This window comes from Equus przewalskii, chromosome 5 (assembly GCF_037783145.1).
Source record: "Equus przewalskii isolate Varuska chromosome 5, EquPr2, whole genome shotgun sequence".
Taxonomy (NCBI): domain Eukaryota; kingdom Metazoa; phylum Chordata; class Mammalia; order Perissodactyla; family Equidae; genus Equus; species Equus przewalskii.
In genome coordinates, this window is record NC_091835.1 from 44,141,044 (window position 1) to 44,355,492 (window position 214,449).

Below are 214,449 nucleotides of genomic sequence, written 5' to 3' on the forward strand. Positions count from 1 at the left end.
ATCTAAGGAAGGGTGGTAGAATGGTAACTACCTTCACCTCTCAATTCATTGCTAGGGGCCCTTTACACAACTTTACACAGATCTCTAACTAGACTAAGTTAAAGGGATGCCCTTTGGGAAAAACTAAATGTCACGGTATAAAATCAAAGCCTCTGGGAAAGCAGCACCGCGGGTTTTGGGGTATAATTTTGCCCCAGGAGATCAATAAGACTAGCTCTAGGGATAAATGAGGCAAGCTGCAAACCGTTCTTTACATTGGACGTTCCTGGATGGCAGAGGATACATCTAGGATTCTCTTTGAATATCCAATTCTTAAAGTAGACACTTGAAATGTTTATTGAACGAACATTGTCTTCTACTCATAAACAAGCAGTCTTTATATAAACCTCTTTATTGAGTTTGTACGACTTTTAGTATTGTTCCAGCCTCCTTATGTAAGCACTGCGAAGAGAGTGAGAAGATTCAGTCCTAGTGAGATGTCCATCCAACCCCCAATGCAGCCTCTTCAATTTAATTGGAGAAAACAAGTGAATCTCAAATCTTTCTATAAATTTTCTTAGGAAAAAGTATGAAAGGAAGACTTTTAAGTGACTGGAGTGCCTCTTAAGTGGGGGAAGGGAAAGAGATAAAATTCAGTGGTCATGTTTGATAAGCAGTACAAGACTGCAATCTTTGGGATAAGGAAACCCACTGGCTCTTTACTTGGGGACAATTCTCCAATGGCAGTGCAGTGAGCCAGGAGCCAAACAGAGCAAGTTAGTCCAGCTGAGCTAAGGAGGCAAAGATCAGAGTTCAGGGCACTGGAAATGGCTGGAATTTCTAAAGAAAGCCACCAGAGTGGAGGAATTTGTGCAGAATGGCCACAGAAATCCATAAGTGAATCCACTCAGTTTACATAAGGCAACATCACCCAATGCTTACCACAGAGTGACTGCTACAAGGTGAGACTGCTACAAGCTACTGGTAGCTGTGCAGGGGGACATTAGAAGTCCAGTGCAGCAAAAGTGAAGAGACCTGTTTAACACCTTCTAATACCTTGGGCACCCAGCTGAGACACAAAAATCCTGGTAATTTGTCCAAAAAAGGGGTATGCCTTAGAAATAAGGACTTCACAGTAAAAGCTACTCTTGACAGGTACAGACAAAGCCTAAAAGCAAGCTCTGACAAGATTTTCAGAGGAGAGAGAGTTCGTAGGCAGAGTCCTATCAAGTAAGAAGACCCTGTAAAGTACATTAAGCTTGCCATGATCCATCCTAACAAAGAATAAAACCAAAGCTATACAAATTCAAAGTGATCAGCCAGTATAGAATTGCTTGCTAGAACAAGGATGAATGTCTTCAAAGGAAGATAACATATTCTAAAGTATCTAAAACGTATCATCCACAAAGTCAAGCATATAATAAAAAATTAATACATATGCAAAGAAAGAGGAAAATAGGACCACTAGTGGGAGAGAAAAAAAGCAATCAATAGAAGCTAAGCCTGAGATGGCCCAAATGTTGGATTTAGCCTTTATGTACTATAGAAATAAAAGAAAGTTGTTCAAAGAACCAAAGGGAAATCTTATTTTAATGAGTGAACAGAAAGTCTCAACAGAGAAATAGAAGCTATGTAAAAGAACTAAATGTAAATTCTAGAACTTAGAAAATACAGTAAATGAAAAGAAAAATTCTCTGGGTTGACTTAACAGCATAGTAGAAAACAGATCACAGGAGGGGGAGAAAAGGGCTGGTGAAACTGAAGACATATTAACATAAATTTTCCAATCTGAAGAATGGGGGAAAAGATTTTTAAAATATTAACAGAGATTCAGGGATCTTTGGGATGATATCAAGACTCCTTGAGTTGAGGACACAAAGCTTAGAGTGTGGTAAGGGCAAGGGAGCTAAAGTTCACAGCAGAGAGTAATAGAGAGGAGAGAGCTGCACGAAGAGCAAGCTTGGGAGATCTGCATAGGGTCCCCACGGAGTCTTATGGTGAGTATGGATCAGTGCATGTGTATGAGAAAACTGGACAAGGCTGAGGAAAGAACCACCGGAAAGGATTAGAGGAACAATTCTCAGAGCTCACATAGGGCCAGGAATAGTTCTTATTACCACCTGGCAGAATGGAAAACATAATCCATGGAACAACAGGTTGGATATTCAGAAGGGGTTTGCCTCAACAGAGGGACAAAATTAGCTCTAATGTAAGTGCTATGCTGGTTCCACCTGCAAAGCTTAAAGGCAAGATCCGAAAGGATCAAATTCTTTCCAAGTAACTTAACAGCACCCCAAAACAAAGCACAATGACATAGGAATACAAAAGTGTCCAGCACCTAACAAGGTAAAATTCACAATGTCTTCTATCCAATTAAAAATTACCAGACATACAAAGAAGCAACAAAATAAAACCCATACTGAAAAAACAAAATCAATGAAACTAACCTAGAAGTTATGAAGATGAAAGAATTAATAAACAAACATTAATATAGATATTTTAACTGTATTCCATATGACTGATAAAGTTGAAGAAATACTGAGCAAGTTAAATAGAAACATGGAAGATGTTAAAAAAGTCAAACTTCCAGAGATGTAAACTCTAAGGTCTGAGATGAAAAATATCATGGTAGAGATTAAAAGCAGATTAGAAATCGCAGAAGAAAAAGTAGTGAACTTGAAGACAGCAATGGAAACTACCCAAAATGAAATAGAGAGAAAAAAAGATTGGGTAAAAAATTAACAGAGCATCAGTGAGCTTGGGAAAACTTCAAATGGCCTAATACATAGGACATTGGCGTTTCCCAAGGAAGGAACAGAAAAAAATGAAGTAATAATGGCTGAAATGGTACCAAATTTAATAAAAACTATAATCCCACAGTTCCAGAAACTCAATGAATACCAAGAACAAGAAATAAGAAGAAAACTATACGAAGACCACACCGCAATCAAGTGGCTTAACACCAGTGAAGAGATCTCCACTTTGGCAGCAGCAGAAGGTGACTCTGGTTTCTAGTTTTTTCCCCTACATTTTCAAAACCAACATCATTCATGCCCTCAGAGGAACCAGCATCGACTGTTCAGAATCCTCTCTTCAGGCTCTCTGTCTCAGCTTTATAGGGGATCTCTCCTCTGTGCTCCTGAGGGATCAGCACCAACACCAGACAGTGCCTCCTCTTCAAGGGTGTGGTCCAAGCTTTTTAGGACCCTTCCTCCAGGCTTCCAAATGCTGGTAACTCCAAACCTTCTTTGCTCCCCTAGCCCAAGGTGTGGGAGCTGCTTCCTATTATTACTACTTCCGTGATGGTTCAGTGTTCTCTTTTTGCCTGTTTAACCAATTCTTTATATTAAATGCTGTATAATTAACAGAGAAAGATGATTGCATTTTGTTAGCTAAAAGCATAAACATTTTTTATTGTGGTATGGAATTTCAAATATGTATAGAAGAGTAAGTATAGTAGCTAAGTAGCCAGAGTTGGAATGGGTTAGTTATTGAGCTATTCTCTCAGTTTCAAACCCATTACTTTATTTTCATCTTTTTGATTTGGGGCTTTGCCAGGTGGGTGTCCAAAAGATTCTGCCCCAAGAGTGTGCTACAAGGAGACAGAAAGCTAGGGGGAGAGAAGGGACTTGCTTTCTCCTGTTTTACTTCCTGTTTCTGTCAGCTTCACCCTAATAATGGTTCTTCACTCTATAAGTAGGAACTGATTCCCAGTAGGTTCCTGTGACCCATTTGTGTTTCCCCACACTCCTGGAAGCAGCCTGTGTCCTCTCAGAAATTCGAGTACCAGCTGGCTGGCATGCTCTCCTCAGAGATCTGAGTCTCAGCTCCATGGATTTGCTGAACTGTTTTCTTAGCTGAATTCTTTTCTGAATTCCTGGCCACAGCACCAGCTAGGCAGTGCCCCCTTCTCAGAGGTTTGTTTACGAGCTGTGGGGTCTTTCCTCCAACTCCTAGGTACCAGTGACCAAACTCCTCAAATGCCTGGATCCAAATTCTGTAGTAAGTCTCCCTCAAGCTTTTCAATTCTGTTCATCCCAACACTTCTCTCTGTCCCCATAGCTCTTAGGGAGGTAACTGCTTCCTGCAATTACTATCTCTGTGATATTTCCTTTGGAATTTTATAGCATAAAGATACACTTACAAATTATATCAATTTTTAAAATATCAGAAATGCTACATTACACATGGGTTATTCTAACTTTTCTATCTTATTTTCTTTTGTCTTATCCCTACGTTTTCAGAGGTTTTCAATAATGGCTAAGTTCTAAATGTGTGTCAGAGGTTATGAAATGGAAAAGATCTACAGTAGTTCTTTATCACTCTCATGTTTGCTTCACTTTGTCCACGGGGCAATGTTACAGAGAGACTGAGACATGGAAGACAAGAGACCCCACATCCCTCATGCTTTGGGGAAAGTCAGCCTCTAAAAAGCTAAGTCTCCTCATCAGTAAAATACAACTCAGAGATTTACTGTAGACATCTAATAAAGCAGCTATGTGGAAGCACTTAGTAATCACAAGTGCTGTGTAAATTTGTTTTTACTGCTGTGACCAGATGGTAGAAGGAAAAGATGATGAAATAAGAGAGGTGGAAAGAAGAGAAACAACTGAAGAAAGTATTCCAGAGTGGTTTCTACCCACTCAGTAATACACTGGAAATCAGTTAAAGGAAAAAAAAGGAGTGGGCCTCTGTTTTTCCCATTCCACTCAACCCTGATCCCCAGTCTACATACCAGAGATCCTTTATGCCAATGAGACGGAAGCCATTTATTAACATACAGCAAATACTGTTTATTGCAGACTTTCCAGCTGACTCATGTGAAAAAGGCACTATGAAAATTAATGAATCTAGATAATCTCTCTAAATGGATTTATGTTAAAATATACAACATTCTTACATAACATCTGCTTTATATATGTGAAATAATATAACATTTAATGACAAAAGTCGTGTTTCCAAAAATAACATTTGTTGAAGGTTAAGTATCTTTCTTTTCTCTATCTAGAATCTTTCACAGGATTAAAATATGTGTAAATTAAGTGTTTCTTATTACCAGAAAAACTTGACACAGATAAACACATAAAATGGTCTCAATTTCCTTTTAACTACTTATATCAATATTCAGAACTGAGGCCTTCATTAAGCAAAATACTGTAACGCACACCAATGCAGGCTACTTCCTGTGACAGATTTTGAATGTATATGACCTCTTTTCCACTTGTGCTTTCTCATATATAAGAACACAGCATAGATAATAAGCAGAATATAAACTAAATCAAAATACAAGCTATACAAGGAATTGTGATCAACAGAGCCACGACAAATAAAATGTCTTGGGAATGCTCCCTAGGTTTATATTTCCACATCCAAGGCCTTGTTGTATTTTACAGTTCATTAAATGTTTAAAATTTTTAAGCTGTTGGCATTAAGAACTTTAAATAAATCTAAATATTCCATCATTGAGTATGTCAAAGAAGCAATCTAAGTAAGCAGAGGCAGCCTAAAGGAAGCTACACCCTGAAGGACAGACACCATCATCACAGGCAAAACTGAAATTGTTGAGATTTTAAGTCATGGGCAATATCTTTGCTTTGTTGCCATAAACATGGGCAATATCTTTGTTTCGTTGCAACAAATAAATTTACCACTGTCAAAAAATGCCTGATTATGCATTGAGATGGAAATGAAATATTTAATCCAATAGACGAAACTTCACCTTGGTAAAGTAGGCAAAATATTTCCCAAGGTCAAAAGATTCTCTTTAAAATTTTTCAGTTTTAATAAAAATAATGGGCCCAGAAGCAAGTCCTCTGCTGACTTATGTTTGCATTGTTTTTTTTATGGCAATAAGTTAAGTATCCCAAGAAATAAGAATCTCACATTCCCTTCATGGCTTCTTAAAACAAAGCACGTTGGAATAATGCCAAGAATAATGGAGTTTAAAAACAAACAAATAAACAAATTAGTGACTGCTTCCCTCATCAAAAGATTCCACTCCTGAATCGCTAGCAGCGGCACTGATTTTTTCCTGTCGTCTTCGCATGATTTCTTGCAACTCGGAGCTGCCACTGCTGTCCTGAAAAATAAACATGGTTCAGATGAGATGGTTACTGGTTTGTGCAGCTGCAAGTCATGGAATGAAACGGCTCAGGGTAAACATCCTTTGTGTTCTTATACCTAAAAACTGATGCTTCTAGACTTCACTAACGTATCACATTAATAATCTTTTCATTTGTAAAGTATCTTAAGGTAATTCATTCACCAGGCCTTCCATTTAAACATGATAAAGATAAAACAGTAATGCAAATGGAATGCTCTAGACTCCCTGGGTGAAAGAAGATATGTGTATAATAAGCATAATAAGATGGTAAATTATCAAAGGACCCTCTTTAGTCAAGCAAGATAACTTATCTGCCTTTAGGGGATTCTAAATCAGGCCCAAACACTGGGCTCAGAATACACCAAGTTTAGCTCATACAGTTCTGATCCTCTGATATCATGTTGGCTTTTCTCCTTTCCAAGCTCTGCCTATAATCCCTGTGCAGCCTCCTTAGTCCACTCTCATCAACGGGAATCTCTGGGAACACAGGTGAATCATCTCAAAGATGAACTAGATGCAAGAGAAGGATGTGGTGGGAAGGTGGCTGAGGAAGACGAAGAATCTCAGGCAGTAAGTCTCTGCCTCAGTTCATATCCAGAGGAACAGGAGCAAGAGATCCGGAGGAAGTGGGTGGTGAGGGCAAATGACAATAATGGGGAGTCTGGACCGAAGGAATTCAAAAATGTTAAGAATATAGAACTTTCTATCATATCCTTAAGAAGTAATCTATATACCCTCACTAAAATTAGAATGCGTAATGGTAACAAAACTGCCTCAGAAAAGATATAATCCTTATTCACATTCAATATACAGAAAACCTAATATAGAATCCCCAAGACCAATGTTGTAGGACAAATTTCCAAGGGAAATATAACTTCTCCTGACTGAGAATAGTTATGGGGTTGTATGCATGAAGCTATTTTACTGAGTTAACTGCTGAATTTATATAATATACCTGCTAGAGATAATTATGTATCAATTTCACACCAAAGCCTTTACCCTTTCATTTGAGTCCAAGTATAATTTTCATGAAAGCTATTAAGAGCTGTGAGATGTAACAGTTGGAAACTACCACTTACACAGCCCATTTCAAGTAGATCAGGATAGTGGAAGCTTAAGTATCTCCAATCTAGAAAACACTTACTCTCCTGCTTTCATACACACAACTATGACTACATAATTCCTCTTCAGGGCTCCCTATTTTTGATGATCCTTACCTAATATTTTTCCTCTGATTGTTTAGATGCGTAACCAGGCCTAAGACAAAGAGCCAGGGTTTTAAGACCTTATACCCTCTAACCTATTAGAATCTCCCACTAAATATTAAGGACAGGCAAAAGAATTCTGGCCTCCTAAGGCAATGATTCACTCAGAAGTGAATGTCCATTACTGTATCAAAAATAAAATTCTTACAGAAGTAGTCAACGCATATAAAACAAGAACATTAGGGTTTTTATTAAATGTCCAAAAGTGTATGAAGCTCAAGCTCCGTGTTACATGAGCATTTATAACAAATTAATGTCCATGCAAATGGTCATTGATGGTCTTCAGGGACAAATGACAAAAGCTGAGTCAAACTTAATTCAGCTCGTATGAAAGGGAAATTCACCAATACGGACATAAACACTTGTCTCCAGAGCTTTCAATTTGCAGTCTACACTCTCAACTAATGAAGAAAAACACAACCCTAGGCTGACAAGTCATACCTCCAATGCAGCCTTTTGTACGGTGATTTGACTAAAGACTCTAGCCCCTTCAGGGCAGACTGTCTTCAGTTCGTCTTTATTGAGAGAGAAAAGTTGTGCACCATTTAATACTCCAAGACTATTGACAGTCCTGAAAAAACAAAAGAAGGAAAAAGAAACAGAGCATTAAAAAGAGCATCTAGAATAAACAGAAGAGAAAAATTCACAGTCCTGCTATAACCTCTTTTTTTCTAGGTGCTCCATACACTGGAACTCTTAAAACGATACTACAGTACTTAGGGCAATGACAAGGGACTTGTATGATGATGACTTTGAGGCTATAGAAGATGACTGATTATGAAGATCAAAAATGAGCCAATTGGGTTTAGTATCATTACTGTTGTGTACCAATTCTTTGAAATTTGGTGTTTCATAGAAGGAATAGATAACTTTCTAGTAACCAGGCAATTGCCTAACCAGTGTACCTCATTTTTCAGTCCTGCTGGGTAAGTGAGTTTATAATATGTCAAGTTCTCTTGAATATGTATTATTCAAATAATTCATTGTATCAAATACAAAAAAATGTTTACAAATTTTTAGATTATACATAAATAGAATCTTTACTGTGGGTTTACTAAAGGAAAAGCTCTATTAGATTATAATCTATGATAGGTAATGTTATCTATTTTTTATTTGCCTGAGAATCTAGATTGGGCAGCAGAAGGAAAGATTCTGCTATATGTCCTATATGGTCTGAGGAGTCTAGCTAAGACCATACTGCTACCCCGGGTCACCTGATGAGGAAGCAAGCAAGCTACCAGGCTGCGAAGCTGCTGACAGTTTGCTTTAGGGACCAATGATGAACAGACACGACCCCCTGGAAAATGAGGTGCCATCAATTGATAGTCACTTCTGCTTCTCCTAATTCCTTTTTAGTGAAAATAGTGATAGCCATTTCCCAAGCACAAACGAATGCTGGTTGGGCTCTTATAGGTTCTTTTTTTCTTTTGGTGGGGAAGATTGGCCCTCAGCTAACATCTGTTGCCTATCTTCTTTTTGATTTTTCTCCCCAAAGCCCCAGTACATAGTTGTATACCCTAGTTGTAAGTCCTTCTAGTTTTTCTGTGTGGGATGCCACCGAAGCATGGCTTGATGAGTGCTGTGTAGGTCTGTGCCTAGGATTGGAACTAGTGAACCCCAGGCTGCCTAAGCGGAGTTTGCTAACTTAACTGCTATGCCACCAGGCCGGCCCCTGGGCTCTTATATTTTCTAAGAATCATTTGTAACTTCTTAGTGACCAAATAGAAAACAATGCATGTTTTACACACAGAATTATAACATATTCCCAGAAAGACTTACACAGGGTTGAACCCCTTTGACTGTAACCACGTCTTCACATCCTCTGGTGTGGAGTCATAAGTGATATTGACAGCTGGCACATTCTGCCGTGGCACGGGGAACTTCTTCTGAGCACTCCGACCAATGGTCAGTCTGTGGATGAGCTCATCCTGCACTTCCTCCATCTGAGATTTCCTTCCTAGACACCAACATGGAGTAGGTTATTTTTGAAAATCTCTAACATATGTCACTTTCTCTAGAACCCCAAAGCCAATAATCCTCTGATCCCAACAGGACTTACAATCGAGTGTTCCCACCACCTTTCCTCACTTTCATCCTCATCCAATATAAATTCCATGATCAATTATTAAAATCACTCCCTGGCTCTTCTCTCTCTTCATTGTGCTCATCTGGCAAAACCCCAACCCTGTTAGATCTAACTTTCTGCTTCTTCTGTGCCTGCACCTGCACACTGAAGACAACACAACAATGCTGAATGATCTCATGTTAAATTCATGAATGGGAACCTCAACTGGGCTGTGAACGCTCCCTGACAAGCATACTACATTTCCTTAGGCCACTGGTTCTCCACTGGGGGAAATTTTGACTTCAGGGGTCATCTGGTAATGGCTGGAGACACTTTTTGATGTCACGACTTGGCAGGGTGTGGGGGTGGAGGGAGAAGGATGCTGCTATCCTGTAGTGGGTAGATGCCTGGGATGCACAAAATATTCTACAACACACAGGTCTGTCTCCTACAACAGAGAATTATCCGGCCCCAAATGTCAACAGGACTCGGGTTGAGAAATCTTGCCCTAGACCATATAACTGCCCACTTTCCTATACAAGTATTTAATATCTTCTTTCTTTGCAAACCTCCAATGCCTATTCCTCAATCCTTACCCTGAGCTGATGATCTTACTTTCCGAATTTCTGAATAAAATAAAGAAATTAGAAGAGAGCCTCCATGAGCTCCCCTAACAGTTCTCCTCACTTTCCCCGTACTCTCTGCCTTCCAGCCTTCCTAATACATTAGAGATGACCTGTTTCCATGCTTCACCTTTGCACTAGACGCCATGTTCTCTGTCTATTTAAATACTTTCACAGTAATTTCTCCCCTACTTATCGTATGTTATCAGTTTTCCTCTTTTACTGAATCATTTCATTGGCATACAAACATGCTATTATTTTATTATTTCTCTCACCTTTAAATAAGCCCTTTTTTGACTCCACAGCTCCTCCCAGCTACTGCCCATTTATCTGCTCCCCTTTCAGTGAAACCCTGTGAAAGCTGTCTATGCTAGCTGATTCCAATTCCCACTCTCTGATTCTCTCTTAAATTCATTTCAATCAGGCTTTTGGCCCCATCCCTCCACTACATTTTGCTAAACTCCTATGGTCAATTCCCAGTCATTGTCTCATTCAACCTATCGGCAACATGCGAAGAAGGCTATCCCTCCTAGAAACCCTTTGTGCCTTGTGGCCTCAGGGACACCACACTCTTCTGTCTCAATGCCCTCTCCTTCTCAGTAACCTTTTCTGAATCTTCTCATAGTGCTCCAGGCATATTCCTTGGATCTCTTCTCTGCCTGCACTCACTCCATCAATGATCATTGGTCTCATGGCTTTAAATGCCATTGAAAAGCTGATGACTACCAACATTATTTCTCCAGTCCAGACTGCTCCTCAGAACTCTAGACCTATATATGTAACTGTCTACTTGATATATTCATTTGGAGGTCTATCAGGTATCTCAAATAGAATATGTCTCAATCTGAACTGCTTATCTTCTTCCTGAAGCTTGCTTCTATGCTAGATTTCCCAACTTAGTGGTAATTCTGTTTTTCCAGTTCTCCTGGCAAAACACCATGGAGCTATGCTTGATTCCCCTTTGTCCTAGATTACATCCAATTCATCAGCAAATCCTGTTAGTCTTATCATCAAAACATACCAAAAATCCAACCACTTCATTCCATTTTTCTGTTAGCAGCTTGGTCTGAGCCACCAGCCTATTCACACGTCTCCCTGCTTCTACTCTCCACTCCTCCACCCTGCTCTTCATTCTTTTCTCAATACGACAGCTCAAGAGATCCTTTTCAAACGTAAGTCAGAAAGTGCAACTCTTCTGCTCAAAACCTTCCCACAGGATCCAAGTTCCTCCCAGTAAAAGGCCTTAGATGACCTCCACCTCTCTGAGCAACTCCACTGCTCTCCCGGATCCCTCTAGTCTAGTTCACAGTGGCTTCCTTGGTGCTCTTCAAATTGAAGAGCCTTTGCCTGGAATGTCTCCCTCCACATATCCACATCGTTCACTCTTCTTCTCCTTTAGATTTCCCCTATTTAAAATTACTATCCTCCCCTCCACAACATGGCTTTATTATTCTCCAAACTACCTAATTCCTTCTAATATTCTTTACCAACTTAATTTTTATTTATCTGCTTTCATTCAAGTATATGCCTGAGGAGAAAAGGGATTTCTACCTGCTTTGTTTGCTTTACCTTAAACACCTGAAACAGTCTAGGGATTCAATTACTATTCATTGAATAAATGAATGAATGAGGCATTCTGAGTTTTTCACTAAGACAGACTTTGAAAGCACCATGTACCAATCCCTAAAATAACTAGGTAAGAAAATGGAGGCCAAAAGAGGAGACATGATCTGTCAAAATCACCTTGTTAATTAATAGTAGAATTTAGCTAGAACTACGTTTTCTCACTTTGAGCTCACAGCTGTTTTATGACTAAAGTCATTAAAACTACCTTTGATTAACTTGTCCAGTATCCTTTCTCCCCTATCCATTTTATGCTTATGGGAAAGATGCACATACCTTTATGAGAAAAATGGGAAAGAAATGAATGTATGTGAAAGGGAATAATGTGTTTGTATATTTAAAATATATATATACGTACACACACAGACACAGACACATTATTTGTGTATCACCTTCAAGGATTAAGTAAAAAGAACTATATAGTAATCGAATTACTAATTAACTTGACCAGTGGCGATGATCTGGTCACTAATGGAGCTTTTTGTGACCATTGTTCCATGATCTTTCTTTTTCAGGAAGAGTGTTTTTGAAAGCCTTTGGTACTTCTGGGAAATAAGTGAAAGTGTGAAATAATCAGATCGTGTTAATTCAGTATAATTTTTTCTAATGCCTCAGTGTTCAGGAGACCTTTTGAAGAAGTCAAAAGAAAGAGAAATAGGAAAAAGTAAGGGAGGGATGAGGGGTGGGAGAGTGGGAGGGAGAAAGAATGAGGGGGCTAGAGAGAGTGAGAGGGAATATTATTGATTATGAAATTTAAGTAATACACTATATGCATTTCATTAGTTAACTCTTTTAAATCACTACGTCAGACTGCCATATAGCATATGAGTACATCTCAAAGGAATACAAAAGAAAAAGTATCACCACACTAAAAGATTTATCTTCTCATCTACTGACTCAGCCACTGCATGATCATCTCTAGTCCAGCATAATCTTCTTCCAGAGAATACAAAAACCTCTTCTAATGTGCTCCTGGCTTTTGGTTTCCATTTGCAATGTTCTAGCCGCAACAACAAACCAGACTAACTTTACACCTCTTTCTAAAATGGCACTTCAGATTACAAAAGATTCAACTCAGATAAAAGGACTAACATTTCAAAGGAAATGGAAGAAATGCAAAACAACTAAAGCATTGGTATCTTCAAAAGTGACAAGAGGAGAAGCTTTCCGAATTCTGCGACAAGTCAGTTTGAATAGCTTATATGACACATGGCTCCAAGCAGCCAGTCTGAATAGACCACGCACAGTTACACGCAGCAAAAGGAGTCTGTCTGGCTCTTGCTACTTGCTACAATTTAAAAACAGGCATATCAACTTTTTTCCCTTGTTCAGGGCTCTCTGGTAACATTTTTATGAGTGAGTATTCACTTTACAGTGCTTTCCATTTTATTTTTATCATAAGTCTAGGCAGTAAGCAGAGAATGTAGGTAGCATAATAGGTATATTTTAAAAGAAATCTGGCTATCAATAAAGAAACACGTCTATTTTGGTTCTAAAAGACTGTTGAGAAGCCCCAACATTCATTCAGAAAAAAAGTTCTCCAAAAAAGTGCTCAAGAAAAAGCTATCAAGAAAATATTTGTCATAAACCAATGTTACCTCCATAAAAAATTAATTTAAGAAAGAAAATACTTGTTTTATAAAAAGAAATATATTTATTTAACATCAAAGTATATTTCTGAAATATCTTTAAAAGGAACTTTAAGTAAATGCAAAATTTTATTATTTTAAGGAAACAAGTACATGTGTTAATTTGGGGAGAGACGTTTATGTTTTATACACTAATGTCACCATTTTACTTATGAAAAACAGACTTGAAAATGATGAGTCACAATTATCAGGAGAGTTCTGTGTCTTTAAAATATTCTAACTATGCCTCTTTCCCATTAGGTTATTCTTAGTTCCTTAGCCTAGGACAAAGAACAAGCTGTTCCAACCCACAGATATGTTCCGAATGGGGGCTGGATGCCTATGAACTCTGATCCTAGGCCTGGAAAAAGAGTGCCACAGTGTCAAAGATTACTGTGCTGACGTATTGAAGGAGGGACATGTTATAAACTTGTGGCAAGAATGAAGAAAGAACAGTCATTTCTAGGGGGAAAATTTTCCTTAGGGAAATCAGTAAAAACATTTATAGAACTTTCTCTTCTCAAAACTAAGTCTTTAGTGTCGTTGAAAAAAATAAAAGTATCTTTTAAAAATATACACAAATATTTTTAAAAATTTAGTAGCATACTATATTTAAACACACACACGCATTATTAAACACACACATACAACTGTTTTTGCTACACAGAAAGAGTTGTTAATTTTTCGCAAACTTCATTTTTCCACTGGTTCTTTTGGTAAGGTCAAGATCTGGATAAGAAGGTGATTTAAATTGGCCACACTTCAGGACAGTAAGTAATGTATAAAAGTAGACTTGCACTTATGCATTTAACCAGAATTTCTAGGACATTTAAATAGCAATAGTTTCTGTGTCTTCTTTTTTTAAATATTTTCATTTATCAAGACTGACCACAACAGAAAAGATGTGAGTATGATTTACTGAAATGATAAAAACAGTAAGGTGAAAATGGGAGTGAAAGATTCAAAAATTTGGTTTTGAACTTGAATCTCAAGCATCCAGTCTCACCTATAAAGTTAATAGTTCAATACATGTATCTGGATATCAGAGATGAGATCTGATAAGAAGACAAATTTAGGAGTCATTCCTTTTCCAACAATACAGATAGTATTGAAAGAAAATGGAAACATGCTGATCATCTAAAAATCATCTAAACGTAAAAAAGTATGTTTATATGGATATAAGAATTCAGAATTGGGCCCTAGGAGAGGTCATATTGAGAGAATGAAAGATATCCTTTACATACAGACAGACAGACAGACAGACACACACACACACACACACCCCCACACACATACACACCCTTTATATACTTTTATCATATTGAGGAACTATCTTCCTGGCTCTAGTTTTCCAAGAATTTTTAGATACCAAGTATAAGTACAGCAAAGTAATTTTATAATACTTAAAAATAACATAATTTGATGAATAAACAGACTAGCCATATTAGGTAAAACAAAATAAAAGTTATCTTAGAATTACTTTTAGTTTTCAAATTATCTACACTGCTCTTCCCTAGTACTAAGAAGGATAATCCAAAGTTGGCCATCACATATTTTCTTTTAGCTTCTTTAAATCTGGTTTTCATAAAACCATTCATATGAAAAATCAAATTTAAGTTAATGAAAATACAAAGTCTAAAATTACATGAAATCTGAATTTGGAGGGCAAATTTGAAACTGCTATTGGCAGGTTGATTATACTAAGCTAGTGTGATTGTGTTTATGTATAGGAGAATAGCAAATATGAGGAAGAGCACCAGGAAAACTATGATGATGATACTGATGATGACAGCAGCAAGTATTTATTGACTGCTTGTACTGTGTCCTATTAGTCAAAATCAACCAGGGTTTTGCAACCTTAGCACCACTGACATTTTGGACCGGATAGTTCTGTTGTTAGCGGGGCGCTGTCCTGTTCATTGTAGGACATTGCTAAACACCTCTAGCTTTTACCTATTAGATGCCAGTAGCATCCACCCAATTGTGATCAAAATATGTCTCCAGACAATACCAAATGTCCCTGGGACTGAGGGTAAGATCACCCCTGGCTGAGAATGACTGATCTAATCCCATGAAGTAGACACTATTATTTTCCCCCACTTTTCAGATATTGAGGTATAGAGAGAATTATTAAATTGTTGAAGGTCACATGGCCAGTAAGTGATGTTTCCCTATACATACAAACTCAAGTATGTCTGGTTCCAGGGTCTACACTCGGTCACCACAATATGCTGGAATATGTGTAGAAATACACACATTAGAGAGCAGAGAGAATTTCCTATTTCTCAGGATTACTTGGAGGATGAGAAACTAGGTGAAAAATCTTTGCAATCCATGAAGTATGATGCAAGTATAAAGAATATTTATTATCAGTAGAATCAATAATAAACAACATTTTACTTAGCAGTGCTTTTAACTTGCAGAAAAAACTGTATATTTTTTGCCTCCCTGGGAAACTTACGGTCCACCGGAAGTTGTTTGTGTCTCTGGCTATCTCGCACAATACTGGAACCACTGTCACTGGAGTTGCTGTTCTGACGGGTTACATTTGCTGGGACCTTTGACACAGGAACTGGTGCTGGAGTGGAAGGTGGAAGGGGAACAGGAACAGGAGCTGGTGTTGGAGGAGGTGATGGGGCAGAGGGAGTATCAGTTGGTCTTGGACCATACTCCATCCTTTGTTTCTATAAAAAGACGAATGATTAATTTGAAACTGTAAAAATATAAACCTAGGCTAGGAAAAAACAAATTATACTTTGACAGGACCTTGTTGGCAGTTTATTTGTAAACTTACTTGCAAATCCACAGCAAATTTATGTGCGTATACACACACACACATCTCTCCAATCCTATATGATATAATGATCATTAAAAATCATCTTTTAAATATTCTACATATTTGTTCAAAATCAAAATGTAAATTAAGGAGTCAAAAGGATACACCAATAGCAAATAGTAGGATGAATAACAGTAATAAATGTCAAAAAAAACTAGATTTGAACTTGGAATCACACAAGACCAGGATAGGTCAAAAGATTTATGATTATTTTATAATTTTCACTAACAATAACTTCTAATTGCATTGGAAGTCTAAGTATCAATAACACAAAGCATTACTTACTTATTTTAAATGTATGCTATATTCAAACGTATTTTTAATTATGCTGTTTCCAAGTAATTTGTCAAGAAGAGGGGCAACATTTCACTAGATAAAAGAACTATGCTTTAAAATAAACAAGTAATTCAAAAATGTTAACTTTTTCAATTTATAACCCTTTCTGCCATCATCTTAATGCTAATTTCTTAAAATTAGAAATCTTCCCTGTTAAAATGGGAATGTTGCGGTGGACAGCAGTGACAGTAATGGTATGGTCTTTAAATGTTTATGACTAAACTCAAAAGAATATGTTAGAAAAAAGTCCATGTGGGGACTTGACTTTGCTAGAATACACAATAGCTTTCAGTAACTTTTTTTCCTGAGAAAGATTCACCCTAAGCTAACATCCTTTGCCAATCTTCCTCTTTTTTCACTTGAGGAAAATCAGCCCTGAGCTAACATCTGTGCCAATCTTCTTCCATTTTGTATATGGGACACCATTACAGTATGGCTGATGAGTGGTGTAGGTCTGCATCTGGGATCTGAACCTGTGACCCCGGTTGCCAAAGCAGAGCTTACTGAACTTAGCCATTACACCACAGGGCCAGCCCTGGGTAATTTTTAATCATGATTGTTAGGCTATTACAAAATAGTATTTGTGCATATTCTGTATTAAACTACAAATAGTTAAAACTGTAAACAAAATAATTTTAACTACTAGATATCTGCATTGTAACAAGTTCCAAATTCTCAAAAGGCACTTTTTCTTTCTTTTTTTTTTTTTGGTAGAATCAAAGATACAGAGCAATGACTTATAATTTAGGCAAAGTTTAGATACTGCACTGGCATGATTTTAATTATTCTACAATTCAGGATTAGCAGATAAAATGCAAAAAGTACGCCTTTTGGTAATCTGGTCTTTTGGTTCGAACAGTACTTACTTTTCATTTCTAAATTGGCCCAAATATAAGGTAATATTGATTTTAAAAGAGGCCTCCCCAATTTCCACAGAGACCAAAAACATGAAAGTACACACCACACAGACATACCACTTTTTAATTAAATCACTACTCAGAAAACAGCACACCAACCATCATCATAGTGGCCTTCACAGCAAATGAGTAACACCTGTGGAAACTAGTGTGGGAAAGAGCCCTAGATGTTTTCTGTCTCTTTAAAAGCTACCACTCACCAGCCAGTGGGGTGGACAAGGTGGGAAGGGCAGAAAGCAGGGATGGAAGTGGAACTGAAAGAAGTTTTTATAAGGCTGCCAGATACGGGAAGGAACGGGATGAAAGGGAGGGGAGAGGCAGAGAGGAAGGGAAGGAACAAGGGGTTAAGATTCATAGGGTGAGCCACGGAGTTAGACGGGAGAGAAAGAGAGACAGCTGCCCCTTGAGCATCCAGGACCTAGAAACATTTCTGATATATTCAATAATATATTAGCATTTAATATCATTACTATTATTCCCCACAAAACAATGTTCCTATATTTGGGCCAATAAAATATTTAAAGCAATCAAAATACAGCAAACATCACCAAAATGTAACACTTAGCACACACCAAAGCCATCTGATTAAAGTATATGCAATGTTCCCTTGAAAAGAATGTCCTTTGCACATAATTTCATGAAGGGCTAGTGAATTCTCACAGCAGGATTTCAAAAGTGTCACAGTTTACTGTTTTTAAAGCTTAAAGAAGCAAACAAAAAATACTATCAGCTCTGCATTTCATGATGACTCACATTTTCTGCTTTCATAAAAACACGAACAGCTAGTGTTCTGCTATCCATCAAATAATAATGTGAAAAACTGAGTATGGTTGTGTTATTGTTACATTAGAGACTGAAGACAGGCGCACCAAATCTTCTGTGCCTCATTTCATTCATCTGTCATTGCTCTATAATGCAGCTTTATCAGGATAACCTAACAGAATAATAGGCTTAGATATATACTTGATTAAAGTAAAGAGAAACCATATGAAAATTTTTCATGAATTATGTCATACATTTTATCTACTTGCATATTGTCCCCTTTTCTTGATCTCTCTTGCTGCCTCATGCTTCCCACCCCTGGAATGGAAAGGGGGGAAAGTGCCTTCCTCAAATCATTACAACCTGTCTGAAACAGCAATCCAGGCAGCTTTTCCGTGGAAACTGATGTCATTCTTGGTGTGGAGGAAACAGAATCTGCATTGACTCTTGACACTTTTCTATGTCCCTCCCTATCTGCCTCACTCTCCTTTACCTACCACCCAATTACAGCTCTTCCCTTCGTTATTTCTGTCCCTTGGCTACGTTTGGTTGAAGGTAGAGAATTGATGATTCCAATGCACCCTCAACTTATGGAAAGTCTTGGAGGGCAGAACTAACTCCTGAACTTTCTTCTCCCAAACGAAGGGTGCTGAAGCTCCAAATCCAATAATGACATCTTGACCAACTCTCCCTGTTTCCCAGGACTTCCCAGTTCCAGCACTGAAAATCCCTCCAAACCCCTCAGTTGTGAGCAAACTGGAATGACTGGTCACCTTGCTGTGGACCTACTTTTGTACCCTAACTGTCACTTCCTAACCCTTGCCTTTTATCTCCCACAAATATATTTAAAGTTCTTTCTCTTTTTGGCTTTTTCTCTTTCTGTGAAAGAAGTCAGAATTACTAGACCCCATGGAAAATGTTCTCTCCTATTGATAATTAAGTTGGAATGAGTCACTTTTCTTTAGCCATTAAAGCTGAGTAGAAATTCTCAAGGATTAAAGAAAGTTATTTAGAGATTAAGTTCCTGATTTGTAAGATACTGCTTCAGCGGGGAAATTATGCAAGCAAGCCCAACAAAGCCATTAAAATTGCACTGTTCTTAAAAATTTAACCTACATGTTTTTCCTCTAAATTTAGTCTCTTTGGAATTCTGCAAATGAAAACTAGGCACAGCTGGAACATTTGGAGGGCATTCAGTCCAGAGATTGAATCCAAAAGATTATATTAAAAAGCAGTGCCATGAGAGAACAAATATGGGTTACCTCTGACAGCTCGCCAAGTAATTGCTATTAGAAAATGGAGCAAATCACATCAAATGAGAAAATTAATAGAGAAGATGGAACTAAAATAATATCAATTATGCTTTACATCAAATATCAGAAAAACATGAGCAAATTAGTTTTTGACAGTAAAATTACCTGCCCACAAATCAACCGGTGAAGGAGCTTGTAAGCTTGTAAATATGTAATTAATTTCCATCACTCTTATCTAGCCATGGAAAACTAATTATATAGACTCACACTACAGTATAAACAGTGTAGACTATTTCAGTAACTATATGTATATTATTGTGTTTTTAAAATATTAAGATATAGGCTCATCTCATTCTTATAGCTTAAAAAGAACACAACTAGAGCTCATTAAATGTAAGGCAAATTCTTCTTCTTACAAAAGGAAATATATATTATGGTGTGTTTTAGTGAGATAAACTAATAAGCAGTCTAAACAAATACAGAAAATTTTATAATTTTAAAAATTATTTCAAATTTTAAAAGTTTTTAAATTTTATCATTCTGCACATGTGAATGTGGGACAGTAGTTTATATACATATATATGTATATATATATAAAGAGAGAGTGGGTATTGTTCAAATTATTGCAAGAAATATTTGGGAAAATGTAAACACATGGGGCAGAATAAAAAGTAACCATCCTTATCTAAAAACCATGCCTCTAATTAATAGATGAATAGAGTTCTGAGATTAATCTTAAAAAACTAAAATCAAAAAATGTCGTAAATTTTAAAGAACTGGATATCATCAGGAAGTTGGTCTGCTGGAATGAACATGAAGGCATCTTTAGGAAAACGATCGCTCTCTGTCCAGTTATCTCTGAATGTCTGGACTGAGCTTGAAAAACTGAGTATTCCTAACATGGGCTGAAATTAGTAGTGCTAGTGGCTCAGGAGTCACCTGTAGAAAATATTTCTACTTTTAATTTAGGGCTATTTAAACATGCATATAGAAAATAACAAAATTTTATACCTAGACTGGATTGTGGAGATCACGAAATGTGTCCCCTTCCATTTCAAAGCTGAGTAAACTCAAGTACAGAAAACTAAAATGCTTTCTTTAAGGTCACACAGCTAGTTCGTGGCAGAACCAGGACTAGAATCCTCGTCTACCAATACCTAGATTCAGTTTTTTTTTCCACAATGTCATAGTACCTCTTGCTAGGAAATAGAAAAGATGGGAAACTCTCTGTTGAATTTAAAGGACCAGAATGACCAGACATTCATAATTATTTGCATCTTGGTAGAGGAAGACTATCTATAATAATAATAAGCACACAGACTTAATAACTAATCATAAATGAAAGACTTCTTCAGTCAAGCCTTTGAGTGCACTAGACATAATAGCAGGGGAGGGTCTGGCTTCCGTCCTTGGCATATAACATGAGACTCTATATGGGCCAAAGGGTAATTCTCGTAGATGAACAGCCACAGTGCTGGACGTCTGGAAATCAAGTCAAAAGAAATATCAGGAAACTTCATGTGGCAAGTAGATGCCAGATGGGGAGAAAGCACCCTGATGTGCGTTTCTTGCCCAGCTAAAATACTATAAAGCCCTCAAACGTGCTACAACAAAATTTTTATCAAAAGATATGTTATTTATCTTCATTTCTCCATAACCTCTCATAAGCATTTACTTCCTTTTCCCTGTGGTTTCATCCAACATTTTTGTAAGTTCCATATCTTTCACATATTCTCTATTACCTCCCTCCCTTTTATTTTTAAATCTTTGCTGAAGCCACGGGGGAAACACATTAGGTGGGAATGGCTGTTTTTACAGAGTTGTTAAAAATCACTTCAAATGTGAGGATATTAAATAGCCTGGACTCTCAGGGATGGCGGGTGGCAATTCAACACCTACCCCTCACTACTGGTGCCAGGGACTAGCATCCCTGCCATCAGAAGAGAATCTCTAACCCAAAGTGTGAACAACAGGCAAGGGCTGCTCTTGCACCCTTCACCCAGGGTCTGCCATTATTCAGATATATACTTCTTCCGTATAGGAAACAGAGGGTATGAAAACAAGTCATAATTATGTGCATTTTTAAAACATTTGGTGGCTTGCAGATGCTACATGGAAATAGTTCACATCTAATTCCTTTACTCCCACCATTCAAAAAATGTCTACTTTGTAAGTGAATTATATAATTTGGATCATTTTCCTATATGATAAAAAAAAAAAGAGAAAGAATTCATGAAATCCAAGGAATGGATGCATAAGGCAAAAATCCAATTTCAAAAATGGTGTCTAATCAGATCAACTTTTATCACAGTACAATGCATGGTAAAGCTATTCTGAGAAGATCTCACTTTAAGCATTCATATAGTGAAAAACCATGTCTATACAAAATGAGATGACAACCTTTTCTAAGCACTATTCCTTATAACAGTTGAGTACATCAGAGCATGGACTCTGATTCCTGGGTCCCAATCCTGGCTTCTCATAGCTGTGTAACTGTGGGCAAGTTACTTCTCTGTACCTTAGTCTACTCATATATAAAATGTGCTAGCACATAAGGTTGTTGTGGGAATTAAATGAATCAGTCTTTGATAAGTCCTTAAACAATGCCTGGCACACAGCATGAGCATCTTTCTGCAGTATAGTACAGGGATCTAAAATGTTTTTGTAAGAAGTTTCTTTAAGTTTCTTCAAATACTTTTATACCATCGGATGGAAGAGCCATGGGAAAAAGTGTGTTGTTGGCCATTTCTGAAGAGAGATGGTGGCTGCTCCTAATACACAAGCACAAAGGGAGGAGTAAAGCCATGGCAGGTGGCCTGGAGATTTGATTCCAGACAGCATGCTTTATGCAGGATCTGATCAGTGCTATGCTTTCTGTCTTTCTTTTTATCAAGTGCGAGACACTGGCACTCAATAAATATTTTTGGGGTGAATGAATGAAAAGATGAATAAGACACAGAATTGCTTTTGCTATGTTTGTAATCCAGTGGCAGTCTATAAGTTAGGATGTTAGGATCTCTAGAATTTACATAAACATGGTGGTAGCTTTTTTGTCATTCTGAAATAGGCTGCAGGAAATTTCTTTAGACATTTTAGATGAATGTATCTGGTAATGTCGTAGAGATACAAAATGATGGGCACATATTTATGAGGAACTTTTTTCTTTTCCTTCCTACTCTATCTAGTCATTTTGTGTGTGTGTTATAAATGCTTTGAGAACAGGAATCCTTTTAGAGCAGTATGTATGCCAGATAGCAGATTGTCAAGCTTGCTTATTAAAATCTGACAAAGTCTAGTGGTTTGGTTGGCCTCAGCCCAAAACTTTCAGGAGGTGTTAAAAAATAGATTGTTTTTAATGCCTTGTAAAAGTGCTTCCCTCCACCTAAACACACACACACACACACACACACACACACACACACACAAGAGCTTCTGTACACATTTCTGCATACATCACTGCATTCAGCGTTGCAGCCAGAAATTTTCAGAAGACAGTGAGATAGTGTTGAAAAGTTTAAAGGGAAATAGCCCAAGCAGGAAATCCTCACAAGTTTCTATTTACGTAAAAGGGCAAAACAAACTCCTGAAACTTGTGAGCACTTAAAAAAGTTCTTGGTTGTGCCAAAGGTGACAAAAATATAAGATGAGGCTCTGTTCACGAAAGGAGGAATAGATTTTATGTTCTCAAACAAGTACTCTCTCTACCTATGGTAGGTATTAACAGTTTTGGTTCAATTTTAGACAGAAGCAACATTTAAACAGAAAAGCCAACTTATGGCTCAAGCAAGGAATCAGGATTGAAGAAAAAGGCAAGACTGAACAGTAAACAGGAAAAGGTAAGAGAGGTTAAACTCCTTAGGAAATCGCAGGTGGGGGAAAATATTTAGAATTTACATTATTTGCCAGTTTTAAGTATCTTATTTTACTGGAGTTTGCCCATTTCTAGCAACCACGCACACAAAGAAAAACAAACTTGAATAATTGTTTTTAACACCTAAAATATAAACTCTTGGCTTCTGTTCACATACAGCAACTAAGGATATTCCTGGTAAATAGTGTTTCTTATAGTTTATCATGAGTTAAGTATTAAAAACAGTCCTTACAGCTCAAAAGGTATATACTCTATCATTACTTTAGGCATCCATTTCAAGCATACACTCTAAACACTGTTTAAGGCACTCTAACAGAAAGAACATGAAGAACTGGCATTTACAAACCAGACGGAAGCCTATAGGATGTTGAGAAACCACATCTCAAAATCAGAAAAGGAGGAACTTAGGAAAGAAAAAGGTATTAAAACTAAGTTAGAAAATTCACTTCAAAAATCCATGGTAAATGGAGTAGACCATACCTTGAATAACTCAAACTCCTTCTTTGGCATCAACAGCTAATAACAAATGACGAACATAAAATAAGTACATAATATATATGGATGTCAGGCCAGCCAAAACATAAGCACAGCAAACTAAATTTCCATTGCCATCACTTTAAGTTATCAAGATATATAAATTGTACACCAATTCTTTATTTTAAATGTTTGCTTGGTTCCTGGATTCTAATAAGGCCAAAAGTCACTCTGGATAAGTCCAGGACTTGTACTGGCTCGAATGCCATGAGGAGCCAGAAGTACTTAAGAACGGTCATGGCAGCACATGACACAATTCTGGGTTTTGACAACCTGTATTTTGCTAAGCCTAGGAATGGAAATTAACTGTTTCACTGCATACTCTATGCAGCTTTGGCTTCTTCTCGAATTTATGGCATTATTAGGGGGTCAGATGTGATCTTTGCTCAAGATTCTGAAAATTGAAAGAATTCTTCCTGGAGGCATGAGAAAGAAGCCAACACAGGTTCAGAGGGTAGTCCATCCATCTTGTCTCTGTTGGCAGATCCGACTCTAGAGATTCTGCCACAGGCCAAAAATCCCAAAACTTTAATAACAAGTGAATTCAGGTGTCAGGGTGAATGAGATAACCAGGGTCACTGAAATCCTGAAAACATGGCATGGGACTCAAGAATTATTCAATGATCAAGAAGAGAAAGCCTGGCCCATCTAACGCATATCATAACCACATTTTAATCTTGAATTCAAGAAAGAAAAATTATTATAGTGCAACTGAACAAATACTCATGTGTTAGTGTAAGGTGAGATGAACGCAAGTTCAAGGTTAGTCTGTGGCAGAACATTGAAGAGAATGAGAGCAAAGTCTGGTGAAGATGAAGTGCTGGAGACTCCAGCCGCTCTCTCAGTACCATCCTCTACCAAGAGGAAGCCATCGGGTGGGAGAGCTATGGGTAAGAGGAAAGAGGCGGAAATACTATTTCTCCAAACGTCAGAAATATGGTAGGGTGAAAAAAATAGCATTCAGAGAAAGAGTCATTGAATGGTAAACATTGTGAGCAATTTCCTGAAGAAGTAAATCAGAAAACATGTGTAATTCTTCCCTATGTCTCTCACCTCTGCCCACCGATTACCCTAGGAAAAAACTGTGTAAATTGTACCACCAATTAAGCCCCAAAATGATTAACCCACTAAAGATGTTTAAATTCTGTTTAAGAGTAACGAATTCGAAAATTTGTAAATTCTGCTAAGAAATCATAATTACCTGTATGGTATGTGTGTAAGGTGGATCAGCACGCCCTAATCCAGATTCTGGAGGTCTCACGATATCCAAAATGTTATTTGGCACAAATCCAGATTCTCCACTTGCATTTCGAACTTTCCACCATTGCTTCCTATCATCAAGGATCTGCCATCAAGCAAGAAAATAAAGGCATCATTTCTGCACCAAAGCCAAAATTGAAGGAAGTTCAATTTTTATTCCTAGACCAAGAAACTTTTTCACTTCTAATAAGTTGACTTTGCATCAACATACTGCGGGTTGAATGATTCTCAGGCATTACACTAAAGATTACAATTACTAGTATAGAAAACGAGTGGGACCACTATCAAGAATCTACCCAAACTCCATATTACCTCCCAAAAATATTTAACTATTTGCATTATCTGAAGTACTATAGGTGACTAACATGACTCTCTTGGAAAGGTCTATTGTCAACCACCTTTGGAATAGAAAGGAAAAGTGTGAAAATCACTTTTTTTTTTACAAAAGTTATTGTGACCATCCCACATTATATATTAAAAAAGATGAACTCTTGGGGCTGGCCCAGTGGTGCAGCGGTTAAGTTCACACATTCTGCTTTGGCAACCTGGGGTTTGCCAGTTTGGATCCTGGGTGTACTGCTTGTCAAGCCATGCTGTGGCAGGCGTCCCACATATGAAGTAGAGGAAGATGGGCACGGATATTAGCTCAGGGCCAGTCTTCCTCAGCAAAAAGAGGAGGATTGGCGGCAGATGTTAGCTCAAGGTTAATCTTCCTCAAAAAAAAAAGATGAACTCTCAGTTACAACCTAAGAAGGAGATTCAGAAGGCATGGTAGATTATTCCCAGCCTGCTCACTCACTGTTGGGTATGTCTATGCAAGGGTAACAGGAGAGGAGGAAGGAAAAGTTTTTTCTTATTAAATTATTATGGTACATCTACATCTGAATTGATAACTAGCCTTGATTCCCAAATGAATAAAGCCCAGAAAAAAGAAGAGAGAAAAATGAGTAAAGAAATCCAACCTCCGTCCTCCCCCAAACAAACAGAAGATGGATAAAGCAGCTAACTCTCCTCAAGAGATACAGGTATCTATAACATAGTGTATCACTGGTAAAATAAAATAATACTGAAGAATAACTTCTTGACGTCTGATTTCTGAGGAAGGTTTCTTTGGGGAAGGGTTAGATATATACCAAGAGAGGAATACAATAAATCCACTTTATGAAGAGCATAAAAAAGGTAAAATTCTACTACCTCTAAAATATCATCCTTCAGAACTGAGAGCTCACTGTTGTTCCTTGCCACAAAGTCATACTTGGATTTGGCATATTTCTTGGGTTGTGTTTTGACTGGATCATAATTTCTATAAAAAGAAAGAAAAAAGATTATTTTCTGCTAGCTCTTCCTAGAGGCTGAAAATAGAAGTAAAACATTAAGGCAAGCCAATCCCTACCAGAAAACATTTTGACCAATTATTTAGATAGTAGTTTAGTTTTATTATGTCTTACAGAATATGAGAACTAAAAGAAAGTTTGGAGGTCTTACAATTAAAATGCACAAACTACGGCTGGGCAAAAAATAAACTTAAGGGGTCTGAATTCAACAGGTGGTGTATCTAATGACATGGTAATTTCACTGAAAAGTGAATACAGTCACGCGTTGCATAACAAGGTTTCGGTCGATGACAGACCACATATACAATGGTGATCTCATAAGATCAGTACTGGATAGCCTAGGTGCGCAGTAGGCTATACCATCTAGGTTTGCCTAAGTACACTCTGTGATGTTCACACAATGACAAAATCTCCTGAGGACACATTTCTCAGACTGTATCCCCATGGTTAAGTGATGCATGACTGTATACTTCATATGGTATTTACTGCATTTCTTCATGTGTAATAGAGGTTAAGGTTAGTAATAGTAATAATTAGAAAAACAAATTCCAAACCTCTGTGTACTTCACATCAGACCAGAACTTTCAGATGGTTTTTGCAATAATGATGACAAATTTCCTTAGCAACATAGAACATCAATGATCCAGGTATCTATCAACTATCCAGCTCCTATTAGGATAGCCCAGCCGAGAGAGGCAATCCATAAGGACAGACAAGTGAGATATACAATCCACCTACTATTCAATGTATTTTTTAAAAAAATTCTCTCTGGCTAAATTTTGACAACTCTAATATCTATATACTTGAATACTCCTTCATGTAATTTTTTTCCCTAAATTCCATTTACATTTCTTATTTATCAAAGGTTACTAAAAGAAACCTTCTGAAATTCACCACAGTATTCTCCAAATGAGGGACAAAAATATGTTTAAAAATAATGTTCCTTACATCATTGCTCATATCCTATGTAAAATTCCATGAGATAAATATTTTTGAGGATTTAATACTAAGAAAAACATTGTTTATCCTAATGAATTGATATATACTTCTTCCTTTTCCTAATGATAGTAAATGATTATGTTTCTCTTTTTGCAGACAACGATGAAGTTCAAAGACAAATTTGAAATTCAATCACAGTGTCAACCTATACCTCAACTATTTAACTCTTATGCTCACTTTTGATTTTTTAATTTTGTATTTTATTTATTTAATTCGTAACATTTACATTACTTTAACTGAATATCATTTAAGGGAGCTGCCTGAATCCATTTTGGAAGTAGGTAGGGTACAGAGATATGACTAAATCAGTAAGTCAAAGGTATACCTACTCCCCTGATACTCTATAAAGATCGAGGTAAACTTTTAAAAGGCTTTGTGATAAGCTACCCAAAATAAATGGTAGAGGGTTTTTCCATCAGTAATACTATACCTTACAATAGATTTGCAGGTGAAGGACAGAGAGGTAGTGACTTTGAAATGTTAGGTACACAATCATGTACCTGTTCAGTCATTCAGTAAGTCAATCAAATAAACCTACAAACACTTACTGAGTGGCCACAACGTGCTAGATGTGGTCTTAGAACATGATAAAAGTTTTCTACTATCAATACGTACTATAACTCTGAACACACATGAGAAAGGTACTCAAGTGGTTTTCTAGCTGCTTAGCTGTGAAAAACCATCCCAATTTACTGGAGCAATGGAACAAAAAGAAAAGGTAAGAATTACTAATCTGAAATAATTTCCAGAATATTGACAGCTAAGACAGAAAAAAGGAAAAAGAAAATAATAGGATGAGTAATGAGTTAGTCAAGAAGAATTTCAATGCAATAATTTTTAAATATCCAAACTGATTTTCACCCATATCTACTAAAAATTGAATCTATAATTAAAACTCATTTCATATGTTGGCATTTTCAAAACGTATTATTCATTGATTTTTCTTTGTACCAAATTTAATATGCTACTGTTGCCCTTAAGAGTTATACCTGTATAATTTGCACATCAGTTACTTAATACCTCTGTCATCATTCCCGACAAAAACCAAAAATTTTAAATCTCACTTTATTTAGATTCTATTAAGAAAAGAGTATACTGAGAAGAAACAAAGGGCATGCAACATGGTGCTAAGAGAGGCTTTGAGGTAGGAAAGTCCTAGGACCAGTTCTCTACTCCACTTCATCTGATGATCATCTCCTGTATCCTTGTGACCAATATTTCACCTCCTTTTCTTTCTCTTTGGTATAGGGGTTGGCCTCTAAGTAAACCTCACTTGCAGTGGCTAGAAAACAAGACTGAAAAAGTGAACCTATTCCACTTCATTTATTTCTTCCTTACCTCAATTCTCCATCTTTGCCTATACTGAATTTTTTTAAGAGTGAAAATATGAGAAAAGAAATGAAATGTAAAACTAGAAAGTAAAAATAAAATATAATAAGATGAAATGGTAAGAATGGCAAATAAGGCATTGACTCAGTTTAAATATTTAACTTATATTTAGTTTAAATATTTCTATCTAAAGGAAGGGATTTAGTTTTTGTTGGGGGAGAGAAAGATGGAAATTATTTCCTTTAAAAGTTATAGGGCTGGAAAGATCCTTAGAGACCATCTGGTACCAACTAACAGAGAGTTTCAGAACAATTCTCCTTTCTTCTTGATTTACAGATTTTGTCAGAAGCATATTCTTAAAAAGAGAAAGTCATCTAAAAGCATTTGCACTAAATTACACACTGGAGGTCCAGACATCTTTTGTTCATCAAAGCCAGTTCTAAAAAGGAACAAACGTAACTTTATAAAATAATTAACAGATGGAAAGCTTAAAGAAGCAGTGAACAATGCAGACACTGTCACCTCTATTTGCACTAAACCAGAAACAGTCATCCACAGCTCTCCAAATGGTGCCCATGAAACGTTACCTATCTACATGGCGATTAGGAGTTGGCTTAAAAGCAACGGCGGCTTCCCCTTGATCCAGATGCGACCCTCTTGAGTAAATGTTATTGAATGCATACCCATCAGCTGCAGGATACTCTGATAGACTGGATTGCTGAAAGACAGGAGGGGAGGTTAAAGAATCAGCAATACTATTTGAATGAGCACTAACATCAGTCAACAAGAACCCGCCACGATATTGTGGTCAGTTTCATTTTCAAGTGATTGACCATTATGTTAATAAATTATGAAATGGCGGTGATACATTTTTGTACACCTACTTGTAAAGCCCTAAGTAGTAAGGAAAGCAATTAATGCAAAGGCTAAATCTTAATTCTGGAAATAGCCAGGTACAAAAGCAATAAATTCTTTCCTCAGGAATTTCAGTAATAGGTGACTTTGGTTTTAGGCAGACTTTAACAGCTTGTATAAAAATGGTCTAAAAACAACAGGAATAAAACCCTTAATCCTTGCTCTCTATGTTTAAGACACAGACCTTTACCCCTCTGGCAAAGCAAATACTGTCACTGGAAAATTATATGAACTCTATGCATTAAAATTATACCATTTTTCTCATTTTTAAAATGTACATAGACACAATTTTTTACTTGTTAAAGAATGACAGCACTATTATCAGATTTACTGTTGAAGGAAATGCAGAAAGGCAGAAACACATTTATCTTGATGGTCAATAGTACTGGGCTACCAGGCTACCCCTAGGGAGAGCTGAGGTCTATGGGTCCCAGGGAGCAGCATGGTTTTAGAGCTATGGGGGGAAAACAAAGAAACAACCAAAAAAACATTCACCTAAAGACTTTGTATTATTTCTTTATGTAAAATGAAGGATGGGGATTGCACGATAGACCGTGAAGCAATGGAATTTCTGGCTATTTCGATTATTTATAGATTTACTCAGGCAAAATATTTGAAATTGGGAATATTTTAGAAAAGTATCAGACACATGTTTACTATAGTTAATTCTGATGAAAAAATTGGCAGGCGTAGGGCTGAGCTTATCCACAGACAGAATAGTTGAGATTTCCCCGATGGACCAGTATTGATGTCAAATTACCCATATTATATTACTCTGGAATATTCGTCACTGGAATACACTTAACACAAAAATACAAATAAACAATTTTCACCACTTAAATTCCTTAGCTTAAACCATCAAGAAAATGAAAAGGCAACTTAAAGAATGGGAGAAAATACCTGCAAATCATATACCTGATAAGGAGTTAACACCCATAATGTATAAAGAACTCATACAACTCAATAGCAAAAAAACGCCAAACAATCCAATTAAAAAATGGTCGGAGGACCTGAACAGACATTTTCCCAAAGAAGACATACAAATGGCCAACAGGTAAATGAAAAGATTCTCAGTATCACTAATCATCAGGGAAATGTGAATCAAAACCACAATGAGATATCACCTCCTATCTGTTGAGATGGCTATCATCACAAAGACAAGAAATAACAAGCGTTGGCAAGGGTGTGGAGAAAAGGTAACCCTTGTGCACTCTTGATGTGAATGTAAATTGGTGCAGTCACTATGGGAAACAGTATGGAGGTATCATAAAAATTAAAAATAGAACTACCATGCAATTCAGCAGTCTCACTACTGGGTATATTACTGACGGAAATTGAAGAAATATCTACAGTCAGCCCCATGTTCATTGCAGCATTATTCACAATAGCCAAGATATGGAAACAACCTAAGGGTCCATAAACAGATGAATGGATAAAGCAGATGTGGTATCTATCTATCTATCTATCTATCTATCTATCTATCTATCTATCTATATATATATATGCATACATACATACATACATATATACACACAATGGAATATTATTCGGCCACGAGAAAGAAGGAAATCCTGTCATTTGTGACAACATGGGTGGACCCTGAAGGCATTATGCTAAGTGTAATAAGCCAGACAGAAAAAGACAAATATTGCAAGGTATCACTTATGTGTAGAATCTTAAAAAAAAAAAATCAAACTCATAGAAACACAAAAGAGAAAAGTGGTTGCCAAGGGCTGGAGGAAATAGGGAGAGGTTGGTAAAAGGGTACAAACTTTCAGCTATAAATGAATTAAGGTCTGAGGATCTAATGTAAATCATGGTGACTCTAGTTCATAACACTGTATTGTACAATTGAAATTTGTATCATTAAAATTTGCTATGAGTAGAACTTAAGTGTTTCACCTCCCCCTAAAACAATAAATATATGAGGTGATGGATATGTCAATGTATTAATTATCTAGATGGGGGGGATCCTTTCTCAATGTATATGTGTACCAAATCACCAGATGTACGCTTTAAATATCTTACGATTTGTCAATTATACCTCAACAAAGTCAAAATAAAAAATAAATGGCTTCATTAATTCAGTTCATTATTTCCGTAAGAGAGAGTAGAGGCAGTAGATGTTTAGGCAAGTTTTTATGAAAGGTTGTTATAAGGAGGGGTGTATACAAAACTGTTAGAATCACTCACACCTGTTGCCTAGCTCTGACCATAACAGAGTGAGGTCAGCCAGTCTGAAGTCATTGGGTCTGAGAGTAATCGGGAATGTTAGAAGGGCGGGGTGAAATAATCACAAATTACTAACAGTGATGACTACACAACCTTGTTAAGGGTGGCTGCTGCTTCAGAGGAAGTAAAGAAGCTAAGTGTTGCCACCCGTATTTGCCACTCCATGTCACCTATGCCTTTCAATTCTAAAGAAAACCACCAGATTTGAATCATCCAAGTCTTGTCCTGTGTGTATTTATTTTAGCAGCAACAAAGTATAATAAAACCTTTCTTCTGGGAATGATTGCATTTTTTATGCATTTTAAATCACCATTACTTGCCCTCTTTTCCAGTAAAATCTTAAGGCATAAAATGCCCTAAAACCGCTAGCAGGAGCTTTTCATTTACTTTTTTAAACCTCTGAATAAGTACTTACGCCATAAAATGGAAAATAGTTTACAAGAGGAAAATGATAACTCGTTACAAGAAAAGATTCTCAGTAATTCTTCTTTAAAAATTACTTATTCAGCGAGAGTAGACAAACTTTTACACTGGAAGCGCAGAGCATATTACTCTCTCTTTAAAGGCACAAATTGAAAAAGAACTCACAAAAGTGAATTTCCGAGGCATACATTATTAAATGGATATATTTTGTGATTTAAGTTATGAAGACGGTATGCCAGAAATTTCTGATTTGAAAATAGTCAGCTGTAACTAAAGCAAGAGCAAGTGCATCATAATTTCATGTTTGATGACATCTTCTAGAAAAGTTGCCCTCTCTGAGGAAAGAAAATTCATGGTGATGAGGTCTAAACTCTAAAATCCAGATAGAGGTGAATGCCTCCCAACCAATGCCCAGAGCTGTGAGGTCATCTTCTTAACCACTCACTTAGAGGAAAGAGCAGTTACAGAGTCCACCTTTACCCTTGCATGCAGCCAGAAGAAAAAACACTTACCCTCGAAAAAATTATTTTCAAAGCAGTATGTTTGCTTTATTTTTTTTGACACTTTCAGAATTTGATTTTCTCAGGTAATATATAAATTTTAATAATATGTGTATATAAAAATATCAAAATCACATATTAAATGTTATCCATGTATCACTAATCTATTAAGTAATTAAAGTACATTATACAGTGTTTTTTCCTTTAATTGAGGCAACAATGGTTTATAACATTATATAGACTTCAGGTGTACATCATTATAATTCAAATTCTGTATACACTACATGGTGTTCACCACCAAAACTCTAGTTTCCATCCGTCAACATACAAATGTCCCCCTTTACCCATTTCACCCTCTCCCCACTCCTCATCCCCTCTGGTAACAACCAATCCATTCTCTGTATTTATGTGTTTGGTGGTGGTGGTTGTTTTTTACCTTCCACATATGAGTGAAATCATACAGTGTTTGTCTTTCTCTGTCTGACTTATCTCATAGCATAATGCCCTTGAGATCCATCCATGCTGTTGCAGATGGCAGGATTTCATCTTTCTCATGGCTGAGTAGTATTCCATTGTATGTATGTATTTACATATGCATGTATGTGTGTGCCTGCCACATCTTCTTTATCCATTCATCTGTCAATGGGCACTTAAGTTGTTTCCATGTCTTGGCTATTGTGAATAATGCTACAATGAACATAGGGGTGCATATATCTTTTTGAATTAGTGTTTTCCTATTCTTTGAATAAATACCCAGAAGTGAATAGCTGGATCATATGGTAGCCCTTTTCTTAATTTTCTGAGAAATCTCCACACTGTTTTCCACAGTGGCTACACCAGTTTACATTCCCATCAGCAGTATACGAGGGTTCTCTTTTCTCCACATTCTCTCCAACATTTATTTCTTGTCTTTTTAATAATATAAAAAATATTTAATTTTGACAGGTGCACAATGATATCTCAATGTAGTTTCGGTTTACATTTCCCTAATAATTGATGATGCTGAACATCTTTTCATGCTTGTTGGCCATCAGGATATCTTCTTTAGAAAAATGTCTGTTTAACCAATCTTCTATAATATTACAATTAATATCCAAGGGAATGATTTTAAGAAACTTAATTTATATAAATGTTTTTCCTTAAATGTGAGGATTTAGTCTGGTTTTCTAATTATTCCTTCACATCATGTTTGCCACGTTATAAACACCCACAGTAGTCTGAGAAAATTAATCAAAGAATTACATAAAGGAAATGAACAAGACTTCAAGAAGGATCTAGTCGTCATTTACTGTTTCTTCTTCAAACTAGACCTCATTCATCTAATTCCTCGGGTCCTGATCATCCTATTCGGTTTGGTTCAGCTTTAAAGAATGTTTTCCTTTTCTGACAGAACAAGAACAGTCACAGAAAAATCATTCTTAAGGCATATGAAGAGACAACATACCCAATTTCAATCCCTCAATTTGCTCCCGAAATAGGTTATACTCAAAAGCTTACTAAATACTTCAAAGACAATACATTTGGTGATCTCCTCAAGATGTAATAGTGTTATACACAATCATGTGAGCCTGGAGACCAGAGTCCAGGAGAAACTTTGGCTTCCTCAGCCAAGCTGATAGGACTTTAGAGATTTAGAACTAGGCAAAAAAATAAAAGAAAGAAATGGGGCATTTGGCAAAGAGGTGGTTGGGACAGGCTGCAAGGAACTCAGATCAGAGAACTATCTTGAGGTGTTCATGATGGGAGAAGAAAACAGAAAGAATAAGCCAAGCAATGGTAGGGCAGTTTCCTGACCAGGAGAGAAAGTACCCAACACAAAAAGACAGGATCACCCCAGGGCTCGGGGAACACCAGCAGGCGCGGTGGAGGGAGGGCCGCAGGCTGCAAGGGATGTGATGGGCTGGGGCCGGGCTTCACAGGGAACAGAGCAACTGTCACAACAAGGACCAAGAGGGGAGAGAGGTAACTAAGGGCAGCAGGACATTTAGTCACTGATTCTAGAACAACCTTCAGATCAATAAAATGAGAACTCACAATCAGACTTATGGGAGAATGCATGGACTATTGCACTTTCCACAAAAGGTGACATTTAAAAACTTTACCTCTGAGGAAGATCGTTTTGCTTCGTGTTTGCGCTGATGTTCTAGACTTGCCACAGACTCAGACAGCGAATAAAGATCCTGTTCCAGCGGTGCTCCCATGAAGCTCAGCAGTGGGGGTTCCCAACCATTGCGGAACCGGGGAATATATGGTGGAATGAACTGCTCTTTTGGCCACTCTGCTCTGTAGAAGGACATTAAGACATAAAATTAAGAAACGTATCCGTGTTCAAAATTCTCTTCAGTGAGCCTAGCCACGAAAAAACCCTAAAACAAATAACAACAGTCAAAAACAACGGATACCTAATCTATCCTCCCTCTGCTCAAAAAGTACACACACTTATACTAGTATTTAATACCAATAAAATGAAAGAAAGATTGAATTCTGCACACTTATACTAGTATTTAATACCAATAAAATGAAAGAAAGATTGAATTCTGCTTCAGGATCTGTTTTCACTACATTGCCTCAATTCTCCATTAACTCAGCTGCTTAACATGGATATAGGTTTTTGAAAATTTGGGAAGGACATGTGAAGCTAGAAGTGTAACAAGTATTGAGAATATAAACTTCCCTGGATCTGAAGTAGTTACAGATTCTCATCTTTCTCTTCCCTCCTCTCTCATCATTATGAAATCTCCTGATATTAGATACATCTTTCAAAAGAGAAAGAGCAGAGAATGTTCTTAAGGTTTATGATTTTTTAAGTTATGAAGTCCCCTAAAATGAAAGATATTACCAATTTTATAAATTAAATGTATCAGCTAGATTTTAATCAGTAAAATCAAATTAGAACTAACCTGTAAATCATAATCATCACCCATTCATTATTTAATGACTCTTATAAGTCTAATGAGATATTTCTACAAGCTCCTAATCACTCATGAACCACAAAAATGACGAGGACAGAAATTACAGCTTCATTTCTGCTATAATATGTTGTCTTATCCTTCACACATGATTTCATTCTTCAGGCTACACCGCTACTATGATGAAATGAGCCATTTTACTCAGATTATTGCATACCTTCATGATTCTTTCTATTTTATGAGTTTTTAAATACACTGATTCATTTCCTAATACTCTTAACAATCAGGATCTGAAATGACCATTTTCTCATGTCAAGAGCTAACAAGATATTTCCTTCTGATATAGTTATAAAAACTACATGGTCATTAATTTTCTGGTTTTGAGGTAGGACCCAAAACAAAGAAATTTAAAAGCCCTGAGCTACTTTTGTACCATGAGATCTGAAAATTTAATGTTTCATGGGAAAATATTAAAAGATCCCACCTAAGCTTATCAAAAAATCACAACCTACATAAATCTAATATAGTTAAGAAATCTATTTAACCAACATATTATATGTTAATATAATATATTAATATACAAATAAATTTAAATAATATACATATATTTTTGGGGGGTGGGGAAGACTGACCCTGAGCTAAAAAACACCTGTTGCCAATCCTCCCCCTTTTGCTTGAGGAAGATTGGCCCTGAGCTAACATCTGTGCCCAGCTTCCTCCATTTTGTATGTGGGATGCCTCCATAGCATGGCTTGCTGAGCGGTGTAGGTCCATGCCCAACATCTGAACCCGTGAACCCTGGGCCGCTGAAGTGGAGCACAATGAACCTAACCACTGCACCACCAGGACAGCCTACTAAATAATATTTTCAATAAAAAAGCAACAACTGCAGTGCTTTTAAAGAATTTTCTGCTTGGTAAACCATTTAATGTGTAAACCATATTCCAACACAAGAAGCTGCCAAAGTCCAAAACATAAGCAGGAATGATTTCTATGTGTTTCAATAGAAGAAAAGGAGGAGAAGAAAAAAAAAAAAAAAGAATTGGTCCATTCCTTTTAGGCTAGCCCATTCAAAAGCATAGGAAGACAAGCTTCTAAGTGGCCATATTGAATGACCTGCTCTGAGTATTGAGAGAAATAAAAAGATTTGGATAAATGAAGAAGGCAAAATTAACTTATTGACATACCAGGAAATGAGAAATATTTTTATAACTTGCCTAGTTTGGCAAAGCTTAACAGTCTTCCACAATCACTTTATTGACAAGATGCAATTCTCAAATCATCCTCCTCTCTATTCTCACCACCCTTGTTCTAGTCCTAGAGAATGCTGATTAATAAGGAACCTCTACTATAGCATTACTAAGGGGCCTCCTTGCCTCTAGTTACTTGTGTCCTTGTCCTTGCTAGACTCAGCTACCAGACTGATCTTTCTAAAACAGGAGATTATGTCACACTCCTCTTTATAAAGTTCTTGGTTCTCCACAGCCTACAGAACCATGCTTCGACTCCTTAGCAGGGCTCTGGGAGCCTCCCTAACTCAGCCCTGCCCATGTCTGTATGTCTCATATAATGCCATTCCTCCTCTCCCCACTCTCTACATCATCCACCACCCAAAGGCTATATTCCAGCTAAACTCATATTCATACTCCATTCTCTTGACTTCCTGCACTATGCCTTCACTCAGGCTTCTCTCTCTCCTGGGAAGGCCCTTTGCCTGCTACGTATTGGTGGAAATCCTACTCATCCTGCTAAAAGGCAACTTAGCAAAATAATTATGAACACTGACTCAAGAACCAGATTGCTTGGGTTCAAATCCCAGCTCTGCCACTTATGAGTTGTGTGGCTTTCGTAAAATTACTTAACTTGTCTGTGCCTCAGTTTCCTCATCTACTTCCTACGTAAAATGCATGGAGGAGTGCCCAGCAAACACTATATGTACTTACATGTATATGTATGTATACCTACTAGTACTATTATCTGCTGATTTTAAATGCCAGCTCTTCTTTGAAAGCCAACTACTCTCCTCTCTAAATGCTCTTCCTGACTGTTACACCTTGCCAAGCAACAGCATTTGTTTATAAGTCACTTCTGGTACTTATCATGCCTCATACTGTATACACATCTATTTTCTCCACTAGACTTCTTTCTAGCTTTTTAAGGGTTTAGCCTTTTTCATCTATAACACCTGGACCTTCATACATAGAAGGTTAAATAAATATCTTGTTAGATCCAAGTAAAAAACAAAGAACAATACTTAAAAGTATTATAAGTATTAAATACTAAACTCATATTTGTTTACCTGACTTTCATCCAAGCATCGCCCAATGACATCCACAGCTGCCTTTCATCATGATTGACAGCATAATTTAAGAAATCAACTGTATCCTTAGTCAATAGGGGGCTGAGGATTGAACTGGCTAGTTCAGGGCCTCCTGTTGCCTGCACCACCTAAAATGACAATAAATCATTTTTTAGCAAGAAGACGATTATTTTAATATTTTCAAAACATGTAGATGAAAACCCATGCCAAAAACAGACACTATTTTTATATACTCAAATTAAAATTTGATGTTGTACAACACACTACTGAATGAAAAACAGCTTGCCAGATCCACTCATCCAGCCCAATGGTACCTAATCATCTAAAATGAAAAGTTAATAGTTTAGCAAGTTTCTCAGCATCTGTCTATTGGCCTCATATGACTGTACTTTCCCTGGAAAATACTATTGGCTATCCAGAGAATTCTAAGTCAGGTAGTTTAACTCTGCTTTTTTTTTTTTAATACGTGTATCTCTACTCTGTTATGCCAAACTTGAAAAAGATGGTTCTAGGAATGAATACTATAGAGAGAAACAAGGCTCAAGTTAACAGTCTACAGGTGTGCCTATTTAGACATACAAAAATAAAAGGATCCAGAGAGAAAGATGAGAGAAGAATGAGAACTGGTACTCTGAATCTATGATATTTTCCCCCAGAATTTAATTCTAGGAAGTTGTCCTGATTTAAAATGGATAATGTAATGACTAGCAGAAACAAACAGGTGCAACTCTCTGATAAACAAAATGATGATAAGTGGACGTCTGAAAACTGCTCCAAATTTACCTCTCAGGGGCTATTTCCTGGCTAAAAGATGGCAGTTATCTCCTAGAACAGACACCAGAACCCCTTTATGAAAACCTCACCTTCCCAGAGATATGGTACAAGAAGAAAGGAATTTTTGTAAATGGCTCCAGACCAAGAGTCCGTCCAGACATCCACGTGTTCTGAGCATGCTTTGCTGTTGTATGCCCCTGCGTATTTGCACCTGCTGTTTCCCAGTTCCCCAGAAGGCCCTTCCTTCATCATTCAGAACTCTACTCAAGCACCACCTCTTCTGGAAAGCCTTTCTTAACCACCTCACAGCATAACTCTGACGCACCTTGGTGTTCTCAAACAATTTGTGCAGGTTATTAACACATTACATTGTAACTTACAGCTCATTTTTCAGTTTTCCCTCCCTAGAGGACTTAGACCAAGACTTATCTGACTTTCAATTGCAGAGTACAGTGTTAGGGGAATGAATGAGAATAAACGAAAAAAAGGTGAAGGATACGGGAGGTAGGCTCACTCTTATTTGAGAACAAAACCTGCTCTGACTGTCCGGCACAGTAATTTTTCAATTCTAAGCCCAATAAGCACTTCCAGGAAATATGCAGAGATGACTAAGAGGTAAAGTAACGGAGTAAAGGAGTGCAGGAATATTAAAATCTTTGGTTTAACAGAGGGAAGAGGAATGAATCAAAAGAAAGGTAAATAAAAGGCTATGGGCCATAGTTCCCTCTCAACAATGTGAGTAGGCAGATGTGCACGCATGTGTGCTATGGGTATGCTTGTGTGCAGATGCTAAGGGTAGAGGCAGGGACTCACAAGGTTTAAAGCCACTAAGTTTTCTCTGGTCAGTGGCAGGCCCTAAATAAATGTTCCCTCCCATCTCTCTCTTGTCCAAGTAAAATGTCTCAGGCTCTTAGGCAGAACTTAAATGGAACAACAGAAGTATTATAATTGGGGAGACCATTAACAAGAAGTTATTTTTGAGAAAAGCAATGTTTTCAGATACATAGCCTGATCACAAAGACTAATTTTTGTATGTTATGGAAAACCAGTTGCATTATTTTTTAGTTCTGCTCTGTGTAATGACTAGATATCTACTTATGATCTGTGAAAGAGTGTGAAAAGAGAGGAGGTGGTAAAAACTGCTTTATAAACGATACTTTCTAATACTCAAACTAAGATAGTATTAAATGTGTTAAAGAATAAAGAATATAAATTTTGTTAATTAGCTGGTATCAATTTCTTTGCATAGGAAAGGCCTTGATCTAATTTTAAAAGAGCTTATAAAGCAAGAATTATTCAACAATAACTAGACGAGTAGAAGTCTGTTCTGTATATAGCAACAACACAGGAAGCATTCATAAATTATTGATGGAGTCCTGGACTTTCATCTTGTAATCTCTTATTGCCCAGTTCTGAATTCATGCTGATAATGTTACTAGCTTCCCTATGTTTATAAAGCGATATTCATTTCATATTCTACTTCAGGTCTTGTCTAGTTACCCTTGGGAAAAGAAGGATGAGATTCATCCCTTTCTGTTACTTGGATTCTCTTTTTTCATTTTTTCTGATATTCAAATAAAACCTATGAGAAATGCTGAATTTGTTCTATTTTTGATAAACATTAAAGAACTCAATGACCATAGTCTTCAGATGCTCTAAATCGAAATTAGTGAAATTTATCTGTTTCAGATAGTTACCATTCTTACTTTTAAAACAAAATAATCACAGAAATGACATATAGAGCAATTACACATTACTAACAACGATCATTATTGTTATTATCATTCTGTAAAGTAATCGTTTGCTCTTTTGACAGCGTGAACCATTCATAACCACTCCACACATTCCTGCCTTATCCTATAAAACGGGAAACTCTTTCCTCCTGGACGTATTTAAAAGATTCTGCCTTCTTTCCACTCTTCTGTCACTCGTCCTCCCCACAAAAAGGGGAACGACACTTCAAATTTGTGGAACTCTAGAAAAGGGTGATTTGTAGCCCAGTCTCTTTTGGGATCTGCGCGCAAGGCCAACCATTGTTTCATCTGCTTTTTGTTGACACGCCTTTCCCAAACCTCAGCCCTTTCCTTTGTGTACTCTTAGATATCATTCCAGCTAATTCTCCCAGCTGTGCTGTAGGGCAAGATAGTTGTACGTAACGTCAGCTTGGAAAAAACATTATTATACTATTTGCAAATACAAGAAATATAAATTGGAAAGGAAGTATACTATTGTACCTCTTTCACTGAATATATAAGGAAAGATCATACCTGGATACTGGAAATCTAGAAAATGATGATGTGTATATTCGATCCTGGCCTATGACAGAGTGGTATAACCTTTTGCTGGATAAACTTCTTCACAAAGAGAACTGTTCCCAAAACACTATTTTGATAGCTTTGAAAATTATACCTTATGCAAATATACACATGTATGAGAAGGGAGTTTTCTGGGAGAAAAGGTGTATTATGTGCATGTCACTATCCTTGGCACAGAGTGGGCAGGCCAAAGGCTGCTAAGTGTTCCCTGGTGTTCATTCTCCTCTTCTTCCTTCTAGGAAGAGAAGCCTCTACTTTTTAGATGAATACATAGCCACTTAGATGGAGACTATATTCCTTTGGTGTTAGGTGTGGCTACATAAGGAAGTTCAGGCGAATTAGATAATGGCAGAAATTATCTGTTTAAGTTCAGAATCACTCCTTAAAGACAAGCTGTCTTTTTTGCCTTTGTATGGCTATTAAGGACATGGAGGGAAATCATGTATTTACCTTTGTAAATAGGTAAATAGCTAAATAAGGACATGGAGGTAAATCACCATAGAGATATCTGACACAGTTGCTCAAGTCTTCCTCTTGGGAACAATTTCTTCATTTGGCTTCCAGAATACCACACATTCTTGTTTTTCTTCTCCTGTCTTACTGCTTCTTCTCAAACTTCTTTTCTGGTTCTTTCCATTCTCCTAACACTGAACTGCCCAGGGCTCAACCAGTCCTTGGTCCTCTATTTATAATCACTCCCTTGGTGACATCATCCAATTTCATGGTTTTAAATGCCTTCTGTACGCAGATGATCCTCAAATTTATACCTCTAGGCCTGTTTTCTCCATTGAACTCTAAATTCCCATATTCAACTATCAATTCAAGTTTTTCCATTTGGATATAACTCAATTTTGACATGCCTAAAACTGAATTCCTTACCTTCTTCCCAAAACCCATTTTACACACAAGTCTTCCCTATCTCAGTTATAATTAGTCCATCCTTCCACTCTTAACCAAAACCTCTGGAGATATCCTTGGCTCTTGCAAAGCAAATCCAATCTACATAGGCTCTTGCATAGCACAGTCCAATTCTGATAACCAGAATAAGACTTCTTCTCAACGTCTCCAATGGTACCTGGTCCAAACACCATAATCTCCCATATGGATTATTTTAACAGTCACTTCAGTCCCTCTTCACCTAAACTCTAAACACTGCTGTCAGAGCAATCCTTTTCTCCTGAAAACCCTCCAAAAGTATAAAAAGTTTCACAATCACCTCTAAGGACGAACAAGATATGTCCTCCTATTACTTTGCTGACCTCACCTCCTTGTAATGAGACTTCCTCCCTCATTCTGTTCAAATCACAATAGCTATTTATTCCAAGAATGTGATTGGCATGTTACCATCTCAGAGCATTTACATTAGCTGTTCTCTGTCTGGAATTCTCTTAAGAAATCTACATGACTCATTCCTCACTGCCTTTGCTCAAAAGACACTGTCTCACTGAGTCGTTCCCTTAACCAATCCTATTCACAAAGTCTATTATTCCACAACACACACACACACACATGCACACACCTGGAATACTCCCTGTTCTCCTTCTCTGCTGTATTTTTCCATATTTATTTTCAGCAAACTGTATTATTTATGCAATTATTTAGGTTATTGGCTGCCCCTCCACACTATAAGTCCTGAGAGGGTAAGAATTTATGTCTATTTTGTTCCTGATGAGCCACTAATAATGCCAAGTACACAGCAGGCTCTCAATTAATTTCTGTTGAATAAATAAACAGATGAGTGAACGCTCAGGAGATGGAAGAATACCCCAATGAAAAGAATCTGGATTTCTGAATAACTTCATGGAGCAAAGCCATCCATCAAGAACTGGACTCCTCATGCCTAGCTCATTTTGTGAGAAGGAGAAAAATTTCTATATTACTCAAGCCATTTATATTATACACTTAGTAGCAAACAAATCTTTATTTCTTTTCATTTCCCTCCCTCTGTCAGAGACGTCAGTTTCCTCAGCTATAAAATAAGGTCTTTGACCTAGATGATGTCATAGGTTCTTTTAAATTCTCAAATTTCACATCCTCAATGTTTACAAACACGGCAAGAAAAGTAGTATCCACGCACAGTGATGAGGAAAAACTCTCTAGATAATCCAGACAGACACTTGGGGATGAAAAAACATACTGAGAATTACTTTCTTAAGTTAATACAATCTTACCATATTTAATGGAGTAAATAAAAAGTGAACCAAATCTGAAGCACTGGGATTCTGGATATGAGGCTTCAATTTGGCCTGTAACATTAAGAAGATAGACAAACACATTATCATGATGTTATTGAGCGAAAGAGAGACCTTCAAAAAGGTCCAACACAGACACAGAGGAAGAGTTCTTTACTACTAGTTTTATTTTTAGTATATTAAATCAGCCTGGGTGAGTCAGAGTAGGAGAATTTAGGTTAAGAAAAAATTAGGAATCATTCTTTTTTGATCAAGTTTCTTAGACATACAGGTTTTACAATCTGTTGTCCTAATTAAAGGCAAATCAGAACATACATACAAAACCTCTACAAGGACAATTCCATCTCTCAATTTAATCAGGAACATCCTAGCTAGACTTTTGTCTCTTTCATTTGTTTCTTTTAATTATATATAAATAAATGTCTCTTACCAGAAGGTTAAATCCATGTTTAAACTTTTGTAAACAGTCAACAAATTCATCAGGAGGTGGGGGTTTTGCCCGCAGAGTTAAAACACCCTCTAAAGAAATAAATGGGAGGAGGGGTAGATGAGAGCAGAGTTCCAAGAAAATCTATTAAACGAAAAAGTTAAAACCCACATTTATGTCTGTGAAGTTTGATGACCATGCTACCATTTCATGTCTGACTGTAACAAATTAAGATGATCCAACACTGGAAATGGATTCCTCTACCCTTAGGCACCACTGATTACTCACTCAACTCCATAAATTTATATTGTAGCCCTTCTACGTGCCAGCCACTGTGCTTATCATCCTGAAGACCAGAAAAATGTGTAAGTTACAAGCCCTGCTCCTGAGGGCCTTAAAATCTAATAGCAGACATGAATCAGACAGGCGCTATAAGAGACTGCATCTGGTTGGGAGATGAGGGAAGGTACACCTAAAAGATCTTTCATGGGGAAATGAGCTTTTAAGAAGGGATTCGAAAAGTCTGTTCCAGGGCAATTTGGTCAGAAAAACATCATAGCTGGATAAAAGCAGCATAAACAAAAACATGGAAAAAGGAAACTGCATATATATGAAACAACAAACATAAAAGCAGAGAAACACGAGAATGGAAAAGTAGATTAAGGTTAGATTGTGGATGAGCTTGACTGCCAGGGTGAGGAGTGGGCTTAAATCAATAGAACATAGAAATAACATGCTTTTCAGCAGGAAAATGAAGTGACTGGTTTAGAGTTTTAAGACTACTGTCCTCGAGGAATAGAAGATTGGAGGCTTGAAGACTGCTTAGAGCGCTGGGGGAAAAATGATGAAAGCTTGAAGCAGACGCTGGTTACGAAAATATAAAGGGAAAAAACTGGATATAAGAGATTGAAAAAATAAACCAATGTTGCCTATCAGCTAGTGAATGGAGTCATAGAAGAATCTGTGGTTTTGAATCTGGGTGACCAACAGGACAGTGTACCTTTCATAAAGAATATAGGAAGAATAAGTGGTTTGAGACATCAGGAAGCAACAATACTTAATTTCAGGATAAATGGACGTGAGATCTATCCAGATATACACTTTTAGAAGACAAGTTTACAGGTCACACGCTTCTGATGTAGACATGAGCCAAAGAAAGATTTGGAAGTCACGTGTAAGGGAAGGAATATTTATTTACTATTCTTTTATATATTTCAATCTATGTCACTTTGTTCATAATTATAATTGTATACATTCTGAGGCCATTTTAAATAGCTCAACTACATACTTAAAAGGTGCTTGTAGATGACCTGAATGGTGTTTGGAGTTCTGTGGTAAAAAAATTCAAATCCCCTGACATTTTTAACTATTTTAATGAGAAAAGTCAATTCTTTTATTGAACAAAATAATGAGATTCTACATTTACAATAAAATAAATCAAAATCTGAGAAGAACACCGCTTTGACTTTAAGAGACGTTAACAATCATGAATGATAAGTATAGACAGATGGTCACTAGCTGGATCGCAGAGTCTCTGTGATTTAGGTAAAGTATCCTAGAGTCTTTCTTTACTGTAGCCAACTTGGAACAAGAATGGACTTGTCCCTGGGACCATCTTAGTCTCCACCTAAATCTCTGGTGCTAACCCAGCACTAGAAAGGGCACCTCGGTCCCCTGGCAATGGAGTTTTACTGAGCAGTTCACAAGGGCGGAAACTCTGCCGAGCCCTGGAGTTCTGAAGAGTCTTGAGAAGATCAAGAAAATCCAACTTACCTCCTGGTCCTTTCTTTTTACCTTTCTTACTTTTCTTCCTTTTAGCAAGCTCAGAAAATGCTTCTGCTGCTTTTTGGAGTTTCATGATAAAAAATTCAATGTCATCCAAAATGTGGTTTAAGATTTGCTGGAATTAGAAATTACAGAATAAATATAAAACAAAACAAGCCTATTTTTGCATTGGCTGTACACTGTTAGCCAGTAAAGGAAAATCAGAATGTTGGGGAAAAAAGCATAAGAAACACTCCCACATACAAATTTCAAGTTTATCACTAATTCCAAGAAAAAGAATTGAACTAAATATACCTGTGGCTAAATCTGACATTTACATTTTTCTTTAACTTAATTTTGCTCTATTTTCAATTCCATGAAGAAAGCATTCACAATATGTATTCAGATTATCTTTTAGTTTCAATTACTCTAATTTCCTCATAGTGCTTTCCCACACAAAGTTAGGGGGAAAAATTCAAAGAGACATTTTATTAGAGCATTTTTGTTTTTCTAATAAATGTCCCAATAAAGCACTGACAATATTATTTCATGGAATTGAGGGATTACAGAATGTTGTGATAACATAACAAACACATAGATAATCTACAATACTAGGCATTAATGAGAATTTCTACATGGTAAAATAGAATTAATGATGCACTATGCTTTCAGGAATCATAGGATCAATTTTGATTATCTTATATACCAGAGCCTTGGTTGACTTTTTCTATTATGTGTGAAACACGACATTCTTCTAATTAAAGACTAGAAACCAGGATTAAATAAACTTTTAATTAGATTAACTAATGGTGTGATATAAAAATTAAATTTCGAACTTCAAATTCCCTCAAGAATTTGTTTCTGAATAAGCTGAGAACATTTGTAGAGCATAAAAAATAATGACAATGACATCATATTTTACGATTACATCACAGGGCCCTGTCACTCTGCAAGTAAATTACTATGGAGAAATAAAAATAAATATAGCCTTATCCTTTACAAAGTATTAAAACTTATATATTTATGCTTTAAAATGCCATTTAACTTTTATCTTTTAGGCATTATGAAATATTTTTTAATAAATTCCAGGAAGACATATTAAAAAGATATTTCTATTATAAATTACAAACTACGAGAAAAGAAAAACCCCTCACGTCTGATAATTCAGTTTAAATTCGTTTGCAAACTAGTTAATATACTTTTTCTATCACAGCCCAAGTCCACTAATTAAATATTGGCATAAAGGTAAAAATAATTACAAAAAAAATAATCCAAAGGGTATAACCACCACTGGAAAGAGAAAACATAGTTTCCACAAAACATCTTTATTATCTAAGTCAACTTCATTTTCCCTGTGAATGTTTTTTTCCTTTTTAAAAAAAAGCCTCAAAGATCTAAAGACCAGCATTGTACTTACCACATCTCTGTCAATTCGGGCTATCATAATCTCAGGTATTTCTTCATGCTCATGATACTGCCTTGGTTTCTCAACTAAAGAAAGGATAATCAGAAGTCATTTAGCCTGTTGCTTAAGTGATACCAATATAGGTTATTATGAAAATTGGCCAGAAAAGAGTGCTATTTACAAAGGGAGCACCTCCACTGGATACGTAATCAAAACTGTGCTCATCATCTATGACACGTCTTTGCCACCACTAACAGAAGCACTTGGGCAGAGCTGAAGAACTGGCCTTCCCACCCGTTGGTGTCCATTTACTCTAATTCCCCCTCTTCCCTACATTAGCTGCCTGGAGAACCAACCCTAACTTAGCACCCTTTAATTCCTACACAAGAAAGAAATACAAACCCACATTTAAGCACCTACTCCTTAAAAAGTGGCCAACTAAGTTTTAATGCAACAAAGTTCTTAATTTTTATACCTCCTAACATCGTGATTACAATAAAGCTTTGGGGGTTCTGACAGTAAAGTGCTTCTTAAAATTCTAGCTGTAATTAAGCCTAAAACCCATAATGCTGGGCTCATTAATTTGAAGCCATATGCTTTAAAAGTAGAAATACCTACAGGAATTTGCAAATTAGAGAATAAATGTCTTAAGAGCACTCAAGACATTAAGTTAACTCAGTTGGCTAGCGCATGATGTTAATCATGAGGTGATTATCATGAACTCATTCCTGGTAGAAATCAGTTAACATCACCGCTGAACACAGAGAGTTGTACAAAGATTTCACAGTAGATGAAATGAAAGAAAACACATACGGATGGAACAGGAGAAGTGTACCATCACTAATGGAAATACAACTCATAATACAACATCACAACTCCTGATGCTCAATACAGAGAACTGCGAAAAATATTGAAAACTCTAATGATATGCCTCCTCAAGGCCTAACTTTATCCATAAATGGAATATTTGCCCAAAAAAGGGGGGGGAAAAAAGAAAAGAAGAAATCACTGAGTCTTATGAAATGTAATTAGTGGCTGTTAAGTACTTTAACATAATTAAAATTACATGTATGAAATCTTGCCAGTTGGCTGCTATCTTACACATGGTCAGCTGCTACCCTGGCTACAGTGTACTACAGAAAGTAGTAAGTTGAACTTCAAATATAGCTACCACGAAGTTCAGATGTGTCCCAAAATATCATTTTCAGAGCAAGGGGAGGAGGGATGCGTATTTCTCAGACTTTTTCATGGTCCGTGGCACTACTAGGAACCCCACTGCCACTGCCATTACTCTACACACCGATCACTTTTGGAAGTCAGAGGTACAGCGACCTCAAGGATTTAAAGGAGCTGCTCAGCCTGAGTCAGCCAGATCCTTCAAGGGACCAGAAAGATACTCTTTTGGGGGGGGGCTTTCCATCTAACAAGCTGGATCCCGACAGAATTTAACATGGTAAGTTTTGTGTTCTGTTTGGCCTAGTAGTAACTTAGAAGTTCTGTTATTTCACTGGAATTTAAATAGACGAGATTGCACAGAATATTTTAGACAAAATCTAATGAGATCTCATAAACTCCTGGGGACAGATTTTCTCTTTGTTGTAAATTACATTATGTTTTACAGATGTCTTTACAAGTCTATTCAGAATGACCGTAAACTTAAGAAGTCTTATCCATCCTCAACTTCAAGGAAGACCATTTTGACCACGTCTCCTCCACCAAAACAACAGCAATAACAAAAAAAAATATATATATATATACACAAAAAGTAGAAAACACTACAAACTCCTAATTAATATTCAAATAAAATTTTACAGACAAAATGGATCAATAGAAATTTACATAATTCCTGAAAACAGAAGCTATTATAAAGTTAAAGTAAATAATGATTCTGTTACTTTATTTTTGAAAAATGGATGCTTCAAGGATTTCTTTCTTTCATCTTTTTGGTAGCTAGGCTTACATGTAAACCCCTGAAAATACCTTTAAGGACACAAAAAGTCTAAACAAAAATGGAAAGCAATTCAGAAAATAAAAGGAACTCAATTTGGCAAAAATGAGAACCACCACCAATTATGCTCCCTATACTGTACTAAGTACTGTTACAGACATTGTTTGTTTTCAGATGCATAGCAACTGTTGAATTATTACCCCCATTTTACAAGTGAGGCTGAAGCACAGAGAGACAATTGCCCAACGTCACAAAGGTAGATCCTGGTCTTGCTTCGGAGGCCAACTTTTGACTCACCAGACTCAAAGTACAGTCCAATACCACTCATTGTGGCAATCAAGTTCTACTGATTAGCTACACTGCTATGTAGCCTATATGAATAATGCTTTATCAGATAAAAGACAAGAGATTTAAGAAGCCTCCGTTAACTAGGAGACAAGAGGGTGAGGCTCTAGCCTTCATCAAATTCAAACTCACTGGATCACAATTTGTTCACCCTTCAAATGAAGAGATTGAACCAAACATATTTTAAGGCATTTTCCAGTCATAAAAATTTCAGATTTAGTAAAACATTCTGACTATAAAAAGTTACACTAAGTTCTATGCCATGACTAATTTGTTTTTAAAAAATAATGTCAAGGTAAAATGATACATATATAGGGCCCACTGGATATGTTTAGCCAGATGGAGAGTGTCTTTCACCTCTTCTCCACTGCCCAGCCACTATCCTGACATCCTGTCCATGTAACCACAACTGATTTGTACAAAAGAGGACAGTGGTAAGATAATAACAATGGAAAGAATTTGAAGTATAGTCTTGAAAAAATAAAACTGACTCTCGTTTGGTATATATTCTATTACCATCCTTTTAATTGTTAGTGGAGTCAAACTTTCCCTTTGATTGTATTAAAAAAAAAACTAATCCTAACACCATATTTATCTAATGATTGGTTTGAACTCTCATAGACAATAATCTTACTGTGTCCAAGCCTTAACTTTCCTGCATATCAGATTTAATTTTTTTAAAACTGACCTCAATCTTCAGCTCAGAAATCAGCATCAGAATTTGAAAGCAAGAACTATGTCACAACCCAAAGTAAATGTTCAATAAGAATCAATTCCTAGAAATACTCACAGTCCCCATGGTCAGCTGCCCATGCAGACCAAGCTGCCACCCGACTTCTAACATCCACCTGGGTCACAGTCCCAGGGGGCACTGGGGCAGGGGCTCTTGGTGGAGGTGGTATACCAGGGTCTGCTTTGGAAATCATCCTTAAAAAGGAAAACAAATTGAATTTTTACTATCCTTATTTCTATAACACATCAGTGCTCTTAATTTTTGGTATTAGTTCTCCTCTATTATTGAGGTATAATTGACATATAACATTATATTAGTTTCAGGTGTACAACGTAATGATTCAACACTTGTATATACCGTAAAATGATCACCGGAAGTCTAGTTAATCTCTATTTCTATAACACATAAATTCTCTAAATTTATGATATTAGTTGTTCAACCTCAAGAAGAACTATATCAAGGAATAGAAAAATAAGAATTTCCTAACCATTCCATATTATGTATATTTATGAATATATGTGAAATACAAAAATACAGAAAAATTTAAATTCAGCTGAAAACTAGGTTTAATTTTTTTCTGGGTCTCCTGTGATTTGGAAAGCCTAGGAACCAACTATATTCCTCATATCTGTTTGCATCCCCTAGGCCACCTTCCCTTAAAATGCCACTCATCTTTCACACCTCTCTATGACATCACGAGTGGGAGAAACCATATCTGAGAGAGATCAGAAACATGGGGAGAAAAGGTGCACACATGCACTGACCAACTTGGGAGAGCAAACAAGTTGAGATTACAGGTTGTAATAAAATATATACATGATAAATAAATATAATAATATACTTATAAAATATAACAATATACTTTCATTGAAAATTTTTTTAGAGGAAAAATGACAATAATATATCAACTCTACTCCTTAATTTCTTTTACTGTTTTTACCTCAGGGCATCAGGCCGCCTCTTCTGCTTCCCTCCTTTACTGTCACTGATTGCACTTTCAATATCCTCGCTAATCAAGTTTGCCTGCAATGAAAGACAAGTTATCTGGGAGGTTATAGATTTTTTTGCCCTGATGTGTAGGTTAAACCAGAAAAAAGATTTTATGTTCCCTGTCTGAACTAATAAGAGTCTTGATGCAAAAGGTTTTTTTTTAAATCTGGTTTCAAGACATGACTCACAATTTTTTAATGGTGAAATTTATAATGAGATTTAAAAACTGACAGAATTTTTAAAGATTATTTAATCCAGATTCTTTTAGTTTAAAAAATGCTGTCCTTGCATAAAGGCAACAAGAAAAAGGATTTGCATATGCTGGAAGTATAAGTATATGCTGAAAACATCACTGGGTAAATCTCTCTGCCTGAGAAGAAATGCAGGAATCAGAAGCACGTGCACGCACACTTCCTTCTGTCTCATCCCCCAGATCCACTGGGCATCTGCTAAACTACTGAAACTCATCACTCAGTTTAGGACAAATCCACTATAATCATGGGAGGAATCCCAAAAGGTTGGACTCTTTCTGATAACCACTTTATTTTGTCATTGTAGGTAAAAATTAACTTTCTCCAAATGATTAACTTTCGAATATGTTTCCAACAAGAACATTTGATTCCATTTTCTTGGGAACCAATGTGAGATTAGCAGCTAATTTTATCCTTTTGGTTATGAAGTTTATTTACGGCCAGTGACAATTACTGTATATTAGATTCTTGCTGGGATGTATTCATCTTCTATATTTGTACCTGTTTGTGCTCTGTAATTATGTATGTTTTTATCAAATATATATATGCATACTCTTTTACCCTAAGTACAGATAATCATATAACATTTTAGAGCTGAAAGGAGACTTAAAGATTATCTAGTCTCATCTCTTTGTTTTACAATTAATGAAACTGAGGAATACTCATATTATGGCTGGGCCAAGGTCACACTGCTAGTTCACTGAGAGTGTTACTGCAACCCAGTCCAGTGTTACTTCCATAAGAACATCCTGGTATTAAGAAGACAGTACAAACATCATGCCAAAGGCTTTCTGTTATGCGGGATACTAAAACTCAAGATGCCTAGGAACCCTGAACCTCCTATAGGGGGGTTATCATATTTCCAAAAAAAGTTTTACTACAGAGGTGGGCAGGAGCATTGTGTAAGGTCCCATAATAAAGAAACTAAAACTCCCAAGTGATGTTGCAAAACGACTCATATAAAAGAAACCACATCATATTTCATTATATTTTCAATGGGGCAAGGAAAAAAAGCCTCATGTGGAATATGGCGCCAGTGCGTAAATGCTTATATAGCTGCAGAATGATACTTGAGCTTTTAATTAGGACAAAACAGTATTCAGTAAATCCGTTTCAGACCCATCAAAATTACCATCCCCTATGAAATAAAGCAAGCCCTTTATTCTCAAAACTAAAATCCAGAAACTTTACTCAGCACAGTAACTCTTAGTTTCCAGGGGGACTTTTAGAGCACTGAGGGAAACACCAGATTTAAAACGTCTTTTAGCTTAGTCACCTGTTTTTAAAATGTCTGAATTAAATTTCACAATATTTTCAGAGCAAAATATTCACTCTAATACTTACTGATTTAACAAATCTAACCTTGCAAAATTCATAATACACTATATGACTTTCAAAAGGCACTATAAAAAAATCTGACGAACTTCAAATATATGGATTACCTAAATGCCACAGTTCTTTTCAAGTAAGATTTTTCGAAAGTCGTCTATTACATAAATTGAAATAAGAAGAAAATCATAAAATACACTGTGTATAGTCAACCTTAACTTATCTATCATATTTCAATGTCAGAAAAATATAGAAAAGATCAACTGACACTTTATACTAATCTCCTAACATTTCTTTACATGATAAAAATTACCTATAAATTTTATAATACACAATCACGGTGATATGTCACTGCTTGAGTAAAGTAACAATCAACTCAACTCAAAGTGATTTCCCTTTTAGAGAAATCAAATCAGGAAATAAACATATTTAAGGTTGAAGATAACTTCTAATGTCCAACAAAGCACCACAAATTATAATCATTTAAAAATTACAGTGTACGGTGAAATACAAATCTTCAGGATATAGCACGTTGTTACTGGCAACTATGGTCAAATATTTTCGCATTATCACTTGGGGATTACAAGTCTTGAGCAAGTATTCAAGTCACACAATTAAACGGTGAACTTTAAATTGATATCATGAAAAATGTCTAGGGGCTTCATTGCAATAATCCATGCTATGTGATTAATGCAAATAAAACAGGATAGCATGGTTATTTATTGTCCATGAAGCACGATTTCTAAAGAATCAATTTTTAATTGTAAGTCCAAGTCACTCAGTGAAGAATTTAATATATTATCTATACCCTTTTTTAAAATAAACAGAATACATCTGATTCTTATACCATTCTATTTATCTCCTCTTTATTTACCTGACTTGGATCCCCTCTGGAAGATACTAAGGTATTTGTTTTCCTTACAAAATCCTAAGAAAGTAAAAATCTTCTAGTCATATGATTGAAGTAGATAATCCAAAAGCTGCCAGAACATCTGCTTAGAGGGAAAGAAAATTCATCATTCTTTTACCTTGACCTCATCACACTGGAAAAGATGAAGATCTGGCTTGTTCTGAGTTGGCTCTTTGCACACCAGGGCAAGAATTGAGTCATAGTTACAGGAATGCATCACAGCTTGGCAGTGCTGGATTGTGTTTAAAGGAAAATTCTCCAGTTCATTCTATAAATAAAGTAAAAATATAACTTGATTTATTTTTTATTGTATATATAAAACCTACTCCACAAAGAGCTCTAGGCATAGTAAAAATAATGTCTGAAGTGTACAAATGACATTGACAATGAATACTAGTAAACCCTGTAGCTATGGAGGATGAGTGGGTACAAGGTGGCAGGGGAGAAACAAGGCTGGGCTAGGTGGTGGGTGGGAAAAAGAGCAACAAAATTGGAAATATTTAGCAGAGGAATGAAGTCATGTTCTTAAATAGAAGAAATACTGAACTTAGCATTACTGATTTCCTCAGATTATGGAGTAGAGATGATGCCTTTAAGAGCAAAAGAAGTAAACTGAGGCCTCTTTCTAAAATTATCGACCATCTCAATGGTGTTCTTTTGCCTCTGGCTATGTAGTGTCAGAATTTTTCTTGTTTGAAAATTGAATAGTCATATTCTTAGTTTCTGCCTTCAGTGATCACAAATGTTAGGCCGGAATAATATATCATTTGTACCTTTTTTATTTCAATGAATGTTTCAGATAAAAAAAATTCACTATATATATATGAGCAAATACATACAATATACACATTACACACAGACACACAGACACACACACACACACACACACACACACAGAGTGAGAGACAGAAAGAGACTCCAGTCAAAAATGTCAAACAGCGCAGTCAGAAGGATCTCACTAACAAATACATTCTTAAAATGATTAAAATATTTCATAGCATAGGGGCCGGCCTGGTGGCGCAGCGGTTAAGTTCGCACGTTCCGCTTCTCGGCGGCCCGGGGTTCGCTGGTTTGGATCCCGGGTGCGGACATGGCACCGCTTGGCAAAAGCCATGCTGTGGTAGGCATCCCACGTATAAAGTAGAGGAAGATGGGCACGATGTTAGCTCAGGGCCAGTCTTCCTCAGCAAAAAGAGGAGGATTGGCAGCAGTTAGTTCAGGGCGAATCTTTCTCAAAAAAAAAATATTTCATAGCATAAAAGTGAATACTCTCTGACCTATAGAGTCATGCGAATAAAATACTGACAGGTTTGATAATTACTTCTCAAACAAATGAATTTTCTGTTCACAATGAGAATTCTGTGCTAAATGAGACATATTTAAGGTGCTTATCCTCACACTGATGGCCTTACACAGTGAGTAGTGTCATGATGTAATTGATAGGAGAAACTGTGATTTTCTTTAAGTAAACAAAATACAATATCTTTGATAACTGGTACACAAAAAACAACTTTTATTACAGACAGCACACATACAGATGTATCACCCCATAAATTTATCCTAAGTCCCAATCCCCTGGGACCCAGCAAAGGTGAAACAGGAAATGCAGTTTCCATTAAAATAGAATGTAATTTCTAAGCCACACCAGAGAGATAATGAATTTTCTTTATTTGCAAAAGTAAATTAAATAACACCCCTTCTCTATAATTACTTGAAACCATGAGGATCAGAGAAGCACTCAGCTGCTATTCTCCCACAGTATATAATGGATGAGATGAAACAAAGGGCACAGTTTACCCTGACTCCTATCAGAATCCTCCTATGTGATTATAACAGTGGTTTTCTTTATCTTAGCAACTCAAATGCTTATTAGATGATGGGGATCAGAAAAGGCCTCTTTTAAGAGCTCCAGCATCTTACCTGCCAGTAGTCGTGTGAAAGAAAGGTGTGGAAAAGTCAATACACACATGCGCACGCACACACACACACACACACACACACACCACACACCCACCCCCCCATCCCAATTTACTAATCTACTCTGGGATATGGTTTGGCCTACCACGTAATTAATATGTCATAAAGACTAATGTTCCACTGGGCCTTATTTTAGCATTATGTATTTTTTCCTCACTTCTTCCATCTCAAAACTTGTGGTTAAAGTATCCCTGTGTCTCTAGTTTAAGAAACTGACTTTGCATACACAACGTATACACAGCATTATATTTTTGCTTTAAAATCATTGACAGAAATATTTTGTCAAACTTTCACCCTAACTGTACACATAAATATTTATGGAACTTTCGTGAAAATAAAATAGCATAAATTTTACAAACTTGCCTTTGATTCTAAATCAATCAGGCTCACAGCTCTGTCATCCACTTGAAGAATCATGTCTTGAGTCCATACTTTGCCCTTGGCATCAAGCAGTTTCAGCTTCCTTATTCCATCATCAACAGTTATCATAGCATCTTTCCGGTCCAGAACAAAGGTGGTCAAGTGCTTATGAGTGGCAAAAAGGAAAAATGCTTATAATAGACATAATCCCTTAGTAGATGTTTTCTAAAAGAAAGCAACGTTTACCCAATTGAAGTCAGCTAGCAGAGAGGTGAGAAAACACAAAATACTCTAGAACTTTATGGTTCTTTTACTGAAATGATAAAGTCAAGCAGGATTTTGTAGAATAGAGGAAATGATGCCCTGAGTCATAAAATATCTAAATCTGTTTAACACTGAGCCATGTTGAACTACATAAACATGACATAAAAACAAATTCTAAACAGTTTTAAGTATCATTCGCTTAAAATCAACCCCCCCAATTTTATTCCATTTTGATTAAGTGCTGAACAATAGCAGGCAATCTACAAGGCCGCTTGAAAATTAAAGACATTGATAATTCAGAGTAGCAACAGCAATTAGTCTGTAAGCACTGTCAAACTTTTCACTCTACCGAAACCACTTACTGAAACAAAACTTTAAATTTAATTAAGTATGTTTGAGATAGGTAGAAAACTGAAAATAAGAGCAATTTAAAAATTATTCCCTTATTTAAATATTTGCTATTATAAGCAAAGTTCACCTAAATAGATGCCAGTTAAGAGCAGATATATCTTAAAACATAATGGAGGAAAAAAGCTAAAAAAGAAATCATTGTTTAAACAGAACTAGTAATGACTTTAGATAAAACTAAACCACATACTGAAATTGTCAAAGGCTTACTTTCAAGAAGATTCCATAATACAAAATAGAAGCCTTTGTCCTGTTTTTAAGCAAAATAAGACTGACAATAATGAATGAGTAGTCATTTTAATTTCTTCTCTATGAAAACAGACCCCAGACTAACAAGATACTTTAACACCCCAGTTTTACAAAAATCTAAAAGAAAAAGGTCAACACAATTTACACCATAGGAATGAAATAAAACACAATTATGATTTTACTACTAATTTTTACGTCCTTCTAGGTTCATTCGAAATTTTAGCAGACATCAAAGCATCTTACTTCAACACGGTATTGGGATGTATCTGACACACTGCTGACACTGTCCCGTGCATAATTCTTCCTTTGTTCTGAAAAAGAAGTTAAAAAGCCATTATTTACTCACTAATGGGCTGAAGTTCACATATCAGCGTCTTGTGGCCATCTCTAAAACTAGTCTCTCTCTCATAAAATACAGTACTTGACAAGTCACCATTGTGCGGTGTAACTGAAAACACTCATTATTCACATTAAATGAAAAAGCCACCAGAAAGCTTAAATGATATGCGAGAACAATTTAACCTAATATAAATTTTCAGAATCCCAAAGGTTAACAGCATTATTAATGTTATAAGAAAAAAAGTTATTTAGTGTAAGGGTTTTATTAATCTGGGACCCACTGTTTGGCAAAAAGATAAAAACTGGCTTATAAATTTCATCTTTTAATGTACTGGGAACAAAATAGAATTGCAAATACTGTCATAGATACTGTATTATATGAGTTAGACTACATTATGAAAATAACAGACACTACAAGGAATATCTCCTTTTACAATATCCAAACTATGGAGAATGTTAGAGGACATTCAAAACACGACTCAATCATACTGATTGCCATTAAACTTGAACGACTTTCACACATCTACAGAACACACAAATATGATACTCAGAATTGTAGATACAAGCTGTTAGAAAAAATAAGAAAGTTAGGTAGAAGGTTACTGCACTAAACTATTTAAAAAGCAAGAATAAACCTTTATTTTCCTTTTGTAAAATGCTGCAAAACCAAAATAAAATATAAAATGTGTAGAGGTGATATTTTGTATTAGTTACGTTCTAATCAAGTAACTTGCTTATTTGTAAATTCACAGTTGCCCTATTTTTTCTAAAGCAGAATGCTCTGATGATAAGAAAGAACTCTAAGTAGGAACCAGATTTTGGTTCTAGCTTTGGCTCTGTCACTAAGCAAGGCACTAAATTTGGGCGAGACACTAACTCTGGGCCTCAGCACCCTTACTGTAAAACAAAAAAATTAAACAAGATCAAACATCAAGACCATGACAGTACTAATATTCACACACACACACACCCCTTAGCTTTCCTAATGTCCAATTTTTTTCAAATATAAAGATGTTTCTTCCAGTTAATATAGACACTTTTAGATCTTCCTACAACTGCAGATGAAAAGTTTTGAACATGAAAGCAAAGACAAAAATATAAAGCACATAAGACAGACTTAACGTTAACACAAAGAATTTTTTTAAAGCTTTGATAAATTTTTGCTTCACAATACATATGAAAATCATTATCTTTTCCTTTATATTTACCTTAAGTCTTAGATGAAAATATCCATATGCCTTACATTACATCACTCTAATATTATTCCAATATATTCTATTTTTGCTTTTGCAGCATTAAAGTTACTTAATAAAAACAGACACACTACAAAATTCAATATCTGCTACCTTTTTTTTTTTTGTTTGGATGATGACCTGAAGAAGTATGATCCATCTGGTCCTACCAAAATAATGTGAGCAAAAAGAAAGATCTCGTTTCACCTTAAATTTTCTAGTCCAACATGACAAAACATAAACTTTCACTCACATGACTGTACTCTACATATTAAAAAAATGATTTTTCTGATTATTAGTGGAGGATTATTAATCAATGTGAGATATTAACAAATAGATAATTATTCTTGGAAAAATCATTATAACCTCTGAAATATAATCTATAACTTAGGGACATATCTGTCAAAAGCACTGTTAGAAATAATCCCTATTTCAGAATCACTAGTTTATCATATTTTAACACAACTCTCAATGGTAGACTCAGAACATGACGGGAGATCTGTTTCCTGTGGTCTGACCTGAGGATAGCAAAAGAAATGGCATTGGTTGCCATGGTATCCAGCTATGATATGACAAGCCCAGGATGTTCAAATGCTTGACTGAGTCTTTCAGATAAGTGATTGGCAAACACAGTTGAAGGTCAAAAACGCTGTATGTTTTGTAATTCAAGACTCTCATTATGAAGTAGTAAGAATTTGTTCCACCAAATTTCCTAATGTATAATTTCTCAATCCCACAGAAACATACTTTAGAGAAATAGAAAAACACTATTTGACAGTATTTGTAAATAGTATGATGTTAACTGATCACTGATTGCCTAGAAAATATGGTGCCATTTCTAATATTTCCAAATTTAGAATTCATTTTAGGAATTCCTGAACTGCTTTCTCTCCAACGCTACACAATAAAGAAAATGTATGTTATGAGAAGGTACCTTTTAAAGACTGAAAATTTATAAATGTCATAAAATGGATTTATAAATAAACTAATAGTTCCAGTGATTTAAGTCAATGAAGAAATAAAGGTTAATATTAACATTTTAAGAGGAAATTTTGAAAGAAGCTTCCTAAAAGGCAATTACAGTACATTTCTTTTTTGAGAATCATATGTACTCTCACTCAAGTACAGTTGTAAATAGTAATTATGCTCCTAAGCTGAAAATCTCTCCAAAAGTCTTAAAACAGCATGAGAAACCTAAATAAAGTGTCAATGATGCTCAAGATAAAGCCTCTAATGACATTCACCACTTTCTCTAACATCAGCTCTCAACCTTAGCTGCACAATGAACTTTAAAATATACTGCGTGAGTCCCACTCCCTAGAGATTCTAATGTAGTAAGCAATCGAGGGTGCAGTTTGGGCAATGGGATTTGTAAAGGCTCCCCAGGCAACTCTAATGTGCAGCCAAGGTTGACAACCACTGCTCCAAAATTTGTGCAAATGCCAACATGTTCTCTCTTTAAGTTGAAAATTTTTCTTTCCAAAATAAGACTGTAAATTATGGTCAAACAGTGTATTAAATAATAACTGAATAAATCTGGCAGTAGAGTTTTGGGTTTCTCATCTTACAGGGCGCTCAACTCCGAATATAAGAGCAAGTCTCAGTCTCTGTTTCTCTGTCTCTCTCAATCTGAACCAATTAGAGCTAGTAAGAAACGTTACTTGATCATAGTACCACTGGTTGTGTTTTACTACTTTTCCTAATAGCTTTTATCTCATAGACCAGAATAGACAAACCCAAAGAAACAGAATTAGGTGACTTTAGTAACCAATGACGAAAATCCTTTACACATCATTTTAGCATTAATGAGTTAATAAGCTGCTGGAAAAAGTGATATTCAACTTCCAGATCAGGAATTTTAAATTCACGTTTCAATGGACTTTGGGTGACTATGATATATCAATGTAGGTCCATCAATTATAACAAATGTACAAATCTGGTGGGGGATGCTGACAGCAGAGGGCTATGCATATGCAGGGGGTTTATATGGGAAATCTCTGTACCTTCCCCTCAATTTTGCTGTGAACCTAAAACTACAACTACTATTTTAATAAAAAATAAGTTAGGTTTCACTTAACTCTTCAACTAGTCCAACGACAACTATAACAATACACAGGTCTCAGCATTTAAACTTAGTTCCCTTTTGTCTGTATTGCTGTTTATGCATAATGTAGCAAGATTTATAAGAGCTAATATTCAGAAAACTTTATTTTCTCTCTCTCTGAAAATAAAGTGTAGCTTAGAAAGTAAGGATTTGACAAATAAAAAGAAAACATGTAACATAAAAGCAGCTGCTGAGCATTGCTCTCTCTAAACAAAATAGTGGGCTACAGCTCATATTACTTTACACTTTAAACTTTTAACCACAGTCACGGAGAATTCCTTTCCCCCTATTTTAGTGTATAATCTCCACAGAGGAGAAGCACTCACTAGGAATCAGTATGGAGCGCGGAGCAGTAAGTACAAGCTTCCATTATCCCGGAACTACAATCACAGTTTGACAAATCAGTGTCTGAACCAAGATACTGTTTTTAAAAACAAACAAGGTCATTTTTACAAAACTGCACCATCTACAAGAATTAATTTTACAGGCCTGTTCAACAGATCGTCACAATAGCTTATCCCATGAGGAGAAAAGCAGCTTTAAAATTTTCAGATAAGGTGGGAAAATTGCCAAACTGTCTTTCTGAGCCACATGCGCTGGCCCACTCAATGAAGCTGAACTTTGACCCTAACATCGCCCAACTTCCTGATAAGAGATAATCATGAGCCATTTACTTCTCAAGAATTTTCAAAAAAAAACTTTTTCCTAAAAAAAAAAAAAAAGGTTTAGAGCCAGTCCTTAAGGCCCAGCAGTTAAAGTTCGTTAGGCTCTGCTTCGGCAGCCTGGGTTTGGTTCCCTGATGAGAACTACACTACTCATCTATAAGTATCCATGCTGTGGTGGCGGCTCACATAGAAGAACCAGAAGAACTTAGAACTATTCATAACTATGTAGTGAGGCTTTAAGGGGAAAAAAGGAAGAAGACTGTCAATAGATGTTAGCTTAGGGCGAACCTTCCCCTGCAAAAAAAAAAAAAAAAAGATTTAAATGTTTTCTCCAAGTAAAATATACATTGTAAATAATAAGGATGGAGAAAAGAGAAAATGAGTTTCAACTCTTGAGTGCTACTTGAATGTGCAAAAGTTTACTTGGGGTTCAATTATGACAATTAAACAGAGAGACTAGGTCCAAACCAAGATCAGAAGATAGAGAGGGACAGAAAGAGAAGGAAAGACAGGTGTAAAAAGAAAAATATGTGGGATAGATGTCTATTAAGATAGGTGAATATCTATTCGGGAATATTGCTATGAGAAAGCTGATTCAAGCACTGCATAAAAATATAGGGAAGGTTATAGTAAAATCAATTACACAGAAACTGACTGTACAGTTTAAAGATTACTTATACATAATTCTTACTGGTATCTCCCTCAGAAGAAAAAAGAAAAGCAGGAAAAACACAAATTGATTTTCCTACTTGCTAACATCACACAAAAGTTCAGACTTAAGGCTAAAATGAGACTTGAGAGAGTGCCTATCATATTTATCTATCACTACTAGGCCTCCCAACAATAGAAATCTCAAAGTTACTGTAAATGTTGGTAATGACAACAAAGTATTACTGACAATTCTGGGAAACGAGAGTTTTTCTGGAGAAAGGATGACTTTAAACAGCTGATTATTTATGGTAAATGGTCATATTCCAAATTCAGCAATATCCAATTTAAAGGGAAGTTACTTTTCAAGGAAGTTGTCTATTCATATCACAGCAAGGAACCCATACTGAAACAAAATAAGTCCTCTGGGTGGCAAATAGAGATGTCACAATGTCCATACATTAAAATTTGCACATTTGAATGTATAGACTCTAACGGGAAAGACTCTCAATTCCCCACTCAGAACCTGTTTACTCTCCTAACAAGATTTTCTATCTAGTTTCTCAGCCCACATGTATCAGAAGCAATGCTAGAAGCAGGTATATTAACAACAGGGAAAAGTAACAGGCTTGGGACCCAGCCACACGGAAAAAGCAGCCTCCACCATTCAAAAGGGACAGGCTTCTGAATAATTTGTTGTAAAGGTAAAGAATGCAACCTCTGAGTACATCACACTATGCAAGCCAGTGAGCACACCGATGGCCCTCTGAGTCACTGACATGAGAGGACAGTGGCCACACCCTGCTGGAAGGGAATGTTTAACATATCTTATAAGTATTTCTCTTAAAAATCACTTTAAATTTTAGTGCTTAACGGCTTTGACAAGCAGGCTAGCTGGAAAAAAAATAAAACTTTCAATTCCTTGATAACAGTAGGTAAATGAAATGTTACCATCATGAGATAAGTGGAGGAGAAAGAAATTAATGTTTATTTCCTGTTTGTTCATGTTGTCAGGGACATTAGTGATACCAAGCTTCTCACATGCCAGTTTTGAAATTTCTTGTATAATAAGGAAAAAAATGACAAAATAGGGTTAACCACGGTATATTTTAACTTTTTCTTGAATAAATTAACACAAATGCAAAAAAGTAAAGTTATTATCATAATTGTGCAGTTCGTGATACATTTACAGGATTTATAAAAAATATATATTTCTAATGATATCTGAAACATAAGCTTAAAAATACAGGATGAAGATTACCACTTGCTCCTTGTCAAAGTATCACTGTGATGAAACGTATAAGATCATTTGGAGGTAAAATATTAAATTTGAGGGCCTTGATTAATGTGAGGCCCCAGGACAAATAGAGACTCTCCTATACCCTTCCCCACTGCCAGGAGAGACTCATTACTTCTATTTGCTCATGTAAACTTACCACAGTATTATTTTCATTTCTATTTCATAGATGAGAAAACTGGGACCAATCGGATAAATCATTTGCTCAAAATGGCAGCCTTTTGGTATAAGTGCCATGATTCAGCTGCAGATCTCTTGGCCTCCAAAATCCATGCTGCCTCTCTGAACATGTTACTAAAACAATCCAGGTGGCACACTATGATGTCGGACCTGGAAAGTGTTCTCATGAAAAAGACAAGCTGCTTGCAACTCTTGATACAGTATCTAGTCTGAGGTTGGTGTATAAAAAACAGCAGCCATATTGTAAAACACATGTTCCAGTGCACTAAACAGTGTCCTCATCTCCCAAAGAAGTTCATGTACCACCCGTGAAGGCAAATTAATTCCTGAAAGATTTATACAATTGGTTAAATGATTGTGAAAAGACAAATTATAAAGAAAATGCATACCTTGTGACAAAATAAACTACATTACAAATCTCTCTTTTACCAACTTTCTAGTTACAAAAAGAAAGATAAAACCATGCAGACGGGGAGGTTAAACACTCCTAATATTAACTAAATATAGTTAGAATTTCAACTAAAATTTGTTTATTACAAAGGTGAGTTCAAAACCTGAATGTATTTTTCCATTGTCATTCATCTATCTATCCATTCACTCCATTGGCATTTACTGAGAGCTTGTTAGAGAGAAGACACTATGTGTGTGTGTGTGTGTGTGTGTGTGTGTGTGTGTACAGTGTGTTGGGAGGGAGGAGTGAGTACTAGATAGAAAGAGGAAGGAAACATTATCTGCAACTTCAAGGAACTTAAAACCCTCTTACTTCTAAGCCCAATACATTGCTAGGTCTTCTTTCTTCCTTATAAATGTCTCTCAGATTTGCCCCTTTCTATCCCTCTCCTTAGAGTCTCTCTTTTACCTATACACTGTTCATTTTCATCACACCACCGAAAATTGTCATATTTTCTTACAATCAAGATTTTTAAAGTTATGTGACTTTGACAAATCACTTTACCTTAAAAAGGAAACTCAGCTTACTTTATACGTAAAAAAAAGGTAACATAAAAATTTAGTGCTGAAAAGCTAAAGATTTCCAGTCTTTGGATATATGATTTTATGAAGTTGCTGCTAATACAAAACAAACATTAAAATTTGCAGGTGAGTCCTATTTTTTAATCCCTTGTTCCTTTCTTAGCTCTCTGAAAATAGATTTTTGGATCTATGGCACTTGTAAGATGATGAATACTTTCTTCTTAACAAAAGTCTTAGGGCTATTATTTAGATCTCTGATTCACCCATCTCCATCCATACTCATCAAATCCATCCTCAATACTGCCACTAGAGTGACCCAAGACAACTATGATCTGTTACTCCCCTGATGAAACACTTCAACGGCCAGTCATTTCCTGTAAACAATGTCCAAATTCTTCAGTACGATTCTTCCTAATGTGGTCCAGGTTTATTTTTATAATTTTATTTCCCAATGCATCTTGCACCCTCCATTTAACACCAAACTGCAGTTCATTAATTCATTATCCTCAATCTACAAGTATTTACTGAGCATAAACTGTACATTAGCCACTGTGCTAAGCTTAGGAATCCTCAGGTAAACAAGGCTAACGTGGCCCACCTTCACAGAGCTTACAGTCCAGTTTAAAAGGGGTCATACTGCTGTTTATAGCCCTCTCCTTCCACCCAAATGCCTGGAGAACACAACTTACATTTCAGAGTTCAGCTCAAGACTCAACCCTTCTAGGAAATCCCTCCTGACTATCTCCCCCGCCCTCATAGAAGTGGCCACCCTCACTGCTCCTTATAAACATTGCCATTCAAGCTTATTTAGCTCTTTATTATAACGATGTGTTTACTAGTCTGCCTCACCAAAACGGTGCATGAGCAACGACTACCTCTTCTTCATCTTTGAAATAAATGAAAGGACATGAAAATAGAGACTGTGAAGATCATGGCCTAGGACACAGAAGCACCTAATAAATATCTCACTAGAAGTGAAAGACTGAAGAAATTAATTTATTTTTCCTGAGGAAGATTAGCCCTGAGCTAACATCTGTGCCAATCTTCCTCCACTTTTTTGTATGTGAGACGCCGGCACAGCACGGCTGATGGGTGATGTAGGGCTGTGCCTGGGATCTGAACCCACAAACCCAGGCCGCCAAGGCAGAGCATGCCGAACTTAACCACTACACCACAGGGTTGGCCCCAAGAAATTAATTATTTTTGCCCAAAAAATTTTCCTTTTGCAGTTTCTTCAAGTCACTCTCCAGACTGCAAGTCCCTTAAAGTCAAGGACTATACATTGCTAGCCCTATTCTGAGCAGGTATTAATCTCAAAATGAGTATTTGTTAAATATATTCTCTAGATCTACAGTTCACAACTACTAGGCCATGGTAAGAATGTCACAATATTTTACTCAAGAAAATTGAAACCAACACTAATCAGATTGACAAGGCCATAAGAAAACGTATCTGTGTAGGGTATAAAATCCATTTTATGAATACATAATTTGAGACTTAAAGTCTAGTCACTGAATATATAGACAGAAAAAGAATCACAAAACCTTAGAATTGTTCATTCTTATCACAGCCAAGACACTGTAGATCTAGATAATGGAAAAAGAAAAGAATTCCAAATTTAGAAAATGTTGGTTCCTATAGTAGATGATAATGATAATGTCAATAATAATAATAGCAAATATACACAGTGTTTTCTGCTTGTCAGGCACTGTTCTAAGCATTTTACATGTACTAACTCATTTAATGCTCGAATCAACCCTATGAGATACCCCCATTATACAGATAAGCAAAATGAGGTTCAGACAGGTAAAGTAATTTTCCTGAGATCCCTCCCCTAATAAATGATAGAACTGGATTTGAATCCAGGAAGTCCGGTTCCAGACTCTGTTCTTAAACACAATACTATTCTGATTCTCTATTGACGTACAATAACAAAAGACCATGCAGACCCCATAAAAACAAATGCCCTCTTAAATAATGTAGTATATTTCAGGAGTCCTCAATTTCTTTTTAGTAATAACTTCTGTTTTATATTTGAAATTTAAAAAATGTTATTTATCCCTGAGACAATCTAGAGAGGACAGCGGAAGTTAGAGAAAGATCAGGGAGAAAGCTTGCTTATTATTCTGTAGTGCAGAAAGAAACTGTATAAGGGCTGTTCGTCATACTATAACACTACCCAAAGGTACAAGAGCTATTAGGAAGAAGTCCTGTCAAGTGTCAGCCCACAATCAACACGATCAGTCATGAAGATCAACAAATGTATCAAATAGTTAGACGGGAACATCCACCTAAGGCATTGGTGCCATGAAAAGGAGTTCTTTCCATCCATTGTTCTAAATTGTATGACAGCAAGGAGAGGTCATAGCTTTGGTAACTTTGGTAAAAACTTTTTAAAACAATCTTATCTATCTATCACTACTTCATTCCAAAGAATATAAACAAGGCATGGATTCAAACTATGACGTGGAAAATGTAACGTGTCAAAAAGTGATGAGAAATACAATTACACCCCATCAAATAAACAAACATACCATAAAGGGCCTTTGCACTTGGTTTTAAGCTGTGTTCTCTGTCCGTCTGGGGAAAGGCAGCTGATGATCCGTATCCACTGTAATAAAAAATGGTCATTGTGCTGTGTTAAAGTCCAAAGTAAGCAATAAAAATTCAAAACTACAAATAAAAATTCCAACATACCACAATCACCATGTGTTTTAAAAAGAGCATTGAGTTTCTACTAACTGGGTTTGTCAAAATGAGTTCTTGTCAAGAAACAGAACACAAGCCGCACCACCCCAGGGTGGATTGAGGTTGGTGCAAGTCACAGCCTCCTCTCAAACGCCAAGTCAGGATCGTAACCAAGAAGATTCAATGAGGTACAAACTATCCTAGAAGAGTTTAAAGTTTGCTGTACTGAATTGAGTTCTGAGTGGTGATCCAGTTATAGAAAGTTTTCAATGATTCAAGCTATAATGGAATAGACACCATTTCCAGAAATACCTAAAATGCAGTTAACCAAAATAACACTTTATCATTAAATTTGACCAACTACATTCTATTTCTAGCCTCTTGTTACTAATATGTTATGTGAAATAAACATATTACTTGAATTTTTTAAATTTACTCAGTAAACATTTATCAAGCCCTAAAGTCTAGAAGAATAAAGGGGGATGGGAGGGGGGACAGGGTGCTGTTAATAAAATAAGTAAAATATTTACAATAGAGTGTGATACCTGGGCAAAACTATATAGATATAACATGTAAGATCAAAGAAGGACTAAATGTTATCAGGATGTCCAAGAAGACTTTACCATCAAGTCGGCTTTTAAGCAGAATCTAAAAGAAAGAAGCTCTACAGACAGGCAGAGAATTAAGTGAGGAGAAGTCATGTGGAAGTGGCTCAAGAACTAGGATGGTGTCTAAGGGAATATGCATCTAATATGATGCACCTAGATGAGACGAATGGTCCAAGAAGCAGAGAAAGCAAACAGAAGGCTTAAGAATTAAATTTTTATTCTCTAGATATGGTAAATTTTTTACACAGGTAAGTGACATGATCAAAAACCTTTTAAAGAAGATAATCCAGGAACTAATGGCAAGGTGCCAGATAGAAAAGTGCTGCAAAAATTCTAGCAGAAGATAAAGGTCACAGAGCTAAAAGAGAAAGAATAGAAGGAGGGGATAGAAACAAGAGTTATCTAATAGATGAAATTGTTATAAAGTCGTGATTACATGGATAGCTGTTGTAAGAAAAAAGAAAAATACTGAGGCTATGGCCAAACTTTCTAGCTTGAATAACTGATGGCCAAGATAAAAATGGCACCTGACATATTCTCCTGGTGTCTCTTACTGACCAACGCTAAAGAGATTTGCAATAACCTTTGTAAAGAGAAAAGGTGAAGTGTACATAACTCTTTACAATGTAAGTAACTTGATTCTGAAAAATGATGAGCGAACTATATGCCACAATGGCTAATATAAAATAACAAAAATATTAACCACAATATATAAGGCAATGGCCACTTAACTCAGGGTTGTGATTTCAAGTTATACCTGGAGCCACAGGGATGGTTTTATTTTCCTGGTCTTTTTTTTTTTTTTTTTTTTTACACAATGGTAAATATCTTGATTGACTGTACTAGATGGCATTTAACTCTCATCAAATGCCAATATTAATATTTTATGAACAAGAATAACAGAATGTTCCACAGAAACTGAAAGCTCTGAAGCGGGGTATATATTTCACTGTGGAAAGCAATAATACGTAAAACACCAGAATGAAATGTCTTCTACTAGATCATTATCATCAGAGTTGATGTTACATAACCATCTTTTTCTCACCAGACACAGCTTAGTGTTGCAAAGAAATTATATATTAATGAGAAATGAACTACATAAAGAAATGAAGCTAATGTTTTCATTAAAAATACAAAACAATTAAAACCACCAAATCAAATCCAAAAAAACAACAAATATAAACCTTCCAACTTACTTCATTTGGGATGGATACATTCCGAAACCACCAGGATGATTAGAAATATGACCATTCATTGTGGCTTTCACTCCCAGGTTCTGAAAAAGAAAAGGTATAGAGACTGAAGCAACATAAGTTGACTGGGAGACATCCCAGTTTTAAAAGTTACTCATTCAACCAATGTGTGTCACTGCCAGGGTGACGCTAGAAATACAGAGGATGATCTCCACCCTCAAATTGCTCAGGTACCAGAAGTCCAGATAGACATAGAAATGAAAATCTAATTGGCATTTAACATTAATATACTAAAATTGCAAGCAAATTTAGGCGAGTAAAAGAAAAACCTAAAATATAGTTTTGAATCCTCTAAGTACATCGAGATAATTCTATATTCTGTCCAAACTCATAATCAATTGCCAGTTTTAAGAGATGTTACTTTGTTTATACTTTCATTATACAAGTAATACAAGCTCATTAAATTAAAAACCTGAGAAACACAGAAAAGTACAAAATACAGAAAAGCACAAATGGAAAACTATTGCCCAGAGCTTATCAGTTGAAGAGTCACGTAACAGTCCTGTCAGTTTCTTCCAGCCTTTTCTCCTGTATCTAGTTTTCTTTTGTTTTTTCCTTCCTTCGTTTCTTCCTTTCTTTCTTCAAAGCACATTTGACAACATCTTATACATACACACTTGGATAACCATTTTTTCAAGAAGGTATTCATTCACACATTCTTTTTACTTTTCACAAGAAAATAATTGTTAAAATTAACACCAGATATTTAACTTCAGAAACCATTTTTAATCTGTTTCACTAATTGAACAATTTCCTTCAAACAAGATGAATAAGAATAAGCAAAACGTCCTTAATACCAAACCCAATGGGCTTTTCTCTCTTTTTTCTCCTAGACAGCACTGCGACACCTCACTCATTTCTATTCACTCCTGGATATTTGGTTCTCCCTGAGGTCTGCAGCACTAACCTATTTTGGATCATGTCTTATTCTTCTGACTTTCATATACATTGCATTCCTAGATCTTTTCAATAACTGAGAGGTAAGTAGGACATATGCCAGATTTATTATGAGACAGAAGCAAAGCGGGTAGAAGCATCAACAATGACTGAGTGACTCCTATGTGTAAGGTACTAGGATAGATACTGGGATGACCAAGGGAACCAAAACAGACATCATCCCAGCTTTGGGCCAACAGTCAAATAGGGGGAGAAAAAGGACACAGTGAACAAACATAAAAAAAGTTGTTACTATTAAAAACGGAAAATTCAAGGTGATACGGGGGACGTATAATAAGGGAACTTAATTCAGATTGGGAGGGCGTAGAAAGCCTACATAAAGAAATGATATTCAAGTTCTGGTAACTTCAAATTAATTCTTTCTCCAGATCTCAGTTCAATCACAACGTCCTCAGGGAAGATTTTAGTGACCTCCCTGGAACGATAAAAGCCCATGATCAGATACTCTGAGCACCGTAAGCAAGTTTTCAAAGTCCTTACCAGAGTTAAAATTTTTCATGTCTAATTCCTGACTCTTCACTGGACTATAAGCTCCCTGAGGGCAGAGACTTTTATCTGATGACTGCTGTTCCTCAAGCAGTAAGACGAGTACCAGGCATAGAACAGGTATTCATTACACATTTATTCAAAAAAAGAAAGAAGGAAGGGATGTCCATGTCCCACTCTTCAAAGAGTTTATTGTATTCTTAAGGAGACAAAACTAATCCATAGGAAACACACAGTAAATAAGTCCCAATGTGTGTGGCTCTATTCTAAATCCACTAGAGGTTCCGAGAAGGGAAAAGCCATGCCAAATGCCACAAGTGTTGGAAGGGCTGGGACTTGACCTACTTCTTAAAGAATGGTTAGAATTATAAAGGTCCTCAAAACACTCAAGTTTACTTCAAACTTTCCTGATAGTCTTGACCATATTTATTTACAGCTTAGAAGCAATTTTTTTATTGCAGTAACACTGGTTTATAACATTATATAAATTTCAGATGTATATCGTTATACATTTCTCACTCTGTGTAGATTACATCATGTTCACCACCCAAAGACTAATTACAATCCAAGAAGGAAATTTCTAAATTAAGGAACAAAGAAATAACAACCCCCCGGCCTAGATGAGTACTGCATTTATAAAATTGTATTACATTTATCCTACATCATTGTATTCTGTTTTTATTGTTGTTGTTTGTTTTCCTTCTTCAATGGGTGTATAAGTAAACTAATTCTCTGGGGAAAAAGAAAACCCTGATTCATAGTGCTTACTGATTTCCATGGTATAAATATACCTAGCATGGCCCATTTCAAGCTATCAATGGTTAAATCGCAGCTTACAAAATTTCTAAACTTATTTCAAAATTGGCTCTCATAAGCCTACAGGATCCAGATAGAGCACACTACTGTTACATTCTAGAATTTGGGGCCAGGACAGAGGCCTGGAATAACAATGTGAATCTAGAGCTAATGGTTAGGACACAGGCATTCCCAGTTAGAAGCCTGAACTCTAACACTATTTCTGGCACTAACTAGCCTACATAAGCCAATTAAGGCTCTGTCTTAATTTTCTCATCAGTAAAGTAGAGATAATTCTCGGTCTTCCTGGCTGACAGGGCCAGCAAAAGATCAAATGAGACAGATGTGCAAGTTTCCTCCAAAGTTTGAAAAAAAAAATACTCTTTCAAAACAAGCTGGTTCGCTTAGTATATAAATTAAACCCCCAGGGTTTGTACTGATTTTGATCTAGTTTGCATTTTAAAACCAGAGCAGCTGGTTTTAATGAAAAGTGATGGCCACAGTCTCTTTTTCATGTTTAATTCTTCCTGACAGTCAAATAAATAAAAGGTTTGTGTTTTGTTTTAAAATAGTGATCTGTCAGAATAAGAGAACGTTAGAAAAGGGAATAGAAAATGTCGATTTGCTAAACTGAATTTTAAATATAGAAACTTTTCTCATTTGGCAGTCCTAGCGCCACTTGTCACAGATGCTCATACAGCAATATGGAGGTTTTCAAATATTTAAATATAGCAATTACACTGCACACTTTGCAAATGAAACAACTACAAGTGTTTCTTTGTTTTCCTTTAGGCTTTTAAAAGACATACGCAATTTATACCTATATAGATCATATATATAATTTAGAGGAACTATCACCTCTTACTGAAAAATTAAGTGGTTTCACTTTTATTGACTGTTGAATAAAACAACTTAAATACTAAGGAGACAAAGTTTTTCTTCATCACTTTAAGTTTAAGGACTCACAAATTCAGCTAACTCTGCTAAATTAACTACTTAATTCTACTTAAAATTATATACTAATACTATTGTAATAGTCTCCAACAGATTTGAAATAAAAGCATCAATTTCCTTATGAAAATACTTTTTTATAAGTCTTAGTTACTGTTATTTTCTTATTTTTGATAGAAAATAACTTTCTTTAGCAATTACAAGGATAAACATGGTAAATTTAAGATCTAAATTAAGCACTCTGAAAATGTTAAACACTGAAATTTTCAAAGGAAAGTAAAGAGACTGTATGAAAATCACTGTAAATAGAAATAAATGATTCCATAATAAGGCTAAACCAGGAAGCTAAATTTGTATTAGAAAGTTTTAAGATCCCAAATGTAAATAAATAAAAATTTAGATTCCCATTTCCTTTCTTTACACTTGCTTGCATATGATATCAATTTTCAAACTGATGAATGCGCATGTAGTCATTATTCAATGTTGGAATACCACTTACCCAATCTGGCTATCACACAACCAGTAGCTCTCTGTATATGGAGCTATCTTTAAAATGACTTGTTCTCTCAAAACATATCATAGACTTTTTTGGTTTAAGTTTTTGCTTGTTTGTTTGTCTGTTTGGGTTTGACAGAGTATCTGAAAGTATCTATACTCCGATTTCAATTTAATTTAATTCATGTCTCTCAGTCTAACTTATAACCAAGATGAAGGGGATGATTATTATCATTATTTAGGGTTTTAACTAAAAGACCACTGCAATTCAATTTTTACCAATACTTGGTGACACTGTCTACCAGTGATTGTGCTTAAAACATAAGAAGACAAAGAATCTGCTTTAAACCTTCTGAATCATCACCTACTCTGTCTCTTGCAGCGTCTTCTAGAGCAACCACTTTTCAATATGTCTTGCCAGTAGTGTCTGTAGAGATGTCACCATCTATTTCTCTATGTCATTTGGTCTAATATTTAGCAATAAAGAACTTCTGTGTGTGAATAAACTTGGAAAACTAATAAGAACATTAAACTGTTATAATAATAGCAATAATAATGATGATAACAGTGGCAAACACTTGTGATGGTATCACAACAATTTCTAGGCCATATGAAAGCACAGTATTTTCTCAGGGCCAATATCAAGTAGGAAGAGTAATTTTGTGCCTTTAAATCATTGTTGTAATTACTTAAAATAATTATCTTGATTCTTCTTTTTTTTATAACAGAAAATTCTTAGACTGTTCATAAATTAGGACACAACATGGGGGAAAGTCTATGTTCAATTCAGAATGTTGTTGGTTTCACAACTAGCTGAAGAAAAATATTTATTACTAAAATTTAGTAAGCCACTAAAAGGAAACGCCTTAGCACTAATTAAATATTGAATATTGTGATAGATTTCACAGGAAGGTCTAATACAGAGAAAAACCATATATTCCCTATTACCACTATTTGAATATTTCTCTCTAATTCTTATTGCTATGATAACATCATCAGCGTACATACACTGCTTGGATATCAGACATGAGAAATGACAAATAGTTCAAAACATTATTAATACTGCACTGATTTGGGAAAATATGCTAATTCAAAAAAAAAAACAACTGCTATTTATTGACCATTTACCCTATACCAAGTATTGTGCTAAATGTTTCCTATCCATTATCTTATTTAAACTTCACATTAATTTTTGAAGGAAGTACTATTTTCTATTCTCATTCTATAGATGAAGAAACTGAGCTAAAGAGCCTAGGTGCTATTTGAGTGTTATTTTGAAACTTTTAAAAATCATCTAGTGCCATGAATGGCTGAACAGTAATGTCCTATCTGTTTCTTATATCAGATATAATCATAGCCAGAGAACAAAAACGGGAAAAGAAAACAACACTCAATGAGCCCCCACTCCACGACATTTTACAAACCTCCCCTCATTCCATCCTTAGAACACCCTCCGGAGGAAGTTACCAGCTCTATTTTGTAGGGGAGATGACAGCCTCAAATAAGTTAAGTCATTTGCCTAAGGGGTGACACAAGAAGTTAGAATTAGAACCAGGATTCAAATGCTGATCTGGTGACATATCTAATTTTCTTTCCAATAAGTTACACTGGTAGTTTGGTCATTGTATACGCTCCAAAAGTATTCAGTTCTTTTCACTTTATTTCAATGATATTCTTTATTTTAGCCAAAAATTTTTTCTTACAATAAGGTACTAAAAAATGCTAGTTTGGGGAAGGGAAGAAGATTTGCTTTATGGAAAGGGAGATTACAATGACAATAGTGCCACTATTTTGTGGAACGGCTTTACTGCTTTATAAACATGCTGTTCACTGAAGAATGTGAAAAAAAAAATGTCACCAGGTCTAGAAACACCATACATTAAAAACTACCTTTAATTATAATATTGAAAATGCATTAGTTAATCTGAATCTGGCTTTGAGTAATATCAATTTTTCACTGGTTAAATATCTAAATATTTATTTGTGTTACTTGTGTTACTTTCTAGGGTGAATTTTTTTCTCACAGTTGAGACAGTTTCTAAATATGAAGGTGGGTCTTTTGACTGTTTCATCCCCATGTAAATAGCATGTGATACCCATAAATTGACCTGAATCATTTGCATTTCTTCCATTATAACTAAATATATATTAAAGGAGGGAAGGAAGAAAGTGAGCCTCCAATTTAGCTGGAATCTTCCAAGAAAAATAAAAACATGGTAGGAAAGAGAAATTTAGGGAGAGAAGAAATTGTCTCAACCTCTCCATCATCAGGCCCCCTATCCCACAGAACCCTGGGGTCAGGTGTGGGGAGACATGGTGGTTGCATCAGATCTTGAACTATTTCTCAGCAAGATTTCTATTAAATTTCACAAGTGATATGAGGAATTTTAACTGAAATCTGCATATATTTATGTACAAGTTTTCCTTCTTACATGTACCTTGCCTATATAGGCTTGAACAAACTGTTTATCAAAATGTGTATCTCCCCGATTGTATTATTTCCATGATTAACAGTGGACTCACAGATAGCCTTATATAATGATTGCTACAATAAACTGACTTTTAACAGGGTGAAAACTTTTTATCAGTGGCAGTTTTGGGTTTGAAAGCACCCTGTGATATAACTGATCAGCTAATGCAGCTTTAGATGCCTCCTCACCACTGCCACCTCCCTTAAAGAGACCACCACTTACTCCATCACATGCCGTTGAGGTCTGATTAAAACTGCCGCTAACTTCTGGGGTTTTTGAATTTTTTGTAATAGACTTTATTATTCTTTAATCACTTTAGATTTATAGAAAAGTTATAAAGATAGTACGGAAAGTTCTTGTGTATTCCACACCCTGCTTCCTGCTTGTTAACATCTTACATTAGCATGGCATATTTGTCACCATTAATGAACCAATATCAATATTTTATTATTAACTAAAGTCAATATATTATGTAGAGTTCCTTAGTTTTTTTACCTAATGTTTGTTTCTGTTCCAGGATCCTACCCACAATATCACTATATTTAGTCCTCATGTCTCACTAGGCTCCTCTACTCTGTAACCATTTCTCAGACTCTCCTTGCCTTTGATGACTGTATGAGTTTCCGAGGGCTGCTGTAACAAATTAGAGGAATCCTTCCTTGTCTCTTCTAGCTTCGAATTATTGCTGGTAATCTTTGGCTTTCCGTGGCTTGTAGATGCATCACTCTAATCTCTGCTTCTGTCTTCATATAGCTTGCCCTACATGTCTATCTATGTTCAAATATCCTTCTTCTTACAAGGACACCAGTCAGTGGATTAGGGGCCACTCCAAGCTTGTATGACCTCATCTTAACTTGACCCATCTGCAAAGACACTATCTAAATGAGGTCAAATTCATAGGTAAGACGGGGGGTGGGGGGGTAAGATGTGAACATATATTTTGGGGGGACATAATTCAACCCACAACAATGACCCTGGCAGTTTTTTGGGGAGTACTGTATTTTGATATTCTGTAGCATATCTCTCAACTGGAGTTTGTCTGATGTTTTTCTCATAATTAGACTGGAGTTATAGGTTTTTGGAGGGGAAGACCACAGAGATATGTGCCATTTCCATCACATCATATCAAGAGTATGTCCTGTTAGCATGACTTATCACTGTTTATGCTAACCTTGGTCACTGACTGAGGTAGTGTTTGTCAGGTTTTTCCACTATAAAGTGACTTCCCTCACCGCCACCATACGGGCCTCTTTGTAAGGAAGTCATTCTATGCAGCCCATGCTTAAGAGGTGGAGAGTTTATGCTCCACTTCCTTGAGGAGGGAGCACGTGCATAAATTATGTGGAATTCTTCTGTATGGGCAATTGGTATATTCTCCACCGTTTATTTATTTATTTATTCTGAGTTTTTTTGTTTTTTTTAATGAACTGATAAGATGGAAAAACAAAAAAGAAGGACTCAGATTCATCACATAGAAACTCCTGATTATCCTTCCCCTGTAAAACTCCTACTTCAGGTAGTTCAGACAAGATCTGAGTTAAGCTTCAACTCTGTGCTGGGTACAGAATAGTGCTAAAAAAAAAAAAAAAAAGAAAGAAAGAAGAGAGAGAAAGAAAGTGAAATCAGGGCATGAGAGAGATCCCAGGTCTTAACAAAAAACCTTGGCTAAAACCACCAAAAGACGATGAGAATTTTAAAAAGTAAACATTTTCTAAGAAGTTCAAATCTCCCCAAAAGCAAAAAGTTGCTGAGTACGGATTCTCAGAAGAGGTAGAAGAACATTCACTGTGGGCATTTTCTCCCAGGATGAGAATAAAAGGACAACTTTTTCCGCTAATTCAGTTCTCAACTGAACAGATTTCAGGGAAGAACATTTTGGAACAAGAAGTAGAGAAAACCACCCCACTTACCCCAGCTGATCCCCACTCCCTAGTAATTTTTGTTCAAGTCTGTACTTTTGGTAAATCAACCTTGAGGTTAGGATTCACTGACATTCTATGAACCTTAGTGGAATGGTTCCGAAATTAACCTTTGTGCCTTCGTGTCATTGACTAGTGTAAAACAAAAGCTACTGAGGAAATTAGGATCTCATATATTTTTATTGCTAGATATCCTGTTTTCCATAGTAGCGTCATATGCTAAATGAGTACAGTTTAACACATTCTACAAGGGCAAACAAATAAAGAGTTATTCAGGACTGACGCAACCCAGTTGCGTGGAAGAACAGAGAAATGTTTTCTAAAATTATCTTTAGTGAACTCAGAACTGCTGAATTCATATTTCATTATGACGTATTCAATGGCCTCCAAAAATAATAAATTATAAAACCTTACAGGTACAGTGAGAAGAGTTCTAACCCACGGATGAGATATAACATTTTAATATTTAACTACCCTGTTGCCACATGATTACCTTCATCTGCATTACCTAGAGCAAAGGACGTTAAGCAGTAAAAAAAAAAAAATACTGTAGGTGATTCACTCTGCACTTTCAGTACAGCTCCTAAAGAGTATCGGTGGTTTGCAAACTGTACAGCACACTTTTATACATGGTTACAACCTACAAAGAGGGAAATACCACCTTTAACTAACTGTTGTACTGAATTCATTCTGCTTTTCTAAATCATAAATACCTCTCCCTAAGATTATTACAAGGAAACATACTTAATTGTTAAAGTATACAGGACTTTTTTTTAAGCAATGAGATTCTGTTTAAATGAAGGTTCAGTAAGGCTTTCCACTATATTGCAACGCACATGCTTACAGCACCCCCAAAGTATTTCTCAGATATTTTGTGAAAAGATGCTACTTCTCATCTTAACCTCGTCTCTTCCTGTCTGAGTGTCATACACTCAAACATTGATTATTTTGCTAAGAGGACACAGAGGTATCGTATCTTATCAAGAATTATTCATTGTTTCAATTTGTGTGTTCTATTTTAGCAAGATACAGTTTCACAGATCCACATGCCAGGATAATGGTTACAAAAGAGGGCAGGGACTTTGCTCTAATAGAAAACTTTGTGTACTGCTTTAGGTATCAGACTGTATCAAGTTCAACACGTATAATTAGAAGCCCATGGAAAGTTCATGTCCGGGGAGATAAGGTAAAACTCTGCAATGATTCTTAACTGCTCCTTATTCCTATTATTCTATACCACTTAACATTTCGTTAACAAAGATAAAAATGCACTACTTTCAAAATACTATTTTCCATTTGTCTTCAAAAGTAGAGTCCTCATAGGCTATTAGAAAGTGATGTAACAGAGAACAGTCAAAACAGAAGAAAAAATCAATTCCAGTAATTATCTGCATTTGACTGAATACAAAAATAACTGATCGTCAGTAGGTTCTTCTACAAAGAAAACAAAGCCCTGGCACCTCATCCAATTCATAGAAGACCTAGGACTAACAAAACCTCCTTGAAAATGTTCCCATCCTACGAGGAAGTTTTAGGGGAAAAAACAAAAAGAAAGAAAAAAAGAAAAGGCATATTCAGAAAAAGAGCACATTACAGGCAATGTAAGGGCAGCAGAGTATAAAGTTCAAAGGAAGCTGTATCAGGGGTGAGTTTAGAGAATAAAACCTCCCTCCAAGAAGGACTGAACCAAAGGCAAGATCAAGATCTTTAGAAATGTCATTGTAGTGGGGGAGAGCGACAACAAAAGCATCATTTATAGTATAATGTGGCAAGTAGAAAGAGAGAATGCGAGAACAGAAAAGAGAGGAGGAAAGACAAGAGACAGCTCGGTACATTTAGGAAACCACCAGGAGTACAGTTACTGAAGAATAACTTAAGAGGTTGAATGAAGCATATCACAGAGGACAAAGTTACATTTATGTCAAATTTTGTTAGACCAAAATTCAGTGTTTACTTATGGTGTCTATGTAATTGCTATTCACAGTATACTAAGATTATATGTCTTTTTTTGTACAAGCTTTGTCTTCTTTAGAGTTAATCTTACCCTCAGCCCTCAGTTTTCCTATATACCTTTCCATTAATTTCATTCCTTTACTCTCTACCAGAAGCAAAGTCTCCTTTCAATACATTTAAACACTATCTACTCTATCATTTTTATCTTTCTGCAGGCATTTCTCTCTAATTCTTATATACTCCCATTACAATCTGAATTGATTACCCTCTACGTCTCCTGCACAGCTTTCATTGTGGGATCCACATTCAACATTATCCTTTTCATCACTTTCATCCTTCTTCTGTCTTAGATCCCTGTTTCCTGGATACTGTCTCCCTCTTTCTTATCTTTACTTTTTATCTTGGAAGAGCACATACTTCAGGAACTTCCTGAGAAAGAGCATAAGAAGGTAATTTTTGAAGCTTTATATGACTGAAAATGTGTTTATTCTACTTTCATAGGTGATCAGTAGTTTGTCTTGGTTTCAAATGCTACATAGGAATTGATTTTGGTCCCAGAATTTTGAAGCCCTTGTTCCATTTTCAGTGTTCTGCTGAGATGGCAGGTGCCATTCTGTTTCTCAATCTTTTGTATAGGGCCTATTTTTTTCTTTCTGGAGTTTTGGGATCTTCAGTTTTTTCCCATGATGTTCTGAAATTTCATGAATACATTAGTATAGGTGTTTTTAAAGAATTCAACATATTAGAAACTCAGTAGACCTTTTCAATTTGAAAATAAGTGTCCTTAAATTCTAGGAAATTTTCTCGAGTTATTTCTTTGACAGTTTCTTTACATTTTTTTAATCAAGTTTACGACAGTTTACAACATTGTGAAATTTCAGTTGTACATTATTATTTGTCAGTCACCATGTAAGTGCTCCCCTTCACCCTTTATGACCACGCCCCAACCCCCTTCCCCCTGGTAACTATGGTAACTACTCAACAATTCTCTTTGTCCAAGTGTTTATCTTCCACATATGATCCCTACATTTTTTTAAAATTTTCTTTTTCTAAAAAACTTTAATGTTCAGAACAGGACCTCTTAGACTGAGTCTCTAATTTTCCTGTCTTTTCTCTTTTGTTTTTCATTTCCTGGTATTTTTGTTCTACTTTCTGAGTGGTTTCTTCAACTTCATCTTCAAAAAACATTTTAATTTTTTCATATCTTCTATCAATTTTCAATTTCCAGGAGCACCTTTTTGTGCCCTAAATCTTCCTTTTCTTACAATAGCTGTTCTTATTTCCTGATTGCAGTGTATTCCTTGATCTTTCCGAGAATATTAATGATAATATTTTAAAGTTTTCCTCTCCCTTCACTGTCTCTATCTCTGTCAATATCCTTGTTTTCTCCAGGTTCGTTTTGGTCTCTGAATGTCTTCAAATGTCTGGTGACCATTGGTCACTGCTCACATTGAAGATGGAGCACTAAAAAGCTGATTAGAAAGTCTGTGTAGCTGGGTAGGGGCTGTCAACAAGTGGGCTTCACTGCAAAGCAGTCGGGCTGGGCTGTCCATCGGGGGACCTCCAACTATCAGTATCCAAAGATCTTTAGTACAGATTGATGAGATTCTTCAAAGAAGCATCTTCCAATTTCACACCCAGAGAATATATACCTTATGCCAAAATTCTGGAGATGAGTAGAAGTGTACTAGGGGTATCTGGCTACTCAGTAAGTATTTCACTTAACCCGCCACCATCCATCTGTGCCTTTGTATCCCCCAATCAAGAGTTCTCTAGCTCACATTCTCCACAGAATAGACTTCCACTCTTGCTGGAGTGTGGGGAGGCATCTGGGATCTGAGTTCACTTTAACACACTACCCTCTGATCCTCCTATGGTCAGCCTTCAGCCTCACCCTCACTGCCTCTCTGAGGGTCTGAAGTAACAGTCAGGTTGCTTCTCCATGTCTCTCCCTCACAGCTTAGTTCAGCTTCTCAGGACAGGTAAGTTCGTTACAATCATCCATGGCTTTCCAGACTCCCTCTGTCTCATTGAGTTTCTGCAGTTTTCAAATCCAGTTACTGTCATTTTTTGGAGAGAGTGGAATAAACGTCTGTGCTTAATCGGCCTTTTCTGTAACATATTTTCATTGTCTAAACATTGACAAATATTTGTTAAAGAAAAACTCAGGAGAAAAATTCAAGTCACCTCTAATATGAACTTGAAAGGTTAAGGTGGACTACGAAACATGAGTACCAGTTTATACCAAAAATAAAAGAACCATAAGAGCCGGAATGAAAGTAACACAAAAAATGAAAGAGATTTACCTCATCTATAGTCAGCTGATATTTTGGTGGTGTATGTTTAACTACCTGGTGTTATTATACAGCAAATGCTGTTTTCAAATCCCAGGAGAGAAATGACATTATAGTGTGTAAAAGTGAGGCAATATCCCCAGCTAAGTCAGACATTATTGTTAATGAAAACTGCTTTAATTGTTTTTCTAGCAATTAAATCATTGCTTTAAATGTACAACAGAGTTAGGTGCCTAAGTAAACCACTCATTTATTCATTTTAATTATTCAGAATTTTTATATATTTTTTCCCCAAAGAGAAGCCCATTTACATGAATATAACTGGGAACACATCCTTTTTGAGTTACCCCAAAACAAAACTCAGATATTTGTGCATTAGTCTTAAAATTCAAGTTGCCCATAAAAGTAGAATGAAACTTTCTTTTCTTGAGAGGTTATTTACATAGTCATAAAAATTAAAGGGAGAGAAAAATTAAGTCCAATGGGGAAGAAACTTTTTAATGAAGGCTATTAAACTGCATATTTAAAAGACAGTAAATATAAACTTTGATTGTGGATAGTACTGCCTTTGAAAAACGTCTGTCAAATTATAACAATGAAGTCCTCAAAAACAGCAGTAAAGTTCCTCATAACCCTGAAATCATCCATGAACTGGGGTAAATTTAGACATAGCTCTGTTCACTATTATAAAAAATAAATAAAACTGATTTATTAAGCATTAGTGTGTCAGCCACTGCATCAAGCACTTTATGTGCATTATCTTACTTTAATTCTTACCAGCTTCTGTGGTTACAAGAGCTTCTTATCCCCATTTTAGTGAAGACTCTGGGGCTTACAAAAGTTATAAGGAAAGGTAACTTGCCCATGACATCTACAAACCATGGCTAAGATCTGACCATAAGTGATGCTTTTAACCACTACTGTATACTTCCTTTAACTAATGATAAACCCAGTATTATGAAGTTGGTTGGAGATATGTCAACACTGATGAATTAAAAGCCAAAATGACCTTTGTAAATGATTCTTCAAACAAGATTCATTCAACATTAATTGGCACCAGCCAATATCAGTACTAATTCATTCACTCACTCAGCAAGTATTTACTATGTAACCATTATGTGCCCAGCAGTGCTCTCAGTGAGCAACATCAAAACTTCCTTCGATGATGAAAATGTACAATATCATCATTGTTCAATACAGTAGCAAAGCACAAGTGCTGAACACCTAAAGTAAGGCTAGTGCCACTGAGGAACTGAAATTTTAATCTTATTATTTAAATTAGTTTATATTTAAATGTAAATAGCCACATATGGCTAATGGTTCCCATACTGGACAAGATAGTTCTTGATACTGAGTGTACAGTTAACAAAATACACATGGTTCCTACATCCACGGAGCTTATTAGGGAGTTACCATCAAATAAGCAAAATAATAAATATTACAACTTCTGTTAATTGCTTAGAAGAAAAACACAGTATTTATAAGGATACAAAGTCAGACTGAGTCAAACCTAGCTACGAACTTCTAAAAAGTTTGGGACTGAGAGATTCATTCTGAAAATGCTATTTCAGGAATTCCTCATTTAAAATCCAGGATAATTAGTGAACCACTGAAACAAAGAATTTCTGTATTTTTTTTGAGAGTGCTTTCAATGTTTCAAGACTAATGTACAGAAACAGCTCTCTGAGCAAAGAAACCTATGCAAAAATAATTCTGAACAAGAAGGTTGTTCTTTTTATCCTATTTCAGGTAACAGTCTGAATTTAAACAAAATAAAATGAAAGAGAATAGGGAAGAAGAATAACAAAAAATAAAACAGTAAAATCTATAAAATGCTAACTTTAGGTACTTTAGGTTTAAGAACCTGGATTTGCTGGGTCAGGAAATGAGAGAAAAACAACTGAACTCCTATTCCACTTGGGCAGAAGTGGGACTTTTTTTACAGTAACATGTCCACTTGGGGCCAGTGTCAACCTGTCTAAAAAAATTTTTTTTCCAGGAATTACATTTCTGGATTTGAGGACCTGGAATTGAAACAGAGTACACAACTCTCCATAGTGAATTAATAAGTGAAAAAGGTGTTTAGATCAGCCGGGAAGGGAGAATCACCAAAAACCTTCATGATCCTGGATCCTGTTGTGTGGGTTTTTGTCTGGAAAGTTAAGATGGATTTGTTTGGATAAGTAGGCTATTTGAGGTCAGAAGGAAGAGGGAATTATCACAAAGGCTGGTAACGCCACATTTGCATTTCTTTCTTTCCATTCCCATAGTTCCCATTCCTAAGCAACTGAGAAAATGGCCTATTGGCCGAGGTAAGTAAAACTGGGGAGGGGAGCATGACCGAATTTAACTAAAAAGAGGTGCTCATGAAAAGACGTTTATTTTCATATTTCCAAATAGCCCCCAAATTAATTCCAGCTCTTTATTAAATAAACCGGGTATCATTTAGCTAGCATAATCGCTGTCCCCCATTTTAAGCCAAGTGATTTTATAAAATCAATGCACTAAGAGAACTTGACTACTACAATTGCTCATAGCAGTGAGAGGAAGAGGAGGAAGAGGAGCATGAGGAGCAGGAGCAGCAGTAGCTGCTAACATTCAGACAGCACCGCGTACCAGGCACAGTTCTAAGTGCTTTACTTGTACTTAGTCTCTTTTAGCTGTCAACACGCTCGTGAGGTAGGAACCATTATCATCCTCACTTTACAGATGAGTTAAGCTAGGAACAGAGCTTAATAACATGCCCAATGTCAAAAAGCTAATAACTAGTAGATATGGAATAAAATCTAACCACTTTGCCACACAGAGGCAAATGGTTAGTTATTTACCCAAAATCACATGGTCACATAGCACCTAAATAGAACTACAATGATATTTTTTCTTTTGCTACAAACCTATTACACGTGAGAGCGTAAACATTTGTAGAGAAAAGAAGTAACAGTCTAGCTGTATTTATAAGGAAGAAAGAAAAGGAACTGGATTCTGGATGTTTATAAAGTAAAGGAGGAGATAATCAGGACTATTAAAAATAGTATCAAGATAAAAGCGAAGACAGTACCTGAAAAAGACAATGGACCATAGAGTTTCAAAAGGATCCCAAAATTCTAAAAGGGCATGGGACCACCTTAACTTTAGCTCAGCAAAGTCCACGCCCGTTACAAAGAATTTCTGTGTGGGAACATATTTCCAAGTGTATAGTAGCAATCAATAAAACTAGAATTGGGGGCCGGCCCCGTGGCCGAGAGGTTAAGCTCACGCGCTCCGCTTTGGTGGCCCAGGGTTTCGCTGGTTCAGATCCTGGGCGTGGACATGGCACCGTTCATCAGGCCATGATGAAGCAGCATCCCACATGCTGCAACTAGAAGACCCACAACTAAAATATACAACTATGTACTGCGGGGATTTGGGGAGAAAAAGTAATTAAAAAAAAGAAGAAGAAGCTTGGCAACAGTTGTTACTTAGCTCAAGTGCCAATCTTTAAAACTAGAATTGACTTTTATATTCAACTTTGAGGCAACATATGTTTTTAAAACATGGGGACATATAAATTATTATCAAATAAATATACCAAAAAGTAAAAAGAAAAAAAGGCTTTATGAAACTACAGAAATATGACATTTTATCTCCAATAAACAGAATGATACATAATAGTGGGTACTTTTACTCTAACTTCCGTGGGAAATATAGTCTCTCAGGACTTCAATAAATGAACTTAAAACACGTGCAGCCTTTTCTAACATAATCTTATTTAGTTTTATTGAATGTGAGGGGGAAAAGAGTTAACAGTTTTCTTAAAGCTGCTAAGTGTCAGCTTTGCTTAAACTCAGCAACCTTGTCTAATAGTTTCAATGCATTACACTCCAAGAGAGATGCATGATTGTTTCTGACGACAAATGTTTTCTTATATTTCGTAATATTTTTAAAGTAGTTTTCAAACTCCATAGATTTGTGTATGTAAGCAATAAAAATCTACAAATGAAGAATATCAGCATTTTAAATGACCTTTTGGCCTTTTGATGATCCAAACTGAAATCATTTCAGAAGCTTTTATAGATAAAAGTTTAACCAATCTAATACTACTGCCTTATCAAACTTAAGTATTCTATCGTTCTTTTACTTAAATCTGATCAAAGGTTCCCCATCACCCTCCAGAAAACATCCAAGTTGACTGCACAGCACAGTGCTCTTTTGTGATCTGGCCCTTCATACTGTAAAGCTTCCTCTCTCACCATCTTTGCCTGCCTGCCACCTCCACTCCACCCCCCCAAACCCTTCCCCCGCTCACACAGGCACACCACGATTCAGCCATACTGAACTATTTTGCAGACTCTTGCCTGCAAGTTACATCCTCTATCTGGAACATCCTCTCACCTAAAAACCTCTCTGCCACCTTCACCTGGCCAGCTCCTGCCCACACTTCAGATCTCAGTCTTGGGAGGCCCTCCCTGATTTCTCTACAGCAGGATAGTTGCCTCTCTCATGTGTTCCCATAATGCTTGAGTCTAACACTAAGACGCACCTGTCACACTGTAGGAACTTCCTATTTTGTTGTTTGTACACAGGACTGTAAGTTCCTTGAGGGCAAGGGCTAAATAATTTTATTGAATACAAAGTGCTAAGCATAGCTCCTACCATGTAGTAAGTTCTCAACACTCATTCAGTGAATGAAAAAATTATGCCAATAATTATTTCTTACTTGGCCAAATTAAGATGTTTATTTCAAATCTTCTTATTAACAAAAGCCAGAATGGGGGCCTAGTGGTTAAGTTTGGCATACCCTGCTTCGGCGGCCCAGGTTCAGTTCCCAGGCACAGACCTACACCACTCGTCAGTGGCCATGCTGTAGTGGCAGCTCACAAACAAAAAGAGGAAGATTGGTGACACACGTTAGCTCAGGGCAAATCTTCCTCAGCAAAAACAATAAAATAAAAAATATTTAACATCACTAGCTTCTAACAAGAGCCACTAAAGGAAAAGTGCAAGCAGTGTCAACTCTACTCCTAAATCCCTGTCAGTCACCCCATCTACTCCCTCCTCCTGCCTCTCCATCGTGACTTCTTATTGCCAGCCACCATCCTTATTTTCCCCAAATGGAGTGGAAAGAGAAATCCTCATCTAACTACATCCTCTCACCTCTCTAATTCTATCCCCTCCTGATGTGAGTATCAGCCCTACAAGAACCCAACCACTTTCTCTGAATGTAAGAAAATATCATTCCTGGACTTGCCACTGGAAAATCCTAGATGTCAGCTTGATTTAGGTTTGTCATGAGATTAGAAGTCAATGAACGTCGAAGTCAATAGCATTCCTTGCTTTGCCACTACTCTTCCTAACCCTATGCCCTTGGACATGTCACTTAAACTCGTGGGTTCCCAATTAGTACTGATTAAGCTGGAAACTAGTGTATCTCTCTCCAAGAGTTCTTTGCACCTCCCAAGTCCAGTGCATTAGCTCAGTGACATCATGACAAAGGCCAGCACACTGGCTCAGTGACCTGCTTCCTGTCACAGAAATTAACCTATGCAGATCACCTGCCAGAACAGAGCATAGGAGAAAAGTATCCTACTTTCTTGTGTGTGTGTGTGTGTGTGGCTGGAGGGGGAGTTGCATAAGTAACTCTGATGACTAGCTGTGTTGCTCTCATAACCTCCAAGCCTGCCTACAGAGAAAGCATGTGACAGGAGGAATTTTATCTTTTTTTTTTTTTTTGACAATTTAGCTGCTAAGAAGCCCTGGAAATAGCACACTCCAACTAGTAAGCTGGGAAGAAAAAGATGAATTTCCTGCTCTCCCAAGAACTGAATTAGTTCCATCCAGTGATGCTAAAACAGAAATTTTTCTAGGATACAAGTATTTGAATTTTACGAGATACGAGACTTAGTGTTTACAAGAGTGTGCTTAATCTCAACTGCCACTGTTGTCACCTCAGGGAAGGCCAGTTTTGCCAAGAGCCACGTGGCTGCTTCCCTGCCATGAAGGAAATAGGATGAAACACAGTGGCCTCCTCTTGTAATGACTTTCTGTGCCAAAACAGAGAACCAAAGACTCCAACCGATCAAGGCCCAAATGCTTAAGGTTACAAAAATGAAAAATAACCAATTATCAATCCACGAATATAAGTGGGCAAAGGACAGATGACCCAGAGTATGTATGGATCACTGCTACCCACAAACGATCCTAAACATATCTGACTGCTCTTGCAACCCTTACAGCGGCTCAAATGACAATCATCTGCTCTTAGAAAACAAGTTTTACAGCTGCTCCCTGAGAGGACGGGTGAGCAAGCTTGCCTGTTCCTAGCATCCAAAGACCACTTTCCTATTCCTAAAAAAAAATAACATTTCTGCAGAAAAGGAAAATGCTTTTGGGGTGCTTTTTTCAGAGCTACTGGAAACAATAAAAACTTACTGTTGGGGCCTGCCTGGTGGTGGAGCGGTTGTGTTTGTGCACTCTGCTTTGGCGGCCTGGGGTTCACCAGTTTAGATCCCAGGCACAGATCTATTTATCAAGCCATGCTGTGGCAGGCGTCTCATATATAAAGTAGAGGAATATGGGCACAGATGTGAGCTCAGGGCCAATCTTCCTCAGCAAAAGGAGGAGGATTGGTGGCAGAAGTTAGCTCAGGGGTAATCTTCCTCAAAAAAAAACCTTACTGAGTAATTCCAATGCTTTTATTGTGATATTACAGAATAGTAAAATGAACATACTATGAAGATAGACAGCCCTGAATATAAATCCTGACTCCTCCCCATCTGTGTTTGTGACCTTGGACAAACATTATCCTCTCTGAGCCTCTCTTTACTCATCTGTAAAATGAGAATAAGACTGTTATGAGGATTACATGCAAAAACACACGTAGATCACGTAAGATCTGCTATGCATATCTATGTATTTATCAGTTCTTTATTTTCCTGAAGAAACGTATATTGGAGAGAAATAGAAAGTGGAAGGTTTTCTTTAAATACTGGTTCTAAAAAGGAAATTCACTGAAGTAAAAACCAGTTGCAACCAATCTAATACAACTCAAGAGAAATAAATACGTGATGATCAGTGTAAAGAATGTTACCAATTACATACTAAAATACCAAAAAGAAAATTCTTTAGCTTACCATTCAAGGTCCACCACAATTTTGCCCTAAATAACTTCTTCCAGTCTTCTCTCCAGCATTCCCATCTATAAACCTTCACTACCTCCACAGTCTCATTTGGCAACTTTTTATGTTTAATATTTTCTAATGTGTCTATGAACAACCACTCTGATTCATTCCTTTGTATCTCTGACACAGCTCTGGGGTTTGGCAAACTAGTAGTCTTTTGTAAAATAATTCCTGTACTAAACTTGTGCTATAGAGAGTTTTATATACACGTGCTAAAAGAAGAGTCTCATATTTTAGTGACCAAAAGGGGTATTATTACCAACATAAATTTCCTCTCAGATTTACACAAACAACCACTGACACAAATGACTCCGGCCAGAGGCAAAATTGATGCAAAACAGAAGCTAATTTAGAAGTGCAGAATTGAATTGAAATTTAAAAAAAAACCTATTTAGCAGAATTTATACAGTCACAATTAGATAAGACCCTGAGTGTCAAATGAGTGGAAATACCAATGAAACTAGTGCTGTTGGTGTGGTCACGTATCAATGGTGATTTCAACATCTGATTTGAAAAGCAGAACTTTCAGTAAAAGTTGGCCTATTTATATCAAGGAGGTTCAGAACTGACTCAGAGGAAAAAGTATTATCCACTGACTCACCAAGACCACTTCCTGAAACACCCAATGTTTTTCTTGGAAGGAAGTCTACACAAGTGCCATTTCTTTCAAACACTGATTAGACAAAATTGAAGTGTAACATGAAATGGACAAAAGATATATATTTTCCAAAGCCAACTACGTTTCAAAGTGGTTTCAAAGACCATTCCGTAAACATATATTATGTAGTCATGAAAGGCAAGACTTAACACAGTCAAAAATGGATAATCCAAGGTATACTATAAGGAATAAACCACTATCCACACACATCCCTCCTTATACCATAATCTCTTAATGATAAAGAAACAACGTTATGATTCTAATCCACAAAATGAACTAATGTCTTTGGCTTCAAAACAGTCACTTTTTTTTTCAAATTATTTTCTCCTCTCCGAATCAACTGTGTGGCCAATATTTAATAATAATAATTTATACAAACAATAAATAACACTTATTAAGTGCTTATGTGTGTCAAACATTGTTATTAGTTCTTGGCATGCATAATTCAATTGATAATCACAACTCCTCTAAGAGGTAGGTACTATTATTATCTCTATTCTACCGATAAGGAAACTGAGGCACAGAACAATGAAGCACCTTGCCCAATATCACACGATGAGTACATGGTAAAGCCTCAAACCCAAGCAGGCCAATGCAAGAGCCCAAACTCTCACTTTCTATGCTATGTGTGTGTGATCCCCCCATGAGAATGCTTGCTAAAACTTAAATACACTTAAGCACACACAGATACACGTACAACACATATACACATTTGTATAAACATTTCACATTTATATAATCTGTGCTCAATTTTACATATGTCCTTCTCACGCATTAGTTTATCAATTCTAACGTGACTATTATATCAATAGGATTTGGGTACAAATAATACCAAGTCTTTAATCTAGAAGAACAGTTACTTAGATAAGCTTTGAAACATTCCACTGTCCAGATACACTTATGTCAGTCTCCTTGTTTTTCAGTTCTAAAACACTGGAAACATCTCACAGGACTATGAAAACACCTAAATGATACTGCCCTGGACACAGTCCCTGGGGGAGAAAAATACACATAACATTTCCTTCTTCAAAATAACAAGCAATTAAACTGAATCTTGCTGTTTGTTTCCTCTTGAGTAATCTAGACCTGGAAGGAGTTCAAATATCTGACTCTAACAGTACTCTGCTTTCAGTGAAAGACCGTCTTTTAATATGCCAAGTCAGCTAATAAGTGTTCACTCCTATCTATAACTGATTCATAGAAACTAGTTTAAAAATTAAATGACTGCCTATTTCCAGCTCTAAACATTTGAAAAAGAAATTCCCGGTTAGCTAATGAGGCAGAATAAACACTGTGAAACAAGCCACAGCACTCTGACCTTCAGATCATTAAGGAGCAGTGTAAGAAAGGCAGATTTATCCCAAAACGGTGAAGGCCTTAGAGCAGCAGCCTAAGGCAATACAGCACCCCAGTGTTACCAGCACTCTGGAGGTGCTGAAGACTCAGGTGCTCTTGGAAGCCGGTCTGCCCACTGAGATTTTAGTGTCAAGACAGGGTCGTCTTGCTTCCTTATAGCAAATTGTCTACCCAAGTGACCTAGTGAATGAAATTCTACCACTGGAAATTAATTTATTCTTTTGAATTAAACCTGTTTATCCCTAGGAACCACTTTTAAACTACAAACCCTTCTGGGAGTGATAATACATTATGTCATTAACACTTAAGTATGAATTATCAGACACTATCTCCTAGGACAGGAGGAAGCTAGAGTCATGTGAGAACATCTATGAAGTCAGTGAAGAAACATAAGAAATCTGCATAGAAATGGAGCAGTAGCAAGCTAATGAAGAAAAACTTGGCCTGTCTAAAAGAAGACTTTTGCCTATGGTATAACCAGGTATTAATAATTACTGAAATTATGAAAGGAATTCTAGCTTATACATGGAATAATTATTTAGTAGAGGAAAACATCCCACACAGTGAGCAAAACCACCTAAGAAATTCATTCAGTATTGTTTGTCTACACCTACCAGGTCTTGTGCTTTTGCAGGGTAGCAAATAACAAACGACATGGTTTCTCTCCCTCAGCAGCACTCAGTTTAGTGAGACAGATGTGCAAAGAGAGCATTACAATGCAATTCAATAAATGCTACTGTCATGGGATGAACTGTGTACTATGAAAGCATCTACCTAGAGCAACTGTTGGGAGGTTTTCTTATAGGAGCAGACAGTAGAACCAGACGTTGAAAGACACAGAGCAGTGTGTCAATCGGTACGTGGAAGGGTATTCCAGACATACGCAAAGCAGGGTACAGGGAAGCAAACGAGTCTGAGTATAGTGAGATATTTGATGTGGCTGAATACAGGGTATATAAAAAGATTTTGCATGTGCGTATGTGTATACACATACATATATACATATACATATATATATACTAAACTGGATTATCATATACTCCACTTTAATAAAGATCAAAAGACCGGGGCTGGCTCGGTGGCGCAGTGGTTAAGTGTGCACATTCCACTTCGGCAGCCCAAGGTTCACCGGTTTGGATCCTGGGTGTGGACACAGCACTGCTTGGCAGGTCATGCTGTGGTAGGCGCGCCACATATAACGTAGAGGAAGATGGGCACGGATGTTAGCTCAGGGCCAGTCTTCCTCAGCAAAAAGAGGAGGACTGGCAGATGTTAGCTCAGGGCTAAACTTCCTCAAAAAAAAAAAAAAAGAGCAAAAGACATAATCTCTAATTTACAAAAGCAAGAAACTGAACTTTTTTTATGGTGTGTTGTATTTTTTGGTGAGGAAGATTGGCCCTGAGCTAACATCTTTGCCAATCTTTCCTCTTTTTGCTGAGCTAACATCTGTGCCAATCCTCCTCTATTTTGTATGTGGGACCCTGCCACAGCAAGGCTTGATGAGTGGTGTGTAGGTCCATGCCCAGGATCTGAACCAGCGAACCCCGGGCCACCGAAGTGGAACACGTGACCTTAACCACTACACCACCAGGCCAGCCCCCAAATTGAACTGTTTTTGAAAAAAGAAAGAACACCTGTCCAGTTTTTACCAACTCTTGATTTCAAGTCCACCTCTAACGCTATCTGGCAGCGCCTCTTACACACGCCATTTCTCACTGATGCTTACTTTTCTCACTAGTCAAATGAAGTAGGGCACTATATTCTACTCCTACACACCAATCTCACAGTATATTGAGGGGATAAAATAAGACAATGTATGTATAAAATTACTTTAAAAGTATAAAATGATTTGGAATAGATATGCTCCTTTACAAAAAGACCATTTGAATTATGAAATGGCTCAAAAAATTTTTAAAAATTTCTCTGTATTTTTCACTTTTTGAGCTTTTAAACAATCTAATTTGCATACAAACTTCAGTGGAAAACACCCACTGAACCAAATAAAATACATCAGTATTCCCAAGGGGGTAAATAGATGTATTATATCTCTCTCTCTCCCTCTCTCAAACATAGATATATTCAATAAGATGGCTTCAAAGGTTAAATTTTTAAAGCGATAAGAGAAGATTTAGATTTTGCTTTTACAATTAATTAGCCTATTATTAAGTTCCATACCAAATATCAATAGGAATTACAAAATGATGTTAACAAAAGTTAAAGCTTGGGCCGGCCCCGTGGTGTAGTGGTTAAGTTTGGCGCATTCTGCTTGGGCAGGCCAGGTTCACAGATTCAGATCCCGGCTGTGGATCTACACCACCAGCCATGCTGTGGTGGCATCCCACATACGAAATAGAGGAAAATTGGTACAGACGTTAGCACAGGGCTAATCTTCCTCAAGCGAAAAAAGGGGAACGTTGACAACAGTTGTCAGCTCAGGGAGAATCTTCCTTAGCAAAAAAAAAAAAAGTTAAAGCCCATTTAAAAGCTATAACAAACATGTCTGTAACTTTAAGAAAGTTAACATCAACTTGATATCTTATGACAAATCAATTGTTAACTGCAGTAGTTAGAATACTCCCTCCTCCTGGAAATGAACCAAGAGACATTGACGATATCTAACTTAGTAATTTTAATGCTTAAGAAAGAATCCATTTAAAATAAACTAATAGTCTTCCACATGTCAGTACCACCAATCCCCTTCCGAACATACCCTTTGAAAAATATATTATTTGTGGGGGACCAGGGGGTGTCTTTTTTTCCACACCGATCCAAATGAAACTCAGCAAGCGTTTCCCTCACCTGCTAGCCAGCATTATTACTCTTTTGGTAAGGAAATAGTCTTGTGACATCCAGTTACAAACTGCTCAAACTTCACATTAAACCCCCAACAATCTGATACTGTTCAACTAAAGTTCGTGCAGGTTTAAGCTTAAGTAAAGGATACACAAGCATCATTATTAAATTCTTGTATAATCAGCTGCACAAGTGCTGTTTTTACCACTTATTAACTACTATTTTTTTAACTCAAAGACTAACACTCAAGAATAACCCTAAAATGCTTTCTTTCCTTCTGTCTCCAACTACCATTTGCCTTCCCACCTAAAGTTATCCTCTCTTTCCTTAATTGTTGCAAACTCCTATTTCACGTCCATTTTATGGTAAATATCTTGTAAAATAGTCCTTCCATATCTATACAACTTTATTCCACACACTTGGGAAATATGTGACCCTCTCTTTCCCCATTCATTCTTTCTACTTCATAAATTCCTCAATGCACCCAAACCTGTAAGTAAATCGTCTCAATTTAGAAGTTCAAGTTTGATTATGAAGAAATAAGCTCCACAAATAGGAAGGATCTGAGTATTCAACTTCTTAATTAAACCTCTAAGCATGATGATCATGTGCTACTAGGTCACCCGGTGATCATCCAGAGAACCTGGGATCACATGTGCTAATCCAGAACACACTCCCCCTCAGCTGGTTATTTTTAGAAAAGAAGCTATGTTCAGTCTATCTCCATTGTAATAATGCAAATTCACTATTCCTTCTCAGGATCAGATCCAGCTGAAGCAGTCTACATTCCTTTTTCCTGTCTTTTCTATGCAGACTAGCTCCAAGTCAAGCTCTATTCAGATACTTTGACAGCAGTTGAGGTTTGGGAAAGCTGGGCTGCAAGAGGCCTAGGGGAACCTCAGATTACCAACCATCTGAGTAGTTTAAAGGTAACCAGGTGGGCTTCGGAGAGGAGGGGTACTCCCAGGCCTTCACCCAGGCAATCCCTGTCCTCACAATGAAACCATGAATTTCCCAGTGAAATGTCCTTCTTTGTCCATTCAGTAAATCTTGCTGAGGGCTTACTATAAGCCAGTAGGTCTTTATGAAGTTAGATATACAATGATGAACAAACCGATATAATTCCTGTCCTCAGAGATGACAGGAGATACAATGGCCTTCTTTGATGGTCCCTTGAATATGTCCAAGCTCCTTCCATCTTCAAGCCCTATCACTCTCGTCCGGGATAGTTATCCTCTTTGTCTTTGCCTGCCTAACTCCAGAATCTCCGCTTCACTCCCTCTTGGGAAGTCTTCCTCTGAACCCCAATTTATATTAGATCCCTCATTACATGTTTTCATAGCACCCTGAAATTTTCTTCATAAAACTTCACAATGAGACATACGGGCCAATATTTATTTAATATCTGTTTTTCAAAAATAAACTGCTACCGGGTACACTTTCTATTGAAGCAGATCACCCTTTCTTATTTTGCACTTTATACTGAAAACACGTTAAGTCTCATCTTTCTTTTAGGGAAATATTGTTTCAGGTTTGTAATATGAGACTTGAATTTTCTGTGCTTTACATTTTCTTTACAACATCTTATAATTTATCCAAAGATCTTCCTTCACATGCAAATTTTATAATAAAATTAAACAATTCTCTAAGAATTCTTATTTATTTTTTGTGTGTATAACTAAAGTGGGTTTTTTAATATTTTAGATACTACCTAAATTTACTACAAATGTCTATATCTGATATCTTGGTATTTTCCAGGCAGAATTTCGAATAGTCTGTACTCAATTTTTGTGTGAGGAAGATTGGCTCTGAGCTAACATCTATTGCCAATCTTCTTCTTTTTGTTTGAGGAAGATTGTCCCTGGGCTAACATGTGTGCCAATCTTCCTTTGTTTTGTATGTGGGTTGCCACCACGGTGTGGCTTGATGAGTGGTGCTAGGTCCGTGCCTGGGATCTGAACCTGTGAATCCGGGGCTGCCAAAGCACAGCACACAAACTTAACCACTGTGCCACCAGGCCAGCCCCGTACTCAATTTTTATAAACAAATTTTCTCTACCATATTCTTATCTGGAGAGACCCAGACAAACATGAACCCCACTAGTTACTAAATGTGAAACTTCAGGCTTACTTAGCCACTATGAGCCTAGTTTCCTCATGTGTAAAGCAGTTATAAAAATTTTTCAAGGGTAAGAGATAAATATGAAGTATACAAAGCCGCTAGCAAAATATCATACTAAATAAATATCAATTCCTTCCCACATGTACACATTTGAAAATGTAGCCCTCTATGAAATATAATACCAGTTCCCATTACCTCAACTGATTTCTTAAAAAAGGACAAGCCTAAGTTTTTTTGCTTCACAAACTTTCTATGAAGAGTCAAGTTGTAAATACTTGGAGTTTGTGGGCCACACACGGTCTCTGTCGATATGCTTCATTTTTGTTTTTGCTGTGCTTTTAATAACCTACTAAAAATGTAAAACCTATTCTTGGCCTATAGAAAGAAAACAGCACACTGGCCACAGATTGCTAACTCCCTGCTTTAGGTTCATAAATACTCATCAACTCCACTCTTACTTTCCTATATATTCATATAATATTTGGCTCTTAATCAACAATCAGTTGAAGAATTACTGTCTCCACTACTTGTCAAACCTTCAGTTTCACGAACACTAATTAAACACTTGTTTATATGTAAGGCCCCATTTGGTAACTGATTGCCCAAAGACAAAGAGATAAGTCACGTGCTATAAAAGAGGTATAAATAAAGCCTTTTGGGGCCAGCCCCGGTGGCCTAGTGGTTAAGTTCAGTGCACTCCATTTTGGTGGCCCGGGTTCGGTTCCTGGACATGGACTTACACCACTCATCTGCCAGTGGCCATGCTGTGGCGGCGGCTCATATACAACAAAGAGGAAGACTGCCGCAGACGTGAGCTCAGGGGGCATCTTCCTCAGCAAAAAAAATAAAAAATAAACTTAAAAAAATAAAGCCTTGGGGCCGGCATGGTGGCGTAGTGGTTAAGTTCATGCACTCTGCTTCAGGGGCCTGAGGTTCGCAGGTTTGGATCCCAGGTGTGGACCTAACAACGCTCGTCAGGCCATGCTGTGGTGGCATCCCACATAAAGCAGAGCAAGACTGCCACAGATGTTAGCTCAATGACAATCTTCCTCAAGCAAAAAGAGGAAGACTGGCAACAGATGTTAGCTCAGGGCAATCTTCCTCACAAAACAAAAACTACTAAATAAATAAACAAAGCGTTTTGAAGCCTTCCTCTAGTGTCACCTCTCTTTCCTCTGTTTTTTCCTGAGCCTGCTACTAATCCGGATTTACAGCATAACCAGTTTATGCTCATTATACTCATGACCTCAGATTTCTCTGACCATAGTCCTGCACTGAAAGCGGTGCTGGTTTGAGTTCCTTTAAGAGAATCTGCTCCCCAATCGCTCATTCTCCATTAGGCTCTCTCCTTTCCCTTCTGACATATTGTTATAAATTCACCTCCTTTTTTTTCCAACTTCCAACTCAATCGTTTCATCTTCTCTTCCTTAGTTCAGCTCACCTCCTTATCACTATTGTCCAATTTTTCTCCCTTTTTATGTATAATCCCAATGAAAAACATTCTGAATTAGGTCTCAGAATTAGTTTCTGTTATTGTTCTGCCTCTGACAATCTATGCACTTCTTAGCCTGAGTACCTTTGTTTCTTCATCTATCATGGGGGTCAAAACAGCCTGTGATGTCAGTTACAAAGTACTCTAGCAGGCCACTAAGATGTACGATTCAGAAGTCAGACACGATTCAAGAACTGGCTCTGCCATTTATATTTATGAGCTATCGACCTTGGGCAAGTTAATCAGCCCCTCTATGCCTCATTTTCCTCATCTGTAAAATAAAGGCAGTAATAACACCTACTTTATAGGTTTCATGAGGATTACACGGCATAATTCATGTCAAGCACTTATCATAGTGCCTAGCACATAGTAAAGGCCTCAAAAATATGTTAAAGATAATTATTATTATTTAAAGGTAAGATACATTTTTACATCAGGGGGCCACAAGACTTTCATGTTAATGTCTCAGTCTCTACGTGCTTTTGAGCCTATCTATCCTTTTCCACTGGTAACTTTACGCCCTTTTTTACAAGACTGGTTAAATAAGTTCTTTGTCATTTTGCTCTGTTGTACTGTGTTCCTCCCCACAGGGACTATTTAGTGTCTTTCACATTAAAAGAGAGGGGAGAGGAAGGAAAGAGAGAGAGAGTATCATCAGTTCATACTCTATGTTATCAATTAATACAGTCAGTTCTGTTATAATGCCACCTATCCATTCCTAAAAATTATGATGTTTGCAAAATCATGTCATTAAAACCACAGGGCTTATGGGAAAAACGGCTATCAGTGACCATAAAAGAGAAAACAACCTAATAAAGACCATAGCACAGTTTTACATACATTAAATGGGTAAAAAATAAATAAAACTACATATATATGACACTTTACCTTCAACAAGACCTGAAATTTGCTTGTGCAATTGGGTGTCCAAACGGTTGCAGGTTGTGAGTTATTGTGAAATGGTGGAAGAAGGGTGATCTGAAATTGGAGGGAAAGTTATGAAACGAGATATGGATGGCTGTGCTCATACCATGCAGTGCAGTGAAGCAGCTGGAAGATGCCTGAGGCACGTGCACGTGCATTTTGTGTATTCCTATGTGGCTCAGTTCAGCGAGGTGAAATTTTCAGTGTTCACCTAGTATTTCTCAGATAAAATCACGCATTAACATACGTGAAATTTACATTATACTCAAATTGTTCCCTAATATCCATAATGTAGGAATAAATCTCATTTTCAAAAAAAGCACGATAGCAGAAATGACTGTATTTATTCCCAAATTATGAAATCATGAAAAACGTTCTCTGACTCAGAACCGTAGCCACCATTTACAAAGCCTGTGTTACTCTGCAATTTCCTATCAGCCCAAAGCTGTTACCTAGAAATAACCTGTTCCTCCCTTGTCAGTACTGAGCCGCTAAACATGATTTAAAACACTTCTTAACTGCATCTTTGATTGTGTTTTCAGCTTTCCCTGCTGGGGACGGCTCCTATTCAGACAGTCATGACATACTTGTTTAGACCTCTAGTTGACACCTGACCCCAATGTCCATTCCGACAAGGAGCAAAATGTCTGGTAGTCAATAACTCACTGTCATGTCATTCCATTTATTCAAATACTTATAATGAGCATCTACTGAATCCAAGGCAGCATAGGAGATACAAGATGAAACCAACAAGATGAAACCACATCCAACTCATCATAGTAAGAGAGACTTAACTTAGTGGATCATCTAAAGTCAGTGAATGTTATATAGGAGGTGTAAAACATTGTAACACATGTAAAAATAACTGTAACACAAGCTAGAACAAGAAGCACCTTAAGAAAACGCAGAAATTACAAAACAGATTACTTTCAACGTTGGAAGAGGGGACCAGGAAAAATTTACTGAGGGTGATTAGCAGACCTTGAGGATGAGGTAAATTCTGGATATGAGGGAGACACTTTCTAATTGTGGTGGGACAAAAGAAATAGGCAGGAAATGGGAAATGTAAAGCATAAAGATCAAGGAGCTTAGGCCATAACTTAAACTACATGACTACAAATGATAAGTTACACGGTGGACTGTGAATTTTATATGATGGGGAATGGAAAAGCCACTGCCAATTTTTAACCAGAAGAGTGCAACATCAGTTATGAATGGGTAAAATGGAGTGCAATTGGCTTTCACAAATCCAGGCTTTGAATAAGTTAAGGGACTTCATTCAGAGGCCTTGGAATGCCAGGCAAGCACAGCAGGAGGGCTTTCCCCAAGACAATCCCAGCCTTTGTGTCCAAGATTGATATTCACGGCTCTACTTAATGGATACTAACTGTGTCATTTGGTCTGGCAAATTGAATAGAATAGTCGAATAAAGAAAAGTTACCTGCAAAATGAGGGCATTTTTTATTTAGAAAGACAAAGAATACAATGCAACCTAATAGTAATAATAATACTGTCAGATATTTAAATCTGATCATTAGGATCACATAATTAGGAAAGTTAAATAACATGGTTCTGAATTACATCTAAATATCTCACACAACGTATTTTTAATACTCGAGAAACTATATACCAACGTTTCTAAAAGCAAAGCCTTCTCAGACAAATGTTCGTATGAAATTTACAGCAAGCTTAAGAAGCACACATGGTATTTCAAGTCAGATTTTACATTATCAAGTACACAGAGACAATATTTCACAAATTGCTTTAAAATTTTAGACAATATATCAAGAATTAAAACTACCACAAGTTTCTTCTAATCAAGTTCCCAATCTAATTAATATATTCTATACACAAGATTCTGTATACAAAAGTTTAACTAAAACAACAAGTATAATTTTTTCATATAGCTGAAAAGTCCATTTGTAAGTGCTTACATGCCAAATTAAAGAATTAAAAACATGTACACAAACCTCAATAAAAAGAATTATATATTCTTTTATAAATAAAATAAAATAGAATTTTTTCTAAAATAAAATACAAAAATTTTTAAAGAATACTTGTTCAATTAAATTAGAATTATCCTATAGGGTAAATGATCAAAAGTCTATGTGATAATCTACTTCATTATATCTTCTGTACAAAATTTTTATACTTTTCAACTAAACCATTATTTAAAACTCTAAAACATAATGAACTGACCTCGAGTCTCCTTAAAACTCCAAGGCAGTTCCCTTAAGTAAACTTCATACCTACCTTGATGAATTAATGACACCTGATTTTACTAAAAGCTAAACTAAAAAGGAGACTTCTCTAAACAATTTATTTAAGAATTATTTACATAGAAAATGAGTCTAAACAGCTTATCCTCTCTGTAGTCATTTCCTCTTATATGCAACTTACTTAAACTAAACAAACTCTTCCAAGTCTAGCTGCCAAAAAAGAGAAACCTCTTTTAAAACCATCCAGGCACAATAGGTACAGGGACATCCTCCTTAAGGTGAGGATAGGTGATTCAAAGGACCAAATATTTCAGATGAAGTCCCCAGAGTATATATAGGATCTATACTCAACATGATACTGACATCTGCCTTGGAATTTGGCCTGTAAAGCTGACCAAAGCTTTGCAGCAAGGATAAAAATGAATCAGGGCATAAACATCTCAAGGAACCTCACTTATTTACGCTAACAAAATGCTGGAAATGATGCTTGTACGGGAAGTTAAAATATAGGTAAACTGATAATGCTCCTTATGGTGTAGAGAGTCTTAATAAATAGCAGACACTTCACAGGAAAATCAACATATCCGAGAATGTATTTCAAAAGGGATCAATACAGCCATGACGGTGGCACCTGAACTCAAGAATACATTATACTTCCCAGCACCAAAACAGTGATGTAACCAGTTATTTACTTTTGGTCTCCATCTAGTATGTCGTGATACAATATTATTAGCTCCTGTTTGTTTTTAAATAATATAAATCTTAGCCTTGCACTTAATTATTAGTAACAGAACAATAACAAAAAGGCCCCTCCTGGATAAAATTAAATGTAACATAAGTCAATAAGAGCTACAAAAATCGTAGATTTCCATGTATAAAGAATTATATATATTTGTCACTAAGCTCAAATTTTATATTTAAAACACTATAAGCATAAAATTGGATTTTTTAAAAGAGTTGTTCTTTAAAAACTTGTATTAATTGACTATTTAAACATTTACAAGTTCCATTAATATACATGGGTTTAAAAAAACAAAACTTTAAACAGACAAATTCACTAGATTTTAGGCCCCAAGCAAAATGTTTACACAGAAATTTGGCAGGATTAAGCCTGCAGACTCGAAGCCAATAACAACCTAAGAAGGCCGAACTTGGTTCATAAGCAAATTTTCATAGTACAACCAACATTGTACAACAATCCAAAGCAGTTAATATTTATAGGATAATCACAGTATTTTGCATATAGGATTAATTAAAAAGTAATTTCCAGAAAACTTGCTATATTATGTCTGTGCTTTCCCAAGTGTTTATAGTCAACAGATTTCTTCTTAGCTACAATTTGGGGGAAAAAATTATTCTCTTAAACACCATGACCTAATGGAAGGAAATCCTTTAAATCCCCAGCTCCGTAAGCAAGAAGCCATGAGGCAGGAGGCAGGACTCTGCAGAACCTGGGGTACCAACTTCACCAAATTCAGAATCCACTTGGAATACCAAATGAGAATTTAAAATGCCGTCAAAGGGCTTACTGGGACTAAAAGTATTACTACCTGTTTCAAGGTCTACAAATATCCTCTATGATAATTACACCTTTGAGTGCCCTCTTTAGCAAAGAAAATATTCACAAATTCAAACTTACCCACCCGCACAATCCAGGCAAAACACCTCTACACAATCCTCCGGGCTACACTGAGAGGGCATTCGTCTCAGTCACGTCATGCCAAGTGACCTTTGGCACATCAACAGAAAGGGTGGGACTGGAAGCTTCAGTTTCAGCATTGTGCTATACTGAACAAAATTTCTCCTTTGGTTTCTCTAGGGTGTTCACTAAGACTTCCTCTTTTTGTTAACTAAGTAAACACAGCCACTACTACATTTCCAGCTCTTCCCTAAGGTGGTAAAACTAAGTTTTAAATGATGTAAACAATAATGGCTAACACTGATTGACAGCTTACTATTTCTCTAAACTAACACTATACAGACAGGTACTATGATTACTCCCATTTTAAAGACGTGGAATCTGAAGAACAAAGGTTAATAAGTAACTTGTTGGAATTCCAGGTACAGCAATATGGTCAACTGAGCTAATGAAAAAGACTTACCACTATAAACATGTAGAAAAGATAAAAAATGGTGCAATAAAATTTAAAAATTAAATGCATACCTTTACTTGCAATATGGTGCCAAACCAAAGCTAGAACCGATGGCCAAAGTAGTAAGCACAAAAGTAAACAGGGCCAACTATGGCCACCAGGAATGACCACTGGAGTCTCTTTAGCACTTAGGTCAAATCGAAATTGATAAGGAGGTGCCCCCTCAAGGAATGAGATCAGAACAAAGTGCTCTCTCAAGAGAGTAGAGTTAGTCTCGATTTCTGGCCCTGCTTTTCTTCAACACAGGATACAACCTGCCCAACTCTATGTAGCAGCCCTGATATGCCCATGTAGGAACAGAAGAAGAGATCCTGGGCACACAGGTATAAAGTCGGTACTGAGGTCCTTCCATAAAGCCAGAGCTCTCTTCAAAGGGCTGCAATCATAGTTTAAAAATGGTGAGGGCAGGGCTGGCCCTGTGGCCGAGTGGTTAAGTTCACGTGCTCCACTTTGGCAGCCCAGGGTTTCACCGGTTCAGATTCTGGGCACGGACCTAGCACCGCTGGTCAGGCCATGCTGAGGCAGCATCCCACACAGCAGAGCTGGAAGGACCTACCACTAGAATATACAACTATGTACTGGGGGGCTTTGGGGAGAAGAACAAAACAAACAAAAACGATTGGCAACAGCTGTTAGCTGAGGCGCCAATCTTTAAAAAAAAATAAATAGTGAGGGGGCCAGGACAGATTTACCCATTGTCTCAGCAAGACTTCACTGTCTTACTGAGTGACTGACTGTCTCTGAGAACATGGATGAGAGGGCAGGGGAAAACGCTACAACCAGAAATAAAACCCTAAGCCTGTGTCACAGAAGTTTTGAAGTTCGAATCTTATTTGTACAAGGATCTCCAAGCTAAGAAATAAAGATAAAGTTGGGTCCTGGGTTAGTGATATCCCTGGAGAATACAGGAGAAACAAACATAAAGCCACTTTAAAGCAACACTCCATAAACAAGACCAAGTGGAATTTCTATGGCCAGAAAAACAAAGCAAAAACAAAAAAGCAATCCCTACTGAAGACAAGCTCATAATTTAAAAATAACCCACTATGTGAGAAAATGATTTACTGTGATTGAGCATTAACAGAAATACCGAACAGAAAACTCAGCACTCAACTAATTCGTTAATATAAAGATGCAAAAAACAAAAAAGCACAATTATTAAAGAGACGGAGAAAGCAAAAAAGAGCTTATAAAAGATAGGGAACTGAAAAAACAGATATGTTTTACAAAAACCAAAGAGAATTTATACGCATAAAGATATGCACACTTCTTTGCATAGCGCACTCAGAGTTTTCATCAGGTTTCTGTAACTTAAAAAGGGAAGCGCATCCCTATAGATAGACAGAACTTTTAAAACTTATTTAGAAAAGCAATAATCAATGCCAGAACTCAATTATCTGGCAGAACCCATTCCCCACCAACTTTTCTTCTCTACCATCTTCTGTCAAGCTCCTGACCACTCTGCCCAGCGACTCCCCATTCCTGGAAATTCTGACCCATCCTCCAGGCCATCCTGACCCACCACCAGCACTCTTGCAAAAAAGATGGAGTGGAAACTGTGAGGTGCCACCAAGATCCCCTTTCAAGACTGAAGGATTCATTCCCCAGTTGCTATAGTGCTGCTGGCAGACAGCCCTCAGCTATCAGTTCTCTTGAGAATGGCCTTGGCCAGAGTCTCCTCACACAAGCTCATGCTCCCTTCCCAGGGCAGCCCACATCCTGACATAGGGAATAGAAAGATTGGCCCTTTCTCCCCAGCTGGAGACAATGGTGAAAAGCCAACCCAGCTTCAGGGCTCCCCATGGGGCCAGATCTCCACTGAGACTGCCGTGCAGCCTAACTTCCCCCTTCGTTCAACACAGGTTTCTTCCTTCCCTTCCACAGGAGTTTGATCCCAAGAGCACTTTCTAAGAAACTTCCAGCACACTAATTTCCATCTCAGAGTCTGCATCTTGGGGAACCCAGCCTGCAACACTGCAACAGAAGAGCATCAGGAAAAAAAGGGCAGGAAATTGGGCAGTATTATCAAGGGAGTGAGAAGAAAATAATAATAAAGCCTTGAAACTGATGGGAAGAACAGCAGAAAGCACTGATATAATCTCTTTGGTGAGGAGATGGGTAGCAGATGGGAAAGCCTTTTTCAAAATGAATAATATACTCACAAAATTCCAACTCAACATTTCAACGTATTGCTAAACTTGAGAGCCAAAAGGGATCTTACAGGGTATCCCAATTCCAACTCCTGTCATTTTGAAGATAGTCTCTCTTAGGCCCATGGGTCTGTTAAATGCCAAAAATGTTGCTTGTTAGAAATAGGCCTATTTATTCTTCTAAGACAGTCACTTTCCTCGTAGTAAGTTAACAGGTACATGTAATACCCTGCTGTTAAAGTAACAGAATTCAAACATACCTTTCGGTTCTGCATCATTGGTAAAGATGTTAATAATAGTTTTATAAAAGGCTAATCTGGTATAGGCTGGTATATGACTAATCATTATCCAGACTACTAACAAAAAACTGCGTGGACTAAAACCATAATCATTCATAAGCACACTGAGAACGCTGACAACATGAGGCAAATCTAAGCCAGGCTCATGGGTATTTGCTGATTCCCTCAGCCTTATAAGATAGAGCAGTTTACCAGAAGTAGCCATAAGAAATGTTACATATTTGGAATGTGACAGATTTGGTTACTGTACATGTTTCCATGACTATTGAAGGAAGCTGGAAATTTCACACACACACACACATCTCTACTGATAACCTTGCCCTACATTTCATACTTTGTAACCACAAATACAGAGGCAGACAGCATAGGCTGTAGCAAAACATATCAACTAAGACCTTCCGCTCCAAATGACACGAGGTCATTTACATTGTTAGGACAGCCAAGAAGAATGGATCAACAATGTCACAATCCATTTATCTTGGAGACACATGCAGGACTTCCCTCTCAGTTCCTTACAGTCCAACCCCAGTTCCTCATTCGTCTTTCATTCCTTCCTCTCCTAACTCACCATCTGCTTCATCGTCTCTAAATCAATCCTTCTTCTCGTTCCAACTTTGAAACGTCTTTTTTAATGGAAATGAGAAACTAATGTGCTACTAATATGAGAGAATCCAAAAGAGGTTTCTAGGAGAAACTCTAAACTAAATATTGCCAGATCTCAATTACATGCAAGCTAAGAAAGCTAATTCACATGGGCAGAATGACCAAACAAACTCTTCAACAACTTATCTGCAGAAGGAATAGGAGGGCAATATAATTCATATTTGGGGAGAATTATGTCAAATTGCTAATACATTACAGGCATATAAAAGAGCAAACATGCATGGTAGGTGAATGAGAGGAAGAACCAATCTGTTCATATAAAAAAGATTAAATGAGTCCCTACTGGTTTGGAGTTATTATTTGGTCACAGAATCTGAACTGAAGGTAGAAAACAAAAAAATATATAAATGGGCACTTCTTGGGGTGAACAAATATAAACAGCAGGACCGACAATATTCATTCTTCATATAAGTTATTTAGACAAGTGAGATTATAATTAAATCTTCACGTCTACAGATAGTCTGAGTCTCATAAATCAGGGAAATACTGATTTGAGAAAGACGAACTGAAAAATTAAGTAACAGAGTATATTAGATAAGTGAACAAAATGGTAGTTTTGCCTTAAATTGCCGAAGTTTACATATATACTAAAGGAAACACTACACGAAACTTATTTGATTATGGATTTTAAATGTCATTTTCAACCTAGGAATTACCATGCAGTTCTAATAAGTCACACTCTTATTTGACAATATCAATCAAAAAGCCAACAAAATTTTGAAAAAGATGGAGAAAACAAAAAAAAAGTGTTTTCTCATTTCTATTCATGTCTTATAACCAAAGACAAGTTGTGAAGTATAAAGACCTCAGCACTAGGAAACTGAAGGCTTGTGCTGATGCACCAACTCTGACACTTCTTAGCTCTGTAACCTTGGGCGAGTAACTTAACCTCTCTCAGCCTCCACTTCCCCATCTGTAAAATGACATCAATGAGAGAAAATTGTAAGATCTCATTCAGAGAAAATTCTAAGATCTATAGAACACTTTCCTGATTCAAATGTAAACAGAAAATCTACTTAGATTTTGGCTAAAACACAGTAATTGGTGTTTTTACTCTTTTCAACATAAAATGGTAAATTTTCATTTTCCTTTTACCAAATAGTCAGAAAGCCTAATGATAAATGAGGAAAAAATATTAGTTGCTATGAGGACATCTGCAAATTCACCTCACAAATTATGAAACAACACTTTTTATAGAACTTCCAATTTTTGCTGGAAAATTCCCATTTAAATACAGACTCTGCTGAAACACAATAGGTACAAAGAATTTCTGAAAGGCAGGGAAAATGGAAGCTTTTGGCACGTAGTATCAATATTTCCCATCATTAAGATTTTACTTAGAGCTTCCTCATTTCACCTGACTCAGATGGTGCTAGCATTCCATGTAACTGGCTGGGTAAATGCACATCAAAAGAAGTGACAGGATGTTCCTTGTAAAACAGCATTTTTTGAAACATAATGTCATCCCCAAAACCTGTGCTTTCCACAAAAAGTTAAAAGCTTTTAAATAAAATAACAGGACTACTTTAGCTTATTAAACCATAGGTGCTTTTGCATTCTTAAGTGCCATTTGGAAAGAAAAAGGCATTTTATATAAGAGTATCAATCCTTCCCAGAACATTTTTACCTTAACTCTGTAATACAAGTCAGGAAATTTTCACATTAGACAGGTAATGAGACATAACTTCTCCTATCTATAATCATGTGCTATAGCACTGGGAAAGAAGTGAGGGAGGAAGAAAGGGAGGGGGCAAACCAGCAAACACAGAAAACGCACTGTGAATGCTGGTAAGTTACCTCCTCAAAAGTCAGGAGAGGGGCTGGCCCCGTGGCAGAGTGGTTAAGTTCGCGTGCTCCACTGCAGGCGGCCCAGTGTTTTGTTAGTTCGAATCCTGGGCGCAGACATGGCACTGCTCATCAGACCATGCTGACGCAGCGTCCCACATGCCACAACTAGAAGAACCCACAACGAAGAATACACAACTATGTACTGGGGGGCTTTGGGGAGAAAAAAGGAAAAAATAAAATTTAAAAAAAAAAAAAAAAGTCAGGAGAAATGCTCAAGTTTAAAGAATGGACCTACTGAAATACTGCAAAAAATTACCATATACACACTGTAACAGGCTAATACTGAGCAAGCTGACCTCAAAAATTAAATCAGGAAGCAATTACAATAGACAGAATGAAATGCCTGTTTTCAGAGTAGCAGTTTAGAAAAAGCTGTGTAAATAGCTGTTAGAATGATAGAGCTTATGTCATCCTATGAAAATAAAACCTGCAATTAAATTTGCACAACAAATGATCCTTGAAGCTTGCACATTATCAATAAACAGGGGTGGCCGAGGGGACTTAAATCAGACAAGCTGTGTCTGGCACGTAGAAGAACTGCGGTCATATAAAGAGAAGCCATCACAGCAGCACTTGAACATGATCTGAAGTTGACCACGACCGTGATACGCTGATATGAAATTGCCAGAGGCTGTATCCGTTTAAAAAGTGATTTAACTTCTTTGAATTTCACTGGACTAGAGTTTGCCCACACAGCAGTATTTAGTTATGGCCTTTGGCTAGAAACCATCACAATGAAGGTTTACCCTGGTTGGGCACAGTATTAAGGGTCACTTTCAAGTTTATTTTCAGTCGATAAAATGTTGATTCTCCAAACCAATTCTTAATCCTTGTTTAGTTTGCAAAATTTTTAATGACAATTCTAACACTAGTATCTAATTCCCTTGTATTCCTGAAATGGGGCTATGGAAAAAAGACAAAATAAACCTGTCAAGAGGTCTAATGTGATCAAAAGAGCCATGGATTTGAAAACTAAAACCTTAATTTTTTTTCCCTGGGCTCTACAATTTAGTTTTACATGACCTTAAACAAATCATTAATATAGGCAACAGAATATAGTTGTAAAGAACTATACAGGTGCAAAACAGGTTCAAATAACAGCGCTGTTACTCACAGCAGCATGACTTTGGCCAAGTTACTTCACTAAGTCTGTTTGCTTGTTTATGAAATGAAAATAATACTATTTTCCTCATATAGACTGAGTGAAATAATGTATGTAAAGAGCATAGCATAGTGTCTGATTAACTAACTGTAAGCAATAAATGGTAGCTTAAAAAAAATCACTACTTCTCTGAGTTTTCATTACCTTTTAAGCAACCTGCCTTGGAAGTCAAGATGCTGTGTCTTAGAATAATCTCCTGTGTGTCACACCATCTTTATCAGGTCTTTGATTACTTAAGAAAACTGAGTCTTCTCAATGCTGAAAGAGATAAGTTTTGTTCACAACTGTGTAACCTTCTGTATTTGCCTTTAAAATCTTTTTTCACTTTGGTTAAATAGATAACTAAGTATTATTTCATAATGATCTGTGATCCTATTTAGACAAGTGTCCAAATCTTTTGATACTTTTGACAAAATTCCCAAATCAAATTCTAAATAAAGACTTTTTGACCTCAAACTAATTTTGAGTTTTCCCAGAGGGCCCTTGGAAAATCTCAAGGGATTTGTCTCTCATCCTGTAAAAGAGAGATGTTAAAATAATTAGGTTTATTTGGTATTTAAATTATATAGGAAGCAGTGTCAAATAAGAAGTGATAATAAACCCTCATAGGTTATATGTGTATGGATATATCTTATTAATACAGGTTTTCTAGAAACTGTATAAAGTTCAGATATTTGTCAATACCTTCTTTGTCCAATCATCTTAAATTGTTGTATGCCACAGAAATAACTAAATTTCCTTATCAAATGAACTCTCACCAGAACTTGAACCATAACTACTTTTGTCTTTTGTCATTCAAAGTTATTGTTTTACTCTGGTTCTTCCCTGAAAGTGTTTATAACCACCTACTGCAAGAATGCACCATGATAACATCACTTGAATAACTTTGAGAACAGGCCACTGGATTAAGAATTTCCACAACTAATGAAGAAGCTGATGGTTTCATAAAACTGCTAACCAAAGATCAAGCCGAACAAGAATTAATTACATGAGACTGAATGAACTGATATTGATGATTATAATTTTTATGACTTTTGTTTGAAGCACTGCTGGTTCTTTAATGTTTTATTTTCCAGATTTAAGGAAACCTTTTTCTCTTTTCTCTTAAGCTACATATAACTTACAGCAATTTGGTAAATTATACCTTTGTAAACAGAATTAAAGCATTTATCTTTTCTCCCTACCTGATCCCTCCAGAATTTGAAAAAACTCTTAGTGAGTATTCTTATTTTCATGGTAATATAGCTATTTGTGTAAGTTCAATAAGAATCTGTTCTCCCTGTAACAGGACACAATTATAAACACTACTTATGTTACCAAAGCTTGGACTGTAATGTCATATTTGAGAATGATGTGCACAGAATCAGATATGAGCAGACAGCTTTACCTTACTTTACTAAGGTTGACTTAAGGAACCGCTGCTTAAAAGACTGCCCTTCAAAAAACTACCCGGTATCTTGTTTATAGAGTTCCCACCTCACAAGTGAGTAAGGAAGGTAACCTCCTGGCAGACCCAAGAACCTCAGAATATTTTGGGGACCTCAAGAAGAGAGGAATTCACCCGAGTCTATAACTATTGCAAGCAAAGCCTGATGATGAGTCATTGGCTTGGCTTCCTAGCATCGAGAAGCTTTTAAAAGTCCAATCAAAGGTTCTTATTAGAAGTTCCACCAAAGCAGACTTAAAAAGAGCCTATATAGTCGATCACTATTCTTGCTGTTCTGATGTAAACGATCAGGCCAAGTTTAATAAGATACACTTATTTTGCAAACAAATTAAACTATCTCTAATAGAAATGGGAGTGACTATACAAAAATTATGTTTCAATGGAAAACTACAGCATATCCTCGTGGCTATTAAATTCTAGTCCTCTTCAGTGTCTTTAAGGTTTTGTTATCTATCTGTAAACTGGATTGGATCCTGAATTCTTCTAGCCTCCTCCACTATCTATAACTCTCCAAACTAACGTTTCCAATTTTTCTCCCACCCTTCTGACTTGAAATCACTAAAAATTAAAACTGCCTATTACCCAAAGCCCTGCAAGCTGAAAAGCTGGATAACTTGATACAAACTTCAGAGAAATCACCACAACAGCTCGTGTTTGGACAACCTTTGTGCTTGTTGCCACTCAGAAAGTTCACCAGAACCCCTGGTGACATCACTAGACATTCAAATTACAAACCAGGAAAATCTGCCAGATTGCCACTGCCTGCCCTCACTCCACCTGAAGATGCTTTGACTCCAACATCTAGGAATACTCTCGACTGAGTGTTCTCTGGACTCAAAAACTGAGTTTATAGCTTTTTCTAACAAACGTTTTTTATTTTTTAATTTTTTTTGTTTCCATAGAAATGTCCAGGACTGAGAGACTGGTTCAGTGGGTTATGGGACAATCTACTAACTCAGTTTCTAGACTGTGAAAGTTCTTGGGGAAGTTTCAGACAGAGGAATGAATGATGGCGTTGAGCATACACTACCCCCAAAATATGGCACCTTGGCATATTGAATATTTTTTTTAATATTTTCAGGTTTAGGAGTTTGAGAAAATAGCAAAAACAGGAAGATCTGACCTTCTCCTCACCCTTCTCCCCACAAACAAGTCAGAAAACCCTCATGTGAGAGGTGTTCTCCCTATACCCGGAGGAAAGGAACATCCTTATCTCTGAAGACAATGTGACACTTAGAAGAATCTGAACAAACAGGCCTGGCTGTTTCCCCAGCTGACCGTACTTACCTCGTATTCCTTAACCTATCATAGTCCTCCACGGCTGTCCACCCTTCACCAAACCCTGCATAAAAATACTCAGGTCTGTTTCTTCAATTCCTTATGAAGGCTATTAACATATAAAACTTTTATTAAATAAATTTGTCTGCTTTTCTCCTGTTAATCTGTCTTTGTCAGTTTAATTTGCAGATCCAGCCAGAGACCCTAACTGGGTTAAGGAAAACTTTTTCCTCCCTTCACTCCACGGATATTATACTTACATTCTCACCAGGTGTTTATGATATTTTTTTCTCTTCTCCCACACTTTCACCAAAACTCTGCATATTAATTGTTTTAAAAACCTATTCTAATTTGAGAGAGAAAAAATGTTTACACATCTCTTAGTTTAGCAGTGGTATTGAGTTCTCTGTAAAACCATTTCCCCATAACTTTTTCACACTTTTCTTGCTGATTTTTCACCTTTTTTCTTTTCTTTTAAATCAAAGGACTCATTCAGCATGGATTGTGTATTGTGTGTGTATAAGTCATAAACATGCATAAGATTTTTCCTCTAGACAAAAATAAACATAGATCTTGGATTTATGTTTTCAGTGCCAAGTTCTAACTTAGAAAATATAAGACCTATTTTATATCCCTAAATTTTTTTTAAAAAAGGTAGGAGATTAGGTCTTTCTGTACTCTCAATAATATCAGACATTATTCCTAAATTAAAAACCACATCTGTTTATCATTTTATAAATCTGATGCATTTGGTAATCCTTTCTATATGCTTGCTTAGATTGTTCTAATTACAATTAATCCAAAACCAAAGGTACCTTCTTGACCAACTCCCAAGTAAGGTCATTTTACACTTCAGAAGATAAAGCTTACATATTAACCTAATGCTACCTCTTCCAGCCCAAAGAGGGTACACCTTAATTTTTACTGCAATACATTGACTATGCTGGGACTAAAGTATCGCTTCATTTATGTAAGGATGCCTGTTGTTCTTCTTTATTTCTTACTGACTTTGAGTATTATAGTATTCACTGACAAAACAGAAAAGTCCTATGGCTTCTTAATATGAAATCAAAATATCAGCCATGACTCAGTCAGTCAATCCTAAGGCTTATGAGCTTTCAGAATTTGATGTCAAAAATCTATTCCTCCTCTCAGACTCCCAGGATGAACTGTGCAATCTACATATATGGTATGTCTCAAATACCACTGACAAGTCTCCATTAATTGACTTCAACATTAGGAAAGACTAAGATTCAGAAAGAACAACGTAGTTGTTCTGAATCTGAATAAATTTTATCAAACCTTTTCTATATCTTTAAATATAGAAATTAATTTAAACCAGATATAACTCTACTTTAAACTTTGGCTTCTATGGTATAATAAGTACATATTAAATAGTCACATACATGGATTTCAAGTGGATTTTTACATGGATTTTTTAGAAAGACACATACATATGCATAACTCCCACACAAATTCTCTTGGCATTGCTCCATTTTGTAACGGGGCCTGTTTACAGGTATCTCAGTATCTGCAAGTAATAGATACTGCTTTATTTTTAAAACCTATCAGCCTTCCAGGTTTCTCCTCCCAAAAATTAAAATAGCATACATTGCATGAAAACAATGAGCCTTCAGTTCACTTTATGTCATTTTGATTCATTTAACAATGAAATAAAATTCAACTTCTACAGAAGATCATTCATTCCTAGGTATCCTATTAGGGAACACACACACACAAAAAACCCACTTGTTTACCTCAAGGCAAACACTATTCTGCATTCCATCAGAATACGACTAGCCCAGAGATCCATGCCAATAAATCAGGATAAGCGAGCAGATCTCAAACTTACCTGCTAGATCTCTAAATCAATTTCTATTCATTCGTGGGAACCGTCAGCAGTTACAGCAGCAACATACTTTATCTCATACCACTAAATTTGCATTGCCTGAAATCACTCTCAGAGTGTGTATGTGTGCGTGCACACACACTATATAGTTTTCACAGCACTTCCACGTGGCATTCGTCTTAATTCTCATACTTTTGTTACCCTATCAAAAATTATACAATGGGGTTACACCAATGACTCTTACTCATATGGTGACTCACCCACTACTCAGTACTGACCTTGGACGTAAGACCTGTAGAAATCTCCTTACAACACCCCTGATTCATCACCAAAGAACAGAGTGACGTATGAGGGGGAAAAATATGAATGAAAAGAAAAATATGAATTTTTAAAATTCATAAGCTCTGTCAATAAAGTATTTATTATATATTTATTATATGTGTGTCTTAAACATTTGTTGAAATTTGTCTCACATGAGTATGCTGATAGGTTCATAAATAAGATGTAGAATTTGCCCTTTAGGTTAATTAGCATTACAGACAGATATACGTACTAAAAGTGTACAAGTAGCACAGATATATGCATAAGTATTGAACACAGTGTAACTCTAATAAAATCATACTTAAGTATAAATGAAGGATCAGAAGACTTTAATATGATGGGCAGTGAGAAGTCAGTCATAAAAACTAAATAAACAGGCAGAAAGGTTTCAGGAAGCAAATTGCTACTTCTTTTCCAGTAATGTTAAAAAGGCTTTGTTGGAGCTGATATCTGAAAATTATTTCATAACAGAAATTTTAAAATCTGATAAAGCAAGAAGGATGAAGTGTTTCTTTCACATGAAGGACAAGTTGAGGAATAAGGAATACGAGCAGAAAAACAGCAAGAAACAAGTGGGATCATTATTGTCAAGGATGATAGAGCAATGGCATTTGGGGAGGGGGGCTGAGAATTTTGTATTCATCTGTGGGATAGAAAATTCAGTCCCTGTGGTTGGCAAGGAAGAGAATCTTAAAAACAAATCGCCTGGAGAAGACAGCACTGACTCAGTAGGTTCAAATATGTGCCAGAGTTCAAGGAAAAAAACTAGAACAAAAGTTCTACAGTGATACATGCTTGGTGAGGTCATGACAAATAGTCACAAGGGCAGTGGCAGGTTTTGTCAAAAGGCCTGGATATCTGTGGAGTGACAGCAAAGAATGAAGAGACAATACATATATATGTATGTATGTTCATGCACACAGAATGCTTTCTTGCTGGAGACATTAGTGATACAGTGAGCATTCCTGAAAATAGTGAGATGGCAGTATGTAGCAAGTTTTGAAGTGAAAATCTGTAGCTTTATCTCTTATTTAAATTTATTTAATGTAAGTTGATTAGTTATCCTGCCCCGCTTTGCCTCCTGAAAGAATGAATAAAGATTTACGGAGTACTTACCATGCAGTGGATACTAAATCATGTATAAATAAAATCATATAGTCATCCTAGAAGCAGAATGATTATTACAATTTTATGATGCAGAAGAGAGAGGAAAATGTCTTCAACTCAAACTAATTAAATGGAAAACCACTTTGATGACTGAGAGATATGAGTTAGAGAAGATATATTATAACCAGAACTGAACTAATTCAAACTTTGTTCCCATATGACTCCTTAGATTTAAATTATTAAATAGATAAGAACGACTGTAATTCAGTAAGTTGTATTTTTTCAGGGTTTGAACTTCACTAGCCCTCTTAAATCATCATTCCACTCAGGAAATCTTATTAATTTGTTTAGTTAAGTCTGAGTTGTGCACAAGTAACCACAATTCTACTGTTTAAATTTCTCACAAGGCCTGTGGCATCTGGGGTTTTGATTGTTTTGCTGGCTGATTTAATTTCTAAACATCTAGGATTTTACACAGCTGGATTTGCTATAGAACCATTTACCCCATGTAAGGAGCTCTCGTTATATTCAGTTTGACCATTTGGTATTTATATAACAACTCATTTTATTACCCCAAATTCATTGTTTTGCTTGTGTTCATCCCTCCTCATTCCTGTGTTATATTTTAAACCTAGCTGAAACACCTTAACACTTATTTTAATGTTTGCAGATACCTACAGGTTTAACTTTAAGACAGCTGACCCACTGCCACAACTTATGTAAGTACAGTAAAGCAAAGTATGTGAAATGTTGACTCATTAAAATTAAGAATAGATAAGTCCAGTTTCCTTTATCAAGATGCTTTTGTCAGTTTTCTTCTCCCTCTCCCATAATGCTTCAACAAATCATGAAAAATTCACAACTGCAGTATAGGATAATAATTCCCGACCAATTCTGATTGCAGTGGAAAGGTCTAACACTGTGTGAAATGAGTAAGCTCCTGCTAGTTAGCACTAAAAGGAAATAATCAAAAGACTAAAAACGCTGATGTACTAATTCTAGGAAATCACTAGTTTTGCATTCTAACTACTTGCTTTTTAGTGATGGAAATTTAACCACTGCCCAGATTGTGGGCAACTGGTAGTAAGAAAACACAGGTGACTTAACCTGGAAGAATCACGCCAACCATAAAACTAGGCAGACTGTTCATCACCATGGTAATAACTCCTAAAACAGACACAGAAGCCAATTCATAGATTCCATTTTCAAACCAGGGAGTGATCTGCGGTAGTATGTTATGTTATAATTTACACAGTGACCTGTGCCAAACCAATAACAGCCCAAGGGAAGAAGCTTAAAGAAACTACAGCAGTGGCCCTTTTAGTAATATTGATTCCTGATGCACAGAAAGGTAATTTGTTCCTCATGACAAAGAACCTCAGAGGATGTTACAAAAACACAGCAACAATACTCAGGAACATTCTCCAGGATGCTGAGTCATTAATTGAATTTGAAAGGTCAGGCGTTACTCCTAACACCACTACACCTACTTGAGGAGAGCACAGACTTTCGCATGAAAATACAAGGTCAAGGTTGATGCTTTGTGACTTACTTTGAACATTACTTTGAACAAAAGAACATTACATATCTAAGATTTTGAATAAGTTTAACTGAAAATGGTCACTTCAGAGAAACTATATTTAAAGCACAATATATTTCAATATCAAGTTTTGGTAGCAAAATATTCAAGCCAATAAAAATGTGCTAAAAGACACAACTAAGAGAAGACAAAGACACGCCACAGACTGGAATATTTACAAATCATATTTCTTTTTAACATTTCTTTCAAGGCAAGTGTACTGGCGACAAATTGTCAGTTGTCTTGGTGTTGTTTTGTCTGAGGAAGTCTCTTTTTTCTCCTTCAATTTTGAATGATAATTTTGCTGGATACAGAATTCTAGGTTGGTGATTTTGGATTTCCAACACTTCAAATATTTCACTCTACACTCCCTTATTGTTTACATGGTTTCTGAAGAGAAGACCAATGTAAGTCCTCTACAGGTAAGAGCTGTGCTGTTAATCACTATAAGAAGAATAAAAGCACAGCTTTTCCCTTTAGCAGTGGATTCCACACCAATGATTAATTTAACCAATATATATTCCAAGCACCGAGCTACATGCTTGAAGATAATCTGGAAATAAAGATTCAACAGACGCACTAGAACTAAACTGTGGGTGTCTGCAGAGAGCGCAGACACTAAGGGGCTTTAAGATAATTCTAATTGGTCAATGAAACTGTGAACCTTTTGAGGGTAGGGACCTTATCTTTACTCTGGCCTTCTCTACATTTGCTTCCTATGTTATTAAGGAGAATCACAAACGACAGTTGGGCACACAGACATTTATATCAGGATTAGTTGGTCTCTGACTGCTGCTTATTAACGCTTTACTTCTTGTGGGTTTCACAACATATTCCCCACAATAACCATGTTCTCAAGTTACAGGACAGCCCCTCTTTTCCTTCACCCCTCCTCAGAAAATAACTGCACCTCCCATCTAACTAAAAAAAGAGAGAAATGTATGACCTCCCTTATCTATATGTAAATAAGAAAATCTTCAATAACACAAAAGATCTGTTACTTGTTGCATACTGCCTTAAAAGTGGATTCACATGGGGGCTGGCCCATGGCCGAGTGGTTCAAGTTCTGAGTGCCCAGCTTCCATGGCCCAAGTTCGCAGGTTCAGATCTCAGGCATGGACCTACTCCACTCATCAGCCATGCTGTGAAGGCATCCCACATACAAAACAGAGGAAGACTGGTACAGATGCTAGCTCAGGGCAAATCTTCCTCACAAAAAAAAAACAAAGATTCACAGATGACAGGCTTCCATATGACATTTAAAATTTTCCATTTACTAATTTCAGAAATGCATCTCAGGCAAAAATTTCAGTCAACAATACATCTCATAGTATCTTAAAGGCATGTCTTTATATGACATGGAAATAAATCCTTTTTGGACAGAATAATCAAAATGTTCTGGGCAACAGTTATCCAAGGTTTTCACTGATTTAATCAAACCCCCTAAACAGAAGCCTTGTCATCTTGGAAATGTTTATTATCCTTTCAAAGTACTTTGAAGAGTTAAATTCAGAATATAAAACTTTAAAATAAGCTTTCCACTATTTTAAATGTTTCATTCATTCAGGGCTTTTTTTCAGTTCATGTGAACTTCACGCTAAAGATTCAAAGAGCTACAGTATTTTCTGAATAGAAACATATTTTTTCTAGTATTCTCGCATAAAAAGATCTTATTCAGTTTTCACATAAGAGTCAGTAATTTCAATCATCCCCAAACTGACAGCAAGAAGCCATTTGCTGTGCTGTTATCGCCTCCCCACAGCTGCACGCTCAGACTCTGAAATGAAAGAGAAAATGCAGTGTGTCTGTGTGCGGGCAAAAGGAAGCTGGACGATTAATCACTATATGTCTGTTCTTTAAAATCTGATTTCAGGTGAGAATTTTTTCATCTTAGCCATAGAACAGAAACACACACAGAAAAGACGGATTTTTTTAAATACTTTTTGTCACTGTTTTTGCAAAGTCTAAAGTTAAACTGTATATTTCATAAAACTCGAATGCTATTTCCTGAAACAGTTCATGAGGGACCAATTAACCCATTTCCATGAGTCTGTAGTAATCTCAGTTGGGTATGTTGACCCTTATCTAGGCCTGGACTTTCTCATCTTAACAAAGATGAATGGTGCATCCAAGAAATCACAACTACACACAATTTCTCAAGGTGATCTACTGAAGCAACAAGGGACCTTCATCAGCGCTGCATTCTGTTCTGAGCTCACCTGTACGAAACTCCCTTTGGGCTTTACCACTTAATCATGACAGTAATGACAACACGAGGAGGAGAAATCAGCATTGACGATAATTACCCAAGCTCACATTTGTGCTCCATCCTGTCCTAGCCACTTCCGATATGCTATCTCATTTAATCCTAACAATTCTATGATATAGGTAACACCACACCCATTTTTACAACTACGAAGTCTGAGGCTCAGAAAGGATGCATGCCCAAAATTTTTACAGGTTTTAGATGGTGAAGACTATGAATCCAGGCCTTTCTGATACATCCTAAACTCACTATCTAAAAAAAAAAAAAACAGAATTAGTAAAAGCCTCCTGAAACTGTATTTCTTTGGCCTGGTCAATTACTTTTTGGGGAAACCAAAGAAATGACTTCTAAGTGAAACTAAATAAGCCTCCTGTTTACTAAGTAAGAAACAACATTTCTTAAAGATACAAAAGAACATGATTTGCAATTGTATAAAGAGAACACCAAAGTAGTTGCTAGATGACTCAGCCAAGCAGTAACTTAGAGGGTAAAGTGGCAGTAGGAAGATTAAAACAATTGAGCCAACACTGGAGATTAAAGGACAGCTCGCTCATCACTGTGAAGGGCCCTGAACACAGCCCCCTCAGTCACTGAGCAAGGGACTGAAGAAGTAAATTGTGTGAGGAAAATATAACATTTTTTTCTAGACTAAAACACAGAGATGTCAGCAGTTGCAACATTAGACAAAAGATGACCAAATTATCTAGTTATACAGTAAGGACCACCACACCAGAATAAGATAATATCTAAACACCAGGGTACGCAAAGATAGTCATTTTATTACCATCTGACCAGTATTTCTCTCCGAGGATATAGGTAGATACTTTCCAAACATAGTTACTAGAAAGAAATACAGTAATCACATTTGCTAAACAGTATCCTGGCATATCCTGGCACCTTTAAAAACCCTAGGTATACAATTTGGGATACCAAGAATAAGAGACAAGGAAAAACCTCAGCCCAAACAGAGAGAAGACAGTTAAATGCTGGGTGAGTTGAAGAATAATGAGAGAAATAAAGGAAGTTAAAAAGAAAACCAAAAAACTCAACGGAGTTAGAAGAAACACCATTCAGTTTTACTAAGCATCATACCACACACATCAAAGCACACAGACAAATGGGTAAAACTCTAGAGAAGGAAAAAATCAGAACTAGATTTTTTTCCCACAGCAAGAATGTAAAGTACTGAATTGTAAAAATACTGAAAATAATGTAACCAGATTTCTAATGGAAAATACACTTTTAGTAATCCGTAGATTAATAACCTTCAAAAATTCCCTAATAAGTAAAGAAATTTGTAGTTCTAAAAATTTCAATGCCTTCAAGACCATCTGATGGGTTTGGTTTTGTTTTCTTTCCTCAACCACTTCTTCTTATTCTTTTTTGCTTGCCAGTTTTTTCCAAAACAATATATAAGCTGGCCCTGTCTTACTACTGTTCCAGGGTATTAGGCTGCAATAACATTAAAAAATGTCATACTTAAAAAGATTCTCTGCCTGTAACTGTTAATTCCCATTTAATTCAGTGACAGTTCACAATCTTAATACCTCTACTGTATGTTTTTCTTAATGAAACACTTTCATATCCATGATCTCAATTTATTCTCACAACATGTAACCTGGAAGGTAAGCAGAGCCAAGAGCCATATCACTCCTATCTAAAAAGTAGACAAATTGACACAATGAAGTCAAGTAACCAGCGCCACCACACCGAGGGCACCTGCAGCAGAGCCGGGCGTTGGGCGAGCTCCAGACTCAGCCTGGGCCCCTCGCCATCATTCCATGCTGACTGCATTTCATGTATAATTGTGACATTTCTCTGAGCACAGGCAAATGACAACATTTCCTAAGAAACAGCAGTCTGGTTTGAATATACTAATTTTCTACAAATGAACTCACCTTGAAAATGAAAATATGCTCCAATTCTTATGTTTCCACTTCAGTCCAATGAAAGCTCTATTAGAGATGCCCTGCACATAAAAATAAATGAATAAAGGTAAATATCATTCATTGTGAAGCTCAGCAGGCAAGAAATAGCTGCTTCTGCTCAATGAATACATTTTTCTCTGTTTTATTTATACTTTTTCTTCTCTTTTTATTTAGAATCAAAATTATATGGATGTAAAAGATAAAGAGGAAAGAGATCAGGCAGGGTCAAACACTGCGAGAGGCACGTTCACATGCCATCCGATTGAATCCTGGCAGTAACTCTGCTAAGTATTGGACAAACTAAGATTCTAAGACTTAAAGTAGGATTTGAGTCCATGTCTAACTGCGAATGCCTCAAAAGTACTTTATTTTGCATCTTTTTAATATTTTCTAGCATTTTACAAACTGTAAGTAAAATAGGCATATTCAATTATTTCCTTTATGTAGTTGAACTTGTATATTCAGTTCAAGGCCTATAAATAAATATAGTAGCTGGGGTTTTTTAAATATAGACCCATATTCAAATCACATGTTACTAAATGACCTATATGTAACATACAGTCTTGTAAAATGCATTTTGAATATGCACCTATTCATTAGATCTTTGAAGCATCCATATGTGTGAAAAATTTTTGAAAGCTAAGATAAAGAAAAATGCCAATTATAAGATAAGGACAAGGAGTTTATGTTTTAAATCAAAAACTATTATTAATTCCATATCATCCTAAAGAACTGTAATAATTAACAGTGTTGATTTCTTTGTCACAGGAGTCTAATAGCAAAGAAAATGGACTTTGGAGTACTGCAGATCTGAATCTGAATTCCAATTCTTGTAAGTTGACAGTATGGAAAAACAGAAGATCAGCATTTCATTCTTCTATTCAGATCCTAATATAATAAAATCTCACTTGCCTAGAGGCCACACGTCTGTGACAATCTCAACAATGTCATCAAGTAAATTAAAAAGTTATACAGCTAAAAAACAAATGAAATTATGCCATTTTTGACAACATAGATGGACTTTGAGGGTATTATGCTAAGCAAAATAAGTCAGATGGAGAAAGACAATTACCATATGACTTCACTCATATGTAAAAGATAAACCAACCAACACACACAGAGATACAGAGAACAGATACAGATACCAGAGGGGAAGGGGAATGGGGGGAGGGCGAAAGAGGTAACGGGGCACATAGATATGGTGACAGATGGAAGCTAGACTTTTGGTGGTGAACACAATGTAGTCTACACAGAAGTCAAAATATAATGACGTACACCTGAAATTTACACAATGTTACAAACCAATGTAGCCTCAATAAAATAAATTTGTTTAGAAGTTAGATGACTAGTTAAACAGATGTCACACAGTTTATGTTCTAAACTTCTTCATTTTACTCTGAGAAGATGCCCTCAAGCTCGGCTTGGATCTTTTTAAATCTTATTTTAGAAAAAGTTCTAATGAAGTAGGTAATCAAATTAATCCACAGCAGGTCAGAAGCATTGCTTAGAAGCATTAAATTTGAATTTGGAGAGCTAGGATTGATGGAGGTAGCAGAAAGAAACAATAGCAGAAATAAATTGGTAGGTTATAATAACGAGAAAAATAAGACATAAGTGCAACAAAAAATTTCATAAGGTGTCCCGAAAATATTTGATACTGAACCATAAAACCATGCATATATCAATAGCCTCCAAGGATACACTTTGTTACAACCCAAATAAATACTATGCATAGTAATGAGTAATTCTGTTTAAGAATGCTGGAAAGTACTTGATGCCTGTAAGAAAAATTACGATCCTAATAGTTCAAAAATAAATAAATAAAATCATAATATTTAAAGGATTCTACTTTAACACATGTAGTTAAATAGTGAGGAAATTCACTAGGCAAATCTGACAAATGAGATGTTAGTATAGTTAATGGAACAAATATTAGGGGCTCAGATCTCATAAGTAATACCAAGTACTACATTAAGACACAATATTATAAAGGAAGTCTCTCCCCTCAAAAGCTTACAGTTCAATAGCAAACACATATATAAATAACCTTTCAAACTACTTAGTTGTATAACAGAGGGATATAAGGCAGAGACATAAAATATTCAGTTGTCTCTCTTTTTATGATTTTACCAACTGTTGATGTGCAATGCCTAGAACACTTCAATTTAGCAGAGGTTACAAATGTGACTTTAAAAAGGCCAGACCATATGAAGTGGATGAGAAAATATTTATACCAAAAGTAAGATTCTGTAATATGGATAAAAATAAGCATTAAGTTCCCTCCCTCCTTTCTTTCTGCTGTAAGAGCAAAGAAAAACACTGACAACAGCCAGAGTTAACATTTCCTGAGAGTTTACTGTGTTCCAGGCTCTGCTCTCAGTGGCTAACGGATGAACTCATTCAGTCCTCAACAGGAGCCCCAGGACGGAGGGCCTACTATTGTCCTGATTTAACAGACGGGAAAATTGAGGCACACAGACATTGAGTAACTTGCCCAAAGTTACACTGGCAAGTAAAGAACCAAAATTTGCATACAGAACTCTGGCTTCAGAGCCCATGCTCTTAACCATTGTATACCTAAGGATTCACTAAATGCCTAACGACATAATGTCTTGTAGAAGATATACTTCTCAAAGTAGCACACGGTGATGTTTTTAAAAAACTACTGCCATTAGAACTGTTCCATATTCCTTCAATACCAATTATTTTCCCTCTTTTTTAGTTTATCAACACATGTTTAGGATTTAGTTTGTAACTAATTCTACATTTTCCAGGTGCTTTTCATAAATGTATCAAAATTTCCCCAACAATTCCGACCATTCAAAACTCAGAAACTACAATTGCAACAAAAAGAATAAAATACCTAGGAATAAACTTAACCAAAGGGGTGAAAAGTCTGTACACCGAAAACTATAAAACATTGTTGAAAGAAACCGAAGAAGACGCAAAGAAATGGAAAGATATTCCATGCTCTTGGATTGGAAGAATTAACATTGTTAAAATGTCTATACTTCCTAAAACAATCTATAGATTCAATGCAATCCCTATCAAAGTTCCAACAACATTGTTCACAGAAATAGAACAAACAATCCTAAAATTTATATGGAACAACAAAAGACCCCGAGTAGCCAAAGGATTCCTGAGAAAAAAGAACAAAGCTGGAGGCATCATATTCCCAGATTTCAAAATATACTACAAAGCCATAGTTACCAAAACAGCATGGTACTGGCACAAAAACAGACACACAGATCAATGGAACAGAATTGAGAGCCCAGAAATAAACCAACACATTTATGGACAGCTAATATTCGACAAGGGAGCCAAGATCATACGATGGAGAAAGGAAAGTCTCTTCAATAAATGGCGTTGGGAAAAGTGGACAGCCACATGCAAAAGAATGAAAGTAGACTATTACCTTACACCATGCAAAAAATCAACTCAAAATGGATTAAAGATTTGAATGTAAGACCTGAAACCATGAAACTTCTAGAAGAAAACCTAGGCAGTACGCTCTTTGACATCAGTCTTAGCAGCATATTTTCAAGTACCATATCTCACTGGGCAAGCGAAACAAAAGAAAAAGTGAACAAATGGGACTACATAAAACTAAAAAGCTTCTGCACAGCAAAGGAAACCATCAACAAAACGAAAAGACAACCTAACAATTGGGAGAAGATATTTGCAAATCATATATCAGATAAGGGGTTAAGATCCAAAATATACAAAGAACTCATACAGCTCAACAACAAAAAAACAACAATTCAATTAAAAAATGGGCAAAGGATCTGAATAGAGATTTCTCCAAAGAAGATATATGGATGGCCAACAGGCATATGAAAAGATGCTCAACATCATTAGCTATGAGGGAAATGCAAATCAAAACTACAATGAAGGATCACCTCACTCCGCTCAGAATGGCTATAATTAACAAGACAGGAAACAACAAATGTTGGAGAGGAGGTGGAGAGAAGGGAGCCCTGGTACACTGCTGGTGGGAGTGCAAACTGGTGCAGCCACTAAGGAAAGCAGTATGGAGTTTCCCCATAAAATTAAGAATACATCTACCATATGTTCCAGCTATCCCACTGCTGGGTATTTATCCAAAGAACTTGAAAATGCAAAGGCATAAAGATACTTGCACCCCTATGTTCATTGCAGCATTCTACACAATAGCCAAGACTTGGAAGGAACCTAGGTGCCCATCAAGGAACGAATAGATAAAGATGTGGTATTTATACACGATGGACTACTACTCAGCCATAAGAAATGATGAAATCCAGCCATTTGTGACAACATGGATGGACCTTGAGGGCATTATGCTGAGTGAAATAAGTCAGAGGGAGAAAGTCAAATACCGTATAATCTCACTCATAAGTAGAAGATAAGAACAATGACAAACGAACACATAGCACTGGAGATTAGATTGGTGGTTACCATAGGGGAAGGGAGGAGGGCAAAAGGAGTGATTAGGCTCACATGTGAGGGGATGGACTATAATTAGTTTTTGGGTGGTGAATATGATGTAATCTACACAGAATTCAAAATATATTATGATATACATCCAAAGGCTATATAATGTTATAATCCAAAGTTACTGCAATTAAATAAATAAATAAACTCAGAAACTGAGACAGAATCAAGCATTTTTCCAAACTTTTTTATACATACTGTACAATTAGCCAAACAAATAGTAGATGAGGGGAAGTTTTTCTTTATAGAAGTATTCCAGATAATAAATCGAAATAAAATGACAAACTATCATACTTTCCAACTCCTAATGAATTAAAGTATCTAGGCATAATAGCTGACAGTATCAAACAAAGCAAAACAACCACATATTATATGTCTCCTGAAGGAAGAAGAAATACCACTTATATAGTAAGAAGAAAGATGGAAAGAATGAAGGGAGGAAAAGAAAGAGGAGGAAGAACAGAAGGAAAGAAGGACAGGGAAGGATAAAGAAGGAAGAGGAATCTGAATTTGATTAAGCCTCTAGATCCTTCTACCAGTTTATAAAAAATACACAGCATAGATGGACACAATAAACTATACCACAGAGACATAATCAGCAATATCAAGCTGTAGGAAATTCTACAGGGCAAACGATTCAATTTCTTCAACAAATAAATTGCAAGGAGGAAAAAAAAAATGGAGGGGAATATCTATATATTAAAAGAGACATTAAAGTACATACTAACCAATCCTAAAGGGCATTATCTGGACCCCGATTCAAAAAAAAGGTAAAAAGAAGACTTTTATGAAACCACTGGCAAATTGAACATTAACTGAATATTTAACAATATTTAAAAAATTATTAACTTTCACTTTTAGGTATGATAAAGAATGGTTATATCTTTTTTAAAAAGTGTTTTTATCTTTTAGAATATACTGAATATACTGAAATATTTACAAATGAAATGGTATTTCTGAGATACGCTTCGCTTCATAAGGGAGGGAAGACAATGGGGAGATGGATGAAACAAGACTAGCCAAGATTTAATAACCACTGAAGCACGATGGTGGCTACATAAGCGTTCATTATACTATTCTGTCTACTTTTTATATTTGAAATTTTCCACAATACAAATTTTTTTTAAATCTGAGAAATACAGTACATCTAAAAAGGTCCCTCAAGTATTATAATAGAAATACTTTTAAGAACAATTTAAAATTTAACTGCATGTTCCTATAAGAAAAAAATGTTTTGACTAGATAATAATACTAACTAACGTCTCAACTAGTAGGTATTTGTCTCAATTGCTTACCTAAAATGTTATGTTTTGTTTGTAAGTAATGGCCAATCTCTTTATTATTAAGTACTGCTAGTACACCAAAAACAGAAATTTCTTTGAAACTGGAAAAGTAAAGACTGTTTAAAAACATAAGCAAATCACCAGACCTCAGATTTTTTTACTTCCAAAGTTTTCCATTCACTTCAACTGGCACTAGGGAGACTCATGATAAGCTAGAGTGCTAGCACAGATTTTGGCTCAAATTCTTCAAGCCTGGTTAATGTATTTATAACTTAAATTACAAATGTATTATGAATCCTGTTAAGTTAGAAACAGTTATATTCAACACAAAAAGGTGAAAAGAACAAAGACTCTGAAATTTAATTTTGGTTCTATCACTTAGTTTTACATGATCTCAAACAAGTTCAAGTTCCCTCATCTTTAAAATGAGGAAGATAATTTCTTCCATATGATGTTTTGATATGTGGATTTGAATGATTATATATGCAATATATTTTAATATTTTACATCCTACAGAAGTATATATACTTCCTAGCATTGTTTCTGTTAGTGTTTAATACATAGTAGATAATATTCTAATTGCCAATGTCTAATCATTCATTATTCTGCTAGCCAATATATCATTATGCTAGCTAATATTAGACTCACTTCTCCCCAAATACCAATAATATTTTCTATGGGTGTAAATGATCATTCAGAAAACACATCCACTCTGATGGGCTAAGAAACCCTTCTATGCATTGAAGATAGGCATGTCTTTAAGCAAACAGCAGGACAATGAGAATTTGCCTATCAGTTCTATTTACTTGAGTTGTGAAGACTTTGGATAAATAAAATTGTTAGAAAAGTTTAAAGATTGGATTCTTTCAGTTAAATTGCCAAAGTTAAGTTACATTCCAAATCTGTTTGGCGTTTGAAGGATCAACAGACACTAAAAAATATGAAAAGAACTCATTAGACTTACTGATAATGCTTCTACTACAAGAAAATTCTCACCTTTGGATAAAGTATCAACAAAGAATGGCTTCTTCCAACTCACCTGATGCCCCAGGGCCTTCTGCATGTACCTTAATGCACAACATGTTATATGGTCATTTGTTTACATATTTGTCCCAGAGTTGGCACATGAGCTCCAAAAAGACAGAGGCAGACTCATTTTCTTTTTGTATCACCAGCACCTGCACAGTGCCTGGCAGCAGCAGGTGCTTAACAAGTGTTTGCTGAACTCACACATGAGTCTCCGTACTAGCCAACACTCAGTGACAGCACCCTACGTGCCAGGTACTACACTAAACACAGCAAATGCCTTAGTTCATGTGATCCTTACAATAAGCTGGGAGTGAGCTTTAGTATTACTCCCATTTTACAGGTAAAGATGCTGAGGCTTAGAGGTTAAGTCCCAAGGTCAAAGAGCAGAGGCAGGATCTGAGCCAGGTCTGTCTGACTGCAGTCTAAATTCTCAATCATTGAGTCCCTTGAAGAGAAGGCTACTAGTAAACAAAGCTTTTCAAAAAAGACTCTGAAAGTCCCTTGAGGTCACTGTAGATGTTTTTTAATGAGCTTTTTAAAAGCGACATTAGTTTCCTTTTGGGACTCCTTCATTTTTTCCTCTTACATTCTCTGACACACAGGGACCCATCAATACAGAAAATATTACCCAGCAGAAGTTACTCTGATATGACAACAGATAGATCTAAGGATGGAAACCATGCTCAAAGAAAAGTCTCAGCACTCCAGAAATTTTGTGAACAAAAGACTAGAAGAAAAAATCAAACTGAAAGATGCAGAATCTTATTGCATAAAGGACTAGATCCCTATTAAAGACTAAAATTTGTAAAGAGCTTAAAAGCTACAAAGCACTTAGAAATACACACTAATTCAATAAACAGGAAGTTCCTAAGGCACAAAGCTGCCACCAGAAAGTAGGTGTCATGTAGATTTGACACTAAAACTTGCATTAGAGCCAGTGGAAATAATTATAGGCTAATGAATAAGACAGTCTGACCCACGTTTAAATCTCAGCTTTGCCAATTATGGCATGGCTTTAGGAAAAGTACCTATCAACCGCTCTGAGCCTCAGTTTCTAGGTAAGTAAAATAGAACTAATACCTCCCTTGTAGCAAAACTATGAGAAAAGCAGTTAATGCATCATGTTGTCCAAAACCATTAAGTTGAGCACATTTATGTGGACTGGTAACAATAGGAAAAGGGTAACATTCTTTAAAAAAAAAATAAATGATCCTTGGGCAAAAAGCGTAAGAGGGCACACATGTACAAGAACGTACGGGAATTAGCCCTTGGGTGGTGAACATGATGTAGTCTACACAGAACCTGAAACATAATGATGTACACCTGAAACTTATATGTTATAAACCAGTGTTACCTCAATAATTAAAAAAATACATGGTGCTTTTAGAGATCCTGTATGTTCAAAAGCAGCAACAGCAAAGAAACTGAACAACAATGGTGAGTTGTCCTCAGGCTTAGTTTCCAGCTGGAAATGGACTGTCTACATAGGTGGCCTCGCCCAGAAAGATATATCTGCAAAAATTGTTCTTCACCAAGGCGGGCTTCATGGGCATACAACCAGAACAGTTACACAGGGTGTCGCGCTCAGAAGGGCCAGGGTCTTGTTCTGTGGTAATTGTTGTGAAATTCCTAAAAACTGTACCTTTGAATTCGTGTCTCATGTGTTAAGTCCAATGGAACGATGAAGCTTGGCTTAGGGCCTTGGTTCATGTGCAGTCCCACTCCCCCCACCTCCCCACCAGGCCAGTACCTGGGATGCAGTAACTGGGTTGCAGGGAGGTGGGAGGGGAGACACTGGCCATCCCCATTCTGAGCTGGTAGTGCCACAGTCCATTAGGTAGGTGACTCAGTAGGGTCCTCTTTCCCACCCCCCATTCAGGTACAAAGCAAATCCAGGCACGACCCCTTGGAGGTGGACCATGTGTAGTTTGGGGTTGCAGCTCATGGGAAAGGGAGATTCCTCACCCAAGCTGGACGCCCCTCCCTTTTCATTTTGCCCTGGGTCCTGCAAATTATATAGCTTGCGCTGTCCTTCACTTTGTGATGGCAATAAAAATGCTATCAACAGGAGAGCGGGGTTTGGTTAGCGCATATTTTTTAAAGCGTAAAAGCCACTGGGAAACGATTAGCCAATCCTAGCTTAGATTAACCAAACTGTTCTCTTTACAACACCTCATTGGGATCAGTAACATTGAGTCTTAGCGACTAAGGAAAAAGCAGTTTTCACCTAAAGTGGAGCTGAGCAAGATTGTAAAGAAAAAGAGCTGGCATCTTCCTGCTTCACCCTATGAGAAAACTCACGATAACTTCTTCCTCTGTCTCCTTCCTTAGTCAATCAGTCCTTCAAAAATTTATTGAATACAGACACTGTTCAAGGTCCAAAGGCACACAAGGATGAACCATGAACAGGAGAGCCAGCAAAAGAGATCAGTAACAACAACAATAGCTAATATCTGAGGGCTTGCTATGTGCCAGGCGCTTTTTCAAGTGCTTGACATATTGAACAATTTAATTCTCACAACAAGCCCATGAAGTAAGTACTAATACTGTCCTGTCTTAGAGATGAGAACATTGAAACATGGAGAATTCTAATAACTTGCAAGTTCAAATAGCTACTAAGCAGTAAAGCTTGGATTCAAACCCAGGCAGATAATTACAACACAGGGTGATAAACGCCGTAATACAGGTTACGGGAACTTCTAGGACCAAGAATTTAAGTAAACTGTTTAGTTATGGATAAAGTTAATATATACATTTAAGGGGCTGGCCCCATGGCCGAGTGGTTAAGTTCGTGCACTCCGCTGCAGGTGGCCCAGTGTTTCGTTGGTTCGAATCCTGGGCGCAGACATGGCACTGCTCATCGAGCCATGCTGAGGTGGCATCCCACATGCCACAACTAGAAGGACCCACAACTAAGAATATACAACTATGTACCGGGGGGCTTTGGGGAGAAAAAGGAAAAAAAATTAAAAAAAAAAAAAAGTTTAAAAGTCTTAGAAATCCTTAGAAATACACAAAGAGAAGCTAAACAAGGACAATGGCCCCATCTTTAAAATTCTCATGGACCATATAATAGCTCAGGTTCACCACCTCTTAGCCAGCCCTCTGTTCCAGCAGTTAAGCTTTGGTATTCTCACCGCTGTGGCCTGGGTCTGATTCCTGGTCAGGGACCCACACCATCTATCTGTCAGTTGTTATACCATGGTGGCTGCGTGTTGCTGTGATGCTGAAAGCTACCCCACCAATACTTCAAATGCCGGCAGGGTCACCCATGGTGGACAGGTTTCAGCAGAGCTTCCAGACTAAGAGAGACTAGAAAGAAGGACCTGGCACCCATTTCCAAAAAAATCTGGCCATAAAAATCCTATGAATGTCAGCAGAGCATGGTCTGGTATAGCACCAGAAGGTGAGAGGATGACGCAAAAAAGACTGGGCAGGGTTCTGCTCTGCTCTCCACAGGGTCACCAGGAGTCAGAATCAACTCAACAGCACTAACACTACCACCATTTCTTAGAAATGTCAACAGCTGTTATATCTGGTTTTACCCATACATAAAGTTTAAAAACAACAAATGATGAGTGATTAGCGCCAATGTATTACCCAAATGAAACTAGTTAACATTATTAAACTGAATTATAATCATAACCAAAAATGTGATCACATCATGAAATACCACAAAGCCACTCTGGCAATGGCTGAAGAGTTACATCATCTTCCGTAAGACACAAGGTTTTACATGGGGTTGTACACGCAACTAATACTTTTATTGGAGGAAAAGAAGCAGCATACAATTACACAATAAGCCCAGTAAAGGTCTTTTTGAGGTGAGCGTGCCCACACCAGTTAATCAGTCAGATGTTTCATTCAGTGACATATCTAATAAATAACTTATTTTTTCTTAAAGCAACAGTCTTAGGGAGACTTTCTAGAATTAACTTGCCCTCAGTTGTACCGTGTGAAGGGATTAGTCCTACTCTATCCTACTTGTCAATCCTCGTATCTGCAAAGTATAATTTAACATGTATAATACAGCCCCATATTCTTATCTGCCTAATAAAACATTTCTCCTTGATGTCCTAATTTATTCAAAACCGAACCTGATCGTCCCCATACAACAAGTTTACTCTCCAAATTGACTCATTTATTTTAACAGCACTTCCTATATCCTCATTACCCAGCTTGAAACTCTAGTCATTACTGACTCCTCCATCTCTTTCATTGTGTATCACCTCACGCCTGGATGATCAAAATAAGCTTAACCGGTCTTCCTATTTCAAATAACTTCCCCTTCTGACCCTTTTCCTAAGACTGTGAAAATTTACTCTTAAAAAGACCTGTTTCTACTTTGCTGTCCTCTGTCCCAGAACCAACAATGGCAACATATGACATGACACAATAGAAGCAACATTAGCTTCATAACCAGGAAGCCTGGGTTCCAGACCTTGGCTAACTAAGCTGAATAACAATTTGGTTTCCTTCTCTTGTAAAACAAGAGTTCTGGGCTAGAGGAGCTCTGGATCCCTTCCTTTCGGAACAACAAATCTCTTATCCTGGAATTCACGGTCCACCATAATTTGGCTAAACAAACACCTACAACCATCCCCCAAGGCACACCTCCTACCCCCAGCTCCTCTCTGCATGCTCATGAATTTCGTCAGTCATTCCAGTGCTGTAATCACTAATTCCTTCTTCTAAAATGACTTCACCCTTCTCCTCTTACCTAAAACGTTCTCAAACAGAAGGGTCACAAGGGATTATTTTCTTCTTTGTCCTTTTCTGACATTTGCAAATTCTCTCCAGTCACTAGGTATTATATATGCAGTAAATTTTCAGAAAAAAAATTAACTTCCTAAACCAGAACTACAAGATAAAATTAGCTCAACACCTGAAGCCTAATCTAATAACCCTCAGTAATATATCCTCTTTTTCTTCCTAGAGATTTTATTTGCTGTACACATTTGGTCCTCTTAACTTCAAAACTTAACCTATGTAAACTGTGGCTCCAATGTAAACACTCAAGAATAGTTAATGAACCGAATTTATTTTGGTTCTCTAAGTGCCCAGTCTAACTTATCAATACTCGAGTGAAGCTATTGTATATAGGTATGTGGTTATGTGAAAGTACTTAATATCAGTACCTTAACAAACTCATTCCGTTTCCTAGAACATCAACCTATTTTTAAACATCAAGCCATATTATTTTATGAGCAGCAAGTTAGTTCCAATAACATCAATTTGGTAACCTTATAAGCAAAATTATTTTTATGAACTGATCTGAGAACCCCTAATTACCATCTACAACACTGCATTGCTAAGAAAGTGGCAATTGATGAAATAATAACTTGGGGAGCCCCAAACATTATTTTCCCTTCCCACAGTGGTCATTCAGCTTGCAGAAAGGAGATAGCAATGGCCCAGAGATATCATCCAGTTCACCGGAATCTATACTCACCTGATTTTGACTTAAAACAGAACAAATACTCATTTAAGAAAAAAATTAATGCCTCATACATACTAAAAAGAGGAAAGAATTTGCTATCAAACTGCCTGTGCTAAATCCCACCGCTTAATAACTCACAGGACAGGCAAGTCTCATAACCTCTCATCCCCAGATTCGTCATCAGCAAAATGGGGATAACCATAAAACCAGCCTTGTCCACTATATAAGACCTCCAAGGCTCAAATGATATAATACTGTTAAGTGTTCTAAAAACTACAAAATGATTCACAAATACAAATTAAGATATTATGTAAGAAATATTCATAAGTAAATGCTCACCAATTATAAGTATTTGTTTACTACCAAATACATTTCACCTCATAGGAAAACTAAAGTGACTAGTATTAGAAAGAGAAAAGTCATCCTTAATAATACCAATTTTCTAAGTCTGGGTTTTTATGCATCTTGATTTTTAAAGTAGGACACACAAAACTCTACACAAACAATTTCAGGCAGTTAAATGTCTGAACACATTTTCTTAAAGATCTCCAGGGAGAGAAATTCCACAGCTCTCTTGGTATTTTTCATTCTGGAACTGAACAATTCAAATAAGGCATCAACAAGTAAGTTCTCACTACTTTCACTTGATATAAAGAAAATAAAATATACCAGGTTGGTTTAAAATGGAATAACTTGATATAAAATTCTCTTCTGCAGCAAGTTTTATGGTAGGCAAAGACAAAATAGCCAAGGTATAAGGGACCTAAGCTTTTTCTCTTTCATTCAAATTCCCTCCTTGTGGAGATGGAAACACCCATTGTCTAGGCAAAAGAGAAAAAACGCAGATCAGGTTTCCCAGATTTTATAACGGAATAGTAACCTTGACACCTGCCAACCTAGAATATAAAACATATGATCTTCTCTTCAATCCATATCACAGAACATGAGCACTTCACGCACTTGTCAAATGTTAACGTTAAACTCCTGACAAAAGCAAATACAGTTTTAAGACAAGTGATCCCTACAGAGAATTTAGGGTCCATTTAACTAAATTCCTCAAGAGCCATCCCTGTGTTCTTCTGGAAGAGCTGAATGTAATGCACCTGAACTATATTACTTTCACTGTTACCAGCATGTATTACTTGTCTATTTAAGGTTATGCCTTGAGCTCTCATTGAAGGCCCGCATAAAACATAAGTACTCAAAAGAATGTTTTTATTCTGGTTTCCAACACTGTCTAATGTGTTATTTGATATATCTTTTAATACAATATCTTCCTATAGCACTTGCTGTCTGTGACATTTCACTGACTTCACATATTATCATTTCTTGAAATTTTTATTTGCTTATCTATCACCTCCCCTGGACAGTAAGTTCAGGGGCAGAAACTACATCTTACTCAACATTATTTCTCAAATACAGAGTACAGTGCCCGGCACACAGTGGAGCTCAATGGACATTTGTGGACTGAATAAATCACATACTACAAATTCATTTTTCTTGGACATATGTTCACTACTAAATACAAAAGAATCTCCTTAAAAGAAGGAAACACATCTTCCATTTATTTATGTTCTCCACTCTTCCTGGAACTTGCCTTGCTCATAGCAAGGAATTAATAAATATTTAATGATGATGATGATGATGACAATGGTAACAACAATTATGATAGCAGTAAAGGTAGGAAGACAACTTATTCTCATCAAAACAACATATAGCATCTTGTTCATCATTAAAATCAAAAACAAAAATATTAAGTGATTATTATGTTATTTGTATAGATGGTTATTTTCCTCTTTATTTTCTAAGTTTTCCAACATTGGTTAGGAGATTTTAGTTGTGCTCCCATACTCCAGTAAGCCTAAAAAGAATCAGTTCCTCCTGTCAAGAAAACCTAGACTGACTATAGTAATTCCTGATAGAAAAGTGAATCTAGTGTAGGATATTCACATTTCAGAAACCTCAAGCCTCCTGTCTTTTGCCCCCTACATCCATGCTTTCAGAGAATAACTCTCCTGTTTTCCCCTGCTGAGGACGACTGCCTCGAGAATTGGATTCTATCTGTCTGAACCCGCAGGGTGCTTGGATTAAGATAAGGAGAAAGCAGGGAGCCAAGAGTGACAATGATCTCCCACCCTGTAGAGGACACACCTGCCACTCCGGTGCTCAGTGTGTGTTTTCCACGGGCCTGCCCTAATTCCAACTCCAGTTTTAGTTCATAGCTGGCAGAAGCAACTGTCCTTGATTAGCAAGCATGGCTTTACACTCTATCCTACGGCAGACACATACGCACCAAAAAAAAAAAAATCCTCCTGTTTACGCATGAAACTATGTTCACCACAATCAGGGGTGATTTGATCCCACAAGCAGTCCAAGAACTCGATGAAGATAACACCTCAAGAAGAAATGTCGTTAAGCGTATCTATCAAGATAAGCTCTCCTTCTCAATTTGATCCTTCGGTTTGTACCCTGGATAGGTTTCACTTTGCTGGAGTAGGAGTATTTGAAAAATATACATCTTTACGGCCTATAATTGTCCACGTCAGAGTCCAGAGACAAAGGTAGATGAAGAGGAGAATCTGACACCTAGAAACACTCACTCTACCCCAATTCAAGGAACCTCAAGCAGTAACTAATTGCTAAACACCAAAGGATGCCAAAATAGACCAGCAAGAATGAAAACACTGGATGCCTTTCATCACTTTGTTGAGTTCTTGAAACCACAGCTATTATTCATATGATAATGCATAGAAATGTACTTCTGGTATTGATGTGTATAAACATGTTGACTATCCAAACAAGCAAGTTTTTAAAAGCATGTTTTAGAAACATATCTACCTATTTAGATACTGGACTTTAAGTAACTCAAGGAGGAACATCTTAGGTAAAAATATCCCTTCTTTTCCTTTGTATCAAAGGATTGTCTTTTCTAAAACCTTCAGCTCAAATAAGAGTACACTTAGAGGACAAAACTCTTATCTTCTTAGACAGTACAAGTAAACAATAAGATCCAGAACTCTGCTTCTTTCCTTGTCATAAGAACCAAACCCTTAGCTCAGCATTCAAGATTCTGCATTATCAATTTCAGCATTCTAGCCACAACTCCACTAATCCCAACACTTATTTCATTGAGCAAAACAACGTGGAGTTATAGCAATAAACAAGACTACAATGATCCAGACCTTAAAATTTCACACTAAAATGCCCTCCCAGCAAACCAGTCAATTCAGTGTATGTCCCAAACACTCACTCAACAAATATTTACTGGATAAGTTAAATGCTGGGCACAGTTTCACACACTAGAGATACAGCAATAAACAAAGGCTTACTCGCCTTTATAAAGTTCACAGCCTTGTGAATGAAGAAATGTACCTGTCTCTTTACACCTTTATGCTATGTTCATGTCAATCTCCCCTCTCTCCTTTGTAGCTCCCATACCTTCCCTTCTCCTTAGTACCAGTCCCACCAAATTCCATTTATACTATAGTTCAGATAACATGTTAGATATCAACCAGATTGCGGGTGAAGAAACTGGGACTCGGGCAAGATTTAAAGCTGGAGTGTCAGGGGGATGGAAGCAGGGAGGGAAGGGCCAGCTAAATTTAGGAAATCAAAGAGAATTAAGGGATTCTGAGCAGGTTTTTAGGGCCAAGACAAAGAGTCAATACAGGAAATCAGTAACCACACCTTCAGTGCAGTTGAGGATTTTATCACAGAAGCAAGACAGAAACTCACTTAACAGACTGAGGCACAAAGTTAATACAGAACAGCAGCAATGGTCCTTGATATCAAATAAGAAGCTAATGAATCAGGGCTCTTAAAAATTCTCCAAAGGACAGAGCTGGCCCCTCTGGACTGGACTGAGACTTTAGGCAGAATCAAGTACTCCTATCAAATACTGTATGATCTCACTCATATGTGAAATTTTACAAAGTCAAACTCATAGAACCAGTAAGTAGAATGGTGGTTGCCAAAGGCTAGGGGATGGGGAAAATGGGGACATGTTGGCCAAAGGATACAAACTTTCAGTTACAAGACAAATAAATTCTGGGGATCCAATCTATAGCATGGTGACTAGAGTTAATGATACTCTATTGTATACTTAAAATTTGCTAAGAGAGTAGATCTTAAGTGTTCTCACAAACCAAAAAAAAAAAAAAACGTAACTATATGAGGTGATGGATGTGTTAATTAACTTGATTGTGGTAATCATTTCACAATGTATATATGTTATCAAACCATCACAGCGTACACTTTCAATATATACAATTTTTATTTGTCAATTATACCTCAATCAAACTTGGGGGAAAAGAGAAATTTAGGGATCCAGAGTCAGGAATATTATTATATTGAGGCCTCAGATTTGCCAAGAAGAAAAAAGTCTCTAACTACAAATTCCAAATTATCAATTGGCATGATTTCCCCTCTCTTTCCTGGTAAGTCAGTAAGGAAGTAGAGGAGACGGGTCTGAAAAGTTATACCCCAACAGTGAAGACGTTAATAATGGCGATGTTCATTGAGATAAAAGTCATAGTAGAAAAATTAATTGTGATAACAGTAATAATCATTATCATGTCTCTTTACATTTATTGATCAACTAACACCTTAAAAAACACTTTTGAATCTACTATCTCATTTCATTTCACAGAATCCTATGAGGAAGGCAAGGCAATCATTACTTTTCTAAGGACATCAACAGTATTAGTTGCGTCATTTCAGTTACATTATGGTGGAAGAGGCATCTGTAGGATAACCATCACTTATTTATAGCACTGTGTCTTACAGAAATGTGACTCCAGCTGTAACAGGATCCTTAAGAAAGCAGGATATTTCCTTGAGCTGCAAATCCAGTGGTGAATGGGAGATCATAGTGTGGGCTAGCAGGAAAAAGTGTACTTCCCCCCAACCTACCAAAGTAATTCAGCTTTGTTTAGAAATATGTATGTGTCTCAGAAACATCATCAATAAAGTTCTCGATGAGGGCCCACCTGGTTCCTTAATGGTTCAGTTTGCACCTCTGCTTTGGCAGCCTGGGATTTGCTGGTTTAGATCCTGGGCACGGACCTATTGCACCACTCATCAAGCCATGCTGAGGCAGTGTCCGACATGGAAGAACCAGAAAGTCTTACAACTAGGATATACAACTATGTAGTGCGGCTTTGGGGAGAAGGAAAAAAAAAGAGGAAGATTGGCAACAGATGTTAGCTCGGGGTCAATCTTCCTCACCAAAAAAGCCTGCAAAAACAAAAAAAGCTAGGGGCTGGCCCAGTGGCACAGCAGTTAAGTTCACATGTTCCGCTTCGGCGGCCCCAGGTTTGCCAGTTCAGATCCCAGGTGAGGACAAGGCACCGCTTGGCAAGCCATGCTGTGGCAGGCATCCCACATATAAAGTAGAGGAAGATGGGCATGGATGTTAGCTCAGGGCCAGTCTTCCTCAGCAAAAAGAGGAGGATTAGCAGCAGATGTTAGCTCAGGGCTAATCTTCCTCCAAAAAAAAAGCCAGAGATAATGGGAAAAAAAATAAAGTTCTTGACATTTTCTATTATTTTCAAAGAGATTAAAGAAAAAGAAAGCAGGGCCGGGCCAGTGGCACAGTGGTTAAGTTCACATGTTCTGCTTCAGCAGCCAGGGGTTCGCAGGTTCAGATCCCAGGTGCAGACCTAGCACCACTCGTCAAATGACACTGTGGGCATCCCACATAAAATAGAGGAAGACTGGCACAGATGTTAGCTCAAGGACAATCTTCCTGAAGCAAAAAGAGGAAGATTAGCAACAGATGTTAGCTCAGGGCCAATCTACCTCACACACACCAAAAAAAGCAAAAATTAAATAAAATACAATTGTAAGAATGCTACTAGTAATGCACCATAATCATAGAAAGCAAAGCTAGTGTTAAAATGGAGGATCTACACAGATGAAGCTCTGTGAAATGACCAGGTCTGCTTCCTTTCCAGAATTCCTTCTTGATTTCTTCATACACCTCCAACTACATTTCAGACTTGAAAACAAATCACAACAGCTATTATTACCATTATTCAGATAAGGCATACTTAATATTACAATATAATCCAGGCACAAAAGCATGAGCACCATCAGATGCAGGGGATACATTTCCACTTGATGGAGACCTTGGATGCTCCTATCTGTCGTGTAGATATCAGAAAGTGGCTAACAGATAAAAGGTACTAAAACGAATTATGCAAACCTCAGTAAAAGTCTTTCTAGTCATCAAAATAACTATATCCAGTACATGAACTACACTAGTTCAACCTAATTCAGATCTTCCCACTTTCTCTCATGCTCACCCCAGAAGCTCTCTTAATACTCAAATAGTCTGGTGTTAAATGGATTCACTCTTAAATTCTGGCAAGCAATTTGAAGTTTTCATACTACCAATAAAACCATACCGGTAGTACTATAGTTAAAAATTTAAACAAAATTATGTAAATGTCAAGTGACAGTGAGGGTTTTCACTGGGTAAGTCCTGCAAGAGAAGGGACAGCTGGGCATTTTATCCTAGACCCGAGGGGGTTGGGGAAAGGCCAGAGCCAATGGTTCACCCACTAGGCTGCCATCTGGCTTGGGACCAAGCAGAACAACAGAGCTTGGCAAAGGAGCCACTGTGTTGTGCCTCCAAGCGGGCATTAGCTTTATCCCAGTGGACAGTGTTTGGATACACAGTTTCATGCCATTCTTCTACTGAATGAATTCTCCCCCTGTGCCAGGAGGATGAGGGGAAGATTCTGTCACAGTAGGTGTTGGTCAACCTCAATTAAGATACTTGTCCCATTTGGAAAAAAGAGTTTAAATGACTCCTGTTCTATAAAGTCCCAGAGTCCAGAACCCAAACGAAAATTGCAGGCAGCTGAAGGAAAGGATGGAGTTGGCAGGGGTCATGAGCTTGGCAGGAAAGGAAAAAGCAGGAATGGAAATCCTGAATCTCTTCACACCACACCATTATAAATCTGAAACACAGGGGGAAAAACACTCAAAAAGGATGAGTCACACAATAACATATTCCCATTTTATTTAGTATCTGACCTGAGGATACAGTAGTTGGCATGGCTTGGTAGTAAATGAGGAATAAGTGAATATGTATTCATATTTAGATCCCGGGCAAACACAGCAACAGTCCTGTATGCTAGCAGAGATAGAGCCATCCAAATAACTCTCAAACCCTTTTTCCATAACTGGAAATTAGGACTCCTTTCCCTGAACACCCAACGCCACGTATTCCAAGCAAACTGTCTACAAGAATTAGCTAAAAATGTGAAACATGTAAATGAAATCCCCCCCCCCAAAAACTCTCTATGAGCAACAATCTTAGCTTTACTTTTCCCCCAAGTGTTAGAGATAGAGATGTAGGCTGGCTGAGTAACGTGTAATGTGATGTTGTGATGTGACCAGGCCAGAGCAACCATTCTGCCACTCAGTCACTTTCTATTCCACCTCTCTATGGTAGGAAGGGAGGGATGGCTGCTCCCTCTGAAGCCTAAGCCCGTGGGACTGCAGTTCCTCTCCTTCACTACTCTCTCTGCCAAAATACCACACTGGCCTGATGTGCACAGACCCAGAAACATGTCCAGAGGTGGTCTGCTTGATCCTAATGGTGAAAGATGTCAGGAGAACAGCTGTATATAGACGGCATCACCCACAAAGAGGCACACTTTCAGAGCCTTTTCAAAGTCCATCAGCCAATGCCTTCCGTCTCAAGATTTTGGAAAACCAGCTCTTCCTCCTTGACACTTAACACTTCACCTTGAAACCACCTGAAGCAGTGCTGTCTCATTCTACGTGCTTCCCGTTCAGTAAATCCTTAAACTGGTCTCTTTCGTAAACACACAAATTCACACCTCCACTTCAAAATTTAACAAGCCTCCTCACCCCTCTCCTCCTTTCCTGTCTGCCAGCATTCAAGTTGACCCTAATGCTACCACCCTGGCCCTCGTTGACTTTACTCTGCAGATTTGCTCCATTTCTTAAATAGTCCCATATTCTTCACATTTCTCTCACACTCCAGAGATAAACACACAGGCCTCCCTATCACCACATGCCTCTTAGAATTTGATACTTTCCAGAACTCATTTATATTTTGATTGCACTTTCCCCAGCTAGACAGCATTATTCATATATTTTCATATGATTCTGAAGCAGCAAGAGCTGTATTCTTTTCTAAATTGTCTGTTCTTTTCTAAATCTCTAAGTTGGTGATTGATCTGTTCACTTTCTCGTGGAATTTTTCCAGTAACCAAAGTTACATGGAAGAAAATGTTGCTAAATATTCAGTCCAAGAGCAAGTAACAGGTGACACTGTATAGCCCACAAAGGAATTAAATATGACCTTGATGACATTAGCAACATAGTCTAACCAATAGGGTTGCACCGGAAAGAGACAAAAACGACACATTCTAGGTAGACCCATAATTATACACTAAGACTATGAAAGCAATCAATAGAAGAAATCAATCCTATTGCAGGACTTACAAGGAGTGTTTTTACACTGAGGAAATCCCAACATCACAGAGTTCCAATGAGATTTTGCTGAAAAAGTTTTAAAATGTTAACTTTGTTTCCATAACATAACATATGTTTCCATAACATTTACAGGGATGAAGTCATTCTTTGGGGAAAGTTTCATATCATTTCAATAACCATATGTATAACTACTGGATTATACAATATATAATTTGGCACATTCAGTACTTTTTTTCATATTACCAATCTATTAGAAACCCAATCATGATTCCAGGCTTTTAAAGTGTAGAACTTACTCCTTATTTGTCTTAAATTATATGTCCTACCAAGAACTTTAAAGAGAATTTGGGACAAAAAAAAAACTAGTTAAATTTCCCATTATCAAACCAAAACAAAGTCCTTCCATATTCTTATATCCCAGAACAAAATAAACAAACAAGAAAACTATGGGTTCTTATTGGCAGAACAAACTTTTAAATCTCTATAGAGTTAATTTGTATACATTCTATTCATAAGCAAGTAAGAGGGATTATAAACCATGGCTCACCTGTATAGAACTCACTTATTAGTAAACAACTATTTGGGGCACTATGTTAGATGCTTCTTAATCCATTGTATCCCATATTATGTTTTAAATATCCTACAACAGTATCCTTATGCTCTTCAATTCATAAACATTCATTTAGCTCAGTATTAATTATTTACTAACAAAAAGCTATTTACTAAATTATTTAACAATAAGAAATTTGGGCCATGCTAGATTTTTACTTTAAAATACACACATTTATATAATCTGAAAAAGATACATTCAAATCCCTAAAATACAGGACTCACAGAACTTCTACCATAAAACTGCACTTAAAGTTTTCCATTTTAATTCTGTCTAATAAAATTGTAATTCAGAAAGCACCACTGGCCGTCTTAGACTAGCATACAAAGTTACCATAATGACATCATTTTAGTCTTTTGGAAAATAAAACCTCTCAGTTGAATCATCTTGGAATACACATTCAGTATCACCCAATCAGCCCCTTGAATTCCAATCATGTTAGTTTTCGTCCAAAAGCTCCAAGGCAGTAAAATCACATCTCAAGTACTTCTATGTCCCTAGTTTCAAGGCGGTATCTCTAATGGAAAGCTAATAATATTTATTAAATCAGGCTGCAAAATGAGGACACTGAGTAAAATGATTTCTAAGATTGTTCCCATTTTTAAATCCACTTAAAACAATGATGGAGTGAAATGTTGACAAGGAACTTGCTGGAAGCTTATATTCTTTGCAAAATTAAACTTTCCCTCAGGTTACTTACTAATTACAAAGGGAAAAAGGTACTGATGACTGAACGATATGATGGACACCACCTTGACCAACTGATCAAGCATCACCAACAGTAAGTGAACTGACATCATGCGCCTCCCAACACGATGTGGTAGGAAACGCACAGCACCAAACGCGGTACTCTGGCCAAAATTGTTTAATCTGTGGATTAGCTATCTATTGCTGTGTACAAATTCCCCAAAACTTAGCAGTTTGAAAGAAAAATAATGATATATTAGCTCTCTCCATTTCTGTACATCAGGAATTCAGACAGACCACAGCTGGGCCTGCATGTCTGTACTCCACTATGTCTAGAGCCTCAGCCAGGAGAAACGAATCAGCTGAAGGCCCCTTCACTCACAGGTCTGGCTGTCGGCTGAGACCTTAGCTGGTACCGTTGAACATCTTCACAGAGCCTGGGTTTCCTCACAGTGTGGTAGCTGGGTTCCAAAGGTAAGCATCCCAAGAAGAGTGAGTGAGTCTTAAGTCATATAGCATGACTTCTACCTTGCTTCAACAGTCAGCTGTCACAAGTCCCTGCCCATATTCAAGGGGAGGGAACAAAGACTCCATCTCTCAGTTGAAAAAGTGTCAGTCACATTTTAAGAAAAGGGTGTGGGATGGGCTAATTATTTTAGTGCAGCTGTCTCTGGAAGAAACAATCTGCCCCAACCTAAATCTAATCACTAAGAAACAACCAACACAAATTCATAATGTGGAGCATTCAATAGGACAGCTGGCCTGAACTCTTCAAAGAATAAATTTCATGAAAGACAAAAAGAGGTGGGACAGGTCCTAGATCTGTCCAAGAGAACTTTCTGTGATGATAGGAATATTCTATATTTGTGCTGCCCAACAGAGTAGCCACTAGCCACATAGGGTTACTGAGCACTTGAAATGTGGCTAGCATGACTGAGAAACTAAATGTTTTATTTTATTAAATTTTAATCTATTTAAATTTAAACAGTCACCCGTAGCTAGTGGCTACCAAATTAGAGGCACAGGTACAGAGCAGAGGAGGCCTGTCCTGAAGAGACAGGACAACCAAATGCAATGCATTGGCCTTCACAGATCTTAGCTCAAACAAACAAACAAACAAGCTATGAAGGGCAATTTTAGTACAACTGGAGAAATTTGAAAATGCACTGTATAGTTGATGATACTAGTGAATCAGTGTTAAAATTTTTTAGTATAAAAATGGTATAGTAGTTATGTAGGAGAATATCCTTGGTCTTAGAGATCCATGATCAGTGATGAAGTACCTTGCTGTCTACAGCTTAGTATGAAATGGTTAGGGGAAAAAAGAAGCAAATGTATATGGATATCTATATATAGAGAGAGAGAAAACACATGTACGTATAAGTTCACACACACAATATATATATGGGAGGATGAGGGGAAAAAATTAATTCAAACGTGCTAAAATGCTAACAATTGGTGACTTTGGATGAAGCATATACGGGTGTTCACTGTACTCACTGGACTTTTCCATAAATTTAAAATTTTTTTCAACAAAAAGACTTAGGGAAATCAAATTCTCTTCCTTCCCTAATGCCTATTATACTTCTTATACAAACTGTATTATCAAAATTAGCTTACGGTTTCATATTTTGACTCAGTATTGTCACCTACACTTTCATTGGATTTCAGAGTAACCAATAGAGTGCCATGAGACACCAAAAGTGTTCCAATAAACATGTTTTGATGAACTGATTAAGTTTTAAAAGGAACATCTGTTAATTCAATTGGCAAGCAGAATTATTTCTTGCCAAACAAAGTTATATCATGCTTTTAATGCAGCCATTAGCTATATTTTCACAAACTTGATCTGATTCTATACAGAACTGATTTTATGCAGTAAAGAAATATTATAATGAAAGTCTATTGCACTTAATATTTGCCAATTAATAAATACACCAACATCAACAAATTAAGCCTTTATACACTAAAAAGAAAAAAATTCTCAGTCTCTTAAATTTCAAGAGGGAAAACAGAGTTCCAGTTGTTTTCACTATAAAATAATGGTTAGGAGCCGGCCTAATGGCATAGTGGTCAAGTTCACACACTCTGCTTCAGCGACCAGGGGTTCACAGGTTCGGATTCCGGGCATGGACCTACACACTGCTCGTCAAGGCACACTCTGGCAGCATCCCATATACAAAATAGAGGAAGACTGGCACAGATGTTAGCTCAGGGCCAATCCTCCCCAAGCAAAAAGAGGAAGATTGGCAACAGATGTTAGCTCTGAGCCAATCTTCCTCACACACACAAAAAAATTATGGTTAGATGTTTCTGATATAGGCTTATGTTATATTTTAACATAGAGAGATAGGATTTCTTTTTTAAGAAGACAGACTATAAACATACCTGGATAGAAGGGAAAACGGGCATGTTGGCTAATGATACCTGATAGTGTTATCTGATGGGGTTTTACACACTAAATTTTCTAAGTTGGTAAGAAAAACAAGGCAAGGCAATGACACATGGAATACAGTATTTAACAATCATAAAGGATGGTACATCTGGATCAGTTGCAGACAAAATGGAAAGACTGCGTAGAAGAGAGAATGCAGAAATAGCCCGACCGTTGCCTTAGTCTTCAATAATGGATCCTTGGAGCATAAGAATAAGAGGCAGGAGCAGAGTTGACATGCAAGGCAATCTACCATCTTGAACCTCAGTGACTGCTGGCTTCACAAGAAGGGGCCTCTGTTCCTTAATGGAAAATACTCAGAGACTGTAAACTTTAAACGGTATCTGTAAAGGGCATCATGTCGTTCTCAACCAGATGAGAAAACTAGAAGAAAGATAAACTCACAAGGATATACAGGCTCATGCCACATAGCATACTCCTTTCTCCATCCTATTTTAGACTGGTATGAAATTTTACTGCAGCTCTTTCATTCCATAACACCAGGGTTCTAGTTTAGAGTTCAGTCACAAATTCCACACTCATTTCACAGTCAGGACATACCTATCCCATGCCTCCTCCACTAATTCGTGTCCCCATAATTTTTTATTAAAGTATACAAAAGTGATTTATCTCTTAGGTAGATTTCTTGCTTCTGTGAAAATAAATCATGACATTGATTTTTTTGATTCATAGCAATACTAGGCACATTATTTGTACAAAGCTCGAGTGTAAAAGATATTTTATCAGAAAAGTTAGAAGTAGCTAGACAAGAGGTCAAGAGACGATCTGTTCAACTCAACAAGGTTCTTAGCAAAAGCAAATTAAGAAACACACCAGGAGCAGTACGAGAGGCCAAATATCAGACAAAAATTATCAGGGCCAAGGACTGATTTTATGTAAACTGTAAAACCAAGAGGACTTAGAAGACCTTTTCTCTCTATAAGTCTGGGACTCTAAGCCATACTGATTCTATCTTCTGGGCTTGGTAAAACTTGAACCAGATAAAGTAATATCTGAACCTCAGAAGCAAGCAATGATACTTTATCGATTTCTCTCTTTTCAATGACTACCCAAGTATGATGACAGTAATTCTGAGGAGCTAGATCCTAGGAAAAGAGGTTCAGTTTGAATAATTTGACTAAATCTTGACCTTGTCTTCCTTTAAACTTTCATCTTGAAATATTAAGTCTCATACTTTCTAGGGAATGAGGAGGCTCTAATATAAACAACTCAGTAAAAAATAAGTGGTATCTATAACCATTATAACAAGCAGCATCTATGTCAAGTACAATATCACTCTCTAAAAAGAGGAGACCATTAATCATTTTCCATTAAATTATTTCATACTGAAAGTCAGAAACATCCTTTTCTACAAGCTGAAGTTAAGCCGCATTTAGTGATATCTATCAGGTTATAATTAACTTTAGTTATGGAGTCACAGCCAACTTAAAATTCCCAGAGAAATCAGAAAAAAGATGCAGATTCAATTTTTAGCATTTTGAAGCTTTTTCAGTTTTCAAATCAAAATTCATGTCAGCCAGACTTTCTTAAAAGAAACTGGAAAGAATACCTTAACGAAATAAAATAAGCTTTTTCCTTGAAGATTAACGTCTCGTGATGTACTGCTTCACTTTAAAAGTGATCAGAGTACAAGTAAAAGTTTCCTGCAAAAATACTTCCCAGGGACACAGGTGTGGTTCCACACTTGCACTTATGCCCATGTCAGCGGCTGAGTTTCACATCCAGCTCAAAGAGATGGTAGAGCAGTCAGATGTTAAGAAGAGCTGGAAAAAGTCTCTTGCTAGGGAAAAGAAGAAAGAAAGAAAAAGAAGGAAAGGGGGAAAAAACCCAGAGGCTCCCAAAAAGAGAGAGAGAAGTAGAAAACTGCACCCTTCGACAGGTTTCAGTAAGAAAAACAATGGTTGTTTTTGTTTTTTCAATTATGAGACACTGAAATTACTGGAGGTGGGGGAGGGAGAAATAAACAATAGGAGGCCAATAAAAACTGGAGAAACAAAATTCTTCGGAAAAGTAAAAAGTGTGGTAAGTAGTATTACAAACAAGTGATTTTCAAAATGTCTATGGGAAGTTAAAGGAATTACAAGTCTTCTATAAGGCAAGAGTATTTTGGTTTTAGATACATATCTAAACTTGGAGAAAAGTGTTAATAGAGAAATGAATACTCTTCAGTGATTTGTTTCAGTGTTTAAAAAAAGAAGTTTAAGAAAAAGAGAATATGATGATGACAAGGAGAGCTTTGTCCTAGTTAAAAGCTAAATGAAACTGATTTTCATCCAGGCTTAAACATATGAAATAAGAATCCATGGGGTCAGTCAGACGTATATCTGACTTGATTCTCTGAAACAGGCAAAATCATTACTACCAAAAGGAATTAGTCTTAAATTCTATAACTATCCATAAGATTTCCTCTAACTTTAAACACCAGGTCACATTTTAAGGTTCTCAGATTTAGACTTTTCACAAATTCTACAAACCGGTCAAGTAACAATCTCTGGTTTTTAAATACATATATTGATGACAAAGACAACAGTGGTGATGGCGATGATGATGAATGAGGAAAAAAAACGGCAGCAGCTAACATTCTGTGAGATGTGAAGAACAAGAGACTGCATGATTGCTTCTTATGGTCCAATCAAAAAACAACTGGGTTTATATGGTTAAGGAGAACCTAAAAAAAATTATTTAACATATATCCATGCTAATGATAAGTTTACAAAATGGAAGGAGAATGAGAGATAAAATAAAACCAAGAGACTTCAGGTCTATGTGTTTCACAAATTAATTTTACAAAAACATATAAGTTCTATTGAGATCTGGTGAATACTGCTCACCAATGATATTTTATGCAAAAAAACACAAAATTTGTTTCTGCTATAAAATTTGTTTTGAGGCTTTCTGTTCTAAAGCCACACAAGACAAAGCCATTAAATACAGAGAAGAGTGGTACAAATGAAATCCTCCTCTTGGAACTTCCTACTGAATGGGTGACCCAAAAGTTCACAATCAGATCAGTCTTAGGCCATAAAAAAGTACTTCCTACCTACATTGTTAGTTTCTCTATTCTTCATAGTAGTGAACTAAATGTGCTATTTTTCTAACATATTAAAAATGTTTTATAGTCATCCACCTCCCCCAACAGTAAATACTTGTATCAAATTGTGATATGTTGTACTCTGCTAAACATAGTTCTTACAATAAGAAAATTAAAATGGTTGGTGGCTATAGCTCTCCTTCCAGGAATATTTGTCAAAATACCCATTTGTCAGTTTCAAGCTCTCTGGAAATCTATTTTCCCAATAGGATTTCCCAAACTAAGAGCATTTCAAGTGGAAAAATGTATTACAGAATCACCGTTCCCCAGAGAATAAAGGCTAGATATTTTTTAGCTGTTATTTTACAAATAAAGTTTTCCACTCAATTTACAGTAATGTAAAGAACTAGTAAATACTACCTTAAAAATTAGAATCATGCTACTCTTCCACTGACGTTGAGAACCGACCTAAATTAAAATCAAGGACTTATAAAAAGAGTTGGAAGGAGTCTTGGAGATATCCAATTTTTTGAAGACTGTTTAGATTATACAATTAATTGTTGAATATGTTGGAAAAATTGAGGAAGATTGGGATTTACGAATTTTAAGAGCAGATAACAGCAGTTTCCCAACAAGTTATACAAAGTTGTGTATGTAGTATTTACCAAATATGAATTAAAGAATACCACTTTACAAGTTGGTTCTTGACACTTGCAGTCACAAAATATCAGAAGCCGGTTTTTAAAAAGGGGACAAAAAAGTTTTTTCAATATTGATATGAAGGAAATATGGTCTCCTTCCGTCACAGTGGTAATTTGGGTATCCATACAGGAAAACAATTTTTTTTCCCTAGCCCTTGAAGGTGGATGGCTAACATTAAACTATGTTGACAGTTGTCTCATGAAGTCATATTAACCGTGACACCAGGGAAAATACAACACAACAGTAAGAAAAGACAAAAGGAGGTCCAGCACTTTCTCCAGGTCTTCCAGGTTTACACACATTTTGATTCAGTAGAAAAAGAAAAAAGAGAAAACTAAAGGGACCAAAACCATTTCTTAGACACATACTATTTTAATCAGACTATACTTTTACTGTTTTATAAATGAAATTCAAATCACCTGAGCATTTGAAATATACAATAAAAATTAGGCACAACTACAGTTGTGCATAATTGCAGTGGCAAACAGTTCTCTGTAAGTTATTTTAACTCTTTGCAAAGAGATACCCCATTTTCTTTTCCATATGCCCCCAACGTTAAACCAAACTCTCTCTCTCTGTCACCCCATAAGATCTTACTTTATGTTTCATTAACCATGAATGCACGAACGAACTTCAAAGAAAAGGACACGAATTTTCTATCTATAGAATAATGTTGGCAAAATAAATTGATGTGTGCTTATCGAAAAGCACACAAAATAAGAGATATAATCAGCAACGTTACAAGTCATTCTTCCATCATTAATACAAAATACCAATTCTACTTCTATTAATTTTATCAACAGATTCATTAAAATAAATCTAATAATTGGTGTATACATATAACAAGGAAGAAATGAATGAAAAATGCATTTTTGTGGAAATACCTAAGAGAATCGTTCAGAATTTTAAGTAAAATAAGCAAACTAGCATTATGGTTACCAACCAACTCTCAAATGTCTAAAAAATATGGTATAAGACACTATTGTTGGCAAAAATTAGAATAAAACATTTTCACAGAAATATCTTAAGTATCATATTTGGAAAGCAAAACACATTTTAAGACATTAACATAAAATGCATCATGACTTAAAATAGTTTCTATAAAATTATTTCACGTTATGAGAATATTTGAGATTCTGCTGAATTTCTCCTCAAACAATAAACATCTCTAAACAGCAACCACATTTTCAGTCCTTTGTCTATTGCTGGCATATGCCAGAATCTGAGTACAGAGCAAAACAAATTGAATGCAGCACAAAAATTTCCTTAGTATTCTGACCAAAGCCACGTTTCATTATTTTTCAAATTTTTTTGCAATTATACTTGTTTTACTCTCAGCAGCTGAATAACACCCAAAACAGTTCCAGTGATATAACTATTTGTAATTTTCATATTTTAATTGGATTTTATTCATTATAAAAATCTGGATTAGGAATCACTTAATAACTAATATCCTAACAAGCAACAGTGAATCCAATTCACTTTACCAAATGAAACTGTACAAAATAAATTAGAGAAAGCAAGGAAAATAATGGATAGCTTTATTCATACCTTTAAAAATATTCATACTTACCATGGAGCTTGATAAAACAATGTGCTGAAGCATGGCTTTTTCCTGAGGGTTTGGTTAATGAAAGTACCAGAAAGATCTCATTGTCTTACTCACAGTTTGGCCGTTTTACCCAAACCTTAAAAACTGTATGCTAATAACAGGAATGAATGGAAAAGGAAAGTGTGAAATCAAAATACACTCACCTCTGTCGGCCTTTTATTTCAAGAGTTCAGTTTCTTCATAGAGTACTTTATAAAACAATGGCTCACATTAAATTTGAGATGTTCAAAGGGAATAATCATAGCTTACATTTAAGACTAGGAACTTGAAAAACAGGCATGTTTACTAGAGGCTCCATCCTAAATAACAGAGTACATTCTGATTGTCTCCATGATTAAACTTTACAGGGTATTTCAACTTAGTCTCAGTAAAAACTGGCCAGTATTATAATTTTCCTTTTCAGATTGAGAGCTGAAGCGTTCTTGGTACAAAACTCATGAGGCAAGACAGAAGACAGAGACTCATTTATTTCATCATTTAACAAACATATATTCAGCTTCCATCACACATAAAATCACCACTCTAGGTCCTGCAGCCTGTCCAAAAGCAAAAATCAGATAAGGTGCCTACCTTGGAGAAGCTTAATACTTGATGCCCGGTAAGACACATATAAATTATAGTACATGATAGAAATAAGTGCCAAAGAGATCCTGAGAAAATATGCTGGGGGTGGGGGGCGGGGGGGAGGTGGCGAAGGGTATCAGAGAAGGTAAAGATTATTCCAAGATGGCACAGAATAAATTTGCCAAATGATAGATTAGATTTGCATATGCAGATAAGGTCAAAAGTCATTCCAAGTAAAGAGAGGAAGGAGAGACACTAAAGGTAGAGAAACTGGAAAGACTGAAGTGTTCGGAAGGAAATGTATAGTACTCCACTTTGGATAATCACTAATATAAAGGAGCGAGCAGTGAGGCTAAAGGTAAAATGAAAGGAAGTAACCAGGCTATGGAGGGGCTAAAATGAACCTTCTATTGGCAGTTTTTTAAGTAATGGACTGACATGACCTGAGCATGGCTTTAGGAAAACTGAACTGGAAGTGGTCATTCAAATGAATTGAAGTATGACTGAGGCAGATACAGAGACCATTTAGGAGGCAATAGTTTAAGAAAATAGTTAGGGGGCCCTGAAATAGTGAGCTAAGGGCAGTCAGGGCAAAGGAAGGGCTAACTTTAAAGTGAAAGTAGCCGGAGTTGGCAACCAACTGGCTATGGTAGGTAAAGGAGAAGGAGTCAAAGATGTGTTCTTCTAATGGGCTAGAAATTCTCCCTAGCACTGAACCATTTCCGTAGCTAACTCACTGTAAGGATTATTTGTGCCAGTTTTGGGAGCTAATTTTAAAATCAGAGAAAACAAAAGAAACTTATTTGTATAATTTAATCATAAACTCAAATGAGATATCATAAAGAAGTTATTCCAAAATCCCTTCACTCTTTCTTCTATCCCAGGAAACACAACTGAGCAACCTTTTGCCTTCAGCCCTTTTACCTTCTTGCTTTAATTCTAGATTTTACCACCAATCTCTAATTCAGCTTAATTTCAGCCATATCACTTTAGTAGATGATCTGAAAAAGGAATCAATTTACCAGCACGTTAGAGACTTCGGCGAATAGTTAGCATGCTAAGAAAAATATTCACACAACACAAACTTAAATGGCATGCACATAATTTAGGATCAGGATAGCTGAAATGAGATAAACCAACTTAATCACTTTATCACACAGAAGAGAGTATCGTCTTTTGGCAACAGCAGTGCTTCCACCAACTGAATCAGCAAAGGAAAAAGAGATGGAAACTCCCCTCATGGGGAAAAACAGATTGTTTAAGCACATGAGAAAGGCTACAGAGAATAATATTCAAGAGTTTTTGGCAACAATAAAAGTAAGATACGTTTCTCAGGTTCCTAGATCGATTTTATGATTCTTGCTCCTATTACGAAAATAGAAAGCCTTGGTCACTATAATTCAGCTCAACTGAGGATTAAATAAATGTCTACAAACTCTCATGAGAAAATAACATTTCTGCAATGTTCGGGGAAAATAATGTCAAGCGTAAGACTTTTCTTCAATTCCCAGTTAACACATTCATACAGTTTCTACAGTAAACCAGACTCTAACTTTGTCACTGGACAAACTTTTTTAAAGTTACTACTCTTCAAAAATGTGTATGTTTACTTCTAGTGAGGTATAAATATAAGTAAGCAAATAATAGCTTCTCGATATTATAAATGATCTAATAGATCACTCTTCAATCCATTTCAGTTGTAACACGCAGCTTTTCCACATAAATGACTTTTCCAGATAACAGAGTGCCTCTTAAAAGAAAATAAATCCTTAATTATTTTGATTAGTTTTATTTCCATTTGTATACAAATTAAAATATACATTGTAATGATTTATATACTTATATAGTATTTTATAAGGTATTTCTTACTTAATCATTTAAACCATCTCATTAATGACTCTATTTGCCAACCTTTCTACTTAGATAATTTTGAATATAACATAGCCATTTCTCTTTTTTTCCAGCTTTATGAAGATATAACTGGCATATAAAATTATAAGTTTAAGGTGTACAATGCAATAATTTGATACACATATCTATGCAAAATGATTACCACAATAACTTTAGTTTATACCTCCATGACCTCACATAATTACCTTTTCTTTGTTTGTTTGAATGGTGAGAACATTTAAGATCTACTCTCTTAGCAAATTTCAAGTATATAACACAACTTTGTTAACTATAGTCACAATGCTGTATATTACATATCTACAACTTCTTCATCTTATAACTGGAATTTTGTACCCTTTGACCAACATCTCTCCATTTCCACCAGCCCCTGGAAAACACCATTCGACTGTTTCTATGAGTTTGACTTTTTTAGATTCCACAAATAAGTGAGATCACACAGCATTTGTCTTCCTCTGACATTTCACTTAGCATAATGCCCTTAATCCACCCATGTTATTGCAAGTGGCAGGATTTCCTTCTTTCCATGGGGTAAATAATATTCCATTTTTTATACATAGCACATTTTCTTTATCCATTCATCTGCCAAGGGAGACTTAGGTTGTTTCCATTTCTTAGCTATTGTGAATAAGGCTACAGTGAACAAGGGGTGCAGATATCTCTTCGAGATCCTAATTTCATATCCTTCAGTCATATACTCAGCAATGTGACTGCTGGATCGTATGGTAGTTCTATTTTTAATTTTTTAAGGAAAATCCACACTGTTTTCCATAATGGCCAAACCAACTTACATTCCCACCAATAGTACATAAGCCTTCTCTTTTCTCTCCATCCTCGCCAACACTTGTTATCTCTTGTCTTTCTGATGGTAGCTATTCTAACAAATGTGAGGTGATAGCTCATTGTGGTTTTGATTTGCATTTCCCGGGTGATCAGTGATACTGAGCACCTTTTCATGTACCTGTTGGCCACTTACATGTCTTCTTTGAAAAAATGTCTATTCAGACCCTCTGCCCATTTTTTAATCAGATTGGTTTTTGTTTCATTTTTGCTATTGAGTTGTACGAGTTTCTTATATATTTTGGATATTAACCCCTTATCAGATAAATGGTTTGAAAATATTTTCTCCCATCCCTTAGGCTGCCTTTTCATTTTCTTGTTTCCTTTGTTATGTAGAGTTTGATAGAGTCTCACTGGCTTGTTTTTGCTTTTGTTGTTTGTACTTTTGGTGTCATCCAAAAAAATCATTACCAAGACAAATGTCAAGGAGCTTTTACCCTATATTTTCTTCCAGGTGTTTTGCATTTTCAGGTCTCCCATTTAAATCTTTAATCCACTTCAAGTTAATTTTTGTGAATCGCGTAAGATAGGGGTCCAGCTTTATTCTTCTACATGTGGACCTCCATTTTAAAAGTACCTATACCATTTATTAAGAAAAGATTATCCTCTCCCCACTGAGTATTCTTGGTTCCCTTGTCAAATATTAGTTGACTCTAATTGCGTGCGTTTATCTCTGGGCTCTCAATTCTGTTCCATTGGTCTGTGTGTCTGTTTTTATGTCAGAATCATTCTTTTTGATTACTATAGCTTTGTAATAGAGTTTCAAATCAGGAAGTGTGATGCCTCCAGCTCTTCTTCTTTCTGAGGATTGCTTTGGATATTCTGGGTCTTTGGTGGTTCCCTACGAATTTTACGACTGCTTTTCTATTTCTGTGAAAAACGTGCAAATTCTGTGACAAACTAACAATATTAATTCTTCCAGTTCATGAACACAGGATTTCTTTCCACTTATGTGTGTCTTCTTCAGTTTCTTTCACCAAAGTCCTATGGTTTTCAATGTACAGGTCTTTCATCTCTTTGGTTAAATTTATTCCTAAGTATTTTATTGTTTTTGATGCTATTGTAAATGGAACTGTTTCTTTCTTTTTCAGATACTTTGTTGTTAGTGTAAAGAAATGCAATTAATTGTATGTTGATTTTGTATCCTGCAACTTTACTAAATTCATTAATTAGTTCTAACAGTTTTTTGGTGGAGTCTTCAGGGTTTTCTATACATAAGATCATGTCATCTGCATACAGAGACAATTATACTTCTTCCTTTCCAATTTGGATCCCTTTTATCTCTTTTTCTTGCCTAACTGCTCTGGTTAAAACTTCCAGAACTATAATGAATAGTAGTGATAAAAACAGACATCTTGTCTTGTTCCTGATCTTAGAGGAAAAGCTTTCTACCTTTCCCACTGAATATAACGTTAGCTGTGGATTTGTCATATATTGCCTTTATTATGTTGAGATAAATTCCCTTCATATACAATTTGTTCAGAGTTTTTATCATAAAAGGATGTTGAGTTTTGTCAAATGCTTTTTCTGTATCTATTGAGATGATCATATGATTTTCGTCTTTGATTCTATCAATGTGATGTATCACAGTTATTGATTTGCATCACTGAACCACTCCTCCATCCCAGGGATAAATCTCATTTGATCATGTTGTATGATCCTTTAATGTACTGTTGAATTCAGTACATTAAAGAATTTGCCAGTATTTTACTGAGAATTTTTGCATCTGTATTCATCAGGGATATCGGACAACAGTTTTCTTTTTTTGTAGTGTCCTTATCTGGCTTCGGTATCAGGGTAATGTCAGCCTTGTAAAATGACTTTGGAAGTGTTCCCTCCCATTCAATTTTTTGGAAGAGTTAGAAAAGGATTGGTGTTAATTATTCTTTAAATGTTTGGTAGAATTCTAAGTGAAACCATCTGGTCCTGAGTCTTTTCCATTTGGGGAGGTTTTTGATTAGTGATGCAATCTCCACACTTGTTACCAGTCTGCTCGGATTTTCTTTCTTCTTGGGATTCAGTCATGATGGGTTGGATGTTTCTAGGAACTCATTCATTTCTTCTAGGTTACACAATTTGTTGGAGTATAATTGTTCATAGTAGTCTCTTACAATCCTTTTCATCTCTGTGGTACCAGCTGCAACATCTCCTCTTTCCAATTTTATTTATTGGAGCTTTCCCTCTTTTTTTCTTGGTCAAGCTTAAAGTTTGTCAATTTTATCTATGTTTTCAAAAACCAGCTTAGTTTTGTTGATCTTTGTAATGTTTTTCTGGTCTCTATTTCATTTATTTCTGCTCTGATCTTTGTTATTTTCTTCCTTCTGTTAACTTAGGGCTTAGTTTGCTCCTCTTTTTCTAGTTCCTTGAGGTGTAAAGTTAGGTTGTTGATTTGAGATCTTTCTTTTTTCTGAATGTAGATGTTTATCACTATAAACTTCACTCTTAGAACTGCTTTTGCTGCAGCCCATAAGTTTCGGTATGTCATGTTTCCATTTTATTTTGTCTCAAAATATTTAATTTCCCTGTTGATTTCTTCTTTGACCCATGGGTTACTTAGGCATGTGTTGTTTAATTTCCACATATTTGTGAACTTTCCAGGTTTCCTTCTATTATTGATTTCTAGTTTCATACCATTGTGGTTAGAAAAGATACTTGGTATGATTATACTCTTCTTAAAGTTATATGTTTCATGACGTATCATATAACCTATCCTGGAGAATATTCTATGTGCACTTGGGAAGAATGTGTATTCTGCTGCTGTTGGATAGAATGTTATTTCTTTACGTCTGTTAGCTGCATTTGGTCTAAAATATGGTTCATGTCCAATGTTTCCTTACTGCCTTTTTGTCTGGATGATCTATCCATTGTTGAAAGTGGGGTACCGAAGTCTCCTACTATTACTGTAAGGTTTTCTATTTCTCCCTACAGATCTGTTAGTATTTGCTTAACATATTTATTACTCCAATGTTTGGTATTTTTATACCCTATTGATGGATTGGCCCCTTTATCATTATATAATGACCTTCTTTGTCTCTTGTTCCAGTTTTTTACTTTATTTTGTCTAATTATAGCTACCTCTACTCTCTTTTGGTTTCCTTTTGTATAGAATATCTTTTTCCAACCCTCCACTTTGAGTCTATGTGTGTCCTTAAAGCTGAAGTGAATGTCTAATAGGCAGCATATTGTTTTTTTTAATTCACTCAGCCATTCATTGTCTTTTGATTGGAGAATTTAATCTATTTACATTTAAAGGAGTTATTGATAGGAAGGAACTTACTAACGCCATTCTTATTGTTTTCTTGCTGCTTAGTAGTTACCTTGTTCCTCTTTTACTCTCTTGTTGTCTTCCTTTGTGAACTGATGATTTTCAGTAATAGTATGTTTTGATTCCCTTCTCTTTATCTTTTGTGTAGCCACTGTAGACTTTTGCTTGTGGTTACCATGAGGCTTACAAAAAACATCTTATAGATACCACAGTATATTTTAAGCTGGTAACATCTTAAACTTTGGTCACATGCAAATACTCTACCCTTTTACTCCTCCACATACATATTTTATGTTTTTCATGTCAAAATTAACTTTTTATATTGTGTATCCATTAACAAATTATTGGAGCTATAGTTATTTTTAATACTTTTGTCCTTTAACCTGTATACTAGGGTTAACTGATAACACACCACTATATAACAGTATTAGACTATTCTAAACATGCTTATATACTGACCTTCACCAGTGTATTTTATATTTTCCTGTTCCCTGTTCCTAATTAGTGTCTTTTCATTTCAGCTTGAAGAACAATTTTCAGTCTTTCTCATCAGGCAAGTGTAGTGATGATGAATTCCCCAGGCTTTGTTTGGAAAAATCTTTCTCTCGCCTTCATTTCTGAAGAACAACTTTACCAGGTAAAGTACTCTTGGTTGGCAGTTTTTTCCTTTCAGTACTTTGAATACATCATCCCACTCTCTCCTGGCCTTCAAGGTTTCTGCTGCGAAATCTGCTGAAAGCTTTATGGAGCTTTCCTTGCATGTAAGGACTTTTTTTTTCTCTTGCTGCTCTTAAAATTCTCTTTGTCTTTGATTTTAGACAGTTTTATTATAATGTGTCTTGGAGTAAATCATTTTAGGTTGAAATTTGAGGGGAATTATGAGCTTCGTGAACTTAGATGTCCAATTCTCTCCCCATATTTGGTAAGTTCTCAGCCATTATTTATTTAAATAAGCTTTATGCTCCTTTCTCCCTCTCTTCTCCCTCTGGGACTTCAATAATGTGTAGATTATTTCTCTAAATGGTATCGTATAGTTCACATCTTCATTCTTTCTTTGTTCTCCTCTGACTGGGTAATTTGAAATAATCTGTCTTCTATTTCACAGATTCTTTCTTCTGCTTGATCCAGTCTGAGTTTGATGCTCTCTACTGCATTCTTTCATTTCATTCATTGTTTACTCATTCTTCAGCTCCAGAATTTCTATTTGGTTTTTTTTTTATGATTTCTAACTCTCTGCTAAACTTCTCATTTCATTCATTGTTTCCTGATTTCATTACACTGTCTTTCTGTGTGTTTTCTTGTAGGTCCCTGAGTTGCCTTAAAATAACTATTTTGAATTCTTTATCAGGAAAATCACAGATTTCCATTGGTGGAGGGTTGGTTACTGGAAAATAATTGTTTTGTTTTGGCAGTCTCATGTTTCCTTGATTTTTCATGTTCCTTGAAGTCTTTTGTTGCTGTCTTTGCATTTGAAGAAGGAATCTTCTCTTCCAGTCTTTACTGACTAGTTTCAGGAGAGAATATCTTCCTTCAGCCCTGTTAGGGACTCTAAGGCTTTCTCAGATCTTTTCTATGGGTATAGCTGCTCCACAATTCTTGTTCCCTTTTGTGGGGTAATTCCTAAGATAGTATGCCTTCTGTGGATCCTGCAAAGCCAGGTCAAGTGCTGATAGCCTTCTCTTTGCTTCCCCTAGGGAAGTACTGAAGGCTCAAGTTTCTGTGGTTTCTCCCAATTCCACAGAGTCAGGCTAGCTTTCTGCATGTGCTCACTAGCCATCTGGAAAGGTTCACTCTTGCTGCTTCAGGGGCATAAACAGGGAGCTGGTCACAGTATGGAATGGGGATGGTTTGTGTGTGGAGGAAGCACATGGAGCATTGGGGGTGCCTGTGGGCCAGCTGTAGGGAACTTCAATACCCTACTTTCAACAATGGATAGGTCATCCAGAAAGAAAAACAATAAGGAAACATTGGATTTGAACCAAGTAAAACCAGGACAGAATAAATGATCTGTCCTAAGTAACACAACTAGTTCATGCAGAGTTAGACCTAAAATCTAAGCATCCTAAGCCTTCATATGACTGCACTATTATATGCCTAATGCTCTCTTGAACTTAGGAAGTTGAAAATCCATTTATTCAAAAATATTTATCAGCTATTTTTTTTTAAGTAGATACAGTGCTAGGCACTGGGGATACAGATGGTAATAAGGTGGCCCTCCATGGCTAGGACTAAATCATGGAGTGAGGGAGGCATAAAAAAATTATTAAAACGATATAAATGATAGTCCAGCTACTCAAGTCACAGGTACAATACTTAAGTCTTTATTCAAAATCTCTGTATTAAGATTTTAGAATAAACTTGCTTAGTTTTTTTTCCAATCCCAGAGTAAAGAGGAAGAAAGAAAACAAGAGGTGATAATGAGGTTCTGAGAGGTATATAAACAATAATGTGAAGGGACAGCTAACAGGTTGGGAAGAAACAAAGAGAAAAATAAATATATACACAAATCATATAGTATATATTTTTTATAGCAGCTATGCAAGGCAAAAGAACCCAAATCATTACAGACTAAGTCCATTTAATGAAGGGGAAAAATTATGTTTCACACTCCAATACACTTTAAGAGTACTGTAACACATTATGCTACTTGATATTAAAAATGTTTAACCATAAAATAACCACATAGAAATGATTACGGGCCATAACCTGAGCAGCATCGGTGGTGAGTACCCACTTGGGCTGCAGACGAGTGACATGATCATCATGGCGAGAGAAGAGTTTTCTATCATTCCTCCCTCAAAAAAAACACTGATTCTAACAATCACCCATGGACAGTAGGCCCTCGTGGAAGTCTGGGAGTCCAGCGAAGAGGTCTCAGCACACTACTGGAGCAAAAAATATCCAAGACTGCATACAACAAAGAGGTTTCCAATACCTGCGTCATCCCTTCCCCAAGGTGGCACAGCTCAGTGGCAACAGAGACCTTCTCGGCCCATGATTTCTCCCACAGGGGAAAGTGAGAGTGTGTGAGTGCCCAGCTTCCCCAGTGTGCGGGATCCTGCCAAAAAGACCCGCTTCTTTCTCACCCCATCCAGAATACTGAGACAGGAATTGCATGACAGCTGGGGGAGTGGGGGGGAATGCGACACAGCAGTGAGCACTGTGAAAACAGCAGCCAGGGCTCAGAACGGAATGTACCAAAGGGACTTGGATCCTACTAATAGCTTTACCAACGCTATCAGGAAGCCCACCCATGAGCCCATGACATGTCTCAGGCAGCTGGAGGACAACCTTGAGGCATCTATGGTACAAAATATGGAAGAATGACAAGAGACAAGGAAATAGAATGATACTGTAGACAAACTGTGTCTACCTTAGAATTCCGCCTCCAGATGGCTCTAGGAAGTAGAGTAGGTAAAATGGTCAAATAGCAAATAAATGAATCCTGCTCAGTTTTTCTATTATACTTTGTTTATATGTAGAGCAGGGAATTGAATCTCAAGAACACCAAAAAGCATTTTAAGCATGTATTCATTGAATATGTACAAAAACAAAAACTGAGTACATACTGTGCACCCAGCATTGTGCTAAGGCACAAGAAAGACAAAGATTATTCAGACACATTCTCTACTTGAAAGTGATCAGGGGGCCAGCCCCGTGGCTGAGTGGTTAAGTTCATGCACTCTGCTTTGGCAGCCCAGGGTTTCACCAGTTCGGATCCTGGGCTCGGACATGGCACCACTCATCAGGCCACAGTGAGGTGGTGTCCCACACATCACAACTAGAAGGACTCACAACCAGAATATACAACTGTGTACTGGGGGTGGGTAGGAAAAAAAGCAGGGGGGAAAAAAAACATTGGCAACAGTTGTTAGCTCAGGTGCCAATCTTTAAAAAAAAAAAAAAACAAAAAGAAAGTGATCAGACTGGTTAGAGAGTAAAACAATTTAAAAAACCAGATAATGCAATATAATTACTAGTTTTAAGTAAGTATAACGTACCAGGCACCACTTACACACAAAGAAGGGACTATTTTTTTTCTGGGAAAGTGATCTTTAAGCCAAACGTAAAATAATATAGATAAGATGATGAGGCTGACAGAGAGGAAACTCCAGGCAGAGGGAACAGCATGTGCAAAGTCATGGAAGAGTAAAGCTAAGTACATTCAGGGAATTGCAATTATTATGGCATTTGTGGGGTACAAGAGTCAAAGAACGAGGACTGAAATGACACAGCAGGGGCTGTGTCACGAGAGCCTTTGCTGTGTGCCACTAGAAGGAAGAACTGGACTTTATAATGAACATAGGAGGAACCACTGAAGAACTTTAAGCAAAGTAGTAACGTGACTAGCAGTGAGGACAGGGAAGAGGGGAGTGCTCTGTCACCATTTTGTAATAAGAATCAACAGGATTTGGTGACTGATCACAAAAGATGGGACAGAGCAGTGGGTAAGGGAGAGAAAAGGGTCCAGAAAGATTCACAGATCCCTGGTGTTATCATTCGGGTAACAGTGGGTCCAGAGGAATAGCAAAAGAAAAGGGGGGGGCGGGGGGGGGCGGGGGGGAAAAAGGCAACAAATATATTCGGGGACATGTGCAGTCTCAGGGGCCTGTGCAAGATTCAGGTCCACTCAGAAGTAAAGGGTTAGAGCTCGGAAGAACAGCATCAGCTAGAGATAAAGAATTGAGCATCAATGTTCTAATTGAAACAATATGAGTGACTGAAGTCACCTTGGGAGATAATGAAACATGAAATGAGATAAGGACTGAGAAAAGAATTCTGGAAAATTCAGAAACTTCTCAACTTGTGAGCGTTCCGATTATAAACAAAACCATGAACTGAGGCCAAAAAAGAAAGCAGTGGCTCTCCCTGCACCAACAGATGGTGCTAGAAGTTCCTTGAGAAGATTATCACTCTGGAACAACTTTCAGATACTACTAAACTCCAAGGAGCAGAGCTTCTGAATTAACACCTAAGTGCAGATGAATAACAAAGGAAAGGCAGGATGGAAGCCAGTAAAGAATAGCATCATGGGAGCCAAAGCAAGGGAACATTCTTAAAAAAAAAAAAAAAAACAGTGATCAGGGGCTGAGCGGTGGCACAGTGGTTAAGTTCACACATTCCCCTTCAGCAGCCCGGGGTTTGCCAGTTCGGATCACGGGTGCAGACATGGCACCGCTTGGCAAGCCATGTTGTGGTAGCCATCCCACATATAAAGCAGAGGAAGATGGGCACGGATGTTAGCTCAGGGCCAGTCTTCCTCCAAAAAAAAAAAACAGTGATCATTACAAACAAACATACATTAATTCAGCAAACAGCCAATCTACAAAATACTAGAAACTCTTGTTAGTGCCATCAAGCAGATTCCAACACCTAGGACCCTATGTACAGCAGAGTTGAACGCTGCCCAGTCTTTTTGTGACATCCTCTCATCTTCTGGAACTCTATCAGACAATGCTATTCATAGGGTTTTCAAGGCCAATTTTTCAGAAAGGAGTAGCCACGTCCTTCTTCCTAACTAGAAACTCCAAGTGATAAAAATTCACTAGTGAAAACAACACCATCCAAGTCCTCTAGGAGCTTACAGGTACATACGTAATACCACATCAAGAGGCACTTGAACGTCAAGAGCTTACTACATAAACACTCTGACATAGACACATACGTATAAGAGAGAGGAGACTACGTTTAGACTCCATAATACATTTTATAAGAGACAGAGGCCTAAATTATTAAAATTATATTCCAATCTTATTAATTTTGATTATTATTGATTATCTGACTTCATTTTGGTTAAGTCAAGTCAAAAATTAGCAGGCAATCATGAGGCCAAAGCACTTCAGTCATCCTCAGAGGAAGAAGGAAAATGAATGAGGCATCTTGATTCAGTCTGGTATTAAAGCTATGCATGGGACCAATTACCTGTTAAAGACAGATGCACAGAATATTTTAGAACTGAGTTTACAAGCCACCTCAAGAGCTGCTGGAGAGAAATAAGAAAAGGTGGGAGTGGGAAGAGAGATATGATGTGGTAGAAACAAATAAGTATTCTAAGTATGAATACTTATTTTTTAAAAATAGTGTGATTTAAGTTAAGTCTAGCTGACTTAAGTCTGTATCAGTTTTATCATTCCAGCAAATAATCTCGGTACAACACATTTCAACATAGCATATGACATGAACTATACAGATACCATGAGAAGAAGAAAGACGTTCTTTCCATGTCAATACGTCTAGCTAGCATATACAGAGGCAAGACAGCAATAAGAAGTCAGTGTATAACCAAAGCTGATTCATATTAGTAACTAAAATTCTCATTTCTGCAGTAACAATTTATAAAATTTATAACAAAGGCTGGAAATCTTATGTGACTTTAATAAATATAATCAACTACACGTATTCATAAATATTTGCTTAATGAGAGAAAAACAGCCTCATCTTATTGGAATGGTTGCAAAACGGCTATCAGAAATGCACAAACTAATTTACTGCAGAAAAAAAGCATGCAAATAATTCCACTGTCTCTTACCAATACATTTACATACTACCTTTAAAAAAAAATCTTCAAAAATAACTTTTAGTATGCCATCAATTTTTTTAAAAAAATAAGAACCTCTAGTAATGATTTGTTTCATACACATATACGAAGAAATAGCCAAAATGAGTAAATAATGAATTAAGTTTTCTTTTTGAACAAAAGTGCTTCTATGTAATGGATTTGGCAAAACTGCAGAAATGGATTTATATATCTACCATTCCCTCCTCCTCTCCCCAGCTCCCCAGTTTGTATACAAGCCTAGTGTGATTGAAGCTAACAGCATACAGCTATAACTCTCCAGTTAGGTAGACACAGCCTGGAAAATTAGGTCACAAGGTTGCCACGGGGACTCCAATCATCTGTCTGGCAAGTTTGTATGACTTCCTCCTCCCTGTGATCCTGCTAAACACTGCCTAACAGGCAAGATAAGGGAAGATTTAGCAGGGCTTTCTATAATAGCTACAAAAATATTTGGCCCAGATGACTAAGAATGTGGGAAAACTCGGACACTCTTATCCTTCTCCAGTCAACATAGGAATCAACGGCTTGATAAACATTTATTCAGAAGCTTCTTTGTGCACAGAATTTTTTGTTTTAAAGTTCAGTGCCAATCATGGCCCAACCCATACATGCTGACTTACGATTTAAAGATAATTCTTGATCCTGTTACCAAACAAGCTCTTTGCAATGCAAATAAAGAAGTTTTTTGAAATAGATCGTTATGAATCTTTCAATCATAGCAGCTAACTAGAAACACATGAGCCAAACACATTGTGGGGTCATTTCAGTGGTGTGCAATTTGAGAGGTGTGTTAGAAAGCGCTTGGTTCCCCTAAAGGAGGAGGAGTCCACGTTTTTCTTTCTTGGAAGTAAAACGCAAAGGCAATGTTGCTTCATATGGCAGTCCTAAAGTCACCCATATTCCAAATCCAGGATAAGAGATATTTCCCCATCTCTAAAGATTAACACTTTACAACCAGCCTGAAGTCTTCAGCATGACTTCATTTTATGAATAATGGCTTCTTCATTCCAACAAAAAAATAAAGTGTCTATAAAAATAACACAAACCGTATTCGTCTGATCTGATCTTAAATTGACCTTAATAGTTGAAAATCTTTCAAAGGGAGTACTGGTATATTATTATTTTTCCCAAAGATGCTCATAAATAACAAATATTCCTTGTGGAATTATTATAAAATCATATATAATTTGGAAATGGACTTATTTTATAAATCCATAATAGTAGTACACATAGAAAAATATAATACAAAATGTGAATATCTTCACTCCCTTAGAAATTGAAGAGAAGGAACAAAAGAGGGAGGAAAGGAAGGAGGAACAAAGGAAGAGTGAGGCCAGAAGGGTTATTCTTTATTTTCTACATTTTGACCATTTATCTAGAATCTCATGTTTCTTTTAATCTAGGTTTCTGACATTGTGCACTCAGTAAGGATAGCAACCTTGTCTGCCTTGTTAATCACAGTATCTTCATTTTTAGTAATAAGGCTAGAACTTACCAGGCATTTATTTAATATTTTTTTATTGACAGATAAATTTCACTAAATGAAACAAAATTATTTTCTATTAAATAAAGCTGTGCACATCCAGGGCTGTTAGATCAAGAAATTAGATTGGGTTGAATTAAGCCAATGGGCCTGCTAATGGTTTAGCCAAATCCCTAATCTTGCATAACTCTCTCACACACACACATCACAAGGATCACTGGAGGAAGCTGAAATGCATCAAACAAGACCTGTCACCACTTCAACAAACAAAACTCACCCTCACATACAAATGACGGTTCAATATGGACTTTATGATATTCAATATAATATTCAATTGTCTACCTAGTCCTCTTCTACAATTTTTCTTTTAAAAGAAATTTTACCCCAGTATTATCCTTCCCAGTGATTGCTATAGTTGACAGCAGTAACAAAAACTTAGTAATTAGAGAGGGGGGATAAGAAGCTGAAATGACCACAGCTATAAGCTTTCACAAGTTCTTTCAGGAAAAAAAACATACATTCTTAGCTGAATTAGTTGCTTTTGCCTTAAAAATCAAGCCATATTCTCAAATCAACCCCTTGCAAAAATCTACAGACTCCTATACTCCTTTGGAAGAGAGAAAAACCCAGCAGGCTTGGACCAGCTACCTCATCTGAAAAGCTTCCCCCCAAATTCACATCTGCTCTCTCAGGAACATGGAAGTACACCAGCCTCCACGGACAGCAAGCATTGCTTATACCTAATATCTAAAAAGTCCAATTCATATCCACATTAGCCTAATAAAGTCAATGTTAGCTAGAAAGATCTGGCTGTTAAATCTCGCAAGAATAGGAATTTCCATGTTCGGAATCCAAAGCCTTTTGTTTTGTGCTTATTTATCAAATAAATATTTAATATACACTTCTATCAAATAATGCATTGTTCTTTACAGTATACATAATCAAAGTTTCCCATATGTAGCTCATAAATAGCAAGCACAGTGGTGATAAAAATGGTTTACAGTTTCTTGAGAAATTTTAGCGTTCCTACTTTTGTTACTGCCAAACTATTTCTATCAGATTGCACTACCACTCGTTTTCCCAATCATTTTACCACTTTATCCATTAGTTTGGAATCTTTCAGGTGGATCATATAAATGCCTCTGAAAACCACAAATATAACACAAAACATAATTGGTAGCCACTGGGTTAAATTATCCCCTATTCTCAGGTCTTCCATTCTATAGTACAGCGATAGCTCACAAAATAAATCACACCTCGAATATTCCATTAACCGCCTGGCGGAGAGAGAAAATGAAAATTACTACGGGAAAGAGATACAGGTTAAGGGGAAGAGGCTCTGGAGGTAAAATGAAGAGACTTTTATTCCTGTTTGAAGACCCTCTAGAAGACCATAGAGTATTCTATATAAAATTATTTTTTACACTATATGACTTCACTTGACATATATTTGAATTCAAATTCTAAAATTCCCTACAGTGTTAAGTGGCTAACAAAATGTAAAAAATAGTCCGTAATATATATTCTAATATACAAAGAAAACCATGGTGGATCTTTTCTAGTTAGTACAAAAGCTGAATGGTGTTAAAATGCATTCCAGTTAAAGCTAGTCACTGTTAATGTATTTACTCTGGACGAGATTTCATTATCTTCATAATGAGACTTCACTACTTCCAAAATGATTTACTTACGACCCAAAGTAGATGAAGGTGATGAGGGTTTCAATCACTCCCTTGTTTCAAACTCTCTGGCAGCCTAAACTTAACCTTCACCATCATGACCACCATGAATGTCTCTTTTATTCAGATTTCACTCTCCGTGACTGAGATCTCACCAGGCAGTGAGAAAGAGTCAGAACAGTAACTGGAAAGATAGCAAAGTTATGAAAGATACATTTTTCAACTAAAGTCATCTGAGGACTGAAACAAGCCGTCAGACACTGGGGCTAGAAGATGGCATAAAGATGGGAGGAGGGAAGCAGGATGGAGAAGGGGTGTCGAGGGAAAACCCACATGGTCATTTACCTGCTTCAACATTTTTGTAAGGCTGTTTTCTTCATGAGACCACGGCAAGTAGCAAGTCTTAAAGTAGAAAACTGTGAAATACGGCAAAGGGCATGGATGTTACAGTAAAAGGTGCTAAAACTTTTTGTTTCAATACTTTGGATAAGAAACATCAAAAATTAAAACAACATAAAAAGAAAAGATGATATTTTAAACAATTTACTCTGTAATTCTACAGAGATAGCCAATATACTAATAGACAAAAAATATACAACTGATTATTCCTAAATTTAAATGAAGTTATAACTATTTTATATTATTCTTTATACATTTTGTTCAGGCTTGAGTATCACACATTATTCATTTAAAAACGGAAGAGATAAGACTTCAAGGAAATCTGTGAATTCATGCACATTAAAATCTTTAGAGGGCTATTTTCCTCAATAATAAAAACACCCTCTTTGATAAACATTCTTCAGGCATACATATTAATTCCACACCTTTACATGCATGAGTATCACGTGAATAATGCTACAAGATTTGGCCCAATGACTAGATGTTTATCACAGAAAGAATTCCATTACTTTTAAATTATTCAGAATCTCACAAGGTCCCACAAAAAAGCTAAATAAAGAACTACTAACAAAATCAACGTTCTCTCTTGACTAAAAGGATCCTGAGATGTAAAAAAAATATAACTCTAGTGTGTGGTATTCAAAATAAACAGACTTTACATCAGAAGTTCTGATAATGTAGATAAGCACACTAAAATAATAAAGACAATTTGACCTAAAGATATGGTTTCTAAATCAATATTTCTAGATTAGAGAGTAACACTTTTAAATAGCAATATACAGTTGATCATAAAATAAAGTTTTGAAAACACACTGAAAAGAGAAAAGGGAGATTAGTGACACACACATAAGAAGATAAGCATGCTTATATGGGGAAAAATAATCTACATAGCTAAAATCATGTTCCATTTGCTTCCACATATGAAAGTTCAATGTATCTTCCCCCTCTATCATCACAGGTATATCTTTCTTCAAATATAAAAGTCAACATACTGAAAACCATCGTATGTTCATGTCTAAAGTTATTAACTTCAAATGTCAAAATTATTGTAGAAAATTAAACAAATTGTATTCAATGTCTTTTCAAAAGTGACAAATTTCATGCATACTTTTCTCTACAGATTTATCTTGCCACTTAACACTTTTTTAAATATTTTATTTTCTAATGAAAAATATTAGACACAATTATAATATTATAAAACATTAATATTAGAATCAGAATAAAAAAAGAGTGTTTAATGATCACAAATGTATTTCAGACACTGGAAATATTCTATTGTTGCATTAAACTAATACATATGTCAATAATATACATGTATTTCTAGAACAAGGAATAATATTCTAATGGTGATACAGAGGTAACATTCTTACAGTGCTAATAGAAGATTTTCCAAATAAAATGAAATTCATATCAATAGCCTTCAATAAAAGACTTTAAAATTATGTTTTCCTCTTTCTTTAAACATAAACCTCTTTTCCTTCTATTGATCTTCATTTCTATTTTTTCTTTCCTTTTTTCTTCTCCCCTTATGTTAAACACATAATTTTTCAACTGTAGAACTCTGACCTCTTATCAAGCCCGATTCATTCACTTAACAAATTATTTTAGCACATTCCTAAGTATTATGTTTCAGGTTCTATTCAGAAACTGTTCATGGTTCTTAGAATTCTGGATTGGCTCAAAGAGGACTAGATTGCACCTTTGTAGGATATTACATTCTTATGTTGCTATGCTACTAAATATAAGAATGGTTTCAGACAGGACCTCTTGATTTCACCCAAAAACACACAAGTCCTCCTTCTTAATAAAATCATTTGAGTATCACAGGACTGAAAGAGAACCCAGGAATTTATCTACTACATAAGGGACTATACTTAGAAAGTCATATGATTAGAAAAGGAGATTCACACAATTCTTAAAAATAAAATTCTTTATTCTCTCCTACTACAATGTAATGAATGCTCTATTGTTACTTACAAAAATGAAACATAACTGGTTATTCAGTTCTTTCTAATAACCATGCAGGCTCTGGATATCAGAATGTGCAGAATTTCCCAACTCCCATCATACCTATCCATTCTGCACATGTTAAATGTCTTCATTTTTCTGCCTGGAATGTCCTAGAGTCCTACCTCATACTCTTATTCTTGGCCTCAAAACTTCATCCTATAAAAGTCAAATGTCACATCCCCCAGTAAAGACTTTCCTGACTCCCTCAGCCACAGTGAGTCTCTCTCTTCCATGTATTGGGAATATAAATACTTGTATACATATTGTTTCACTTAACCTACCCCCCAACAACTGTGTCAAGTAAGTACTATTACCATTTCCACTTCTTAGACAAGAAAACTACAGCAGATAAGGTCTCTCTGATTTCAAAGTCCATTGCTTGTCTGTTTAACACATGCTCCCTTTAGTTTCCACACTCGACTGAAATGATTACCTGGCTGCCTCCATTCTCTGGGTTCCCTAATGACAGAAGGCAGAGATCCCGTCAGAGATTCATCTTTGTGTTCCCAGTGTCTGGCACAGAACAGATACTCAACAAATGCTCAGTAAATATGAATGAATGAATAAATGAAATGTAATAATGCTCAAATTCCTCTGTGAGGAAAAACTCATTCCCTTCTAAACATACTTCTATCAAATGTATGATAGGAAGTGCTAACTTCATTCAACACATTTAATGAGTGTGCATCATATGTGATGAGCTGTGCTGAAAAATAATTGAGACTCAGTTCTCTGCCCTCAAGAAACTTATAATTCAGCGGGGGAAAAGGATAAACAACTAGCTAATGTCACCATGACTTGTTTTATTTTTCCTAATCCCCCACAATTTCCTCTCTTTAAAGGAACTTCATTCTTTGTAAACATGTTCCAACACCTAATACCTCTGGGTCAGTAGGATGTAGATCAGTCAACAGAAAAAAAAGTTAAAAGAATCTCCATGGATCTCAAAAACACAATCTTTTGAGCCATTCTCACTTAGCTCAGTAGTCATTTAAGTAGGGTACAGTGTGAAAGAAAGGATAAAATCAAGGATGCCTTGACACTACCCTTGCATTTTTTTTTCATAAGATTCAGCATAGCCAAGTGTAAAGAACATGGATTTTGGAGTCAGAAAGTACAAGGTTCCCATTCCAATTCTGTCCCTTTCTCCTCATGTGGACCACAGGACAAGTCACTTTCTGTTTCTGAGCCCAACTCCTACCTGTAGCATGGAAATAAGGACACCTGCCTTAAAGAGCTCTTGTAAGAGTTAAAAGAGAGAATATGGATATCTGCCACACCAAAGGTTCTAGTTTTATCATGTCAGATCTCTCCAGAGGCTTCTTGAGCATTGGTTCTATTGGTTCTAACTGCAGTATAACAACATAAATACTCTTGCCCCCAATGTCAATGACACAAAGTGTTTACCAAAAGAAAGGTGCTTGAAAAAGCCCACGTGTGGCAAGAGGAATGGCATGTGATAAGATTCAACACTAGATAGTGAGGAAGTCTCAAGTTTCTAGATAGTGCATACATCGCCTGCCTCTTCTCAGCATACACCCTGAAAATCCTTTATTTCAGACTCTTTGTGAAAAATAAAACCTTATTAATTATTTCCTATGGTTAGATCTAAAAGAACTCACAGATATTATTCTGTATTAACAATTCCATTTTGCACAAAGAAGAATCTCTGAGTTAGTGAGGAAGAGAGAAATAAATTATGTACCATGTCCAGGAACCAATCTCAGCACACAGTCTATTGGATATTACATTTTAGTTTCCAAGTCATTTCTCAACTGTTTATTTTGAGCAATTTTGCAGAACTTGCAAAAAAAATCAAATAAAAACACTTTCCTTTCAATACTAAACCTAATTCATAATCTACTTGACTGAAAAATCACATTTACTTGGTACTGGTACAACTGGAAGTCCATAGGGAAAAAAGTAAGGCTAGGCATGCACCTCACACCTTTCAAAAAAATTACTCAAAATGGATCATAGACCCAAATGTAAAATGAAAAACTATAAAATTTCTAGGGAAAAAAAATCAAGATAAAATCTAGGAAGCCTTGAGTTTAGTAATGCATTTTTAACATGATACCAAAAGCCTAGCCATAAAATTGTTAAGTTGGCCTTTATTAAAATTAAAAACATTTGCTGAGAAGGCACTGTTAAGAGAAGAAAAAGACAAGCCAGACTGGAAGAGAATATTGGCAAAACACATATGTGACAAAGCGCTTGTACCAAAAGAGATATAAAGACTCATAAAACTCAACAATAAGAAAACAGACAAGCCTATTAAAAAATGGGTAAGAGTTCAGAACAAATATCTTACCATAGAAAATACACAGATGGAAAATAGCATATGAAAAGATGCTTAACATCAAATGTCATTAGTGAACGGCAAATTAAAACGAGATATTACTATACACCTATTAAAATGGATAAACACTGACAATATCAAAGGCTGACAAGGACGAGGAGCAGCAGGAGCTTGCATTCATTGCTGGTGGGAATGCAAAATGATACAGCCATTCTGGAAAACAGTTTGGCACTATCTTATAAAGCTAACCAGAACCTTACCATACGATCCAGTAATAACGTTCCTAGGTATTTAGACAAATGATTTGAAAACTTGTCTACAGAAAAACTTGCCCATGAATATTTATAGCAGCTTTATTTATAGCTGCCAAAAACTAGAAGCAACCAAGACATCCTCCAATTGATGAATAGATACACAAACTCTGATAGATCATACAATACAATATTATTAAGTGATTAAAAAAAACACAAGACACTAATGAACTTTAAATGCATAATCCTAAGCGAAAGAAGCACCTCTGACAAGGTTACATGATTCCAATTACATGATGTCCGGAAAAGGCAAAACTATAGAGAAAATTAAAAAATCAGTGGTTGCCAGGTTAAAGGAGTGCTAGGTGAAGCAGAGGATTCCTAATGTGTTGAAATTATTCTGTATACTTTGATACAGTAATGATGGATACATGAAAGTACACATTTGTCAAAGGCCATAGAACTTCAGAGGACAAAGAGTGAACCTTAATGTATGCAAATTTTTAAAAAATCATTTAGAAGGTCAGGGGATCCCAGGATGGAATGCAGATTGTGACAAAAGGATCTAACTGTATTATAGTGTGCAACAACCTCACTAAAGAGGATAGGAGGAAAAGAAGTGGAATCTGCAAGACTAAAAACAAAAGGAACCGCACATAAGCACTGTATTCTAGTTGATAAAGTTGTTTCCCGCTCTCTGTAAAGAGAGTACAGGTTAACAACTTCAATACTACTATACATATATAATGGAACTGAACAACTAAGTAAAGGGATGGACGATGGCAGAAGCCAGGTTCCTTCTCACTGTTGGAATGAGTTTACAGATAAGCAAGGGGAAGAGGCCAGAATGATTATAGCAGGTAATGGATTAGGTTGAGTAAGACACACCCATATGAACTCATATTTAGCTTAATACAGGTACACATGGTTACATAGAGAAATAGATATAGCTGTGTATACAGGTGTACAAGTGTATAAGTACCCATGAGTTTGTATACACACACATACTTCCTGCTCTGTTAGATGAGAGGGCCTAGAAGCAACGACACCCCAGTAGCAACAAGAACATCTAGCACACAGATCTTGGCTTCTAATACCACTTCCAAAGAAAACTAACTGCATTCTTTCTGGTTGATCCAAGGACTGGGGCAGGAAATGGAAACATACAAGATGAGCCTGGAGTATCTTTTAATGCTAGAAAGTAAGGAAGTGATTTTTTTTAAAAACTCACATTGTTGGAGATACGTCAAAGGGACACAGGAGCCAAATGAAAGAGCTTCCAATGGCCAAAGCTGAAACAATTTGAGCAACAAAATAGTGTTGGATTATAACTCAAAGTATAAAACGTATACCCATGAATCCAGACCAATACAAGTAAACGACTGAGTAAATAAATAAATGGGAGAAGAGACAAACCTGCCGTGAAAAGAATTCCAAATAATTTATATAGATACTCCGCCCCCAAGGAGGAGGAGCATAAGTCCCCACTCAGTAAGCATGGGCTGTGCACCGTGACACTCTTCTAAGGGTATAGCACGGAAAGAAAGAAAAGAGTAACTTTTCAGTGCAGAAACCTAACAAGCACTACCTCAGCCAGGTGATCAAGATCCCCACCAAGTGATAAATCAAGCTGATAGGACGTACCCTTTATATGATGTGATAAAAATCCTACTTTACCTCTGTGACCTTCCTCTCAAAAACTCGAGACCCCACTCTGATCATGAGAAAAACATTAGAATAATTCCAACAGAGGAGCATTCTACAGAATACCTGACCAGTACTCCTCAAAACCGTGAAGTGATCAAAAACAAGGAAAGTCTGACAAATCATCACAGCCAAGAGTAGCCTAAGAAGCCATGACGACTAAGTGTAATGTGGTGTTCTAGATGGTAGGATCCTGAAACAAAAAAGGGACATTAGATAAAACTTCAGAAATCTAAATAAAGTATGAACTGTAGTTAATAATAATGTACCAATACTGCTTCATTAATTGTAACAAATAACCAAAATAAGATGTTAATAAGAGGGGAAACTGGGTATGGGAGTATATGAGAAGTCAACGAACTATCTTTACACTTTTTCTGTAAATCTAAAACTGATGTAAAAAATAAACTATATTTTTTGTAAATCCCATTTAAGAATGTATCTAGAAAACACCGAAGAGATTGTAGGGAAGCACTGACGAACTTCACACTACCCCTGCATATATTCAACTTAAAATGTTTGCAACTATTCTGTTACAGAATTTTTCTTAAGAAAATATTTTCAATCACTAACAGCTGCAAACAATTTCATGCAGTAATTCCCAGCAGGGATGTACTATAACTGGAGAACTTTAACCAAAATTCCACTTTTTCCCCTTACATACCACTGCAAATGTCTGAAAGTTTGCAACCTATCATTAACTTATATTGTTTTGTAGTGATCCAAATAACGACCAACTATGTTTGACACAACTCAGAAAAGCTCACGTAAATTTTACATAAATCAAATCGGTGCTAAAATATTCATCCAAGAAAACCTCAAGCATCTAAAGAGAGAACTTAAGAAAAACTATCATCTTTTATTCTGCATATTACGTTCTCTTACACAAACCACGGCTCAAGTGAGCTGCTGCAGAATTAAAATAGATGAATGAAGAAAACAGGAGAGTCAGGAGAAGAAGAGTAAAAAGTAGTAGGCGAAAATGTGCGTACTGTAGTGTAAGAAATGGAGAGGACTAGAATTTGAAATGTATCAAATAAAAACAGTGAAAGCAAAGAGTGGCAAGCCTACAACATAGCATAAAAAAAGAAAAACACCGATATCTCAAAAGTGTCAGCATACATACAAAATTGAAAGCAGGGAAAGCTAAAAATAAACACAAAATGAAATCTTTACATTAGATTAGAAAGAAGCAAAGTGTTCAAAAGGAGACACTAGATTCTTGGTAGGGAACAAACGAGAAGACATCACCCTAAACACAACTTAAAGTATGCCCCCACTATTAATAAAAGGCTGAAAATTACAATATAATCTTATTCAATGGCATTAGAAAGTGGGAGGAAAAAAGATTACAAGAGTATGTACCAAACATTGTGAACAGTGTTTATCTCAGCATAGCGGAATTAAAAGCAAGTTCTCTTTCCTTTTCTTTTGTTTCTGCTATGAAGTTAATGAGTTGTGGAATTTTTAAGTCTTAATCTATGAATTCAGTACTAAAGGCATTCTATAAAATGTTATCACATTTGTGATACATCCTACTTTACACTTTTCGTGGCAAGTCTATGAAGTGCATTTTATTTCAAATTGCAAATAAAAGTGTGAACCTATGACCAAAAATTTTCCATACCAGCAACTTAAGAACTATAGCAATATGTCCAGAAACCTCCAAATCCAAATAGAAAACCTATACTGGGTGAGAAAGGACGACACTGACTCGAATTTCAGTGACCACACGATCTAAATTACTAGCGCACACTTTCCAAACCCAAGCCGCTGTAGAAGAATGGTATCCCTCCAATGGAAATAAATTAGAAGCAATACACAACACAGTTACTTTGTTGTTATATGTACATACATATAAAGAAGGCTTCCGGGAATCCTAATTCTCCTCTCTCTCAAAAAGAACAAAGCCAAGCTCAAACTATTCACATGCACCTGAAACCAAGTTTTATCTGAACTCTTAAGATATTAGCTACTCCCGTTAGTATCTGAGTCAAGAACTGAAACCTTTTAAAGAAAAGCAGTAATACATTTCCTTGAAATATACTTTGTAAAGGAGGATTCCAATTCCTAATGCTCTACCGCTCTAGATGTCTGTGAATTTCGGATCCTAATACTACAGCGTCTTACCCACAAAGATTCCAGCAGTTCTGGGGATATTAGGGGGAAAGAAGGATTTGAGAAACAATGCAAAGGAAGAGAACAATCCGTGCAAAGATTCTGCATCCAGGTAGTCCTTGAAAGGAAAGCAAAAACAGTGAGCACAGGAGGAGCGAGCAGCGTCTACAGAGGCGGAGAAATCCACTCAAAAGGCGTTAACCGACAAGGATACCAGAAGGACCGTCTTCCCAGAGGTAAAAGGGTGAGAATAAAGTGGAGGAAGCTAAGAAAGCAAAGTCAACAGGAATTATGATTGACAACTATTCAAAAACAATGAGCTATCTCAATTCGAGGGGGTATATGTTGGCGGGACTTTGTCCCAAAGTGTCAGTTTGAAAAGAGCCCCCCATTTAGGGGTGGGGAGAGTGGCTCGCGAAGCCCCAAGTCTAACACAAACGAGGAGAATACTCGTTCTGCAGCCGCCCCACGAACCAGATAGGCGCAGGTGTATCTGCGGCAGCTCAGGTTACCAGGAAATGTTCCGGGGACACTGTGGATCTTCTGTGCCCAGCCCTCCCGGGGTCCGGGGGAGGGCGCGGGGCGGCCGGGGGTCAGCAGCGGCCGCAGAGCACCAGGACGCGGCGCCCGGACGCGCTCCGGCGGCAGCGCCCTCGCACACCTGGCTCCCCACACCAGTTGAAAGCAGTCAAAGTGATGAAAGCAGCCGCGGCGCCTGGCACGGCTCCATCCCAGCACACAAAGGCGGATTTTCCAAGCGAGGGCGAGTTCCAGGCGCCGGACCCCGGCGGGCGCCTTTCGCCGAGGGGCTCTTACCTCGGATCCGCCCTCGGGGCCGCGGCTTTCCCCGGAGGCGCCTCAAGCTCAGACGAGGCAGGCGGCGGGAGGAAAAAGCCCCCGACCTGGACCGCGCCCTCCGATCGTCCGCGAGGCGCCCAGCCGCCGTCTGCGCGGAGCTGGAAAGCAGCGATGTCCCGGGCGAGCAGAGCGCCGGCCCCGCGCCGGGCGAGCCCGCCTCGCCCGCCGCCGCCTCTGAAGTCTGGAGCTGCCCGCCCGCTCGCCCGCTCCCCGCCAGCGCCAGCCGCGCGCCGCGCATGCCCAGGACCCCTGCGAGGAGCGAGCGAGCGAGCGCGCGCCGCGCGGCCGGGAGCCGACTCCGCTCTCCGGGTCTTGCCGGCAGCCGAGGCGCGGAGTAACTGGTCGACCCCAGCGCTAGAGGCCAGCCCGCCGGCGGGGTGGGCAGGGCGGGAGAGGCCCCGAGGAGAGGAGGCGGGGCGCGCTCCCTGTTATCCCGGCTGCGATCAAAGTCGGACCAAGGTTCCCAGCCAACGACAGGTTTCCAGAAGTGTCCTAGCAGGACCGACTAGCAGCTGGGAGACGCGAGAAGGGGCTCGAGCTTGCGGAGAGTTCGCCCCTGGGTGAGGGTTGATGCCCGGGGCGGAGGGAGCGCTCAGTTGCAGCGCCCCGCGTACCGGTGCACAGCTCGTGGCCGCTATTCTGACAACACTAAGGCTGCTGCACCCAAGGACCGGCCAGCCTCCGTCTTCTCTCTCGGGCCCTCCCACCTATTTTCACCCCTTTTGCTTTCCTCTTTTTTGTCTCAACTTATGCCGTAAAGTGGTGGCACCCGAGGGCCTCCATTCGGTCCCGGGGTCTCCAAACTGCGGGTCCTTAGCTCCAGCTAGCAAGCCGAGACCCGCTTCGCACGCCCGCCTTGGACCCCATTTTTCATGTAGCTGTTGCCAAGAGCCTCATGTGGTTTGAAAGAGTGGAGGCTTCTTCACTTAATACCTCTCGTAACTTAACCAACCCTCATAACTTTCGCCTCCTCCCTGAGGAGATCACGGAGCCCCTACATGAGAAGCCCGTCCATCTGTGAGCATTGTATGTTCTTAGTCTTAAAACGCTTTATTTGCCATAATTATGCCCCCAAACCCATTCTGAATTCTTAAAAGTCACTTGACTCCTAGAAGTCAACGAGAGACTATAGAGAAACTTGGTTAAAATAGATCGGAGCCGCTTGCTTTGTGAAGCAAGGAAAAAGACCAGCCAGGGGAAACTGAGATTTCAGAACAAGGTGGAAATTAACACCGTTATGCTAAAAGTTGGAATAGATCTTAAATCCAGTCCTCTATCTTAAGCAGGAATGCTCTCCAATATTTTCACCACACCACCATCCCCTTAACCTCTTCCAATGTTGGAAGTCTCTTGTTTTATCGATATTATATACAATCACGATTTATTGGATATTTACCTATGCCAGGAACTAAGCAACTTTTATATATTTTTTCTAATCCTTGAAATAAGATACGCCTTATTATACCTATTTAGCAGGAAAGTGAAACTCAGATGTTTTGTTCCCTTTGCCAAAGCCCATGCTGATGCCAGAATTAAAATCCAAGTCAGCTTAACTCTGAGTCTGCATCATCTGATTTGTGAACATCAACTCAACTTCCCTTAACTTACACCGCTAGTACTGGTCCTGCTCCTAGACCATACAATATTGATCTCATTCGTTATAGACATTGCAAGCCTTGAAATATTTGAACCAAAGTATTATGTAACTACCAGAAGACCTTCTAGTATTTTTCTCCTGCTCAAAATCTCCATATCCTTTCACTGTTCTTCAAATGGAGTGGTGAGCATTCATAACCACACTCCTTATGCTGCTTTGAACACTTTGACTTTTCATTTTCCTCCTTAAATTGTGCACTCAGAAAAGAACACAACATCCAAATACAGTGGGCAGAGATCTAAGTCACCAGGTGTTCAGCAGCCCCTTTGATCAAAGGCTGACAATAAGGCATCCCAAACATGTATTAGGTTTTTCTTTTAGCAAACATATTACCTAGCGTTGAATAAAGCATCCAAGTCTATTTCACATGGCCTACAATTAAACCATATTTTCCACTTTACATAGTCTATACTCCTATAATTCTATATGTTTAAACCTAATTTTTGCCTTTAATCCTTATTAAATTTTATCTTGTTTGTTTTAGGACATAATTTAAGATTTAAAAATATTATTAGTAATCACTTTTAACTCATAACATGTAAATTTAATGAACGTGCCTTCTTTGTTTCCACTTAAGTCTAATAAAAAACAGTTACATAAAACAGGCTTAGAAAAGAGCCTTGCGGCCTTCCACCAAAAATGGTCTCAAAGATAACAGTCATTTATGAACCAACACTTTTGGAGATCAAGCACTTTAGTTCATGCAACCATACTGTAAACAACAAGGATTTCATGAAACGTTTTCTAGATGCTTCACTGAAATGAAAATTCACTGTCTCTAGCATCCCAAAATCTGCCAGTCCAAGTAACTATTTAAAAAAAGAAAGCACTAAGCTAATTAAACAGGATCTGTTTTCAAATTAATCCATTCTGGTATCAGTGATCTCCATTACCTTTTCTAAGTGCTTAGAACCACTGTTATAATCTGTTTTATACACTTGCTGAAAATCTATGTCAGATGTACCTGTTGGTAGTACCACCATTTACAAGATTTTCGTTTTGAAAGTCTCACTTGTTAACATTGGTATGCAGGACGAAAATGATGTAGGACAGAATGAATACATGGAGTGAATGAAGTCCCCCAAATGTGGACTGAAGTAGCAGAACATGAGAAACAGATAATCTACAGCTGGGTGTAAAAGCTAGATACAGAAAATGTGAAGAAATTATCATAGCTGAATGTAATCTGAAGACTAAGAGCTATATCTAAACTACAAAGAGTCAAACGTATTCTTCAAACATCCCTCTCTACTCCAATCCCCCAAACTCATGTATGAATATCATTTAGGGAGTGTTGTGTATAGCTTTGGAAGTAGTCTTAAAGCCACATAGTGCAATATGTATCTGTGGATAAATCCAGAAAATGTATACTGTAGTTTAGGATATTATTATTTTTACAATATAATCTAAGTATTCTAAGCATATCTTGATAGACAAGTAATTTCATTTTGGCTATCACCATCATTATTACTTAGCATTGTTGAAAAAACAAGGCAATTTCTAGGATTATTATATTTGCTCTCACTTTAGGAAGTGCTTGCGCTTCTTCTTACCTTGTAAAGGGTACTTATATTTCTTGTTTATTATGGTTCTTTACATCCATTGTGTTTAACAAATTCACTTTTGTTAAGACTTAATGTGAACATGCTTTATTTTATTATATGCCATATAATTAGATGTGTGAAATTTTGAAAAATGAAGAGAAGAAAATATTATTAAAAAAGAAATTTTCCAAGTGTAACCTCTACTTCACCTATAAGAATCTTTATTAATCAAAAATAAATGGCAACAGCTCTCTATCAGAAATGTACAAGTCCAGCAGATAGAAAATCAATAAGGACATAGTTGAACTCAATAACACCATCTATCAACTAGATATAATTGTCATCTATAGACTACTTCATCCAACAATAGCAGAATACTCATTCTTCTCAAGTTCACATGGAACATTCACCAAGATAGACCATTTTCTGGTCATAAAACACACCCTAACAAACTTAAAAGAATAGAAATCATACAGTGTCTGCTCTCAGACCACAATGGGATTAAACTAGAAATCAATAATAGAAAGATAATTAGAAATCCAAAAATATGTGAAGATTTAGCAACACACATGAGTCAAATAACACATGGGTCTTAATAACACATGGGTCAAAGAAGAAATCTCAAAAGAAATTTAAATATATTTTGAATTAAATGAAAATGAAAATATAACTTATCAAAATTTGTAAAAGCAGTACTCAGGGGGAAATTTATAGTGTTGAATGCATATATTAGAAAAGAAGAAAGATCTAAAACAGTAATCTAAGTTTCCACCTTTGGAAAATAGAAAAGCAAGAGCAAATTAAATCCAGAGTAAGCAGAAGAAAAGAAATAAAAAGAATTAGAACAGAAATCAATGAAATTGAAAAAAAGAAAACAATAGAGAAAATCAATGAAACCAAAAGCTGGTTCTTTGAAAAGATCAATAAAATCAATACCTCTAGCCAAGCTAACTACAAAAAAAAAAAAAGAGAGAGAGGACACAGATTACTACTATCAGAAATGAAAGGGGGACATCACTACAGATCCTATGGACATTAAATGAGTAATAAAGGAATACTGCAAAGAACACCATGTCCACAAATTTGATAACCTAGATGAAATGAACCAATTTCTTGAAAGACACAATTTGCCAAAGCTCACACAAGAAGAAATAGACAAGTTGAATAGGTCTATGTATTAAAGAAATTGAATCAATGCTTAATAGCTTTCTAAAACAGAAAACCTCAAGCCCAGCTGGGTTCACTGGTGAATTCTACCAAACATTTAAGGAAGAAATTATACCGATTCTCTATAATGTCTCTCAGAAGATAGAAGCAGAGGCAATAGGTCCTAACTCATTTTATGAGGCCAGAATGACCCTAATGCCAAAACCAAGCAAAGACATTACAAGAAAAGAAAGTTTTAAAAACATTATAAGAAAACTACAGACCAATGTCTCTTGTGAACATAGATAGAAAAATCTTCAATAAAATATTAGCAAATTGAATCCAACAATATAGAAAAAGAATTATCCACCATGACCAAGTGGGATTTAACCCAGGTATGCGAGCCTGTCTCAATATTTGAAAATCAATTAATGTAATCTAACACATCAACAGGTTTCATCAACAAATCTTCATCAAAGAAAAAGAACATGATCACATCAGTAGATGCATAAAAAGCATTTGACAAAATCCGAAACCTAATCATGATAAAAAAAAACTCTCAGTAAACTAGGAATAGAGGGGAGGTTCCTAAACTTGATCAAGAATATCTACAAAACACCTACAGCTGACATTATACATAATGGTAAGAAACTCAAAGCTTTCCCACTAAGATCAAGTACAAGTCAAGGGTATTCCTTCTCACTATTCCTTTTCAACATCATACTGGAAGACGTAGGTAATGCAATCAGACAGGAAAAGAAAATTAAAAGTACACAGATTGGGAAAGCAGAAATAAAACTGACTTTGTTCACAGATGACATAATTGTCTATATAGCAGACCCAAAAGAACTGACAAAAAAACTCCTGGAACTATTAAATAACTATAGCAAGGTTGCAGATTATATGCTTAATAAACATAAGTCAATTGCTTTCCTACATACTAGCAATGAAAAGTGGCATTTGCAATTAAAAACACAATGCCATTTACATTAGCACACAAAGAAATGAAATATTTACATATAAATCTAACAAAATATGTAGAAGATCTATATGAGGAAAACTACAAAACTGATTAACAAAATCAGAGAAGAGCTAAATAAATGGAAAGGTCTTCCATGTTTGTGGATAGGAAGATTCAGTATTGTCAAGATGTCAGTTCTTCCCAAATTGATCTACAGATTCAATGCAATCCAAATAAAAATCCCAGAAAGTTACTTTGTGCATATTGACAAACCGATTCTAAAGTTTCTGTGGAGACACAAAAGACCAAGAACAGCCAGCACAATATTGAAAGAGAAGAACAAAGTTGGAGAAGTGATACTACCTAACCTCAAGACCTTCTATAAAGCTACAGTAATGAAGACAGTATGGTACTGGCAAAAGAACAGACAGATCAATGGAACAGAATGAAGAGCCCAGAAATAGACCCACGTTAATATAGTCAAATATAGACCAACGTAAATATAGAACTTTGACAAAAGAGCAAAGGCAATACAATGGAGCAAAGAAAGTCTTTTTAACAAATGGCTAGAACAAATGGACATCCAAATGTGACACAAATGAGTCTAGATATGGACCTTACACCCTTCCTAAAAATTAACTAAAAACAGATCACAGACTTAAACGTAAAATACAAAACTATAAAACTCCTAAAAGATAACATGGGAGAAAACCTAGGTGACACTGGGTGTGGTGATGACTTTTTAGATACAGTGGCAAAGGCAGGATCTATGGAAGAAATCATTGACAACCTGTATTTGATTAAAATTAATAAATTTTGGGCCAGCCATGGTGGCCTAGTGGTTAACTTCAGCTTGCTCCACTTTGGCAGCCCATGTTCAGTTCCTGGGCGTGGACCTGGGCTCTGTTAGCAGCCATGCTGTGTTGGTGGCCCACACACTAAAAGATAGAGGAAGACTGGCACAGATGTCAGCTCAGGGTGTTAGCTCAGGAAGTTAGCTCCTCAGGAAAAAAAAAAAATTAAGAACTTCTGATATGTGAAAGACAATGTGAAGAGAATAAGAAAACAAGCCACAGACTGGGAGAAAATATTTGCAAAAGACATCTGATAAAGGACTGTTATCCAACATATACAAAGAACTCATAAAACTCAACAATAAGAAAACAAACTATTTGATTAAAAATAGGCCAAAGACCTTAATAGATACATCGCCAAAGAAGATATACAAATGGCAAATAAACATTTGAAAAGATGCTTCATGTCATATATCACCAGGGAAATGCAAATTAAAACAACAATGAGAAACCACTACACACCTATAAAAATGTCCAAAATCTGGAACACTGACAACTCTAAATGCTGGTGAGGATGCAGAGCAACAGAAACTCTCATACATTGCTGATGGGGAAGCAAAATGGTACAGCCATGTTGGAAGACAATTTCTTACAAAGCTAAACATATTACCATACAATCCAGCAATCATGCTCCTTGATATTTATCCAAAGGAGTGGAATGCTTGTGTCCACACAAAAACCTGCACATGGATGTTTATAGCAGTTTTATTCATAATTGCCAAAACTTGGGAGCAACCAAGATATCCTGCAGTAGGCGAGTGGATAAATAAGCTGTAGTACATCCAGACAATGGAATATTATTCAAGGCTAAAAAGGAATGAAAGTCATGAGAAGACATGGAGGAACCTTACATGCATATTACTAAGTGAAGGAAGCCAATCTGGAAGGCTACATACTGTATGATTCCAACTATATGATATTATGGAAAAGCCAAAACTATGGATACAGTAAAAATATTAGTGATTGCCACGGGTGGGGGCAGAGGAACGAATAGGTGGGGCACAGAGGATTTCTAGGGCAGTGAAAATACTCTGTATGATAACATAATGATGGATACATGTCATTATACATTGGTCCAAACCCACAGAATGTACAACACCAAGGTAAACTGTGGACTTGGGTGACTATGATGTGTCAAAGTAGGTTGATCGGTTGCAACAAATGTACTGCTCCTGGTGGAGGATGTTGATAATGGGGGAGGCTATGCATGTGTGGGGCCAGGGGCTATATGGGAAATCTCCATACCTTCCTCTGAATTTTGTTGTGAACCTAAAGCTGCTCTTAAAAAAAATAAAGATTTAAAAGTAAGTGAATAAGTAAATGAATCAATATACATCACTGCTTATGCATGGGTGAAATCTTTTGCTTTTTTATCTTTTTTTCCTAATAATCAAGATTTAGTTTTCTACAAAGGAAAGAGAATCCAAATGTCACTTGGGTAAGAAGCATTTAAAAAGAAGGCCTTGGATCTTTTAAAGAATTTGGTGTGAAGTGGTCGTTCATTCCACAAATATTTTTCAAGTCAACTAATAATTATAATTTAAAAGAATAATTTAGTTCAGTCCAAAATTACAGTTGAGATAAGAGGACAAATCAAGAGAGACAAGTAAAAAAAGGGAAACTGAAAAAAGAGACCTCGTGAGACACATAGAAAAATTAATGAAAATCTAAGAAAAAGGAGGAAACAAAATAAAATACAGATGAGAGCTTTTTCAGGCATGGAGCTCTTCATCTTATACACAACACTTGTGGGGTTGTACATAGTTGGCATGCATGTTTATTTAAGCTTCAGACAGAAGGGTGAATTATATCTTCTGAAGAGTTCTCCAGCTATAAAACAACTGGCTCCTCCATAAAACGTACTTTGATAAGCATTGCTGGACCCTCAGGAAATGAAGGAAATCTCTAAGAGTCCAAGACAAAAATCAAACACAACAAAACAAGATCACTGAAACAGGGAGTGTGAGCAGTAATCTTTCAAATCAGCCTTAAACCAGCTGCAAGTGATCTTTAAACACTCCCATGTTAGCTGAGCACCCTGGAGGAGATTCAGAGTAGTCTCAGGTCCTTGGGCCCCCTGGCTCCTAAGAGACGTTTATACAAATCCTGTCTGGAGAAAAATGACTTCAAGTCAGTGTCCCAGAATTTCCAACAAATTAACATCAACCAGATAGGAATTCGTAACCAAAGATCGTAACACATAAGAAAATTAATCACCATAAGTGAGAGTCAGCAGGATAAGAAAACATATTTAGATTTATGAGGCAAAAAAACTAACTATGGTCTAGCCGTTTAAAGAAATAAAAATCATGGGGCTGGCTTGGTGACATGGTAGCTGCACATGCTCCGCTTGGGTGGCCCGGAATTCACAGGTTTGGATCCCAGGGGTAGACCTACACACCACTCATCAATCCATGCTGTGGTGCCATCCCACATACAAAATAGAAGAAGATTAGCACACCTGTTAGCTCAGCAACAATCTTCCTCACCAAAAAAAGAAGAAGAAAGAAAGAAAGAAAAATCATAAATAAAAGACTTTCTAAAATAACTAGGTAGACATAAAAGAAAATCCACCAGAACTTTTGGCAAGGAAATATACAATTGTTGAAATTTGAAACTCAATGAGTTAGACACAGCTGAAGAGGAAAATGTAGGCTAGATGTGAAGACAATATCAAGAATGCAGCACGGGGTGAGGTGGGGCGGGGTAAAATAGCAAAGATTAGGGATATGAAAGACAGAATGTGAAGATTTAACATTTATTTAATCAGAATCCCAGAATGAAAAACTAGAAGGAATGGAGGCAAGAGGTGAAGAGACTATGTTATAGTCTCTTAGATTATCTTATATATTATAGCTGATAATGTTTCAGGATTAATATAAGACATGAATCCACCAAGAGAGGAAGAACTGGCATAAACATGTGTCAAGTTGAATCACTGAAAAGAAAACCAAATAGAGAAAGTGCAACATAAACATGTATCAAATAAGATAAATGAAAACCAAACCAAGACACACTATAGTATAATTGCAAAAAGCCAGAGGAAAAGGCCATATTAAAAGCACTGAGAGGGGCCGGCCTGGTGGCACAGCAGTTAAGTGTGCATGCTCCACTTTGGCGGCCCAGGGTTTGCCGGTTTGGATCCCAGGTGTAGACATGGCACCGCTTGGCAAGCCATGCTGTGGTAGGTGTCCCACATATGAAAAGTAGAGGAAGATGGGCACGGATGTTAGCTCAGGGCCAGCCTTCCTCAGCAAAAAAGAGGATTGGCAGCAGTTAGCGCAGGGCTAATCTTCCTCAAAAACAAATAAAGGCACTGAGAGAAAAAAGAACTTTACCTACAAAGGAAAAACAAGTAAGCCAAGGAATTTTCACCAGCAATAATTGCAGCCAGAAGACAGTGGAATATCTTCTAAATGCTGAAAGAAAATAACTGTCAACCTGTAATTATGTGTCCAGGAAAATTATCCTTCCAAAACAACAATGGAATTAAGACATTTTTAGATAAATAAAAACTTTCCTGTTTGCCACTTTCATTAGATGAACTTCTAAAGCCCACTTTTGGATGAAGGAAGTGACCAATAAGAAATACTGAGATGAAAGGAAAACTGGTGAGCAAATAAAGTGATAAACATTTGGGGTAATCTAAAGAAATTTGCTCTGTAAATAATAATAATAATAATGTCAAATTTGTGAGGTTAAAAAACACAACTAATATCTTATACGATAACATACGAATCAGGAGGAACGGGATTAGCATTAAACTGTTCCAAGGTCCTTGTATTGTTTTGAGGGGGTTAAAATATTAATTTTAAATCTTTTCTTCTTTTCCTTCTTCTTCTCACCAAAGCTCCCCAGTACATAGTTGTGTATTCTAGTTGTGGGTCCTTCTGGCTCTGCTATGTGGGACGCCGCCTCAGCATGGCCTGACGAGCGGTGCTGTGTGTCCACACCCAGGATCCGAACCAGTGAAACCCCAGGCCACCGAAGTGGAGCACATAAACTTAACCACTGGGCCCTGGGCCAGCCCCAGAGGTTTTTTTTTAACATCACTATTTATGTTTGACTAAATGAATGTTTAACTGTCCCTTGGGTTTCAGAATTTAGGAACAATTTAAATGTAATATTATTACTTTTAAATGTCTTTAAGAAAAGTATTCATGATAAGATTTCAAGAGAAACTATCCATAAGATATTTACAAAGTCTAAATGCTTTTATGCATTAATGCATTTAAATTCTCACAACAGTTTTCTGACAATCTCCATTTTACAGGTAAAGGAAAAAAACCCCACAGAAACATGAGCCGTAAGTCATGTAACTAGCATGTGATGAAGTTGGGATTGGAGCTCAGCCTGGCTCCAGAGAACGTGAATTTGATGGTCATCTTCTACATTATCTTAAAGACTCAAGGAATAAACACAGAATGTAGAAATTCCAAACCAGTGGAGGGAGGGAAAGGCAGTAAGAAATAAACAAACTTAGCAGTCAATCCTCCTCTCTACCCCGTGCAAAGGAAAAAAATACAAGAACTATAGAAAAAGGGGGTCAATAGAAGATAGAAAGTAAAGACTGAAGGGAAAAACTTTCCAATATGTAAGAAATCACTACATGAATGAACTAAACTCTCCAGTTAAAAGATGCGAAGTAGTTTTTAAAAACATAGCTATATGCTATTTACAACAGAAAGATGTGGAAAACGTAAGATATATCAGGTATATAAAAATGAAAACAAGATTGAGGTAGCTATATTGATAGCGCACACAATGGACTTTAAGATAAAAAAAACACTATTGAAAATAGAGACGGTAGCCACATAATGCTAAAATCTACAAGGAGAAATTGATAAATCCACCACCGTCGTGCAGATATTTCAACACCCTATCACTTATTGATAAGTTATTGATAACTCTGTGTATATATATAGAGCTAGATATATAGATATACAACATTTAGAGATTACAATGTTGTCATACGACAATTAGAGAATACACATTCTTATCAAACCCTTAAGAAATATTTGCATAAATTAACCTGCATTCCTTAATACAGTTCAAAGAATTTGTATTATCTAGACCAGGGGTTGAAAAATTTTTTCTGTAAACGGCTAGATAGTAAATACATTCACTTTGCTGGTCAATGTTGCAACTACTGTTGCAATTAACTCAACTTTGCCACTGTCACGTGAAAGGAGCCATGGACAAAATGTTTATGCAATTCAACAATCTTTTCCTCCTACAGGAGCAAGGATAGCAATTAAGCAAACGGCTGTGTTCTTATTCCAATAAAACTTATTTAGGCATGCAGGATTTGAATTTTACATGATTTTCACACACCTCAAAATATTATCTTTCTTTTTGTGTTTTCAACAGTTTAAAATGTGTCAACCATTCCTAGATCACCAGTTGTAGAAAAACAGGTGATGGGCTGGGTTGGCTGACCCCTGATCTAATCCATAATCTCTGCTTACAATGCAATACCTTTAGAAATCAATAGCAGACTAATTTTTAAAGATTTAAATTTAACTCAATTTTAAAGAACAGCACATTTTAATTTCTAAATATTAACTTAAATAAGTGGGATTTTAAAACAGATGTATAAAGAACTCATGGATCAAAGAAGAAATCATAATGAAAAGTTTAAAATCCTTGGAAGCGAAAGAAAGATAAATAAATTGTGGTATAGTTGGATCATGAAATAGCCTACAGCAGTGAACATGAGGACGCAACGGGTGTGTTCCACAGCATAAATTACTCTTAGAAACATCAAAGTTGAGTGAAGCTTGCAGAAGGTTATGCACAATAAGTTGTCCTTTTTACAAAGCTCAGAAACAAGCAAAAGTAAATGACACGTTATTTAGGAACATATATACATTTGTGAAAAACTAGTGTGTAGACAAAGGAAGGTTTATCCTAAAATTCAGGATAGTAGTTACCCCTGAAGGGCAGGAAGGAGGGGGCTGAGATAGACAAATGGCAATAGTATTGTAAGATTGGGACATTGGTGTTCACCTTAACTACTATCCTTGTTCCTGCAGGAAGAAAAGATTGTTGATTGCACACAGCGGGGAGGACATTAATGCAAGGAGACACCTATAGCTAGGGAAAGGCTGAACAAGATGCGACAGAATGACAGAAGAGGGACAAGGCAATTGTTGCTCTAATTTGTGATGGAATTGATCCAGTCACATTCTTGTATCTACCTGAACACAGGTGATGAGAAGGCCTCATTGCCTATTATCTCTGACTTTTGAGTGACTGATCAGCTCTGTAGATAAGGCACTCCTTTCTGAGAGGGACCACAGGTATCCTGTTCCTAATTTTAAATGTGAAAATTGATTTTTACGACCAGGTTTATTTCCTCCAGAAATTCTAATGCTTCTGCATAATTGAAGAAAATTTAATTTTTGAATCTGAGAATTATTGATCCATTTACTAGTAACACCTGAGTATTCTTTAAAATGCAAAAGAGATATCATTTGTTTTATTTTTTTGAGATAATTGCACTCCTCATTCCACAGAACTGGAAATTTCCCATTTGGAAAAAGCTCTTATCTTCCCATTTACGGCTTTTTCTAATCAAATCTAGGCTTTTTGTTTTTCTACTTGTGCCTAAGCAAGAAAGAAGTTGAGAATCAAAGGAGAAAAAATAAAATAACCGTGGGAAAAAGGAAACCTTCAAAAACTCATCAATTTTATAGTATAGCCATAAAATGGAATTTTGTCTCACGATTGAAAAGAATGAGGTGGTGACCTTAACTACTAACTTAGATGGACATCAAGATATGTAGCTGTTAAGCAGGGAGGAAAACGCCACTTGCAATACGCTATGTAGTATGAATGAATTTATGTGAAAAGGAATAACAGCTAGAGAAACATAAGCCACAATTTAACAGTGTTTCATGGGCAAGGGGATAACAGAGCAGCTAGGAGCTACCTTCACTATTTCAATTAACATTTTTCTATAATACTTGGATTTTTAATTGTGTAACTGTGTTATTTTGTTGCAGAAAAAATTTAAAGACTAGTATTTTATTATCTATTGTGAATTTTGTGTGTTTCTGAATTCTTTACTCCCGCTAGAACTCAGCTAGAGTTTGAAAATTTCCATCGCTAATGTCTAAAGTTGCATTTTTGTGTCTTTAGGTTTACTGGGCTAGAATATCCCTCAGGCTATTTAACAATTCCCCTTGGGTGTGCTCACTGGCATTGCAAACACAGCCTCTGTTTCCTTAAGTTGGCACCCACTATTTTTTTTCATTCACAGCAGATTCCTCAAGGGGGCAAAAACAAAACAAAACAAAACTCCTGTTACAAATTTGGAAGTTTTAAAAAGCACATTCACATCTCTGAATAACTTTCTCACTCAGATATCCTGGGTACTCAAGCAAACTCTAACAACCTTAAAAATAATTTCCCAGATAATAGTACACAAATTCAAGTTGCAGCAAGGCAAGCACAAATATATCCCCCAAATTCCAAGTCTAAATTCATCTTAAAGGACTCAGAAATACACACACACACACAAACACAGGAAATCTCTAAAGTGTAGTATAAACACTTGTTGACTTTCCAAATACTCTGCAGCTTTCCTTTCCTTTATGAACACTTTCTCAAAATGCAAAGCTTTCAAAGTATTTTCCACACTCGCCTATCTTATCAAGCAAGCATAGCACTTCTCATTTTATATGGTTACTATTTTGTGCATTTGTGACTGTATTACACAGGTGCACAGCCCCTTAGCCAGAACCCGCACAACTGGATGTTTGGACTTTGTAAAGGTAACGTGGTGCTTATACCATACATTCATAACACCTTCAGCGGGGTCTGCAATGAACACATTGTTTCTGCACCCAAACAGTCACGTTAATTAGAATGAAGTTCGTGAGTAGCCTCAGATCAGTTCAGATAAGATCTGCTGCCAGACAAGGGCAAGTCAGGTCAGGCTTCGCTACCAAATGAAATATGAAAAACAAAAAAACCAAGCAACTTTTCTAGAGTCTTCTGTATTAGAGTCTTTCAGTATTCGAGACTTTTGATTTGACATCGCCGATAAAGTGTTATGCACCTGTATAGTGGTGCCAAAAAGGGTAACTGCGTTGTTTGCCCTGGATTTGGAGGCCCTAAATGGCTATCATGGTGAGTCCTTGGTGTCTGCTTCTTCAAGTCTTTCTGCCTCCTGTGCAGTCTGGCATCCTTCCATTGGTTGTTGCTGTAACTTCCTCTTCCACCTTCCCGCCCTGATAATTTATTACTTGTAATCTGCCATGGCTGGAAAAAATACATAATGAAATCTGAGTAAGCAGGTTTTGCATAAGAAGCCCCAATGTTATTTTATAATAAAGTATATAAATTTTGCTCACATTCTTGATAACACCTATTTCAACAATTTAGAGGCTTTTTGTTTGCAAATGAGTGTCACCTGTGTTTACATTATTTGAGATCGCTATCCTTTAAAAATTAACTCCAACTTCCTGCTCTAAAAAATAAGGAAATACAGAGCTTCGGTTTATAGATATCACCTGCTTTCAGGGATTGACATCTTGTGAAATCATGTTATTCTAATATATGTATACATGACCTTTTGGTCCTATGAAAATAAGCTAACTTCTAAAGTTTATTCACACTTGCATAAAAAAATAGGTTATGACAATAAATACTGAAGTATTTATAAAACCTTAAAGTGCAGTCTCAAGGTGATGTTTCTCAATAATCACAGTCAGTTGCCTGCATTCTTTTTCTTTGCTCAACTTGCAAGTCCTTCTGTATTCTATTCATTAGGGTGCTCCTGATTTAAGGTGTACCATAATTACGCACTCACAATCAAAACGGTGCACTCATTTATTAGTGCTGCCTGTACGAGCCTTCCCCCAGCTCCAATATGTAGAGCCCTTGAGTGGCATTGTCCGCACAGGCCACACTTACCACTGCAAGAAGAAACCTGGGAGGAGTGGAGGGTCATGACTGGAAATCAATACAGGAATGTCCATGATTCAAGGTTCCAGGAGGAAGTAACCAAAGCCAGTAAAAGATCAATACCAGGTGCTAAGAGAGCATGGTGATGAAAGAAGAGTATTGAAAGTGGTGGGAACCCAATCAGCTGACTTAACCACAAGGAAGCGTCTTAAGGGCCTCTGATTCATCCACTCAACATAGGTCCAAGCTCAGGGATAGGCTCTGAGAATACAAAAAGGAGTACAAAATGGTCCCCACCCTTGAGGGCTTGCAGTACAAGAAATTAGACAGACATAAATAAATAGTGACAACCATATGCCGTGTTGTAACAGCACAATGTAATACCAGCCACTATCTAAGCACAGAGAAATGAAGGCCCAACTCTGCTGTGCAAAATCAGGCTGGCATCACGGAGACTCGCTCTGCCACGTTTCGCTGAGTGCCTTCCAACTTCCTTGCTGTTCCAGCCTGCTGGCACACTTCCATCACAGCGCCTTAGCACTTGCCGTTCCCCTGTCCTGGAATGCTCCTCTTCCAGATATCTACACAGCTCACCCTCTCACTTCATTCAGGTCTCAGCTCAGATGTTACCTCATCAGAAGAGACTTCTCTGACCAATCACCCTATTTAAAACTGTACCCTCAACACACACTCACACAAGTTCGCTCTCTTACTCTCTCTCTCCCCTTATTGTCTTACAATGCCTTTTTTTCATAGCACTTATCACAACCTGAAATCATCTTGTTCAATTATTGGTTGTCTGTTTCCCTCACGTAAATTCTGTGAGAGCATGAGTTTATCAGTTGTATTTATTATTATATTCCACTACTGGGCAGAGTTGAGTGAAGGGATGAATGAGGAGAAATTTGAGCTGAGTTATGAAGAACATGTAGCAGTTTGTCAAGGGAACAAGGAGTGTGTGTGTGTGGGAGGCATGGAATGTACATAGGCACAAGGATAGTAAAAAGGAGTCAAGGGACCTTTAGAGGAATTTAGAGAGAAATACAATGATCTGTGCTTGGCACGCAGTGGGTTTTCATCAAGTCTTATTAAGTAAATAAGTGAGCAAGTGAGCGAGTGAGTAAACGAGTGAGTGAGTGAGTACATGATTGAATTAATGATCAGGTTTTTGTCTTAGAAAATGTGTGAGCACTGGTGGAACAGAAGTTAAGAATGGGAGACAATTTAGAAGGCTTAGAAAGAGAAAAATATTGAAGGCTTGAACTAAGAAAGTGGGAATAGCGAAGAGAGACGACACTTGAGGAGCAAGTAAAATTCCCCCACGATTGAATGTGGAGAAGTTGATGATGAAAGAGGATTCTGATGTGGGTGCCCATTGGTTGGTGGTACCATTGACTACAAGGTAAAACAAGATTTGGTGAAAGGAGGCTTCATTGGGGAGATAATCCATTTTATGTTGGACACCTTGGGATTGAAGTATCTTTGTAATAGGTGGAGACAATTAATATGTATTTGGAAGTGTAGACCTGGGAGTAAAGTCAAGACAGAAGACAGATTTGGAATAGGAAGGATGCCTTCACCTTCAGGAAAATATGTTAGAATAAGGAGACAAAATTTAAGGATAATTTAGGAGGTCAAGAGGCAGAGAGAGCAAAAGGAGTCTCCACAGAAAACTGAGAAGCAGCTAATAGGGTGATAAGATGAAAACTAAGACCATGATCCCCATAAGAACGTATGCGAGCTGTCTTGCTCACCACTGTAGCCCCAGCGTCCTGGCACAGAGTGGAGAGATGGTCAAACACTTGCAAAAAAGGGAAGTAAGGAAAGAAGGAGGGGACTGATAACAGTCATACTACAAGGGTATCGAGAAAGATACTGAGAGCTAAGAACTCAAATTTATATTATTGACGGAGTATAACACGCCAGAGACCATTTTAAGCAGTTTACACGGCTTGACTCATTCAATTCTCATAACCTTGTCAAGTAGGGATTGTTATTATTCTTCCCACTTGACAGATGAGAAAAGGAGAGAGAGGCAAACTTACCCAGAGTGAGGCACAGAGAGAACTCGCCCAGGGTTACACAGGAAGTAAATGACAAAAAGCAAGATTTAAGGTCCAACCGTCCTGCTCCGAAGCCCATGCTGGCACAGGTGGAAGAGTGCGCTTTGTGAGGGAACTTGAGGGAGGGGAATTTCAAAGGAGGGACAGCTCTGTGGCCTCGGGAGGTGAAAGGAAGGTGAGGAAGTGGAAAGGGCAAGTGTGGACTGCTGTTACAAGGAGCTTAGTTAGAAAGAGAGAAGATAGAAGAGGAGCTGGAAGGAAACACAGGAGCGGCACAAGCTGTTTTGTATGTTTAATGAACAAGTCTGGAGCATGTGGACTCGATAGATTCTGTTTACATCACACTCCAGAATCGCTAAAAGAAAAATGAGGGGGTTGCATGAAAAGACTCACAAGCGACTTCCAGCTCTGATTCTGCTATTCCACAACTTTGAAATTCTTCCTCAGCTCAGCCAGATGGAACATTTCACTCCATAAAAGTAGTTGGAAAAATCATTTAATACACTTCTAAAGAGGTATTTAAATTGAAACCTAAGGGCCTATTTATTCTAGTTTCCTTATAATTCCTGATCTTTTCCCAGCCTGGTCTGTGACCCTGCTTGTTCCTATGAGGAACTAAAAGTTATCGTCTTGAGATTTGGCCTAATGACATGCTTTTTGCTTGCTTTCCTAAGGCTAGGAAAGAAACAGTCAAGGTTATCTGGGTTCCTATTCTTTTTCTCCATTGGCTTATACCTTTCATAATCTACCCCTCCTTTGACAGGGAAAGAAAAAACAAATGAGGTGCAGGTAGTTATAGAAAAGCCATGTTGCTTTCATAATGTGTCCTACACTAATGTAATCATTAGTGTTGTTTCCTATAATTCTCTCCGTATAAATATCCCTGGAAACATCTCAGCTCTTCTCCCAATCTTATATCTTTTTATTGTGCTAAACTTCTTCTTTTCTCCTCCTCCCAGGAGCAACCAGAGTGGACACGTACCAGTCCCAGAAATTACCCTGGAACTTCACTTGGCATCTGTACTCTCAGCACAAAGCCCTTTCTCGGCACACATCCTTCAGTTGCACATATTCCTATTTTTTTCATGCCTCTGCACACCTTTTCTATCTCCAGTTGCTCCTTTTCTTAGCCACACAATGTCAGTTTTTCAATTATCCACTAGAAGGGCTGGAAGACAGGGGAGAGATTGGCCGCAGAAAATATAGAACTCATTTCTTTTCTGGCTTTGGGATGTGTTTTCACACTTACCAAAACTGGTATATACCCAGTTTGGGAAAATCACAGCACTTTAAACAAAGTGAAGCTCTACTTGGAAGACTTGCCTCAAAAGGAGTTAGAAAGCTATCTACTTAGCACATCTTTGCTCTTGCTCATTTCTGTTCTGGGCACCCTTCCATACAATGGATGAATAGCGTTATCTCATAGACAAATGCAAATAATCTTCATAGAGAGATCTTTATTTTCCTCTCTAAAGCATGGTATCTTTCTAGCTCACAATTCCCTGGAGCAAAGTGATAATTAAAGTGTTTCAGGTTCAGAAGCATTCTCTCTAAAGTTCCCGATGAGCCAGCTTCAGACAGGAATGAGAGTAAACAGAGACAGCGATGATATCATAAGTGAATCAGGTTATAATGTTAATAAGAAGTTGGAAATAAGACGTGTCTGACTAGTATCAATAGTTGACTCTATTCACGTTTTCCCTGACACATGTGAATCCAAATCCCGTCATTCACGATCGTGGTTATTTTGGCAGGCATATGCGCCAAGCAAAGAAGAACAGAGCACAAATGAAGAATCTGTCAGCACTGTAACCTATATCATGATAGCGCCTCATTATAAAGAGATCTAAAACATTCTGTGACAGCAGGCAACCCTTCTAGAAATAGCAGAAATCTCTGCATCTCTGAATCCAAATAATGATTTGCATCCTTTATCTTTACAGGCTGTGCTTTTGAAACTATAAAGCATTTTAGAATACTCAGCAGTGGGAAACTCAAGTATTTCCCTTTATAGTTGAGCAGCATTTTTAAACATTGGCAACCCTGGGGATTCTAAACAATTTAATCAGCTTAATCCAGCCAGTGTTCCTTCATTTTACTCTCAGTACAAATCATTTTTACATTATTTGATATAATAAAAAATAAAGAATCACTTCTTTTTATTTTTTCTTATTTCTGCTTTTTTTCTTAGTCAAAAGAAAGCTGAAAATCTAATTTTTAGACACAGAAAATGTTCCATTGGCTAAGAAAATGGAACTTTTTAGCTTAAAACAATTAATTGGCGAATGACCAATGCAAATGCTTCCTATCTATTAAAAGTTTATATCCATTTTTACAAAGGCTAAAAAAAGGACTAGAACATGTGCTTTACGCGATCTGATAGCGTGAATTCATCTGTCTGTGAGAATGTGAGATTCCTCTGTAAGAGGAAACATTTCCTGTAAATGAGTTTTTGAATGGACCCATTTCCTGTATTCCTGTGGCACGATGCTTTCTGGCTTTTTGATGAGACCATCTCCTAGAACTTCTCATACTCTTTCCTGAGGGTCAGTGAGAAGAAGTTTTCCTTTGCTTTCTCTGGGAAGAAAGGCCCAAACAACTCTCAGACTGCTATTCTCTGTCGTGACCTCCTAGGGTCTTTCTCCCCTCTTAGCCCCCTGGGGTCCTGCCAAAGATTACCACTTGGTTTTAATCCAACTGCAACTTTTTAACTGAGGGCTCGGAGAGGCAACTTAAATTTTTATAACTTGTTTCTCTTGTTTTATAGAACATTAGATAAAAAGATTATTATGAAATATTGACTTTCAAACACCTAAATGGCCTTGGCCATGCTTTTATTGGCAGAGTCTAGGAGAACACTGTGGTCCCAAGACCCTCAAAGAGGCGGGCTCTTATTTCTGAGATGGATTTGGACCATATGCAATACATATAAGAAAGTTGTGTTTTCCCACCACAGTGGAAAACATCTGTTTTGCTAATGGATTTGACTCTATTTGCCAGAATAACTTTCCAGATGTTTTGAAAGCTCTAAACAACTGCAGCCTTTCTGATCTGCTCTGGCTCAGAAATTGATTTGCTAAGAAAACATGTAGGTCTGTGACATAAACGAAAACAAAAATATTTCTCTTAAGCAGCCCATTATACCAAAATATTTTAGACATGGCCTTAGATTAATGTTATTTTGTAGATTTTTTTTTTCTTTCTAAAATGTGTATAGACGTAGTCTCTTGGAAGGGATTAGAGTGTGAATAGAAAATTATTCTCACTCTTCTCAATGCAACTAATTGTTACTGCTAGACTCTTTATGCTCTTTTGTCATTTCCCCAGCTTTTCCACTGACTTTCCGTAAATGATATCCTGGTAAGCTCTAAGCATGTCCAGCACATATTCGATCCACCTTTCTTTAAGGACTCCTAATGAACACGAGAAGCATTTTATATTATCTAACCTTCAGCCTTCTTTAACGTCTACCCTGGCTATTTCTTCCTGGTTAGCCTCCAGCTACAGTTTTGTTATCGTTTGCTTGTTTAATATTTGCATAATTTAAAGAGACTACTTTTATTCTGTTCTTTTATAATCAACTACCAAACAATACAATACACGTAGTGACTCATTACACGTAGTGACTTCACCCAGTGCTATTTTTCCTAACCCTGTTTGGATCTCTGCGCTCTAGGTTTTAGTTCCATTTGTGTGTTATACTCAATTTTTCCCCTTCCCTCTTTATAAAATCCTCCAAGAGATCATATTCTCATGTCCATTACAGTCCAGAAATGCAAATGTTTTAAAAGGAAATTCTAAGTAAAACAGAACAAACCTACTGTATATTAAAATTCAGTATGGGGACTGGCCCAATGCGTGACCGAATGCTTTAAGTTCACATGCTCCACTTCAGTGGCCCACGGTTTCGGAGGTTCAGATCCTGGGCTCAGACCTAGCACCACTCATCAAGCTATGTTGAGGCAGTGTCCTACATAGCAGAACTAGAAGGCCCTACAATTAGCATATGCAACTATGTACTGGGGGGCTTTGGGGAGAAGGAAACAAAAAAAGAAGATTGGCAACAGATGTTAGCTCAGGGCCAATCTTAAAAAAGAAATTTAAAAACATAATAAATAAAATTTTCAGTATGTATTTTCCCTTATAAATATTTGCAACCTTTTTGTGTTTCTTTATTTCATGTTATACATAAGTTTCCAAACATCAAGAATCTATGTTTTGAGTATTCTTTTAAATGCTACAGTTGGTCAGTCATTTCTAATAACCACAACTTTTTTTCATTCATCCCCTAGAATATAGGCTTCATCTTGTTCACCTTTTCTAACCAGTTTCCAAAGCAGAGCAGCAGGTGGGCACTCAATTATCATTTGTTCAATAAATTTAACATTTGCTGAGGGGGTAAGGGTGGGTATTATGTCCCACACACTATGCTAAGTAATTTTACATATTTATACATATGCAAATATATATTTACATACTCACACACCCCACATGCATTTCATGTCTTCTCAAGAACTGTGTGAAGTGAGTATTATTATTCCCATTTTACAATTGAGGAAGAAGAAACTCAGGGAGGGAGGGAAGTAATTTATCTAAATATACATTAGTAGAAAGTTGCAAATTATTTAGCTCCAAAGACAGACTCTTTGAATAATACGAAAGATAAACATGACCCATACAAATTCCTTTCTTTCCCATTTCCCTCTTTTGTGGTTGGTCCTGAGAAAAACCTAAAAAATAGAACTGATCTTCAGTTCTTCTTTCCTTTCCCCTCAAGACCTAACTTTTGGTGCCCAAACCCTTTGACTTGCCCATCCCAACCAACCCCAAAGGCTTCTGCTATGGACACTCCTTCCCTCATCCAGGGCCTACGTGCCTTGATCTGTATCACCAGCCATCCTCAGCTGCACTAAGGTCTGAGTTCCCTTCATCAAATCCTGCATCTCATTGCTTCATAATACTTGAGATTTTGAGATTGAAAACTTGCTTACAGGTGGCTATTCTTCCCTGATATTGAAAAGCTAGGAGAGTCTAGAATTGTCTGGTCATAATTTTGTGGCCAAAATACCTCTGTAATTGCTGTGACCAAAAGCAGTGACCTTAAACTGGGCAGCACCTTGGCAGGAACCTGGTTGTCCCACTAATCAAACTTCCTTTGACCAGGCTGAGCTCTACTCTATTTCCTAACAGGAATCCTAGTTGAGATACACAAATGGCTCTAAATTTTCTTATGTAACTTCCATCTTGAAGTCAGAATTGAATTGTATTCAATGGTAGGGTCCAAAGGGAAAACAGAAATAAAATTACTCCCAAATTTACTAATTGTTGTGTCATTCTATTAAATTACACACACACACACACACATCAAGGGTACAGTCCTCCTTGAAAATTATGATGTCTGCTTTTTTTATATTATGCAATTTAAACACATTGTCTTAATCATGAATTCATTCAACAAATAGTTATTGAGTATCTACTGGATATAAGACAATCAGTGGTACAAAAGAGAGATTACAATCCAGTAGGCAATATAAATCACGTACACAAATGATTCAAATTTAAAGCATATGTGATTGTTGTTAAAAAAACAAGTACAAAATATTTTGAGATTTCAGAGTGGGGATGGATTATGAGTAGCTAATGGGAATCAATGGTGCTTTGGACATATACATCTTTATATTTTACTTACAGGAGTAATAACCGAAGTTTTTAAGCACATGCTATTTTTCAGCACTGCGTAGGCAGTTTATAGCATTACTGAATCAATCAGGATTGCTTTTGGCTGTAAGTATTAAAATACGCTATTACAATTCGCTTAAACAGTAGTGAGACATCTAGTTATTTCACTCAAAAAGAAGTCTGGAGGTAGGCAGTTCAAGAATAGAGGAAGGGTTTCAATAAGATCATAAACGACACAGGTTCTTTTCAACTTTATGCTCTCCCAATTTTGTGACTGCAAGATGGTTGAAGGACATTCTCTCACATTGTGTAGCCACACAAAAATTCAAAAGCAATGAGAAAGGAGATATTCTCCTTAAGGGCCTCTCTCTGTTATAGGGGAAGAAATCTTTTCCAAACATCCAGCCAACCTCCCTCATATCTCTTTGGCTAGACTTGGTTCACGTGCCCACTCCTAGAGCAATCAGCGATGAAAGGGAATAGGAGTGCCAAGATGTAGTAACCACTACATATACTGCCTCCTCACAACCTCCCAAGACGTCAGTTTAAATAAGCAATATGTTTGCATGATAATAGAATTTTTAAATTACTGCTTTTAATAGAATTATTACAATAGTTTTCTATTTGTCAACCACAGCCATTGTCTAGTCCCACAAATGTATAATAATATTATTTTAGTGGCCAAGAAATAGTAGGTATTATATATACAGAAATAGTGATCAACTAAGGTAAAGTTATGTTTAATTTCTTTGTCATTTGGACCTAATCTGTGATCTTAAAATCTTGCTGGGTGGATTCCAGCTGGGAACTAGAGAATGAAAACTGGCCCATGTGAAGCCATTACTGTAGTGTCGGAAAAGTGTATGGCCAGTGGAATTAAATTGATATGGCTAGCATACTTACAAACATTGTACCTATCACTGTAGTACTCAATTAGATTTACCCAGACTTCCAACTTTCCACTTTACTCAGTCCAAACATTAAAGTGATAACTCTACTATTATCTATGTGTAGTATGAGAGAAGTGTTTCAACCATTAAACAAAAACATAAAAACTTTATTTTAATATCATGTGTCTTTGAAACTGCAACTTAGATAAGTTAAGGGTTCTTCTTCACTTACACTGTGATATTTCTAAGATGATATTCCCGTCATCTATTACTGTTTAACAAACCACCCAAAACTTAGTATCTTAAAACACAAGAATCATCTGTTTTGCTCATGAGTCTGCAATTTGGGCAGGGTTTTGTTGGAATGGCATGGTTTTGTTCCACAGCGTCAGCTGAGGCAGCTTGACTGGGGCAGAATTCACTTCCAAGATGGTTAGCTTACATAGCTAGCAAGTTGCACCAGCTTCGCTGCAAACTCAGCTGGGGCTATTGGCTGGGTACCTTGGGTCTCTCCACAGGACTGCTTGGCCTTCCTCATAGCATGGCAGTTGGGTTCCAGAAGCTAATATTCCAATAGGAAGTTGAAACTGTCAGTATCTTAAGACTTAGGCCCAGAAACTGTCACAGATTCACTGCTGCTGCATTCTATTAGTCACAAAAAGCCTACCCAGATTTAAAGCGAGTGGAAATAAATTCCTCCTGACGAGTGTCAAAAAAAAAAAATATATATATATATATATGGAAGTGGCCATCTTTAGTCTCCACAGACTGGAAAGAGGATTTAGTTCTATTTTCAAGGTTCCTTTCCATGGAAATTCTCTATTCTTTGTAATATAGAAACCTAAAGATCACCAGTTTTGTAATAAAAACCATAATGAAAATATAGTAGAGTTTAAGGATGGAAACTACCAAAATTTTTGGCGTTAAAAATAGTCTGGATTAAAGCTTTAACTGGAAACATTAACATCTTCTGATATCTAAAATTCAGTTATGTACTTTATATTTTCTAAATTATGCTAATACTACATATTATTTTAGATAATTATTTTGTTTGGGTTTTGAGTTAGCCATAACTTAGCTGTTTTCTCTTTAAAGTTTTTGGAAATATTTACTAATTTGGAACTGAGATTAATAATCAGTGATTTCTAACTAGAGTACCCCAATTTTTTTCTTAGTCTTTTTTGTGGTATCACTTTATCCTTGCAATGTATCCTGGCAAAGTTATTTTTATCACCCTTTTTTAGACAACAACAAAGCCTAGGTATGTTAACTTTTTTTAAAGATTACCAAAAATATTAGCAACAGAATCAGGACTCAAATTTAGTGCCCAACTAATGCTTTTCTATTCTTAAAATTGGTCAGAACAAATTTTCACTGTGAAGCAATATTAATGCATTATTTAACATGACAATAATGGCCAAGTAAGGAATGTTCCTTGCTTATACTTCTTTGTTTTAATTAAATAATTCTTAAATGGGTAAGGTATTTTTTTCTTTTAAAAAGCAGTATTTTAATTCTATAATCTGTTAAATATTCTTAAATTGTATTTTGATATGCAGTTATAAGAAAGTGAACTAGAACTGGGAATTTTTCTATACAGAGTTAAATGGAACTTGGCAGATAACTTCTGATGATGAACAAACGAAAATTATCATTATATGCTGAGAGAATAGTGCTAACAATATAAGGCACACTGAAGTAGTTTCCTATTTGCTTTTCATTTTATGAGGATGATGTGCTTGGGTTTCATAGAAATTGAAAAATTTCATGATATAGTAAATGACAAATCTTACGGGTTTGTCTTCTGTTTACCATTTTGCTGCTGTGGAGAATAAACTTTGATTTGTGAGAATACTCTGTGTTGTCTAGTTTTACAGGCATCATTAATATTGTTTTTCACTTATTGTTCAACAACGATGTGCAAGGTTAGGCGTGAGCAGTCAAAGCAACAAAGGGAGAGAATAAAAAAATGAGCAGGTTTTTGCACTGGAAGCGTCTTTCCTTCCAAGGATAAGCTGTTCAGAGTTTCTAGTGTCATCAGTCAGAGGACCACTTTGTCCTTGAAAATTTGGATGCTACTGCTCTTTTTCCCCCCATGGCCTTTATTTGACCTATCCAATGGCTTCTTCTCAGTCTTCGACAGTCTTACGTCTTCTTCCTACCTGGAGAGTGTCAGTGTCTGCAGAGTGTTGTTGCTGGTCCTCTTCTATTATAATTCATATTTCCTGATCACAGGTCCTAATATGTTTACCTTTAGCCCAAACGTCTCTACTGAGTTTCACACCTTTAAGCTAACACTTCTATCTGTACATCCTACAGGAATCTCAAACTCATCAGCCCCAAATTAGAATCATCATCCCTTTTCCTAAATGATTGACAGTTGCCCCCCTCTACCCACATCCACTAGGTCAACAGGTCCTATCAATTTCTTCTTAAAACACACTCATGTTTGCCAGATGCTTCTCAACCCCATTACTGCTAACATATTTCAGGCCTTCATTTCTTTCCTAGGTCGTTACGAAGGTCCCCTTGCAGGTCAACCTGCCTCCAGTTTCCCTCCAAGCCATCCTACAAACTGCTGCCAGACAGTCCCCAAAGTACAAATAAGATCATGCGACTCTCATACTTCAAATGTCTTCCATCATTGATTGCAGAGTAGAGTCCAGTGTGTCATCAAATATAACAAACCCTGCATGATATGGCCCTTGCCTTCCTCTCTATTGTCTTCTCCCTCCACTGAGTCCCCAAACTACTCAGCTTCCTGAAAGAGCCATCTTGTTATTTCATGCGTCCATACTGTCACATACACACACACACACACACACACACACACACCCTTCTAAATGGAATGCTTTCCCTCTCTTCATGGGTATAGAGAGCGTCTCTGTTTGCCAAGACCTAGTGTAAACATCATCTCCTCTTTGAAGCTTTCCCTCACCCCTCCTTCTCAGGTGCAGCTGATTTATTACTGAATGCATTGTGCTACCAATTTTGCCTAAACCACACGTAACTTCTCTTATTGTACTTACATGATTGTATTTCTATTACCTTTTGCACACCCATCTTCTGTAGAAAAGCTTGAGTTCTTGAAGAGTGGGAACCATGACTTATTTACCAGCAGCATTTAGTTGTAGAATTCTCCACAAACCTATCAATTAAGCTGTGTAGTTTGAAGGAGAGAAAAAAATGAAGATTAATTACAATAAATATAGAATGCTTATTAATTTCTGAAATTACGTTAAGAGAAAGAACCACACTCTGCTTTGAGAGAGAAAGGCTTGAAGTCAACTATTTAGAACAAGTAACTGTGAAATCCAGTCACAATAAAAAAAATTCAGTCTGCCCGGTTTTAATAAGTAGTGTCAGATGCTTTCCTATGTAACAATTAAAGCCACAAATTTGCAGAAAATATGATTAGAAGAAAATAAACTAGGGCCAGCCCCAATTGCCTAGTGGTTAAGTTCAGCGCATTCCACATTAGGCCTGAGCTAACATCTGCCACCAATCCTCCTCTTTTTTTGCTGAGGAAGATTGGCACTGAGCTAACATCCATGCCCATCTTCCTCTATTTTTATATGGGATGGCTGGCACAGCATGACTTAATAGGCGGTGTGTAGGTCCGCACCCAGGATCCAAACTGGCAAACCCCAAGCCACCAAAATGGAGCGTGCGAACGTAACCGCTGTGCCACTGGGCCAGACCCCGGAAATGCTATATGTCTTAACATGTTCTATCCTTACAACAATCTTGGATATAAATATTATTATTTACCCTATTTTACAGATGAGGAATCTGTGTCTTATGGGGATTAATTAACTTAAATTATCGAGGTCAATGCAGTCTAGTAAGTGACAGAGCCAGTCTTAAAGTTCAACTTGGGAGCCCAAGCTCTTATCCACTACACTTAAAGAGAGATAATTCTTAACCCATATTTGACCATGTTTCTTCAGTCCCTTGGTGAGGAGAAATTAGGAATCGTGTCAGAACCAAATTCCATTTTAATTGTAATAGTTGGATGAGACTAAATTTTGTGATCATGCTCTTGGGATCATGAGAGTAACAGGTGGGAATGGTGATTTCCCTGAAGGGGATATATGTGCTTCCCACATCAATCATCTATCCACTAAGTAAATGCCAGGTGCATAACTGAGGATTGGACAGCAGCTGATAGCTGGAGATGGGAGAGCAGAGAATTTTTCCATCTCCTGAATTAGAAAGCAGTTGGTTTTTTCCTTTATGCAGAAGATTGGCCTTGAGCTAACTTCTCTTGCCAATCTTCCTCTTTTTGCTTGAGGAAGATTGTCCCTGAACTAACTTCTGTGCCCATCTTCCTCTATTTTTATGTGGGATGCTGCCACAGCATGGCTTGACGAGCAGTGCCATGTCTGCACCTGGGATCCAAACCCACAAACCCCAGGTCGCCATGTAAACTTAACCACTATGCCACCAGGCCAGCCCCAAGCCATTGAATTTTGTATCCCAATAGAGGAGATATATGAAATAGTTTTTGGTGGAAACGAATGAGCTGCCCTGGCACATACATTTAGTCAAAGTGTCTGCCTAATCAGAGAAGGGGACAAGAATAGGGATTTGTGGATAAGTTGTACTTAATTCTCAGAGTTGCAAAGACAGTGAACAAGAGAAGGCAGCTGTGCCTCACAGATATCTCGGGAGGTTCGGTACAGCCCTGCAGACACAAAATAGAGAAGGCTGGGTTAAACAAACGAATAAATGATGTGTATCGAGAACAGCAACTGCCATACAGACAACGGCATACAAATGTTTGCCATTCTGATCAACACGATTTGATCAGTGAAAGTAAATAGATCTTATTTTTAGTTATAAGCTATTAAGACCTAGCCTCTAAATCACATTAATCACATTAATGTCCTGTTTGAAGATCTCTTCAGTGTCTCCGTACTTTCTTCAAAAGGAAGCTCAAATTCCTTAGCGTGGCACAAACAAGGCAATTCATGAACAGCCCTATTGCTAATGTCCTCTCCTACAAGCCTTCTGTCACCACACACAGGCCCTCAAGTTCAACAACACTAAATTACGAACATTTGTCCAAACGTGGGGTTCTCTCTTTTGCATTTGGACACATGGTACTGTCTCTGTGTGTAATTCACTTTCCCAAACTCTTCAACTGGTTCTGTCTCTGGAACTCACTGTTCAGGCCCCAGCTCAAGAGCGTTTTTTTCCTAAGAAGCCTTTTCTTGCCTAGAATTCAGTTTCAATACCCTTCTCTATTTCCTCTTAAAGCTTTACGGAGACTTATACTTTAGATTTTATCACTGTGCACTATTATGAGTTGTTTACTTCTCTGCTTCCATGTTGCACCATGTGCTCCTGGAGTGCCTGGCCCAGGGTAGGATGCAATATTTGTTGAGTGAATGAATGGCCAGTAATCCTCTCAGTCATGCATAGTCGCTGCTCTAGTCCTAAAAGATTTGCATGTGCCCTTTCTTCTGTGAAAGTCATGTAGGCTGGAAGCTGGTTCTTCCTTTAATTTGCAAATAAGTCTGACCAAAATTGAAATTAGTGAAGAGGGCAGAAAAAGACCCAAGAAGAAAAAAATGACAATATATTTTTTCCTTCCTTAGTTATATTCATTGAAGTTATTACTGATTTTTTCATGTATCATATGAGTTAAATTGATGATCCTTAGAACATGTCCAAATGTTTAAAAAATAAATATATTACTTATTGCTTTCCACATAGCTGCTAAAGGAGGTAGATCTTTCTCTTTACGTGCTAAGCAGATTTTCTCACAATAAACACTTTTTCCAATGTTCCTTTCTCACTAAAAACAAAAAAGTTACACTTTCCCCTTAAACGAGGTACAGTATTTGAGATGAATGAGAGTATTTCAGGAAACAAAGATTAAATCAATTCTCCCAATTCGTAACAACTGTAACTTCACAGCTCTTTGTAAATAAGCGTTTCACCGTCGTGTAATTTTCTGGCACTGTTATCCTATTCATGCAGTAGAAGAATGTATTGATCTGGTCCTTGACCCAATAATCAAATTTCATCAAAATTTTAAATGAATTTGAATTACAATAGTCTGTGATGGAGATCAATATTTGCTTTTTAGTTTAATATGTTTTTACCAAACAGACTATTTTCACTAGAAGTCTCTGTCCCTGATTTTATGATCTCTCTATTTTAAATTATCAAGGAAAAGCACACACTAGCCTCTCTGTCTCACTGTTCTAATTGTATTTTGCTAGAATTTCATTGCATAAAAGTGGATATGGATAATGACTCATCAATGATGTTGACACCCTTGAAGACCCCTTCTTTCTAATTGTGAAATGGAGGTTTTACATTTTATATAATTACACTAACATTCCACTAACAGCTTTACTCTCTACCACTGATTGAATGTTGCTCTTTCTTCGTGTTCTGTGCAATTTTGTCCCAAATATGTATCTGAAAAAATATGTAAAATAGTATTCTTTTTTCAACACTCACTCAAATCAATGTTAACAGGCTCCATATGCCATCAACCTCCATATCAAGATATCATTTGCAAGGATTGTTTTAAAGTTTTTCTTTTTAGTTATAAAATATTTCATACATTAAAAAAGGCATGGAGACAATAAACACATGAAAAGATGCTCAACATCATTAGCTATTAAGGAAATGCAAATCAAAACCAAAATGAGGTACCGCTTCACACTCAATAGGATGGCTATAATCAAAAAGACAACGAAAAGGGTTGCTGAGGAGGTGAAGAAAATAGAATCCTCACACATTGCTGGGGGGAATGTAAAATGATGTAGCTGCTTTGGGAAACAGTTTGGTAGGTCTTCAAAATGTTACACCTAGAGTTACCATATGACCTAGCTATTCTACTCCTAGGCAATAAGAATATATGTCTGCATACAAATCTGTACACAAATGTTCATAGCAGCGTTATTCATAACGTCCAAAAAGGGGAAACAATCTAAATAGTCATCAACTGACAAATGAGTAAACAAAATGTGACATACCCAAACAATGGAATATTATTTGGCCATAAAAAGAAATGAAGTACTGATACATGCGACAACATGGATGAACCGTAAAAACGTCATGCTGTGTAAAGAAGCCACTCACAGAAGAACACATGTTGCATAATCTCATTTACATGAAGTGTCTGGAAGAGGCAAATCTATAGAGACAGAAAGGAGACTGGTGCTTGCCTGGGGCTCTGGAGGGTTTGGAGGGAGTGGGGAATGACTGCTAATGGGTACATGGTTTCTTTTTGGAATGATGAAATGCTCTAAAATTGATTATAGTGATAGTAGCACAACTCTGTGAATATACTAAAAACCACTGAATTGTACAATTTAAATTGGTGAATATATATGGTATGTGAATTATATTTCAGTAAAACTGGTAGAAAATACATAGAATCAAAAACCCCTACATATTACGTAGAGAATATGCATTAGACACCCATTCACATAACTCCAAGATTAAAAAATATGTTTTGCCATTTTTTTTTTTTAAGATTTTATTTTTTCCTTTTTCTCCCCAAAGCCCCCCGGTACATAGTTGTGTATTCTTCGTTGTGGGTTCTTCTAGTTGTGGCATGTGGGACGCTGCCTTAGCGTGGTCTGACGAGCAGTGCCATGTCCGCGCCCAGGATTCGAACCTGACGAAACACTGGGCCGCCTGCAGCAGAGCGCGCGAACTTAACCACTCAGCCACGGGGCCAGCCCCTGTTTTGCCATTTTTGCACCAATTTTTTTTAAGAAACAAAAGGATACAAAAACGTTGAAATTCCTTGTCTTCACATTTTCCACCTTGCCTAGAAATAACCACTACTATATAGTTGGTGTGCACCATTCCCGTGCGTATTTTGATCCTTTTACTTCTTATGTGTGTATCTATAAACAAAATATGAATCTGTTTTGAATGTTTTTGACATTTCACATAAATTATATAATAATATGCAGCTTTTAAATTTGCTTTTTATATTCAGGATGGTGTTTAAAATTTGTAAATGTGTCCATGTAGCCATATGTAGACCTTGTTCACTCGCTTAAATTCTGTAAAGTATTCCACTGGGTTTTTTTTTTTTTTAAAGATTGGCACCTGAGCTAACCACTGTTGCCAATATTCTTTTTTCTTTCTTTTTCTTTTTGTTCTTCTTCTCCCCAAAGCCCCCCAGTACATAGTTGTATATTCTAGTTGTGAGTGCCCCTGGTTGTGTCCACTGTGTTTAAATAGGACAATTAATTTATCCGTTGTTCTAGTGATGAAAATTCAAGTTGTGTTGAAACTTCTACTGCAGCAAAAAATACTGAAAAAAAACTCTCCTTGAACATGCTTCTAGGGGCCTCTTTACAAACAGTCTGGAGATTTGTACTTGAAATTGAAAGTCTTTAGGTTAGAGGTCATGATCATTTGAAAGAAAGTATAAGCTATTTCCGAAGCATTTGTACCAGTTTACATCCTTGCTGACACTGTTTGAGAATACTATTTCTTCTCACCTTGGCCATCACTTGGTACGATAATTGTTTCAAATTTTTGCCAATATGATGGTGGTGAAATAATATCTCACTGTATTTTAATTTTATTTTCTTAAATTCAAGCGTGATTGAGCATCTTTTTGTGTGTTTATTGCCTTTTGGGCGTTGTTTCTACGATTTTTTTGCCCCATCCACAACTTATTTTCCTATTGGATTATTATTTTATCCTTACTGACTTACAGGGACTCTTTATGTATTCTGGATTGTAATCCTCTATTAGTTATACGTATTTAAAAAATATTTCCCAATTTTGGTTTAGATTTTAAGGTTTTGAAGAACATCTTTGAGAAACGTAGGTTTTAAATTTTCATATCATTACATTTAACAATCTATCTCCTTATGGCTGGTGCTTTTAGTGACATGAACATATTCTGCTGTTTTTTCTAAACATTTGAAGGGTTCACTTGTCATATATGGATCTTAATCCATCTGAAATTTATTTTTGGTATTGTGTGAAGTAGAGAAATACCTTTCTCCTTTTCTTTAAATGGTTGCTTGTCCCAGAACCCTTTCTCTACTGATTAATAACTATTATTAATCAAGTTCCCAGTATAGATTTTTTGTCTGTTTCTGGATTATTGATTCTTTCCCCTTGGTCTATTTGTCTTTTCTTGTGTTAATACAATACTGCTTCAATTACTACACCATATAAGTCTTGCTATCTTGCTGTTTCTTTCTGCACCCTATCAGCATCGCTTTGACCAATCGCAGAATAAACTCGTGAAGCAAAATATTCGGGAAAATAAGTTTCTCAAAATGATAAGATGTTGGCACTGGTTCTGGAATGTTGTTTGGAATAATTCACAGTGGTACCTGTTAGTGATATGTGCAACTATCTGAAAATGTACTGAATCATGGCCAACTGCTACGATTTTGGTTTACAAAGGAAATCGCCTCTGGATTTTGAATATTCTACCTACCATGTAGAAGGATTTTCATTTGAAGTTGCATAGAACTTCGTTAAAACACCAGTGCTATGAGAAATACATCAGAGCCTTGTTTTCAGTTTTTTATATGTAATATAAACCTATGTGTGCATGGAAAAATTATTTTAAAGGCAAAAATAACTAGATTCTGGAATAGCAAGACATGTTAATCATAATATGAGTTTCTATGGTGCATAGCAAACAGCCATAGATACTTTAAGTGTCACTGCAAAAATTACTGAATATGCTGAAATACAGAAATAGAAAAATTAAGAATATGGAAAAAGTCTTACCACAATAGTAATTAGCACTAGTCAAACAGCAACTTTTCTAACACTGGGTTCCTGATAATTGCCTCTTGAAAAATTTCATCTGAATACAACACCGTTAATTAAAACTCAACCTTTCTCAAGGTGATTTGCCCACATATTAGTTTCCCCTTTCAGTTTCTTTATTTCTGTCATTGGTTTCATTGTCTTTACAGTTTCCCACATTCAAAACCTTGGAGTTATCCTTGATTTATTTTACCTCCATATAATCCATCTATGGTAGGCAGCATAATGACTCCTCCCTCTTCCCACCAAAAGATGTCCTTGTCCCAATGCCTGGAACCTGTGAATATGAGGGGGAAGTAAGATTGTAAATGGAATTAAGGCTGCTAATCGGCTGACCTTAAAATAAGGAAATTATCTTGGTTTGTATGGGTGGGCCCAATGTAATCACGAGGATCCTTTAAGTCTTGAAGAGGCAGTGTTAGAGTGATGCAGCTTCAGACTCAACTGGCCGTTTTCTGGCTTTGAACATGGAAGGGAACCACTGGCCAAGGAAGGCAGGCAACCTCTAGATGCTGAAGGTCAAGGAAACAGATCCTCCCTCAGAGCCTCTAGAAGGAATGCAGCCCTGCCAACACGTTGATTTTAGCCCATGGAACCCATTTCAGACTTATGATCTTCCGGAATGGTAAGATAAATTTGCCTTGTTCTGACCCATCAAGTTTGTGGTAACTTGTTAGAGCAGCAATAGGAAATGTATGCGCTATCCAATCAACAATCACCTCTTCATTGGTTCTTACTTTACACTTCCTCTCAAATGTCTTTTCATCTCCATTTCAAATGGCAGTATCTAGTTCAGGCCTTCATCTGTTAGCTCGGGATGTTGCAATAGATTCCTAGCGGTGATATAGGGGAAGTAGTCCTCAATTATGAGTGAGGATACCTGAGTTCTGGTCTGTCTCTGCTATTCATTAGCTTGTGACTTTGGGAACCTCTGTGCCAAACTTCCTTACCCTCCACTCTAACACACACACACACACACACACACACTCAGGTTATCAGAAAAGAATAGTTGAGTAAGATGATTATTTAATTCATTTCTAGCTCTTGTTAGGGCTACTGTATAGTCTGTCTACCTCTTATCTCCTCACACCTTGAGTCCAACTTGTACATCAGTCCAGAATTTTTCTTAAAACCTGCTCTTCACAACTTACTTATGTAGAAACTTGCATTGACTTTTCATTGCTTATAGGTTAAATAAGTCCCTATTAAAGACTTTTCCAATCTGCCCACTGTCCCATATCTCGCCAACATGTTTTTCTTTCCCAGAAGACCCTACCTACTTCAGCAAAACAGATCTACTCATTTATTCCTCAAATATGGCCCACCCAGGCTCTTCATTCTTCCCACAATATCCATCCCCATATATCTAGTTATCTGAGTCCCCCTCTTTCTGTAAGAGGCCTGGCAACTATCACCCTTCACAATTACTGCCTCAGTTGCTCCTCCTTCATGATTACTGCTTACATTGTGTTTCTCAAATTAAATTATAATAAGGACTTATAAGTGATCTAAATTTTCCAACTCAACACTTAGGATTGAGAATAATGAAGGGATGATAGGAGGAGGATAAAGGAAAAGAGAAACTAGTTCAAAGAGGTAAAGCTCTGTCTTTCAAGTCTGGAGAGAGGGGAAAGCAGATGTGTTCAGAACTAATCTGGTCCTATCCTGCATTAGTATTTCTCCCTTTCCGCTTATGTCTTGTCTCCCAAAGTATAAGCCCTTAATGACAGGGTCATTTCTGATGTCTCTTTTTATCCCTATTGTTTAGAAAAAGTTTTATGGCTTACCAACAAAGTTACTTCCTTGTTTGCTCAGTGTTATGAAACATAAATGGGAATGACATTAACATACCAAATCCAGTTTTGGCTTCCACAATTCACGAGGGATATAAAATACATAGAGAGGATTTAATCAATGAGTTCATCAATCTAGTATTTATTAAAAGCCTACTTGAGCTCCATATATGTTAGCCAAATAGTTCCCAGTTCTGGAATATGCACACTCTCACTTAATCTTCCTCATTTCTTGGCCTCCGAAGCCCACCTTCCTAGCAGCACTTTTTGGTGTGTGCCAAACATGACTCATAGTTCTCTGATCCCGCTTGAATTTCTCTGGGTTCTGAGAGGGAGCGGTCCTCCAACCAGTGGTCTAAAGCCTGCTTTATTGCAAGCTATGCAGTCACAGCTGTATCCCCAGGGCAGTCGGCTTCAGCCAGTGGGCAAGGCAGCAGCTTGAATGAATCCAAGAGGCGGCTCATTTTCCAAAAAGAAGGGCAATTTCTTAAGAAACTGGGCATCCGTGGAAGGTAGTATAAAAAATTAATTCCCATCCTGCAACTTTATGAAACCTTTTTAGATCTCCGTAATTTAGTTAACTTGTAACAGCACTTAGTCAGATTCTTCGCTTGAAACTCTGCATCCAAACCATCTGTTCAGCCAATGTTTGCAATTCTGACCACAGCATCATCCCCATGGGGGCTTCATAAGTTGGCCATTTTATTCTGAAACTGGGACTTCTGCTTGATTAGCTTATACTCCTATACTCCTTGATGCTAACAGCTGAGTTGTCACGATGAGGGTGAGCTCTTGGCTCAAATCTGGAGTAATTTTAGTCCAAAGTGAACCTGAGTACTTAGTCTGAAATCCCAGACACCATGTCAGCACAGATCCATCACTGAGAATCCAACATGATAATATTTAAGAATTGTTACATATGGCTAAACATTTAATTTTTTCTATTGGTTGTTCTTTCTCTATAGCCTAGTTTTTTTCAGTTGTCTCTTTCTCTTTTTTCCCCCATACTTAAAGTCATTTCTATGTACATATTGTACCAACTGTCAGTAGCATATAAATGCCTCCTCCTTTAGCTTGTCAGTGACATAAATTTCCTCTAATATATCCTGACAAGGGCATTGTATTTGAAATGTCATTTCCTTCTCTCATTTAGTCAGATTTTAAGTCTCTTTCAAATATTCTGTATCTTTCTCATACAAATTCCTTTGTCTATACATTTTTTTCTTTCCCACAGAGAACATATATTTCTGTATGACATAATGAAACTGGTAAGGAAATTACTGCTTCAGCTTTCTAAAACCATGATAATATCTTGAACTAATATACTACGAGTTAGTTATTTCAGTCACATATATGTGTATATACATAGATACACATACCATACGTAACCTTCTTTAAACCACGAGTCATATACAGACTCATTCACATACACAGTCACACATATAAATTAACTGTTGCTGATTTATACAAACACTACAGGCCTACCCACACAGCCCCTATCTCCTACACTTCTATTTTCTTCCAACCTTTCTACCTCTCTTCTTCTTCTCAACTATGTTTATCATCACCAGGACCACGGCGTAGTGATGGGTAACCTGGCTATTACACCCAACACTTTCTGGAACAGTGTTCAGATGAAGTGCTTTATTAGAATGAACACAATTGGACTTCAGAGGATAGTGCAAAACATTTCTTTATTTTTATGTCATCTCATCTTATTTGAGGATATAGAATAAACCTTATACAGGCAACTTCAAGTCCCCCTTTCCTCTAAAAACTCACAATTCTTTTCTATCCCTCAGCACTGTTGCCTTCACCCCATAACACACTGGCTCTCTCTTGAGAGAGCAAAGGTGAATTTATGGCTCCTTATAGTCCTTCCTCGAAGTTGGGTTAGGGGTTTCAGACTCTTCAGAGCAGAGCAAGTAGAAGACCTTTCTCTTTTCTAGTACTGGTCACCACTCAGAGCAAACTTTCCATGCACAATCATCCTATAAAGAACCAGAGCTGAGGATAGGGAGGAATAAAGGGATAAAGAAGACAGACAGCCTTCTCTTATCACAAATATGTAACAGCTAGCTGGCCACAGCAGACACAGAGGCCCAGAGTCTTAAGGCCCAGCTCAGGGTGGCCCAAGGTAAATAATGGGAAAAGCTCTGACTGGCCTGAGTCTTCAGGCCTAAATGGGACAATTGCTTTAGGCAAGAGAGAGACCCTGAATGGGCAGTGAAGCTTTGAGGAAATTGCTGGGAAACGTTTTGAGAAACTCCAGTGCAATGTGGCTCCTGGAATATAGGCAAAATCTGACTAATGCACCAGTCTTAACAAGGAAGATGTAAATAGCAATGGAAGATGGAGCAACAGTGAGTATAAAAACTAACAACGGAAAAGAGACCAGCACAAGCTTCAAGGCAACGTTGACAGTAGTTCAGAAGGAGTAAAATAGCCAAGGACGAAATCCTTTAAACCAGTAAGAATCCTAACATCAGAACGTAAGCTCTGTAAGGGTGAGGATCTGGGGCTTTTTTTGGGAGAGGTGATCTGCTAAGGAGCCCTAAGAGTCCCTGCACAGTTTTGCTAGGTATGCCAAGAATACAAGGCCCTCACTGGCCTCTACCTGGGCCCTTTTTCAGGGTTATGCTTGTAGCAAGAAACTTTGGAGGGAAGAAGTAACATCTTCCCCTAGACAAAGAACAAGCTTGTCACCATTACTCTAAAAGTGATAGATTTCTCCAAGCACAGTGTTCCTCTCTTGTAACACAACACAGTGCATGTGTGGCATCCATGTCGACCCCCCCTGTGTTACCCTGCAGAATTTGGGGGTCATGAGAAACTGACACAAGCAAACATGAAGCTCCTACTGCCTGCTGTGCCCAGTAATAAAGTCCTTTGTTTCTGACTCAAGAGTCTCATGTCTTTTGCCAGCATCCATGACATCCATGACACGGTAACAGGCGAACTTATTGGTTTGAAAGTAGAGTAAAATTCCAGGCCCTTCTCACTTTCTCACTGCTCTATTCTCAACATCTAGAGTAATACCCAGCAAAGAGGGGTCATTCAACTGATTAAATGAATCCTTTACATAATGAATATTTGAATTTGGTTTATCTTACTACTAACCTCATTTATGAGGATTAAATTAGTCAATATGTACTTGTGAAATCACATGGCATATTGTTTATTCCTGATTAGAAAATCATGCTAGGTGTTTGCTGCTCAAGTTCAAATAAAATGGAATTAGTGGAACTTCCATTAAGAATTGCTAATCATTTCTGATTATTTGTCAAATCATGTGCTAATTAGTTACTATAGCTATTTGAGGGAAAAAAAACCCAAAGTCTTAATTATATTACATATCATATGTTTTAAAATCATGTGTTTAAAAAACGCATTTTGGGAAGATAATGAATACCAATTAGTAACAAATAAAAAAGACTTCTTATCATTAATTTTTTAACAGATCCAGACCAGGATCCAGAGCAGGAAGCCTTGGAAAAATAAGCAACTTAATTTTCCCCTTCACCCTAAGGAAAGCATTGGTCTCAGATCTTCTAAGGCTATCCATTAAGACCTCAGGGATAATTCTCTCACTCGTGTCTGTAATTGACTTATCAATAAAAGAAATAACCATTGATTAATGATACCTTTCAACAGGCTCTTAATCCATTTATATACTAGAGAATAAAATAGTTTAG

At 36.9% G+C, this 214,449-nt stretch overlaps 1 protein-coding gene and 1 long non-coding RNA gene across 24 annotated transcripts; one reads left to right on the plus strand and one right to left on the minus strand.

The window, feature by feature from the left end:
- The first annotated feature begins 1,667 nt into the window (after positions 1 to 1,667).
- On the plus strand, positions 1,668 to 3,344 carry LOC139083355 (uncharacterized). Its single transcript, XR_011539999.1, has 2 exons — positions 1,668 to 1,976; positions 2,860 to 3,344. It is a non-coding gene; the product is annotated as an uncharacterized lncRNA (long non-coding RNA).
- A 1,403-nt stretch (positions 3,345 to 4,747) lies between these two features.
- Positions 4,748 to 176,118, minus strand: EPS8 (EGFR pathway substrate 8, signaling adaptor). 23 transcript variants are annotated; one of them, XM_070619190.1, is made up of 23 exons: positions 175,427 to 175,804; positions 119,705 to 119,775; positions 68,587 to 68,666; positions 66,629 to 66,705; positions 58,345 to 58,394; positions 56,901 to 56,969; positions 55,740 to 55,901; positions 53,518 to 53,667; positions 50,860 to 50,942; positions 49,977 to 50,113; positions 46,906 to 46,979; positions 45,498 to 45,624; positions 43,728 to 43,816; positions 43,277 to 43,351; positions 37,996 to 38,144; positions 34,890 to 35,070; positions 29,305 to 29,435; positions 26,250 to 26,358; positions 24,997 to 25,140; positions 15,748 to 15,970; positions 9,127 to 9,304; positions 7,789 to 7,918; positions 4,748 to 6,058 (listed from the first exon to the last, which is right to left on the minus strand). In XM_070619190.1, exons 3-23 carry the CDS (start codon positions 68,643 to 68,645, stop codon positions 5,945 to 5,947), a joined length of 2,511 nt encoding a protein of 836 aa, XP_070475291.1. In that variant the 5' UTR covers positions 68,646 to 68,666; positions 119,705 to 119,775; positions 175,427 to 175,804; the 3' UTR covers positions 4,748 to 5,944. The 23 variants fall into 23 exon arrangements, with proteins under 23 accessions (XP_070475291.1, XP_070475303.1, XP_070475292.1 ...); XM_070619202.1 differs by lacking the exon at positions 58,345 to 58,394 and adding an exon at positions 97,430 to 97,519 and having other exon boundaries at positions 56,901 to 56,968; positions 175,427 to 175,774; XM_070619191.1 differs by having other exon boundaries at positions 175,085 to 175,661.
- Between the last annotated feature and the right edge of the window lie 38,331 nt (positions 176,119 to 214,449).

Excerpts from the sequence above, each read along its gene's own strand:
- EPS8 (XM_070619190.1), bottom strand. The coding sequence starts at position 68,645 with ATGAATGGTCATATTTCTAATCATCCTGGTGGTTTCGGAATGTATCCA. Across the intron at positions 53,668-55,739 it reads TGATTGATTTAGAATCAAAG|AATGAACTGGAGAATTTTCC; the intron begins GCAAGTTTGTAA and ends CTTTATTTATAG. Across the intron at positions 9,305-15,747 it reads CAAACAACTTCCGGTGGACC|GAAGGAAATCTCAGATGGAG; the intron begins GTAAGTTTCCCA and ends GTTGGTGTCTAG.